This window comes from Anomaloglossus baeobatrachus, chromosome 5 (assembly GCF_048569485.1).
Source record: "Anomaloglossus baeobatrachus isolate aAnoBae1 chromosome 5, aAnoBae1.hap1, whole genome shotgun sequence".
NCBI lineage: Eukaryota > Metazoa > Chordata > Amphibia > Anura > Aromobatidae > Anomaloglossus > Anomaloglossus baeobatrachus.
The window spans coordinates 259,816,317-260,104,674 of record NC_134357.1 but is presented as its reverse complement, the minus strand read 5'-3'; the positions used below and the strand labels follow the sequence as shown (position 1 = coordinate 260,104,674).

Here is a 288,358-nt window from a genome sequence, read left to right as displayed (position 1 = left end):
TACGGCAGAGAGCTCCATAGTCTCACTCCTCGTACAGTAAAGAGTCCTCATCTGTGATTATGATTAAACCTTCTTTCCTCAAGACGTAGCGGATGCCCCCGTGTTCCAGTCGCAGGCCTAGGTGTAAAGAGATCTTTGGAAAGGTCTCTGTACTGTTCCCTCATATATTTATACATTGTGATTAGATCCCCCTAAGCCTTTGTTTTTCCTAACTAACTAACCCCAAGTTTAATAACCTGTCTTGGTGTTGCAGTCCACCCATTCCTCTAATAATCTTGGTCGCTCTTCTATCTACCTGTAAGATTATGCTATTTAAAACCTTCTATACTTTTGCTAACAAGAAATGCATCCATTCCTCTCTTAAATTCATTCAGTGAGTTGGCCATCACCACTTCCTCAGGAAGAGAGTTCCAGAGCCTCACTGCTCTTACCGTGAAGAACCCTCTTCTATGCTGATGTAGGAATTTTCTTTCCTCCAATCGAAAAGAATGCCCCCTTGTTCTTGTCATAGTCCTTGGTACAAACAGATCATGGGAGAGATCTCTATATGGCCCTCTGATATATTTGTACATATTTATTAGGTCTCCCCTAAGTCTTCTCTTTTCTAGAGTAAATAGACCTAATTTTGATAACCTTTCCGTGTATTGTAATGCACCCATTCCATTTATTATTTTAGTAGCCCGCCTCTGAACCCTTTCAAGTTCAGTAATGTCTTTCTTCAGCACCGGCGCCCAAAATTGCACACAATACTCCAAGTGTGGTCTGACTAGTGATTTGTACAGAGGGAGAATGATGTTTTCATCTCGTGCCCCCAGACCTCTTCTAATGCATCCCATCACCCTATTTGCTTTGGTGGCTGCTGCCTGACACTGGGCACTCCAATTTAGATTCTTATTCACTAAGATGCCTAAGTCTTTTTCCATGCCTGATTTCCCCAGCAGTTTCCCATTTAGTAAGTAATCGTAGCATCTATTTCTCCTTCCCATGTGCATAACCTTCCACAGATAGATAGATAGATAGATAGATAGATAGAGAGATAGAGGGATTGATGGATAGATGGATAGATAGATAGATGGATAAATAGATAAATAAATATATAGATAGATAGATAGACAGATGGATAGATAGATAGATAGATAGATAGATAGATGGATAAATAGATATTACAGCTTTTATTTGTGATGTATGTGTTTCCCCCCCAACAATATGTGTGATGGAGAAGTGACCCTGCGGGAGCTTGGATCTCAGTTCTCGCAGGGTCACTGCCGGTCAGTGACGTCACTCTGAGTTGTGCTTTACGGCAGCACTGAAGTTCTTGCGAACGGTAATTTGTTGACATCACCGACCGTGAGAAATGACCTCGAGTTACCCCTGCAGCATCGTTTACGGAATGAGGCTGCATTGAGCACTCGCTCACAGACGTAGCTGAATCAGTGTGGATTACGCCGGACCTGGATATTTGGGGGTTAATAAAGTGGTGACAGAGGGACTTTTTGGTGTTTTATTTCAAATAAAGGATTTTTCGGTGTGTGTTTATTTACTTTACTTACAGATTAGTGATGGCGTGTCATAGACGCTGCCATTACTAATCTTGGACTTAGTGGCAGCTATAAGCTGCTACTAACTCTTTATTGCCCTGACTGCCACTGCATCACGACAATCAGGAAATGGCGGTGACACTCCAGGACTGTCTCATCTATTGGATGTGACATTCTCGGGGCAGCAGCGGGCTGATATTCTCAGATGCGAGAGGGGGGGCTGTAACCATGGCCCTCGCCCTCCCCAGCCTGAAAATACCAGCCCACTGCTGTGTGCTTACCTCGGCTGGGTATCATTTGGAAGAGGACCGCACGTCGTCGTTTTACATCATTTATTTATTTATTTTACTACACGATATAGACCCGCCCACTGGCGGCTGTGATTGGTTGCAGTAAGACAGCTGTCACTCAGCATGGGGGCGTGTCTGACTACAACCAATCATAGGCGCCGGTGGGCGGGGGAAGCAGGAAATACGAGATGGAATAATGTGCCGCCGGCATTTTCAAAAGCAGGAGAAGCCGCCACAGTGTGACAGCCAGGCAGCGCCGCGCCCGTGATCGGTGAGTAAGAAAGAGAGAGGGAGAGACCGACTGACCATAATGGCCGATGGCTTACATAGCCCCTATGACGCTGTGCGGCCAAGCCAATCATAGTAACACCACAACAAAGATGGCTGCGGCGTTACTGTGAGGGCAAGCAACATCAGATGTGTTCATTGGCTGTAAAAAGGCGCAAGTAAGTCTAGAAATGAAAATGAAAGTATTGGAGTGAATACCATATTAGCCATCGGATAGCGAATACCTCGAATACCCCATTATTCTTGGGATACCGAATAGTGGCAAATATATTTGCTCATCCCTATTGTTCACCCCTTCACCACCCAGCCAGTGTTCACCTTCCTGACGAGGCCAAATTTTTCAATCTTGACCAGTTTTACTATAGCTTAGAAACATCTACCTATTTGTATACCATTGCAAAAAGCTTAGATCAAACCTATGACCCAGATAAGATGTTTGTTTTGTGAATTTGTACTTTTCACACACTGTCCTTTCCTATAGTGTCGCGGGCGGAGGAGGGGACGCTGCGCTCTCCCACTGCTCGGGTCCGGCCGCAGCAGCAGCGGTGCTGCTGCTCGGTGGTGGCTCGAGCAGTGTGCCGTATCCCGGGGACTCGAGCTGCGCTCCTCGCCCGTGAGTGAAAAGGGGGTGATTGGTTGTGGGGGTTTTAATTATGGATATTGTCCGTGACGCCACCCATGGTTGTGGTGATTTTGGTGACACCACCGCTGCTCTAGACGGGGATCCCGGGAGCGGTGACTGGGAGCAGCTTGGTTGTTAGTTCTCCCCTCCGTGGGTAGGGGGTTGGTTGTCCCGGGGCCCGGTGATGGGGTAGGGATGGATGGCAGGCGGGCTACGGGGCCTGACGAGGTGCAGGGTCGCAGGGGCAGCGCTGTGCCGCACGGCACAGTGGTACTCACTCAGCCCAATGATGAAGACACAGTCTCGGTAAAACACACGGCTGGATGAACGGGTCCCACAGACGGCCGCGGTGTTGTTGCTCCCGGCAGGTTGGTGGTGACTGCCTTTCCCTGCACCTAAGATGTCTGTACGGTTCCAATGGGTTCCCATCGGTAACCCGCTCCCCGGCTTGGAAATGGGCCGGAGGAGCCCCTTTTGCCTGCAGGCGCTGGCCCTGAGAAACGGTTGCCTTGGCGGTGGCGGTGTCTCTCTCACTCGGTTGGACGGTTGCCTTCTGTCGGGACTTGACTGTTTGGAAACCCAGGAGGTCCCCTTCACTAACGGATTTGGCAAATTCACGGTGACTCCTAGCCTTGCCGGGGTCCGAAAAGCCCCTGCCAGATGGTGCTGGCTCCTCTTTGTGTACCGGTCCGGTACCGCCGGGCCACCGCCCGTCCACGGTCCTTACGGTAGACTCCAATCGGCCACTCCTGCAGACGGTCACCACCGTCTGCCAACCTTGCTGCTCCGTCCGGGCCACACACCCGGACTCACTTCAGACTGCTCGACTGCTACTTCACTTGCTCTCACTTTCACCTCTCCAACTAGACTGACTATTTTCCCTCCTCCAGGACTGTGAACTCCTTGGTGGGCGGGACCAACCGCCTGGCCCAACCCCTGGTGTGGACATCAGCCCCTGGAGGAAGGCAACAAGGGTTTTGTGTTCTGGCTTTGGTGTGCCTGCTGGGAGTGTGGGGTGTGTGGGTGTTGTGCTCTGTGGCCCCTGGCTTGTCCAGGGAGCCACATTCCCCCTTAGTTAAATGCAGACCGTCCGCGGGCTGCCCGTCCATCACCGGTTTTATTTTCACCAACTGAAAAATAGAAAAGGTAAAATGGTAACACATTACATTTATAATAACATCTTCCCACATCGGGAGGTACTCTTACTTAAACATTGCTAACGGTTGCAAACGGTTACGGCTTCCGCTCTCTCCCACCCAAGCAACCTGGCCCTGATGCTGCCCCTAAGCAAACAGGCAGCACCCCTTGACCCCAGTCCTGCACAAGTTGCCCGAGCGGGTTCTGTCCTTTTCAGGGGACCCACGTCCATTGGGAGCCCCTGAAACCCCCAGAGGATTGCCACCGGTTCGGGTGGTGGCTGGGCCCCAGCCTACTCCACTGCGGGCCCTTCCTCCAATCTGCCTCTCCGGAGGCGGTAACGGTGGAAGCTGTAACAACATTTTTATTTACATGCCACTAAGTTTGTGGTTGCCCTGCAAGTTCTCGGGCCTGTTCATAAGTAGTTTCTTATGTAAGGTGGTGAAGGGGATCCCAACGGGGACCAGCTGCCGGCTACGACCGGTTCCAAATCAAGGTTGACAATCAGGTAACTTTTTCACGGTATCATTTACTTATCATTCTTTTAAACAGTACTTTCAACACACACACAATTTTTCCCCTTTAAAGAACAGTTTCCCTGTACCTAAGTGGTGGTCTACCTAGGTTGGGCCGAGTGGACCTCCGGGGTACGGTGTCAGTGGGGACAGGCAGTGGGGCAGAGGGAACAATCAGTTCCTCTTCCCTGCTATCGTGTGGGGCAGGCGGAGGCATAGGGGAGTTGGGCACAGGTTCATCCCTGGGCACTGGCACTGGCTCACGGTTGACCGCCTCCATCACTTCTTCATCCACGGGTTGTGGGAACAGTATCACTGGAAGAATCACCGCGCCGTTCTGTGTAGGCCAGTCCGCTGGGAAGTCACCCATCACTGTGTGGATTACCTCTTTTGCCTTCTCCGCTGGTGGAGGAACCGGACCTTCAGCCGCTGCTCTCAATGCTGGTGGGCACTTCTTTAGATGGTCCCGGGAAACCGTGGCCAAGGTGCCCCCTTGGTCACGACTGATCTGGTAGGCTTTCCCATCCTGTGGGCTGTATGACATATGGGGTTTTCTCCCATTGATCATCCAGCTTGTGGGTCCTCCTCTTTCACTTCAGCACCACATCTCCAGGCTGGAAAGGGCCAGCAGACGCCTTCTGGTAAAAGCGCTGCTCCTGTTGTTCCCGACTCCGACTCAAGTTCTTCTAAACATACAGTTAGGTCCAGAAATATTTGGACAGTGACATAAGTTTTGTTATTTTAGCTGTTTACAAAAACATGTTCAGAAATTCAATTATATATATAATATGGGCTGAAAGTGCACACTCCCAGCTGCAATATGAGAGTTTTCACATCCAAATCAGAGAAAGGGTTTAGGAATCATAGCTCTGTAATGCATAGCCTCCTCATTTTAAAGGGACCAAAAGTAATTGGACAAGGGACTCTAAGGGCTGCAATTAACTCTGAAGGCGTCTCCCTCGTTAACCTGTAATCAATGAAGTAGTTAAAAGGTCTGGGGTTGATTACAGGTGTGTGGTTTTGCATTTGGAAGCTGTTGCTGTGACCAGACAACATGCGGTCTAAGGAACTCTCAATTGAGGTGAAGCAGAACATCCTGAGGCTGAAAAAAAAGAAAAAATCCATCAGAGAGATAGCAGACATGCTTGGAGTAGCAAAATCAACAGTCGGGTACATTCTGAGAAAAAAGGAATTGACTGCTGAGCTTTGGAACTCAAAAAGGCCTGGGCGTCCACGGATGACAACAGTGGTGGATGATTGCCGCATACTTTCTTTGGTGAAGAAGAACCCGTTCACAACATCAACTGAAGTCCAGAACACTCTCAGTGAGGTAGGTGTATCTGTCTCTAAGTCAACAGTAAAGAGAAGACTCCATGAAAGTAAATACAAAGGGTTCACATCTAGATGCAAACCATTCATCAATTCCAAAAATAGACAGGCCAGAGTTAAATTTGCTGAAAAACACTTCATGAAGCCAGCTCAGTTCTGGAAAAGTATTCTATGGACAGATGAGACAAAGATCAACCTGTACCAGAATGATGGGAAGAAAAAAGTTTGGAGAAGAAAGGGAACGGCACATGATCCAAGGCACACCACATCCTCTATAAAACATCGTGGAGGCAACGTGATGACATGGGCATGCATGGCTTTCAATGGTACTGGGTCACTTGTGTTTATTGATGACATAACAGCAGACAAGAGTAGCCGGATGAATTCTGAAGTGTACCGGGATATACTTTCATGACGAAAAGGAGAAATTCCAGCAACTCCAGGAGAAAGTAGAATTTTCTTTAAAAGCAGTTTCTTTATTGATAATAAAAATATTCCATCCAAGCAAGACAAAAATAGAAAGGCAAGACAGAGGAGCTGTTTTCTACGCGTTTCAACCTGAATAGGTCTTAATCATGGAATGCGCAGAGAAAATCTCTAAGACAGTATTTAAAGTCTGTGCACAACAAGAACAGGTTGAGTTGATTGGATGTGTTACCACCCACCCCATTTAATGAGGAGAGCACAGAGAAAAAAAAAAAAAGGAAAGAATAGAAACTGAGACACTGCATCGAAAATTCAGCACAACAAAAAATAAATAAAAAGAAAAAACACCAATATATATACATAAACTGATTAAAAACAGAAGTAACCAGAGAAATCACATGATAAGAAATATATATATGCCCGGTATAGTTTATAGAAAAGGGGCTCTTGAAGACAAGAAAGATTTTTTCTGACAGGGACAAAAAATGGAAAAAAACGTTACTGCCCATATTGCTATATAGTGAAAATTTAAATTCAAATGCTAAGGGAATGACCTTGAACCATCAAATGTCTGGTGATCACTAGAGTATAATATAATATAATTACTGGTACTGAAAAAGGTATGTCCTATAACGAACAAATAATATAGGAATTTCAAGTATACTGCATAACAAGATCTCTCCTCATATTTAGACCATGCGGCATTCTCGTGCCCAATTTAAAAATCCAGATATACTTTCAGCCCAGATTCAGCCAAATGCCGCAAAGTTGATCGGACGGCGCTTCATAGTACAGATGGACAATGACCCCAAGCATACAGCCAAAGCTACCCAGGAGTTCATGAGTGCAAAAAAGTGGAACATTCTGCAATGGCCAAGTCAATCACCAGATCTTAACCCAATTGAGCATGCATTTCACTTGCTCAAATCCAGACTTAAGACGGAAAGACCCACAAACAAGCAAGACCTGAAGGCTACGGCTGTAAAGGCCTGGCAAAGCATTAAGAAGGAGGAAACCCAGCGTTTGGTGATGTCCATGGGTTCCAGACTTAAGGCAGTGATTGCCTGCAAAGGATTCGCAACAAAATATTGAAAATAAAAATATTTTGTTTGGGTTTGGTTTATTTGTCCAATTACTTTTGACCTCCTAAAATGTGGAGTGTTTGTAAAGAAATGTGTACAATTCCCACAATTTCTATCAGATATTTTTGTTCAAACCTTCAAATTAAACGTTACAATCTGCACTTGAATTCTGTTGTAGAGGTTTCATTTCAAATCCAATGTGGTGGCATGCAGAGCCCAACTCGCGAAAATTGTGTCACTGTCCAAATATTTCTGGACCTAACTGTATTCCTGAATCTGTCGATACTGGACCCTCCGCCGAGTTTCCCATTCAGCTGTCGAAGGGAGTGCTTCTGGGGCTTCCAATCCCATGTCCAGATCCACCGGTAGCCGGCCGGGGCGAGCCCTCATCAGGTATGCTGGGGTGCACTTCGTTGAGCTGGAAGGGATATTGTTGTACATATCGACCAAGTCAGGTAGCTTCTCCGGCCACAGGTTCTGCTCTTCTAGCGGCAATGCCTTGAGGAGGCCCAGGACCAAGTGGTTCATCTTCTCACACATGCCGTTGTTTTGGCATGGTAAGGCGTGGTCCGGATCTTCTTGCAGCCGTACAACTGACAAAACTCATGGAACACCTCCGCTTCAAAGGCCGGGCCTTGGTCAGTAAGCACCTTCTCAGGGTATCCATGTGGTCGACAGAAATAAGCCTGGAACGCTCTAGCGGCGGTACGGCCAGTTAGGTCTTTAACTGGGACAACCACCATGAACCTTGAATAGTGGTCTACTATAGTTAGAGCGTAGGTGTACCCACTTCGGCTTTGGGTGAGCTTTACATGGTCCAGGGCGACCAGCTCCAGCGGTTGATATGTAACGATCGGGTGTAGGGGCGCCTTCTGGCTGGCCTCGTCCTTCCTTCTCAGTGGGCAAGGGCCGCACTCTCGGCACCAGGCCTCTACAGACTCCCGCATCCCGCTCCAATAGAACCGCTCTCTCAACAGCATTTCCAGCTTCTTCCATCCGAAGTGTCCGGCACCATCATGGTACGCTTGTAGAACGGTGGGCACATTAGCTTGGGGAATCACCAACTGGCGGATTTTCTCATGAGTCTTTGGGTTGATCAGCTCACGGTACAACTTCCCCTGGTGTAGATACAGCCGGGTCCGTTCTCGCCACAGGCGTTGGGTTTCAGCTGGGGCAGCAGGGTCTATTCCAGCAGCGCCTTGCTCCACCAGGATCTTGACTAGGCGAACAGCGGGCGCCTGGTTTTGAGCTTCCTGCCACTCCTGACTGGGCAGCGGGTCCAGGTTCACCCGTTGTTGGTGGACATGCACCTTGTCAGTTGGTGGCTGGTGAAACGCAGGCAACTCGATCTCTTCGAGGTCATCATCCTCGCACCCTTCTTCCGACAAGTGGGGCATCCGAGAGAGTGCATCAGCATTAACGTTGGCATGACTGGCCCTGTATTTGATGGTGAAATCGTAGTTGGCTAGCCTGGCCACCCACCGCTGTTCTAACGCGCCCAACTTGGCCGTGTCCAGTTGGGTCAGCGGATTGTTATCCGTGAAAGCGGTGAATTTTGCTGCAGCCAGGTAATGGCGGAACCGCTCGGTGATAGCCCACACCAGCGCCAGGAGCTCAAGCTTGAAAGAGCTGTAGTTCTCAAGCCCACATTGCTGGCATCGGTGTAGAGGATGAACGGGTAGCTGTAATCAGGATACGCTAGGATCTCCTCTCCGGTCAAGGCCGCTTTCAGCTGGCAGAAGGATTCCTCATGCCTCTCTTCCCACATCAGTGGAGCTCCGGGGGGTCTACCACCTTTGGTCTGTCCCACGAGGAGGTCTTGCATGGGGGCAGCCATCTTCGTGTACCCCTTGATGAAGCGACGGTAGTACCCCACCAGACCCAGAAACTGCCTTACTTCCCTCACTGTGGTTGGTCTCGGCCAGTCTTGGATGGCAGTGATCTTCTCGGGGTCGGGGGTGACACCTTCTGCACCCACCACATGCCCCAGGTACTGCACTCTGGGTTTCAGCAGATGACACTTGGAGGGCTTCAACTTCATCCCGTATTCGGCCAGGTGCTCCAGGTGGGCTTCATATGTTTGGGAGTACACAATCACATCATCCAGGTATAACAGGACGGTCTCGAAATTTAGATGCCCCAGACAGCATTCCATCAGCCGTTGGAAGGTTCCAGGGGCGTTGCACAGCCCAAACGGCATACTATTGAATTCACAGAGCCCCATTGGGGTGGTGAAGGCAGTTTTCTCCCGGTCCGCGGGTGCCACAGCCACTTGCCAGTACCCGCTGGTGAGGTCGAGGGTAGAGAAGTAGTTCGCGGTTCTCAGTGCGGCCAAGGACTCTTCAATATGGGGCAGTGGGTAAGCATCTTTATGCGTTATCTGGTTAATCTTCTGGTAATCCACACACATCCGCATGGTGCCGTCCTTCTTCTTAACCAGCACCAACGGGGCGGCCCAGGGACTACAGCTGTCCCTGATAACCCCTGCCTCCCTCATGTTCCTCAACATGTCCTTGGCACATTGGTAGTGTGCAGGGGGAATAGGCCTGTACCTCTCTTTGATAAGGGGGTGTTCACCGGTGGGGATATGGTGTTGGACCCCTTTAATCTGCCCAAAGTCTAGGGGGTGTTTGCTAAAAACTTGCTCATACTCCCGTACCACCCGGTATACCCCTTCTTTGTGATGTGTAGGAGTATCGTCAGTGCCTACATGTAACTGTCGGTGCCACTCATCTAACTCCCCTTGGGGCGGGTGACTGCTGGCAGTCGGTGGTGAGGTTGGGGGGGACTGCCTCGTGGATGGTGTGGGGGTCCAGTGTGAGCAACTTGGCAAGTGTAGCATACCGGGGAAGCCTGACTTCTTCCTCCCCACAGTTCAGCACCCTCACAGGCACTCTCCCCTTTTTTACATCTACCACTCCTCGGGCGGCCATTACTGTGGGCCAGTGCTCGGAGGGCATGGGCTCTATCATGGCGAGATAGTCACGCCCCTGGGGCCCTACTGCTGCCCTACACCAAATCATCATCTCGCTCCTGGGGGAAACAGTCAACGAGGCAACATTCATCACTCTCACCCCACCAATCTCTCCTCCTGTCGAGTTCACATGCTGGCGGTACATCAAGGCTCGGATCTCACGCTGCACAGCTCTCTGTCGGCTCCCCGCCGCCGTGGCGGCCAGCTGCTGCAGTAGGGTCAACACATCACTCATACAGTGCTCCATCACATTGGTTCCTAGCACTATCTTCGGGTTATGATCACTGGGTTCATTCATTATCACAATCATACCCTGGTGCTGCAGTTTAGCTCGCCCCACAGTCATGGCCACTTGTTTGTATCCCACTTGGGTCAATGGGAGTCCATCAGCAGCAATCAGTGTTATACTAGCATCTGGGGGAGCCAGCTCGTCGGTCCCCCAATACCGTTGATACAATGTGTATGGTATGGTTGTTACCTGTGATCCAGTGTCCAGGAGAGCCATCACCGGTATGCCGTCCACAGCCACGGGGATTATGGGCTGGGCCCCGATGTACCGGTCTCGCCAATCTGGGGGGCCATGGGGTTCTACTCCTGAGGATTGGCCCGTGGCCCCAGGGGTTGCTCGTTTAACGGACACCGTCGGGAATAGTGGCCATGTTTGCTGCACCTGTAACAGATTGGGGGCCCATTCCGGGAGTCATTGGCCCTTCTCCGCTGCATCCAGGGGACGTCCTCTGGGCTGTCGGCGAGCTGCATCTTCACCGGTGCCTGGGATCTGGTTGGAGGCTGGAGTGCGGCAAGAATCTTAGCAAGGTCCCCATCCATGCGGCGAACTCGAGCAGCGAGCTCTTCCATTGTACCGCTTGGGGCTGCAGGCACTGGCGGTGCCGGTGGGGTAGGAGCCACCACAACGGGAGCAGTCTCAACTGGCCACGGAGTTGGCTCAGGATCTTCCGATGCTGAGAGTTGCAGAGCTTTGATGGCCCGTTCCTTTAATACGGCAAAGTCCACGTCAGGGTGTTCTAGGGCCCACAGCTGAAGCTGCTTGCGGTCCTCTAAGGACCTCATCCCCTGCACAAACTGCTCACTTAACATCTTGTTACTGTCCACGCTGCTGATAGTGTCCACCCGCTTCAGTGTGCGGAGTGCGGTCTGCAGGCGCAGAGCATAGTCCCGAATGCTATCTGCGGGCCGTTGTCGGCACTGATAGAACTGCATCCGCAACTCTGCCTCAGTACGGGTCTCAAATGCAGTCTGCAGCTTTTCAAATATGGTGGCTACAGAGGACCGGTCCCCCTCGGCCCAGGTCTCCGTCTCTAGCTCAGCCGCGCCGGTTAGCTGCCCCAGCACTAGCGCTGCACGTTGCTTATCAGTCAGGGGGTACAGTTCTAGCAGCGGACTAAGTTTTTTCCGGAAAACCTGCAAGGCATAAGGTTTCCCATCGTACTGTGGTAGCCAGGCAGCTCCGGGCACATAGGGCAAAGAGAACGGCATCACCTGAGCGAGGGCTGGGGCCGCGGCACCCCCCGCCAACGCGGCCGGGACCTGGGCAGGCCCATTCCCACCTGCGGGTGCTCCCGCGGCTGCGTCCGCCGCTCCTCCGGCGGCTTCGTCGGGCGCAGACATTTTGTTTCCGTCCCCCTTAGTCTCTTTCCGGCTCCTCCTCTCTCGGGGCGGGGTTTAGGCCTTCGCGCCTCCACTACTAGAGGAGACGCTCGAGCGGGAACATTTCGCGCCCAAGATGGCGGCTTTTCAAATTTTCCGGCCGGACACCTCCGGCGGTAACAAGGCGCACCCATACTAGACGGCAGAGCGGTAGGATCCTGTTCGTGACGCCAAGTTTTCATGGGCGGAGGAGGAGACAGGTCGGGTCGCGGCCGCTGCTGCTGCTCGGTGGTGGCTCGAGCGGTGGGCTGGATCCCGGGGACTCGAGCGGTGCTCCTCGCCCGTGTGTGAAAAGGGGGTGATTGGTTGTGGGGGTTTTGATTATGGATATTGTCCGTGACGCCACCCACGGTTGTGGTGATTTTGGTGACACCACCGCTGCTCTAGACGGGGATCCCGGGAGCGGTGACTGGGAGCAGCTTGGTTGTTAGTTCTCCCCTCCGTGGATAGGGGGTTGGTTGTCCCGGGGCCCGGTGATGGGGTAGGGACGGATGGCAGGCGGGCTATGGGGCCTGGCGAGGTGCAGGGTCGCAGGGGCAGCGCTGTGCCGCACGGCACGGTGGTACTCACTCAGCCCAATGATGAAGACACAGTCTCGATAAAACACACGGCTGGATGGACGGGTCCCACAGACGGCCGCGGTGTTGTTGCTCCCGGCAGGTTGGTGGTGACTGCCTTTCCCTGCACCTAAGATGTCTGTACGGTTCCAATGGGTTCCCACCGGTAACCCGCTCCCCGGCTTGGATATGGGCCGGAGGAGCCCCTTTTGCCTGCAGGCGCTGGCCCTGAGAAACGGTTGCCTTGGCGGTGGCGGTGTCTCTCTCACTCGGTTGGACGGTTGCCTTCTGTCAGGACTTGACTGTTTGGAAACCCAGGAGGTCCCCTTCACTAACAGATTTGGCAAATTCACGGCGACTCCTAGCCTTGCCGGGGTCCGAAAAGCCCCTGCCAGATGGTGCTGGCTCCTCTTTGTGTACCGGTCCGGTACCGCCGGACCACCGCCCGTCCACGGTCCTTACGGTAGACTCCAATCGGCCACTCCTGCAGACGGTCACCACCGTCTGCCAACCTTGCTGCTCCGTCCGGGCCACACACCCGTACTCACTTCAGACTGCTCGACTGCTACTTCACTTGCTCTCACTTTCACCTCTCCAACTAGACTGACTGTTTTCCCTCCTCCAGGACTGTGAACTCCTCGGTGGGCGGGACCAACCGCCTGGCCCACCCCCTGGTGTGGACATCAGCCCCTCGAGGAAGGCAACAAGGGTTTTGTGTTCTGGCTTTGGTGTGCCTGCTGGGAGTGTGGGGTGTGTGGGTGTTGTGCTCTGTGGCCCCTGGCTTGTCCAGGGCGCCACATATAGCTTAGAAGAGCCCACACTTCTGCTGGGTGTTGTGCAGGCCCGGACTGACAGGCGGGAGGGGCGGGACTTCTCCCGGTGGGCTGGCCGGTGGAGGGGTGGGGGGGGCGCCCCCCGCCTCTCCCGCACTGCCTGCTGTTTAAAATTATTTAAACATAAATACATTTGATCAGTGATAGCGCTGGGACTTGGACTCGGACGTGCAGCTGTGGCGCCCCTGACCTAGTCAGGCACCACTGAGTACTGCACCCATGCTGGGGACAGTACAATACAGGTAATCCAGAAGGCTGACCGGGGTGTGGAACACAGGCGCATAGTAATCAGCTCTCACACATGTACCCATGAGAGGACCCCTGGGGATCCCAGGAGGGGGAAAAGCCTTGACCTTCACTGGAATAGTGGAGGGGGCCAAAAGCCTCCATCTCCTCTCAAGGGGTGTGGTAAGAGAGTCTGGTTGCTAGGTGGCGTAGGCAAGAACAGGAGAGGAGGGGCAGTGAGTCAGTTAGAGCAGAACTCCATAGGGCTCAGTGAGGAGCAGACCTGTGGGGCTGTTGCTGTCTAACAGCGCCCGCGCAGTGGCTACTGACGGGGGAGAACGGTCAACTAGGAGTGCTACCCGAAATCCATCTTCAGCTAGAGAGAGAGCAACGGAGTGGGAAGTAAGGAGACTGCTAGAGAGCACCAGGCCCAAACGGGCGGCAGATCCCGAAGCGGAGATAGATTCAGCTTTCTTTTGCTAAACCTGCCGGTGTGGGGCTCTCAAAGCCCACGCCACAACACCACAAAAAGCCGCAGCCACGTAGCCACAGTTAGGGCCCATAGCTCACAGGAGGCAAGAAGCTGGAGTGATCTGGCCCAGGCAACAAGCACACGGCAAACGAAGGGGAGTGAGGCTTCAGCAACTTCCCTGGGTGACCCCCATAGGGACTCAAAGTCGGGGTCACCCCAAACCACCAAGGGCTAAGGAAGGCGAGTTAGTAGTCACCCTCACAAGTCAGCCTGAAGGACACCTGGTTCCCGCCTGGTTCATCCCAGCTACGCCCGGGTTACTCACCCTGCCACCTGAAGTGAGTAAAAACCCTGAAAGACATTCTGCCTGTGTGGAGTTATTCTGCGCCTTGTGGTACTACGCACCTACATCGGGCCCTGGGGCTTGCCTCACTCTCAGGAGGCTATTCCAACTAACTGCACATACCATCAGCCCCAGGCGACCCTCAACCTGCAGTGGCGGTCCCTACTGGCCGCAATACTGAGAGTGGCGTCACGACAAGAAGAAGATCTCCTACCTGTGACCAGATCCAGCTGCGTGGAGTCCCTGAAGGTAATGCACCGACACAACACCTGTGGGGCTTCACATCTGGCGTCACGAACAGGATAAGGACTAGACCTGTTCAGACAGGTGACCATGTGCCTGGGCGGTCCGCTTGAAAAATTGGAAGCGCCGCCATATTGCCACCATGAAAAGCGCGCTGAAAAACAACAGCAGCCCGCGCTGGAAGAAGTTACCGCCCACGAAGAGGTGTGGCTACCCAGAGATCCCCTGCAGAGTTCTGACCTTGCCAGCTATGAGAGTGGAAGCGTCCAGAGACGTCGGGACAGAAAGGGAGCCAGAAGCCTGCTGCTGGGAGAGGAGCTGCTGAAAGAGGCAGAGCAGAAACTGAACAGCTTGCTATTAGAGGCAACGGCGAGTCCACAGCTGGAGAGTCGTGCAGAAGAGGGCGCAGAAGAAATGGCGTCTGACCGCAGAAATCCAGAACCGGGCTCCGCTGCCTGGTGGTATCGGGAGCTGGCCCAGTTCTGCGACCGACTGGAGACCCGGGTCGTGGAGCAGATCCGAGAAGAACGTATGGAACTTCTGGAGATGGCTGCCGCGGTTCAGGCCTATGAGAGGGGAACCGCACGACGAGTACCAGACCGGACGGCGACGACTCAGACCCCGATGCTGCCACCGATGGGTGAGTCCAGTATTACCCCTGCCGGCCCGGATGCCCCGACCCCTGCTGCCACGCCCGCGGTCCCTGAAGAGGCGCCCGGCGCGGCGACGCTGAGCCAGGCCGCAGCCACGCCAGGTGCGGCCCGCCAAGCCCCGGCCGCCGCAGCGATGCCCTGCTCGGCCCGCCAAGACCCGGCCGCCGCAGCGATGCCCTGCTCGGCCCGCCAAGCCCCGGCCGCCGCAGCGATGCCCTGCTCGGCCCGCCAAGCCCCGGCCGCCGCAGCGATGCCCTGCTCGGCCCACCAAGACCCGGTCCCTGCAGCGACGCCCAGCCCAGCCTGCACAGATCCCATCGCAGCTGCGACGCCGATCCAGGCCGCCGCCATGCCGGGCGCGGCCCGCCAAGACCAGGCCGCCGCCAAACAGGGCGCGGCCCGCCAAGACCAGGCCGCCGCCAAACAGGGCGCGGCCCGCCAAGACCAGGCCGCCGCCATGCCGGGCGCGGCCCGCCAAGACCAGGCCGCCGCCATGCCGGGCGCGGCCCGCTAAGACCAGGCCGCCGCCATACAGGGCGCGGCCCGCAAAGAGATTGCATCACCATTTTCCCCGGCCTGCAAGGCCAGAGCAGACACCGCTCCCCAGTCCAAAGAGGTCCCTGCTGGAAAGCCCACGCTGGGGGAGGACCCCGAATACTGGAAGCTGAAGGCTGATCTAGAGGCCCAGTTCCCACAAGAGATGGTGGATCGGTATCTGCTCCCTCCGCACACCCCCAAGAGGGTTCCGGCAACCCCTGCAGCAACCACGCCAAAGAGTCCCCCGCCTGGGCCTGCTGAAGAAAGCCCATCCCCAGCACTGCCACCAAAGGAGTGCCAAGAAGAACTAAGGGGGAGAGGAGGCCAGGAAGCTGAGGAGCTGACTCCGGAGCCACCGGCAGTGGAGCAATACTCAGAGCCGGAGATGTTACCCTATTCCCGTTGGGATGAGGAGGACTTGACACCGTCTGCTGATGAAGACCAGCCCAGAAACCTCACCTGGGGCCCTGCAGGCATTGAGGTAACAGCCCAGCAGAACCCAGCCCGCAAGACCAGGCGTCGCAACAGAACAACGCTGTCCCCTGCACCACAGTCTCCAGAGCAGAGAGAAGTCACAGCCAGAGACCTACAGGAGAAAAGGTTCCTGAGAAGAGCCAAAGCCCAGGTCAGAGGACCCCTTTGCAGAGGAGTAGTGGAGGATTTCAATTTGAGAAGTGGATATGGGTTCATCGTAGCACCTGGCATAAAGGAAGGTATCTTCGTCAACAGAAGGGATGTGAGAGCTAATCTGCCCAGAGGACATCCTGGAAGGAACCTGCGTACAGGAGACTCCGTACAGTTTACCCTGCATCAAGGCGAAAGAGGCTGGTATGCCCTAGATGTAGTGCCATGTCCCAAAGAAGAAAGGAAAGACAGTAATAAAGAAAGAAAAGACCAAAGACCTAATGATGAGACAACTACAGATGAGGAAAAAGGTCAAGAAAGCAACAGGTGCCGCAGCCCTACAGGCCCAAGCCCTGGTGAAGAGGAATCTGCCTAAGTTTAAGTAAAGTACAGCAAGTTTTGACCAGTTTGGAAAGTTTGTTTTGCAACGTTTTAAAGTTCAAGAATGTGCCCACATAAACTATTGTGAGAAATAAACCTTAAGGCTATGAACTGGCTATAGCCACAAACTCTCGCAGTGTAAATAGTTACACCAAAGGGCACCACCGCTACCAGAGTCAGCCTGTTTAGGGGCTTGGCTCGTCTGCAACCAGGAGGAGCCCGTCCGTATATAGGGCCTTGGCTCACCTGCGACCAGAGAGCATGCCTGTTTATGGGGCCTGGCTCTCCACCACAAAGAGGGTACCTGGTCAGCACCAACTGTGGAGGCCGCCTCTGCATCCTGCCAGAAGAGGCTGAAGGCGCGGATCCACCAGGCCAGGTATACCCTGAAACCACCAGCCCATGTAAGCCGCCTCTACATCCTGCCAGAAGTGGCTGAAGCCGCGGCCAACGTGAGAGGGTTTTGGGTGGGTTAACGGACTTGTGGGTGGAGGGTGGTGATGTATGGTACCTGGTGCTTTTAAAAATGTTTTACATGTTTTAATGTTTTATGCATTTTTAAAATGTTGTCTTGCAGCCCGAGGACGTGCTGGTGATAACTAAGGGGGAATGTGGCGCCCCTGACCTAGTCAGGCACCACTGAGTACTGCACCCATGCTGGGGACAGTACAATACAGGTAATCCAGAAGGCTGACCGGGGTGTGGAACACAGGCGCATAGTAATCAGCTCTCACACATGTACCCATGAGAGGACCCCTGGGGATCCCAGGAGGGGGAAAAGACTTGACCTTCACTGGAATAGTGGAGGGGGCCAAAAGCCTCCATCTCCTCTCAAGGGGTGTGGTAAGAGAGTCTGGTTGCTAGGTGGCGTAGGCAAGAACAGGAGAGGAGGGGCAGTGAGTCAGTTAGAGCAGAACTCCATAGGGCTCAGTGAGGAGCAGACCTGTGGGGCTGTTGCTGTCTAACAGCGCCCGCGCAGTGGCTACTGACGGGGGAGAACGGTCAACTAGGAGTGCTACCCGAAATCCATCTTCAGCTAGAGAGAGAGCAACGGAGTGGGAAGTAAGGAGACTGCTAGAGAGCACCAGGCCCAAACGGGCGGCAGATCCCGAAGCGGAGATAGATTCAGCTTTCTTTTGCTAAACCTGCCGGTGTGGGGCTCTCAAAGCCCACGCCACAACACCACAAAAAGCCGCAGCCACGTAGCCACAGTTAGGGCCCATAGCTCACAGGAGGCAAGAAGCTGGAGTGATCTGGCCCAGGCAACAAGCACACGGCAAACGAAGGGGAGTGAGGCTTCAGCAACTTCCCTGGGTGACCCCCATAGGGACTCAAAGTCGGGGTCACCCCAAACCACCAAGGGCTAAGGAAGGCGAGTTAGTAGTCACCCTCACAAGTCAGCCTGAAGGACACCTGGTTCCCGCCTGGTTCATCCCAGCTACGCCCGGGTTACTCACCCTGCCACCTGAAGTGAGTAAAAACCCTGAAAGACATTCTGCCTGTGTGGAGTTATTCTGCGCCTTGTGGTACTACGCACCTACATCGGGCCCTGGGGCTTGCCTCACTCTCAGGAGGCTATTCCAACTAACTGCACATACCATCAGCCCCAGGCGACCCTCAACCTGCAGTGGCGGTCCCTACTGGCCGCAATACTGAGAGTGGCGTCACGACAAGAAGAAGATCTCCTACCTGTGACCAGATCCAGCTGCGTGGAGTCCCTGAAGGTAATGCACCGACACAACACCTGTGGGGCTTCACACAGCTGCGTGATGATTTCAGCACTTTCACGTGATCACCGTGCTGCTGTCACCATAGAGACACATCGGGCAGCGCGCTCCATGGAGGAGCCGAAGATGAAAGGAGTAATCATTGTGGATGGGTGAGGAGGGGATTAAGGCACATAATGGGGGAATGTTTGTGAAAGGCACACAGCTTTGCAAGAGGCAGTGGGGGGAGTACTTTATCCAGAGGGGGGCAGTGTGTGTATGGCAGTGTGTGTGTGTGGGGAAAGGCGCAAAATTTTGGAGAGGGGCAGTAAGTGGGGGTATATTATATAGAGAGACTGTGTGTAGGGGGTATATTGTATAGAGAGGCTGTGTGCGGGCTGGTATATTATATAGAGAGGCTGTGTGTAGGGGGTATATTATATAGAGAGGCTGTGTGTGGGCTGGTATATTATATAGAGAGGCTATGTGTGTGGGGTATATTATATAGAGAGGCTGTGTGTGGGCTGGTATATTATATAGAGAGGCTATGTGTGGGCTGGTATATTATATAGAGAGACTGTGTGTGGGCTGGTATATTATATAGAGAGGCTGTGTGTGGGGGGTATATTATATAGAGAGACTGTGTGTGGGCTGGTATATTATATAGAGAGGCTATGTGTGGGCTGGTATATTATATAGAGAGACTGTGTGTGGGCTGGTATATTATATAGAGAGGCTGTGTGTGGGGGGTATATTATATAGAGAGACTGTGTGTGTGGGCTGGTATATTATATAGAGAGGCTGTGTGTGGGCTGGTATATTATATAGAGAGGCTGTGTGCGGGGGGTATATTATATAGAGAGGCTGTGTGTGGGCTGGTATATTATATAGAGAGGCTGTGTGTGGGGGGTATATTATATAGAGAGACTGTGTGTGGGCTGGTATATTATATAGAAAGGCTGTGTGCGGGGGGTATATTATATAGAGAGGCTGTTTGTGGGCTGGTATATTATATAGAGAGGCTGTGTGTGGGCTGGTATATTATATAGAGAGGCTGTGTGCGGGGGGTATATTATATAGACAGGCTGTGTGTGGGGTATATTATATAGAGAGGCTGTGTGTGGGCTGGTATATTATATAGAGAGGCTGTTTGTGGGCTGGTATATTATATAGAGAGGCTGTGTGTGTGGGGTATAATATATAGAGAGGCTGTGTGTTAGGGGTATATTATATAGACAGGCTGTGTGTGGGCTGGTATATTATATAGAGAGGCTATGTGTGTGGGGTATATTATATAGAGAGGCTGTGTGCGGGGGGTATATTATATAGAGAGGCTGTGTGTGGGGGGTATATTATATAGACAGGCTGTGTGTGGGCTGGTATATTATATAGAGAGGCTATGTGTGTGGGGTATATTATATAGAGAGGCTGTGTGCGGGGGGTATATTATATAGAGAGGCTGTGTGTGGGGGGTATATTATATAGACAGGCTGTGTGTGTGGGCTGGTATATTATATAGAGAGGCTGTGTGTGGGCTGGTATATTATATAGAGAGGCTGTGTGCGGGGGGTATATTATATAGAGAGGCTGTGTGTGGGGGGTATATTATATAGAGAGGCTGTGTGTGGGGGGTATATTATATAGAGAGGCTGTGTGCGGGGGGTATATTATATAGAGAGGCTGTGTGTGTGGGCTGGTATATTATATAGAGAGGCTGTGTGTGGGGGGTATATTATATAGAGAGGCTGTGTGTGGGGGGTATATTATATAGAGAGGCTGTGTGCGGGGGGTATATTATATAGAGAGGCTGTGTGTGTGGGCTGGTATATTATATAGAGAGGCTGTGTGCGGGGGGTATATTATATAGAGAGGCTGTGTGTGGGGGGTATATTATATAGAGAGGCTGTGTGTGGGGGGTATATTATATAGAGAGGCTGTGTGCGGGGGGTATATTATATAGAGAGGCTGTGTGTGTGGGCTGGTATATTATATAGAGAGGCTGTGTGCGGGGGGTATATTATATAGAGAGGCTGTGTGTGGGGGGTATATTATATAGAGAGGCTGTGTGTGGGGGGTATATTATATAGACAGGCTGTGTGTGTGGGGTATATTATATAGAGAGGCTGTGTGTGGGCTGGTTTATTATATAGAGAGGCTGTGTGTGTGGGCTGGTTTATTATATAGAGAGGCTGTGTGCGGGGGGTATATTATATAGAGAGGCTGTGTGTGGGGGGTATATTATATAGAGAGGCTGTGTGTGGGGGGTATATTATATAGACAGGCTGTGTGTGTGGGGTATATTATATAGAGAGGCTGTGTGTGTGGGCTGGTTTATTATATAGAGAGGCTGTGTGTGGGCTATTTTCCCATTGATTTTGTCACATATTCTTTATTGCGCTTTCAATAAAAGCGCAATAAGTGGTTTCAGTGGTTTTGGAAACCTGAAGTGATTAAAACATTTTCAAAAGCCTGATCCTGTGCACAGCGAGCAGAGGCAGATGGTCATTTGAGTATTTTTCATAGTAGTTTCCATGGTGGGATCTGCTCCCAAAAATGTCATTGCACATTCCCTAAGTGGTATGTGTCCGAAATTATCACCAGTCAAAACTACAGCTTCCCTGATCCCCTATCTGTAGAATAGGTTATCAGTATTAGGTCAGGGGTGTCTGATTTTGTATCCCTGCCCATCAGCTATATGACCGCAGCATTATATGGAGAGCAGCATCCTCTTCATTATCTGCGAGACCCAGCTCTGTAGGGAAAATAGCGGCTTCACCAGGTCCTGCTACTAAGAGCAATAAATAGGCCTGAGCTGTAATACTGAAGAATCCCATAGCAACTAGCTGGGGATTGCCATGATCACACGGCCCCTGGGATAATTCTGCCTAGTAACGCGGGTGTGTGGCCTGGGGCCAATCAGCACACTGCGCGGGTGTTTACAAATATTTTATCAGACCCTGAGGTATTCTGCCTAGTAACGCGGGTGTGTGGCTGGCGGCCAATTAGCAAACCGCGCGGGTGTTTAGGAGTATTTTTATTGGTGGTATTAGTTTGTGCGGGAAAGGATTTTTGATATAAAAAGAGTGGTTTTGGTCAGCTGTGCCATTCACAGCTGAAGAGCGAAGAAGAAGTTGCCATGGAGTCCCTGCTAGAGCAGCTGATCCAGAGGGCCGGCGAAGAGGACGGCGTCCAGTGGATGCGAGCCTGTCTGGGCGGAGGCGCCGCTGAAGTATCGGAGGACCGGGAGATAGGAGAAGTGTCGGGGCCGGCGGTTCCTGTAGCGGCGACAGAGGATGGTGTCGGCGTGGCGCGGAGGTCGAGGAAGAGAAAGGAGAGCTACTCACCGCCAGCGTCGGAGATGAGGTCCAGGAGCAGCAAGGCTGGAGCGGCGTCGGCAGGTGTCCGGAGGAAGGCGGCGGCGGCAGCGACTCTGTCATCGGCATCGCGGAGTCACGAGGGTGTACGAAGATCCGGAAGAAGCGGAAGCAGCAGTCGTGGCAGCGGTCGCGCGAGATCTGCGCGGGCCGCGTCAACAGTCTCGCGGGATTTCGAGAGGTCGGCGCGAGACTTCAGGAGATCGGGTCTTCAGGAGGCGTCCGTGGTGCCGGAGGTCGTGCGAAGGGCTGCCGCTGTACAGAGTGCCGGTGAGGGGGTTGTCGCGGGCAGTAGCATGCCGCCGCTGCTGCAAAAGAGCTCCCTTGCAGCGGCGGCGCTACAGGCCTGGACCTCCGATGAATCGGTCAGCGACGGCGGTGAAGTCTGTGGCGTTCCTGGGCCTGCCGCCGTAGGACCATCGGTCGCTGCCCCCCAGCTATCGGATGCCAGCGGCAGGAGGGAGAATCGGGACTTCAGGAATGGTGAGCTTTCCTTCTCACATTCTCCTTTTGCTAACCTAAGTGTAGGTAGTGTAGATAGTGTTAGGGACCTCAACTACAGCATTTGTACGGAGTTTATGCAGACTGGTGCTAGATCAGCTACCCCCCAGCCAGTGCTGCCTGTAGATTTACATGAGCCTATAGTTCAAGGTATCCCCCAAACTTGTTACAAGGAGGCGTTAACATGTAAATCTTCTCCTTTGGGGTTCCATTTGAGTGGAGCCGTAAAGGAGAAGATTTGGAAAAAAGAATATGTTGATGTTTTTTCACTTTTACCAACTGGTAGGGAGTCCCGGATTGTGGGGTCTGAGGTCAGGGGTGAGTTGGACGGTTTTTCATAACTGGCTTCAGGCGTTCACAATCTATGCATCCGTCTTGGGTGAGCGGTTCCCTGGAGATTGCAGTGGGCTGTTCCAGCATATTGATGCGATATTGGAGGCCTACCGCAATTTCGGGGGAACCGCATGGCTTGTCTATGACGAGTCATTTACTCAAAAAATGTCTGTGCATGATAGTATGAAGTGGGGGGAGAAGGACGTGGGTTTATGGTTGAATTTAATGTTACCACAGAGGAATATGGTGGCAAAGCAGGCTCCTAATCTGCAGTTGAAGAAAGGAGTTTGCTTTGCTTTTAATGAATCAGCTTGTAAGTGGCTGAACAACTGTAGGTTTAGACACGAATGTTCTAATTGTGGTGGCGCACATCCCATGGCGAGATGTTTTAAACGAAATGCGCCAGCTGGTCAACAAGCAAACAATCCACGGGAGCTTTTTCTCAAAAGCACAGACCCCTGTGATGTTGGTTAAAATGCTTCCGTGGTTAAAACGGTTCCCAGACAGGCTGAAAGCCAGCATAATAGCTAATGGTTTTGAGCATGGTTTTTTCGTACCGCCATTTTTGGGTCAAGGATGCGTTTTGGTTCGCAATTTTCCGTCTATTAGGCCGCATATTCAATTTGTCTCTGAGCACATTCAGAAGGAATTGCTTTTGGACAGATTAGCGGGCCCATTTTCTTCTCCTCCGTTTGCAAATTTCCGAATTTCACCCTTGGGTATAGTGCCAAAAAAGGAGGCTGGCAGTTTTAGGGTGATACACCATTTATCTTTTCCAAAGGGAGGGTCTCTTAATGACGAAGTTGATTCCAGGGATGCATCTGTTCATTATGCATCATTTGACTTGGCAGTTGAGCTCCTTCGACGGTTTGGTCGCGGAGCTCTGCTGGCAAAGTCTGATATAAAGTCGGCATTTCGATTACTGCCTGTTCATCCTTCTGGTTTCAACTCCTTAGGGTTTTATTTTAATGGGGAGTTTTACTTCGACAGGTGTTTACCAATGGGGTTTGCTTTGTCATGTTTTTATTTTGAAAGTTTTTCGTCATTTTTACATTGGGTGGTGCAGGATTCCGTGTCATCTGGTGGGATCCTGCACTACTTGGATGATTTCTTGTTCGTGGGCCACAGGGATTCTGATTTGTGTGGGGAGTTGCTACAGAGGTTTTTGATGTTTATGAATCATTTTGGGGTCCCTGTGGCCGGCGAAAAGACAGTATCCCCTTGCCAGAAGTTAGATTTTTTTAGGTATTACAATTGATTCAGCTTCATTAGAATGCAGTCTTCCAGCTGACAAATTGATACAGCTACAAGATTTGATTGATAGCATTGTTTTCAGGGAGAAGGTCACTCTTCGTGAACTACAGTCTTTGTTGGGATCGCTCAATTTTGCCCTTCGTATTATTCCCATGGGGAGGGTGTTTTGCCGCAGGTTATATGACAGTATTAAGGGGCTTAGCTCTCATACGGCACATATTCGGGTATCGGCTGAAATGAGGGAGGACTTAGTGGTTTGGAAAAGATTCCTATGTGAGTTTAATGGGTTTAGTTGTTTGCAGGAACAGTTTTGTTCATCGGAGGAGTTAGGTCTTAGTTTTTGTACAGATGTTTCGCTTGGTTTTTTAGTTTCTTTCGGCAATGTCTGGTCGGCGGATGCCTGGCCCAAAAAATGGTCAGCTGTGGGCCTGACAGAAAAAAAGGTAGTTTTGGAGTTATTTGCGGTTTTTGTGGCAGTTTCCCTGTGGGGCGAGGCTCTCGCTAATAAAAGGATTTGTATTCGTTCCAGTAGTAAAGGTCTTGTTTTTGCTGTTAACACGCTCTCTTCCAAGTGTTTTTGGTCAGCCAGGTTGCTGAGGCAGATTGTTTTGCAATGCTTGAGAGCTAACATCTGGTTGAAAGCAGTGTTGACTCAGGAACAGACCGTGGTTTCATCTCTATCTTTTTTGCAGCGGTTATCCGGGTGGAGAGAAGGAACACGGAAGGGACAGGTAGAAGTGGCTTGTCCGGAGCACTTCTTCCAGATTCTGGGGATTTAATCTCGGGTTGTATAAAGAATTCTCTGGCTCCAAATACATGGGCAGCTTATGCTGCGGCATGGAACAAGTGGAAGCAGTTTTGTGATGCTAGAGGGTTTGATAGTCACAGGGGTGAGTTGCCCGCAGTTTGGGCTTACATACACTTTGAATTGTTGGGAGGGAGTAGTCATTCTGCATTACACAAAGCCTTGTCAGGTATTTCATTTTTTCTGAAAATATGGGGTTTTCAGTCGCTTTTTTCTTTTTTCTCTATTAGGCAGTTTTTTAAAGGGCTTAAGAAAGGGTCAATCCAGGCTGATGCCAGACGCCCGATCTCAATGGATTTGTTAGAAGAATTATGGGTTGCACTGGCGTCTGTTTGTTTGAATAGTTTTGAGACATTGTTGTTCCGGGCTGCTTTTGTTTTGGCCTTTTTCGCTGCATTGCGGATTTCGGAGTTAGTTTCTCACAGTAAGAAGGTTGTTAGTGGGTTAATGTTTGAGGACGTGAAGGTTTTTAGAGCTCATTGTTTTATTTCTGTTAGTAGCTCAAAAACTGATCAATTGAAGAGGGGTCAAGTAATTAAGCTTTCGTCCATTGCCAATTCACGTCTGTGTCCAGTTTTTAACCTTAGACAGTGGTTAGGCGTTCGCCCTCCTTTGGCTGGAGCTTTATTTATTCATAGCTCGGGCGACCCAGCAACAAAATTTCAGTTTAATTTAATTTTAAAACGTTGTCTGTCATTTCTGGGGAAGAGTGATGTGAAGATATCTTCACATTCTTTTAGAATTGGGGCCGCCACAGTGGCAGCCAGCCTGGGACTGAAAAAAGGAAAAATTATGAAGTTGGGGAGATGGTCCTCAGGGCGGTATCAACTGTATGTCAGGCCTCATTTGTTGCTTACCTAATCAATTTTTGTTTACAGAGCCCCTGACTGTCTGGATTATTGGCCACTCGTTTGTTTATTGGGCCCAGAAGCGTGCCGCTGCTCGGATATATACTGAGAACCTTGCATTTGCTCATGAACAGGTTAACATTTTCTGGCTTAGCAGCCGGGGTATGAAATGGGAGCACCTTTTTGCTGAGTTGAGAAGGAGAGCAGTGTACTACCCGTCTCCTGATTTATTAATCATTCATGTTGGAGGGAACGATATAGGAAAAGTACGAACTCTTGATTTTATTGCTCGAATAAAAAGAGACATTGTTTTGGTTAAAAATATTTTTCCTTCAGCAGCGCTGGTGTTCTCTGAAATCATCCCCAGGTTGGTTTGGTGTGGATCCCAGTTTTTATTTATGGAACAGATTAGAAAACGGATTAATAGGGTTTTATCTAAATTTTTCTTTTCTATTGGGGAAGCTTCCTTTAGGCATCTGGATCTAGAGGGTTTTGAACACGGCATATATAGGTCAGATGGGGTACATCTATCTGATATTGGTATAGATATATTTAATCTGGGATTACAGACTATGGTGGAGAATTGGCTTGTTGGTCGTGTGGGGGGACACTAATGAGGCATTAGCGTCCGTGGGGGAAAAAATCGCCCAGAGGCTCTGGATGGATTCTAGTTATTATCTTTGTGAAGTTTTTTGGTATGGTTTTATATGGTAATGTTTTGTTATGGTTTTATATATTTGATTATTTGGTAACCCTTAATAATAAACAAATGGCCAATTTATTCCAATCCATACTCTGTAGTCTGTCTCAGTGTTATTAGTATGTGAATGTATGGGTCTTGTGTGATCATGGACGCAGCCATGACTACATGTTATATGATCGTGTTACACAACCTACAAGGGCACAAAGATATTACACATTCACCACGCGAAACGTGGGCCTGTGCACCCCAAAATGCCAGGGCTGAATTTTAGTCCCAGTCTAGCCCTGGTGTTGTGGTGTGCACCTGTAATCCTGGCTATATTGGGAGGCTTGGGCTGTTGAATTACTTGTGATTGTCAGTTCTGGTCCAGACTGTGCTATGTGGATCAGGTGTCTACTGTCCTCATCAATATGGTGACTCTGAGCTGTTGCTTGGAGACATTGAGATGATTGAGGATTGTTGTGCCTGGTCAAAAAATCAGAATAAACATGAGGAAATGCACTTATAAATATAGCACTTATGCATAGCCAGAATGGAGCAGACTGAGGAATATAGTGACACTCAGCCTTTTATAGGGGCAGAGCTCAATTACATATTTGTTTTCTCTCCAATATTAGTATAATGAAAAAACACTGCAGAAGAAAAAAGCGCAATAGGGTGTTAACCAGTAAAACAGTTAAGTACAGATGTCAGGTCACTCACCTATAGTGGTTGTGCAAGTCACATCCACTATTTTAGCTGAATTTGAAGTGGTCAGCTGCAGCTCCCGAGGTTAATGCATGGAGGTGTATAGGAGAAAGGGTTTTTCGCTGCGCTCACATCACATTGCTCGATTATATTACATTTTTGTCTTTTAATTCTATTGTAGGCACAGGTCAACGCTTTCGAGCGACGCAGCCCTCTTCATCAGGACAGCAAGCCAAAAGAACATAAATATAGTGATAAAAGCTGAGCTGGACTGGTATATATATACATCATCATTGACGTCATAAGACAACCCACCTTCAGAAACTTGACGGGCTCATCAACAGTTAGCATAATGGCATATAGATTGCAAAATTATAAAATCAAATTCCATAAAAAAAACAAATAAAGAGGAATATAATTCAAATTGTTATTAATATCTGCAAAATAAAATAAACTTTGATGACATGTATGCTTTCATTCATTTAAAAATAAATACAAAGGGAAAAAAGAAAACGCCTCTATACGGCCTAGAAATCACACGCTGTCACATGTGTTCTTTCATTATATAGATGCAAAAACCTATTCTTACGGAGTTTAGACCACTAAACCAGAGCAATCCCAGGTATGTGAATCCTTCTCGTATCCTGTTCGTGACGCCAGGAATTTGAGGTATGCAGCCCCCGTGGAAAGAGCCGAGCTTCTCGGATCCGGGTTCGCTGTGGCCCAAGGGTCTTTGGACCCGAGGGTAGTGCGGCCACTCAAATGAAGGTGGGTATTTACAAGGGATTATAGAGTTTGTGAAACCACCTGTGGTGTGTGGTAATTAGGAGTACCACAGCTGCAGTTGGGAGTAACTGGGGATGATGGAACGGGGCAGCAAGGTGTTGGAACCCTCCACGGGTAGGGAAAAATGCCCCGGGACTTGGTGTGGTGATAAGGCCGTGGGATGCAGGGATCACTCTTGTACTCACTCAGTCCATTAAGCAGACACGACAACCGGGTAAACCAAATCTCTGGACACTGCTGCCGCTGAGGGGAGCTAGTTCGGGTCCTGTCCCCAATGGTGCTGCCTGGTGATCCGTGACCTGCCTCCTGGCACTAAGTTTACATCTCTGGTATTCCCGATAGTGTGAAACTTGCCGGGTCCCGCTCCCCACTGTGGCTAAGTGTGGGAGCTTGCTCTCAGGGCTCACGCTTGGGAGTTTCTGGACCGTTTTGGGTGGAAAGTCCTATGCCCCTCGTTGCGTAAGTGCCCCGATTTTGGAACGGTTGGGAACAAATCTTGAAGGCTCCGTTCTCCACGGGTAAATTATCGGGTTGCATACAGCTACTCCCCGACCTAGGGTCCAGAAACCCCGTCGTGCCTCGGTCCCGGAGCGGTGATAGTGCAAGGCCGCCAGCTGTCCTGCTCAATAGATCCAAGCCCCATGCCACGATCGCCTGCGACCGGGGATCCGACTCCTCTAGGCCCAGACCACCGTCTGCAACCTAGACAGTTTTTCTTATGGGAGTCACCACTCCCGACCTCCTCAGAGCTCCTCTGAGCTCGAGGGCTACTTTCCACCACCACTCACTACTCCTCACAACTCACAACTGACAACTGACTATACTCCTCACCTCCTCCCCTGACCCCCCAAGTGGGTGAGTCTATTCACTCAAGCCGTCCACTGGTGTGTCTTGTGGGTGTGTTGCAGGGTGTATCTAGAATTTGATGTGCTGGTGTAGGCAACACCATTTGGTTAGGGACCCATAACCAAGAGGGAGGTGGATACTGCACGGGAGGGTAGATTGTGTAATACCCTGTGATGATCTGATAGTTAATGGGAATCACAGATAGATAGATAGATAGATAGATAGATAGAGAGATAGAGGGATTGATGGATAGATGGATAGATAGATTTATAGATAGATGGATAAATAGATAGATAGATAGATAGATAGATAGATGGATAGATAGATAAATAGATGATATTACAGCTTTTATTTGTGATGTATGTGTTTCCCCCCCAACAATATGTGTGATGGAGCAGTGACCCTGTGGGAGCTTGGATCTGAGTTCTCACAGGGTCACTGCCGGTCAGTGACGTCACTCTGAGTTGTGCTTTACGGCAGCACTGAAGTTCTTGCGAACGGTAATTTGTTGACATCACCGACCGTGAGAAATGACCTCGAGTTACCCCTGCAGCATTGTTCACGGAATGAGGCTGCATTGAGCACTCGCTCACAGACGTCGCTGAATCAGTGTGGATTACGCCGGACCTGGATATTTGGGGGTTAATAAAGTGGTGACAGAGGGGCTTTTTGGTGTTTTATTTCAAATAAAGGATTTTTTGGTGTGTGTTTATTTACTTTACTTACAGATTAGTGATGGTGTATCACAGACGCTGCCATTACTAATCTTGGACTTAGTGGCAGCTATAAGCTGCTATTAACTCTTTATTGCCCTGACTGCCCCTGCATCACGGCAATCGGGAAGTGCCGGTGACTCGCCCACCCCAGGGCTATGGGACACCAGGGGCCGGGCCGGACTAGTCCGGGGGACATCAGTGGTGGCGGGGTCCGACTCCGTGCCCTGGTGGGGTCAATTAATATGGCTTCAGTGGGGGGGCTGATTAAAGTTTGTATATGTCGTGACGCCACCTGTGGTTTGCGGCTATTAAGCCGCCGCTGCTGTATGAGGCCTCCGGGTTGATGGAACGGCAGAAATGGTGGTACTGCTCCCCACAGGTGGAGCGGTGCCCCGGGGCAACAGTTGGTGCTTGTAAATGTCTATGTAGTGATGGAATAGTGCAGGCGGAATAACGGAGACAACACCAAGGGGTGCAATTTCAAGATGTTTACTCACTGGTCCTGGGCTGCAGCACACTGGTACCTTCAGACTGCTGGAACCCCCTGTCAGGGACCTCCGCCGATCCTGGGTAGATTCTGGAGTGAAAGCCGGTGCACCCCTCTATTTGTTCCTTTTCTCAGCCGTCTCCTTAAGCCTTGCCTTTGCTGGCTGAACCTGGCTCGGCTTCCACTACAGCCTCCGGGCCAGGGGCTCGCCTGTCGGTTATTTACCCTCTTTCCAAAGGTTCTGCTGTGGGCTGTGGCCCGGGGAGCTTGCAGCTTTCCCTGGGCCTCGTATTTTTACTGTTGGAGATGATTTTTCCTCTTCCGGTTTCTAGGGACCGTCCCCTGTTTGCAGCTTGATCCCTCCACCGATGTTCCTGTGGAACAGGCCATGAGCCTAAAAGCTATCTGTGGCCCTGGAATCCCTTCTTTTCTCTGCTTGGTGTCACCTGGACCCTCTGAGTCCCAGGGTCTTCACCAGGAAGCGTCACTTTCTTCTCTTGCTCCTGGCTGACTTGAGCACTACTCTTCTTCCTCTTCTGCCTCCTGTAGACTGTCTGTCTCCTCTGCCTCCCGCAGACTTCTCTCTCAGACTTCAACTGACTACACTTGACCTTCCTTCTCTACTCTACACTCGGCTGGCTCCTCCCACCCACCCAGTTGCTAAGCTACCACCCTACGGTAGCAGGGATGTGTCTTACGGCCCCTCCCAGCATGCAGCATGGGAGGGTTGCTGCCACTGTCCCTGGTCTCTGTGTGTACCTAACAATGGGTGTAGTGTGAATTTGCCTGTGGACCGGCGTTCACTCCTTTCCTTACCCAGGATGGGACATCACACCTCTAGCTGGGGTGCAATGTCTCTGTGGCGACGGAAGCCTCAGGGGCGCCACACTTCTCCACAGCGAATCCCAGCACGTCCTCGGGCTGGAAAACAACAAGAACAGTGGAAAGAAATTGCAAAATTTTTGTATGCATGAAAACAAATAAACTTTTCTTCCCTTTATGGGAGGAAAATTGCTTGAACGTAGCAAACATTAAAATAAACTTTAAAGTCTTTTTAAACTAGAACAGACCAGCTACATCACGTCCAGTGGCCTGGTTACACATAGTATACATTTAACTGCGGACCACTTTCAAGTCCAGTGGCCCGGTAACACCTAGACAGTGGGGAAGGGATGACGTCTTCAAAAAGAACATGAGGGCAAAACAAAGGGGACATCTTCACAAAGGGATGAGGGGCACACAGGGACTATGTAAAGTTCAGTTTCTTCTTTCTTTTAGTTAGTTGCGTGGGTCCAGCTGCGGCAGGGCCCTGGGCAGCAGGTAGGCCATGCTCAGACTGGTCTGAGTCCCTTGGTCCTGTTCTCCAGCTGTTGTGGGGCTGCTGCGGGGTGATAGTATCGGAGCTGCGTCCTTGTCTTGGCGGGCTGCGCCCTGCGTGGGAGCGGCCTGGTCTTGGCGGGCCATGCCTGGCATGGCGGCGGCATGGATTAGAGTTGCTGCTGTGACCAGTTCCTGACGGGCCGCACCTGCGGCGTGGATTAACGTCGCCGCTGCGGCGGGATCTTGCTTGGCCGAGCGGGGTGTCGCTGCTGGGGCCTGAGCTGGACGGGCCGGGCGTCGCTGCTGCAGTGTGGCTGGGCGTCGCTCCGGAGGCGAAATCTTGGCGGGCCGCACCTGGCGTGGCTGCGGCCTGGATCGGCGTCGCCATGCCGGGCGTCTCTCCAGGGACCGCGGGCATGGCAGCGAGGGTTGGGGCACTCGCGCCGGCAGGGGCTTAAATGACTCACCCCAGGAGCATCTCCGGTGTTCTGGCAGTCGCTGCTCCGCGCGTTGCAGGCTCCTTCATCCTGTCAGCCATCCTCCCGACCTCAGCCTTCAGCTCAGCGGCGGTCACAGGCCTGATCCAGGTGAGCTCTTCCTGGCCTCCACTTGCAGGAGCCATCTTCTCTCTTCCTCTAGGCAGCATTCTTAGCGCCATTTTGCCTCCTCCGCTCACCATAGCGGGCACTGCTTCGCGCTCTTTTGCAAGACCAAGGGGGCAGATCTTACTTTCGCAACCTTTCCTCAGGCACGCCCCCCTTCTTCCCGATCTTTGCAAGCTGTAATGGCGGCAGTTCTCACAGTGAAACAGTCTGTTGGCACAGTTCACATACACAGTTCGTTCAGGCGCACAGTACCCGGTGGGACCGGGCACGAAATCCTGTTCGTGACGCCAAAGTTGTCTCGCCCACCCCAGGGCTATGGGACACCCGGTGCCGGGCCGGACTAGTCCACGAGACGTCAGTGGTGGCGGGGCCCGACTCCGTGCCCTGGTGGGGTCAATTAATATGGCTTCAGTGGGGGGGCTGATTAAAGTTTATATTTGTCGTGACGCCACCTGTGGTTTGCGGCTATTAAGCCGCCGCTGCTGTATGAGGCTTCCGGGGTGATGGAATGGCAGAAATGGTGGTACTGCTCCCCACAGGTGGAGCGGTGCCCCGGGGCAACAGTTGGTGCTTGTAAGTGTCTATGCAGTGATGGAATAGTGCAGGCGGAATAACGGAGACAACACCAAGGGGTGCAATTTCAAGATGTTTACTCACTGGTCCTGGGCTGCAGCACACTGGTGCCTTCAGACTGCTGGAACCCCCTGTCAGGGACCTCCGCCGATCCTGGGTAGATCCTGGAGTGAAAGCCGGTGCACCCCTCTATTTGTTCCTTTTCTCAGCCGTCTCCTTAAGCCTTGCCTTTGCTGGCTGAACCTGGCTCGGCCTCCACTACAGCCTCTGGGCCAGGGGCTCGCCTGTCGGTTATTTACCCCCTTTCCAAAGGTTCTGCTGTGGGCTGTGGCCCGGGGAGCTTGCAGCTTTCCCTGGGCCTCGTTTTTTTACTGTTGGAGATGATTTTTCCTCCTCCGGTTTCTAGGGACCGTCCCCTGTTTGCAGCTTGATCCCTCCACCGATGTTCCTGTGGAACAGGCCATGAGCCTAAAAGCTATCTGTGGCCCTGGAATCCCTTCTTTTCTCTGCTTGGTGCCACCTGGAACCTCTGAGTCCCAGGGTCTTCACCAGGAAGCTTCACTTTTTTCTCTTGCGCCTGGCTGACTAGAGCACTACTCTTCTTCCTCTTCTGCCTCCTGCAGACTGTCTGTCTCCTCTGCCTCCTGCAGACTTCTCTCTCAGACTTCAACTGACTACACTTGACCTTCCTTCTCTACTCTACACTCGGCTGGCTCCTCCCACCCACCCAGTTGCTAAGCTACCACCCTACGGTAGCAGGGATGGGTCTTATGGCCCCTCCCAGCATGCAGCATGGGAGGGTTGCTGCCACTGTCCCTATTCCCTGTGTGTACCTAACAATGGGTGTAGTGTGAATTTGCCTATGGACCCGCGTTCACTCCTTTCCTTACCCAGGATGGGACATCACACCTCTAGCTGGAGTGCAATGTCTCTGTGGCGACGGAAGCCTCAGGGGAGCCACACTGGTGACACTCCGGGACTGTCGCATCTATTGGATGCGACATTCTCGGGGCAGCAGCGGGCTGATTTTCTCGGCTGCGAGAGGGGGGCTGTAACCATGGCCCTCGCCCTCCCCAGCCTGAAAATACCAGCCCACTGCTGTGTGCTTACCTCGGCTGGGTATCATTTGGAAGAGGACCGCACGTCGTCGTTTTAAATCATTTATTTATTTATTTTACTACACGATATAGACCCGCCCACTGGCGGCTGTGATTGGTTGCAGTAAAACAGCTGTCACTCAGCATGGGGGCGTGTCTGACTACAACCAATCATAGGCGCCAGTGGGTGGGGGAAGCAGGAAATACGAGATGGAATAATGTGCCGCCGGCATTTTCAAAAGCAGGAGAAGCCACCACAGTGTGACAGCCATGCAGCGCCCCGCCCGTGATCGGTGAGTAAGAAAGAGAGAGGGAGAGACCGACTGACCATAATGGCCAATGGCTTATATAGCCCCTATGACGCTGTGCGGCCAAGCCAATCACAGTAACACCACAACAAAGATGGCTGCAGCGTTACTGTGAGGGCAAGCAACATCAGATGTGTTCATTGACTGGAAAAAGGCGCAAGTAAGTCTAGAAATGAAAATGAAAGTATTGGATCGAATACCATATTAGCCGTTGGATAGCGAATACCTCGAATACCCCATTATCCTTGGGATACCGAATAGTGGCAAATACATTCGCTTATCCCTATAGTTAACCCCCTTACCACCCAGCCAGTGTTCACCTTCCTGACGAGGCCAAATTTTTCAATCTTGACCAGTTTTACTATAGCTTAGAAACATCTACCTATTTTTATACCATTGCAAAAAGCTTAGATCGAACATATGACCCAGATAAGATGATTGTTTTGTGAATTTGTACTTTTCACACACTGTCCTTTCCCATAGCTTAGAAGAGCCCACACTTCTGCTGGGTGTTGTGGTGCACACCTGTAATCCTGGCTATATTGGGAGGCTTGGGCTGTTGGATCACTTGTGATTGTCAGTTCTGGTCCAGACTGTGTTATGTGGATCAGGTATCTACTGTTCTCATCAATATGGTGACACTGAGGTGATTGAGGATTGTTGTGCCTGGTCAAAAAATCAGAATATCCATGCTAAACATGAGGAAATGCACTTATAAATATAGCACTTATGCATAGCCAGAATGGAGCAGACTGAGGAATATAGTGACACTCAGCCTTTTATAGGGGCAGAGCTCAATTACATATTTATTTTCTCTCCAATATTAGTATAATGAAAAAACACTGCAGAAGAAAAAAAGCGCAATAGGGTGTTAACCAGTAAAACACTTAAGTACAGATGTCAGGGTCACTCACCTATAGTGGTTGTGCAAGTCACATCCCCTATTTTAGCTGAATTTGAAGTGGTCAGCTGCAGCTCCCAAGGGTAATGCATGGAGATGTATAGGAGAAAGGGATTGTCGCGGGCAGAGAGGGTTTTTTGGGGAACGCCGCTCGCCTGGGGAATCTCTGGCGCTCGTGTCTGGTGCTTCTGCTCCACGGTGGCTCGAGCACGGTACCGGGCCCGGGGGCTCGAGCAGCGCCTCCTCGCCTACGAGTGAAAAGGGGGAGGTTTGGTAGTGGTATGTTGGTTGTGACGCCACCCACGGGGTTGTGGTGATGGTGGGAACCACCGCTGCTGGTGACGGGGGTTTCCGGGAGCGATGGCGGGGAGCAGCTGAGGTGTTGGCCCCTCCGTGGGTAGGGGCGGTTGGTCTCGGGGCCCCGGTTGGGGGGATGGATGGATGTATGATGGTGGGTAGGGGCTAGGTGCAGGTGCCGATGCGGGGAGGCAGCGCGGAAGCGGGGCAGCGACATATACCCTGCCTTGGTGCTTAGCTTCACTCCGCTCCCCAGTTCAGTACCGGCGAGCCACCTCCCGACCCCGGACTAACTCCTGCAGACGGCCACCACCGTCTGCCAACCTTGCTGACTGTGCCTGGGCTCCGACCCAGACACACACAGTCTCTCCACTTCAACCTCCAACACTCGACTCCTCTACCTCCTGAGCTCAACTCCTCCACTAAACTGACTACTTTTCCTGCCTCCAGGCCTGTGAACTCCTCGGTGGGTGGGGCCAACCGCCTGGCTCCGCCCCACCTGGTGTGGACATCAGACCCTGGAGGAGGCAACAAGGGTTTTGTTTGACGGATGTTCCCTACCAGGGCAGGTAGTGTGTGTGTGTGTGATGTTATTCTGTGACCCTGGGGTCCAGGGCGTCGCACTCCACCTTGGTAAAACGCAGACCGTCCGCGGTCTGCCCGTCCACCACCGGTTTTATTTTTCTGAAAAATATAAATAACAAAAACAGTATGCATTTTCAAAACTTCCCTTACAGGAGGCATGTCACTTAAACGTTGCAAACATGAATAAAAACATTTTTAATAATAATGGACGGGTCCCATTTCTTGCGCTTCCCCACCCAAACAACCTAAACCTTGATGCTGCCCCTAAGAAGAGAGCAGCACCCCTTTTCCCCAGTCCGTAAAACAGAACCTGGTTCAGGGGGCCCCATGTCCAGGGGGACCCCTGACCCCGGAGGATGGTCACCGGTCCTGGTGGTGACCGTACCCCAGCCTGCTCCGCTGCGGGTCCCTCCTCCAACCTGCCTCTCTGGAGGCGGTCAACGGGACTCCTGCCCACAATTATTTACAAACCCACTAGTTCGTGGGTGGCCTGCTAGTTCTCGGCCATGTTCATGAGTAGTTTCTCATGTGGGCTGTTTCAGGGAGGTAACGTGGCAAACAGGGGACAAAACATGCTGATGGTCCCAACGGGGACAACGGTCCTTCTTAATCAGGTGACAGTGCGGCTAATTAGTGCTCATTCATTCAGATATTTACACAATCAACATACGGCACCCCTAGATGGCAGTTTCCCTATACCTAAGCGAGGGCCTACCTAGGTTGGGGCGTGTGGACCTTCTGGGCCCAATGACGTCATTGGGGGGCACTGGGACAAAGACAACTGGTTCCTCTTCCCGTCTGTCGGGTATGGCAGGTGGAGACCTACGGGGGCTTGGTATAGGTGTATTTCCGTTTCCACTTCTTCCACGGGTTGTGGGAACATTGTCACCGGAATAATCACCACACCGTTCTGCATAGGCCAGTCTACTGGGAAGTCGCCCATCACTGTGTGGATCACCTCTTTCTTTTCCCCGTTCAGTATGGGGACTGGAACTTCATTTGCCAATCATAAGGGGAAACTGTAGCCGTGGTTCTCCCCTGGTCGCAACTAATCAGATAAGTCTTCTCGTTCTCCCATCCAGTGAACTGTATGACATACGGGGTTCTTTCCCACTGATCATCAAGCTTATGGGTTCTCCTCTTCCATTTCAGCACTACATCTCCAGGCTCAAAGGGAACAGCTGAGGCCCGTCTGTTGAAGCGCTGCTCTTGCTTTTCTCGGCTCTGACGCAGATTCTTTTCCACATATTCCTGGATCCGTCGGTACTGCGCCTGCCGCTTGGTATCCCAGTTTGCAGTGGAGGGAAGAGCTTCTGGAGCGTCCAGGCCCATTTCCAGGTCCACCGGCAGCCGGCCCGGTTGGGCTCTCATCAGATACGCGGGTGTACAGTTGGTAGAACCACAGGGAATGTTGTTGTACATGTCTACCAGGTCAGGCAACTTCTCCGGTCACGGGTTTCGTTCTTCCAACGGTAGTGTCTTGAGGAGACCCAGGACCAGGTGATTCATCTTTTCACACATCCCATTGGTTTGGGCATGGTATGGTGTGGTCCTGATTTTCTTGCACCCATACAACTGGCAAAACTCCTGGAACACTTCTGCTTCAAAGGTTGGACCCCGATCCGTGAGCACCTTCTCCGGGTACCCATGCGGTCGACAGAAATAGGCCTGGAATGCTCTAGCTGCGGTACGGCCTGTCAGATCTTTAACTGGAACAACCACCATGAACCGCGAGTAGTGGTCTACGATGGTCAGGGCGTAGGTATACCCGTTTCGGCTGGGTGTGAGCTTGACGTGGTCCAAGGCGACCAATTCCAGTGGTTGATGGGTGACGATCGGCTGCAGGGGGGCCTTCTGGCTGGCTTCTTCATCCCTTCTTCTCAGTGCACAGGGACCACATTCTCGACACCAGGCCTCCACAGACTCCCGCATCCCACTCCAATAAAACCGCTCTCTCAGCATCATCTCCGGTTTCTTCCAACCGAAATGTCCAGCGCCACCATGGTATGCCTGCAGGACTTTGGGCACGCTGGCCTGAGGAACCACCAGCTGGCGAACCTTCTCATGAGTTTTTGGGTTGATCAGCTCCCAATACAGCTTCCCTTGATGCAGGTATAGCCGGGCTCTTTCTTTCCACAGCCGCTGGGCTTCAGAGGGGGCCGAGGGGTCCATTTTGGAGGAGCCCTGTGCAATCATGGTCTTGACCAACTGGACAGCAGGCGCCTGGTCCTGGGCTTCTTGCCACCCCTGTCTGGGTAACGGGTCCAGGTTCACCTGTTGCTGATTGACACAAAGTTTTTCAGCTGGTGGCCGGTGGAACGCGGGCAACTCGATTTCCTTGAGGTCGTCGCCTTCCGACCCCCCGTCAGGCAGGTGGGGCATTCCGGATAACGCGTCCGCATTGGTGTTCTTGCGGCCGGCTCTGTATTTGATAGTGAAGTCATAGTTGGACAGCCGAGCCACCCAATGCTGTTCCAGTGCGCCCAGCTTAGCCGTATCCAGGTGGGTCAACGGATTGTTGTCCCTGTAGGCAGTGAATTTCGCCGCCGCGAGGTAATGCCTAAACCTTTCGGTGATTGCCCACACCAGGGCTAGGAATTCAACCTTGAAGGAGCTGTAATGCAAATGCAGTCTTCTCACGATCTTCTGGTGCAACCGCCACCTGCCAGTATCCGCTGGTAAGGTCGAGGGTAGAGAAATATTTAGCAGTTTTCAGCGCAGCGAGCAACTCTTCAATACGTAGGAGAGGATAGGCATCTTTATGCGTTATTTGATTGATCTTCCGGTAATCCACACACATTCTCATGGTGCCATCCTTCTTCTTCACCAGTACCAGTGGGGCTGCCCAGGGACTACAACTATCCCTGATGACCCCTGCCTCCTTCATGTTCCTCAACATGTCCTTAGCGCATTGATAGTGTGTTGGTGGGATTGGCCTATACCTTTCATTGATGGGTGGATGTATGCCCGTGGGGATAGGATGTTGCACCCCTCTAATCCTCCCAAAGTCTAGCGGGAGTTTGCTGAAAACCTGCTCATACTCCTGTACTACCCTGTATACCCCCTCCTTGGTTCTCTCCGGCACCTCCTTCTTCAAGGGGCGGGGCTTCACTTTCGCGCCTTCCCTGCTCGGGGAAGACGGCTCGAACGGGAACATTTCGCGCCCAAGATGGCGGAATTTCAAATTTTTTGTCCGGACACCGCCGGCGGGGACTGCAAGGTGCACTTCTACTGGTAAGCAGATGGGTAGGATCCTGTTCGTGACGCCAAGTTGTCGCGGGTGGAGAGGGGTTTTTGGGGAACGCCGCTCGCCTGGGGAATCCCTGGCGCTCGGGTCCGGTGCTTCTGCTTCTCGGGGGCTCGAGCAGCGCCTCCTCGCCCACGAGTGAAAAGGGGGAGGTATGGTGGTGGGATGTCGGTTTTGATGCCATCCACGGGGTTGTGGTGATGGTGGGCACCACCGCTGCTGGTGACGGGGGTTCCCGGGAGCGATGGCGGGGAGCAGCTGAGGTATTGGCCCCACCGTGGGTAGGGGCGGTTGGTCCTGGGGCCCCGGTTGAGGGGATGGATGGATGTATAATGGTGGGTAGGGGCTAGGTGCAGGTGCCAATGCGGGGAGGCAGCGCGGAAGCGGGGCAGCAACACGGGGCAGCAACACTGTGCAGCGCTGTGCCGGATGGCACTGGTGTACTCACTCAGGTAGTCAATAACAGAGTCTCTGGTAAACCAAACGGCTGGATGCATAGGGCCCACAGTCAGCTGCGGCGTCTTCACTCTCCCCGGACGGGTTGATGGCGGCTGTCTTTCCCTGCACCTGTGTGTAAGTGTTTGACTCCTATGGTTTCCTACGGGTGGTCCGCTCCACGGGTGGTCCACTCCCTGGCTTGTACGTGTCGGGAGAGCCCGTTTTGCCCACAGGCGCTGGCCCTTGGATCTCTGGCCGTTGGCGGTGGCTCTTATCCGGACGGGTTGGGCTGTTGTCTTCTCACGGGACTTGGGTGGGAATGAACCCCTGAGATCCAGACCGCAATCAGAGAATTTGACCGTTACGGCGGCTTCCGAGCCTAGTCGGGGTCTGCGTTCCCTGCCTTGGTGCTTAGCTTCACTCCACTCCCCGGTTCGGTACCGGCGGGCCACCTCCCGACCCCGGTCCTACGGATCCGCAGACGTCCACTAACTCCTGCAGACGGCCACCACCGTCTGTTAACCTTGCTGTCTGTGCCTGGGCTCCGACCCAGACACACACAGTCTCTCCACTTCAACCTCCAACACTCTTCTCCTGAATTCGACTCCTCTACCTCCTGAGCTCAACTCCTCCACTAAACTGACTACTTTTCCCGCCTCCAGGCCTGTGAACTCCTCGGTGGGTGGAGCCAACCACCTGGCTATGCCCCACCTGGTGTGGACATCAGACCCTGGAGGAGGCAAGAAGGGTTTTGTTTGACGGATGTTCCCAACCAGGGAAGGGTGTGTGTGTGTGTGTGTGTGTGATGTTGTTCTGTGACCCCTGGGGTCCAGGGCGTCACACTACCACACTACTCGATTATTTTAAATTCATGTCTTTTAATTCTATTGTAGGCACAGGTCAACGCTTTCGAGCGACGCAGCCCTCTTCATCAGGACAGCAAGCCAACAGAACATAAATATAGTGATAAAAGCTGAGCTGGACTGGTATATATATACATCATCATTGACGTCATAGGACAACCCACCTTCAGAAACTTGGCGGGCTCATCAACAGTTAGCATAATGGCATATAGATTGCAAAATCATTAAATCAAATTCCATCAAAAAACGAATAAAGAGGAATATAATTCAAATTGTTATTAATATCTGCAAAATAAAATAAACTTTGATGACATGTATGCTTTCATTCATTTAAAAATAAATACAAAGGGAAAACAGAAAGCGCCTCCATACGGCCTAGAACTCGCATGCTGTCAAATGTGTTTTTTTATGATACACATTCTTATGGAGTTTAGACTAGTGATGAGCGAGAATGCTTGTTACTACTCGGTACTCGCACGAGTATCACTGTACTCGGGCTACTCGGCGGGTACCGAGTAATTTCGCGATACTCGTGCTGTACTCGTGGTCTTCATCCCTGCATGTTGGCGCTCTTTTGAGAGCCAGCCCTCATGCAGGGATTGGCTGGCAGACCACTGCAATGCCACAGCCCTGTTAGTTGTGGAATTGCAGTGATTGGCCGGCCTGCACAGCGTGACCGAGCCGGGCGCGCTGTGCTCTGCACACAGCCATCTCATATTCCATGCTTTCCACGCCCACAGGCGCCTATGATTGGTTGCAGTGAGACACGCCCCCACGCTGAGTGATAGGTGTCTCACTGCACCCAATCACAGCAGCCGGTGGGCGTGTCTATACTGTGCAGTAAAATAAATAAATAAATAATTAAAAAAAACGGCGTGCGGCCCCCCCAATTTTAATGCCAGCCAGATAAAGCCATACGGCTGAAGGCTGGTATTCTCAGGATGGGGAGCCCCACGTTATGGGGAGCCCCCAACCCTAACAATATCAGTCAGCAGCCGCCCAGAATTGCCACATACATTAGATGCGACAGATCTGGGACTGTACCCGGCTCTTCCCGATTTACCCTAGTGTGTTGGCAAATCGGGGTAATAAGGAGTTAATGGCAGCCCATAGCTGCCACTAAATCCTAGATTAATCATGTCAGGCGTCTCCCCGAGATTCCTTCCATGATTAATCTGTAAATTACAGTTAAAAAACACACACACCCGAAAAATCCTTTATTAGAAATAAAAAACACTAACAAAGTCCCTCATCACCAATTTATTAACCCCGACAAACCCTCCATGTCCGGCGTACTCCACAGTCCTCCAGCGTCGCATCCAGCTCTGCTACATTCAGGTGACAGGAGCTGCAGAATACACCGCCGCTCCGGTCAGCTTCACACAGCAACTGAGGTGAGTAGCTCGATCAGCTGCTGTCAGTCAGGTAACTCACGACCACCGCTGGATCCAGCGGTGCCGCGATTAACCTCAGTGACAGCAGCTGATCGCTATACTCACCTCAATTGCTGCATGGAGCTGACCGGAGCGGCGGTGAGTAGCGCGATCAGCTGAGCTGTCACTGAGGTTACCCGGGGCCACCGCTGCATCCACCGCTGGATCCAGGTAACCTCAGTGACAGCTCAGCTGATCGCTATACTCACCTCAGTTGCTGTGTGAAGCTGACCGGAGCGGCGGTGTATTCTGCAGCTCCTGTCACCTTCATGCAGCACAGCTGGACGCGACGTTGGAGGTCTGTGGATTACGCCGGACATGGAGGGTTTGTCGGGGTTAATAAATTGATGATGAGGGACTTTGTTAGTGTTTTTTATTTTTAATAAAGGATTTTTCGGGTGTGTGTGTTTTTTAACTGTAATTTACAGATTAATCATGGAAGGAATCTCGGGGAGACGCCTGACATGATTAATCTAGGATTTAGTGGCAGCTATGGGCTGCCATTAACTCCTTATTACCCCGATTTGCCAACGCACTAGGGTAAATCGGGAAGAGCCGGGTACAGTCCCAGAACTGTCGCATCTAATGTATGCGGCAATTCTGGGCGGCTGCTGACTGATATTGTTAGGCTGGGGGGCTCCCCATAACGTGGAGCTCCCCATCCTGAGAATTCCTGCCTTCAGCCGTATGGCTTTATCTGGCTGGTATTAAAATTGGGGGGACCGCACGCCGTTTTTTTTAATTATTTAATTATTTATTTCACTGCACAGTATACACACACACACCGGCTGCTGTGTTTGGGTGCAGTGAGACACCTGTCACTCAGCGTGGGGGCGTGTCTCACTGCAACCAATCATAGGCGCCGAAAAGCAGGAAAGCAGGGAATACGAGATTGTTTAATCTCCGGCTTTTTCAAAAGAGGAAAAGCCACCGGAGTTTAGTGAACACAGCTGTGCAGCGCTGCGGCAGTGATCGGGGAACGGTAAGTAAGAGAGAGGGGGGAGAATGACCGACAGACTGTGAGAGGGGGACAGACTAGACAGAGAGAGACCGACAGAGCGAGACCGACCGACGGGAGATAGAATGAAAAAAAAAATGACCGACATCGCTAGTAAAAAGCACAAAACGTGCGTTTTGGACATCGGAGTGCCACACAATGTTTTACGTAAAATCTTTCATGTATTAATCTCAAAAAGTAACATACACCAGCTCTATCTCACTATTGGGTATGTGCCCTTAACATTTCCGCCATGAAAATTCATTTTGGTGTCATTTTTAAAGGTTTTCTGGTGAGTCCGAAAAAATGGCGTAAAACGCGGACAAAATTGTTCACAGCTGTGACTTTTGAGTGATAAATGCTTCAAGGGGTCTTCCCCATGCTGTTGCCATGTCATTTGAGCACTCTTCTGAGACTTTTGTGACATTTTTAGGGTTTCTACATGCTGCCGGGGGTCATTTCATAAAAATACTCGGGTCTCCCATAGGATAACATTGGGCTCGGTGCGAGTACACGAGTATCTTGGGATGCTCGGCCCGAGCCTCGAGCACCCAAGCTTTTTAGTACTCGCTCATCACTAGTTTAGACCACTAAACCAGAGAAATCACAGGTAAGTGGATCCTGCTCGTGACGCCAGGAATTTAAGGTATGCCGCCCCCATGGAAGCAGCTGAGCTGCTCGGATCCGGGTTCGCTGTGGCTCGAGGTCTCCAGATCTGGGGGTCATGCAGCCACTCAAATGAAGGGGGGTATTTACAAGGGATTATAGAGTTCGTGACACCACCTCTGGTGTGTGGTAATTAGGAGTACCACCGCTGCAGTTGGGAGTACCGGGGATGATGGAACGGGGCAAGGTGTTGGAGCCCTCCACGGGTACGGGGGAAATGCCCCGGGACTGGGTGTGGTGATAAGGCCGCGGGATGCAGGAGTCACTCTTGTACTCCTTCAGTCCACTAAGCAGACACCGACAATTGGGTAAACCAAATCTCTAGACACTGCTGCCGCTGAGGGGAGCTAGTTCAGGTCCTGTCCCCAATTGTGCTGCCTGGTGATCCGTGACCTGCCTCCTGGCACTAAGTTTACTTCTCTGGTAGTCCCGATAGTGTGAAACTTGCCGGGTCCTACTCCCCACTGTGGCTAAGTGTGGGAGCTTGCTCTCAGGGCTCACGCTTGGGATTTTCTGGACTGTTTTTGGGTGGAAAGTCCTATCCCCTTCGTTGCGCTAGTGCCTCAATTTTGGAGCGGTTGGGAACAAATCTTGAACGCTCCGTTCTCCACGGGTAAATTATCGGGTTGCATACAGCTACTCCCGGACCTAAGGTCCACAAACCCCGTCTTGCCTCGGTCCCGGACCGGTGATAGTGCGAGGACGCCAGCTGTCCTGCTCGATAGATCCGAGCCCTTTGCCACGATCCCCTGCGCCCGGGGGTACGACTCCTCTAGGCCCAGACCACCGTCTGCAACCTAGACAGTTTTTCTTATGGGAGTCACCATTCCCGACCTCCTCAGAACTCCTCTCAGCTCGAGGGCTACTTTCCACCATCACTCACTACTCCTCACAACTCACAACTGACAATTGACTACACTCCTCACCTCCCCTCCCTGACCCCCCAGGTGGGCGACTCTATTCACTCAAGCCGTCCACTGGTGTGTCTGGTGGGTGTGTTGCAGGGTGTATCTAGGATTTGATTTGCTGTTGTAGGCAACACTATTTGGTTAGGGACCCATAACCAAGGGGGAGGTGGATACTGCATGGGAGGGTAGATTGTGCAATACCCTGTGACGACCTGATAGTCCATGGGCGTCACATATAGCTAGATAGAGGGATTGATGGATAGACGGATAGATAGATGGATCGATAGATGGATAAATACATAGATAGATAGACGGATAGATAGATAGATAGATAATGGATAAATAAGGGATAGATAAATAGATAGATAGATAATGGATAGATGGATAGATAAAAAGATAGATGGATAGATTGATAGATAAAAAGATAGATGATATTACAGCTTTTATTTGTGATGTATGTATTTCCACCCCAACAATATGTGTGATGGAGCAGTGACCCTGCGGGAGCTTGGATCTGAGTTCTCGCAGGGTCACTGCCGGTCAGTGACGTCACTCTGAGTTGTGCTTTACGGGAGCACTGAAATTCTCGCGAATGGTAATTTGTTGACATCACCGACCGTGAAAAATGACCTCGAGTTGCCCCTGCAGCATCGTTCACGGAATGAGGCTGCATTGAGCACTCGCTCACAGATGTTGCTGAATCAGTGTGGATTATGCCGAACCTGGATATTTGGGGGGTTAATTAAGTGGTGACAGAGGGGCTTTTGGTGTTTTATTTCAAATAAAGGATTTTTCGGTGTGTGATTATTTACTTTACTTACAGATTAGTGATGGCGTGTCATAGACGCTGCCATTACTAATCTTGGACTTAGTGGCAGCTATCAGGTGCTATTAACTCTTTATTGCCCTGACTGCCACTGCATCACGGCAATCGGGAGGTGCCGGTGACACGCCGGGACTGTCGCATCTATTGGATGCGACATTCTCGGGGCAGCAGCGGGCTGATATTCTCGGCTGCGAGAGGGGGACTGTAACCATGGCCCTCGCTCTCCCCAGCCTGAAAATACCAGCCACTGCTGTGTGCTTACCTCGGCTGGGTATCATTTGGAAGAGGACCGCACGTCGTCGTTTTACATCATTTATTTATTTATTTTACTACACGATATAGACCCGCCCACTGGCGGCTGTGATTGGTTGCAGTAAAACAGCTTTCACTCAGCATGGGGGCGTGTCTGACTACAACCAATCATAGGCGCCGGTGGGCGGGGGAAGCAGGAAATACGAGATGGAATAATGTGCCGCCGGCATTTTCAAAAGCAGGAGAAGCCGCCACAGTGTGAAAGCCATGCAGCGCCGCGCCCGTGATCGGTGAGTAAGAAAGAGTGAGGGAGAGACCGACTGACCATAATGGCCAATGGCTTATATAGCCCCTATGAGGCTGTGCGGCCAAGCGAGTCATAGTAACACCACAACAAACATGGCTGCAGCGTTACTGTGAGGGCAAGCAACATCAGATGTGTTCATAGGCTGGAAAAAGGCGCAAGTAAGTCTAGAAATGAAAATTAAAGTATCGGAGCGAATACCATATTAGCCGTTGGATAGCGAATACCTCGAATACCCCATTATCCTTGGGATACCGAATAGTGGCAAATACATTCGCTCATCCTATTGTTAACCCTTTCACCACCCAGCCAGTGTTCACCTTCCTGACGAGGCCAAATTTTTCAATCTTGACCAGTTTTACTATAGCTTAGAAACATCTACCTATTTTTATACCATTGCAAAAAGCTTAGATTGAACATATGACCCAGATAAGATGATTGTTTTGTGAATTTGTACTTTTCACACACTGTCCTTTCCTATAGCTTAGAAGAGCCTACACTTCTGCTGGGTGTTGTGGTGCACACCTGTAATCCTGGCTATATTGGGAGGCTTGGGCTGTTGGATCACTTGTGATTGTCAGTTCTGGTCCAGACTGTGCTATGTGGATCAGGTGTCTACTGTTCTCATCAATACGGTGATTCTGAGCTGCTGCTTAGAGACACTGAGCTGATTGAGGATTGTTGTGCCTGGTCAAAAAATCAAAATATCCATGCTAAACATGAGGAAATGCACTTATAAATTCAGCACTTATGCATAGCCAGAATGGAGCAGACTGAGGGATATAGTGACACTCAGCCTTTTATAGGGGCAGAGCTCAATTACATATTTATTTTCTCTCCAATATTAGTATAATGAAAAAACACTGCAGAAGAAAAAAGCACAATAGGGTGTTAACCAGTAATACACCTAAGTACAGATGTCAGGGTCACTCACCTATAGTGGTTGTGCAAGTCACATCCCCTATTTTAGCTGAATTTGAAGTGGTCAGCTGCAGCTCCCAAGGTTAATGCATGGAGATGTATAGGAGAAAGGGATTGTCGCGGGCGGAGAGGGTTTTTTGGGGAACGCCGCTCGCCTGTGGAATCTCTGGCGCTCGTGTCTGGTGCTTCTGCTCCTCGGTGGCTCGAGCAGCGCCTCCTCGCCCACGAGTGAAAAGGGGGAGGTTTGGTAGTGGTATGTCGGTTGTGACGCCACCCACGGGGTTGTGGTGATGGTGAATGTGTCGCCCTGGGCAAGCCAGGGGACACAGGTCACACACCACCACACCCTACATCCCAGGTAGGCACATCTAAGCTAACCAAAAATCCTTGTTGCCTTCCTCCAGAGACTGATGATTCACACCAGGGGGTGGGCCAGGTGATTGGCTCCGCCCACCGAGGAGTTCACAGCTCTGGAGGCGGGAAGAACCAGGCAGTCAGCTCAGGGACGAGCTTGAGTAAACAACTAAGAGGAGTTAAGGAAGTGAAAGTAGAAGTGAGGTGAAGTGGTAAAGGAGGAAAGCAAGAGTGGTGACAGAACAGAAAGAGCGTGTAAAAGCCTGAAGTAGTCCAGCTGTGTGCAGGGTAGGTCAGCAAGGTCAGCAACGGCGGTGACTGTCTGGAGGGGGACCGTTTGGAAGTTCCTGGAAGGACCCCGTAGGCTGTGTGCCCGGCGGTCTGGAGCAGTGTTCCGAAGGACAGTCAGCACCAGGGCAGGGGCCTCTCGGACCCCGGCAAGGCTTGGAGTCGCCATAATTTTCCGAATCCGTCAGTGAAGGGGACGTAGATCCCCCAACAACCAAGTCTCGATTGAAGGCAACAGCCCAGCCAGTGTAAAAAAGACACCGCCACCGCCAAGGCACCAGTTTCTTAGGGCCAGCGCCTGCGGGCAAAGAGTAAAGCTCCCCCGGTCCAGCTTGAAGCCGGGGAGCGGGTTACCGGTGGGGACCCATCGCAACCAACAAATACACCAAGGTGCTAGGAAAAGGGACATCACCGTCACCTACCGGGAGAGCAAGTGCAGCCGTCCGTGGGACCCTCTTACCAGCCGTTTGGTTTACCGTAAAAACTGTGTCAACGTCTCAGGCTGAGTGAGTACCACAGTGCCGCAAGGCACAGTGCTGCCCCCGCGTCCCTGCGCCCACCAGGCCCTGCACTTCCCAAACCAACACCGGGCCCCGGGATCACCAACCCCTACCCACAGAGGGGCAACACAACACCTGGCTGCTCCGCATCACCATCCCCGGGATCCCCATATCGAGCAGCGGTGGTGAAATCACCACAACCGTGGGTGGCGTCACGGACAATAACCAATTCCCACACCCAACCAACCCCTTTCACTCACGGGCGAGGAGTGGCGCTCGAGAACCCCCGGGATCCGGCCTACAGCTCGAGCCACCACTGAGCAGCGGCCGCCGGACCCGAGCAGAAGGGGGTGAGCGTAGTGTGCTGACACCCTCCTCCCCGCCCGCGACATGGGCACCACCGCTGCTGGTGACGCAGGTTTCCGGGAGCGATGGCGGGGAGCAGCTGAGGTGTTGGCTCCTCCGTGGGTAGGGGCGGTTGGTCTCGGGGCCCCGGTTGGGGGGATGGATGGATGTATGATGGTGGGTAGGGGCTAGGTGCAGGTGCCGATGTGGGGAGGCAGCGCGGAAGCGGGGCAGCGACATGGTGCAGCGCTGTGCCGGATGGCACTGGTGTACTCACTCAGGTAGTCAATAAAAGAGTCTCTGGTAAACGAAACGGCTGGATGGACGGGGTCCGCAGTCGACTGCAGCGTCTTCACTCTTCCCGGACGGGTTGATGGCGGCTGTCTTTCCCTGCACCTGTGTGTAAGTGTTTAACCCCTATGGAATTCCCACGGGTGGTCTGCTCCCCGGCTTGTACATGTCGGGAGAGCCCGTTTTGCCCGCAGGCGCTGGTCCTTGGATCTTTGGCCGTTGGCGGTGGCTCTTATCTGGACAGGTTGGGCTGTTGCCTTCTGACGGGACTTGGGTGGGAATGAACCCCTGAGATTCAGACTGCAATCAGAGAATTTGACCGTTACGGCGGCTTCCAAACCTAGTCAGGGTCTGAGTACCCTGCCTTGGTGCTTAGCTTCACTCCGCTCCCTGGTTCAGTACCGGCGAGCCACCGCCCGACCCCGGTCCTACGATTCCGCAGACGTCAACTAACTCCTGCAGACGGCCACCACCATCTGCCAACCTTGCTGACTGTGCCTGGGCTCCGACCGCTTCCGAGCCTAGTCGGGGTCTGAATACCCTGCCTTGGTGCTTAGCTTCACTCCACTCCCCGGTTCGGTATCGGCGGGCCACCTCCCGACCCCGGTCCTACGGATCGGCAGACGTCCACTATCTCCTGCAGACGGCCACCACCGTCTGCTGACCTTGCTGTCTGTGCCTGGGCTCCGACCCAGACACACACAGTCTCTCCACTTCAACCTCCAACACTCTACTCCTGAACTCGACTCCTCTACCTCCTGAGCTCAACTCCTCCACTAAACTGACTACTTTTCCCGCCTCCAGGCCTGGCTATGCCCCACCAGGTGTGGACATCAGACCCTGGAGGAGGCAACAAGGGTTTTGTTTGACGGATGTTCCCAACCAGGGAAGGGTGTGTGTGTGTGTGATGTTCTGTGACCCCTGGGGTCCAGGGCGTCACACTATCACACTACTCGATTATATTAAATTTATGCCTTTTAATTCTATTGTAGGCACAGGTCAACGCTTTCGAGCGACGCAGCCCTCTTCATCAGGACAGCAAGCCAACAGAACATAAATATAGTGATAAAAGCCAAGCTGGACTGGTATATATATACATCATCATTGACGTCATAGGACAACCCACCTTCAGAAACTTGGCGGGCTCATCAACAGTTAGCATAATGGCATATAGATTGCAAAATCATTAAATCAAATTCCATCAAAAAACGAATAAAGAGGAATATAATTAAAATTGTTATTAATATCTGCAAAATAAAATAAACTTTGATGACATGTATGCTTTCATTCATTTAAAAATAAATACAAAGGGAAAACAGAAAGCGCCTCTATACGGCCTAGAACTAACATGCTGTCAAATGTGTTTTTTTATTATACACATTCTTATGGAGTTTAGACCACTAAACCAGAGAAATCACAGGTAAGTGGATCCTGCTCGCATCCTGTTCGTGACGCCAGGAATTTAAGGTATGCCGCCCCCATGGAAGCAGCTGAGCTGCTCGGATCCGGGTTCGCTGTGGCTCGAGGTCTTCAGATCTGGGGGTCATGCAGCCACTCAAATGAAGGGGGGCATTTACAAGGGATTATAGAGTTCGTGACACCACCTTTGGTGTGTGGTAATTAGGAGTACCACCGCTGCAGTTGGGAGTACCGGGGATGATGGAACGGGGCAAGGTGTTGGAGCCCTCCACGGGTAGGGGGGAAATGCCCCGGGACTCGGTGTGGTGATAAGGCCGTGGGATGCAGGGGTCACTCTTGTGCTCCTTCAGTCCATTAAGCAGACACCGACAATTGGGTAAACCAAATCTCTAGACACTGCTGCCGCTGAGGGGAGCTAGTTCAGGTCCTGTCCCCAATTGTGCTGCCTGGTGATCCGTGACCTGCCTCCTGGCACTAAGTTTACTTCTCTGGTAGTCCCGATAGTGTGAAACTTGCCGGGTCCTACTCCCCACTGTGGCTAAGTGTGGGAGCTTGCTCTCAGGGCTCACGCTTAGGATTTCTGGACTGTTTTGGGTGGAAAGTCCTATCCCCTTCGTTGAGCTAGTGCCCCAATTTTGGAGCGGTTGGGAACAAATCTTGAACGCTCCGTTCTCCACGGGAAAATTATCGGGTTGCATACAGCTACTCCCGGACCTAAGGTCCACAAACTCTATTCACTCAAGCCGTCCACTGGTGTGTCTAGTGGGTGTGTTGCAGGGTGTATCTAGGATTTGATTTGCTGTTGTAGGCAACACTATTTGGTTAGGGACCCATAACCAATGGGGAGGTGGATACTGCACGGAAGGGTAGATTGTGCAATACCCTGTGACGACCTGATAGTCCATGGGCGTCACAGATAGATAGATAGAGGGATTGATGGATAGATGAATAGATAGATGGATAAATAGATAGATAGATAGACGGATAGATAGATATATAGATAATAGATAGATAAGGGATAGATAAAAAGATAGATAGATAATGGATAGATGGATAGATAAATAGATAGATGGATAGATTGATAGATAAAAACATAGATGAAATTACAGCTTTTATTTGTGATGTATGTATTTCCCCCCCAACAATATGTGTGATGGAGCATTGACCCTGCGGGAGCTTAAATATGAGTTCTCGCAGGGTCACTGCCGGTCAGTGACGTCACTCTGAGTTGTGCTTTACGGGAGCACTGAAATTCTCGCGAATGGTAATTTGTTGACATCACCGACCGTGAGAAATGACCTCGAGTTACCCCTGCAGCATCGTTCACGGTATGAGTCTGCATTGAGCACTCGCTCACAGACGTCGCTGAATCAGTGTGGATTATGCCGAACCTGGATATTTGGGGGGTTAATAAAGTGGTGACAGAGGGGCTTTTGATGTTTTATTTCAAATAAAGGATTTTTCGGTGTGTGATTATTTACTTTACTTACAGATTAGTGATGGCGTGTCATAGACGCTGCCATTACTAATCTTGGACTTAGTGGCAGCTATAAGGTGCTATTAACTCTTTATTGCCCTGACTGCCACTGCATCACGGCAATCGGGAGGTGCCGGTGACACGCCGGGACTGTCGCATCTAATGGATGCGACATTCTTGGGGCAGCAGCGGGCTGATATTCTCAGCTGTGAGAGGGGGGCTGTAACCATGGCCCTTGTCCTCCCCAGCCTAAAAATACCAGCCCACTGCTGTGTGCTTACCTCGGCTGGGTATCATTTGGAAGAAGACCGCACGTCGTCGTTTTACATCATATATTTATTTATTTTACTACACGATATAGACCTGCCCACTGGCGGCTGTGATTGGTTGCAGTAAGATAGTTGTCACTCAGCATGGGGGCGTGTCTGACTGTAACCAATCATAGGCGCCGGTGGGCGGGGGAAGCAGGAAATACGAGATGGAATAATGTGCCACCAGCATTTTCAAAAGCAAGAGAAGCCGCCACAGTGTGACAGCCATGCAGCGCCGCGCCCGTGATCGGTGAGTAAGAAAGAGAGAGGGAGAGACCGACTGACCATAATGGCCAATGGCTTATATAGCCCCTATGACGCTGTGCGGCCAAGCCAATCACAGTAACACCACAACAAAGATGGCTGCGCCATTATTGTGAGGGCAAGCAACATCAGATATGTTCATTGGCTGGAAAAAGGTGCAAGTAAGTCTAGAAATGAAAATGAAAGTATCGGAGCGAATACCATATTAGCCTTCGGATAGCAAATACCTCGAATACCCCATTATCCTTGGGATTCCGAATAGTGGGGAATATGTCGCGGGCGGGGAGGGGACGCCGCGCTCACCACGCTCGGGTCCGGCTCGGGGCTGCTTTGCCTGCTGCTCGGTGGCTCAAGCGGTGGGCCGGATGCGGGGACTCGAGCGGCGCTCCTCGTCCGTGAGTGAAAGGGGAAGGTTTGAAGGTTATTGTCCGTGACGCCACCAACGGTTGTGGTGAGGTGGTGACACCACCGCTGCTCTGGACGGGAATCCCGGGAGCGATGACAGGGAGCAGCTTGGATGTTGTTTTCCCCCTCCGTGGGTAGGGGTTGGTTGTCCCGGGGCCCGTTGATGGTGACTGGAAGGTGGATTGCGGAGCTTGGTGAGGTGCAGGGTCGCGGGGGCAGCGCGGTGCCGCACGGCACGGTGGTACTCACTCAGCCAAAGATGAACACAAAGTCTCCGGTAAAACAAACGGCTGGATGGACGGGTCCCACAGACGGCTGCGGTGGCTTTTCTCCCGGTAGATTGGCGGTGACTGCCTTTCCCTGCACCTGTAGTATGTTTCTAGTCCTGATGGCTTCCCACCGGTAACCCGCTACCCAGCTTGGATGGATGCTGAGGGAGCCCCTTTTGCCCACAGGCTCTGGCCGTGGGAATTGTAGCCTTGGCGGTGACTGTATTTCCCTTCACGGTTTGAGCGGTTGCCTTCAATCGGGTCTTTGCTGCTGGGAAACCCAGGAGGTTCTCTTCGCTAACGGATTTGACCGGTTTTACGGCGACTCCAAGCCTGGTCGGGGTCCGTAGACCCTGCCGAATGGTGCTGGCTTCTCTTCGCTCCCCGGTCCGGTACCGGCAGGCCACCGCCCGTCACTGGTCCTTACGGTTCACGTCAATTGGCCTCTCCTGCAGACGGTCACCACCGTCTGCCAACCTTGCTGTATGTGCCCGGACCACGTACCCGGACACGGTCAGTCTGCTCCACTGCTACTTCACTCTCTCCACTCTCACTGTCCCTCAATGTTCTCACTGCCTTTTCCCACCTCCAGGACTGTGAACTCCTCGGTGGGTGAGGCCAACCGCCTGGCTCCACCCCCTGGTGTAGACATCAGCCCCTGGAGGGAGGCAATAAGGATTTTTGTCTGACTTTGATGTGCCTAGCCGGGGTGTGGGGTGTGTTGTTGCAGTACCTGTGACGACCTGGCTTGTCCAGGGCGCCACAAATACATTCGCTCATCCCTATTGTTAACCCCTTCACCACCCAGCCAGTATTCACCTTCCTGACGAGGCCAACTTTTACAATCTTATACAGTTTGCCTATAACTTAGAAACATCTACCTATTTTTATACCATTGTAAAAAGCTTAGATCGAACATATGACCGAGATAAGATGATTGCTTTGTAGATTTGTACTTTTCACACATTCTCCTTTCTTATAGCTTAGAAGAGCCCACACTTCTGCCGGGTGTTGTGGTGCGCACCTGTAATCCTGGCTATATTGGGAGGCTTGGGCTGTTGGATCACTTGTGATTGTCAGTTCTGGTCCAGACTGTGCTATGTGGATCAGGTGTTTACTGTCCTCATCAATATGGTGACTCTGAGCTGCTGATTGGAGACATTGAGCTGATTGAGGATTGTTGTACCTGGTCAAAAAATCAGAATATCCATGCTAAACATGAGGAAATGCACTTATAAATATAGCACTTATGCATAGCCGGAATGGAGCAGACTGAGGAATATAGTGACACTCAGCCTTTTATAGACGCAGAGCTCAATTACATATTTATTTTCTCTCCAATATTAGTATAATGAAAAAACACTGCAGATGAAAAAAGCGCAATAGGCTGTTAACCAGAAAAAAAACTTAAGTACAGATGTCAGGGTCACTCACCTATGGTGGTTGTGCAAGTCACATCCACTATTTTAGCTGAATTTGAAGTGGTCAGCTGCAGCTCCCGAGGTTAATGCATGGAGGTGTATAGGAGAAAGGGTTTTTCGCTGCGCTCACACCACACTGCTCGATTATATTACATTTATGTCTTTTAATTCTATTGTAGGCAGAGGTCAACGCTTTCAAGCGACGCAGCCCTCTTGATCAGGACAGCAAGCCAAAAGAACATAAATATAGTGATAAAAGCCAAGCTGGACTGGTATATATACATCATCATTGACGTCATAGGACAACCCACCTTCAGAAACTTGGCGGGCTCATCAACAGTTAGCATAATGGCATATAGATTGCAAAATCATTAAATCAAATTCCAAAAAAAAACAAATAAAGAGGAATATAATTCAAATTGTTATTAATATCTGCAAAATAAAATAAACTTTGATGACATGTATGCTTTCATTCCTTTAAAAAAAAAAGGGAAAAAGAAAACACCTCTGTACAGCCTAGAACTCACATGCTGTCACATGAGTTCTTTCATTATACACATGGAAAAACCTATTTTTACAGAGTTTAGACCACTAAACCAGAGCAATCCCAGGTAAGTGGATCCTTCTCGTATCCTGTTCGTGACGCTAGGAATTTGAGGTATGCCACCCCCGTGGAAACAGCCGAGCTGCTCGGATCAGGGTTCGCTGTGGCTCAAGGGTCTCCAGACCCAAGGGTCGTGCGGCCACTCAAATGAAGGGGGGTATTTACAAGGGATTATAGAGTTCGTGACACCACCTGTGGTGTGTGGTAATTAGTAGTACCACCGCTGCAGTCGGGAGTACCCGGGGATGATGGAACGGGGCAGCAAGGTGTTGGAACCCTCCACGGGTAGGGGGGAATGCCCCGGGACTCGGTGTGGTGATAAGGCCGTGGGATGCAGGGGTCACTCTTGTACTCACTCAGTCCATTAAGCAGAGACCGACAACCGGATAAACCAAATCTCTGAAAACTGCTGCCACTGAGAGGAGCTAGTTCGGGTCCTGTCCCCAATGGTGCAGCCTGGTGATCCGTGAACTGCCTCCTGGCACTAAGTTTACTTCTCTGGTAGTCCCGATAGTGTGAAACTTGCAGGGTCCCACTCCCCACTGTGGCTAAGTGTGGGAGCTTGCTCTCAGGGCTCACGCTTGGGATTATCTGGACCGTTTTGGGTGGAAAGCCCTATACCCCTCGTTGCGCTAGTGCTCCAATTTTGGAGCAGTTGGGAACAAATCTTGAACGCTCCGTTCTCCATGGGTAAATTATCGGGTTGCATACAGCTACTCCCCGACCTAAGGTCCACAAACCACGTCGTGCCTCGGTCCCGGACCGGTGATAGTGGATGGCCGCCAGCTGTCCTGCTCGATAGATCCGAGCCCCTTGCCACGATCCCCTGCGACCGGGGGTGCGACTCCTCTAGGCCCAGACCACCGTCTGCAACCTAGACAGTTTTTCTTATGGGAGTCAACACTCTCGACCTCCTCAGAGCTCCTCTCAGCTCGAGGGCTACTCTCCATACTCTCCACCATTACTCACTACAACTCACAACTGACAACTGACTACACTCCTCACCTACCCTCCCTGACCCCCCAGGTGGGCGACTCTATTCACTCAAGCCATCCACTGGTGTGTCTGGTGGGTGGGTTGCAGGGTGTATCTAGGATTTGATTTGCTGTTGTAGGCAACACCATCTGGTTAGGGACCCATAACCAAGAGGGAGGTGGATACTGCACGGGAGGGTAGATTGTGCAATACCCTGTGACGACCTGATAGTCCATGGGCGTCACAGATAGATAGATAGATAGATAGATAGAGGGATTGATGGATAGATGGATAGATAGATGGATAGATAGATGGATAAATAGATAGATAGATAGACAGATGGATAGATAGATAGATAGATAGATAGATAGATAATGGATAGATGGATAGATAGATAAGGGATAAATAGATAGATGGATAGATGGATGGATAGATAGATGGATAGATAGATAGAAAGATAGATAAGGGATAGATAGATAGATAGATGGATGGATAGATAGATAGATAGATAGATGGATGGATAGATAGATAGATAGATAGATAGATAATGGATAGATGGATAGATAAATAGATAGATAAATAGCTAATAGATGGTTAGATAGATAGATAAATAGGTGATATTACAGCTTTTATTTGTGATGTTTGTGTTTCCCCCCCAACAATATGTGTGATGGAGCAGTGACCCTGCGGGAGCTTGGATCTGAGTTCTCGCAGGGTCACTGACGGTCAATGACGTCACTCTGAGTTATGCTTTACAGCAGCACTGAAGTTCTCGCGAACGGTAATTTGTTGACATCACCGTGAGAAATTGCCTCGAGTTACCCCTGCAGCATCATTCACGGAATGAGGCTGCATTGAGCACTCGCTCACAGATGTCGCTGAATCAGTGTGGATTACTCCGGACCTGGATATTTGGGGGGTTAATAAAGTGGTGACAGAAGGGCTTTTTGGTGTTTTATTTTAAATAAAGGATTTTTCGGTGTGTGTATATTTACTTTACTTACAGATTAGTGATGGCGTGTCTTAGACGCTGCCATTACTAATCTTAGACTTAGTGGCAGCTATAAGCTGCTATTAACTCTTTATTGCCCTGACTGCCACTGCATCACGGCAATCGGGAAATGCCGGTGACACGCCGGGACTGTTGCATCTAATGGATGCGACATTCTTGGGGCAGCAGCGGGCTGATATTCTTGGCTGCGAGAGGGGGGCTGTAACCATGGCCCTCGCCCTCCCCAGCCTGAAAATTCCGGCCGCCTGCTGTGTGCTTACCTCGGCTGGGTATCATTTGGAAGAGGACAACACGTTGTCGTTTTACATCATTTATTTATTTATTTTACTACACGATATAGACCCGCCCACCGGCGGCTGTGATTGGTTGCAGTAAGACAGCTGTAATTTAGCATGGGGGCATGTCTGACTGCAACCAGTTGTCGTGGGCGGAGAAGTGGGAACGCTACTCGTCTGGAATCGCTGACGCTCGGCTCCGGTGCTTCTGCTCCAAAGTGGCTCGAGCACGGGGCAAGACCCGGGGCTCGAGCAGCGCCTCCTCGCCCACGAGTGAAAAGGGGAGGTTTTTGGTTGATATTTGGGATGTCGGTCGTGACGCCACCCACGGGTTGTGGTGATGGTGGGCACCACCGCTGCTGATGACAGGGAATCCCGGGAGTGATGGCGGAGAGCAGCTAAGGTGTTGACCCCTCCGTGGGTAGGGGCTGTTGGTCCCGGGGCCCCAGTTAGGGAGTAGGGAGGAGGTATAGGTGCAGGTGCCGAGGCGGGGAGGCAGCGTCGGCGCGGGTGCAGGGTTGCGGTGCAGCGCGGTGCCAGATGGCACTGTTGTACTCAGACACAGAAGGACAGAGTCTCTGGTAAACCAAACGACTGGATGGACGGGGCCCACAGCCAGCTGCGGTGTTCTCACTCTCCCCGGACGGTTTGATGGTGGCTGTAGTTTTCCTGCACCTGTGTAAGTGTATTTGACTCCTATGGCTTCCCATGGGTAAACCGCTCCCTGGCGTGTACGTGTCGGGAGAACCCGTTTGCTCGCAGGCGCTGACCCTTGGATCTCTGGCCCTTGGCGGTGGCACTTATCCGGACGGGTTGGGCTGTTGCCTTCTGACGGGACTTGGGTGGGAATGAACCCCTGAGGTCCAGGCCGCAATCAGATAATTTGACCTTTACGGCGTCTCCTAGCCTAGTCGGGGTCTGAGTACCCTGCCTTGGTGCTTGGCTTCAATATGCTCCCCGGTTCGGTACCGGCGGGCCACCGCCCGACCCCGGTCCTACGGTTCCGCTGACCTACACCAACTCCTGCAGACGGCCACCACCGTCTGCCGACCTTTGTGAATGTGCCTGGGCTCCCACCCAGACACCAACAGTTTTCACTCCTCTCACTTTCACTGTCTACCACCAACTCCTCTGTCTCTTCTCGCCTCCAGGTCTGTGAACTCCTCGGTGGGTTGGGTCAACCGCCTGGCTCCGCCCCACCTGGTGTGGACATCAAGCCTGGAGGGTGGCAACAAGGATTTGAATGACTGGTGTCACCTACCCAGGGGAGGGGGTGTGTGTGTGATGTTAGTGTACTGTGACCCCTGGGGGTCCATGGCGTCACACAATCATAGGCGCCGGTGGGCGGGGGAAGCAGGAAATACGAGATGGAATAATGTGCCGCCGAAATTTTCAAAAGCAGGAGAAGCCGCCACAGTGTGACAGCCGTGCAGCGCCACGCCCATGATCGGTGAGTAAGAAAGAGAGAGGGAGAGACCGACACTATAATGGCCGATGGCTTATATAGCCCCTATGACGCTGTGCGGCCAAGCCAATCACAGTAACACAACAACAAAGATAACAGCGGCGCTACTGTGAGGGCAAGCAACCTCAGATGTGTTCATTGGCTGGAAAAAGGCCCAAGTTAGTCTAGAAATGAAAATGAAAGTATCGGAGCGAATACCATATTAGCCTTCGGATAGCGAATACCTCGAATACCCCATTATCCTTTGGATACCGAATAGTGGCGAATACATTCGCTCATCCCTATTGTTAACCTCTTCAGCACCCAGCCAGTGTTCACCTTCCTGATGAAGCAAAATTTTACAATCTTGACCAGTTTTCCTATAGCTTAGAAACATCTACCTATTTTTATACCATTGTAAAAAGCTTAGATCGAACATATGACCCAGATAAGATGATTATTTTGTAGATTTGTACTTTTCACACACTGTCCTTTCCTATAGCTTAGAAGAGCTCGCACTTCTGCTGGGTGTTGTGGTGCGCACCTGTAATCCTGGCTATATTGGGAGGCTTGGGCTGTTGGATCACTTGTGATTGTCAGTTCTGGTCCAGACTGTGCTATGTGGATCAGGTGTCTACTGTCCTCATCAATATGGTGACTCTGAGCTGCTGTTTAGAGACACTGAGGTGATTGAGGATTGTTGTGCCTGGTCAAAAAATCACAATATCCATGCTAAACATGAGGAAATGCACTTATAAATATAGCACTTATGCATAGCCAGAATGGAGCAGACTGAGGAATATAGTGACACTCAGCCTTTTATAGGAGCAGAGCTCAATTACATATTTATTTTCTCTCCAATATTAGTATAATGAAAAAACACTGCAGATGAAAAAAGCGCAATAGGGTGTTAACCAGTAAAACACCTAAGTACAGATGTCAGGGTCACTCACCTATGGTGGTTTTGCAAGTCACATCCCCTATTTTAGCTGAATTTGAAGTGGTCAAGTGGTCAAGGTTAATGCATGGAGGTGTATAGGAGAAAGGGATTTTCGCTGCGCTCACACCACATTGCCCGATTATATTATATTTATGTCTTTTAATTCTATTATAGGCACAGGTCAACGCTTTCGAGCCCTCTTCATCAGGACAACAAGCCAAAAGAACATAAATATAGTGATAAAAGCTGAGCTGGACTGGTATATATATACATCATCATTGACATCATAGGACAACCCACCTTCAGAAACTTGGCGGGCTCATCAACAGTTAGCATAATGGCATATAGATTGTAAAATCATTAAATCAAATTCCATCAAAAAACGAATAAAGAGGAATATAATTCAAATTGTTATTAATATCTGCAAAATAAAATAAACTTTGATGACATGTATGCTTTCATTCATTTAAAAATAAAAAGGGAAAAAGAAAACGCCTCTGTACAGCCTAGAACTCACATACTGTTAAATGTGTTATTTCATTATACACATGGAAAAACATATTTTTACGGAGTTTAGACAACTAAACCAGAGCAATCCCAGGTAAGTGGATCCTTCTCGTATCCTGTTTGTGACGCCAGGAATTTGAGGTATGCCGCCCCGTGGAAACAGCTGAGCTGCTCGGATCAGGGTTCGCTGTGGCTCAAGGGTCTCCAGACCCAAGGGTCGTGCGGCCACTCAAATGAAGGGGGGTATTTACAAGGGATTATAGAGTTCGTGACACCACCTGTGGTGTGTGGTAATTAGGAGTACCACCGCTGCAGTCGGGAGTTCCCGGGGATGATGGAACGGGGCAGCAAGGTGTTGGAACCCTCCACGGGTAGGGGGGAATGCCCCGGGACTCGGTGTGGTGATAAGGCCGTGGGATGCAGGGGTCACTCTTGTACTCACTCAGTCCATTAAGCAGAGACCGACAACCGGATAAACCAAATCTCTGAAAACTGCTGCCACTGAGAGGAGCTAGTTCGGGTCCTGTCCCCAATGGTGCAGCCTGGTGATCCGTGAACTGCCTCCTGGCAGTAAGTTTACTTCTCTGGTAGTCCCGATAGTGTGAAACTTGCCGGGTCCCACTCCCCACTGTGGCTAAGTGTGGGAGCTTGCTCTCAGGGCTCACGCTTGGGATTATCTGCATCGTTTTGGGTGGAAAGCCCTATACCCCTCGTTGCGCTAGTGCCCAGATTTTGGAGCAGTTGGGAACAAATCTCGAACGCTCCGTTCTCCACGGGTAAATTATCGGGTTGCATACAGCTACTCCCCGACCTAAGGTCCACAAACCACGTCGTACCTCGGTCCCGGACCGGTGATAGTGGATGGCCGCCAGCTGTCCTGCTCGATAGATCCGAGCCCCTTGCCACGATCCCCTGCGACCGGGGGTGCGACTCCTCTAGGTCCAGACCACCGTCTGCAACCTAGACAGTTTTTCTTATGGGAGTCACCACTCTCGACCTCCTCAGAGCTCCTCTCAGCTCGAGGGCTACTCTCCATACTCTCCACCATTACTTACTACAACTCACGACTGACAACTGACTACACTCCTCACCTCCCCTCCCTGACCCCCCAGGTGGGCGACTCTATTCACTCAAGCCGTCCACTGGTGTGTCTGGTGGGTGGGTTGCAGGGTGTATCTAGGATTTGATTTGCTGTTGTAGGCAACACCATCTGGTTAGGGACCCATAACCAAGAGGGAGGTGGATACTGCACGGGAGGGTAGATTGTGCAATACCCTGTGACGACCTGATAGTCCATGGGCGTCACAGATAGATAGATAGATATATAGAGGGATTGATGGATAGATGGATAGATAGATGGATAGAAAGATGGATAAATAGATAGCTAGATAGACAGCTGGATAGATAGATAGATAGATAGATAGATAATGGATAGATGGATAGATAGATAGATAGATAAGGGATAGATAGATAGATGGTTATATGGATGGATAGATGGATAGATAGATAGATAGATAAGGGATAGATAGATAGATAGATAGATGGATGGATGGATAGATAGATAGATAGATGGATGGATAGATAGATAATGGATAGATGGATAGATAAATAGATAGATAAATAGATAGATGGATAGATAGATAAATAGGTGATATTACAGCTTTTATTTGTGATGTTTGTGTTTCCCCCCCAACAATATGTGTGATGGAGCAGTGACCCTGCGGGAGCTTGGATCTGAGTTCTCGCAGGGTCACTGCCGGTCAATGACGTCACTCTGAGTTATGCTTTACAGCAGCACTGAAGTTCTCGCGAACGGTAATTTGTTGACATCACCGTGAGAAATTGCCTCGAGTTACCCCTGCAGCATCATTCACGGAATAAGGCTGCATTGAGCACTCGCTCACAGATGTCGCTGAATCAGTGTGGATTACTCCGCACCTGGATATTTGGGGGGTTAATAAAGTGGTGACAGAGGGGCTTTCTGGTGTTTTATTTCAAATAAAGGATTTTTCAGTGTGTGTATATTTACTTTACTTACAGATTAGTGATGGCGTGTCTTAGACGCTGCCATTACTAATCTTAGACTTAGTGGCAGCTATAAGCTGCTATTAACTCTTTATTGCCCTTACTGCCACTGCATCACGGCAATCGGGAAATGCCGGTGACACGCCGGGACTGTTGCATCTAATGGATGCGACATTCTTGGGGCAGCAGCGAGCTGATATTCTCGGCTGCGAGAGGGGGGCTGTAACCATGGCCCACTGCTGTGTGCTTACCTCGGCTGGGTATCATTTGGAAGAGGACAACACGTCGTCGTTTTACATCATTTATTTATTTATTTTACTACACGATATAGACCCGCCCACCGGCGGCTGTGATTGGTTGCAGTAAGACAGCTGTAATTTAGCATGGGGGCATGTCTGACTGCAACCAGTTGTCGTGGGCGGAGAAGTGGGAACGCTACTCGTCTGGAATCGCTGACGCTCGGCTCCGGTGCTTCTGCTCCCCAGTGGCTCGAGAATGGGGCAAGACCCGGGGCTCGAGCAGCGCCTCCTCGCCCACGAGTGAAAAGGGGAGGTTTTTGGTTGATATTTGGGATGTCGGTCGTGACACCACCCACGGGTTGTGGTGATGGTGGGCACCACCGCTGCTGATGACAGGCAATCCCGGGAGTGATGGCGGAGAGCAGCTAAGGTGTTGACCACTCCGTGGGTAGGGGCTGTTGATCCCGGGGCCCCAGTTAGGGAGTAGGGAGGAGGTATAGGTGCAGGTGCCGAGGCGGGGAGGCAGCGTCGGCGCGGGTGCAGGGTTGCGGTGCAGCGCGGTGCCAGATGGCACTGTTGTACTCAGACACAGAAGGACAGAGTCTCTGGTAAACCAAACGACTGGATGGACGGGGCCCACAGCCAGCTGCGGTGTTCTCACTCTTCCCGGACGGTTTGATGGTGGCTGTCGTTTTCCTGCACCTGTGTAAGTGTATTTAACTCCTATGGCTTCCCATGGGTAAACCGATCCCCGGCGTGTACGTGTCGGGAGAACCCGTTTGCTCGCAGGCGCTGACCCTTGGATCTCTGGCCCTTGGCGGTGGCACTTATCCGGACGGGTTGGGCTGTTGCCTTCTGACGGGACTTGGGTGGGAATGAACCCCTGAGGTCCAGGCCGCAATCAGATAATTTGACCTTTACGGCGGCTCCTAGCCTAGTCGGGGTCTGAGTACCCTGCCTTGGTGCTTGGCTTCAATATGCTCCCCGGTTCGGTACCGGCGGGCCACCGCCCGACCCCGGTCCTACGGTTCCGCTGACCTACAACAACTCCTGCAGACGGCCACCACCGTCTGCCGACCTTTGTGAAGGTGCCTGGGCTCCCACCCAGACACCAACAGTTTTCACTCCTCTCACTTTCACTGTCTACCACCAACTCCTCTGTCTCTTCCCGCCTCCAGGCCTGTGAACTCCTCTGTGGGTTTCTGTCAACCGCCTGGCTCCGCCCCACCTGGTGTAAACATCAAGCCTGGAGGGTGGCAACAAGGATTTGAATGACTGGTGTCACCTACCCAGGGGAGGGGGTGTGTGTGTGATGTTAGTGTACTGTGACCCCTGGGGGTCCAGGGCGTCACACAATCATAGGCGCCTGTGGGCAGGGGAAGCAGGAAATACGAGATGGAATAATGTGCCGCCGACATTTTCAAAAGCAGGAGAAGCCGCCACAGTGTGAAAGCCGTGCAGCGCCACGCCCATGATCGGTGAGTAAGAAAGAGAGAGGGAGAGACCGACACTATAATGGCCGATGGCTTATATAGCCCCTATGACGCTGTGCGGCCAAGCCAATCACAGTAACACAACAACAAAGATAACAGCGGCGTTACTGTGAGGGCAAGCAACATCAGATGTGTTCATTGGCTGGAAAAAGGCCCAAGTTAGTCTAGAAATGAAAATGAAAGTATCGGAGCGAATACCATATTAGCCTTCGGATAGCGAATACCTCGAATACCCCATTATCCGTTGGATACCGAATAGTGGCGAATACATTCGCTCATCCCTATTGTTAACCTCTTCAGCACCCAGCCAGTGTTCACCTTCCTGATGAAGCAAAATTTTACAATCTTGACCAGTTTTCCTATAGCTTAGAAACATCTACCTATTTTTATACCATTGTAAAAAGCTTAGATCGAACATATGACCCAGATAAGATGATTGTTTTGTAGATTTGTACTTTTCACACACTGTCCTTTCCTATAGCTTAGAAGAGCCCATACTTCTGCTGGGTGTTGTGGTGCGCACCTGTAATCCTGGCTATAATGGAGGCTTGGGCTGTTGGATCACTTGTGATTGTCAGTTCTGGTCCAGACTGTGCTATGTGGATCAGGTGTCTACTGTCCTCATCAATATGGTGACTCTGAGCTGCTGTTTAGAGACACTGAGCTGATTGAGGATTGTTGTGCCTGGTCAAAAAATCAGAAGATCCATGCTAAACATGAGGAAATGCACTTATAAATATAGCACTTATGCATAGCCAGAATGGAGCAGACTGAGGAATATAGTGACACTCAGCCTTTTATAGGAGCAGAGCTCAATTACATATTTATTTTCTCTCCAATATTAGTATAATGAAAAAACACTGCAGATGAAAAAAGCGCAATAGGGTGTTAACCAGTAAAACACTTAAGTACAGATGTCAGGGTCACTCACCTATAGTGGTTTTGCAAGTCACATCCCCTATTTTAGCTGAATTTGAAGTGGTCAAGTGGTCAAGGTTAATGCATGGAGGTGAATAGGAGAAAGGGTTTTTCGCTGCGCTCACACCACATTGCCCGATTATATTATATTTATGTCTTTTAATTCTATTATAGGCACAGGTCAACGCTTTCGAGCGACGCAGCCCTCTTCATCAGGACAGCAAGCCAAAAGAACATAAATATAGTGATAAAAGCTGAGCTGGACTGGTATATATATATACATCATCATTGACATCATAGGACAACCCACCTTCAGAAACTTGGCGGGCTCATCAACAGTTAGCATAATGGCATATAGATTGCAAAATCATTAAATCAAATTCCATCAATAAACGAATAAAGAGGAATATAATTCAAATTGTTATTAATATCTGCAAAATAAAATAAACTTTGATGACATGTATGCTTTCATTCATTTAAAAATAAAAAGGGAAAAAGAAAACGCCTCTGTACAGCCTAGAACTCACACGCTGTCACATGTGTTCTTTCATTATACACATGGAAAATCCTATTTTTACGGAGTTTAGACCACTAAACCAGAGCAATCCCAGGTAAGTTGATCCTTCTCGTATCCTGTTTGTGACGCCAGGAATTTGAGGTATGCCGCCCCCGTGGAAACAGCTGAGCTGCTCGAATCAGGGTTCGCTGTGGCTCAAGGGTCTCCAGACCCAAGGGTCGTGCGGCCACTCAAATGAAGGGGGGTATTTACAAGGGATTATAGAGTTCGTGACACCACCTGTGGTGTGTGGTAATTAGGAGTACCACCGCTGCAGTCGGGAGTACCCGGGGATGATGGAACGGGGCAGCAAGGTGTTGGAACCCTCCACGGGTAGGGGGGAATGCCCCGGGACTCGGTGTGGTGATAAGGCCGTGGGATGCAGGGGTCACTCTTGTACTCACTCAGTCCATGAAGCAGAGACCGACAACTGGGTAAACCAAATCTCTGAACACTGCTGCTGCTGAGGGGAGCTAATTTGGGTCCTGTCCCCAATGGTGCTGCCTGGTGATCCGTGAACTGCCTCCTGGCACTAAGTTTACTTCTCTGGTAGTCCTGATAGTGTGAAACTTGCCGGGTCCCACTCCCCACTGTGGCTAAGTGTGGGAGCTTGCTCTCAGGGCTCACGCTTGGGATTATCTGCATCGTTTTGGGTGGAAAGCCCTATACCCCTCGTTGCGCTAGTGCCCAGATTTTGGAGCAGTTGGGAACAAATCTCGAACGCTCCGTTCTCCACGGGTAAATTATCGGGTTGCATACAGCTACTCCCCGACCTAAGTTCCACAAACCACGTCGTGCCTCGGTCCCGGACCGGTGATAGTGGATGGCCGCCAGCTGTCCTGCTCGATAGATCCGAGCCCCTTGCCACGATCCCCTGCGACCAGGGGTGCGACTCCTCTAGGCCCAGACCACCGTCTGCAACCTAGACAGTTTTTCTTATGGGAGTCACCACTCTCGACCTCCTCAGAGCTCCTCTCAGCTCGAGGGCTACTCTCCATACTCTCCACCATTACTTACTACAACTCACAACTGACAACTGACTACACTCCTCACCTCCCCTCCCTGACCCCCCAGGTGGGCGACTCTATTCACTCAAGCCGTCCACTGGTGTGTCTGGTGGGTGGGTTGCAGGGTGTATCTAGGATTTTATTTGCTGTTGTAGGCAACACCATCTGGTTAGGGACCCATAACCAAGAGGGAGGTGGATACTGCACGGGAGGGTAGATTGTGCAATAGACCACATAAACTAAACCTCAAAATAAATATCTTTATTAATAGTATTGATTTAAAATATAGACACCATATGTCTTCCAGACAACAATAAACAAATACAAAGTGAGTGAAAGCTTCGTTGAAAAATAGCAAGGCGTGAGAGAATGAGTAATAGATCAATGATAGGTATCGGGTTTCATAGAACCTAATCTAGATCCCTAAATAACCCTTCCTGCCAGCGGAGGGTGTCATAATGTTTAGGACCCCCCCGGCTCCAGATGGCTGGCCCTCACTATCCCTATTTTCTACTGGCTTGTGTCCACCACCAACAAACAGGTGCAAAGTGTATTTAACCCCTTTACGACCGCCGATACGCCTTTTAACGGCGGTAAATAAGGGTACTTTTTCCGATCCGCCGCTTTTTAACGGCGGTCGGAAAAAAGGGTCTAGCGCCCCCCAGAGTCAGAAAATTTCCGGGGTCTCAGCTGCCGGGGGTAGCTGAGACCCTGGAGATCATGATTCGGGCCGGTTTTTCCGGTCCCCGCTCACCTGATGACCGGTATACACCGTATACCGATCATCAAGTTATAGTAAATGACCGCGCCGGTAAAAAAATGATTTATCTCCCATCTGGCATGATCAAACATGCCAGATGGGAGATAAATCTTTTTCCCGGTTCCCTCCGGTCCCCCGGTGTCCCCAAAGTGCCCCCCCCCGACCCCCAACCCCCTCCCGAAAATCCAAGATGGCCGCGCGCACCGGCGATCACAGCAGCGCGCCGGCCGCATTTACACTGTTCCTATGGTTTCTGTCGTATGTGCCATAACACATACGACAGAAACCTGCTCCCTAGACCCTGCCAGGTCCCCCCCTACCCCCCCCCTGGTGTTCCCCGGTGTCCCCCGGTGTCATACATACCTGTCGGAGCGCTGATCCCCCGCGGCCCCCTCCTCCGGCTCCTTCTCTGCAGACTCCGGTCACATGTGCCGAGCAGATGACAGCTTCCTGTGTTCAGAGAGCTGTGCTGGCTGCTCGCACTCTGCAGCTGTGACCCGGGGAGAGTGGGTGCAGATTCTTTGCACCCACTCTCCTCAAATGGAGGGTCTGCCCTCCTAGAAAATGGGGGATACGTTCCCTGAACGTGTCCCCCATATTCTAGAAGGTCCAGAGGCGACGTGGGACATCCAAATGGATTATTGTGGATTTTTTTTTTTTCTTTTCAATAAATTGGTCAATCAGGGAATGTTTGGGGGAGTGTTTTTTCAAATAAATTTTTTTTTGTTGTCAATTTTTTTTTTATTACTGTCAATTAGTTATGTCGGGTATCTGATAGACGCCGTGACATAACTAATTGCTGGGCTTGATGCCAGGTGACATTACACATCTGGTATCAACCCCATTCATTACCCCGTTAGCCAACGCACCAGGGCGCGGGATGAGCTGGGGCGAAGCGCCAGAATTGGCGCATCTAATGGATGCGCCACTTCTGGGGCGGCTGCGGCCTGCTATTTTTAGGCTGGGAAGAGTCCAATAACCGTGGCTCTTCCCATCCTGAGAATACCAGACCCCAGCTGTCAGCTTCACCTTGGCTGGTGATCTAATTTGGGGGGACCCCACGTTTGTTTGTTTTTTTTAATTATTTATTTATAAATAATTAAAAAAAAAAAAACAGCTTGGGGAGCCCTCCAAATTGATCACCAGACAAGATGAAGCTGTCAGCTGTGGTTTGCAGGCTACAGCTGTCTGCTTTACCCTAGCTGGCTATCAAAAATAGGGGGGACCCCACGTCATTTATTTTAATTCTTTTTTTTTTTTTTGGGCTAAATACAAGGCTAGGCATCCTTTAGTGTCACATGAAAGGCAGGTAAGGGGAGCTTCCTCGTTCCTGCGGCGTCACACATAGCGATGTGTGCTGCCGCAGGAGCGACGAACTACATCGTTACTGCTGCAGTAACGATAATCGAGAATGGACCCCCATGTCACCGATGAGCGATTTTGCACGTTTTTGCAACGATGCAAAATCGCTCATCGGTGTCACACGCAGCAACATCGCTAATGCGGCCGGATGTGCGTCACCAATTCCGTGAGCCTAACGACTCCGCATTAGCGATGTCGCAGCGTGTAAAGCCCCCTTAACAGTGAGAAATTTTTTGATACAGCAACAGTTTTGTGAAGTACCTGTGGATTCAAAATGTTTACTATACTCTTGAATAAAATCCTTGAGGGGTCCAGTTTCCAAAATGAGGTCACTTGTGGGGGGTTTCTGATGTATAGGTGCCCAAGGGGCCCTGCTAATGTGACATGGTGCGCGCAATTTACTTCAACTTTTCCAAAATTCAAATGGTGCTCCTTCCATTCCAAGCCCTCCCATTTATCCAAACAAAGGTTTTTGGCCACATGTGGGGTATCCCTGCGCTCACAAGAAATTAGATAACAACCTGTGGGGTACACGTTTTGTTGTTGCCTCTTGAAAAAGTGAAAAATGTGTCGCTAAATCAACATTTTTGTGAAAAAAATGAAAATTTCAATATGGCAACCTAAGCTTATCAAATTCTGTGAAGTATTCGTGGATTCAAAATGCTCAATATACACCTAGATTAAAGCCTTGAGGGGTCTTATTTCCAGAATGGGGTCACTTGTGGGGGACCTCCACTGCTTAGGCACCTCAGGGGTTCTCCTAATGCAACATGGCGTCCGCTATTGATTCCAGCCAATTTTGCAGTCAAATTGCACTCCTTCTCTTCTGAGCCCTGTAGTGTGCCCAAACAGTTGATTTCCACCACATACAAGATATCAACAAACTCAGGAGAAATTGCGCAATAAATTTCATGGTGATTTTTTTCCTGTTACCCTTGTGAAAAAAAAAGCTACCTGGTTGAAGTAACAATTTTGTGGTAAAATTTTATTTTTTTATTTTCATGGCTCAACGTTATAAACTTCTGTAAAGCACCTGGGGGTTCAGGGTACTCACCAAACATCAAGATAAATTCCTTGAGGGGCCTAGTTTCCAATATGGGGTCACTTGTGGTGTTTTTTTGCTGTTTACGTACCTTAGGGGTCCTCCAAATGTGACATGGTGCCCGCAATCTTTTTCAGCCAAATTTCCTTTCCAAAATTCAAATATTGCTCCTTCCGTTCCAAGCCCTCCCATTTCTCCAAACAAAGATTTCAGACCACAAGTGAGGTATCACCGCGCTCATAAAAAAGTGGGTAACAAACATTGGGGTCACATTTTTGGAATTACCTCTTGAAAAAGTGAAAAAATTGATGCTAAAGCAACATTTTTGAGAAAAAAATGAAAATTTTCAATGTGACAACGTAACGTTATCAAAATCTGTGAAGTACCTGTGGATCCAAAATGCTCACTATACCCCTAGATAGAAGCCTTAAGGGGTCTAGTTTCCAAAATGGTGTCACTTGTAAGGGGTTTCTGCTGTTTAGGTACCTTGGCGGACATGTAAATGCAACATGGTGCCCGCAATCTATTTCAGCCAAATTTGCTTTCCAAAATTCAAATATTGCTCCTTCTGTTCCGAGCCCTCCCATTTGTCCAAACAAAGGTTTCTGACCACATGTGGGGTATCGGCGCGTTCATAAGAAAGTGGGTAACAAGTTTTGGGGTTCATTTTGTTGTGTTATTTCTTCTAAAAGTGAACAAATTTGGGGTAGAGCAACATTTTAGGTAAAATTTTATTTTTTGCTTTTTTTCATTCCACTTTGCTTTAGTTCCTGTGAAGCACCTGAAGGGTTAATAAACTTCTTGGATGTGGTTTTGAGTACTTTGAGGGGTGCTGTTTTGAGAATGGTGTCACTTTTAGGTATTTTCTGTCACTTAGGCCTCTCAAAGTCACTTCAAATGTGATGTGGTCCCTAAAAAAATGGTTTTGTGAATTTTGTTGAAAAAATGGGAAATTGCTGATGAACTTTGACCCCTTCTAACTTCCTAACCCCAAAACATTTTGTTTCAGAAATTGCGCTAATGTAAAGTAGACATGTGGGAAATGTTATTTATTAACTGTTTTGTGTGACATAACTCTCTGGGTTAAGGGCATAAAAATTAAAAGTTTGAAAATTGCAAAATTTTCAAAATTTTCATCAAATTTCCGATTTTTTCACAAATAAAAGCAAAAAATATCGTTCTAAATTTATAACTATCATGAAGTACAATATGTCACGAAAAAACAATGTCAGAATCACCGGGATCCGTTGAAGCGTTCCAGAGTTATGACCTCATAAAGTGACACTGGTCAGAATTGCAAAAAATGGCCTGGTCATTAAGTACAAAACTGGCTTCGTCCTTAAGGGGTTAAGACAAACTACATGTAATACACAATAGCGTTAAATGTAGGTTTTTTCACTGAATAAATATTCAATCTGTAAACTTGATATTTGTTAGAAGGGAGCGACAGGGTCTGCCAAGCAGGCTCCTGCGGCTCCTCCCAGAGGAATTCTACCTCGAATTTCTATTATTTGTGGTTTCACCTAGATTGTGCAATATCCTGTGACGACCTGATAGTCCATGGGCGTCACAGATAGATAGATAGATAGAGGGATTGATGGATAGATGGATAGATAGATGGATAGATAGATGGATAAATAGATAGATAGATAGACAGATGGATAGATAGATAGATAGATAGATAGATAGATAATGGATAGATGGATAGATAGATAAGGGATAGATAGATAGATAGATGGATTGATGGATGGATAGATGGATAGATAGATAGATAGATAAGGGATAGATAGATAGATAGATGTATGGATAGATGGATAGATAAATAGATAGATAAATAGATAGATAGATGGATAGATAGATAGATAAATAGGTGATATTACAGCTTTTATTTGTGATGTTTGTGTTTCCCCCCCAACAATATGTGTGATGGAGCAGTGACCCTGCGGGAGCTTGGATCTGAGTTCTCACAGGGTCACTGCCGGTCAGTGACGTCACTCTGAGTTATGCTTTACAGCAGCACTGAAGTTCTCGCGAACGGTAATTTGTTGACATCACCGTGAGAAATTGCCTCGAGTTACCCCTGCAGCATCATTCACGGAATGAGGCTGCATTGAGCACTCGCTCACAGATGTCGCTGAATCAGTGTGGATTACTCCGCACCTGGATATTTGGGGGGTTAATAAAGTGGTGACAGAGGGGCTTTTTGGTGTTTTATTTCAAATAAAGGATTTTTCGGTGTGTGTATATTTACTTTACTTACAGATTAGTGATGGCGTGTCTTAGACGCTGCCATTACTAATCTTAGACTTAGTGGCAGCTATAAGCTGCTATTAACTCTTTATTGCCCTGACTGCCACTGCATCACGGCAATCGGGAAATGCCGGTGACACGCCGGGACTGTTGCATCTAATGGATGCGACATTCTTGGGGCAGCAGCGAGCTGATATTCTCGGCTGCGAGAGGGGGGCTGTAACCATGGCCCTCGCCCTCCCCAGCCTGAAAATTCCGGCCCCCTGCTGTGTGCTTACCTCGGCTGGGTATCATTTGGAAGAGGACAACACGTCGTCGTTTTACATCATTTATTTATTTATTTTACTACACGATATAGACCCGCCCACCGGTGGCTGTGATTGGTTGCAGTAAGACAGCTGTAATTTAGCATGGGGGCATGTCTGACTGCAACCAGTTGTCGTGGGCGGAGAAGTGGGAACGCTACTCGTCTGGAATCGCTGACGCTCGGCTCCGGTGCTTCTGCTCCCCAGTGGCTCGAGCACGGGGCAAGACCCGGGGCTCGAGCAGCGCCTCCTCGCCCACGAGTGAAAAGGGGAGGTTTTTGGTTGATATTTGGGATGTCGGTCGTGACGCCACCCACGGGTTGTGGTGATGGTGGGCACCACCGCTGCTGATGACAGGGAATCCCGGGAGTGATGGCGGAGAGCAGCTAAGGTGTTGACCCCTCCGTGGGTAGGGGCTGTTGGTCCCGGGGCCCCAGTTAGGGAGTAGGGAGGAGGTATAGGTGCAGGTGCCGAGGCGGGGAGGCAGCGTCGGCGCGGGTGCAGGGTTGCGGTGCAGCGCGGTGCCAGATGGCACTGTTGTACTCAGACACAGAAGGACAGAGTCTCTGGTAAACCAAACGACTGGATGGACGGGGCCCACAGCCAGCTGCGGTGTTCTCACTTTCCCCGGACGGTTTGATGGTGGCTGTCGTTTTCCTGCTCCTGTGTAAGTGTATTTGACTCCTATGGCTCCCCATGGGTAAACTGCTCCCCGGCGTGTACGTGTCGGGAGAACCCGTTTGCTCACAGGCGCTGACCCTTGGATCTCTGGCCCTTGGCGGTGGCACTTATCCGGACGGGTTGGGCTGTTGCCTTCTGACGGGACTTGGGTGGGAATGAACCCCTGAGGTCCAGGCCGCAATCAGATAATTTGACCTTTACGGCGGCTCCTAGCCTAGTCGGGGTCTGAGTACCCTGCCTTGGTGCTTGGCTTCAATATGCTCCCCGGTTCGGTACCGGCGGGCCACCGCCTGACCCCGGTCCAACGGTTCCGCTGACCTACACCAACTCCTGCAGACAGCCACCACCGTCTGCCGACCTTTGTGAATGTGCCTGGGCTCCCACCCAGACACTAACAGTTCTCACTCCTCTCACTTTCACTGTCTACCACCAACTCCTCTGTCTCTTCCCGCCTCCAGGCCTGTGAACTCCTCGGTGGGTTGGGTCAACCGCCTGGCTCCGCCCCACCTGGTGTGGACATCAAGCCTGGAAGGTGGCAACAAGGATTTGAATGACTGGTGTCACCTACCCAGGGGAGGGGGTGTGTGTGTGATGTTAGTGTACTGTGACCCCTGGGGGTCCAGGGCGTCACACAAATCATAGGCGCCGGTGGGCGGGGGAAGCAGGAAATACGAGATGGAATAATGTGCCGCCGACATTTTCAAAAGCAGGAGAAGCCGCCACAGTGTGACAGCCGTGCAGCGCCACGCCCATGATCGGTGAGTAAGAAAGAGAGAGGGAGAGACCGACACTATAATGGCCGATGGCTTATATAGCCCCTATGACACTGTGCGGCCAAGCCAATCACAGTAACACAACAACAAAGATAACAGCGGCGTTACTGTGAGGGCAAGCAACATCAGATGTGTTCATTGGCTGGAAAAAGGCCCAAGTTAGTCTAGAAATGAAAATGAAAGTATCGGAGCGAATACCATATTAGCCTTCGGATAGCGAATACCTCGAATACCCCATTATCCGTTGGATACCGAATAGTGGCGAATACATTCGCTCATCCCTATTGTTAACCTCTTCAGCACCCAGCCAGTGTTCACCTTCCTGATGAAGCAAAATTTTACAATCTTGACCAGTTTTCCTATAGCTTAGAAACATCTACCTATTTTTATACCATTGTAAAAAGCTTAGATCGAACATATGACCCAGATAAGATGATTGTTTTGTAGATTTGTACTTTTCACACACTGTCCTTTCCTATAGCTTAGAAGAGCCCACACTTCTGCTGGGTGTTGTGGTGCGCACCTGTAATCCTGGCTATAATGGAGGCTTGGGCTGTTGGATCACTTGTGGTTGTCAGTTCTGGTCCAGACTGTGCTATGTGGATCATGTGTCTACTGTCCTCATCAATATGGTGACTCTGAGCTGCTGTTTAGAGACATTGAGCTGATTGAGGATTGTTGTGCCTGGTCAAAAAATCAGAAGATCCATGCTAAACATGAGGAAATGCACTTATAAATATAGCACTTATGCATAGCCAGAATGGAGCAGACTGAGGAATATAGTGACACTCAGCCTTTTATAGGAGCAGAGCTCAATTACATATTTATTTTCTCTCCAATATTAGTATAATGAAAAAACACTGCAGATGAAAAAAGCGCAATAGGGTGTTAACCAGTAAAACACTTAAGTACAGATGTCAGGGTCACTCACCTATAGTGGTTGTGCAAGTCACAACCCCTATTTTAGCTGAATTTGAAGTGGTCAAGTGGTCAAGGTTAATGCATGGAGGTGAATAGGAGAAAGGGTTTTTCGCTGCGCTCACACCACATTGCCCGATTATATTATATTTATGTCTTTTAATTCTATTATAGGCACAGGTCAACGCTTTCGAGCGACGCAGCCCTCTTCATCAGGACAGCAAGCCAAAAGAACATAAATATAGTGATAAAAGCTGAGCTGGACTGGTATATATATATACATCATCATTGACATCATAGGACAACCCACCTTCAGAAACTTGGCGGGCTCATCAACAGTTAGCATAATGGCATATAGATTGCAAAATCATTAAATCAAATTCCATCAATAAACGAATAAAGAGGAATATAATTCAAATTGTTATTAATATCTGCAAAATAAAATAAACTTTGATGACATGTATGCTTTCATTCATTTAAAAATAAAAAGGGAAAAAGAAAACGCCTCTGTACAGCCTAGAACTCACACGCTGTCACATGTGTTCTTTCATTATACACATGGAAAATCCTATTTTTACGGAGTTTAGACCACTAAACCAGAGCAATCCCAGGTAAGTTGATCCTTCTCGTATCCTGTTTGTGACGCCAGGAATTTGAGGTATGCCGCCCCCGTGGAAAAAGCTGAGCTGCTCGAATCAGGGTTCGCTGTGGCTCAAGGGTCTCCAGACCCAAGGGTCGTGCGGCCACTCAAATGAAGGGGGGTATTTACAAGGGATTATAGAGTTCGTGACACCACCTGTGGTGTGTGGTAATTAGGAGTACCACCGCTGCAGTCGGGAGTACCCGGGGATGATGGAACGGGGCAGCAAGGTGTTGGAACCCTCCACGGGTAGGGGGGAATGCCCCGGGACTCGGTGTGGTGATAAGGCCGTGGGATGCAGGGGTCACTCTTGTACTCACTCAGTCCATGAAGCAGAGACCGACAACTGGGTAAACCAAATCTCTGAACACTGCTGCCGCTGAGGGGAGCTAATTCGGGTCCTGTCCCCAATGGTGCTGCCTGGTGATCCGTGAACTGCCTCCTGGCACTAAGTTTACTTCTCTGGTAGTCCTGATAGTGTGAAACTTGCCGGGTCCCACTCCCCACTGTGGCTAAGTGTGGGAGCTTGCTCTCAGGGCTCACGCTTGGGATTATCTGCATCGTTTTGGGTGGAAAGCCCTATACCCCTCGTTGCGCTAGTGCCCAGATTTTGGAGCAGTTGGGAACAAATCTCGAACGCTCCGTTCTCCACGGGTAAATTATCGGGTTGCATACAGCTACTCCCCGACCTAAGTTCCACAAACCACGTCGTGCCTCGGTCCCGGACCGGTGATAGTGGATGGCCGCCAGCTGTCCTGCTCGATAGATCCGAGCCCCTTGCCACGATCCCCTGCGACCAGGGGTGCGACTCCTCTAGGCCCAGACCACCGTCTGCAACCTAGACAGTTTTTCTTATGGGAGTCACCACTCTCGACCTCCTCAGAGCTCCTCTCAGCTCGAGGGCTACTCTCCATACTCTCCACCATTACTTACTACAACTCACAACTGACAACTGACTACACTCCTCACCTCCCCTCCCTGACCCCCCAGGTGGGCGACTCTATTCACTCAAGCCGTCCACTGGTGTGTCTGGTGGGTGGGTTGCAGGGTGTATCTAGGATTTTATTTGCTGTTGTAGGCAACACCATCTGGTTAGGGACCCATAACCAAGAGGGAGGTGGATACTGCACGGGAGGGTAGATTGTGCAATAGACCACATAAACTAAACCTCAAAATAAATATCTTTATTAATAGTATTGATTTAAAATATAGACACCATATGTCTTCCAGACAACAATAAACAAATACAAAGTGAGTGAAAGCTTCGTTGAAAAATAGCAAGGCGTGAGAGAATGAGTAATAGATCAGTGATAGGTATCGGGTTTCATAGAACCTAATCTAGATCCCTAAATAACCCTTCCTGCCAGCGGAGGGTGTCATAATGTTTAGGACCCCCCCGGCTCCAGATGGCTGGCCCTCACTATCCCTATTTTCTACTGGCTTGTGTCCACCACCAACAAACAGGTGCAAAGTGTATTTAAGACAAACTACATGTAATACACAATAGCGTTAAATGTAGGTTTTTTCACTGAATAAATATTCAATCTGTAAACTTGATATTTGTTAGAAGGGAGCGACAGGGTCTGCCAAGCAGGCTCCTGCGGCTCCTCCCAGAGGAATTCTACCTCGAATTTCTATTATTTGTGGTTTCACCTAGATTGTGCAATATCCTGTGACGACCTGATAGTCCATGGGCGTCACAGATAGATAGATAGATAGAGGGATTGATGGATAGATGGATAGATAGATGGATAGATAGATGGATAAATAGATAGATAGATAGACAGATGGATAGATAGATAGATAGATAGATAGATAATGGATAGATGGATAGATAGATAAGGGATAGATAGATAGATAGATGGATTGATGGATGGATAGATAGATGGATAGATAGATAGATAGATAAGGGATAGATAGATAGATAGATGTATGGATAGATGGATAGATAAATAGATAGATAAATAGATAGATAGATGGATAGATAGATAGATAAATAGGTGATATTACAGCTTTTATTTGTGATGTTTGTGTTTCCCCCCCCAACAATATGTGTGATGGAGCAGTGACCCTGCGGGAGCTTGGATCTGAGTTCTCGCAGGGTCACTGCCGGTCAGTGACGTCACTCTGAGTTATGCTTTACAGCAGCACTGAAGTTCTCGCCAACGGTAATTTGTTGACATCACCGTGAGAAATTGCCTCGAGTTACCCCTGCAGCATCATTCACGGAATGAGGCTGCATTGAGCACTCGCTCACAGATGTCGCTGAATCAGTGTGGATTACTCCGCACCTGGATATTTGGGGGGTTAATAAAGTGGTGACAGAGGGGCTTTTTGGTGTTTTATTTCAAATAAAGGATTTTTCGGTGTGTGTATATTTACTTTACTTACAGATTAGTGATGGCGTGTCTTAGACGCTGCCATTACTAATCTTAGACTTAGTGGCAGCTATAAGCTGCTATTAACTCTTTATTGCCCTGACTGCCACTGCATCACGGCAATCGGGAAATGCCGGTGACACTCCGGGACTGTTGCATCTAATGGATGCGACATTCTTGGGGCAGCAGCGAGCTGATATTCTCGGCTGCGAGAGGGGGGCTGTAACCATGGCCCTCGCCCTCCCCAGCCTGAAAATTCCGGCCCCCTGCTGTGTGCTTACCTCGGCTGGGTATCATTTGGAAGAGGACAACACGTCATCGTTTTACATCATTTATTTATTTATTTTACTACACGATATAGACCCGCCCACCGGTGGCTGTGATTGGTTGCAGTAAAACAGCTGTAATTTAGCATGGGGGCATGTCTGACTGCAACCAGTTGTCGTGGGCGGAGAAGTTGGAACGCTACTCGTCTGGAATCGCTGACGCTCGGCTCCGGTGCTTCTGCTCCCCAGTGGCTCGAGCACGGGGCAAGACCCGGGGCTCGAGCAGCGCCTCCTCGCCCACGAGTGAAAAGGGGAGGTTTTTGGTTGATATTTGGGATGTCGGTCGTGACGCCACCCACGGGTTGTGGTGATGGTGGGCACCACCGCTGCTGATGACAGGGAATCCCGGGAGTGATGGCGGAGAGCAGCTAAGGTGTTGACCCCTCCGTGAGTAGGGGCTGTTGGTCCCGGGGCCCCAGTTAGGGAGTAGGGAGGAGGTATAGGTGCAGGTGCCGAGGCGGGGAGGCAGCGTCGGCGCGGGTGCAGGGTTGCGGTGCAGCGCGGTGCCAGATGGCACTGTTATACTCAGACACAGAAGGACAGAGTCTCTGGTAAACCAAACGACTGGATGGACGGGGCCCACAGCCAGCTGCGGTGTTCTCACTTTCCCCGGACGGTTTGATGGTGGCTGTCGTTTTCCTGCTCCTGTGTAAGTGTATTTGACTCCTATGGCTCCCCATGGGTAAACTGCTCCCCGGCGTGTACGTGTCGGGAGAACCCGTTTGCTCACAGGCGCTGACCCTTGGATCTCTGGCCCTTGGCGGTGGCACTTATCCGGACGGGTTGGGCTGTTGCCTTCTGACGGGACTTGGGTGGGAATGAACCCCTGAGGTCCAGGCCGCAATCAGATAATTTGACCTTTACGGCGGCTCCTAGCCTAGTCGGGGTCTGAGTACCCTGCCTTGGTGCTTGGCTTCAATATGCTCCCCGGTTCGGTACCGGCGGGCCACCGCCCGACCCCGGTCCAACGGTTCCGCTGACCTACACCAACTCCTGCAGACAGCCACCACCGTCTGCCGACCTTTGTGAATGTGCCTGGGCTCCCACCCAGACACTAATGGTTTTCACTCCTCTCACTTTCACTGTCTACCACCAACTCCTCTGTCTCTTCCCGCCTCCAGGCCTGTGAACTCCTCGGTGGGTTGGGTCAACCGCCTGGCTCCGCCCCACCTGGTGTGGACATCAAGCCTGGAAGGTGGCAACAAGGATTTGAATGACTGGTGTCACCTACCCAGGGGAGGGGGTGTGTGTGTGATGTTAGTGTACTGTGACCCCTGGGGGTCCAGGGCGTCACACAAATCATAGGCGCCGGTGGGCGGGGGAAGCAGGAAATACGAGATGGAATAATGTGCCGCCGACATTTTCAAAAGCAGGAGAAGCCGCCACAGTGTGACAGCCGTGCAGCGCCACGCCCATGATCGGTGAGTAAGAAAGAGAGAGGGAGAGACCGACACTATAATGGCCGATGGCGTATATAGCCTTTATGACGCTGTGCGGCCAAGTCAATCACAGTAACACAACAACAAAGATAACAGCGGCGTTACTGTGAGGGCAAGCAACATCAGATGTGTTCATTGGCTGGAAAAAGGCCCAAGTTAGTCTAGAAATGAAAATGAAAGTATCTGAGCGAATACCATAATTGCCTTCGGATAGCGAATACCTCGAATACCCCATTATCCGTTGGATACCGAATAGTGGCGAATACATTCGCTCATCCCTATTGTTAACCTCTTCAGCACCCAGCCAGTGTTCACCTTCCTGATGAATCAAAATTTTACAATCTTGACCAGTTTTCCTATAGCTTAGAAACATCTACCTATTTTTATACCATTGTAAAAAGCTTAGATCGAACATATGACCCAGATAAGATGATTGTTTTGTAGATTTGTACTTTTCACACACTGTCCTTTCCTATAGCTTAGAAGAGCCCACACTTCTGCTGGGTGTTGTGGTGCGCACCTGTAATCCTGGCTATATTGGGAGGCTTGGGCTGTTGGATCACTTGTGGTTGTCAGTTCTGGTCCAGACTGTGCTATGTGGATCAGATATCTACTGTTCTCATCAATACAGTGACTCTGATCTGCTGCTTAGAGACACTGAGGTGATTGAGGATTGTTGTGCCTGGTCAAAAAATCAGAATATCCATGCTAAACATGAGGAAATGCACTTATAAATATAGCACTTATGCATATCCAGAATGGAGCAGACTGAGGAATATAGTGACACTCAGCCTTTTATAGGGGCAGAGCTCAATTACATATTTATTTTCTCTCCAATATTAGTATAATGAAATAATGAAAATATAATGAAATAATGAAAAAACACTGCAGATGAAAAAAGCGCAATAGGGTGTTAACCAGTAAAACACTTAAGTACAGATGTCAGGGTCACTCACTTATAGTGGTTTTGCAAATCACATCCCCTATTTTAGCTGAATTTGAAGTGGTCAAGTGGTCAAGGTTAATGCATGGAGGTGTATAGGAGAAAGGGTTTTTCGCTGCGCTCACACCACATTGCCCGATTATATTATATTTATGTCTTTTAATTCTATTATAGGCACAGGTCAACGCTTTCGAGCCCTCTTCATCAGGACAGCAAGCCAAAAGAACATAAATATAGTGATAAAAGCTGAGCTGGACTGGTATATATATACATCATCATTGACATCATAGGACAACCCACCTTCAGAAACTTGGCGGGCTCATCAACAGTTAGCATAATGGCATATAGATTGCAAAATCATTAAATCAAATTCCATCAAAAAACGAATAAAGAGGAATATAATTCAAATTGTTATTAATATCTGCAAAATAAAATAAACTTTGATGACATGTATGCTTTCATTCATTTAAAAATAAAAAGGGAAAAAGAAAACGCCTCTGTACAGCCTAGAACTCACATACTGTTAAATGTGTTATTTCATTATACACATGGAAAAACCTATTTTTACGGAGTTTAGACAACTAAACCAGAGCAATCCCAGGTAAGTGGATCCTTCTCGTATCCTGTTTGTGACGCCAGGAATTTGAGGTATGCCGCCCCGTGGAAACAGCTGAGCTGCTCGGATCAGGGTTCGCTGTGGCTCAAGGGTCTCCAGACCCAAGGGTCGTGCGACCACTCAAATGAAGGGGGGTATTTACAAGGGATTATAGAGTTCGTGACACCACCTGTGGTGTGTGGTAATTAGGAGTACCACCACTGCAGTCGGGAGTACCCGGGGATGATGGAACGGGGAAGCAAGGTGTTGGAACCCTCCACGGGTAGGGGGGAATGCCACGGGACTCGGTGTGGTGATAAGGCCGTGGGATGCAGGGGTCACTCTTGTACTCACTCAGTCCTTGAAGTAGAGACCGACAACTGGGTAAACCAAATCTCTGAACACTGCTGCCGCTGAGGGGAGCTAGTTCGGGTCCTGTCCCCAGTGGTGCTGCCTGGTGATCCGTGAACTGCCTCCTGGCACTAAGTTTACTTCTCTGGTAGTCCCGATAGTGTGAAACTTGCCGGGTCCCACTCCCCACTGTGGCTAAGTGTGGGAGCTTGCTCTCAGGGCTCACGCTTGGGATTATCTGCATCGTTTTGGGTGGAAAGCCCTATACCCCTCGTTGCGCTAGTGCCCAGATTTTGCAGCAGTTGGGAACAAATTTCGAACGCTCCGTTCTCTACGGGTAAATTATCGGGTTGCATACAGCTACTCCCCGACCTAAGGTCCACAAACCACGTCGTGCCTCGGTCCCGGACCGGTGATAGTGGAAGGCCGCCAGCTGTCCTGCTCGATAGATCCGAGCCCCTTGCCATGATCCCCTGCGACCGGGGGTGCGACTCCTCTAGGCCCAGACCACCGTCTGCAACCTAGACAGTTTTTCTTATGGGAGTCACCACTCTCGACCTCCTCAGAGCTCCTCTCAGCTCGAGGGCTACTCTCCATACTCTCCACCATTACTTACTACAACTCACAACTGACAACTGACTACACTCCTCACCTCCCCTCCCTGACCCCCCAGGTGGGCGACTCTATTCACTCAAGCCGTCCACTGGTGTGTCTGGTGGGTGGGTTGCAGGTTGTATCTAGGATTTGATTTGCTGTTGTAGGCAACACCATCTGGTTAGGGACCCATAACCAAGAGGGAGGTGGATACTGCACGGGAGGGTAGATTGTGCAATATCCTGTGACGACCTGATAGTCCATGGGTGTCACAGATAGATTGATAGATAAAGGGATTGATGGATAGATGGATAGATAGATGGATAAATAGATAGATAGACAAATGGATAGATAGATAGATAGGTAATGGATAGAAGGATAGATAGATAAGGGATAGATAGATAGATAGATGGATGGATAGATAGATAGATAGATAGATAAGGGATAGATAGATAGATAGATGGATGGATAGATAGATAGATGGATGGATAGATAGATAGATAGATAGATAATGGATAGATGGATAGATAAATAGATAGATAGATGGATAGATAGATAGATAAATAGATGATATTACAGCTTTTATTTGTAATGTATGTGTTTCCCCCCCCAACAATATGTGTGATGGAGCAGTGACCCTGCGGGAGCTTGGATCTGAGTTCTCGCAGGGTCACTGCCGGTCAGTGACCTCACTCTGAGTTATGCTTTACGGCAGCACTGAAGTTCTCGCGAACGGTAATTTGTTGACATCACCGTGAGAAATGACCTCGAGTTACCCCTGCAGCATCGTTCACGGAATGAGGCTGCATTGAGCACTCGCTCACAGATGTTGCTGAATCAGTGTGGATTACGCCGGACCTGGATATTTGGGGAGTTAATAAAGTGGTGATAGAGGGGCTTTTTGGTGTTTAATTTCAAATAAAGGATTTTTCGGTGTGTGTTTATTTACTTTACTTACAGATTAGTGATGGCGTATCTTAGACCCTGCCATTACTAATCTTGGACTTAGTGGCAGCTATAAGCTGCTATTAACTCTTTATTGCCCTGACTGCCACTGCATCACGGCAATCGGGAAATGCCGGTGACACGCCGGGACTGTTGCATCTAATGGATGCGACATTCTTGGGGCAGCAGTGGGCTGATATTCTCGGCTGCGAGAGGGGGGCTGTAACCATGGCCCTCGCCCTCCCCAGTCTGAAAATACCGGCCCACTGCTGTGTGCTTACCTCGGTTGGGTATCATTTGGAAGAGGACAACACATCATCGTTTTACATCATTTTATTTATTTATTTTACTACACGATATAGACCCGCCCACAGGCGGCTGTGATTGGTTGCAGTAAGACAGCTGTAATTTAGCATGGGGGCATGTCTGACTGCAACCAGTTGTCGCGGGCGGAGAAGTGGAAACGCTACTCATCTGGAATCGCTGACGCTCGGGTCCGGTGCTTCTGCTCCCCAGTGGCTCGAGCACGGTGCAAGAGTCGGGGCTCGAGCAGCGCCTCCTCGCCCATGAGTGAAAAGGGAAGGTTTTTGGTGGATATTTGGGATGTCGGTCGTGACGCCCCCCACGGGTTGTGGTGATGGTGGGCACCACCGCTGCTGATGACGGGGAATCCCGGGAGTGATGGCGGAGAGCAGCTAAGGTGTTGACCCCTCTGTGGGTAGGGGCTGTTGGTCCTGGGGCCCCAGTTAGGGAGTAGGGAGGAGGTATAGGTGCAGGTGCCGAGGCGGGGAGGCAGCGTGGGCATGGGTGCAGGGTTGCGGTGCAGCGCGGTGCCGGATGGCACTGTTGTACTCAGACACAGAAGGACAGAGTCTCTGGTAAACCAAACGACTGGATGGACGGGGCCCACAGCCAGCTGCGGTGTTTTCACTCTCCCCGGACGGGTTGAGGGTGGCTGTCGTTTTCCTGCACCTGTGTAAGTGTATTTGACTCCTATGGCTCCCCATGGGTAAACCGCTCCCCGGCGTGTACGTGTCGGGAGAGCCCGTTTGCTCGCAGGCGCTGACCCTTGGATCTCTGGCCCTTGGCGGTGGCACTTATCCGGACGGGTTGGGCTGTTGCCTTCTGACGGGACTTGGGTGGGAATGAACCCCTGAGGTCCAGGCCGCAATCAGATAATTTGACCTTTACGGCGGCTCCTAGCCTAGTCGGGGTCTGAGTACCCTGCCTTGGTGCTTGGCTTCAATATGCTCCCCGGTTCGGTACCGGCGGGCCACCGCCCGTCCCCGGTCCTACGGTTCCGCTGACCTACACCAACTCCTGCAGACGGCCACCACCGTCTGCCGACCTTTGTGAAGGTGCCTGGGCTCCCACCCAGACACCAACAGTTTTCACTCCTCTCACTTTCACTGTCTACCACTAACTCCTCTGTCTCTTCCCGCCTCCAGGCCTGTGAACTCCTCGGTGGGTTGGGTCAACCGCCTGGCTCCGCCCCACCTGGTGTGGACATCAAGCCTGGAGGGTGGCAACAAGGATTTGAATGACTGGTGTCACCTACCCAGGGGAGGGGGTGTGTGTGTGATGTTAGTGTACTGTGACCCCTGGGGGTCCAGGGCGTCACACAATCATAGGCGCCGGTGGTCGGGGGAAGCAGGAAATACGAGATGGAATAATGTGCCGCCGACATTTTCAAAAGCAGGAGAAGCCGCCACAGTGTGACAGCCGTGCAGCGCCACGCACATGATCGGTGAGTAAGAAAGAGAGAGGGAGAGACCGACACTATAATGGCCGATGGCTTATATAGCCCCTATGACGCTGTGCGGCCAAGCCAATCACAGTAACACAACAACAAAGATAACAGCGGCGTTACTGTGAGGGCAAGCAACATCAGATGTGTTCATTGGCTGGAAAAAGGCCCAAGTAAGTCTAGAAATGAAAATGAAAGTATCAGAGCGAATACTATATTAGCCTTCGGATAGCGAATACCTCGAATACTCCATTATCCGTTGGATACCGAATAGTGGCGAATACATTCGCTCATCCCTATTGTTAACCTCTTCAGCACCCAGCCAGTGTTCACCTTCCTGATGAAGCAAAATTTTACAATCTTGACCAGTTTTCCTATAGCTTAGAAACATCTACCTATTTTTATACCATTGTAAAAAGCTTAGATCGAACATATGACCCAGATAAGATGATTGTTTTGTAGATTTGTACTTTTCACACACTGTCCTTTCCTATAGCTTAGAAGAGCCCACACTTCTGCTGGGTGTTGTGGTGCGCACCTGTAATCCTGGCTATATTGGGAGGCTTGGGCTGTTGGATCACTTGTGATTGTCAGTTCTGGTCCAGACTGTGCTATGTGGATCAGGTGTCTACTGTCCTCATCAATATGGTGACTCTGAGCTGCTGTTTAGAGACACTGAGCTGATTGAGGATTGTTGTGCCTGGTCAAAATATCAGAATATCCATGCTAAACATGAGGAAATGCACTTATAAATGTAGCACTTATGCATAGCCAGAATGGAGCAGACTGAGGAATATAGTGACACTCAGCCTTTTTATAGGAGGAGAGCTCAATTACATATTTATTTTCTCTCCAATATTAGTATAATGAAAAAACACTGCAGAAGAAAAAAGCGCAATAGGGTGTTAGCCAGTAAAACACTTAAGTACAGATGTCAGGGTCACTCACCTATAGTGGTTGTGCAAGTCACATCCCCTATTTTAGCTGAATTTGAAGTGGTCAAGTGGTCAAGGTTAATGCATGGAGGTGTATAGGAGAAAGGGATTTTCGCTGCGCTCACACCACATTGCCCGATTATATTATATTTATGTCCTTTAATTCTATTATAGGCACAGGTCAACGCTTTCGAACGATGCAACCCTCTTCATCAGGACAGCAAGCCAAAAGACAATAAATATAGTGATAAAAGCTGAGCTGGACTGGTATATATATACAGTTAGGTCCAGAAATATTTGGACAGTGACACAAGTTTTGTTATTTTAGCTGTTTACAAAAACATGTTCAGAAATACAATTATATATATAATATGGGCTGAAAGTGCACACTCCCAGCTGCAATATGAGAGTTTTCACATCCAAATCGGAGAAAGGGTTTAGGAATCATAGCTCTGTAATGCATAGCCTCCTCTTTTTCAAGGGACCAAAAGTAATTGGACAAGGGACTCTAAGGGCTGCAATTAACTCTGAAGGCGTCTCCCTCGTTAACCTGTAATCAATGAAGTAGTTAAAAGGTCTGGGGTTGATTACAGGTGTGTGGTTTTGCATTTGGAAGCTGTTGCTGTGACCAGACAACATGCGGTCTAAGGAACTCTCAATTGAGGTGAAGCAGAACATCCTGAGGCTGAAAAAAAAGAAAAAATCCATCAGAGAGATAGCAGACATGCCTGGAGTAGCAAAATCAACAGTCGGGTACATTCTGAGAAAAAAGGAATTGACTGGTGAGCTTGGGAACTCAAAAAGGCCTGGGCATCCACGGATGACAACAGTGGTGGATGATCGCCGCATACTTTCTTTGGTGAAGAAGAACCCGTTCACAACATCAACTGAAGTCCAGAACACTCTCAGTGAAGTAGGTGTATCTGTCTCTAAGTCAACAGTAAAGAGAAGATTCCATGAAAGTAAATACAAAGGGTTCACATCTAGATGCAAACCATTCATCAATTCCAAAAATAGACAGGCCAGAGTTAAATTTGCTGAAAAACACCTCATGAAGCCAGCTCAGTTCTGTAAAAGTATTCTATGGACAGATGAGACAAAGATCAACCTGTACCAGAATGATGGGAAGAAAAAAGTTTGGAGAAGAAAGGGAACGGCACATGATCCACGGCACACCACATCCTCTGTAAAACATGGTGGAGGCAACGTGATGGCATGGGCATGCATGGCTTTCAATGGCACTGGGTTACTTGTGTTTATTGATGACATAACAGCAGACAAGAGTAGCCGGATTATAAACAAAAATTTAGCCATACTAAATATCCACCCTATGGAGCCACTTAGTAGTGTCCCATAAGGAGATGCCTACTCCGAGAAACATAGAAAACCGGAGGAATTGGAGAATTGAGGCAACAATCATGTACGAAAAATATCATTTTATTCATTAAAATACATATGAACTGTTATAAAATTACAATTACACAGGTGGAAAAAACCGACCTAAGAGTGAAACATAAAAGTGAGGGGAGAATAAGAGGGGGACGGGGAAGAGTTGTGGGGCAACCCCGCCAACCAGGACCAACCAACCAGGGATTAATTATTATTATGGTGCCACCGGTCACATGGAATGTCATGTAATGAATTATGGCTGGAAAACCAGTCCAGGCGATCCAATAAGTGTCAAAAATTGTCTGCAAAATGCATATACCTGTATTGATGTGTTCCCCAGGAACACCGCAGTCTCTGAGCAGCTTTTTCGAAAAAGCAACGCTGCGAAACAGCTGTCAGGAGGCTGTTTCCCCGCCCCCAGCACCAACCATCAGGTATCTTTACATTCTGTGTTCCACCATATGACTGGCTCTGTCTGACTGCATGCTGCCTCGGGTTGCTGCACAGTGATCGCTCACTCTCATTTATGCACTGTCCTTTTTCGCTTGCTCTGCAGCTCCCTGCAGCCTGCTGTCAGAACACATATTACACTGTGGCTGCTCAGTCCCAGCGGGCATTAGCATATACATCCTTTTTTATATAGGTGCACGGTTTTGCAGTCTTCCCTGTACTATACTGCCGCAGTCACATCACAGGAACCATTTGGTTTCACTACACTGTGTCGTCTGCGCGGTGCACCAGGCCTGGATTTACTATATGTACATTGGTACTGAGACAATCCCATGTTGGTTATCCTTGCCGGTGGTTCCGTGCGGCGATCTAGTTGATTCACAAGACTGCGGTGTTCCTGGGGAACACATCAATACAGGTATATGCATTTTGCAGACAATTTTTGACACTTATTGGATCGCCTGGACTGGTTTTCCAGCCATAATTCATTACATGACATTCCATGTGACCGGTGGCACCATAATAATAATTAATCCCTGGTTGGTTGGTCCTGGTTGGCGGGGTTGCCCCACAACTCTTCCCCGTCCCCCTCTTATTCTCCCCTCACTTTTATGTTTCACTCTTAGGTCGGTTTTTTCCACCTGTGTAATTGTAATTTTATAACAGTTCATATGTATTTTAATGAATAAAATGATATTTTTCGTACATGATTGTTGCCTCAATTCTCCAATTCCTCCGGTTTTCTAAGAGTAGCCGGATGAATTCTGAAGTGTGCAGGGATATACTTTCAGCCCAGATTCAGCCAAATGCCGCAAAGTTGATCGGACGGCGCTTCATAGTACAGATAGACAATGACCCCAAGCATACAGCCAAAGCTACCCAGGAGTTCATGAGTGCAAAAAAGTGGAACATTCTGCAATGGCCAAGTAAATCACCAGCTCTTAACCCAATTGAGCATGCATTTCACTTGCTCAAATCCAGACTTAAGACGGAAAGACCCACAAACAAGCAAGACCTGAAGGCTGCGGCTTTAAAGGCCTGGCAAAGCATTAAGAAGGAGGAAACCCAGCGTTTGGTGATGTCCATGGGTTCCAGACTTAAGGCAGTGATTGCCTCCAAAGGATTCGCAACAAAATATTGAAAATAAAAATATTTTGTTTGGGTTTGGTTTATTTGTCCAATTACTTTTGACCTCCTAAAATGTGGAGTGTTTGTAAAGAAATGTGTACAATTCCTACAATTTCTATCAGATATTTTTGTTCAAACCTTCAAATTAAACGTTACAATCTGCACTTGAATTCTGTTGTAGAGGTTTCATTTCAAATCCAATGTGGTGGCATGCAGAGCCCAACTCGCGAAAATTGTGTCACTGTCCAAATATTTCTGGACCTAACTGTACATCATCATTGACTTCATAGGACAACCCACCTTCAGAAATTTGGTGGGCTCATCAACAGTTAGCATAATGGCATATAGATTGCAAAATCATTAAATCAAATTCCATCAAAAAACGAACAAAGAGGAATATAATTCAAATTGTTATTAATATCTGCAAAATAAAATAAACTTTGATGACATGTATGCTTTCATTCATTTAAAAATAAAAAGGGAAAAAGAAAACGCCTCTGTACAGCCTATAACTCACACGCTGTCATATGTGTTCTTTCATTATACACATGGAAAAACCTATTCTTACGGAGTTTAGACCAATAAACCAGAGCAATCCCAGGTAAGTGGACCCTTCTCGTATCTTGTTCGTGACGCCAGAAATTTGAGGTATGCCGCCCCCGTGGAAACAGCTGAGCTGCTCGGATCAGGGTTCGCTGTGGCTCAAGGGTCTCCGGACCCAAGGGTCGTGCAGCCACTCAAATGAAGGGGGGTATTTACAAGGGATTATAGAGTTCGTTACACCACCTGTGGTGTGTGATAATTAGGAGTACCACAGCTGCAGTTGGGAGTACCCGGGCATGATGGAACGGGGCAGCAAGGTGTTGGAACCCTCCACGGGTAGGGGGGAATTCCCCGGGACTCGGTGTGGTGATAAGGCCGTGGGATCAAGGGGTCACTCTTGTCCTCACTCAGTCCATTAAGCAGACACCGACAACCGGGTAAACCAAATCTGTGAACACTGCTGCCGCTGAGGGGAGCTAGTTCGGGTCCTGTCCCCAATGTTGCTGCCTGGTGATCCGTGACCTGCCTCCTGGCACTAAGTTTACTTCTCTGGTAGTCCCGATAGTGTGAAACTTGCCGGGTCCCACTCCCCACTGTGGCTAAGTGTGGGAGCTTGCTCTCAGGGCTCACGCTTGGGATTTTCTGGACTGTTTTCGGTGGAAAGTCCTATCCCCCTCGTTGCGCTAGTGCCCTGATTTTGGAGCAGTTGGGAAAAAATCTTGAACTCTCCATTCTCCATGGGTAAATTATCGGGTTGCATACAGCTACTCCCCGACCTAAGGTCCACGTACCCCGTCGTGCCTCGGTCCCGGACCGGTGATAGTGCAAGGCCGCCAGCTGTCCTGCTTGATAGATCCGAGCCCCTTGCCATGATCATCTGCGACCGGGGGTCCGACTCCTCTAGGCCCAGACCACCGTCTGCAACCTAGACAGTTTTTCTTATGGGAGTCACCGCTCTCGACCTCCTCAGAGCTCCTCTCAGCTCGAGGGCTACTCTCCACCACCAATCACTACTCCTCACAACTGACAACTGACTACACTCCTCACCTCCCCTCCCTGACCCTCCAGGTGGGCAACTCTTTTTCACTCAAGCCGTCCACTGGTGTGTCTGGTGGGAGTGTTGCTGGGTGTATCTAGGATTTAATTTGCTGTTGTAGGCAACACCATTTGGTTAGGGACCCATAACCAAGAGGGAGGTGGATACTGCACGGGAGGGTAGATTGTGCAATACCCTGTGACGACCTTATAGTCCATGGGTGTCACAGATAGATAGATAGATAGATAGGAGGGATTGATGGATAGATGGATAGATAGATAGATAGATGGATAGATAGATGAATAAATAGATAGATAGATAGATAGATAGATAGATAGATAGGTAGATAGATAGACAGATGGATAGACGGATAGACAGATGCAGTCATATGAAAAAGTTTGGGCACCCCTATTAATGTTAACTTTTTTCTTTATAACAATTTGGGTTTTTGCAATAGCTATTTCAGTTTGATATGTTTAATAACTGATGGACTGAGTAATATTTCTGGATTGAAATGAGGTTTATTCTACTAACAGAAAATGTGCAATCCGCATTTAAACAAAATTTGACCGATGCAAAAGTATGGGCACCCTTATCAATTTCTTGATTTGAACACTACTAACTACTTTTTACTGACTTACTAAAGCACTAAATTGGTTTTGTAACCTCATTGAGCTTTGAACTTCATAGGCAGATGTATCCAATCATGAGAAAAGGTATTTAAGGTGGCCACTTGCAAGTTGTTTTCCTATTTGAATCTCCTATGAAGAGTGGCATCATGGGCTCCTCAAAACAACTCTCAAATGATCTGAAAACAAAGATTATTCAACATAGTTGTTCAGGGGAAGGATACAAAAAGTTGTCTCAGAGATTTAAACTGTCAGTTTCCACTGTGAGGAACATAGTTTTGAATGGAAGAACACAGGTACAGTTCTTGTTAAGCCCAGAAGTGGCAGGCCAAGAAAAATATCAGAAAGGCAGAGAAGAAGAATGGTGAGAACAGTCAAGGACAATCCACAGACCACCTCCAAAGACCTGCAGCTTCATCTTGCTGCAGATGGTGTCAATGTGCATCAGTCAACAATACAGCGCACGTGGCACAAGGAGAAGCTGTATGGGAGAGTGATGCGAAAGAAGCCATTTCTGCAAGCACGCCACAAACAGTGTCGCATGAGGTATGCAAAAGCACATTTGGACAAGCCAGTTACATTTTGGAAGAAGGTCCTGTGGACTGATGAAAGAAATATTGAGTTGTTTGGTCATACAAAAAGGCGATATGCATGGAGGCAAAAAAACCACGGCATTCCAAGAAAAGCACTTGCTACCCACAGTAAAATTTGGTGGAGGTTCCATCATGCTTTGGGGCTGTGTGGCCAATGCCAGCACCAGGAATCTTGTTAAAGTTGAGGGTCGCATGGATTCATCTCAGTATCAGCAGATTCTTGACAATAATGTGCAAGAATCAGTGATGAAGTTGAAGTTATGCAGGGGATGGATATTTCAGCAAGCAATGATCCAAAACACCGCTCCAAATCTACTCAGTCATTCATGCAGAGAAACAATTACAATATTCTGGAATGGCCATCCCAGTCCCCAGACCTGAATATCATTGAAAATCTGTGGGATGATTTGAAGCGTGCTGTCCATGCTCGGCGACCATCAAACTTAACTGAACTGGAATTGTTTTGTTAACAGGAATAGTCAAATATACCTTCATCCAAGATCCAGGAACTCATTAAAAGCTACAGGAAGCGACTGGAGGCTGTTATTTTTGCAAAAGGAGGATCTACAAAATATTAATGTCACTTTTATGTTGAGGTGCCCATACTTTTGCACTGGTCAAATTTTGTTTAAATGCGGATTGCACATTTCTGTTAGTACAATAAAACTCATTTCAATCCAGAAATATTACTCAGTTCATTAGTTATTAGATATATGAAACTGAAATAGCAGTTGCAAAAACCCAAATTGTTATAAAGAAAAAAGTTTAACATTAATAGGGGTGCCCAAACTTTTTCATATGACTGTAGATAGATAGATAGATAATGGATAGATAGATAGATAGATAGATAGATGGATGGATAGATAGATGGATAGATAGATAGATAAATAGATGATATTACATCTTTTATTTGTGATGTATGTGTTTCCCCCCCAACAATATGTGTGATGGAGCAGTGACCCTGCGGGAGCTTGGATCTGAGTTCTCACAGGGTCACTGCCGGTCAGTGACGTCACTCTGAGTTATGCTTTACGGCAGCACTGAAGTTCTCGCGAACGGTAATTTGTTGACATCACTGACCGTGAGAAATGACCTCGAGTTACCCCTGCAGCATCGTTCACGGAATGAGGCTGCATTGAGCACTCGCTCACAGACATCGCTGAATCAGTGTGGATTATGCCGGACCTGGATATTTGGGGGGTTAATAAAGTGGTGACAGAGGGGCTTTTTGGTGTTTTATTTCAAATAAAGGATTTTTCAGTGTGTGTTTATTTACTTTACTTACAGATTAGTGATGGCGTGTCATAGACACTGCCATTACTAATCTTGGACTTAGTGGCAGCTATAAGCTGCTATTAACTCTTTATTGCCCTTACTGCCACTGCATCACGGCAATCGGGAAGTGCCGGTGACACTCCGGTACTGTCGCATCTAATGGATGCGACATTCTCGGGGCAGCAGTGGGATGATATTCTCGGCTGTGAGAGGGTGGCTGTAACTATGGCCCTCGCCCTCCCCAGCCTACTGCTTTGTGCTTACCTCGGCTGGGTATCATTTGGAAGAGGACCGCACGTCGTCGTTTTACATGATTTATTTATTTTACTATACGATATAGACCTGCCCACCGACGGCTGTGATTGGTTGCAGTAAATGGAGAGAAGGTATGCACACCAGTGACATGAAAAATCCAATAGCTATATGTAAGAATGAAGGTATGAAAAATGGAATCTGCATTACTGCCATGAACATATGAATAAATTTTGATTAGTTTGTAGTCTTTCGTTTGTGAACCCGGCCCCACCCAAGCCAGTCCACATTATCTGCACATATAGCCTGGGTCTCAGCTTCCCATACACGGTATGTTTTTTAACTGCATGAGAGGACACACACTAGCTAGGGACCCCAACGTAGAGAAATACTTTGGCGTAGTTTTGGGGCTCTGTTGCATTGATGAATTCAATAGCTAAATTTCTCTTTATTCATATGTTCATGGCAGTAATGCAGGTTCCATTTTTCATACCTTAATTCTTACATATAGCTATTGGATTTTTCATGTTAGTATTCACACAGCAGTTTCTGCTTTTCATATATTCCCCTTACATAGTCACTGGTGTGCATACCTTCGCTCCATATAGTGTAGATTTTTTAGGTTTTTTGCACCCAGTTCAGACTCAGTATGGTGTTCCAGACGTTATTTTTGATTAATTGGTTGCAGTAAGACAGCTGTCACTCAGCATGGGGGAGTGCCTGATTGCAACCAATCATAGGCACCGGTGGGCGGGGAAGCAGGAAATACGAGATGGAAGAATGTGCCGCCGGCATTTTCAAAAGCAGGAGAAGCTGCCACAGTGTGACAGCCGTGCAGCGCCGCGCCCGTGATCGGTGAGTAAGAAAGAGAAAGGGAGAGACCGACTGACCATAATGGTCGCTGGCTTATATAGCCGCTAAGATGCTGTGCTGCCAAGCCAATCACAGTAATACCACAACAAAGATGGCTGCTGCGTTACTGTGAGGGCAAACAACCTCAGATGTGTTCATTGCCTGGAAAAAAACGTTCCAGGAAGTCCAGAAATGAAAATAAAAAAATCGGAGTGAATACAATATTAGCCGTCGGATAGTGAATACCTCGAATACCCCATTATCTGTCGGATACCGAATAGTGGCGAATACATTCGCTCATCCCTATTGTTAACCCCTTCACCACCCAGCCAGTGTTTACCTTCCTGACGAGGCTAAATTTTACAATCTTGACCAGTTTTCCTATAGCTTAGAAACATCTACCTATTTTTATACCAATTATAAAAAGCTTAGATCGAACATATGACCCTGATAAGATGATTGTTTTGTGAATTTGTACTTTTCACACACTGTCCTTTCCTATAGCTTAGAAGAGCCCACACTTCTGCTGGGTGTTGTGGTGCACACCTGTAATCCTGGCTATATTGGGAGGCTTGGGCTGTTGGATCACTTGTGATTGTCAGTTCTGGTCCAGACTGTGCTATGTGGATCAGGTGTCTACTGTTCTCATCAATACGGTGATTCTGAGCTGCTGCTTAGAGACACTGAGCTGATTGAGGATTGTTGTGCCTGGTCAGAATATCCATGCTAAACATGAGGAAATGCACTTATAAATATAGCACTTATGCATAGCCAGAATGGAGCAGACTGAGGAATATAGTGACACTCAGCCTTTTATAGGAGCAGAGCTCAATTACATATTTATTTTCTCTCCAATATTAGTATAATGAAAAAACACTGCAGAAGAAAAAAGCGCAATAGGGTGTTAACCAGTAAAACACTTAAGTACAGATGTCAGGGTCACTCACCTATAGTGGTTGTGCAAGTCACATCCCCTATTTTAGCTGAATTTGAAGTGGTCAGAGGCAGCTCCCGAGGTTAACCCCTTCAGCCCCCAGCCTGTTTTCACCTTAAAGACCCGGCCATTTTTTGCAATTTTGACCAGTGTCACTTTGACAGGTTATAACTCTGGAACACTTCAACGGATCCTGGCGATTCTGACATTGTTTTTTCGTGACATATTGTACTTCATGTCAGTGGTAAATTTAGGCCGATATGTTTTGCGTTTATTTGTGAAAAGTTCAGAAATTTGGCGAAAATTTTGAAAATTTCGCAATTTTCAAAATTTGAAATTTTATGCCCATAAATCTGAGAGATATCTCACACAAAATAGTTACTAAATAACATTTCCAACTTGTCTGCTTTACACCAGCGTAACTTTTGAAAAAAAAAAAATTCCGTTAGGAAGTTAGAAGGGTTCAAAGTTCATCAGCAATTTCTCATTTTTCCAACAAAATTTACAAAAAAAAATTGATTTGAGAAACCTAGGCGAAAGAAAATACCCAAAAGTGACCCCATTCTAAAATCTGCACCCCTCACTCTGCTCAAAACCACATCCAAGAAGTTTATTAACCCTTTAGGAGCTTCAGAGCAATGTAGAAGAAAAAATGAAAATTTTACTTTTTTAACACAAAAATGTTACTTTAGCCATACAAATTAGTATTTTCACAAGGGTATCAGGAAAAATGCATCATAAAATGTATCGTGCATTTTCTCCTGAGTACGCAGATACCTCATATATGGTGGAAATCAAATGTTTGGGCACACGGCAGGACTCGGAAGGCAAGGAGCGCCATTTGAATTTTTGAGTGCAAAATTAGCTGCACTCATTAGCGGACGCCATGTCGGGTTTGAAGACTCCCTGAGGTGCCTAAACAATGGAGCTCCCCCATAAGTGACCCCATTTTGGAAACTAGAGCCCTCAAATATTTTTTCTAGATGTTTGATGTGCACTTTGAACCCCTGGGGGCTTCACAGAAGTTTATAACGTTGAGCCGTGAAAAGAAAAAAAATATTTTTTACCACAAAACTGTTGCTTCAACCAGGTAGCTTTTTTTATCACAAGGGTATCAGGAAAAAATGCACCATAAAATGTATTGTGCATTTTCTCCTGAGTACGCAGATACCTCATATGTGGTGGAAATGAAATGTTTGGGCACACGGCAGGACTCGGAAGGCAAGGAGCGCCATTTGAATTTTTGAGTGCAAAATTAGCTGCACTCATTAGCAGACGCCATGTCGGGTTTGAAGACTCCCTGAGGTGCCTAAACAATGGAGCTCCCCGATAAGTGACCCCATTTTGGAAACTAGAGCCCTCAAATATTTTTTCTAGATGTTTGATGTGCACTTTGAACCCCTGGGGGCTTCACAGAAGTTTATAACGTTGAGCTGTGAAAAGAAAAACATTTTTTTTTACCACAAAACTGTTGCTTCAACCAGGTAGCTTTTTTTATCACAAGGGTATCAGGAAAAAATGCACCATAAAATGTATTGTGCATTTTCTGCTGAGTACGCAAATACCCTATATGTGGTGGAAATCAAATGTTTGGGCACACGGCAGGACTCGGAAGGCAAGGAGCGCCATTTGAATTTTTGAGTGCAAAATTAGCTGCACTCATTAGCGGACGCCATGTCGGGTTTGAAGACTCCCTGAGGTGCCTAAACAATAGAGCTCCCCCATAAGTGACCCCATTTTGGAAACTAGAGCCCTCAAATATTTTTTCTAGATGTTTGATGTACACTTTGAACCCCTGGGGGCTTCATAGAAGTTTATAACGTTGAGCCGTGAAAAGAAAAAACATTTGTTTTACCACAAAACTGTTGCTTCAACCAGGTAGCTTTTTTTATCACAAGGGTATCAGGAAAAAATGCACCATAAAATGTATTGTGCATTTTCTCCTGAGTACGCAGATACCTCATATGTGGTGGAAATCAAATGTTTGGGCACACAGCAGGACTCGGAAGTCAAGGAGCGCCATTTCACAGCAAAATTGGTTGGAATTATTAGCGGACGCCATGTTGCGTTTGGAGACCCCCCTGAAGTGCCTAAATAATGGAGCTCCCCCACAATTGACCCCATTTTGGAAACTAGACCCCTCATGGAATTTATCTAGATGTTTAGTGAGCACTTTGAACCCCTGGAGGCTTCACAAACGTTTGTAATGTTCAGCCGTGAAAATATTTTATTCTTTTTTTTACCACAAAATTGTTTTTTCAAACAGGTAGCTTTTTTTTCACAGGGGTATCAGGAAAAAATGCACCATAAAATGTATTGTGCAATTTCTCTTGAGTACACAGGTACCTCATATGTGGTGGAAATCAATTATTTGGGCGTATGACGGGGCTCAGAAGAGAAGGAGCGCCATTTCACAGTAAAATTGATTGGAATTATTAGCAGACGCCATGTTGCATTTGGAGACCCCCTGAGGTGCCTAAACAATGGAGCTCCCCCACATGTGATCTCATTTTGGAAACTAGACCCCCCCCCATACAAAAAAGTTAGTTTGGCGAAATAAAAAATACAGACATCAGTAAAAAAAAAAAATGAATAAAAAAAAAAATATGAGCGCCTGCCACTAAGACCAGTGCCAAACGTGAGAGCAATGCACGAGTCTCGCATCGCATCATCCACTCCAGTCTGGAAGCGAGCAACTGCGCTGGATAATGCAATGCGAGAGGGCGGGGTGGCAGATGAGAAAGGGCGCAGCGGATGGAAGATGGGAAAGTGCGCAGCGGATGGAGGGCGGGCGGGGCGATCGGAGACAGCGGCGGGGCTGGCGGGCGGGGTGATCGGAGACAGCGGTGGGGCTGGCGGTGGCGGGCGGGGCGATCGGAGACAGCGGCGGGGCTGGCGCTGGCGGGCGGGGTGATCGGAGAAAGCGGTGGGGCTGGCGGTGGCAGGCGGGGCGATCGGAGACAGCGGCGGGGCTGGCGCTGGCGGGCGGGGTGATCGGAGAAAGCGGTGGGGCTGGCGGTGGCAGGCGGGGCGATCGGAGACAGCGGCGGGGCGATCGGAGACAGCGGCGGGGCTGGCGGAGCGATAGGAGACAGCGGCGGGGCTGGCAGGGCGATCGGGGACAGGGGCGGGCGGCGGGGGCAGCAACTTACCGATGGGCACCCGCAGAGACCGCTCTCCTCGGCTTTCAGGGACGGACACAGGTAACCGGCACCAGATCCACGGTAATTGGAGAGATCGGTCACAAGACCGGTCTCTCCAATCAGAGCTGGGGGCGGGTGAAGCACCGATCACCCAGCTCCAGCCAATGGCCAGTGCTACAGCAGCACTGATCAGGGCTGGAATTCAATGTTCCAGCCATTTTCAATGGCTGGAACATTACAGTGACTGTAATTGGCTGAGCGGCGTTCGTCAGCCAATCACAGCCTCTGTAGGTTCGGGGAGGAGGCACCACCCCTCCTGCGGTCAGACAGAGGTCCCCTCCTTCCCGAATCTACAGTTTAATTAAACAAATTTCACTCCCCGGGGCTCCGGGACCCCGATTTCGCCATGACGTACTGGGTACGTCATGGGTCGTTTAGCACCATGTCACCATGACGTACCCAGTACGTCAAAGGTCGTTAAGGGGTTAATGCATGGAGGTGTATAGGAGAAAGGGTTTTTCGCCGCGATCAAACTACACTGCTCGATTATATTTTATTTATGTCTTTTAATTCTATTGTAGGCAGAGGTCAACGCTTTTGAGCGACGCAGCCCTCTTCATCAGGACAGCAAGCCAAAACAACATAAATATAGTGATCAAAGCTGAGCTGGACTGGTATATATATACATCATCATTGATGTCATAGGACAACCCACCTTCAGAAACTTGTCGGGCTCATCAACAGTTAGCATAATGGCATATAGATTGCAAAATCATTAAATCAAATTCCATCAAAAAACGAATAAAGAGGAATATAATTCAAATTGTTATTAATATCTGCAAAATAAAATAAACTTTGATGACATGTATGCTTTCATTCATTTAAAAATAAATACAAAGGGAAAAAAGAAAAAGCCTTTATAAAGCCTAGAATTCACATGCTGTCAACTGTGTCTTTTATTATACACATGGATAAACCTATTCTTACGGTGTTTAGACCACTAAACCAGAGTGATCCCTGTAGAAATGCTTCCAAGAGATGAATGAGAAAAAGAAATGAGAAAGACGGGAAGACAGAGAAGAAGAGAGAATTTATTCAATAAACTATATCAGAATGATTTCAATATCAAAGATCCTCACGGGATAGTGGATGTATTATACAGAAAATAGGGGAGGGGAGGGATTTGTGACCGAAAAAATTATTATCTATCTATATAAATGATTATCTTAGATATGACAAACACTGTTGTGTACGTGAATATAGGGAAAAGAAAAAAGGAAAAATATAGTGAACTGTGAAAAATATCTCCGTTACTGATTGTGAAATTTCAGCATTTATTATTTTTTTTTTTAAATATATTATTATAAATATGGGTTGATATTTATAGATTATGTCGCTATACTCTGCTGTGAAAAAAGAAGCAAGTGCCAGATGAATAGAGATTTAACTTCTGTGTAAGGTGAAATGAGTTCACACCGTGGGAATTAACCCACCGCGCATGCTCAAGGAGTATTTAATGAGAGTGCCTGAAGAGTAGAGGCAAACTCCTGTGCAGGGTGAAACGAGTTCATCCCATGGGAAATCAGCCCACAGCGCATGTTACAGGGTTATCTAATGCGAGCTGACTAAATCAGCCTGAGGTAGTCTTGTTGAAAGTTGCGATATATTCACATACAATAAATAACCGGCTCTGTGTGCCGTGATAAATCAAGAAATAGAGAAAAGAGCGGTAAAGAGGGGAGATCCTCCTGTTTTAAGGAGGGGGTTTAAAGCTTACATATTTTAATAATTTAAAAATTAAAATAGAAATGAATAAGAAGAAGGACAAATATAGAAATATGAAAAAGGCACATAAAAACGGCCGACCTGGCATATCTTAAAAGCTGTACACAATCTAATATATAAAGCTGAGTGTATGTATGTATGTGTGTATGTATGTGTGTATGTCTGCTAAAGGAATTCGCACCGTCGCATTTACAATCACGAAATTTAGCACAGACGCTCCATGTGACTCAGGGAATGTCATAGTCTATGTTTTAACAGGAAAATTTAACCCCACGCTTTACAGTTACTTTCCAAAACACCGGTCTCTATTAAAGTCAATGACTATAAGAGCTACAGCTTATTAATAGCAGCTGTCACTGGTTGCTATAGGAACAAAATAAATTGTTATTATAAGAAGCTTATGTGTGAGGTAATAAGATGTTAGTTGAAAGACAGATAGAGACAGAGAGAGAGACATAAGCGCAGACAGAGAAAGAGGCAAACAGGGAAAGAGACAGAGAGAGAGACACAGTCAAAGAGATAGACAGTGGGGGAAGAGAAAGAGTGGAAAGAGACAGAGGGGGAAAGAGACAGAGGGGAAAAGAAACAGAGGGGAAAAGAGACAGAAGGGGAAAAGAGACAGAGGGGAATAGAGACAGAGGGGAAAAAAGACAGAGGAGAAAAGAGACAGTGGGGGGAAAAGACAGACCTAGAACGAGACAGACAGACACAGAAATAGAGAGACAGAGAGACTGATACAGAGACAGACAGAGAAATAGACACAAACAGACCAAATAGACAGACAGACAGACATGGATAGAGCCTGACACAGACAGACAGGGAAAGAGACAGACACACAGACAGAGCCACGCAGACACACACAGAGACAGACACAGACAGAAAGAGAGACAGACAGACACAGACAGACAGACTGGGACAGAGACAAAAAGACAGTTACTATCCCGGGCAACGCCCAGGTACTACAGCTAAAAAGTTATCTACGAGATTCTTCACATCTGATTTCTCTAATTAAAGATATCCAATGGAAGGGGTCTTATGTTTTCATCTCGATGGACATTTCCGCTTTATATACGAGTATTCCCCATAGGCTGGGGTTAGACTGTTTTTAGCATTTTATATTGCTGGATGATCGGTTCCCCCCACACAAAAGGATTTCATCCTCAAGGGGATGGAATTTATTCTGAAGAAAAATTACTTCACTTTCCTTGACAAATTGTACCATCAGCAACATGGGACTGCAATGGGTTCGAAAGTAGCACCCACTTTTGCAAATTTATTTATGGGTATTTTTGAAATTTTATTTATTTATAATTCAGTTTTTTATGGACATGTAATCATCTACAAAAGATATATTGATGATCTCTTCCTGATATGGGACAACTCCAAGAACAACGTAGAGGATTTCTTAGAATTTATAAAAAACAATAAATGGGGCTTAATTTTTACCCCTATAGTAGATATAAAATATGTAGACTTTTGGATCTATCAATTTCACATAATATGGGGAGAATTACCACAATTTTTTTTTAAAAAGGTAGATAGTAGTGATGAGCGAGTACCAAAAAGCTCGGGTGCTCGGCCCGAGCACCGAGCCCAATGTTATCCTATGGGAGACCCGAGTATTTTTATGAAATGATCCCCCGGCAGCATGTAGAAACCCTAAAAATGTCACAAAAGTCTTAGAAGAGTGCTCAAATGACATGGCAACAGCATGGGGAAGACCCGTTGAAGACCCCATTTATCACTCAAAAGTCACAGCTGTGAACAATTTTGTCCGAGTTTTACGCCATTTTTACGGACTCACCAGAAAACCTTCCAAAATGACACCAAAATGAATTTTCATGGCGGAAATGTTAAGGGCACATACCCAATAGTGAGATAGAGCTGGTGTATGTTACTTTTTGAGATTACATGAAAGATTTTACGTGAAAACATTGTGTGGCACTCCAATGTCCAAAACGCACGTTTTGTGCTTTTTACTAGCGATGTCGGTCATTTTTTTTTTTCATTCTATCTCCCTCAGTCCATCGGTCGGTCTCTCTGTCTGTCTGTCGGTCTCTCTCTGTCTTGTCTGTACCCCTCTCACAGTCTGTCGGTCAGTCTTCCCCCTCTCTCATACTTACCGTTCCCCGATCACTGCCGCGGCGCTGCACAGCTGTTCACTAAACTCTGGCGGCTTTTCCTCTTTTGAAAAAGCCGGCCGCTCATTAAACAATCTCGTATTCCCTGCTTTCCTGCTTTTCGGCGCCTATGATTGATTGCAGTGAGACATGCCCCCACGCTGAGTGACAGGTGTCTCACTGCACCCAATCACAGCAGCCGGTGGGCGTGTGTATTTAAATAATTAAAAAAAACGGCGTGCGGTCCCCCCAATTTTAATACCAGCCAGATAAAGCCATACGGCTGAAGGCTGGTATTCTCAGGATGGGGAGCTCCACGTTATGGGGAGCCCCCCAGCCTTACAATATCAGTCAGCAGCCGCCCAGAATTGCCGCATACATAGGATGCGACAGTTCTGGGATTGTACCCGGCTCTTCACGATTTGCCCTGGTGCGTTGGCAAATCGAGGTAATAAGGAGTTATTGGCAGCCCATAGCTGCCACTAAATCCTAGATTAATCATGTCAGGCGTCTCCCCGAGAAACCTTCCATGATTAATCTATAAATTACAGTAAATAAACACACACACACCTGAAAAAATCATTTATTAGAAATAAAAAAAAACACAAACCAATTCCCTCGTAACCAATTTAATAAGCCCCAAAAAGCCCTCCCTGTCCGGCGTAATCCACGGACCTCCAGCGTTGCTTCCAGCTCTGCTGCATGGAGGTGACCGGAGCTGCAGCAGACACCGCCGCTCCTGTGAGCTCCACGCAGCAAATGAGGTGAGTAGCGCAATCAGCTGAGCTGTCACTAAGCTTATCCGTGGCCACCGCTGGATCCAGCGGTGGCCGTGAGTTACCTGACTGACAGCAGCTGATCGCGCTACTCACCTCAATTGCTGTGTGAAGCTGACAGGAGCGGCTGTGTATTCTGCAGCTCCTGTCACCTGCATGCAGCAGAGCTGGAAGCGAATCCCTACATGAGAGCTGGCTCTCAAAGAGCGCCAACATGCAGGGATGAAGACCACGAGTACAGCACGAGTATCGCGAAATTACTCGGTACCCGCCGAGTAGCCCGAGTACAGTGATACTCGTGCGAGTACCGAGTAGTGACAAGCGTACTCGCTCATCACTAGTAGATAGTAATGGTTATATCCATTATTCCAGTAGCCATTATAAAAAATGGTTAATGAACATACCAGGTAATCAGTATAGTATTCTCATTCGCAAAAACTGTACATTTGATACAGATTTTGTAGAACAGGTGGACACTCTAAGAAGGAGATTCATTGAGAAAGATTATCCTCTATCACTCATAAAAAAAGCATATAAGTACACTGTAAATTGAAAACAAGAGGATCTTATTACACCCAAAGTTCAACCTTCATGCAGTGAATCCATTCAAGATTTTTCCTATAATTTTCTTACGACTTTAAGCAATGACAATGGTTTTATTAAAAAAAATACTGTCTAAACACTGGAATGTGCTATTAAATGCCTCTATATTAAAGGGGATCATTTCAACTAAACCTGCGTTCACTTATAGGGGAGCTCCAAGTGTGAGGAACATTTTGGCTCCAAGAAGACTTAAATCCACTATAAAAAGGGATGTCTGTATTAAGCTAGCTGGCGTGTATAAATGTTTTTCAAGAAATTGTCTAGGCTATAGCTCCATACAACATAAAAGATTAAGTTTCAGTGCAGGTCCCAACACTGAAACATTTTTATCAAATCACATCTTACCTGCCAAACTGATTTTGTGATAGATCTGATTGAATGTGAGTGTGGTTTGATATATGTTGGTAGAACCACACAAGCACCTCATAATAGGCTGAACTCACATACATATAACATCAAAATTGGATTTTTATTGCATTGTCTTTCAAAACACAATACTCTTGTTCGCAATAAAAACTAATAAACAAAATATTACCCCAATTGAACATGTTCCGGCGCATGTCCCCAATAGAATAGAGACACTGAATAGAAAAAAGACTTATTGGATTTATAAACTTGATACTTTGAAACCTATGGAATTGAATGAAGTAACAGATTTATTTTATTAAATAATATAATTTTATTAAATAATATTTTATATCACTAATAATTTAATAATGTTACATCACTATTTTCATATCACTATTATATTGTTATATTGTTATTTTATATCTTAATTTATGTCTTGATTTTATATATATATTGTGTACAGCTTTTAAGATATGCCAGGTCAGCCGTTTTTATATGTGCCTTTTTTATATTTCTATATTTATCTTTCATCTCATCCAGTTCTATTTTAATTTTTAAATTATGTAAGTTTTAAACCCCCTCCTTTAAACAGGAGGATCTCCCCTGTTTACCTCTCTTTTCTCTATTTCTTGATTTATCACGGCACACAGAGCCGGCTATTTATTGTATGTGACCATTAATCACGTTTTGAATATATCACAACTTTCAACAAGGCTAAATCCGGCTGATTTAGTCAGCTCGCATTAGATAACCCTGTAACATGCGCCGTGGGCTGATTTCCCATGGGATGAACTCATTTCACCCTGCACAGGAGTTCAGCCTCTACTCTTCTGGCACTTGCATTAGATAATCCTTGAGCATGTTTGACGCCCTGGCCTATCAGGTCGTCACAGGCTATTGTGCAATCTGCCCTTCTGTGCAATATCCACCTCCTCCTTGGTTACGGATCCCTAACCAAATGGTGTTACCAAAGACCAGCTAATCAAAATCCTAGGAACACTCTGCATCACACCCACCAGACACACCAGTGGACAGCCTGAGTGGAATAGGGTCACCCACTTGGGGGGTTGGTTAAGGGGAGGTCAGGAGTGTCAGTTGAAGTTGGAGGTGAAAGTGAGAGGAGGTCAGAAGCCGGGCTCCTTGGAACTACTAGGTAGCAGACGTTGGTCTGGGCCTGGTAGGAGCTGGACCCCTGGTCGCAGGGGATCATGACAAGGGGCACGGCACATTGTTGTGGAGGACAGCCGGCGCGCTTGTACCATCACTGGACTGGGACCAGAGCACGACGGGGTACGTGGACCCTAGGTCAGGGAGTAGCTTCAGGCAACCTGAAAATTTATCCGATGAGAATGGAGCCTTCAAGATCCACTCTCCCCCCGCTCCAAAATCGGAGTACTAGTGCAACGAGAGGGATAGGAGTTTCCCCAAATACGGTCCAAGAAATCCCAAGCATGAACCCTGAGAGCAAGTTCCCTCAGTTAGCCACACTGGGGAGTGGGACCCGACTAGTTTCAGGCTACAGGGACCAACCAGAGAGAAACAAGGTGCCAAGGGAAAGGTCAAAGATCAACAGGCAACACCAACGGAAACAGGACCCAGGCGTGCTCCCCCTCAGCGGCAGCGGTGTCCAAAACTTTGGTTTACTACAGTTGTCGGTGTCAGCATTATTGGACTGAGTACGCAAGTGACCCTTACCTCCCCAATGGCACATCCCTGTCACCATCACCGAGTCCCGGGTCATTACCCCTACCCGTGGAGGGGTTAAACACTTGGCTGCCCACTCCATCACCACCGAGTACTCTCAGCCGCAGCGGTGGTACTCCACCTTACCACGCACCACGGGTGGCGTCACAAACTATTCCATACACCATCCCCTGTAAATACTCCCCCCTTCATTTGAGTGGCTCTGAGACCCCCAAGTCCGGACATCCCTCGAGCCACCGCGGATCCGGATCTGAGCAGCTCGGCTGCTGACACAGGGGCGGTACACATGCGCGGTGGGTTAATTCCCACAGTGTGAACTCATTTCACCTTACACAGAAGTTAAATCTCTATTCGTCTGGCTCTTGTTTCTTTTTTCACAGCGGGAATATAGCATTGTGACTAAATCTATAAATATGATATTTATAATAATAGATATATATATATATATATATACATATATTAAAAAAATGTAATAAATGCTGTCACATTTCACAATCAGTAATGGAGATATTTTTCACAATACACTATATTTTTTATTTTATATTTTTCCCTATATTCACGTACACAACAGTGTTTTTCATATCTAAGATAATCATTTATATATATAGATAATATTTTTTTCGGTCACAAATCCCTCCCCTCCCCTTTTTTTCTGTACAATACATCCACTATCCCGTGAGGGTCTTTGATATTCAAATCATTCTGATATAGTTTATTGAATAAATTCTCTCTTCTTCTCTGTCTTCTCGTCTTTCTCATTTCTTTTTCTCATTCATCTCTTGGAAGCATTCCACAGGGATTGCTCTGGTTTAGTGGTCTAAACACTGTAAGGATAGTTTTTTTACATGTGTATAATGAAAGAACACATGTGACAGCATATGAGTTCTAGGCTGTATAAAGGCTTTTTCTTTTTTCCCTTTGTATTTATTTTTAAATGAATGAAAGCATACATGTCATCAAAGTTTATTTTATTTTGCAGATATTAATAACAATTTTAATTATTTTCCTCTTTATTTGTTTTTTCATGGAACTTGATTTAATGATTTTCAGTCTATATGCCATTATGTTAACTGTTAACTGTTGAACTGTTGATGAGCCCGCCAAGTTTCTGAAGGTGGGTTGTCCTAGGATGTCAACAATGAGTATATATATATATTTACCAGTCCAGCTCAGCTTTGATCACTATATTTATGTTCTTTTGGCTTGCTGTCCTGATGAAGAGGGCTGCGTCAGTCGAAAAGCGTTGACCTGTGCCTACAATAGAATTAAAAGACGTAAATGTAATATAATCGAGCAGTGTGGTGTGAGCGCGGCGAAAAACCCTTTCTCCTATACACATCCATGCAATATTAGTATAAAGCAGATTGCAGCTCCTTCTAGTGATTAACGTGTCTCTGAACCTGAGAGTGATCGATGTGTTATGTAATATTTCAGCTGCTGCGCACTGACACAATCCCATAAAAGGAAATTTTTACTAAAATATTAGGTTACACTATACATGACTAGTGAGATGTAAATAAAGGCTTGGTCCTGTATAGAAATGTGCAGGCAGTTTAATTCTCATTTTACAGGTGACAAACTCCATTTCATTAAAAAGTAAAAACCCTGTAGTACCATCCACGGCCAGTAGGGGTGCGGTATAACATGGATTTTAGCATTTTGCAGGTAATTGTTGAAAAAAAAAATGTAGGAATGAAAGAGAATTGCACTATATATTCTGAACAGTTTCTCTCCACACATGACTCAGAAAGGAGCCGGGATTGTGGATTTACACTTTGCAGACTCTGACTCTTCCTATAGATACAAACAGGGTCGGTCTGGCCTGCCGGGGTAGCGGGGAATTCCCCCGGTAGACCCCAGGCCCTCAGTGGGCCCCTGTGCCTTATATAGTGTGGGGCAGTGTATAGCGCCGTGGGGCTGTTGGTTTCTCGGGGTCGGCGTTATGTGCGGCAAACTGGGCAGGGCCCCCACGCTCTGATGGGCTCCCCTCCCACACCCTGAGGGCCCCCCAGCCTTTCAATCACAAACTGCAGCGATAGCACAAGTTCCGTACTATCGCTGCAGTTTCCGCTATTTCTGCCTTGTATGTGGTAATATTTGGTTACTATGTGGTCTAATTATGGTGTGGCGGTAATACTCTCTTGTATGTGGTTGTGTTTGATCACTATGTATTGGTAATATGTTATCTGGTCATGGTGTGGCGGTATTACTCTCTTGTATGTGATTGTATTCGGTCACTATGTGGTGGTAATATGTTGTCTGGTCACGGAGTGGCAGTATTTCCCCCTTGTATGTGATATTATTGGTCTTGGTATAGTGGATTGTGTTATGCATGGAGGTCACTTTTTCTTTCTATCAATATGGGGAAGATTCTTTATTTCCAATAGTTTAAATATTTCAATATTTAACCCCTCGCTGTCCTGTGACTGCAGCAAATATGCACTTACAGAGGTTCTCCAGTGAAAACAAGTAATCTCCTTTACTAAGGCCACATGCACACAGTATTTGGTGATTTTTTTTTACCTCAGTATTTGATGCCAAGACCAGGAATTGTAAAATCAGTAAAATGAGAGGAAAAGTATAATAGAAAGACGGGCCCGCGTCTGTATTTTTCACCCACTACTGATTTTGGCTACAAATACTGATGTAAGAAACTGACAAAATACTGAAAGTGTGAATGTGGCCTAAGGATAAGTGATAACTTATTCATCAGTGGGGTCTGATCACTGGGACCCAAACTGATCGGCAAAATGTGAAACTTTTATCCTCCATTAAACTGGAGCTCATGTCCGACTCGACCCCCGAGCCATTCATTTCCTCAGTGGCTGCGAGTGCTGCACTTGTTTTTATCTGACTGCTGCACAGAGGATGAATGGACCTGCGGTCACACATCCCACCTGCTGTTGCATGTTATAATGGGGATATTAGGGCCGCTTTACACGCTACGACATCGCTAAAGCGATGTCGTTGGGGGTCACGGAATTTGTGACGCACATCCGGCCGCATTAGCGATGTCATTGCGTCTGACACCTATGAGCGATTTTGAATCGTAGCAAAAACTTTCAAAATCGCTAATCGGCAACATGGGGGTCCATTCCCAATTATCGCTGCAGCTGCAGGTACGATGTTGTTCGTCGTTCCTGCGGCAGCACACATCGCTCTGTGTGACACCGTAGGAACGAGGAACCTCACCTTACCTGTGTCCGCTGGCAATGAGGAAGGAAGGAGGTGGGCGGGATGTTATGTCACACTCATCTCCGCCCCTCCTCTTCTATTGGCCAGCCGCTTAGTGATGTCACAGTGACACCGAACGCACCTCCCCCTTGAGGGAGGGATTGTTCGGCAGTCACAGCGACGTCGCTGAACAGGTATGTGAGTGTGACACTGCCATAGCGATAATGTTCGCTACGGCAGCGATCACCACATATCGGCCGTACGACGGGGGCTGGTGCTATCGCGCTCGACATCGCCAGCAAATGCTAGCAATTTCGCAGCGTGTAAAGCGGCACTAAGTGTCCTGTCAGGGATAAAAGTTCCACATTCTCCCGATCAGTGTGGTTTCCACTGGTCTGGTTCCACCGATCAATAAGTTATCACCAACCTAACCTGAGGATCGGTGATAACTTGTCACCAAAGATCCCATTACTGCAAACTATTGTAAATGTACAGAGTTATTGTGTGTGTGCACAGGAGATGTGCAGGAGCCACCTGTGCTTTACAGTCAGCGCTAAACTATAACGGGCATAGCAGCTAATAGATATTTGCATGTAGCTGTGGAGTGGGCCCCTGGAGTTATTTCCCGTGGTGGGCCCCAGACACCCCAGTCCGACGCTGGATACAGAAATCCTCAGCTTCATCCGGGTGTTGTGGTGCCACCTGTAATCAAGCTGTTGTAGGAGGCTTTACCTATCCAGTCACTTGAGTTTGGCAGTTCTGGACCATGTGCCATCAGGATCAGGTGTCTACTCTGCGCTCAGCATCAATATGGTGATTCTGGGGGAGCTTGGAGACACCAGGGTGACTAAGAAAAGTTGCAGCAACTCATGTCAGGAATGAAGAAGAGAAGAGTAACTGTGCTGCTCAGTAGAGAGATACAAGTTCATCTCAATAAATTAGAATATAATCAAAATGTTAATTTATTTCAGTAATTCAATACAAAAAGGGAAACGCATATATTATATAGAGTCATTACACACAGAGTGATCTATTCCCATATATAATATAGAGTCATTACACACAGAGGGATCTATTTCAAGTGTTTAATTCTGTTACTGTTGATGATTATGGCTTACAGCCAATGAAAACCCAAATGTCATTGTACCACCCCGGGGCTCAGCCGGCTGCCGAGCCGCTCAGATCCGTGCTCGTCGGTGGGTGGCTCGAGCTCTCTACGGACCTGGGGGTCACGTCGCTCTGAAAGGGGGTTGGCGCTACCTGTAGGGACTTCTGTGGGTAGGTCCACGGCAGGAGCCGCGGTGGTTTGCAGGGGATTTAAGTTCGTGATGCCACCCACGGGTTGTGGTGAATGGATGGACACCACTGCTGCCGTTGACTAGGCTCCTGGGGACGGTGTTGCGCAGCTTGGTGTTGACCCCCTCTGTGGGTAGGGGGTTGATGGTCCCAGGGGCCCGAGGGAGGTGCTGAGGTGAGGGGATGGATGCGTGCTGGGGTGTCGGTGCGGCGCGGTGCGCGGCCCAAAGGCTCTGGTGTCTTCACTATGATAAACACGCTGGAGTCTCTGGTAAACCAAACAAGATGGTGAACAGTACCCGCAGCCAGCTGCAGTTTTCCCCTTAACAGGTTGGTGGTTTCCGCCTTTCTCCTGCACCTCACTTGTGTAGAAATCACGACTCCTATACCTGAGCAACGGTAGTCCGCTCCCCGGCTTGATATGTGTTGGGAGAGCCCTCTTTGCCCACAGACGCTGGCCCCTCGGGTCTCTATGCCTGGGCGGTGGCTTTACCCCTATGATTGGGCTGTTGACTTTAGTCGGGTCTGATGTGGCAAAGGTCCTAAAGTCCAGTCCTCAATCAGTTGATTTGACTCAGCCCGGTTGTTTCTGAGCCTCGTACTGGGTCTGAGTACCCCTCTTGGTGCTCCGGTTTCTAATCGGTTCCCTGGTTCGGTACCGGCGGGCCACCACCCGTCCCCGGTCCTTACGGTTCCACCGGCTGTAATCCCAGCTCCTGCAGGCGGCCACCACCATCTGCCTTTTTGCCAGAGGTGACTGAGCTCCAACCCAGACACCTGGTGTAGACTTTGGCAGGCCTGAACACAGGTCTGCCCTTGAACTTGACTCCACTTCACTCCACTGTGAAGACTAGACCTAGACTACTGTTTTTCCCGCCTCCAGGCCTGTGAACTCCTCGGTATGCGGAGCCAACCGCCTGGCTCCGCCCCCCTGGTGTGAACATCAAACCCGGAGGGAGGTGACAAAAGTTTTGTAGTTTGGCTGCTGTCACCTTACTAAGGACGGGAAGGGGGGGGGACTACCTGGGACGACCTGGCTAGTCCAGGGCGTCACATTATTATCTCAGAAAATTAGAATATTATATAAGGCCAACTGAAAAAATGATTTGTAACTCAGAAATGTTGGTGCCTACTGAAAAGTCTGTACAGTAAATACCCTCAATACTTGGTTGGGGCTCTTTTTTGCGTGAATTACTGTATCAATGCAGTGTGTTGCATGGACCATAACTCCCTGCTCTTTAAAAGCCCTATTAGGAGGGGGGCAATTGATGGTACTGTACTGCTGTGTCCTGGAAGCATGATTAATGTCAAGACTCCAAAATGGGTGTAAACCTATGTTTTGTGGGTAGTGCCAGGACTCTGTGACCACGAGATCTAGACCAGTTACTGTATCATGTCTTCCTTTTTCTATTTCTAATGCTGGACCACAGGCCTATGTGTTGCATGGACCCTACCTCCCTGCTCTATTAATGCCCTATTGTGAGGGGGCAATTGATGCTACTGTATTGATGAATTTTTAATTTCGAGACTACTACATAGGTCTTCAAGTTGTGTCTTGTCTGTACTGCCAGGGGTATAGGAGCACTAGCACTACACCTGTCTCTTATCCACCTCTATATTTCTTCTTTCAATAGCCTAGGAAGCTAATGGCTATATCAAAACAGTAGTGTGCACTGTAAAATGTATTTTGCTGTTTTGGAATCTTTTCTACCCCCTTAAAGGTGTTTTTCAGCCTTTCGTTTGGCCTCCCATTAAATCCATTGGGGTTCAAAAAGGTTCAATAAAGGTTTAAAGTTCAGTTCAGTAAAGGTTCGGCAACCGTACCTCTTGTTCAACTGGGCTCGGCAAAGCTACTCTGGACTTCGTTTGGCCTATGTTTAGCGGTGTCCGTCTTTTCAAAGGTGAACCAAAGTGTTGATGACTGCACTTTTGTGCACACTTAAAAAGAGGCATAAAAAGATGGACACTGCCGGAACTCAGGCAAGGAGTGAGGTCAAAGTTACTCCCTCTGTCTCATTACAGTGAATTTTCTGTTGTGAATTTTGTCTGAATCACGTTTTTCAGAGATTTAGGGTACGTACTCACCATCCGCACGCGCCGTGTCCTGAACACAGCGTGTCTTCCCCTGCGGAGACGTTCTCCACAGGAAACCACAGTTGCCCTTGCACACTTTCAGGAATTGGGGCACTGTGGACTTTTGCGCTGTTTTCCCAGCTAAGGACACTTGGGTCTCTGCAGTATAAATTGACATGCTGCATCTAGGGAAGCTGCACGGCATGTCAGTTTACGCTGTGGAGAAATAAAGCACCTCGGGCCACTATGACAACTATTGGGTCCTCGCGATTACATCGTGGGGGTCCCGATCTAAAGGAAGAGGGAGCGCAATCCCTGTCCCAATCTCCTAAGTGCCATGATCGGTATTGATCGTGGCAATCAGGGGGTAAAGAGCCAGGGACGGCACAGGCACCGTCCCTAGCCTCGAGGCCCGGGGCTCAGCTGTCAGGTAAGCTGAGTTCCTGGCCGTGATCGCAGGTGCACCGCCCCCTGTGATTGCTTGGACGTACTGGCACATCTCTGGTCATTAAGTGATGTTAAAATAGAAGGTATTTGAAAAAGTTTGAGCAGCAAGAGTGGATTTCATTGAAAGTACACAGGCAACAACTTCAATTAGTGTAAATATATAAGAAAAGACAGAAGTCTTTAAATGTGCCTAAATAAATCCATACATCTCATGATCAAAAGATAAACAAGAAAAAGCTCTATGATGAACATAGAAATTTATTGGAGCATAAAGTACATGGGATATAAAAGTACAGAGAAGTATATCATAACCAGAAAAATGACACAAAAAGGTGAAAAACACCCCATGTGGGGCCACATGTCAAGACAACGTATATACTTGCTCCCTAATAAAGTGCTGAGTGAGAAAATCACATATACAGGTAAGAAAGCCGTTTGCAGCAAAGCACCTTACTACATACACTACCGTCACGGTCCCCTGAGGAAGTCACACGAAACACGTGTTGGGACTTGTCCCCATGTGTGTCCACATGCAAGGTGTTTATCCTGGTAAGCTCCCTCACTTTAAGTATAGTGCTGTGGTGATACTCATGCTTTACTGTTTTGCAGCATGCAGCCCTCTGACTTTGTTCAGCGTATGTAGTAAGGTGCTTTGCTGCAAACGGCTTTCTTACCTGTATATGTGATTTTCTCACTCAGCACTTTATTAGGGAGCAAGTATATACGTTGTTTTGACATGTGGCCCCACATGGGGTGTTTTTCACCTTTTTGTGTCATTTTTCTGGTTATGATATACTTCTCTGTACTTTTATATCCCATGTACTTTATGTTCCAATAAATTTCTATGTTCATCATAGAGCTTTTTCTTGTTTATCTTTTGATCATGGGATGTATGGATATATTTAGGCAAATTTAAAGACTTCTGTCTTTTCTTATATATTTAAAATAGAAGGTACCAGTACGTCCAAGGTCGGAAAGGGGTTAAGGGTAGAGGGCCCTCAGAAGGCCCTGAGGAGGAGCATTTTGCCTCATCGCTCTCTTTTGTATGAGAAGGGGTTCAAAGTAATTTGAAGCTGATGGGAGACATACAAACATATGGCTGACAAAAAACGCTTGCCAGGTGTGAACCTAATTGTGAATGATCATGTGTGGTTGTCTACCATGAATATTAAGTTGAATATTCCATCTTAGAAGTTGGGACCTAGGTTTATTGGTCCTATAAAGTAACCGCCATCATTAACCCAGTAATATTTTGTCTGGAGTTACCTCAGGCTTTTAGGATCTAGAATGTGTTCCACAGGTCACTGCTCAAAAAGTATGTGGTACCTTTGGAGTCATCCCCCTTACCGCCAGTTTCAATCATGGTTGATATTAATTTAGAGTTTCAAATAGCTAAGATTGTTGATTCTCGTTTTTTATGATGTTCCCTTCAATACTTGGTGCTCTGGAGGGGTTACAATTTAGAAGAAAAGATGTGGGTTCCAGCATTGGATGTGAACGCCACAAGGTTGGTTCATTCATTTCATGCTTCCAGTCTTGATAAACCTGATCCTTAGTGTCCGGAGACCACTTGTAGAAGGGGGGGTACTGTCACGGTTGTGTCACACATGACAGACAGTCCTGTAGTTTCCGACTGTAGAAGGTCACAGAGTTTGGTTACACAAGCTGCTCTCTGACTTTCCTTTTTTCCCTGCTTGAGGTTTATCCCTTTTTCTTTAAGACCATGTGACACATCCACGGGGTCGGGTGCCACTGGACGCCGGGCCGCGGTGCTTCTGCTGGTGGGACGCCGTGGTGGCCTCACCCAGTTCCGTGTTCCCGGGTGTCAATAAAAGGCTTTATGGGGAAGGGGATAATGGGGTTGTAATTCGTGACGCCACCTGTGATGTGCGGCCAAGATTAGCCGCCGCTGCGGGAACGCTTCTCGCTTCTGGGCCGAATGACTACGAGGCTCAGTTGGTACAGATCTCCACGGGCAGAGCTATGCGAGGATGGTGGTGGTTATAGTCTCTCAGACGCTGACAGCACTGGGGGCGCGATGGTGTGGGTGCCGGCAGTAATGGGACGACACAGGCAGTGCAGTTCAAGGTCTTTTCACTCACTGGTCGCATATGTGCCGCCCCTGTGTCAGCAGCCAGGCTGCTTAGATCCAGATCTGCGGTGGCTCGAGGGATCTCCGAACCCGGGGGTCGTGCAGCCACTCAAATGAAGGGGGTATTTACAGGCGATTGTGTTAGAGTTCGTGACGCCACCCGTGGTATGTGGTAATTTAGAGCACCTCCGTTGCAGTTGGGAGTACCCGGGGGTGATGGAATGGGGCAGCCAGGTGTTGGAACCCTCCACGGGTAGGGGGAATGCCCCGGGACTCGGTGATGGGATTCGGGGAGTGCCGTGGGGAGCGAATGGGTCACTTGCGTACTCACTCAGTCCATTAAGCTGACACCGACAACTGGATAAACCAAAGTTCTGCCGCCGAGGGGAGCTAGTTCGGGTCCCGTCCCCAATGGTGCTGCTGGGTGATTCGTGACCTGCCTCCTGGCACTTAGTTTACTTCTCTGTTTGTCCCGGTAGTATGGAACTAGTCGGGTCCCGCTCCCCACTATGGCTAAGTGTGGGAGCTCGCTCTCAGGGTTCACGCTTGGGATTTCCTGGACTGTTTTAGTGAAAAGTCCTATCCTCCTCGTTGCGCTAGTATCCCGATTTTGGAGCGGGTGGAGAGCGGATCTTGAAGGTTCCGTTCTAGTCGGGTAAATTGTCAGGTTGCCTGAAGCTACTCCCTGACCTAGGGTCCACGTACCCCGTCGGGCCCTGGTCCTAGCCCGGTGATGGTGCAAGGCCGCCAGCTGTCCTCCTCAACAGTTCCATGCTGCTTGCCACGACCCCCTGCGACCGCGGGTCCAGCTCCTTCTAGGCCCAGACCACCGTCTGCTACCTAGATAACTTCCTAGGAGCCCGGCTCCTGACCTCCTCTCTCCTTCACTTCCAACACACTTTTCTCTACTCTCACTCCTGACACTCCTGACCTCCCCTAACCAACCTCCCAAGTGGGCGACCCTATTCCACTCAGACCGTCCACTGGTGTGTCTGGTGGGTGTGGTGCAGAGTGTACCTAGGATTTTAATAAGCTGTTGTAGGCAACACCATGTAGTTGGGGACCCATAACCAAGAAGGAGGTGGATATTGCACGGGAGGGCAGATTGCACAATACCCTGTGACAACCTCATAGTCCATGGGCGTCACACATACACTGCCGCCAGACATGCCGCTCCCCGCTGCGAAGGGCTCCAGCACATCCCAGATACTTTAGAAGTCGTGACCGGCGTTCCCTTCAGTTAGTTTCTTTTTTATGGTCTCCCTCCACCCCAGCTTCTAGGCCGTGAAACGGGTCACGGGTGCCTGCTGCACTCCCTGCGAACCCTGGGATTCCCCTTCTTTTTCCTAAGAGCCCAGGTCAAGCCTCCAGCTCCAGACCACGGGCCCTGAACTGTTCATTGTCTGCCTGCTCTTCTGAGTGTGACCTCACACGGATACTGTCCGGTGCTGACTGACTGATGTTTATTTGATGGCTCCTAACTTTCCCTGTGGGTGCCCCGCCTCCCGAGTTCCTAACTAGTGGGCATGAGGTCCCATACCTTGTGATGACCATCCCCACACCAACCCTAGGCTGGTCCCAGTGGCAGAACTCCCGTGTTTATGTGTTGGTTGTGGTTGTTACCAATGACTACCTCCTCCGCATCCGAGATGAATACTGCACCTTCAGTGAGGTAAAGTACCCTGTGGTGACTGAAGCCTCAGGGGTACCGCATTTCCCCACAGCGAATCACAGCACGTCCGCAGGCTGTAAACAAGGAAAACCGGTGTTAATAAACAACAACTTTTCTTCCCTTTATGGGAGGTGCGAACTCTGGTAGGGTGCACAATTGGTGCAACTATATACAAGCTGAGTCCTGGCCATTCCAAGTCCAATGGCCTAGCTGTCCATTCAACACTTATCTTTCTCTATGCAGTTAATTATTTACAGGCACCAGGTGATCCCTCATCTCCAGTTCCCATGCAGCTGAAAGGGGTTGCAGGTAAGACATGGATACCATGGTCTGAGCCTCCTGGTCGCAAGGTCCTCCTTTACCATGATCCATGTTTTCAGTGTAGTCCCTGTTTTCCCGCAACCGGTCGACCTGCACGTCTAGGGTGTACAACCCCCTTTCACCACTCCATGCCATAGTTGACCCCAGGCTTAGGGTTGCTCCTGACGGCTGCGCTGCTTGGTGGCCAGTTTCTGGGCTTCCATCACCTCATAGTGTGCCCGGCATTCCTCCTGTTCGAAGAGCAGCTCCAGCTACAAGGGGGCTGCAGTCCCTCTTCCATGTTGACCATAGTGTCCCAAACCACACCGGGTCTGCCGTGGCCTGGGGTGATGGGTGGTGCTGCCAGCAGTCCTGCCAGGTTGTCTGTATTGGCTCCCGAGGCTTCAGGTGCCGTTGCTCAACACGCCCCAGTGGCACCAGGCTGGGTCTCATCGAGCATCAGCGCTGCCACTGCTCCCATTAAGGTCTCCTGCCACCTACTGATGGTCCCCTCCTGTAGCTCCAACAATTGTGCCCGCAACCGCTTCTCCCCCTCCTCCAGAAGCTCGGGGGAGATCATCGGTTGCATCACCGGGGCTTCCTCAGGACGACCAGGGGAGCTGGCTGCTTCCACCCCGCGCTATTGGGTGCTTCGGGTACTCTCCGCCATCTTAAATCCGGTCCCAGACTGTGCAGTCAACTCATTTTTATGCCCTCTCCAAGGGGGTGGGTCAGTTCTTTGGGTAAAGTTTTGTTTCTCCTTACTGGTCATGGTGGGCGGGCTTGGCACTTCGCGCCATTCTGTCTCCCGGGGCACGAAGGGCAGACACACCCAGACAAGGTAATTACACATGGCATCTGTTGTTTTAAATGGCTGCCAGTGTACAGTCTCTTAATACACAATCACTGAAGGCACACAATACCTGTGGTTGCGGCACGCTATCCTGTTCGTGACGCCAAGTTGACGTGCCCATGGGGTCAGGAAGTTACTCGCTAACAGGCCGCGGTGCTTCTGCTGGGTCGCCACGGTGGCCTTGCACATGTTCCATGACACTGGGTGTCAATAAAAGGCAGTGGACGGGGGACGATGGGGATAGTTGTTTGTGACGCCACCCGTGGTGTGCAGTCAAGATTGGCCACCGCTGCAGGATCACTTCTCTCTTCTGGGGCAGATGGCTACGCAGCTCAGTTGGTACAGCTCTCCACGGGCAGAGTTATGCCCCAGGGAGCATAGTGGTAGTAGTAGTCTATAGTGTTGTAATGTTGGGGTTCAGGACTGAGGACACCGATAATAACTGGACAATGTAAGGCTGTAGTTTCCGTTACATTTTACTGGTCAGTTCTTGTTACAGGCCTGGGAGTCTGGTCCAGAGATGACAGTGGTCCGGTCAGCCTGGGAGCCGTGAGGAGATTCACCCTGTTGGTTGGTTGGAGGCCTTCCTGGTAGCTCTTTAGTGTACAGGTCTCTGTGGCTTGGAGCCCACAGTAACCCTTGTCCAAACTGTCTTTGTCTGTCCTTCCCTTATGGCGGGCAGAACGAGCCTGTCAGGGGCACCATCTGCTTAGTTGTGGTCCCGGGCTCTATAACACTGCTGCACCTTCGTGCTTTCTTTGGGTCAGAGGACGTGAAATCGCCTGCCCTCCAGGCTTTACTGAGGCTTAAGCACCCACACAGTCTAGGGCCCCGAGGCCCTGTTCCTGTGCTAGGTCCTGAGAGGTATATATCGCACAGCTCTCCACAGCGACCGCATGCACTGCTCTCCTAACCTGTTCTGTTGGTTTCACTTTCAGTGTGTGTGTGTGTGTTCTAACCCTCCCCAGACCAGAATGTAAGAGGGAAGTTCTCCCTAACCAGGTTTTGAGCTCCCCCTTCTGACCTGAGTTAGGAAGTGTTGTATGTAGATTTACTCAGTGTGGAGTTCTCCTTACTGCTTCCACGCATAGCATTGCTCCCAGTGAAGAGAGCAACGCCACTGTGTCTCCCATGACCACTGGGGTGTCACACATGCGGATTTCCTCATCTTGTCAGCTGTGGATCTTCAGCACTTCCCTTTGTGTCTTTAACTCCTTCATGACCAATGACGGATCTATCTGTCACGGATCATGTGAGGTTAATCCCCACCCCCTGCCGTGGGCCGGTCGCGGCGATCCGCCCACATATCAGCTGTTTTCAACAGCTGACATGTGTGCCTGCATGTTACGAGTGGAATCGCATTCTACCCATAACATTTAACCCCTTACATCTCGCTGCAAAAGTCTGGTAGCGAGATGTATATGCCATTATTGTCCCTTACCGCCGCCCCCACCGGAAGTCACGTGCGTGATCACATGACTTTCGGTGGTTGCCATGGTAGCACAGGGTCATGTGATGACGCCTGTAGCTATCATGAGTCCTTTTGGTTTCACTCGGCCCGGAGCCAAGTGAATCAGAAAGTGACCATACAGTATCTGCTCTTTACAGCTGTGTAGCTGTGATCAGCAGATAGGGCAGAGTGATTGCATTGTTGATCCATATAGCCCCCTAGGGGGACTAGTAAAATAAAAAAAAAGCAAAAAAAAGTTTAAAAAAAACCCCTAAAAGTTCAAATCACCCCCCTTTCACCCCATTGAAAATTAAAGGGTTAAAAAAATAAAAAATATACACATATTTTATATCTCTGCGTTCCAAAATGCCCGATATATCAAAAAATAAAATCAATTAATTAATCTGATTGGTAAATGACGTAGTGGCAAACTGCGCAACAATAGTACCATTAAAAATGTCAGTTTGAGACGCAAACAATAAGCCATAACTGAGCCATAAATCCCAAAAAATGAGAACGCTACGGGTTTTGGAAAATGGCGCAATACGTACGCCACTTTTATTGGACAAGCTTGTGAATTTTTTTTAACCCCCTAGATACATGTAAACCTATACAAGTTTGGTGTCTACAAACTCGCACCGACCTCAGGCATCACAATGACACATCGGTTTTACCATATAGTGAACACGGTGTATAAAACATCCCAAAAACTATTGTGCGATCACACTTATTTTGCAGTTTTTCCACACTTGGAATTTTTTTGCTGTTTTCGAGTACACTATATGGTAAAACGTATGGTTTGAGTTAAAAGTACTACTTGTCCCGCAAAAAACAAGCCCTCATATGGCAAGATTTACAGAAAAATAAAAAAGTTACGGCTCTCGGAAGGAGAGCAAAAAACAAAAACGCAAAAATGGAAAGCGCTCTGGGGTTGAAGGGGTTAAATACCCTCATTCCCCTTTACTCTGTAATGGTGATAGGTCTAATACCCTTAACAAGTCTTCAGTGCAAGCAGTCGGCTACTATTCATCTTGGGAAACTTTGTTGTTGTAGTTCCTCTCCCTGAATCATCTGGAGATAAGTTATTTGTTTACTTTTCCTTGTGTATGTGGCGCCCCTGCGGCTTCAGGCGCCACAGGGTACTGCACCTCACCCGAGGTGCAGTATTCATCTCGGCTACGGAGGAGGTCATCACAAGTAAACTATCACAATAACACATTATCACACATAAACACGGGAGCTCTGTCACTGGGACTGGGCCAGGGTAGGAGCCAGGGGTGGCCATCATGAGGTATGGGACCTCTTGCCCACTAGCTCAGCAACCCGGGAGGCGGGGCACCTTCAGGGAAAGTTAGGAGCCATCTCACACACAATTCAGTTAGTTAGTTCCAGGTGCAGCAAGAGTCGGGTCAGACTCAGGAAGAGACGTCAAAAAGAAGACAGAGACTAGACAGGGGCAAGTGGTCTGGAGCTGAAGGCTCTTAGGAAGAAGGGAGATCCCAGGGTTCTCGGGGAGTGCAGCAAGCACCCGTGACCCGTTCCACGACCCAGGAGCTGGACCACTGAAAGGGACACACAAAAGGAAACACTGGCCTTGACCTCTGAACTGGAGCCCTTCACAGTGGGACTAGGCACTCCAAGGGCAGTGTAACTTCAGTGACTAAAGAACTTGAACTGCACCCTCTGTGTTGTGTCATCATTGCCGGCGCTCCCAGCATCGTGCCCCTGCGCCAGAGGCGACTACTACTCCCAACATCTTCCCTGGGGCCTAGCTCTACCTGTGGAGAGCTGCAACACCTGAGATGCGTTACCATCTTCCCCAGAAGAGAGAGACTTACCACAGCGGTGGCTAATAACTGGGTGCCTACCATAGGTGGCGTCATGAACAACTACTCCCATCATCCCCGTCCCCATATTTATTGACATCGCAGGGGTCACGGAACTGGGCCTGGCCACCGCGGCATCCCAGAAGCTGAACTGCGGCCTGGTAACGGGTAGCCCCAGGACCTATGGGCGCGTCCTGTATATTTACCTGAGTTCTTTACAGTTTAGTGGGGTTGACTAAGCACGCATCCCATCCGTTCCCTACCTAGAGCCTATTTCAGAGTCAGCCAGGATCAGGTATCCTATTGGGGGATCGGTATGGAGCCTATCTAGGGTGGTGTGGGAAGCCAGGGGTCAGGGTGACCCCTGACCCCAGTTTGGTCAGGGGTCATCATCCCCCCCCCTCTCTAGACTCAGGGTTTCCCTTTCCTTTCGCCAATCAGTCGGACTCAAGAATAGGGAACGGGACAGGAGCATGGGACTTTGATTAGATGTCCCCTGATTTGTCCATCATTGTGTGTATAAGGATGCAGTGGTAGAAGAAATTTACCGTCCCTGACCACAAGCAGGTGGACATTGCGGTTAACTTCATTGGTAAAGGCACAGGTGATGTTATAATACATGTGCTGTTGTAGGGCAAAAAATAGTGGCGGCAGGGGAGTGAGTCCCGAAGACCTGCTGCTAGCATGAGGTTGCAACAAACCTCACTGTCCACAAGCCTAAATGGTGTTGAAGATATGAAGATTGATGCAAATATCCAAAATAGCTCCAGCTTCCTGAAACGCACTCATATTGCACTCAAAGCTTGACCTATAATAAGTAAATAAGCACAATTAAGAAGATAGCATATGACACACAAGGGCCAGGGCCGTGGGGTGACTCGTTACCGGGCCGCGGTTCAAGGTGTTGGGACAGGATGACGCAGCGGAGAGGCACGGTTCCGTGACCCCAGCGATGTCATCAAATAAAGGTGTAGGGGATGATGATAGGTTCATGACTAAGCCACCTGTGGTGTGGGGCAAGGTATTAGCCGCCGCTGCGGGACGTCTTCTCTGGGGCAGATGATAACGCAGCTCAGATGGTACAGCTCTCCACAGGCAGAGCTCTGGCTCCAGGGAAGATGTGGGGAGTGGTAGTCCCCTGCTACTGTGCAGCTGTGGTGCAGAAAGGATTGGACGACACAGGGGTTGTACTTAAAGTTCTTTATTCAATGAGTTGTCTCCACCTTTGGACTGCCAGACATGACGCTGTCATGGGCTCCAGCCATTCCCGGATAGTTTAGAGGCCAGAACCAGTGTTTCTTTCAGTGAGTCCTTCCTCCCTGCGCTGTGTTTTGTGAGTCTCTGCGGCTTGAAGCTTCGCTGGGACCCGAGTCCTGGGAATGGTTCCATTCCCGTCCCGTATAGCAGGCAGCGCGAGTCCATTGTTGGTGCCGCTCATAGGTCACGACTTCTGGCTCCATATGCTGCTTTGCCCCAGGATCTGTGTGTGAACCAAAAGACTTGTGTGACGCCCTGGCTATCAGGTCGTCACAGGGTATTGTGCAATCTGCCCTTCTGCATGATATCCACCTCCTCCTTGGTTATGGGTCCCTGACCTTTGGTGTTGCTAAGAACAAGCTAATCAAAATCCTAGGAACACTCTGCACCACACCCACCAGACACACCTGACTCGCCCACACCAGGGCTTTGGGTGACCCGGTGTCAGGCCGGACTAGTCCCGGGTAGTGAGCGGTGGCGGGGCCCGACTCCGTGACCCTGGTGGGGTCAATTAATATGGCGGCTGTGGGGTAATGATCAGTAATGAAGTTTGTGGAAATATATATTCGTGACGCCACCTGTGGATTGCGGCTATGGAGCCGCTGCTGCTGGATGGGGTCTCCGGGGCTGATGTAATGGCAGCTATGGTGGTTCTGCTCCCCACAGGTGGAGCGGTACCCCGGGGCAACCGTTGGTGCTTGTAAGAGTCTATGGTCTTTAACACAAACAGCAGTCTCTTTACCTTCTTTTACTCTGCGACAAACGGTGCAATCTTGGGAGACCGTAACAGTGGTAATGGCGATCCAGTCGGCCTGGAAGCAGTTGGGGTTATCTCCTTGGCCAGGTGAGTATTGAGGCCTTCTCCTTATTCTTTCTTTTCTTTTACAGGACCCCGCAACATTGGTTTAACGGAAGCCCTTTCTCTGCTGGGACTTGTGGTACGTCCCGTGCCCGTAGGATAGGCTGTGCAGGCCCTCTCTGATGCTTCTCTGCTGGAGTCCACACCGGGCCCTGGTAATGCAGCTGTACCTTCGGGTTGTTTTGGGGGCCAGGAGACCTACAGTACTCCTGCCCTTCGGATTCGGTTACTGGGGATCTAACACCCTGGCAACCACAGACTCTGATGTCTAATTTTTAGTGGGTTCTTTTGAGGCGAACCGGTTCCGACCTGTTCTCCCCTAGAATCTTCTCTCTGTGCCTCTCTGCAGATCCTGCTTTTCTGGGCTGAGCTATCTTAGCTCCAGGCCCCAGCTCGCAAGCCTGCACTACTCAAACTCCTCTCTCCTTGAACTCTCCTCACAGACTACCTAACTGTTCTCCCAGGTCAGGGCTTAAGGGATCCTCCCTGGAGCGCCAGGTTTAGAGCTCACCCTGCTGGCCTGGGAGAGGAACGGTGTTGGATGCTGGTACTTACTGGCCAATAGACTTCCCCAACTACCTCCAGGCTCAGCATTAACCCTTTGGAGGGGCAACACTGTTGTTGCAACCAGATGCTGGGGAGCCACACTCCCCCTTAGTTAAAATCAGTACTCCCAGACTGAAGAAACATAAACAAGCCATAACATTATAACATTTCATCCCTTTTTGGGAGGCACTTTTCTTAAACGTTACAAACTTAACTGTCACCAATACAATCATGCAGTCCAATGTGGCTCCCTGCCGGGTGTCCATTACACCACTCTAGATGTAAGTAACAGTCAATGGGGGACCCGCCTCGAGAAAACCCCCAACGTAGGCTCTGGGCGTGCGTCAGAGCATCGATGCCCCAATTCTATGCACGCCGGACGGGTTTTGCTTCTGGGGTGTTGAGCACAATAGGTGCTAACTATAAACAAAGTTTTGGTCACCCATAGTCCAGTGACCTAGTTGTCCATATACTTAATCACCTAAAATAAAAGCATTATACACAGACATTCCAAATAACTATATACACTCTAATAGGTACTTCTCTTCTTATTTCCTATACCTTAGGGTAGGCCGTCCCTGGGTGCTGCGTTGGGACCTGCGTAGTACTGGCGTTGATTCTCTACTACTTGGGGTGTCTGCTACCTCAGTGTTGCTGGTAGGCTTAACTCTGATAGGTATGCGTGATTGATTCTCCTGTTCCACTGCTGGCGTGACATCTATTGGTGGGACTGACAAGTCTTCAGGTGGATCTGGAACCTCTTCTGTTTCTGGTACAACCACTTACGGAAATGTCAATACTGGTACCACTATAGCCTTATTTATTTGGGTCCATGTTTTGGGGAATTTTCCAAGTATTGTTTGGATCATCTCTTCTTTTTCTTAAAGTTGGGGTCTTTCTCGAACTTCTTCTTTGGCTTTACACCGTTCAGGGCATACTTTCAGACGATCTCTGGAAACTGCTTGATATGTTTTGCCTCCATCTTTACTTATTAGACACACTTTGCTGTTGTCAAAATTTGAGGAAATAATTGTGTAGGGCTCATTTTACCACTGGTCATCTAATTTGTGCATTCTCCGCTTTTTCTTGAGGACCTGTTCTCCAGGTGCTAAGGAAGTTGCTGGGGCTGTTTGATTGTAGTTCTTTTCTTGTCTTGTTCTTGCTTGGGACAGGCTCTTTTCCACACATTCCTGAACTTGGCGGTATTGTTGTTGTCGCTCTGTATTCCAATCTTCTATCTGTTGAACCGCTTCAGGTGACACAGTTCCCATATCGAAGTCTACATGTAACTTGCCAGGTCTTGCTCGCATCAAGTAAGTGGGGCTGCAGTTGGTGGAGTTTACTGGAATATGATTGTACAAGTCCACTAGATCTGGTAACTTCTCTGGCCATTGGTTTCTTTCTTCTAGAGGCAAAGTTTTGAGCAAGTCAATAACCACATGATTCATTTTCTCGCACAGTCCATTGGTTTGAGGGTGGTACGGTGTTGTTCTTCTTTTCTTACAGCCGTACATGTTACAGAACTCTTGAAACACTTCTGCCTCAAATGCAGGGCCCTGATCAGTCAGTACTCATTCAGGATAACCATGGGGTAGACAGAAGTATACTTGGAATGCCTTGGCAGCTGTCCGGGCGGTCTGATCTTTCACAGGCACTACCACCAGGAAGCGAGAGTAATGGTCCACAATGGTGAGGGCATAGACATAGCCTGACCGGCTTGGTGTTAATTTCACGTGGTCCATGGCCACTAACTCAAAGGGCTGCTTCGTAATAATTGGCTGGTTGGTATCATCTTTACGCCTTAGGTTACACGGACCACATTCTCGGCACCACTTCTCGATTGCCTTTCTCATGTTCACCCAGTAGAACCGATCACAGAGTAGGATCTCCAACTTCTTCCACCCGAAGTGTCCTGCTCCATCGTGCTAAGCTACTAGGACCATAGGGGCATCCCTCTAGGGAACCACTATTTGCCAGACGAGTTCATTGGTTCGCCAGTTAACATATCTTTTGCATAACTTGCCCTTGTAGAGAAACAGTTGTCCCCTCTCCTTCCACAGCTGTTGGGCTTCTTGTGGAGCACCTGGACCAAGATGGGTTTCAGCTTGTGCTAGCTTTTTTTTGACTAATCGGACGGCCGGGTCACTGTTCTGTGTTTCCTCCCATCTATGGTGGAGTAATGGGTTGACCGAGACCCCTTGCTGGCTCGAGCGCTTCTCTTTTACAGCATGCCCGCACTGGGAGACACCCTGTTGGTGGAAAGCTGGTAAGTCTATCTCTTCCAGTTCATCCAAGTCTTCTCCAACTTCGAGTAAATGAGGCATTCTGGACAGCGCATTAGCATTGTTATTATTTCGGCCAGCCCTGTACTTGATGGTAAAGTCAAAGTTGGACAGTCGAGCCATCCATCGCTGTTCTAGCGCACCTAGCATGGCTGTTGCCAGGTGTGTCAACGAATTGTTGTCCGTGAAGATGGTAAACTTGGCCGACGCCAGATAGTGCTTGAAGTGTTCAGTCACTGCCCAGACAATAGCGAGGAACTCCAGCTTAAAGGAACTGTAGTTTTCTGGATTCCTTTTGTTGGACGAAACTTTCTACTGGCGTAGGCTATCACCTTCTCTCTGCCTCCCTGTACCTGGGACAAAACTGCTCCCAATCCCACGTTGCTGGCATCTGTGTATAGTACAAACGGCTGGCCGTAGTCAGGGTAGGCCAGAATTTCTTCTTTAGTGAGAGCCATCTTCAACCGGACAAAGGATGTTTCTACTTGACTGCTTAATTCGAATGGAGGACTTTGCTTCTAAAGCTGGGTTTACACACTGCAACATCTCAAACGACATCGCTGTAACGTCACCGGTTTTGTGACGCAATAGCGATGTTGTTTGCGATGTTGCAGTGTGTGAAACCTATCAGCGACCTGGCCCCTGCTGTGAAGTTGCAATCGTTACAAATCGTTCAGGACCATTCCTAGGTCCTTTGTTTCCCGCTGTGCAGCAAGCATCGCTACAAAGTTTCAGTGTGTGAAAGACTTTGCAGCGACTTTGTTAGCAACTTCCCTTTCAAAAGGCTGCTTATCAACGTCCCCAACAACCAGCTAGGTCGCTCTGCAGGTCCGGATCGCTGTTGAGTTGTTGGCCAGGTTTGCCTGTTTGACAGCTCACCAGCGACTTAGCAGAGACTTAGGGAGGTCGCTATTGCGTCACCAAACCGGTGACGTTACAGCGATGTCCTTTGCGATGTTGCAGTGTGTAAACCCAGCTTTAGCCTTCTTTGGCTGAGCAACCAGGAGATCTTGAAGAGGTGCTTCTATTTTCATGAAACCATCAATGAACCTTCGGTAGTAGCCCACCAGCCCAAGGAACTGCCGCACCTCCTTTATCGTGGTGGGTCTTGGCCAGTCCTTGATTACTGTGACTGTCTCTGGATCAGGTGCCACACCTTCTGCGCTGACTAGATGACCCAGGTACTTTACCTTTGGCTTCAAGAGGTGACATTTTGACGGCTTTATCTTCAGGCCATACTCGGACAAGGACTCAAACACTTCTGCCAAGTGCCTCAGGTGGTCTTCATAGGTTTTCGAGTAGACTATGACATCATCCAGGTACAATAGCATGGTTTCAAAGTTGTAATGGCCCAAGCAGCACTCCATCAATCTTTGAAATGTCCCTGGGGCGTTGCAGAGCCCGAAAGGCATACAGTTGAACTCGCAGAGGCCCATTGATGTAGTGAATGTAGTCTTCTCCTTGTCCGCCTCTGCCACGGGAACCTGCCAATACCCACTGGTGAGATCCAAGGTGGAGAAATAGCTGATTTTAAAGCTGCTAATGACTCTTCTATTCTGGGTAGTGGATAAGCATCTTTATGTGTAATGCGGTTAATTTGCCTGTAATCAACGCACATTCTCATTGTGCCATCTTTTTTCTTTACGAGCACTAGTGGAGCTGCCCAGAGGCTACAACTATCTCTGATCACCCCAGCCTTCTTCATGTCCCATAACATTTCTTTGGCACACTGATATTGAGCTTGGGGTATAGGGCGGTATCTCTCTTTAATGGGATGATGGTCACCAGTGGGGATTCGATGTTTAACCCCTTTTACCTGCCCAAAGTCTAGAGGGTGTTTGCTGAAGACCTGATCATATTCCTTTACCACCCGATAAACCCCATGCTTTTGGTGTGAAGGGGTGGAGTCGGTGCCCACATGTAATTTTTGACACCAGTCCTCCAGCTGTCCCTTGGAGCCATTGTCTTCCGCCTGGTCAGACGGGATCAAGGGTTCCATTGTCCTGACAGTGTACAGCTTAGCTACAGTGGCGTACCGGGGCAATTTGGCTTCCTCCTCCCCACAATTCAGGATGCGGACGGGTACTCTTCCCTTGCGGATGTCTGCTACCCCTCTGGCTGTCAGGACTCCAGGCCTGCTGTCTGAATACACAGGTTCTACCAGGGCCTGGTAATCCTGACCCCTGAGGCCTATTGCTGCCCGACACCATATCAACATTTCACTTCTTGGAAGTATTGCAATGGGGAAGGGGTCACTTACCCTCACACTGCCAATTTCTCCTCCGGCCAGCTCTACCTGCTGCCTCCTCATCAGGGCTCTGATCTTCTTCTGTAGGGCACGCTGCTGCCCGGAGCTGGCAGTTTCAGCCACCTGTTGCAACAAAATTATCACCTCGGCAAGACAATTTTCCATTACATTTGTACCGATTGTTAGCATTGGGTTAGATGCTTTGCGATCAACATCCACAATTATCATTCCCTGAGATGGCAATTCTACCCGCCCCACTTTAATGGTTACTTCTTTGTACCCAATTTGAGGCACGGGCTGGCCATTACTGGCTACAATCGTTAAATCATCATCTGGGCCCCGGGTAATGTCTGAATCAGCTCAGTATGTTTTGTACAGTATATAAGGTATGGTTGTTACCTGGGACCCCGTATCCAGGAGGGCAGTCAAAGGGATTCCATCCAGCACAATAGGAAGGACCGGTCGCCTCCCACATACTTGTTGCGCCAGGAAGTCGAGCCGGGGTTTCTTACACCTGGGGGTTGGCTCCTGGCCCCAGGTTCGGCCCGTTTAAAGGACAGTGCCTTGCGTAGTGGCCCGCCTGGCTGCAGTGGCGGCAGATCGGTTGTCCAGCTAAATCATACTGGTCTGTGTCTTTTCCTCGGGTCGGCGGAATTCTCCTTTGCCGCATACACGGGACGTCATCTGGACTGGAGGCCAACTCGATTCTCGCCGGCGATGGGGTCACTTGTAGAGACTGCACTGTTTTTGCGAGGGCAGCCACTGTCTTGGTCAGTTCTTGGACCTGATGTCTGAGATCTGCAGAGGAGTCATTATTCAGGGTCTGGCTCGGGTTGCAGGCAACACTTCTGGGTATGTGATAGCAAGAGGCCAGAGGGGTACCGTGTCATTTGGTGTAGATTCTCTCAGTACCCGAATGGCCTGGTCCTTAAACTTTGCAAAGTCCAGAGCAGGATTCTGCAGGACCATGATACGCAGCTGTGTCCTGTGAGTGTCTAACACAGGGTTCCCCAACTCCAGTCCTCGAGGGCCGCCAACAGTGCATGTTTTCAGGATTTCCTTAGCATTGCATGGGTGTTGGAATCATCACCTGTGCAGGTGATTAAATTATCACATGTGCAATACTAATGAAATCCTGAAAACATGCACTGTTGGCGGCCCTCGAGGACTGGAGTTGGGGACCCATGGTAACAGGAGCCCTTCTATAAACTGCTCAGTCAGTAGTTTGTCTTCATCATGCACACTCTCTGGGTCCACTTGTTTAACTTCTCTCAGTGCCTCCTGCAAGTTTAAGGCATAGTCCCGTATGCTGTCCTTGGCCCTTTGTTTGCACCCAAAATTTCATTTTTATTTCTGCTGCAGTGCGGGTGTCAAAAGTATTCTTTAACTTGCGCAGTATATGGGTTACTGTCCCTTTATCTGTATCAGGCCAGGACTTCACTTCATGCTGGGCCGCGCCAGTTAGCTGCCCTATTATTATGCCCACTTTCTGGCTTTCCGTTAGGGGGTACACCTTATACAAGCTGTGCAATCTTTCTCTGAAGTCGCTCAGGGTGTGTGACTCCCCTAAATACTGCGGTAACCAGTCCGCTCCCGAGAGGTATGGCATTGTGAGTGGCATTACGGGCGCTACAGCGGGAGCTGGGGCGACGGCGACTGGGATTACATTGGCCGGTGCCGCGGCGTCTTGGGCTATAGCAGCCACCTTCTCCTCCTCAACGTCGGACATCCTTCTTCCCCCTTAGTGGACCTTACCAGACTCCACTCCTTTTTTTTTTTTCTTCAAAAATCTCCTCTGAGTCGCGCGGTGTTAACGAACCTCCGCTCTGATGGCGTGCTTTCTTCGCGCCCCTTTTCGGGCACGCCCCCTTTCTTCCTGCACTGAGCAAGTTCAATGGCGGTGGCAGCTTTCACACAGTAGAACACAGTTCTGTAAGACGCACAGTACACGGTGGGACTGGGCACGAGATCCTATTTGTGACGCCAAAGTTGACTCGCCCACCCCAGGGCTTTGGGTGACCCGGTGTCAGGCCGGACTAGTCCCGGGTAGTCAGCGGTGGCGGGGCTCGACTCAGTGACCCTGGCAGGGTCAATTAATATGGCAGCTGTGGGGCTAATGATCAATAATGAAGTTTGTGGAAATATATATTCGTGACGCCACCTGTGTATTGCGGCTAAGGAGCCGCCGCTGCTGGATGGGGTCTCCGAGGCTGATGTAATGGCAGCTATGGTGGTTCTGCTCCCCACAGGTGGAGCGGTACCCCTGGGCAAACGTTGGTGCTTGTAAGAGTCTATGGTGGTTTTGTGAATGATGCGGTGCAGGGCCGACAGGGCAGTGAAAAGAACAGACACAAACAGCAGTCTCTTTACCTTCTTTTACTCTGCGACAAACGGTGCAATCCTGGGAGACCGTTACAGTGGTAATGGCGATCCGGTCGGCCTGGAAGCAGTTGGGGTTATCTCCTTGGCTAGGTGAGTATTGAGGCCTTCTCCTTACTCTTTCTTTTCTTTTACAGGACCCCGCAACATTGGTTTAATGGAAGCCCATTCTCTGCTGGGACTTGTGGTACGTCCCGTGCCTGTAGGATAGGCTGCGCAGGCCCTCTCTGATGCTTCTCTGCTGGAGTCCACACCGGGCCCTGGTAATGCAGCTGTACCTTCGGGTTGTTTTGGGGGCCAGGAGACCTACAGTACTCCTGCCCTTCGGATTTGGTTACTGGGGGATCTAACACCCTGGCAACCACAGACTCCGATGTCTAATTTTTACTGGGGTTCTTTTGAGGCAAACCGGTTCTGACCTGTTCTCCCCTAGAATTTTCTCTCTGTGCCTCTCTACAGATCCTGCTTTTCTGGGCTGAGCTATCTTAGCTCCAGGCCCCAGATCGCAAGCCTGTACTACTCAAACTCCTCTCTCCTTGAACTCTCCTCACAGACTACCTAACTCCTCCCCCAGGTCAGGGCTTAAGGGATCCTCCCTGGAACTCCAGGTTTAGAGCTCATCCTGCTGGCCAATAGACTTCCCCAACTACCTCCAGGCTCAGCATTAACCCTTTGGTGGCGCAACACTGTTGTGGCAACCAGATGCTGGGGCGCCCCACACCAGTGGACCGCCTGAAGAGAATAGGGTCGCCCACATGGGGGGGGGTTGGTTAAGGGGAGATCAGGAGTGTCAGGAGACAGTCAGTTGAGGAGAGACTCTCAAGAGGAGAGGTCATAAGTCAGAGTAGAGAAGTGACTCTCGAGAGGAGAGGTCAGTAGCTGGGCTGCTTGAGACTACTAGGTGGTAGACGTTGGTCTGGGCCTGGTGGGAGCTGGACCCCGATCGCAGGGGATCATGACAAGGGGCACGGACTGTCGAGGAGGACAGCCGGCGGCCTTGTGCCATCACCGGGCAGGGGCCAGGGCACAACGGGGTACGTGGTCACTAGGCCAGGAAGTAGCTTCAGGCGTTCTGGTAATTTACCCGACAAGGACGGAGCCTTCAAGATCTGTTCTCCACCCGCTCCAAAATCGGGGTACTAGCGCAATGAGGGGGATAGGACTTTCCCAGTATATAGTCCAGAAAATCCCAAGCGTGAACCCTGAGAGCAAGCTCACCTAGTTAGCCATATTGGTGAGCGGGACCCATTTAGTTCTATGCTAAAAGGGACCAACTACAGAAAAGAGGTGCCAAGGTCAAGGTCACAGGCTAACAAGCAACACCAACGAGCATGGGATCCAGGCATGCTCCCTCCCTGCTGCAGTGGCATCAAGAACTTTGGTTTACTACGGTTGTCAGTGTCAGCGTTTTTGGACTGAGTGAGTACGCAATTAACCCTTACCGGCCCGACGGCACCTCCCCGACACCATCACCGAGTCCCGGGGCATTCCCCCTACCTGTGGAGGGGTTAAACACCTGGCTGACCACACTATCGCCACCAGGTACTCCCAATCGCAGTGGTGGTACTCCATCTTACCACGCACCACGGGGGGCATCACGAACCTTTCACACCTTCCCCTGTAAATACCCCCCTTTATTCCGGGTGGCCGCGCGACCCCGACCCCTCGGGTCCGGAGAACCCTCAAGCCACCGCGGATCCGGATCCGAGCAGAAGGCTGTTGATGCGGGGGCGACACACTTGCAATCTTCTGCCCGGCAGATTCTGCTGGCGGGACTTGCCGTGCCCACCAGCCTATGGCTCCCCACCCTGAAGTTTTTGCCGGTCCTGAGGGGCCTATCAGCTCTCCCCTCAGCGACCGTGTTCTCCTACATCTCACTTGTTTTCCAGTTTCTGTCTGACCACTGACTGTCTGTGTGCATCTGTTCCCCTCCTACGGGTCCTGGGAAAAATGCCTCCAGTTGCCCGTCCCCAGGACCCCTCTCCTGCAGCTCTGCTTTTTCCTCCTCTCTCCTCAGACTACAATAGTGATGGCCACCCTCCAATGTCTCTACCCCAGCCCAGTCCCAGTGACAGGGCAACTAACTGTGTATGGTGGTGAATTGTGGTGGTTTACCGGTGATGACCTCCTCCACATCTGAGATGAATACTGCAGCTCGGGTGAGGTGCAGTACCCTGTGGTGCTTGAAGCCGCAGGGGTGCCACACATACCCTTGGAATATGCACCCAAATAAACGGCAACATTTCTAGAGTGAGCAGTCTGTAAATACAGTTAGGTCCAGAAATATTTGGACAGGGACACAAGTTTTCTTATTTTAGCTGTTTACAAAAACATGTTCAGAAATACAATTATATATATAATATGGGCTGAAAGTGCACACTCCCAGCTGCAATATGAGAGTTTTCACATCCAAATCGGAGAAAGGGTTTAGGAATCATAGCTCTGTAATGCATAGCCTCCTCTTTTTCAAGGGACCAAAAGTAATTGGACAAGGGAATCTAAGGGCTGCAATTAACTCTGAAGGCGTCTCCCTCGTTAACCTGTAATCAATGAAGTAGTTAAAAGGTCTGGGGTTGATTACAGGTGTGTGGTTTTGCATTTGGAAGCTGTTGCTGTGACCAGACAACATGCGGTCTAAGGAACTCTCAATTGAGGGGAAGCAGAACATCCTGAGGCTGAAAAAAAAGAAAAAATCCATCAGAGAGATAGCAGACATGCTTGAAGTAGCAAAATCAACAGTCGGGTACATTCTGAGAAAAAAGGAATTGACTGGTGAGCTTGGGAACTCAAAAAGGCCTGGGCGTCCACGGATGACAACAGTGGTGGATGATCGCCGCATACTTTCTTTGGTGAAGAAGAACCCATTCACAACATCAACTGAAGTCCAGAACACTCTCAGTGAAGTAGGTGTATCTGTCTCTAAGTCAACTGTAAAGAGAAGACTCCATGAAAGTAAATACAAAGGGTTCACATCTAGATGCAAACCATTCATCAATTCCAAAAATAGACAGGCCAGAGTTAAATTTGATGAAAAACACCTCATGAAGCCAGCTCAGTTCTGGAAAAGTATTCTATGGACAGATGAGACAAAGATCAACCTGTACCAGAATGATGGGAAGAAAAAAGTTTGGAGAAGAAAGGGAACGGCACATGATCCAAGGCACACCACATCCTCTGTAAAACATGGTGGAGGCAACGTGATGGCATGGGCATGCATGGCTTTCAATGGCACTGGGTCACTTGTGTTTATTGATGACATAACAGCAGACAAGAGTAGCCGGATGAATTCTGAAGTGTACCGGGATATACTTTCAGCCCAGATTCAGCCAAATGCCGCAAAGTTGATCGGACGGCGCTTCATAGTACAGATGGACAATGACCCCAAGCATACAGCCAAAGCTACCCAGGAGTTCATGAGTGCAAAAAAGTGGAACATTCTGCAATGGCCAAGTCAATCACCAGATCTTAACCCAATTGAGCATGCATTTCACTTGCTCAAATCCAGACTTAAGACGGAAAGACCCACAAACAAGCAAGACCTGAAGGCTGCGGCTGTAAAGGCCTGGCAAAGCATTAAGAAGGAGGAAACCCAGCGTTTGGTGATGTCCATGGGTTCCAGACTTAAGGCAGTGATTGCCTCCAAAGGATTCGCAACAAAATATTGAAAATACAAATATTTTGTTTGGGTTTGGTTTATTTGTCCAATTACTTTTGACCTCCTAAAATGTGGAGTGTTTGTAAAGAAATGTGTACAATTCCTACAATTTCTATCAGATATATTTGTTCAAACCTTCAAATTAAACGTTACAATCTGCACTTGAATTCTGTTGTAGAGGTTTCATTTCAAATCCAATGTGGTGGTATGCAGAGCCCAACTCGCGAAAATTGTGTCACTGTCCAAATATTTCTGGACCTAACTGTATACCAATTTAGTGTTTGGGTCTATGGGTGGGTGCCTGTTTGGCTAGCTGTATATTTTCCATGTCAAGGCCTGGGTTAGGGATACATGAACGCTGGACTGGGAAAAAAAAAATACCTGGCAACCTTGCTGATGGTGCTTTTGAATGTACAACATGCATACCTCCCAACCGTCCCGGATTCTGCGGGACTTGCACGATTTATCAGGGCTGTCCCGCACTCCCGCGGCTCACAGCTGATGTCCCGGGTCCTCCCCTCAGTGGAGTGAATAAATTAAATTAAATTATCATCGGCTCTGGATTTTCGGGGCGGCCGGGACTCAAACTTGTGGAGTTGTGAGTTCATTGTTTCAAAGGCAGCAGCTCTAACCACTGAGCTACTGCCTCTATTGAAAGCAATAGGAAGATTTTGTTATCTTGACCTCTATACTGCAGGTGAGACACCAGAAGCAGGTTATTCAGCTGCAAAGATGGATGGAGGGATGGATGGAGGGATGAATGGAGGGATAGAGGGAGTGATGGATGGATGATAGAGGGATAGAGGGAGGCATGAATGAAGGGATAGAGGCAGGGATGGATGGATGATGGAGGGATGAATGGAGGGATAGAAGGAGGGATGAATGGAGGGATAGAGGGATGAAAGGAGGGATAGAAGGAGGGATGGATGGATGATAGAGGGATGAATGGAGGGATAGAGGGAGGGATAGAGGGAGGGATGAATGGAGGGATAGAAGGAGGGATGAATGGAGGGATGAATGGAGGGATAGAGGGATGAATGGAGGGATGAATGCAGGGATAGAGGGAGGGATGGATGATAGAGGGATGAATGGAGGGATGAATGGAGGGCTAGAGGGAGGGATGAATGGAGGGATGAATGGAGGGATAGAGGCAGGGATGGATGGATAATAGAGGGATGAATGGAGGGATGAATGGAGGGATAGAGGGAGGGATGGATGGATGATAGAGGGATGAATGGAGGGATTAATGGAAGGATAGAGGGAGGGATGGATGGATGATAGAGGGATGAATGGAGGGATAGAAGGAGGGATGAATGGAGGGATAGAGGGATGAAAGGAGGGATAGAGGGAGGGATGGATGGATGATAGAGGGATGAATGGAGGGATAGAGGGAGGGATAGATGGAGGGATGAATGAAGGGATAGAAGGAGGGATGAATGGAGGGATGAATGGAGGGATAGAGGGATGAATGGAGGGATGAATGGAGGGATAGAGGGAGGGATAGATGATAGAGGGATGAATGGAGGGATGAATGGAGGGATAGAGGGAGGGATGAATGGAGGGCTAGAGGCAGGGATGGATGGATGGATAATAGAGGGATGAATGGAGGGATGAATGGAGGGATAGAGGGAGGGATGGATGGAGGGATAGAGGGATGAATGGAGGGATGAATGGAGGGATAGAGGGAGGGATGGATGAATGGAGGGATGAATGGAGGGATAGAGGGAGGGATAGAGGGAGGGATGGATGGATGATAGAGGGATGAATGGAGGGATAGAGAGATGAATGGAGGGATGAATGGAGGGATGAATGGAGAGATAGAGGGAGGGATGGATGATAGAGGGATGAATGGAGGGATAGAGGGATGAATGGAGGTATGAATGGAGGGATAGAGGGAGGGATGGATGATAGAGGGATGAATGGAGGGATAGAGGGAGGGATGGATGCATGGATGATAGAGGGATAGAGGGAGGGATGGATGGATGATAGAAGGATGAATGGAGGGATGAATGGAGGGATGAATGGAGGGATAGAGGGAGGGATGAATGGAGGGATAGAGGGATGAATGGAGGGATAGAGGCAGGGATGGATGGATGATAGAGGGATGAATGGAGGGATGAATGGAGGGATAGAGGGAGGGATGGATGGATGATAGAGGGATGAATGGAGGGATGAATGGAGGGATAGAGGAAGGGATGGATGCATGGATGATAGAGGGATGAATGGAGGGATATAGGGATGGATGGATGGTTGGATGGATGATGGAGGGATGAATGGAGGGATGAATGGAGGGATGAATGGAGAGATGGAGGGATGGATGGATGATAGTGGGATGGATGGATGATAGAGGGATGGATGATAGAGGGATGGATGATAGAGGGATATATAGATACACGACAGATAATAGATAGATAGAGATAGAATCATAGATAGATAGAGAGATAGAATCATAGATAGATAGAATCATAGATAGATAGAATCATAGAATCATAGATAGATAGATGGATAGATAGAATCATAGATAGATAGAGAGATAGAATCATAGTTAGATAGAATCATAGATAGATAGAATCATAGATAGATAGATAGAGAGATAGAATCATAGATAGATAGAATCATAGATAGATAGATAGAGAGATAGAATCATAGATAGATAGAATCATAGATAGATAGATAGAGGGATAGAGATAGATAGATAGATAGATAGAGGGATAGATAGATAGAGGGATAGATAGATAGAGGGATAGATAGATAGATAGATAAATACTGTATCTCAATGTTGGTGAAAGAGTCAGATTCATTTGTTCCCATAAAACTACTATAAAGAAATGAGGAAAAAAATACAAATACAATTTTTTTTATTTTTTTTTTATCTTCACCACCTTGGATTCAAACCAGCAACGTTCAAAACTTTTGTCCAGCAACCTCCTGGCTTTCCTAGCTGCTCTAGCTGTTGAGCCACTAGGATTGATGATGTCAGAGGGAGACAGCTCCATTGTACAGAGCAGCATCTCTATGTCCTGTATTCTAGAGGGAGAGGAAAAGAGGATTTTTTTTTCTTCTAATAAAGTTACTAAAAATAATTAAAAAAATAGAATAATGTAATTTTATTGCACTTTTTTTATAAAATAATAAACATTACAAATCAGCAAATAACATGGACATATGGTGTCCCTGTAATCGTAATGACCTGAACAACACAGCGATCAGATTATTTATGGGGATCGGTAAATGGCGGGGAAAAAAAGGCGCAATTTATTATTTTTCTTTATTAAAACCCATAAAAAATGTAATAAAAATGGATCACTGAGGCCGTGTTCACACATAGCGTAAATGCTGCATTTTTTCTGCAGGTGTCCGCGCCACGAGTGCAATAACAATGTTCTCTGATTATTGCGTGTTTGCGGTATTTTTTATACATTGTCCCCCTTATTTGATACATGTTTGTTGCTGATGTGAATCCTGAAGCTTATAAAGAAAGAAACACCAAATCCGCACAGTTCAGCGGCGTCTTTCCACGCACCAGGAGCGGAGATTTCAGGACGTCTCATCCACTTTACTTGGACAATTAGTCCATATTCACATGTAGTGTAAATGCTGCATTTTTTTCTGCTGTTTCTTTGCACATTTATTCTGCTGTGTTTAATTGTCCAAGTAAAGTGGATGTGATTCCATGAAAAGACGAAGCTGAATTCTGCGGTTTTCGGGGGGGGTTTCTCTGGAGGTTTCTATGTGGAGCTTAAAAAAATGCAGGAAAAAGCTTCTCTGTACAATAAAAACACTTAAAAACGCAGATTCACATCTGAACCAAAAACACATTAAATAATGGAGAAAATGCAGCAAAAATGGATACAACAGAGAAGATTGTTATTGTGTAGTTTGGTGCAGACAGAAACAAAAAGAAACAGAATTTATGCAACGTGTGAACACGGATTGATAGGCACAAATAAGCAACATGTCATATAGTGACACATAGAAATATAAAAAAATTCTGACTGCTATAAATATGAATGAACAGTCCGGGGCATCTGCTGAATGACCCTTAGGGTATGTGCGCACGTTGCTTTTTACCTGCTTTTTTGCTGCTTTTTCTTCTGCGCTGTTTAATGCCAAAATGGATGTGTTCTTCTATTCAAGCAAAGTCTATGGGAATTTGGGTTTCTTGTTCACACTATGTTGTTCAAAATGCTGCCTTTTTGTGGCAGAACTTTGGTCAAAAACTCAGCTTTTCAAAGAAGCAACATGTCAATTGTTTTTGCCATTTGGGTTTTGCACTGCAAAGCTGAGTTTTTGACCAAAGTTCTGCCACAAAAAGGCAGCATTTTGAACAACATAGTGTGAACAAGAAACCCAAATTCCCATAGACTTTGCTTGAATAGAAGAACACATCCATTTTGGCATTAAACAGCGCAGAAGAAAAAGCAGCAAAAAAGCAGGTAAAAAGCAGGTAAAAAGCAACATGCGCACATACCCTTACTGCTAAATGGGTGTGGCTAGGGGTGTGGCTAGGGGCGTGGTCAAAATTTGCCGCGGCGCGCTGCGCGCGCCGCATACTTTGTCCCTCTTTCCTTTCTTGAAAAGTTGGGAGGTATGCAACAGGTATAGGGCAGGAAGCTTCTGTGTGTGCATCCTGGACAGGGGATTGGTAAGCCCATAGCACCCTGTGTACTTTCTTCCTCCATTTCCACCTGGCCTACATGCAAAGCTTCCTTTTTAATTGTGAGCATGGAGCATTTGAGGAGACACAGAAGCATGATGGTAATCATCATGCTTCTGATTATAACGTCATCACCACCATCTTAGTTGTTTCCTCAAATTTTTGTAGAAATTTACAGATGTCAGACATCCATGATCACGCATCAATTTTTATGTACTGAGGCTAACTGGAATACCGAGGGGCATGTTGTATCTGGTATTGTAAAGTGCAGTGGAATATGTTGTGTGCTATATAAAGTAAAATTATTTTTATGCTGTACCTGGTAGTCATCTAATGTCCTCTGTTGGTCAGAAACCCTTGCTAAGAAGGGCAAGTGAGCCCTATAAGCGCGAATAAGCCCCATGACAATATGGGGGGGCTAGGATCTGAATGGGTTAATGATTTAAATGCAGAAATGCACATTCTATGGGGTTATGGGATTGGTGGAAAGGGGGACAGTGGTGATTGGGGGGATAGGGTAGGAGGCTGGCTGATCAGGGGGGTATACATATGTGGGTGAGGGAATGGGTACCTCCTCTTGCTGCAGGAAGATCAGCGTGGCCCACCCATCCGCCCTAGTTATTTGTAATTAATAATAAATAAATTAAAAAAATAAAAAAAAAGATAAGAATGAGAAGATTTGTTTGTCACAGCGGGGGGATAGGTCCGTTGTCAGGGGCTGGGAGTACCGATATTCGGTTGGTGGTACGAAGTCACTCAGGGGTAGTGGCTTCATAAGAAATTGGGAACTTGTGGGCATAGGTCCTGCAGGTTCGGGGGAGGGGTATTTAACGATGGAACGTTAATACCTCACACCTCGGGTCGGTTTTTGGTCACGGCCGAGTTGGTCCCTTGGGCCGGTTTTAGGATACGGCCAGGGGATAGGAAAAATTGGTTGCTTCTGGGACGGACCTATCGGTGTTTGGTTTGTGGTGTTTGGAATGTATATATATATATATATCAGTTATGGTTTTAATTAAAGGGGCGGCATGTTGAGCCGCGGGAAAGATATATATATACATATATATATACACTTGTTAAATAAAGCTGTGTCCAATGGAAGTTGTCTTGTCGTTATTTATAGGTATAGTAATCAAGTGGGTATAATTAATGATGACAGACGTATCTGTCGCGGGCGGAGGAAGGGACGCTGCGCTCACCCACTGCTCGGGTCCGGCTGCTGCTGCTGCTTGGTGGTGGCTCGAGCGGTGAGCCGGATCCCGGGGACTCGAGCGGCGTTCCTCGCCCGTGAGTGAAAGGGGGGTGGTGTGTGGTTTGGGGATATTGTCCGTGACGCCACCCACGGTTGTGGTGAAGTTGTGACACCACCGCTGCTCTGAACGGGGATCCCGGGATCGATGACAGGGAGCAGCTTGGATGTTGGTTCTCCCCTTTGTGGGTAGGGGGGTTGGTTGTCCCGGGGCCCCGGTGAGGGTTTTAGGGATGGTTGGCAGGCGGGTTACGGGGCCTTGTGAGGTGCAGAGTCGCGGGGGCCGCGCTGTGCCACACGGCACGGTGGTACTCACTCAGCCAGTAATTCACACAGAGTCTCTGGTCAAACAAACGGCTGGATGGACAGGTCCCACAGGCGGCTGCGGTTGTTCTCCTCCCGGCAGGTTGATGGTGACTGCCTTTCCCTGCACCTGTGTAGTGTGTATGGTTCCAATGGGTTACCACCGGTAACCCACTCCCCAGCTTGGATGGATGCTGAGGGAGCCCCTTTTGCCCGCAGGCTCTGGCCCTGGGAACTGTAGCCTTGGCGGTGGCTGTGTTTCCCTCTACGGTGTGAGCTGTTGCCTTCAATCGGGTCTTGGCTGCTGGTTCCCTTTGCTAATGGATTTGACCGGTTTTACGGCAACTCCTAGCCTGATCGGGGTCCGTAGGCCCTGCTGGATGGTGCTGGCTTCTCTTTACTCTCCGATCCGGTACCACTGGGCCACCGCCCGTCCACGGTCCATACGGTTTGCTCCGATCAGCCTCTCCTGCAGACGGTCACCACCGTCTGCCAACCTTGCTGTTTGTGCCCGGGCCACACACCCGGTCAGTCTCCTCCTTTACCACTTCTCTCTTCAAAACTCAACTCTAAACTGATCCCTTTTCCCGCCTCCAGGACTGTGAACTCCTCGGTGGGCGGGACCAACCACCTGGCCCACCCCCTGGTGTGGACATCAGCCCCTGGAGGAAGGCAACAAGGATTTTGTGTTTGGCTCTGGTGTACCTAACCGGGGTGTAGGGTGTGTTGGTGTTGTCCTGTGACGACCTGGCTTGTCCAGGGCGCCACATATCCCTCATAGATATGTCAAGTACATGTGTAATGTGGAGTTCCAGCATGTGTTCAAGTCACACAGTTGTCGATGAGCTGCCACTTTCAAGCGCTGCTGAAGCACTGCCATACAAGTGGTAGCAGGAGCTGACTTGTGGAAAAGGACATACACGGTGTACCTTCACAAGTTGCACAGGCAAATTGGATTCGTTTTTCATAAACCACTGAACCACTAAGTTGAGTACATGGCCCAGTCATGGTACATGTGTGAGCTTGCCAAGCTTCAGAACATCCTCAGGTTACAGACATTCTTTGTGGCTGGTTATAGGTTCAGATGGCGAGAGCCACAGATTTGTCTGGTCTTTTAGACCTTTCAAGAAGTCTGCTTGAGTGTAAGGTTTAACACCTAAAGATAGTAATTTAAGCAGAGCTTGTTGCCGCTTCACTAAGGCAAAGCTGCAGTGCTTCTGTGAAGCCCCACAGGTGCTGTTGTGTCGGTGCATTACCTTTAGGGACTCCACGTGATGGGACAGTCTGGTCACAGGTAGTGAACCTTCGTTTTGGGATTGTCGTGACGCCACTCTCAGAATTGCAGTCAGTGGAGACCGCCACTGCAGGTCAGGGGATGCCTGGGGCTGATGGTGGCTGCAGTCAGTTGTAATAGCCTCCTGAGAGTGAGACGAGCCCCAGGGCCCTGTTTAGGTGTGTGGAACAACAGGTCGCAGAATGACTCAAACACAGTCCGAGAAGTCTTTTAACGTGTTTACTCACTGTTTGGTGGTCACTGTGAGATGCCTGGGCGACACTGCGATAACAAGGTAGAACCAGGAATTCCAGAAGGCCGTTCTGCGGGTAGCTGTCCACTCGCCCTCCTTGCACTCTTTTTGTTTGGGAGGATCCCTCACTTGAAGTATGGTAGGATTCCTCCAGGGAAGCTGTTTCCAACCCCGCTCCCCTCTCTGGCCCGTCTGCCGGCAGCGTGACCTTTGTGGGATGGCTTCTGGCCCTGTCCCCTTATGGGCCTGGTGATTGGTGCTTGGCTCGGACTCTGTGTGGTGGTGGTGAGGGCATGAAGTACCCCCACCTGAAGGTTGAGCAGCTCTAGATGATTTGCTGCCTGCTCTGGGGACCTGTCTCCCCTTGCGTGCTGGAATACCAGGGATCTCCTTACTCAGCCACCCCTCTCTCTGGGTATCTTTCAGGCCGACCCACAGGTACCCTTTCTCCCCCACTCCATAGGGCCTGGCTGACATGAGAGCCCCTCTGCTCCATTCCACACTCCTCCACACTCAGCTTCAGACTCCTTGCTCCTCCTTCTCTTCCTGTCTGCCCTGCTTCCTAGCAACTAGCCTCTGATCACACCCCTTGATGGGAAATGAAAGTTAACCCCTTCTGGCTACCCAAGGGTCCCTTCTAATGGTGTGGGAGACCTGGTCACTATGTGTTTGTGTGTGCACACCTCATCCTGGCCTTTGGAGATTACCTGGAAGCATTGCCCCAGCATGGGTGCAATACTCTGTGGTGCCTGACCAGGTCAGGGGCGCCACATTCCCCCTTGGTTATCAGCAGCACGTCCTCGGGCTGCAAAGACAAGAAGAAAAAGGGGTAATTACAAACTTTTCGCACACGGGGCAACTTTCTACATTTAAACATACCAGGTACCAGTCCACCACCAACCACCTACAAGTCCAAAACCCACCCAAAAACCTCCAGGAGGTAGGTCACCGGTCCTTTTGGTGACCAGGTCTAGGCCATCCATTTCCCCAGACCTTTCCTCCAATCCTCCTCTCCTGAGGAGGGTGGTGTAAGGTATGCCCCATAAACAGGCGTATCCGCTTCCGAGTGTTGGAGGGCAGGCCCCATAAACAGGCATGCCCCCTTGTTGGTGCAGAGCCATGCCCCTCAACAGGCAGACTCTGGAGTTGGTACCAAGGAGGTAACTTTTTACAATGCGAGAGTTCGAGGTTATATTCAGTTCATAACCTGTGGTCCATTTTTAAAGTGCACGTAAACTGGTGCGAAGAAAACATTTTAAAGAGTTCTCACATTAGTCCTTGTGGGCACATTTCACTTAAACGTTACTCAACTGTAAACAGGTTAAACATTACATTTTATACTGTCATTTTGGAATAAACTGTACTTTCTCTATAGAGTAATGGGAGCTGACCAAAGTTGCTGCGGGTCGATCTACGCAGTACTATACTGTCATCTGTCTGAGGTTGTGTCCTCCCACCCAGTGTATGTGTCTCAATGTGAATGATGGGTGTACTGGGTGCTGATACCAGTGCATGGTCTTCTGCTTCAGCTACACTTGGCTCTTAAAGGTTCTGAATAGGTTCTTCTGGTTCTCTTACTTCTTCTCTAAGTTGAGGGAATGTAATGACTGGAATAACAATTGCTCCATTGTATTGAGGCCAACTTGCTGGAAAATCTCCAAGTACAGTATGGATCATCTTTTCTCTTGGTTCTTTGACTGGCGAAGGGTTGGAAACTTCTTCAGGGATTCTTAGCTGTTCAGGACATCTCTTAAGGCGATCTCTAGAAACGACAGCTGCGTTCTTTCCTCCATCTTTGCTGATGAGGCATGTCTTTTCACGGCTAAGCGTCGATGGTAACACAGTATAGGGGTCTTCTTCCCAGTGATTGTCAAGTTTATGATGTCTTCTCTTTCTCTTGAGGACTACGTCTCCAGGTATCAAAGGAACAGCAGGTGCCTTTTGATTGTAAGCTTTTTCTTGTTTCTCACGCTGCTGAGTCAAGCTTCACTCCACACACTCTTGTACTTTCTTGTATTGGGCTTGGCGGCTGGAATCCCAATCAGCACCTTGTAGAGGATTTTAAGGGGTCTCAACTCCCATTTGCAGATCTACTGGCAATCTTCCTGGTCTGGCTCTCATCAGATATGCCGGTGTGCAGTTCGTGGAACTCACAGGGATGTTGTTGTACATATCCACTAGGTCAGGTAGTTTTCCTGGCCATTGACTTCGTTCTTCTAGTGGGAGGGTTTTCAGAAGGTCAAGAATAATGTTATTCATCTTCTCACACATGCCGTTGGTCTGAGGGTGGTAAGGCGTGGTACGGATCTTCTTGCAGCCGTAAAGGTTACAAAATTCCTTAAACACCTCAGCTTCAAAGGCTGGTCCTTGGTCAGTGAGCACTCGGTCTGGATAGCCATGTTTTCGACAGAAGTGTGTCTGGAAAGCTCTGGCTGCAGTCTGACCTGTCAAGTCCTTGACTGGTACTACCACCAGGAATCTGGAGTAATGATCAACTATAGTGAGAGCGTAGTTGTAGCCTTGTCTCCTGGGCGCCAACTTTACATGGTCCAGGGCCACGATCTCCAGGGGCCGTTTAGTTTGGATTGGCTGGAGTGGTGCTTTCTGGCTGTGATGGTCTTTTCTTCTAAGATTGCAGGGCCTGCAGTTTCGACACCACTTCTCTAGGGCTGATCTCATGCCCACCCAGTAGAATCTTACTTTAAGTAATAACTCCAGTTTCTTCCAACCAAAGTGGCCCGCGCCATTATGATAGGCTTCCAGCACCATCCGTGTATCCTTCTGTGGTACAATCACTTGCCACACCTTCTCATGCGTCCTCGGGTCAATGATGCTCCTGTAGAGTTTGTCTTGATAGATGAATAATCAACCCCTCTCCTTCCATAGGTACTGTGCCTCAGGCGGGGCTCCTTTGTCAAGGCTGGCGCCAGGTTGGGTGACCAGCTTCTTTACCAAGCCTACCGCTGGATCATTTTCCTGGGTCTCCTTCCAGTTGTAGTGAGGTAGTGGATTCAGGGTCACCTCTTGGCGGTTGACACGTGACTGCCGACATTGTTTGGTCACATGGCGATGGAACGCTGGCAGCTCAATCTCTTCCAGATCATCTACATCTTCACCCTCGTCTACTAGGTGAGGCATCCTGGACAGAGCATCTGAGTTGCCATTTTTGTGGCCAGCTCGATATTTGACAGTAAAATCATAATTCGCCAGTCGGGCTACCCAACGTTGCTCCATGGCACCCAATTTAGCAGTGTCCAAGTGGGTCAGGGGGTTGTTGTCCGTGAAGACGGTGAATTTGGTGGCTGCCAGGTAGTGCTTGAATCGCTCTGTAATAGCCCAGACCATGGCCAGGAACCCCAACTTGAATGAGCTATAGTTTTCTGGGTTCCTTTCAGTAGGCCTGAGCTTCCTGCTGGTGTAAGCAATCACACGTTCTTTGCCTTCCTGCACCTGTGAAAGCACTGCTCCCAGTCCCACATTACTGGCATCTGTATACAGTACAAATGGTAGACTGTAGTCAGGGTAGGCTAGGATCTCTTCACCCGTCAAGGCCCCTTTCATTTGTCTGAAGGAGTGTTCTTCTACTTCTCCCCAGTGAAATTGTGGGCCGGAGGTCTTTCCTTTCTTCTTTGCTTGGCCTACCAGGAGCTCTTGCAAAGGCGCTGCCATCTTTGTGTAGCCCTTGATGAACCTTCTGTAGTAGCCTACCAAGCCAAGGAACTGATGTACCTCCCGGACGGTAGTAGGTGTGGGCCATTCCTGGATGACTGACCTTCTCTGTGTCTGGCGCTACTCCTTCTGCACTGACCACATGACCCAGGTACTGGACCTTTGGCTTCAGTAAGTGGCACTTGGATGGTTTCAGCTTCATCCCATATTGCGATAGTGCTTCAAAGACTTCGGCCAGGTGTTTCAAGTGATCCTCATAGGTCTTGGAATACACGATGACGTCATCCAGGTAGAGCAGGACGGTTTCAAAGTTGAGGTGCCCTAGGCAGCACTCCATCAGCCTCTGGAAGGTCCCGGGGGCGTTGCAGAGTCCAAATGGCATGCTGTTGAACTCACAGAGGCCCATGGGGGTGGTGAAGGCTGTCTTCTCCCAATCTTCCTCTGCTACAGATACTTGCCAGTAGCCACTAGTAAGATCTAGGGTAGAAAAGTAGTTAGAGGCTTTCAAGGCAGCGAGGGATTCCTCTATCCTTGGCAAAGGGTAGGCATCCTTGTGTGTTATCTAGTTTATCCGTCTGTAATCTACACACATCCTCATCGTGCCATCCTTCTTTCTTACCAGGACCAGGGGAGCTGCCCAGGCGCTGCAACTGTCCCTTATGACTCCTGCCTCCTTCATGTCCTTCAGCATGTCCTTTGTGCGCTGGTAATGTGCTGGTGGTATAGGCTGGTAATGTGCTGGTGGTATGTCTTTCCTTAATGGGAGGATGACTGCCTGTGGGTATGTGATGTTGCACCCCTTTAATTCTACCGAAGTCTAGTGGGTTCTTACTAAAGACCTGCTCATATTCCTGCACGACCCTATGAACCCCGTGTTTCTGGTAGGTGGGTGTAAAGTCAGTCCCCACATGGAGTTTCTGGCACCAGTCCTCTAACTGCTATTGGGAGGTCTCGTCCTCTTTTGAGTCAGCTTGTGTCAGGGGACCTACAGGTGTTATTGCGTCATTTGAGCAAGTAAATAGTTTGGCTATGGTAGCGTACCTTGGTAGTCTGGCTTCCTCCTCCCCACAGTTCAACACTCGTACAGGCACTCATCCCTTGTGTATGTCAACTACCCCCCTGGCTGTCAGAATCGTGGGCCAGTGTTCTGAATGAGAGGGCTCTAGTACAGCCTGGTAATCCTGTCCTCTGAGACCTACCACTGCTCTACACCACATCATCATTTCACTCAGTGGGGGTACCACAATGGGGTTAGCATCCATTACCCGCACACTACCAATCTCACCGCCAGTCTGTTTTACCTGTTGCTTCCTCAGAATGACCCGGATCTCTTTTTGCAAGGCTCTCCGCGATCCGCCCTCAGCACCCTCAACAATCTGGTGAAGCAATAATAACACTTCTCCTAGGCAATTTTCTATGACATTAGTGCCTAAAATCATTTGTGGGTTCTTTTCTTTAACATCAGTGTCCACAACAATCAGTCCTTGTCCTTTCATTTCCTGCCTTCCCACCTTTATGGTTACCTCTTTGACCCCAATCTGGTCTATAGGTTGTCCATTGGCAGCATAGATGGTGAGGGCAGTGTCCGGTGGTCGGAGATCGTCGTCCGACCAAAATCTACGATAAAGAACATACGGGATCGTGGTTACCTGAGGGCCGGTGTCCAATAACGCCGGGGTAGGGATCCCATCCAGGACGATGGACAGGACATCCACCCACGTACTGATCACGGCAGTGAACTGGGCCTGATCTTCTTAATCCTGAGGACTGGCCCTCGGCCCCAGGGTTGGCTCGTTTAAAGGACAAGCCCTTGCATAGTGGTCTGCCTCCTGGCAACGACGACAGATGGGTTGTCCAGATGAGTCATAGCGATCACTGTTCCTGCCTCGAGCTGTAGGACCTCTTCTCCCCTGCATCCAAGGGACATCCTCCGGGCTGTGAGCTAGCAGGATCCGATGAGGGACTTTGGTTTCTAAGGGCAGCTGCATTGCTTTCAGGATTCGTGCGACGTCCTTGCTGAGCTGTTGCACCTGGGTGGATAGCGTATTTATGGCCTCAGCTGGCGTGTTGAGTCTTTTTTTCAGTTATCAGGGCCTGCGAGGAGGATTCTGCTCCTGCAGCCGGGGAACTGGCAGGCCATGCTGGTGAGACGGCGTCTGTGTCCACAGGAGGTTGGAGTGCTTTCACCGCCCTGTCTTTTAGAATGGCGAAGTCCACATCAGGGTGTTCCAGGGACCACAGCTTCATCTGCTTCCCATCCTCAGGAGAGTGCAGGCCCCGCAAGAATTGTTCCTTCATCATCCGGCTTCCTTCATGGTCACTGACAGGGTCCACCAGCTTGAGAGCCCGTAGTGCAGCCTGCAGCCTGAGGGCATAGTCTCTTATGCTATATTGGGGCTTCTGGCGGCAGTTATAGAAGTCCGTCCTCAGCTCTCCCTCTGTGCGGTGTTCAAAAGCAGCTGCTAGTTTGGCAAAGATGGCTTCTACGGAGCTCCGGTCATCACTGGTCCAGGACTCAGCCTCCAATTCTGCTGCTCCAGTCAATTGCCCCAGCACCACAGCGGCCCTCTGCTTACCGGTCATTGCGTACATGTCCAGCAGGGTGTTGATCTTTTTCTTAAATCCGGTCAGTGTGTCTATTTTACCAGCATATTGGGGCAGCCAATGCACACCTGGGACGTACGGTAAGGAAATCAGCATTATCGGGGAGACTTCAGCCGGCGAAACTGCGACCGCGGCACCGGCACCAGGCGCTGCTGCGTTCACCGCGCCGGGGGCTGGCATCGCTTGGGCTGCGTCGCCCTGACCGGGGGCATTACCTCCCGCAGCGTCCATTTTCCTTCCAGGTCCCACTTCTCTTCTTTTAAAATCTGCGCGCTCCCTCCACTTCCTGGGTCAGAACGCCCTGGGGATTCTGTGGCGGCCACACCCCTTCATGGGCGGTGCTCTTCTCCCTCGTGCGGGCTGCAGCGCGCGCTTTTGAAGATGCAATATGGCGGCAGTTCAATTTTTGCGGTCGGACCTCTGAGGGGCACGGTCACCTGTCTTAACAGGTCTAGTCCTTATCCTGTTCGTGACGCCAGATGTGAAGCCGCACAGGTGCTGTTGTGTCGGTGCATTACCTTTAGGGACTCCACGTGATGGGACAGTCTGGTCACAGGTAGGGAACCTTCGTTTTGGGATTGTCGTAACGCCACTCTACGAATTGCGGTCAGTGGAGACCGCCACTGCAGGTTAAGGGATGCCTGGGGCTGATGGTGGGTGCAGTCAGTTGTAATAGCCTCCTGAGAGTGAGGCAAGCCCCAGGGCCCTGGTTAGGTGTGTGGAACGACAGGTCACAGAATGACTCAAACACAGTCCGAGAAGTCTTTTAACGTGTTTACTCACTGTTTGGTGGTCACTGTGAGATACCTGGGCGACACTGCGATAACCAGGTAGAACCAGGAATTCCAGAAGGCCGTTCTGAGGGTAGCTGTCCACTCGCCCTCCTTGCACTCTTTTTGTTTGGGAGGATCCCTCACTTGAAGTATGGTAGGATTCCTCCAGGGAAGCTGTTTCCAACCCCGCTCCCCACTCTGGCCCGTCTGCCGGCAGCGTGACCTTGGTGGGATGGCTTCTAGGTTGAGCAGCTCTGGATGATTTGCTGCCTGCTCTGGGGACCTGTCTCCCCTTGCGTGCTGGAATACCAGGGATCTCCTTACTCAGCCACCCCTCTCTCTGGGTGTCTTTCAGGCCGACCCACAGGTACCATTATGCCCCGTGTTCAGCTACTGCACTCCACAGGGCCTGGCTGACATTAGAGGCCCTCTGCTCCCTTCCACACTCCTCCACACTCATGGTCAGACTCCTTGCTCCTCCTTCTCTTCCTGTCTGCCCTGCTTCCTAGCAACCAGCCTCTGATCACACCCCTTGATGGGAATTGAAAGTTAACCCCTTCTGGCTACCCAAGGGTCCCTTCTAATGGTGTGGGAGACCTGGTTACTATGTGTTTGTGTGTTCACACCTCATCCTGGCCTTTGGAGATTACCTGGAAGCACTGCCCCAGCATGGGTGCAATACTCTGTGGTGCCTGTGTGGGGCCCCGAGGTTCGGTGTCGGTGCAGCGGTGCATTACCTTCAGGGACTCCACGCGGCTGGATCTTGTCACAGGTAGGAAATCTTCTATTTTGATTGTCGTGACGCCACTCTCAGAATTGCGGTCAGTGGAGACCGCCACTGCAGGTTAGGGGTGCCTGGGGCTGATGGTGGGTGCAGTCAGTTGTAATAGCCTCCTGAGAGTGAGGCAAGCCCCATGACCCTGTGTAAGTGTGTGGAACCACAAGGCGCAGAATAACTCAACACAAGCAGAATGTCTTTCAGGGGTTTTACTCACTGTTGATGGCAGGGTGAGTAACCCGGGCGTAGCTGGGATGAACCAGGCTGGAACCAGGTATCCTTCAGGCTGACTGATGAGGGTGGCTACCAACTCGCCTTCCTTAGCCCTTTGTGTTTTGGGGTAACCCCTGCTTGAAGCCCTGCTGGGGTCGCCCAGGGAAGTTGCTGGTGCCTCTCTCCCCTTCTTTTGGCCCGTTTGCTTGTAGCCTGGACCACGTCACTCCGGCTGCTTGCCTCCTGTGAGCTATGGGCCCTAACTTTGGCTACGTGGCTGCGGACTCTGTGGTGTTGTCTTGGGGGTGTAAAGTGCCCCCTCATGCAGGTTTGGCAAAGGAAAGGTGAATCTATCCCTGCACTGGGACCTGCTACCCGTTTGGGCCTGGTTCTCCCTGACAGTCTCCTTACTTTCCACTCCGTTGCTCTCTCTTTAGCTGTGTGTGGATTTCGGGCAGCACTCCCAGGTGACCGTTCTCCCCCGTTGGTAGTCACTGCGCGGACGCTGTTAGACTGCCACAGCCCCAGGGTCTGCTCCTCACGTCTGCTTTCCCTGAGCTGCACACTAAACCGGCTCACTCGTGGGACCTGCACTGCTGCTCCTGTCTGAGCTCCACTTCCATGCTCCTCACTCCTCCACACTCTGCTTCAGACTGCTCCTCTCCTCCTCCTCTTTTCCCTTTTGTGCCTGCCTACGCCACCTAGCAACCAGGCTCTCTACCACACCCCTTGAGTGGAGATGGAGGCTTCGCTCAGGCTTCGCCCCCTCCTGGGATCCCCAGGGGTCCTCTCAAAGGTACATGTGTGAGACCTGATCACTATGCGCCTGTGTAGTCACACCTCGGTCAGCCTTCTGGATTACCTGTGTTGTACTGTCCCCAGCATGGGTGCAGTACTCAGTGGTGCCTGACCAGGTCAGGGGCGCCACATTCCCCCTTAGTTATCACCAGCACGTCCTCGGGCTGCAAGACAACATTTTAAAATGCGTAAAACATTAAAACATGGTAAAACGTTTTAAAACCACCAGGTACCATACATCACCACCCTCCACCCACAAGTCCGTTAACCCACCCTAAACCCTCTCTCGTTGGCCGCGCCTTCAGCCACTTCTGGCAGGATGTAGAGGCGGCTTTCATGGTCTGGTGGTTTCAGGGTATACCTGGCCTGGTGGAGCCGCGCCTTCAGCCTCTTCTGGCAGGATGTAGAGGCGGCCTCCACAGTTGGTGCTGACCAGGTACCCTGTTTGTGGTGGAGAGCCAGGCCCCATAAACAGGCATGCTCCCTGGTTGCAGGCGAGCCAGGCCCCTAAACAGGCTGGCTCTGGTGGTGGTACCTCTGGGGTAACTATTTACACTGCGAGAGTTTGTGGCTATAGCCAGTTCATAGCCTTAAGGTTCATGGGTTTCTCACATTAGTTCATGTGGGCACATTTCTTGAACATGTAAACGTTGCAAAACTTCAAACTTTAACTTCTGTACTTTACTTTACTTTACATGGACTTTGCTCCTTCTTCCTCCTTACCAGGGCTTGGGCCTGTAGGGCTGCGGCACCTGTTGCTTTCTCCATCTCTGTCATCATCGGTAGTGGTCTCATCAATGGGTTCCCTGTCTTTTCTTTCCTCTTCTTCTGTGTCTGTTTCTTTTGCAGGATTACTGTAGGGACTTCTGGGACATGGTGTAACATCCAGTGCGTACCATCCGCGTTCTCCTTGGTGCATGGTGAATTCCACTGAGTCTCCCATCTGTAAGTTTCTTCCTGGATGTCCTCTAGGCAAATGGGCTCTAACGTCCCTTCTGTTTACAAAGATACCTTCTTTCATGCCAGGTGCAACTATGAAACCATATCCACTCTTCAAGCTGAAGTCTTCCACAACTCCTCGACAAAGTGGGCCTCTGACCTGTGATTTGGCTCTTCTCAAAGACCGCTTTTCCTCTAAGTCTCTGGCTGTTACTTCGTCTTTTCTATCTGGAGATTGCTGTGCAGGTGGATCCCTTGTCCTGCTGCGGCGCCGTGTCCTGCGGGCTGGGTCCTGCCTGACTGCTATCTCACCGCTTGCAGGCTCCCAGGTGAGGTATCTGGACAAATCTTCCTCAGCGGAGGATGTCGGGCTCTCTTCATCCCAGCGGGAATATGGCAACATCTCTGGCTCTGGGCATGGATCCCCTGCTGATGGCTCCGGGGTCAGCTCCTCAGCCTTCTGTCCTCCTCTCCCCCTTAGTTCTTCTGAGCACTCCTGTTGTGGCAGCGCTGGGGATGGGTGTTCATCAGCCGGCCAGGGCAGTGGACTTTTTGGCGTGGATATTGCCGGAATCTTCCTGGGGGTGTGCGGAGGGAGCAGATACCGGTCCACCATCTCCTGTGGGAACTGGGCCTCTAGGTCAGCCTTCAGCTTCCAGTATTCGGGGTCCTCCCCCAGCAGGGACTTCCTAGCAGGGACTTCCTTAGACTGGGGAGCGGTGTCTGCTCTGGCCTTGCAGGCCGGGGTAAACAGTGGTACAGTCTTGTCTTGGCGGGCCGCGCCCTGCATGGCGGCGGCCTGGTCTTGACGGGCCGCGCCTGACATGGCGGCGGCCTGGATCAGCGTCGCTGTCGCAGTCTCAATCAGGGTCGCAGCTGGAGTCTTAGCGGGCATCGCTACTGCGGCCGGTTCTTGGCGGGCCGGGCAGGGCATCGCTGCGGCGGCCTGAATTGGCGTCGCAGCTGCGATGGGATCTGTGCAGGCTGGACTGGGCGTCGCTGCAGCGATCTGGGCTTGGCGGGCCGCACCTGACGTGGCTGCGGCCTGGTTCAGCACCTCACTTGCGGCGCGGACGAGCGTCGCTGCTGCGGTGGGGTCTTGGCGGGCCGGGCCTAGCATGGCGGCGGCCTGGGTCAGCGTCGCACCTGCGGCGTGGAGGAGGGTTGCGGTGGCAGCCGGATCTTTGCGGGCCGGGCAGGGCATCGCTGCGGCGGCCTGGGCTTGGCGGGACGCACCTGGCGTGGCTGCGGCCTGGTTCAGCGTCGCCGCGCCGGGCATCTCATCAGGGACCGCGGGCGTGGAAACAGGGGTCGGGGCACTCGCGCTGGCAGTGGCAACACAGGACTCACCCATCGGTAGCATCATCGGGGTCTGAGTCGTCGCCGCTCGGTCTGGCACTCGTTGTGCGGTTCTTCTCTCGTAGGCCTGAACCGCTGCAGCCATCTCCAGAAGCTCCGTGCGTCCCTCGCTGATCTGCCGTATAACCCTGGCCTCCAGTTGGTCGCAGAACTGGGCAAGCTCTTGATTCCACCAGGCAGCGGAGCCTGGCTCTGGGTCTCTGCATCCAGACGACATTTCCTCTGCGTCTCCTTCTTTTAACAGCAGGCTTCTGGCTCCCTTTCTGTCCCGACGTCTCTGAACGCCTCCGCTCTCATCACTTGCGAGGTCAGGACTCTTCAGGGGATCTCTGGGTAGCCACACCTCTTCGTGGGCGGTAACTTCTCCCAGCGCGGGCTGCTGTTGTTTTTCAGCGCGCTTTTCATGGTGGCAATATGGCGGCGCTTCCAATTTTCCAAGCGGACCGCCCAGGCACATGGTCACCTGTCTGAACAGGTCTAGTCCTTATCCTGTTCGTGACGCCAGATGTGTGGGGCCCCGAGGTTCGGTGTCGGTGCAGCGGTGCATTACCTTCAGGGACTCCACGCGGCTGGATCTTGTCACAGGTAGGAAATCTTCTATTTTGATTGTCGTGACGCCACTCTCAGAATTGCGGTCAGTGGAGACCGCCACTGCAGGTTAGGGGTGCCTGGGGCTGATGGTGGGTGCAGTCAGTTGTAATAGCCTCCTGAGAGTGAGGCAAGCCCCAGGACCCTGTGTAAGTGTGTGGAACCACAAGGCGCAGAATAACTCAACACAAGCAGAATGTCTTTCAGGGGTTTTACTCACTGTTGATGGCAGGGTGCGTAACCCGGGCGTAGCTGGGATGAACCAGGCTGGAACCAGGTATCCTTCAGGCTGACTGATGAGGGTGGCTACCAACTCGCCTTCCTTAGCCCTTTGTGTTTTGGGGTAACCCCTGCTTGAAGCCCTGCTGGGGTCGCCCAGGGAAGTTGCTGGTGCCTCTCTCCCCTTCTTTTGGCCCGTTTGCTTGTAGCCTGGACCAGGTCACTCCGGCTGCTTGCCTCCTGTGAGCTATGGGCCCTAACTTTGGCTACGTGGCTGCGGACTCTGTGGTGTTGTCTTGGGGGTGTAAAGTGCCCCCTCATGCAGGTTTGGCAAAGGAAAGGTGAATCTATCCCTGCACTGGGACCTGCTACCCGTTTGGGCCTGGTTCTCCCTGACAGTCTCCTTACTTTCCACTCCGTTGCTCTCTCTTTAGCTGTGTGTGGATTTCGGGCAGCACTCCCAGGTGACCGTTCTCCCCCGTTGGTAGTCACTGCGCGGACGCTGTTAGACTGCCACAGCCCCAGGGTCTGCTCCTCACGTCTGCTTTCCCTGAGCTGCACACTAAACCGGCTCACTCGTGGGACCTGCACTGCTGCTCCTGTCTGAGCTCCACTTCCATGCTCCTCACTCCTCCACACTCTGCTTCAGACTGCTCCTCTCCTCCTCCTCTTTTCCCTTTTGTGCCTGCCTACGCCACCTAGCAACCAGGCTCTCTACCACACCCCTTGAGTGGAGATGGAGGCTTCGCTCAGGCTTCGCCCCCTCCTGGGATCCCCAGGGGTCCTCTCAAAGGTACATGTGTGAGACCTGATCACTATGCGCCTGTGTAGTCACACCTCGGTCAGCCTTCTGGATTACCTGTGTTGTACTGTCCCCAGCATGGGTGCAGTACTCAGTGGTGCCTGACCAGGTCAGGGGCGCCACACCTGACCAGGTCAGGGGCGCCACACTTCCATTTTGGGACTGATGGGGAGGGTAATTCAGATCAGGATGAAAGGAACAAGAGGGAGGGCCTTCCAAAATTTCTGGTAGAGAAAATATCTCCCAAATGTATGAGAAATTGTGTTTCCCAGGGTTATGGGGCACTCGGTCCCGGGCGGTGTATAACTGGGGAATGTCACCTTGGTGGCCATTGCCCGGTTCCGTGCCCTGGGCCCTTTTTGTAAAGGGGGAATATTTACAGGGGATTAGAATAATGTTCACATGTGACGCCACTTGCGGTGTTGTGGCTATGTGGATGGAGCCGCCGCTGCGCAATGTTCACTACTGGGGCTCGTGTTAATGGCAGCCTGGATGGTGGGCCCTCCGCAAGCAGGGCCGGGCCCCAGAGGGTAGGTGATATGATGGGTGTCGAAAGAAGGTAGTCCACACAAGAGTTCAGTGCAACTGAGTTTTTACTCAGTTTTGCTGGTGGTAACTGATTACCCGAGGCCGGCTGGTTTCACCTCCAGGTTCCCTTAGTCCCAGTGCCAGTTTAGTCATCTGGTACCTTCTTCCCCTGCACCTGTCTCTGGTTGGTGGATTCCCATGGCATAGAGAAACTGGGGGTCCACGTCCGGTGTTTTTTTGCCACTGCTGTCCGCCTGATGGTAACGTGAACCCTGTGGGGTTGGAGTCTCTGGTCCTGTGCCTGGTTCTCCCTTTGCTACTAAGTCTAGGTGTAATACTATTGTATGTTTTGAGGATTTCGATAGCGTTAGGGCAATGACAGCCAGAGACGAGTTTGTGGTACAAGATGTTTATGATATGTAACCACGGTAGATACACAACGGAAAATACACAGTATAACAAACACATGAAAATACCTTTCCGAAACGGAGCGAAGGGGATTCCCGGGGCCACGCACCGGACTCCCCCAGGGAGACCACCAGAGCGAACCCCTATACAGGGACTGTCCGGCAATCAACCCCGGAAGGCCTAAATGCGCCTCAGCCGGGACACAAGGGGCAAGCGGTAAAGTCCAGAAGTGTCCGTACGGGATGAAAGTCCAGAATGGTTATGAACCGGAAGAAACCGAGCCGACGTGCTGACCAAAGACGGCAGACGGAGTCCGGGCACAGTTTGAAGAAACCGGGTATGGTCCAGAGTCGGTCGATAGATTTTCAGGAGGATCCAAAGGTAATCAAGTAGCAGCAGCAGCAAAGCAGGAGCACACAGCAAGCAGTATACTCAGGCACTGGACCAGGCTCAGAGGCGGCCTTTTAAGCAGCTGGACAGGAAGTAGGGCAACAGAACACAAAACTCCATGTCAACCGAGGGCAAGCTCTTTCAAAAGAGGACTGGAAAACCCGGAAACCTGACACTAGGATTTTTAGGGTCAGTGAGGTGCTTCATGGTTCCCTCGCTGTGCAGGTGTTAACAGGCCTGCCTGGAGCTTCTGCCTGTCCTAGGGTCCTGTACCCCGTCGGTGCGTAGTTTTGATGTACTCCACTGTACTCCACCAACAACTACCCTCCTGGGCACCAGGTTACTGCTCACTCCAAGTCAGTACGTCTGCTCCTGTTCACCTTCACCGTCTCACTCCTCTGACTCTGACTGTCTGTCTGTTCACAGTCCGCCCCTCCCACCTGGTCAACTAGTGGACTGGACTGGCTCCACCTCTAGGTGGCCATCCATTGGTCCGACCCTAGCTGTGTACCATTGTATGGGGGATTGTTGTGGGAAAAACTGGGATTGTGTGAAGTGTTTGTATGTGACCGGCACTGGTCTTCCGGGTCCCTAGGGGGTAGGCCCTGCATCCTGGTGAGGATGCAGAGCCTTGTAGCTCCCTGATGGCTTCAGGGGCGCTACATTCCCCCTTGGTTAATTCCAGCACGTCCTCGGGCTGCAAGTGAAACTGGTAACACTTATTTTTCACACAAAAACATAACAGGTCTTCCCACGAAGGGGAGGTTCATCACTTTAACATTTCAATAACTGGAGTACGCCTCCCTGCACCCACCACCCAAAGGTCCTGGTCCCAGAACCCACAAAGGAGGCAGGTCACCGCTTCCGTTAGTGACCAGGTCCGGACTATCTCTGACCCTGACCTTTCCTGCACCCGGCCTCTGTAAGTTGTGGTGCTTTAACAGGGTCCACTGGTTGGGTGTACTCTGGTGATGCACAACTGGTGCAACTTTTTACAAGGTAAGAGTTTTTGTTGGCTGCTGCCAGTCCTGCAGCCTGGGTCCATTTTTATATCAAAACATGAAAAAAAACTGGTAAACTCTTTACTTTCAATTGTTCATTTTCAAAACATTGAAAAAGCAGTTTAAATTGACATTTACATTTTTAACTTTTCAGGAACAGTCAAACAAACAAACAAACTGGTAACTCTTGCAGGAGGTAGTTATCAGGGTGTGGGAAAGGGGCCATCTGGTTCACTTGGCCTCCTGAGATCAGCACTCAAAGTCTGGGTGTACTGGTCCCGTGCACCTGCACTGCCTCCTGGTGGCAGCTGAGGGACTGGTGCTGAAGTGGGAGCAGGGGCTGGGTTTTCAGCAAAGACCTCCACATCAAGAGCGTACCAGCCCCGCTCTCTGTAGTGCCAGGTGTAGGCAACTTTGTCACCCACATGCAAATCCCGGTCACGGTGTCCTCTGGGGAGATGGGGTCTCACAACCCGGAAGGAGATGAAGACTCCCTCCTTTAGGCCGGGCTCCGCAATGAAACCCCATCCCCTTTTCAGGCTGAAACACTCAACAACACCCTGGTACATAATGCCCTGGGCACGGTAAGTGGCGAGCCGCAGGCGCTGCTTCTCCTGGAGGTCTCTGGCCTCCTTCTGCGCCTGCCGTACCTCCCACTGCTCCCGCTTCCGGTCCAGCTGAGTAATAATGGCCTGGCACCCTCTGCGGGTGTCCTCCTCAACACGGGCCCGCTCCCAGGTGACGATCGCTGATATCCCGCTACCTGGTTCAGGGTAGCTCACTTGCCAGGTCCCCGACAATGACTGGGCACAGTACCTGGGGAGATCATCAGCACTGGCAGCGGCCTCCTCTGTGGCTCCCGATGATGTGGTAACCTGGGCTGTCATCACTGGATCAGATGGTGCTTGCACCTTCTCCAGCGGAGAAGGTGATGCGACCGCTTCAGGTCTGGTGTGGCAGGAGAAGCTGGTGCGACTTTGCCGTTCTCCAACAGAGAAGGTGATGCGACCGCTTCTGGTCTTGCTGGCTCTGGCGGTGATGCGGCATGGATCCTGGTATCTCGGTCGGTGCAGCCTGATCAAGCGGCGCTCCTCTCTCCTGGGCCCGCATGGCTGCCACCACTCCCATCATCTCCGCCTTCCACTCCTCTATATGCTGCAGGTGTTCCGCACGCAGAATCCAGCACAGCTGCTGGACTTCTGCCTCTAGCCTCTCCATGGTCTAGGTCCCTGGGTGACCTGGTGTACTGGCGTGATCCCCTGGAGCAGACGTGTTGCTTGTTACAGTCCTGGAGGCATTCTGGTGCAGGGCCTCTGGGCTCCCTGCTTCCGGTTTCGTTTTAAATTGTGGACACTCACCGGGGGCAGGGCTTTCTTTTCACGCCTTTCACTCTGCTGTGGCGCAATTACTTTCGACAGCAAAAATGGCGGCGTTTTTTCAAGAAATAAAGTACAGTCCATAAAACACAATCTTTAAGGCACACGTCACCCCTTCACTGGGTCCAGTTGAATCCTGTTCACAACACCAGGAAAAAGATGTTGGGCACCAGGTTACTGCTCAATCCAAGTCAGTACGTCTGCTCCTGTCCACCTTCACCGTTTCACTCCTCTGACTCTGTCTGTCTGTCCACAGTCCACTCCTACCACCTGGTCAACTAGTGGACTGGACTGGCTCCACCTCTAGGCGGCCATCCATTGGTCCGACATTAGCTGTGTACCATTGTATGGGGGATTGTTGGGAGAAAAACTGGGATTTTGTGAAGTGTTTGTATGTGACTGCCACTGGTCTTCCGGGTCCCTAGGGGGTAGGCCCTGCATCCTGGTGAGGATGCAGAACCTTGTAGCTCCCTGATGGCTTCAGGGGCACTACAAAAGGACTCTCTGAAATGTTTGTGAGAAGGCCCTCCCAAATATGAGAGAGTGTCCTCTCAAATGTATGACAGGGAGGGCCTTCTAAAATTTCTGGTAGTGGGCCACCTGTTGACCCTCCCAAACATATCACAGAAGGCCCTCCAAAACTTACGAGAGAGGGAGGGCTCTCCAAAATGTTTTGTAAAGCACCACCTGTGGGCCCTCTCAAATGAATGATAGAGGGAGGGCCGTCCAAAATTTCTGGTGGAGGGCCACCAGTGGGCCCTAACATATGTATGGCAGAGAGCCGTCCAAAATGTATGAGTGAGGGTCGCCTGATGGCTCTTCAAAAATTACAGTTGAGGGCCACATGATGAGTCTATGGATATGGTAGAGAAGAAGGATGAAGCAAAACAAAGATAAGATCCACAGACACCATCTTTTGTGATCTGTCCCGAGACTGCAGTGCTAATTACTGAGCCACCGCGCTGCCCTGTCAAATGTACTGTATGAAAGAGTCCTCCAAAATGTAGTGCGGGCCGCCTGATGGCCTAACAGCTTTTCATAAATTAAACAGGAGATGTCTGACCATGTCACACACAACACATGCCCAGATAAGGTAGTAAAATTGTGCTATTATATTCCCCAGTCGGTGACCTTTTTCCAGCATTAAAAGCAATGAGAAAAACTAACGTAAAAATGCTAAGTGTGAATATAGGCCAAAGTGGAGGATTTTGTTTTTCTCTTTTTTATTTTGCCTTATATACTGTACAAGTCATTATACAAAAAAGATTATTTCTGAACATTTTTCCTGTAAAAAGCTATCTAGATTTGGTTTTACAGCTTTAATTGTCACTCCGTAAAAGTGGCGTAATACTCTGACAACATTATTCCCAAAAACAAAATATGAGTCGGAAATTCATCCAGGCATCTTCCTCATGCGGCTCCCATTCAGATCCAGCACTTTTCCCTCCGATGCAACATTTTTAAAGCCCTCTCAGACCTACTTCCAACGTCCTCCAGAAAATATTCCAGTTTTCAATTGACTTGCAATAGGTTAATTATTCGGTACAAATACACGAATAGTAGAAATTATTCGTCGCACGAGTCCATTTAAAGCCAGAGCCAGTTAAGGAGCTGAGGCCGGACGCCAACACCCCCTACTGGGAGTGACACAGCCAAGAGTTACAGCAGGAGGTCGTAACCAGATATCGGCGATGACGGAAGCTTGCTGCCCGCAACCGAGCAGAGAAGGAGCAGGTGAGGAGCGCTGCTTCAAGAGTCAGAGAGCCACGGTGCCGTGGTCTTGTGGATAGTTTTGACCCCGAGCAAGGATGGGGTTTTATCCATGAAGCAGGCCTCAAAGCAGGGGTCATTGTGTCCCGGCGGGACGTGTCCCCGCACCTTCTTTAGAAGCACACTGCACGTAATTTGGAGCCCGAAGAAATGGTCACTTATACTCGACACGGCGGGGAATGGGGCTGGTATGCACAGGAGGTGACAAAGCATATGATGTTTGAAGAAGGGTATGTGTCGGCAGAGGTAGCACGCAGCCACAAAGAGGCGTGGCTACGGGACCCGGCCATCTACTATCAAAAATGTTGATACTGCAAAAAGTTAACGATGCCATAGAATTGTTAGGTATCGGTGCTTTCGTTCGTTATTCTTCACAGTTTGCTGTTTTTCATATAGAAACTGCTAGAAAATGAGTGCCTTAATGAACCAGTTTTAAATTGAATGGAAAAGTAACCTGATTTTCCTCTAGATTTGCCACAAGTGTACAACCGGTACATGGACTTCGTTAATTTTACAAGGACTTCATTTTTTTAATAATTAAGTAAAAATGGACCATGGTCACAGGACTGGTGTGACCAACACAAACTTGTGTCTTGTACATAATTGCACCTCCTGTGCCCACAAGAGTCGTCTGACACATCCCGGGACCTTAACCCGGCCACAGACCTGTGGATAGGTATCCAGAACATTGGGTTGTTTGGGGTGGCGGGTTGCTGGGATCCGGGACGTTGGGACTGGTCTGTCGCAGGAAGGGACTGCAACGGAGCAGGTTGAGTCTCCGCTGCCATCAAAACCGGTAGCATCCCCCTGTTGGCAAATGAACTCTAATTTTGCAACGTTTAAATAAAAGTGCCTCCCCTGTGTGGGATGAACCCGTTTAATAAATGTTATAAATGTTATTTATGTTAACCCTTTTTTCTACAGTTAATAAATGCTTGGTGTCCTGTAGCTCGCGGACGAGCTACGTTTAACCAAGGGGGAATGGGACGTTCTGGCCTATCAGGTCGTCACAAGGGTGCTGTGCAATCTGCCCTTTTGCATGGTACCCGCTGCTCCTTGGTTACAGGTCCTGTCCTGGTGTTGCTAAGAACAGGTATACACAAATCCTGAGGAACACTCTGCACCACACCCACCAGACACCCATTGGGCAACCTGAGGGGAATAGGGCCACCCAGATGGAGGGATGGTAGAAGGAGGGCCAGAAGTGTCAGTAGTCAGTAGAGTAGTCGATTCGAGTGCAGCAGTGACAGTAAAAGGTCACGCTGTGGAGCTGAGCTCCTGTACCCGTCCCAGGTGCTGGACATTGGCCTGGCCTGGAAGGAGCTGGAACCCTGGTCGCAGCGGGTAGTGGCAAGGCGCATGGTACTGCCACAGAGGGCAGTTCGGCGGCCTTGTGCTACAACCGGGTAGGGGCCAGGGCACGACGGGGTACGCAGACCCTAGGCTGGGAAGTAGCTTCATGCTGCCCAGTATTTTACCCGACGAGAATGAGCCATTCTCCACCCACTCCAAAATCAGGGTACTAGTGCAACGAGGGGGATAGGACTTCCCAAAACCGTCCAGAAAATCCCATGCGTGAACCCTGAGAGCTAACTCACTCCGTTAGCCACATGGGTGAGCGGGACCCGAGTAGTTTCAGGCAAAAGAGATCCACAAAGAGTAAACACAGTGCCAAGGGACAAAACTTCAGACCAGCCAACAACGCCAAAAGGGCACGGACCCAGCATGCTCCAACAACATCTGCAGGGCATTCAGGACTTTGGTTTACCCATTGACGGTGTCAGAATTCCTGGACTGTGTGAGTACGTGGTGCCCCTCTCCTCCCAACGGGTCCCCATCCTTCCACTACCGAGCCCCAGGATACCATCCCCCTGCCCACGGAGGGGTTAACATCACAAGCTGCTATCCCATCACTCCCGGGTGCTCCGCCAAATGCAGCAGCAGTGGTATCCCACATTACCACGACCCGTGGGTGGCGTCACGAACTTTATTGTTCACTTCCCTTGTAAATATCCCCCTTTTTCATTTTGTGGGGGCCGCGCGACCCCGCCTCGGGTCCGGAGACCCCTCGAGCCACTGCGGATCCGGATCCGAGCAGCCCGTTGGCTGTCGCGGGGGTGGCACACAGACGTCCGCAATGTCGCATCCATTAAATGCAACAATCCCGCAATTTTATCCTGCTCATCCCAATTACACTGGTGTGGTGGCAATCAGGGTAATAAGGGGCTACTGACAGTTCACAGCAAGCCCCAGATTAGTAATGGGGAGGGTGTCTATGAGAACCCCCATTACTAATCTGTAAGTAAAAAGAAATAAACACAATCACAAAAAAGATCCTTTATTTGAAATATACTCTCTTTCACCCCTCTATTAACTCAAAACACCCAGTTCCCATATAATCCACATGAGGTCCCATGACAATTCCAGCTCTTCTACATATATACTGAAGGCACTCAGGCACAGAACATGACCATATGCTGTGGGCTTTAAGCAAAAACTGAGTCCCAGTGATGAGTGGTGACATCATTTAGTTTATTTGTGTATATATGGTATGCACACCAGTGACTATGTAAGGGGAATACATGAAATAGCAGAAACTGCTGTGTGAATACTGACTTGAAAAATCCAATAGCTATATGCAAGTGTGAATATGTGAAAAATGGAATCTACATTACTGCCATGAACATATGAATCAAGAGAAATTTAGCTACTGAATTGATCAATGCAATAGAGCCCCAACACTACGCCAAAGTATTTCTCTACGTTGGGGTCCCTAGCTTGTGTGTGTCCTCTCATGCAGTTAAAAAACTTACCGTGTGTGGGAAGCTGAGACCCAGGCTATTTATGCGTATGATATGGATTGGCAATAGGTGTGGTTGGGGAGGGTTCACAAACGAAAAAATACTAACAAATAGGAATAACGTTTGGAACACCATTCTAAGTCCGAACTGGGTGCAAAAACCTAAAAAAACATCACTATGGGGAGATAAGGTATGCACACCAGTGACTATGTAAGGGGAATACATGAAATAGCAGAAACTGCTGTGTGAATACTGACTTGAAAAATCCAATAGCTATATGCTATTGGATTTTTCATGTCACTGGTGTGCATACCTTCTCTCAGCTGGGTCTCAGCTTCCCATACACGGTAAGTTTTTTAACTGCATGAGAGGACACACACAAGCTAGGGACCCCAACGTAGAGAAATACTTTGGCGTAGTGTTGGGGCTCTATTGCATTGATCAATTCAGTAGCTAAATTTCTCTTGATTCATATGTTCATGGCAGTAATGCAGATTCCATTTTTCACATATTCACACTTGCATATAGCTATTGGATTTTTCAAGTCAGTATTCACACAGCAGTTTCTGCTATTTCATGTATTCCCCTTACATAGTCACTGGTGTGCATACCTTATCTCCCCATAGTGATGTTTTTTTAGGTTTTTGCACCCAGTTCGGACTTAGAATGGTGTTCCAAACGTTATTCCTATTTGTTAGTTTATTTGTGGTCACAGCTGGAGATTCCCATGGTACCCCAGCTTTGACCGCAGGTACACTGACCTCAGGTGACCTCATTAAACTCAGTGACCTCACCTCACAATGTGGTTTTGATGCAATAGTGATGTGATTTTTTTTGCCAGACGATGCAGATTTGGTGCAGCAACATGGTGCATAAATTTCAGCACCAAATCTGCATATCTTGGCAAACAAAATGCACAAAAAGGGTTTTGATGCTGTTTCGCTGTGGTGTGATTGGTTGCAGTCACACAGGGTGGAGTCGTGGTCTGACTGCAACCAATCACAGATTCCAGGACTGTTGGTGGGTATAAGCAGCAGTGGTTAATGAAGTTAATGAGCAGCCATGGAAGTACAGCCGCGAGGGAGACTGGAAAGTAATCCCTATTTTCTTTCATTTTCCTTTTATTTTTTTTTAAATTATCTGGATGACTGAATCTGGAAAATTACCCGAAGTTCTAGAAGAACTCTGGGCCCGGGATTCGTGCATGGATACTAGGTTACCCACGTGGATCTTGACTTTTACAGTCCGGGTTCGCCCATCACTAGTTGCAAAACATTATAACGGTCAGTGTGAAATTGGTAGAGTGCCTTTTAGACATTGCTCTTAGCATGGTCTAACAGGCCACCATAGCTGGCAGACTCGGAAGCCATCATTAAACCTCGATTTGCCATGGCACCAACCAGGCCCCTGTGATCGTCACTTTGAGTCAATCACTACATACAAACTATTTCTGTAACTCTCGAAGAGTCTTGTGCACTTGATCCAATGTATTTTGGCCCACTCATCATGAACAATCTGCCCCAGCTGTGTCAGGTGTGTTGGGTGCCCTCTGTAGACTGCATGTTTCATCTCTTTCTATAGATATTCAATAGGATTTACATAAAGGCTCATAGAACTGTCACAGGGTATGAAATGACTGCACAGGAGCTCCTAGACTGGCCCTTAGACTAGAGACTGTGCACTATCCTTTATCTCAGAGGTACACTTGATGGTAGTGAGGTATGAGCCCCCAGCATGACCCTGACTCCACATTTTTCACTAGAATGCCTTGATAGTCTTATCAACTTAACCACTGAGGACTTCAGTTCTTTTAAACAATTTTCTATCTCTACTGGCTAACACGGTACAAAGATATATTTTACTTGATAGTCTTGAAATTTCATTGTACCTTGCACAGATTTAAGACACCCTGTGCCAGATCAGCAAAGCAGCCCCAAAACATAACCGAGTCACCTCAATACGTCACAGCAGGTAGAGAGATATGGCTGGAATAAGCAGAGCTAGTGGAAGCTTGAACATGACCAGAATTTGAAAGTAGGAGGCTAGGAGAGGATTAACTAAGAAATTGACTTGTACATTAGAGAGGTCAATTAGAGGTAAAGGGGCCAGGTTGTTGGTGTCACACGGGGGAGAGCTAGTAAGAATTGGCCAATTTAGATTTAAGGAGGAGTATACCATTTTACCTTGAAAAAGCCTTCACTCAAGATCCAGGACCAGCAAACATCCCACCCACCCGCACTTCTTTAGGTTTGGTTGTAACGCCTAAACTTTGATAGTGAGGGTAGGATTTAGTGATCGGTTAAATTTCGTCATAGCAGTCGGAGGTGAGGTGGTAAGGGATGGCCCATGTTATTGTCGCGGGTGGAGGAGGGGACGCTGCGCTCTCCCACTGCTCGGGTCCGGCCGCCGCTGTTGCTGTGGCTGCTGCTGCTCGGTGGTGGCTCGAGCGGTGGGCCGGATCCCGGGGACTCGAGCGGCGCTCCTCGCCCGTGAGTGAAAAGGGGATTTGGATTGATTGTGGGGATTTATTGTCCGTGACGCCACCCACGGCTGTGGTGATAATGGTGACACCACCGCTGCTCTGGACGGGGATCCCGGGAGCGGTGACAGGGAGCAGCTTTGTTGTTAGTTCTCCCCTCCGTGGGTAGGGGGTTGGTTGTCCCGGGGCCCGGTGATGGGGTAGGGATGGATGGCAGGCGGGTTACGGGGCCTGGCGAGGTGCAGGGTCGCAGGGGCAGCGCTGTGCCGCACGGCACGGTGGTACTCACTCAGCCCAATGATGAAGACACAGTTCTCGGTAAAACACTCGGCTGGATGGACGGGTCCCACAGACGGCTGCGGTGTTGTTTCTCCCGGCAGGTTGATGGTGACTGCCTTTCCCTGCACCTAAGTACGGTTGATGGTTCCGATGGGTTCCCACCGGTAAACCCATCTCCCCAGCTTGGATATGGGCTGGAGGAGCCCCTCTTTGCCCGCAGGCTATGGCCCTGAGAAACGGTTGCCTTGGCGGTGGTGGTGTCTCCCTCTATTGGTTGGACTGTTGCCTTCTGTCGGGGCTTGACTGTTTGGAAACCCAGGAGGTCCCCTTCACTAACGGATTCAGCAAATTCACGGCGACTCCTAGCCTTGCCGCGGTCCGAAAAGCCCCTGCCAGATGGTGCTGGCTTCTCTTTGTGTACCGGTCCGGTACCGCCGGGCCACCGCCCGTCCACGGTCCTTACGGTAACTCGGATAGACCACTCCTGCAGATGGTCACCACCGTCTGCCAACCTTGCTGTTCCGCCCGGGTCACACACCCGGACGCTGTCAGTCAGTTGCTCCACTACCACACTTTCCTCCTTCCACTTTCACTGTCAAAACTAGACTGTCTGTTTTCCCGCCTCCAGGACTGTGAACTCCTCTGTGGGCGGTACCAACTGCCTGGCCCACCCCCTGGTGTGATCATCAGCCCCTGGAGGAAGGCAACAAGGGTTTTGTGTCTGACTTCGGTGTGCCTGCTGGGAGTGTGGGGTGTGTTGATCTTGTGCTGTGTGGCCCCTGGCTTGTCCAGGGCGCCACATTATGTCTCTGTTATAAGAGCCGTAGACACTTTTCAATACCCTAGTCATGATCTTTTCTTTGTGTGCTTTATTTTTGCATCTGTGAACATAGAGTTAATGTGAGTTGCCAAAAACTCTCATCTGTCCAAATGACAGGTACATCAAGCTGCTTGGAGATGGTCTTATAGCCCAAGCCTTTAACATGTTTGTCTATAATTTTCTGTTTATTCTCCTGAGACAGCTCTATCCTTAGCTTTCTTTGGTTCATGTTCAGTGTGATACACCATGATACCAAAGAGTATAGTCATTACTTTTTACCCTTTAAATATGTAGACTGACTGCAGACACCTGTGATGCTAATTATAGAATGAACCTTAGTTTAACATATCCTTATGGTCAATTTTTTTTCCAGTCTTTTGTAGGTATTCTATAATTTTTGTCTAGGCCATTTTCATTAGTTTTTTTCTTTTGAGCCAAAATTCAAAAGTAACATCTGATTTTCATTAATTCTTATTCAGTAAATTTAAATTGGAAATTACCTTTGTCAGTTACAAGTTCTTTCAGAGACCATTGTTTTTTTTTGTTTTTTTATTTAACAGGAGGATACCAACAATTTTGTCCAAGTGCGTGTGTATATATTGTAGGGGTTCCCATTCTCAGGTAGGCATTAGGCAGTGTTTACACAAGCAATGCAGTTTTATTACTTTTATAAAATGTCAAGGGATTCAAAACATAACAGCCTCTTCTAGGCACAAAGGTGTAACACCAAATAAACAGTTCAATCATAAGGCACGCATACGTCAGTGCAGCTCAACGGTTTACAGTTTGTTTTCCTGAAGCAAACTTTCCACAAATTAGGGGTACGGTCCTACCAGTCTCGGTGTCCCCTTCAGGATGACTTCCTGTAGCTTCCAGCCACGACAGAAGTGTTCAGGTTTGTGAACAGCTCCCATTAAACAGCTTGGACACTCAGCAGTTTTTACACATTGTTCTCTGCTCAATCCATAGCAAACTCAAGGCCCCAGGAGAACACACAGCCGTTCTCTAGACAGGTGCTCCTGATTAAGACCTGCAGTGCTAGGAATTAACCTAGTCCTACCTAGCTTTCCTACATACCCTCTCTCAGACCAAAGTCAAAAGCTGGGCACCATCCACAAACACACTGAGCCTTAAAATTTAAACTGGGCTTTAAATTGACTTGAGTGAGAGGTTCATGCTTGATGATGTGAAGAGGACCTATTTTTGGGTACCATTTTCCAGCGATGGTGTTTTTAGGAAAATTATACAATTTCTGCTCTTGTGGCATCTGGTTTGTTGGCTTCTGACTGGGCCAATAAGTCAATGGACTATTAATTATGATCAACAAATTAAAACATAGTCCTAAGATGGCTGAAAGTTCCATTGCTGCCATCTACCTACAGGAAAGAATCCGGCTGCAAAACATGCTGACTGACTCTTTGCGTTATCATCAGCTATACTACAGTAGATTGGGACTCCTCTTGAAGTCATTGTAGCAATCAGTCTTGTAACTATATTATTGAATACACCTTGAGCTCTGTAGCTGCCCTCAGTGTATCCCATGCGAATTTCCGCCGACTGCTCAGTTAAAACCCAGGCAATAGGCTGTTGTGTGCCCTCTTTTCTAGCACAGAGGTTAGGAAACATCTGAATGCATCGTGTGATGTAGTTCTTGCTGTTCTCATTACCGCCAAAGGCCCATTCTGCATTAACAAAGTAGGCCTCATCCGGGTTCAGTTCACTGAAATGTATGTTAAGAGACCTGTAAAATGGAAACAAAATGATGGTTTGTGAGAAAAGGGTCAAAATAGATATGAAGAAGTGTAAAATAATGTTGCCATTTTTCATTGTGATCCAAAGATTTTTTTTCCTGGCACCAAATCAGTCCCCACACTATGGAACCTTTGAGCCATGTTTGCTCCATTCTATGTTGGCAGACACATAAAATAACTGCTGGCCAAACTAAATAATATCTCTGACCAATGATGAACCTTCAGCGTAAGATACAGGACAACACAACTCCCCACCATAGCTTATCAACTAGAGTGCCTCCACAATACTGCTTTGTGTCACATAGGAGGATACCTCCATCAGAGTGCCATATACTGACTCATTGGTTTTCTCATTAGAATGTTACAAGTGGTTTGAACGTATTTGAACACTGAGGCATGGTAGTAATAATGGCACTGTTTTCGGGTAACATTGTAACTGGAGTGTTTGAGAAACAAGCACTATGTGAAATTTGGGATGTGTAGGAAACACTGAAACAAGATGTTTGGCCCATTTTGGAATGGGATAGTAAGATAGGGTAATTTGATAAATCATTGTTATTGGGCACTTGAAATAGCATTGTTTAACCCCTTCATCCCAGGGCAATTTTCCATTTTTCATTTTTGTTTTTTTCTCCCCTTCTTCCAAGAGCCATATTTATTTTTCAATCAATATAGCCATATGAGGGCTTGTATTGTACTTTTGAACAACACCATTCATTCTGCCCTGCCCCATATTATACTGGAATACATGAAAAAAAATTCCAAGTGCAATGAAACTGCAAAAAAGTGCAATTGCACAAATGTTTTTGTTTTTTTTATTGACTGTGTTCATTATTTTGAAATATTGACCAAGCAATATGATTCCCCAGGTCAGTACGAGTTTGTAGATACCAAACATGTATACAGAAGTTCTGTCGCTTATCCATGTTATATAAATAAAAGCTTATAACCTGACTTTAAATTCATCCATTGGTTTTATAAATTACTCTTTTGAAAGCTGAAATCCTCCCAAATTTGGTTTAGGTTATGAAAATAAAGTTGCTGCAAAGCTGAAATATTGATCATTTAAAGAACACAGAAAGGTCAGATTTTGGCAAGACAAAAGTTTTGTCGCCCACAGAAAGTAATGTAAAATTCCAGCAAATAATTAACTTCTAATAAAAAGATATGTTGCATAACATTGGTGAATGACAGTATGGTGCTATTAGAGCCATATTTAATATTTTGTGTGACTTCCATGAGCTTGAAGGACTGCCTCCATGTGGTTCAACAATATTTCATACAATTTATTGATGAAGTCATCAGGAATAGCAAAGAATGCAGTCTTACATGTTTCCCAGAGTTCATCCTGATTCTTTGGTTTTGTCTTCCAAGCTTCCTTTTTCATCCTACCCCAAACATGCTCAATGATGTTCATGTCTGGTGAATGGGTTGGCCAATCCTTGAGCACCTTGATCTTCTTTGCCAGGAGGAACTTTGTTGTAGAGATGGATGTATGAGATGGAGCACCATCCTGCTGCAGAATTTGACCCCTTTTATGATTAGGAATGTAAGAGGTAGCTAATACTTCTTGATATTTTAGGCTATTGATATTGCCTTCCATCTTGCAAATATTTTGCACACCCCATATAATGTAACCCCAGACCATGATCTTTCCACCACCAAACTTAACTGTTTTCTGGTGACTTTTCTGGATCCATACGGGCTCCAGTAGGTCTCCTGCAGTGATGTAATTCAACTGAAGATTCATAAGAGAAATCCACCTTCTGCCACTTTTCCAGCGTCCATCTGTTTAGCAGGCTGTGGGACTTGGTAAATGCCACACGTTTTTTTAATTGCCTTTTGTTTAGTGCTGGCTTCTGGGCACTGATTCGACCAAGGAGGCCATTTCGAGACAGAATCCTAAAAATTGTTCTAGTTGACACAGGGACTTGAGGTGACTAGGCCTGTTGGAGCTCTGCTGCAGTGGAAGAGGGGCTGGCTTTGCATTTTCTAACCAACAAACGTTCCTCCTAAGCAGTTGTCTTGCTGGGTCTGCCGGACCTGGGCTTGTCAAAAACATCTCCAGTCTCTTCAAATCTTTTTTTAATTCTTTGTACTTGACGCTGAGACACATTAAAGGTGTCAGCCACCTCTGCAGTGGATCTGGTCTTCAGCCTCTTTATAAACAAGGGTTTGGTCGCAGGGTGGATTTTTGGCATGTTGTCAGAGGTCAAGTTGCAGTTCAAGTGAAGGTCTGGGGTGATGGATTTCTTTTTATACACAGCCACTAATTAACCGATCATTTAGTGAGCACAGGTGAGGATGTAAACTAGGATTGGGTGCATTATTTGACGAGGCGACAAAACTTTTGTCTTGCCAAAATCTGACCTTTCTGTGTTCATTAAATGATTAATATCTTCGCTTTGCAGCAACTGTGCTGTTCCAACTTGTTTTAGTTAAAACTGTTATTTAATGTTTTTCAAGCTTGTCTCTGCTGCCATCTACAGGTCAGACCTTTCGGCTCCTCTGATTTTTTCATCCAGCCCATGAGAGTGTCTGCTGCTCCTCTTACATCACTTCCTGGCATGTTCATTTACCAGCCAGAGATTGTGAGAATAACACCCCTTAATGAAGTTGCTGAAGCAAAGTCTTCTGACCTTAGTGGCTCCAGAAACAAGCATCACAAGATAACCACAATGCCAGGTACTTGGACCACTGTACTCCTGCATGTCCTAACCTTTGGAGAAAATAAACCCCCATTGTTTCATCTCAGCATGTGCATGTTTAACTCAAGGCGCTCTGGTCATGTCTGCTTCACCTATAGGAAAAATGAAGGTAAGATTCTCCGCCATCCCACAACTACGCACCTTCAATCACCTTTAAGTGGGGACAGAACAGCAACTTTCTTTTCATAACCTAAACCAAATTTGGGAATTTGGGAGGATTTCAGCTTTCAAAAGAGTAATTTATAAAACCAATGGATGAATTTAAAGTTAGGTTATAAGCTTTTATTTACATAACATGGATAAGCTACATAACTTCTGTCAGGAAGTGTAGTTTTACTTTTATCTAAGTTGTGAAAAAGAATTCAGACATTTGTAAAAAAAAAAAAAATAACGCTTTTGTCGAAATTTTCTGAGACCCATAGCAGTCTAATATTTTGGGATCTGGGGCTCAATAAGGGCTCAGTTTTTGCTTCTTGAGCTGGTGTTTTCAATTATACCACTTTTGGGTAGATATGATGTTTTGATCGTCTGTTACTGCATTTTAATATAATGTTGCGATGACCAAAAAAACTTAATTTTGACATTTGTAATTTTTTTCTCACAGTGCCGTGTACCAATCAGATTAATTGATCTGGCGCGGGAGCCCGAAGTAACGAGACGAATATGACCGAGGACGAAACGGTACGAATCATGCCTGGTCTCCCTTTCTCTCTCTCTCTCTCTCTCTCTCTCTCTCTCATAAGCCTGATGAAAAAAATCACGGCATGCTGTGTATGGTGACACGAAATGGCCAAGACTCGCCAATGCAGGTCTATGGGTGCGAAAAAAAAACAGATGGCACACGGAGCATACACACTTTAAATAGTCTTGTAAATTATTGTCGAATAATACTTGCTGAGAAAAAAAATGCACTGAATACAGGTGGCACATGCATGACATACAGATGCTAGGCAAGAAAATAATCACACTAGTCCAACTTTTCGGGATGAGCATGGGACTATATATGTATATACTGTATACCTTGTACTATTTCGGTTGTCCAGTTCATCAGCATTTGTGATCCCATGTCTCATGTATAATGATGTATCACTGTTGGTCTGCATGCAGCTTCCATACTTGGAACTTATATTCTGAAGCACATTCCCAAGTTCTGGCTGACATCCTGTGTGCAACAAAATAGAAATATCCACAGAAATTATAGATGACAAGATGTCACTGTGTGCAGAAGTATTAGACAAATGAGTATTTTGATCACATGATAATTTGTATACATGTTGTCCTACTCCAAGCTGTATAGGCTTGAGAGCCAACTACCAATTAAGTAAATCAGGTGATGTGCATCTCTGCAATGAGGAGGGGGTGTGGTGTAATGACATCAACACCCTATATAAGGTGTGCCTAATTATTAGGCAATTTCCTTTACTTTGGCAAAATGGGTCAGAAAAGAGATTTGACGGGCTCTGAAAAGTTCAAAATTGTGAGATGGCTTGCAGAGGGATGCAGCAGTCTTGAAATTGCCAAACCTTTTGAAGCGTGATCACCGAACAAGCAAGTGTTTCATGGCAAATAGCCAACAGGGTCGCAAGAAGCGTGTTGGGCAAAAAAGGTGCAAAATAACTGTCCATGAATTGAGGAAAATCAAGCGTGAAGCTGCCAAGATGCCATTTGCCACCAGATTGGCCATATTTCCGAGATGCAACGTTACTGGAGTATCAAAAAGCACAAGGTGTGCCATACCCAGGGACATGGCCAAGGTAAGGAAGGCTGAAAAATGACCACCTTTGAACAAGAAACATAAGATAAAAACATCAAGACTGGGCCAAGAAATATCTTTAGACTGATTTTTCAAAGGTTTTATGGACTGATGAAATGAGAGTGACTCGTTGTGGCCCAGAGGCTGGATCAGTAAAGGGCAGAGAGCTTCACTCTGACTCAGACACCAGCAAGGTGGAGGTGGGGATCTGGTATGGGCTGGTATCATCAAAGATGAACTTGTGGGACCTTTTCAGGTTGAGGATGGAGTGAAGCTCAACTCCCAGACCTACTGCCAGTTTCTGGAAGACAACTTCTTCAAGCAGTGGTACAGGAAGAAGTCGGTATCATTCAGGAAACACATGATTTTCATGCAGTACAATGCTCCATCACATGCATCCAACTACTCCACAGCATAGCTGGCCAGTAAAAATCTAAAAGATGAAAAAATAATTACATGGCCCCCTTGTTCAACTGATCTGAGCCCCATAGAGAACCTGTGGTCCCTCATAAAATGTAAGATCTACAGGGAGGGAAAACAGTACACCTCTCGAAACAGTGTCTGGGAGGCTGTGATAGCTGCTGCACACAATGTTGATCGTAAACAGATCAAGCAACTGACAGGATCTATGGATGGTAGGCTGTTGAGTGTCATCATAAAGAAAGGTGGCTATATTGGTCACTATTTTTTTGGGGTTTTGTTTTTAGGATGAGCTTCAAGAGGTAGTCACCGGAAATGGTCTTACAACAGTCTTGAAGGAGTCCCCAGAGATGCTTAGCACTTGTTGGCCCTTTTGCCTTCACTCTGGTTCAGGTCTGGTGACTGTGGAGGCCAGGTCATCTGGCATAGCACCCCATCAGTCTCCATCTTAGTCAGATAGCCCTTACACAGCCTGGAGGTGTGTTTGGGGTCATTGTCCTGTTGAAAAATAAATGATGGTCCAACTAAATGCAAACCGGATGGAATAGCATGCCACTGCAAGATGCTGTGGTAGGCATGCTGGTTCAGTATGCCTTCAATTTTGAATAAAGCCCCAACAGTGTCACCAGCAAAGCACCCCAACACCATCACACCTCCTCCTCCATGCTTCACGGTGGGAACCAGGCATGTAGAGTCCATAAGTTCACCTTTTCTGCATCGCACAAAGACACGGTGGTTGGATCCAAAGATCTCAAATTTGGACTCATCAGACCAAAGCACAGATTTCCATTGGTCTAATGTCCATTCCTTGTGTTCTGAAGCCCAAACAAGTCTCTTCTGCTTGTTGCCTGTCCTTAGCAGTGGTTTCCTAGCAGCAATTTTACCATGAAGGCCTGCTGCACAAAGTCTCCTCTTAACAGTTGTTCTGGAGATGCTGCTAGAACTCTGTGTAGCATTGACCTGGTCTCTAATCTGAGCTGCTGTTAACCTGCGATTTCTGAGCCTGGTAACTCGGATAAACGTATCCTCCGCAGCAGAGGTGACTCTTGGTCTTCCTTTCCTGGGGCGGTCCTCATGTGAACCAGTTTCTTTGTAGCGTTTGATGGTTTTTGCCACTGCACTTGGGGACACTTTCAAAGTTTTCCCAATTTTTCAGACTGACTGACCTTCATTTCTTAAAGTAATGATGGCCTCTGCTGCTTTTTTCTTGCCATAATACAAATTCTAACAGTCTATTCAGTAGGACTATCAGCTGTGTATCCACCAGACTTCTGCACAACACAATTGATGGTCCCAACCCCATTTATAAGGCAAGAAATCCCACTTATTAAACCTGACAGGGCACACGTGTGAAGTGAAAACCATTTCCGATGACTACCTCTTGAAGCTCATCATGAGATTGCCAAGAGTGTGCAAAGCAGTAATCAAAGCAAAAGGCTACTTTGAAGAACCTAGAATATAAGACATATTTTCAGTTGTTTCACAATTTTTTGTTAAGTTTTCATTCCACATGTGTTAATTCATAGTTTTGATGACTTCAATGTGAATCTACAATTTTTTTCAGAGTCATGAAAATAAAGAAAACTCTTTGAATGAGAAAGTGTGTCCAAACTTTTGGTCTGTACTGTATGTACCCCCAGTGCTTTCCTAGTGATCTATATCCCTCCCTGCCATCCTAGCAACTTATATGCCCTTAACGTCTCCTGTGATGTCTATATCCCCCAGCCTCCACAGTCCCGTCTATGCCCCTCAGTCTCCACAGTGATGTATATTCTTCGCAGCCTTCCCCTGTGATGTATATTCCCCAGTGTCTCCTGTGATGTATATGCCCCCAGACCCTTCTGCGATGTATAAGCTGCCATCCCCTCCTGTGATGTATATGACCCCAGTGTCTCCTGTGATGTATATGCCCTCATGCCCTCCTGTGATGTATATGCCCCCATCCCCTGCAGTGATATATATGCCCCCAGTCCCTCTTGTGTTGTATATGCCCCCAGCATCTTCTGTTGTATATGCCCCCAGCATCTTCTGTGATGTATATGCCCTCAACGTCTCCTATGTGATGTATATACAGCAGTCCCAGCTGACACCAACCTGAAAAAGCACTTATGTGAAACAACAATATCAATATCGCCTAACATCACAGCAGCATGGAGAAGAAACTCAAGAAACTACAGTGAGTTAGTTGTTTGACAAATATAACAGGGTAATTTTCAAGTTGATAATTTGGTGCGGCCCCAGAATGATGATAGAAATTTCCAAATGGCCCCCAGCAGAAAAGAAGTTCACCACTCCTTCCATACAGTTTCCACATACAAAAGAAAAAAATGAATCCAGGGCACCACTTTAAATACAGACTCAGGCTTGAGATGGTGCACGGAGATAGTCGGCAAACCCTAAGATCAATGGTAGAAAAATTCCATCATTCACATCCACAATATAAAAACTCTTTAGGCTATGTGTGCACTGGAAAATGGAGTTTTCTCAAGAAAATTCCGCAGGCATTGAAAGATTACCGCACCCGCGGTAAAAAAAACACGGCAAACCGCACCCGAAAACCGCATGTGGTTTGCCGCGGTTTGCTGCGGTTTTACCGCGGTATTGTTCGTGGTATTGCCACGGTTTTGCCGCGTGCGAGTTGGTACATGTGCTTTATTGCATTCAATGCAATAAAGCACATTGAAAAAAAAAAAAAGTCATTTTATTCTGAGATAGATAGATAGAGAAATAGACAGAAGAATAGATAGAAGAATAGATAGACAGACAGAGGGATAGATAGAAGAATAGATAGAATAGATAGATAGAGTCCCTGTGAGCCCACTCTGCATTTCTCACGGTCGGCAGTGAGTTCACATTACCGGCCATGGGAAATGCCCTGTGGTTACCTCTGCTGTCTCGCTGCGAGGCTGCATTCAGCAGTGTCAGTGTCAGTCGCGGCTGGATGCAAGCATCGCAGGACGTGGATTACGCCGGAGCTGTGTGTTTTGGGGGGGTTAATAAACGGGTGAACGAGGCTTATTTGTGTTTTATTTAAAATAAAGGATTTTTCAGTGTGTGTGTTTTTTCACTTTACTTACGGGTTGATCATGTCAGCTGTCTCAGACGCTGCCATGATCAAGCCTGGAGTTAATGGCGGTGATCCGCCGCCATTAACTCCTTACATTACCTTGATTGCCACTGCATCACGGCCTCAAGAAGAGCCGGGGACACTCTGGTACTGCCGCATAATGGATGCGACAGTCCCGGGACAGCTGCGGCTGATATTCTCGGCTGCGGGAGGTGGGAGGGAGGCGGGGGACATTAACTCTGCCCCTCTCCCTCCCCAGCCTGAGAATACCGGGCCGCCGCTGTGTGCTTACCTCGGCTGGAAGGTAAAAATACGGTGGAGCTCACGTGTTTTGTTTTCTATATTTCCATTTGCTTTCTATGTGTATTCTATATGTCTGTGTCTGTGTTCTATGTCTCTGATGTGGGTGTGTGTGTGTCTGTGTGTGTGTGTGTGATGTGTGCGTTCTATGTCTGTGATGTCTGTGTGTCTGTGATCTGTGTGTGTGTTTACTCTCTGCTCCGCTTCCTCTTCCTGTCATAATGACATCACTTCCCTGCAAACCGCAGGCAAGCGATGTACATTACCGCAGGTAAACCGCGAAATATCGGAGGGAATAACGCAGGAAAACGCAATGAACCGCACAGAATTTGCTGCCTGCGTTATTCCCTGCGGGATTTCACGATTACATGGCAGTCAATGGAGTGAAATCCCGCAGCGACATGCGGAAAAGAAGTGACATGCAATTGTTTTTGCTGCGGGAATCCCGCAGCAAAACATGCAGCTGTCAAATTCCACATAGTGCGCACAGGATTTTTTTTTTACATAGGTTTTGCTAGTGATTCACTGCAGAGATGTTATGAACATTTTCTGCAGCGAAACATGCAGCAAATCTGCAGGAAATCTGCGGCAAAAACCGGTAAGTGCGCACAGAGCCTTAGTTTTATTCAATATGCATTAAAACATGGTTTGCCGAAATCTCCGTGCACCATCCCAGGACTGAGTCTCCATTTAAAATGGTGAGCTGGATTCACTTTTTTCTTTTCTATTGTGAATGGCTTAGTATCCGTGCTCCCCTTTACCACTATATTCATTTGTTGATATTTGTGAAACTATAACAATATATGGTTCACTATGGAGACCAATGAAATGCAAAATAACTTTTTTTCTGGACATATTTTTTATTGTTAATAACTGGACACGTTTGGACAAGGCTAGTAGTATTTTTATGAGCAAACATAATAGGAACATTTCAGATGAACATAATGAACTTAATTCCCTCATGTGGGATTTGGAGAAACAAATGACCACACACCTTAACATATGGTGGGATAATAAAACCTTGCAGGCGTATATAGACAATTGCATGATCCCTAGGGGCTTGAGAATTAGAAAACGCCCTACAACTGAATATGATCCAGAGTTCACAAAACAGTGGGATGATATCCTGTCTGAATGTTCTCCTAAACTGAATAAGCTAATTGTGGAGAAGGAGCAAACTAAACTAAATGAATTAGAAGAATAAATTAAGAAAATAGAGTCTGATCTTGCTGAGTTTTCCAATAATGCATTATATGGGACCCTAAAAGAAAAAAATAAATACTAATCTTTCCAAACTGGAGGACTCTATTACCGTAGTGAAAGAAAAAAAGTTTAAACAAGATACCTTGGATTTTGAAACCAACAAGGTTTATAATTGGCAACAAATTAGAAGTAGAAGATCTCCTGGACCAAGGTCTATTTTGAAGTAAAATAAAAAACGGAATGATAGTGGTAACAGGGTGAGCTTTTCTTCCACAGAGGCTGAATCCTCAGATTTCAATAAGGACATTTCTGATTCGGATACCATTCCAACTACCAGCTCAAATGAGACTCAAATTGGGAGTGCAAAAAACTTACAGCCAAATAACAAAAAAACACAAAGAAAAAAGGAAACGATCACAACAAGCCGGGCGTAAACATGCTTACAACAGAAATACACAGACATCGTACCCGGAGGGGGTATTACTAAATCAACAACAAGATCTAACTGTTATTAATTTGTCGGCTACTATCCTAGGAAATGAACAATTAAGTGTTCTAAGGAAAGGACTAAATTTTGTCCCTAGTACCAGACTAAATGTGTTTGAAACCATCTTGGACGTCAACAAGTTTATTAGGAGACTTAAGGCCCCGTTACACGCAACATCGCTAACGAGATGTCATTGGGGTCACGGAATTCGTGACACACATCCGGCCTCGTTAGCGACGTCGTTGCGTGTGACACGTACGAGCAACCGTTAACGAACAAAAATACTCACCTAATCGTTGATCGTTGACACGTCATTCATTTCCCAAATATCGTTGCTGGTTCAGGACGCAGGTTGTTCATCGTTCCTGAGGCAGCACACATCACTACGTGTGACACCACGGGAACGACGAACAATAACGTACCTGCGTCCTGCCGGCAACGAGGTGGGCGTGTTGTTAATGCGGCTGGTCTCCGCCCCTCCGCTTCTATTGGCCGCCTGCCGTTTGATCTCGCTGTGACAGCATACGAACCTCCCCCTTAAAAAAGAGGTTGTTCGCCGCCCACAGCGACATCGCTAGGAAGGTAAGTATGTGTGACGTGTCCTAGTGATATTGTGTGCGACGGGCAGTGATTTGCCCGTGACGCACAAACGACGGGGGCGGGTGCTTTCACGAGCGACATCGCTAGCGATGTCGCTGCATGTAAAGCAGCCTTTACTGTAAAGAAACATTTTTTTCAAGAAAACTTGGATGATCATCTACCTGAAATTACTAGTAATGATGAGGATTTTACTCCATTATCGTTCTCTGAACAGATCTCATTACAACACCTGAGGGATCTTTCAGAAATTGGAAGTCAACTTTTTTTTTTGCAGGATATGTTTTCTGGCAGAGTCCCTAATTCTAAAGCGGGGTTTACACGCTGCGACATCGCTAGCATCGGCTAGCGATGTCAAGCGCGATAGCACCCGCCCCCGTCGTACGTGCGATATTGTGTGATTGCTGCCATAGCGAACATTATCGCTACAGCAGCGTCACACGCACATACCTGCTCTACGACGTCGCTCAGGCCGGCGAACCGCCTCTTTTCTAAGGGGGCGGTTCATGCGGTGTCACAGCGACGTCACACGTCAGGCATCCAATAGAAGCGGAGGGGCGGAGATGAGCGGGACGTAACATCCCGCCCACCTCCTTCCTTCCGCATTGCTGGAGAAGACAGGTAAGGAGATGTTCGTCGCTCCTGCGGTGTCACACACAGCGATGTGTGGTGCCGCAGGAACGAGGAACAACATCGCTAATAAACATTAAACAATTTTTTGTTTCAGGATGACCTCTCAGCGGCAAGTAAAATATATCTTTGTACCGTGTTAGCGGCAAGCCATTTTGACCGCTTTTGCGATCGTTTAAGGTCGCTCAAAAGTGTCACACACTGCGATCTCGTTAATGAAGCGTCTGTGCGTCACAAACACTGTGACCCCGACGATAATTCATTAACGATATCGTAGCGTGTAAACCCCGCCTTAATGTTAACCGATTCAATCAAAAAGTCAGGTGATGGATGATTTTCAGAGTATTGTGGAAGAGGAGTTGATCAAACTTTTTAAAGAAAAATATTCATCCTAATCTTTCAACTCATGAAAAAATGCTCTGGAAGTGATGAGGGATAATGTGAATATTACAATAAGGAATTCGGATAAAGGTGGCTCGATTGTTGTTCTTGACACGGGTCTTTATTGAAAGGAGCTTTATAACATGCTAAATGATAGCTCTATATATAAAAAACTTCAACAGGATCCTACAAATAACATTAGAACTTCATTGGAGTGTCCTCTAAATGAGGGATTGCATCTGGGTATTATTAATCAGAAACAAAGTGAATTTCTCAACCCAAAATTTCCTTTGATACCATTATTCCATGCTTTACCCAAAACTCATTAAAACGTATTTCCCCCAGTTTCAGACCTATTGTATCGGGCATTGGCTCCATGTTGGAACTAGAGATGAGCGACCTGGCCGTGGTTCGGCTCGAGTTCGGTTCGCCGAACGGAGGTCTCGTTCGAGTTCGGTTCGTCGAACGTTCGACGAACCAAACTCGAACCTATAGGATATAATGGGAGGCAATCACAAACACATAAAAATGCATGATAAATGTACACAAACAGTTAATAAACATTGCCATAACACTTACCGGTCCCCGCGATCCCTCCTGCACTCTGTCTCCTGTCGCTATTCCATCCGATGATCGCTGAATCCTCCCGGTGACCGGCACTGCCAGCAAAGATGCAGGACCTATCGTGACGTCAAAATAGCCATGTGACCAGTCACGTGGCTATTATCTCATTGGCTACAGACTGGTCACATGACTATGACGTGTCATGTAGGACCTGCGAGTGCATCTCTCCGGTACATGGTGCACATTTGTGTATCGCCGTGTACCGGCGACATGCTCTAGCACACGGTCGACTCCCCATTCCGTTAGGGACCGGCTGACACAGGCGGTCATTAACGGAGATCACCATTGCCATAGCAACACAGTTAGCGGTGACGTCACCGCTAACCGCGGCTCCGGGAGCACCGTTGCTATGGTAACGCGTCTGTCAGCATTACCGCTGTTACCGCTGACAGCCAGCAGCACTGATCACTCACGGAGTGAAGGCTGCACGCTGCTGCACGGGAAGCAACGTCTTCCCCCATGCAGCAGTGATGGAGCAGAGCTGCATTTGTTGAACGAGAAAGACAGAAGACCATGGATCGTGGAGGGCTGACAGGGGGTAATAAAGATGGAGTCTCTAATGTGTCTGTGTATTTATTTCTATTAAAGTATTTTTTCTCTGTGTGGTGTCTTTTTTTTAACCCTTTATTGGAGATTCTTAATGGCCGGGTCAAACGTGCCTGACATTAAGAATCTCTGGCTTAATACTAGCTAGTAAAACAAAGCTAGTATTAACTCATTATTACCCAACAAGCCACCCGGCTTCAGGGCTGTTGGAAGAGTTGGATACAGCGCCAGATGATGGCGCTTCTATGAAAGCGCCATTTTCTGGGGCGGCTGCGGACTGCAATTCGCAGCAGAGGCGCCCAGAAACCTCGGGCTAACCTGTGCTGCGGATTCCAATCCCCAGCTGCCTAGTTGTACCCGGCTGGACACAAAAATGGGGCGAAGCCCACGTCATTTGTTTTTTAATTATTTCATGAAATAATTGAAATAATTAAAAAAAATGGGCTTCCCTATATTTTTGGTTCCCAGTTTGGTACAAATAGGCAACTGGGGGTTGGAGGCAGCCCGTGGCTGCCTTCTGTACCTGGCTAGCATACAAAAATATGGCGAAGCCCACGTCATTTTTTTGGTGGGCAAAAAACTTCTGCATACAGTCCTGGATGGAGTATGCTGAGCCTTGTAGTTCTGCAGCTGCTGTCTGCTCTTCTCCAGACAGACAGCAGAACTGTATGCAGAAGTTTTTTGCCCCCTGAAAAAATGATGTGGGCTTCGCCATATTTTTGTATGCTAGCCAGGTACAGCAGGCAGTTACGGCTGCCCCCAACCCCCAGTTGCCTATTTGTACCCGGCTGGGAACCAAAAATAAAGGGAAACCCTTTTTTTATTATTTCATGAATTTCATGAAATAATTAGAAAACAAATGATGTAGGCTTCGCCCCATTTTTGTGTCCAGCCAGGTACAACTAGGCAGCTGGGGATTGGAATCCGCAGCACAGGTTGGCCTGAGCTTTCTGGGCCCCACTGCTGCGAATTGCAGTCTGCAGCCGCCTCAGAAAATGGCACTTTCATAGAAGCGCCATCTTCTGGCGCTGTATCCAACTCTTCCAGCACCTGCCTGCTATACCTGGCTAGCATACAAAAATATGGCGAAGCTCACGTCCTTTTTTTGTAGTTTTTTGGCAAAAAAAATAAAAAAATGCTTCCCTGAATTGTCCATTGCCAGTGAAGGTAACACCAAGCAGTGGGGGTTAGCAGCCAGTGGCTGCTTGGATTACCCTTAGCTAGCAATACAAAAAATGCAGCGGGAGCCCATATATATTTTTTTTAATTATTTATTTAAATAACTAAAAACAAAATGGGCTTCCCTGTATTTTGATTGCTGGACATCACAGTGCTGTAAAAATAAATCTTTAAAAAAATGACATAGCGCTCCGCGATATTTTTGATTCTCAGCGCAGATAAAGCAGACAGCTATGGGTTGCCACCCCCATCTGCCTGCCGTTAGCTTGGTTGGCAATCAAAATACAAGGTAGCCCATTAATTTTTTCTATTTAAAAAATAGTTAAAAAAAAAATGACGTTGGGTCCCCCCATTTTTGATAGCCAGCTAGGGTAAAGCAGACGGCTGTAGCCTGAAAACCACAGCTGGCAGCTTTACTGTGGTTGGGGATCCAATGTGGAAGTCCCCCCAGGCTCTTTTTTTATAATTATTTTATAAATATTAATAATTACACAATAAAAGTAGGGTCCCCCCCAAATTGGATCACCAGCCAAGGTAAAGCGGACAGCTGTGGTCTGGTATTCTCAGGGTGGGAAGGTCCATAGTTATTGGGCCTTCACAGCCTAAAAATAGCAGGCCGCAGGCACCCCAGACGTGGCGCATCCACTAGATGCGCCAATCCTGGCGCTTCACCCCAGCTCATCCCGTGCCCTGGTGCAGTGGCAAACGGGGTAATAAATCGGAATGATACTAGCTGTAAAGTCACCTGAGATCCAGCCCAGCAGTTTGTGATGTCATGGCGTCTATTAGATACCCAACATCATAAACTGTCAGTACTAACAAAAAAAAAAATCGACAAAAGAAATTTATTTGAAAAAACAGTCCCCAAAACATTTCCTCTTTCACCAATTTATTGTAAGAAAAAAAATAAAGGGGTCCCACGATGACTCTGGACCATCTAGAATATGGGGGGGAGACACTCAGGGAACGTATCCCCCATTTTCTAGGAGTGTGGACCCTTCATGTGAGGAGTGTGGGTGCAATGAATCTGCACTCACTCTCCCCGGGTCCACAGCAGCAGAGTCCATGTCGTAATGGTTGCTACCAAAGCTGCAATGCCCTGCTCATGAGGTAAGGGCATGCCTAATCAGGAGAACTATTCTACATTTCCAAATATTGGTATTTGCTGATATTATTGCTATTCCACCTACTATATATTGGGGATAGGATCTTGGAGATGGAATACCCCTTTAAGTCCAGTTATCCAGCTGAATGAATACTTAACAACAGAGCTCGCTATTTAGATGTGTTTTCTTGTGGCGTATAACGGACTCTCATGTTTGGTAGTCGTTCAGCAGGGAAACTATAAAAGCAAATCCCTCCATTTGGAAATGTAGTATATAGCTCTCCTGATCAATTATGTTCCTTACCTCATGAGCAGGGCAATTCAGTAATAATAATAATTTATTCATATAGCGTTAATTAATTCCATAGCGCTGTATGTCTTTGGAGTGTGGGAGGAAACCGGAGTACCCGGAGGAAACCCACGCAAACACGGGGAGAACATACAAACTCCTTGCAGATGGTGTCCTTGGTGAGAATTGAACCCAGGATCTCAGCACTGCAAGACTGCAGTGCTAACCACTGAGCCACCGTGCCGCCCATTTAGCTTACAGATGCATAACCACCACTCACTGTGTCTGAACACAGGAAGCTGAGCTGACAGCCACTCTGTGCATGCGGCAGCGTCTATTGTGAAGGAGAGGGCCGTGGGGGGATCAACGCTGCACAGGTACCGTGGGACACCGGGGAACACCGATGGGGTTATAGGGGGTGACCTGGCAGGGCCTGGGGAGGAGTTTTCTGTCACATGTGTCATGGCACATGCGACAGAAATCAGAGGAGTAGGGTGAATGCGGCCGGCGCGCTGCTGTGTGCGCGGCCATCTTGGATTTCTGGGAGGACATCAGGGGGGGACACTTTGGCGACACCGGGGGACCGGAGGGGACCGGGGAGGAGATTTATCATGTTTGTTCATGCCAGATGGGAGATAATTAATTTTTTACCGGCGCTGTCATTTACTGTAACGTGATCATCGGTGTACGGTGTATACCTGTGACCACGTGACCGGGGACCGGAAAAGCCGTCCTGAATCATGATCTCCAGGGTCTCAGCTAGCCCTGAAACCCCGGAGATTTTCTGACGCTGGGGGGCGTTATTCACTTATTTCTGCCTGCTGTTTATAAACGGCAGATCAGAATAAGGCTACATTAACACGACCGATCCATTTTTGCGGTCTGCAAAAAACAGTCCGTTTTTTTTTACGGGTGCATCCGTGTGGCATCCGTTTCCGTTCCGTAGACGGTCCATATGTCATCTGTTTGTCATCCGTGTGCCTTCCGTTTTTTTTGTGTACTGCAAAAAAACTGAAGGAGGGTAAATGCATAAATTTACCCAGGATCCATAGCTTCATCCTACATGAGGCGGTCATATGTTCACTCCAGTGCCATTTTCTACTGCTTTTCACAGCGTAGAGCGCTGTGGTGATTTTCTTGTGCTTGTGCACTTCATATCAGTCTTTTCTGTCATTATAATGGCAGAAAGACATATAATGTCCCACTCTCCTGCATTTTGTAATTTTGCACCCTTTGGTGCCTTTCATGTGGCACTAAGGGGTGCTTAGCTTTGTATTTAGCCAAAAAATGAAAAACAAATGACGTAGGGTTCCCCCTATTTTTGTAGCCAGCTAGGGTAAAGCAGACAGCTGCAGCCTGCAGACCACAGCTGGCAACCTCACCTTGGCTGGTAATCCAAAACTGAGGGCACCCCACGCTGTTATTTTAAATTAAATAAATAATTAAAAAAAAAAACACGTAGGGGTCCCCCCAAAATTGGATCACCAGCCAAGGTAAAGCAGACAGCTGGGGTCTGATATTCTCAGACTAGGGAGGTCCATGGTTATTGGACTCTCCCCAGCCTAAAAATAGCAGGCCGCAGCCGCCCCAGAAGTGGCGCATCCATTAGATGTGCCAATCCTGGTGCTTCGCCCCAGCTCATCCCGCGCCCTGGTGCGGTGGCAAACGGGGTAATATATGGGGTTAATACCAGATGTGTAATGTCACCTGGCATCAAGCCCTGGGGTTGGTGAGGTCAGGCGTCTATCAGATACCCGACATCACCAACCCAGTCAGTAATAAAAGAAAATAGATGACAAACACATTTTTATTTGAAAAAATACTCCCCAATACATTCCCTCTTTAACCAATTTATTAGAAAGAAAAACAAATCCAGGCCTGGTGTAATCCAAGGGGTTGCCATGACGATCCACACTGTCCCAGTCAATGAAGAGCAGGATGTTCCCCATTAGCTGGGAGAGCAGTGCAGTGACCTGAGCTAACATCAATGGGTCAGCCCAGGTCATTGCAGGGCATGACAAGTGCTGCTGTCAGCGAGGTACATTACCTGCGCTGATCTCCTGCACTAGTGACAGCCCCTGTCACTGAGTTCAATGACCGCCGCCTTCACAGCCAAGTATCGCGAGAGGCGCGTGATGTCACCGCTAGTCAGTCTCGGGTCGGAAGCGAGAGAAGGTGATGTGACAAGCGGCGGCCATGGACGACAGTGACAGTGCTGAGGTCGGGACTTCATCACCGCAGGTAAGCCGAGCGGGACCATGTGTGCAGAGTGCCAGGATGTTGGACGTGTGTGTGTGTGTGTGTGTACATGCCGCATGCAGGAGGGGGCGGAGAGAGCTGAGCGGGGAAGTGTGGGCTTCCTGCACGTAACTAGGATAAACATCGGGTTACTAACCAATGCGCTTTGCTTGGATACCCGATGTTTATCTTGGTTACCAGCTTCTGGCAGGCTGCCAGCGATGGCTCCTGCACACTGTAGCTGTAAAAAGTCCTGCTTTTTGCTGCTAGAACCGTTCTCGAACGTATCTAGAACTATCGAGCTTTAGCAAAAAAGCTCGAGTTCTAGTTCTATCTAGAACACCCCCCAAAATCACTCGAACCGCGAACTGGAGAACCACGAACCGCGCTCAACTCTAGTTGGAACACCTGTGAAAATGGTTAGACATGCGGTTGCAGACTTTGTCTCATTTGTCGCCCAGCTATATATGTGATACAAAACACATATTAAACATCTTTTCAGAGTATACATGGGAGAAAGAGTATAGCTCGGTGACATGTGATATACAAAGTCTGTATACCTCCATTCCACATGATCTTACTATCTTGGCTCTGAAACATTCACTTTATAAATATAGTAACTATTCAATTGATTTACAGCATTATATTATTGAGGTTACTAGTTTTTTTTTAAAAAATAATTTCTTTATGTTTCTGGGAAATGTCTATATTCAGACACAAGGTTGTGCGATGGGCGCAAGATTCTTCCCATCCCTTGCAAATATTTTTCTAACTTGGTGGAAGGAGGAGTACATCTTTACTGAAAACAATCCATTTGTCGTGGATATCTCTAGATTTCTTAGATATATAGACGATATTATAATTATCTGGAAAGGGGAAGAGAAAAATATAGAGAAATTCCTGTCTTATATCAATAATAATCCACACACTTGAGATTTACTTTTGAGTATAATAAGAATATAAAAATAGATACAAAAAGAAGAATAAATATCCTATAGGGCTGCAGTGTGTACATCGCCCAGGCCAAAAACTAGTACTCTAGCAGGATACAGCTAAGCCCCCACTAAGTGGAGGCATCACAGGTGCAGGAGGAGCAAATCCCACACGCACTTCCAAAACATGTAGGGGGTGATTGCTGGTTGATAAAACTGCACACTGATGGCTTGCATAGAGCGCTGTTCACACTAGCAGATGCATAGTCACAAGCCTGTAGCCTATTAGGTGACGTACATACTATTAGATCAGGCGGACTGCCAAGCCGTACTCCATCTGTGCTGTTACGTCACCGCCGGAGTCTGCTCCAGCGACTTCTGCTTCAATCACCAGGCGACGCCGTGTTCCTGTCATGGATGGTGCTGGTGATGGTAGAGGAGTCGATGTCAGCGGCACCGGTGGGCGCAGGCTCCGATCATCCACTGGGCTGGGTTATCTTGGGATCTGCAGTACCGCTGGCTGACTGTGGGTGGTGTGTGTCTTCCAGCTGAAGTTGCCAGCGTTCAGCTACAGCCAATGGGAAGACACCACACCCTTCTTATTCCCCCTCCTGTCACATGACCACTGCCAGAGATAGTTCTGATTTCCTGGCTTCTGGACCGCCCTCTTCTGGTTTGTGATTCCTGTGTGCTGACTTCTGCGTGTTTTCTGACTACTCTTCTGCCTGCTGTTTTTGTACCTCGCTGCCCGATCCGGATTTGACCTCTGCTACATTTTCTATAAAAATAGCAACAAAAAGAGGAATAAATGTCCCCCCAAAATTAAGCATTACTTAACAGCCAAGATTTTTTTTTTACAGTATACAGCCAGGCCCCTTTTTGTTAGGCCTTGCATATTAGAGTTCCTATCCCTGTATGGTGCACAGATGGAGGACGGCTTGGCAGCCCGCCTGATCTAAGAGTATGGGTGTCGCCTAATAGGCTGCGGGCTTGTGACAGTGCAACTGGATGTGTGAACAGCGCTCTATGCAAGCCATTAGTGTGCAATTTTATCATCCAGCAATCGCCCCCTCCATTCTTTGGAAGTGTGTGTGTGATATGCTCCTCCTGCACATGTGATGCCTGCACTTAGTGGGGGCTTAAGCAGGCTTTACACACAGCGACATCACTAGCGATGTCGCTGGTGAAAGCACCCGCCCCGTCGGTTGTGCGTCACGGGCAAATTGCTGCCCGTGGCGCACAACATCGCTCGAACCCATCACACTATACTTACCTGCTTAGCAACGTCATTGTGCCTTTCTAAGGGGGCGGTTCATTCGGTGTCACAGCGACATCACTAAGCGGCCGCCCAATAGAAGCGGAGGGGCGGAGATGAGCGGCCCAAACATCCCACCCACCTTCTTCCTTCCTCATTGCGGGCGGCTGCAGGTACGGTGATGTTCCTCGTTCCTGCGGTGTCACACATAGCGATGTGTGCTGCCGCAGCAACGACAAACAACATCGTACCTGCAGCAGCAACGATAATCGGGATTACAACGACTGGACAACGATCAACAATAAGGTGAGTATTTTTGATTGTTAGCAGGTCGCTCGTACGTGTCTCACACAATGACATCGCTAACGAGGCCGGATGTGCGTCACGAATTCCGTAACCCCAACGACATCTCGTTGTGTGTAAAGCCCGCTTTAGTTGTACCCTGCTAGAGTACTAGTTTTTTGGCCTGGGTGATGTACAACTGCAGCCCATCTTTGCTGTAAGTATTGAGTGTAATAAGAATGAAATTTCGATTCTGGATGTCACATTTTCAGCCAATTTATGTAGCCATAAAATTGATTGCAATTTATATAGAAACATTTCTGCTGGTGATTCTCTCCTGTATGCTGACAGCTGTCATCCAACACACGTAATTAACAATATTCCCACAGGATAATTAATTCAGGCAAAAAGGTGTTGTACTACGGAGGCTGCATTCCAGAAAGAGTGCAATAACATTGAAAACAGATTTAGAAAAGAGGATATTCCAACGAAGTTCTTAATCAAACAAAAGATAAAACTAATAAAAAAAACTAGAAGAGAATATCCGAAGAATAGAGCTAATGCAAAAAAGTTTTCAGAGAATAGGTCTGTTGTTTTTTTCAACAAAATTCAGTAAAGATTATTACTGTGTAGTAAATATCATAAAAAAATCCCTGCCCATATTAACTACCGATAGGATTCTGAAAAATATTCTGACTGATGGGGTTAAATTTGTATCCAAAAGAAATCGTACCATTGGTTCTATGATCTCCTCCAGTGACCATACAAACAAAGGTCACTTTTATTCTAAAAATTGTAAAATGGGGCTATCTACTACTGGGTCATTCAGGTGTGGACATAAATTATGCGGTTTGTGCAAACACATGAACAACACTAAAAAAAATGTTTCTTGTGTTTCAAAAAAAGTTTGATATTGAAACTTTTATTAATTGTGGATATAGTAATGTTGTTTATTTGATTACTTGCACCACATGTAATCTTCAGTATGTGGGCAGTACTGGTCACACACTTAGAGGCAGAATTTCGGAACACTTGTATGCTGTGAACAATACCAGTAGTAGAAGCCCTTCAGGGGCCTCACAACACTGTATTAACGTACATAGTGGTAATACAGACTCTTTTAGGGTTAATGTCATTGAAAAGATCGCTCTGCCTAAAAGAGGTGGAGATCTTATTGAGACAAAATGGATATTTTTATTGAATACGAGAATTCCTTCAGGATTAAATTTGAGAATTAACTAAATAATATTTATTGATTGTTCATTTGTTTTGTTATGTTTGATAATATTGCCGTGTACTATTAGTCCAAATTACCTTGTCCAGATGGTTCAGGTTATTATGTCATAAGTGGTATGTTAATCTTGTTTAACCAGTCTTTCATTCATTCTGGTATGGACTATGAATAAGGACGCAAGACGTCCGAAACGCGTCTTCCTTACCATGTCACCTTATTTTTTTTTACAACATGATCTTTTAACCCCTTCAGCCCCCGGGCACTTTCCGTTTTTGCGTTTTTGTTTTTTGCTCCTTTTCTTCCAAGAGCCGTAACTTTTTTATTATTCCGTCAATCTTGCCATATGAGGGCTTGTTTTTTGCGGGACGAGTTGTACTTTTAAATGAAATCATAAGTTTTACCATATAGTGTACTGGAAAACGGCAAAAAAATTCCAAGTGCGGAAAAATTGCAAAAAAAGTGGGATCGTACAATAGTTTTTGGGATATTTTATTCACGGTGTTCACTATATGGTAAAACTGATGTCTGGGTGTGATGCCTCAGGTCGGTGCGAGTTTGTAGACACCAAACATGTATAGGTTTACTTGTATCTAAGGGGTTAAAAAAAATTCACAAGTTTGTCCAATAAAAGTGGCGCACGTTTTGCGCCATTTTCCGAAACACGTAGAGTTCTTATTTTTTGGGATCAATGGCTCAGTGATGGCTTATTTTTTGCGTCTCGAGCTGACGTTTATAATGGTACCATTTTTGCGCAGATGCTACGTTTTGATCGCCTGTTATTGCATTTTGCGCAAAACTTGCGGCGACCAAAAAACGTAATTTTGGCGTTTGGAATTTTTTTGCCACTACGCCGTTTACCAATCAGAATAATTGATTTTATATTTTGATAGATCGGGCATTTCTGAACGCGGCGATACCAAATATGTGTATATTTATTTATTTTTTAACCCTTTAATTTTCAATGGGGGGAAAGGGGGGTGATTTGAACTTTTAGGTTTTTTGTTTTTTTTTTTATTTTTTAAAACTTTTTTTTTTACTTTTTTTTTTTATTTTACTAGTCCCCCTAGGGGGCTATAGCAATCAGCAATCCGATCGCTGATCGCTATCTGCTGATCACAGCAATACCGCTGTAATCAGCAGATTCACTCACTTTGGTTTTCCCTCTGCTCTCGGCCGAGGGAAAATGAAAGTGAAAGATCATAGCAGCAGGCGTCATCACATGACCCTGTGCTACGATGGCAACCACCGATAGTCACGTGATAACACACGTGACTTCCGGTGGGGGCGGCGGTAAGTAACAAACATGGCCGCGCGCATTTAAATCTTGCTGCCAGACTTTGGCAGCAAGATTTAAGGGGTTAATGGCCGCGGGTGGAAGCGATTCCACCCGCGGCTAGCAGGCACACATGTCAGCTGTTGAAAACAGCTGATATGTGTGCCGATCCACGCCGCCTGCCCGCGGCAGGGGGCGGGGCCTAACGGGACACGATCTATGACGGATAGATCCGTCCAAGGTCGTGAAGGGGTTAATGCATATTGAATAAAAATAAAGAGTTTTTGTATCGTGGATGTGGATGCTGGAAATTTTCAGGCGCCACAGGGTATTACACCACTTTTCAGGGGTAATATCTATCCCAGGTCAGGAGGGGGTTAACTCACATTGCCTTCACAAAATACACACATGTGACGCCCTGGTTGGGCCAGGTAGTCACAAATAGGCCCCTGCACAACACCTTTCCCTCACAGGTGACATCAGCCAACCTTAAAACCCTAGTCACCCCTCTCGGGGCTTGGTAGACACACCAGGGGGCAGGACCAGGCGGTTGGAAGACGCCCACCAAGGAGTCTAGACAGCCCGGGGCGGGAAAGTAAACAGACAAGTGTTAGAGTTAAAGTTGGAGAGGAGTGTGGGCTGGAGCTGTGTGCAGCTCCAGCAGAGGCGAATACCCCCAAATTGAACGGCGCCAGGATAGGAGCCCTGGTGCCACTGGCTAGGAGGCAGACGGCGGTCTCTGTCTGCAGGAGTCGGTAAGACGGCTCGGTGGAACCGAGGTGGACCGGGACAGGGTAGTGGCCCGAAGGTACCGACCCGGGGAACCGACTCGGAAACCGGAGTACACAGGGGGGTACTCGGACCCTGAAGCCGGGACCAGAAACAACTGGAACTGGTTAATTAACCGATTGAGGCCAGGACTAGAGGTCCTGTCCCACCCAAAGTCCCAATAGAAGACAACAGCCCACCGAGGGGGATAAAAGGCCACAGCCAGGGCTCAGAGATCCCACGGGCCAACGTCTGCAGGCAAGGGCTCCTTAGGCCACATCCAGCCGGACTCCTGAAGTTGCAAGCACAGGCAGTCCACCATTCTAAAAAGGTGCAGAAGAAAGACAGAGACCACCAGCCGGGTGGGAGAATCAGAACGCAGCCGGCTGCAGGCACCGACCACCATCACCTTGGTTTACCAGAGACTCGTGTGTTTCCTTCAATAGTGAGTACACCAGCACCCTGCGGTCGCCCATCTCCCTGCACCAAAAACCATCCCTGCCCACGGAGGGGTTAACAACTTGCTGCACAACATCTCCACCGGGTGCCCCCGTAACTGCAGCGGTGGTGTCCAACCTCACCACACACCGTGGGTGGCGTCACGAACTTAATACGGCTCAGCCCGTACATATACGTCCCACATCCACCACTATAACCCCCTTTTCAATTGAAGTGACCGCGAGACCCCCGGGTCTGGAGACACTCGAGCAACCCACAGAAGGTCTGGATCCGAGCAGCTCGGCTGCTGAGAGCGGGGCGGTACACACATACAACAGTAAGGTGCCTTCCGACAGGGGGTTGTGTGGCGCCCTGGACAAGCCAGGACGTCACAAGCACTACACCAACACACCCCACACTCCCGGTCAGGCACACCGAAGTCAGACAAAAACCCTTGTTGGCTGATGTTCACCCCAGGGGGTGAGCCAGGCGGTTGGCCCCGCCCACCGAGGAGTTCACAGTCCTGGAGGCGGGAAAAGTAAGGCAGATTAGTTTTGGAGGTGAAAGTGGAAGGAGGGAAGTGGCAGTAGAGAAGCCTGAAGTTGGTCCGGGTGTGTGGCCCGGACGAATCAGCAAGGTTGGCAGACGGTGGTGACCGTCTGCAGGAGAGGCCTATTGGAGCCAGCCGTAAGGACCGTGGATGGGCGGTGGCCCGGCGGTACCAGACCGGTACGCAAAGAGAAGCCAGCACCATCCGGCAGGGGCTTACGGACCCCGGCAAGGCTAGGAGTCGCCGTGAATTTGCCAAAACTGTTAGCGAAGGGAACCTCCTGGATTTCCCAGCAGCCAAGTCCCGACAGAAGGCAACAGTCCAACCGAGAGAGGGAAACACAGTCACCGCCAAGGCTAAAGTTCCCAGGGCCAGAGCCTGCGGGCAAAAAGGGCTCCTTCAACAACCTTCAAGCTGGGGAGCGGGTTACCGGTGGGAACCCATTGGAATCGTCACATTGCACAGGTGCAGGGAAAGGCAGTCACCATCAACCTGCCGGGAGGAGAAACACCGCAGCCGTCTGTGGGACCCGTCCATCCAGCCGTTTGTTTTACTGGAGACTCTGTGTACATCATTGGCTGAGTGAGTACCACCGTGCCGTGCGGCACAGCGCTGCCCCCGCGCCCCTGCACCTCACCGGGCCCCGGGACAACCAACCCCCTACCCACGGAGGGGAGAACTAACAACCAGGCTGCTCCCTGTCATCGCTCCCGGGATCCCCGTCCAGAGCAGCGGTGGTGTCACAACCTCACCACAACCGTGGGTGGCATCACGGACAATCTCAAATCCCCACAATCAATCCCCACCCTTTTCACTCACGGGCGAGGAACACCGCTCGAGTCCCTGGGATCCGGCCCACCGTTTGAGCCACCACCGAGCAGCAGCAGCGGCCGGACCTGAGCAGTGGGAGAGCGCAGCGTCCCCTCCTCCGCCTGCGACAACTTGGCGTCACGAACAGGATCTTACCGCTCTGCCGTCTGGTAGAGGTGCGCCTTGTGACCGCTGGAGGTGTCCGGCCGAAAAATTTGCGAAGCCGCCATTTTGGGCGCGAAAAATTCCCGCTCGAGAGTCTCCTCGAGCAGTGGAGGCGCGAAGGCCAAAACCCTGCCCCTGTAGAGGAGGAGCCGGAAAGAGACTAATGGGGACTGATGGCGTCTGGCCGCATGTAGCCCGCGGCTATAAAAGCAGGGACGCTAGGACCCTGCGGCCATCTTGTTGCTGGTTCCTGGAAGAGGCCGCCAGAGCCATGTTCATGCCGTCCCGCAGCACCGTAGCCCCCGCGCCTGGAACCGCGGCGTGGGTGGAGATCCGGACCGCTCAGCTTCAACAACGGCTGCAGGTCAAGATGCAGCTCCTCATGGAGGAGTGGGAGGCCGACATGGCGGAGGTTGTGGCGACCGTGCGGAGACGCGAGGAAGAGGGAGCTTCGGAAGGGAGGGTGATTGACCCACGCCCCTGTTCCCCTAGTGGGTCAGTCATCGCGGCCGAGGGACCCGGTCCACACCCGCTCACCCAGCTACCTCCCCCGCTACCCGTATTGGCCGCCGCGCCCCCGCCACTAGGCCCGCTACCACCGCAACCGGTAGCGGTACCCCGCACGTCCGCCCAGGGGGATAGGCCTGCAGCCGGAGCCCGTGATCGACCAGAACAGCTACCGTGGAAGGTGCCGAAGCCTGAACCGGAGGCATCTGCGGAGACTTCCCCCGACAAGCCGCTCCGTGCAGGAGACCCGGCGGGAGAGGACCCCTGTGCCCATTCCCCACACCTCGGCTGAGGTTGCGCCGGGTTGCGCTGCAAGGCAGCACCCCAGGCCAAGTCACCGCGGGACCTTCCACCCAGATTGCCAGTGGTGGGCAGTGTCCAGAAGGTCTCGCAGGGCCCGACCTGTACACCGGAGCTCGCAGCAGCCCTGTATTGGAACAGGGAGCCGACACCGCTGGGCCCGGAGATCGCGGAAAGGGAGAGAAAGAAGGCAGAGTTGGTGGCCCGCACGATCCGGGAAAAAGAGAGCCTCCGGCAAGCGACCTTCCGTGTCCGGGGCCCCCTGTATGAAGGGCAGGTGAGGCGGTTTGATGTCCGCCGGGGCTATGGCTTTATACAGTGCCTACAAGTAGTATTCAACCCCCTGCAGATTTAGCAGGTTTACACATTCGGAATTAACTTGGCATTGTGACATTTGGACTGTAGATCAGCCTGGAAGTGTGAAATGCACTGCAGCAAAAAAGAATGTTATTTCTTTTTTTTTTTTTAAATTGTGAAAAGTTTATTCAGAGGGTCATTTATTATTCAACCCCTCAAACCACCAGAATTCTGTTTGGTTCCCCTAAAGTATTAAGAAGTATTTCAGGCACAAAGAACAATGGGCTTCACATGTTTGGATTAATTATCCCTTTTTCCAGCCTTTTCTGACTAATTAAGACCCTCCCCATACTTGTGAACAGCACTCATACTTGGTCAACATGGGAAAGACAAAGGAGCATTCCAAGGCCATCAGAGACAAGATCATGGAGGGTCACAAGGCTGGCAAGGGGTACAAAACCCTTTACAAGGAGTTGGGCCTACCTGTCTCCACTGTTGGAAGCATCATCCGGAAGTGGAAGGCTTATGGAACTACTGTTAGCCTTCCACGGCCTGGACAGCCTTTGAAAGTTTCCACCCGTGCCGAGGCCAGGCTTGTCCGAAGAGTCAAGGCTAACCCAAGGACAACAAGGAAGGAGTTCCGGGAAGATCTCATGGCAGTGGGGACATTGGTTTCAGTCAATACCATAAGTAACGTACTCCACCGCAATGGTCTCCGTTCCATACGAGCCCGTAAGGTACCTTTACTTTCAAAGTGTCATGTCAAGGCTCGTCTACAGTTTGCTCATGATCACTTGGTGGACTCTGAGACAGACTGGTTCAAGGTTCTCTGGTCTGATGAGACCAAGATCGAGATCTTTGGTGCCAACCACACACGTGACGTTTGGAGACTGGATGGCACTGCATACGACCCCAAGAATACCATCCCTACAGTCAAGCATGGTGGTGGCAGCATCATACTGTGGGGCTGTTTCTCAGCCAAGGGGCCTGGCCATCTGGTCCGCATCCATGGGAAGATGGATAGAACGGCCTACATGGAGATTTTGGCCAAGAACCTCCGCTCCTCCATCAAGGATCTTAAGATGGGTCGTCATTTCATCTTCCAACAAGACAACGACCCAAAGCACACAGTCAAGAAAACTAAGGCCTGGTTTAAGAGGGAAAAAATCAAGGTGTTGCAGTGGCCTAGTCAGTCTCCTGACCTTAACCCAATTGAAAACTTGTGGAAGGAGCTTAAGATTAAAGTCCACATGAGACACCCAAAGAACCTAGATAACTTGGAGAAGATCTGCATGGAGGAGTGGGCCAAGATAACTCCAGAGACCTGTGCCGGCCTGATCAGGTCTTATAAAAGACGATTATTAGCTGTAATTGCAAACAAGGGTTATTTCACAAAATATTAAACCTAGGGGTTGAATAATAATTGACCCACACTTTTATGTTGAAAATTTATTAAAATTTAACTGAGCAACATAACTTGTTGGTTTGTAAGATTTATGCATCTGTTAATAAATCCTGCTCTTGTTTGAAGTTTGCAGGCTCTAACTTATTTGCATCTTATCAAACCTGCTAAATCTGCAGGGGGTTGAATACTACTTGTAGGCACTGTATATGAGCCAGGCCTGGAGGCCGAAGTGTTTATAGCCCGGCGGGATGTTAATGCTCACCTGCCGGAGGAGCACCCAGGCCGCAACCTGATGCCGGGAGACCTGGTGCAGTACACCCGGCACTGCGGGGAGAGGGGGTGGTTTGCGCTGGATGCCAAGCTGAGGGGCAGCCAAGAGGCCCGAGTGTTCACCGCGCCCCCTCCCCCGACCGACGCCGAAGAATCGGAGTGATGGTAGCGGAGTCCCGTTGCAAGTTGTCCCCGTTGGGACCACCACCAAAGTACCGTTTGAAAGTTTTAAAGAAATAATAAGTGAATGATAACCGAAGATGTCACCAGATTAACAAACCCTGATTTGAACCGGTCGTTGCCGGCAACTGGTCCCCATTGGGACCCCTTACAAACCACTGCGTAGGAACTACTACGGACAAGCCCGAGAACTGGCAGGGCAACCACGAACTTGTGGTTTGTAAATAAAAATGTGTTTTATGTCTTTACTGTAATCGCCTCCGGAGAGGCTGATTTGGAGGATGGGCCTGGAGGGAAGTGATGGCCCAGGCCCGCCACTACCGCAACCGGTGGCGATCTTCCAGGGGTTTCAGGGGTTCCCCATGGACGTGGGTCCCCTGAAAAGGACAGAACCTGCTCAGGTAACGTGTGCTGGACTGGGGTCAAGGGGTGCTGCCTGTTTGCTTAGGGGCAGCATCAGGGCCAGGTTACTTGGGTGGGAGAGAGCGGAAGCTGTTACCGTTTAGCAACGTTTAAGTGAATATGCCTCCCGATGTGGGAAGAAGTTAATATGCTTGTAATCTGTTTACCGTTTATCTCTTTTCAGTTGTGAAAATAAAACCGGTGATGGACGGGCAGCCCGCGGACGGTCTGCATTTTACTAAGGGGGAATATGGCGCCCTGGACAAGCCAGGACGTCACAAGCACTACACCAACACACCCCACACTCCCGGTCAGGCACACCGAAGTCAGACAAAAACCCTTGTTGCCTTCCTCCAGGGGCTGATGTTCACACCAGGGGGTGGGCTAGGCGGTTGGCCCCGCCCACCGAGGAGTTCACAGTCCTGGAGGCGGGAAAAGTAAGGCAGATTAGTTTTGGAAGTGAAAGTGGATCAGCAAGGTTGGCAGACGGTGGTGACCGTCTGCAGGAGAGGCCTATTGGAGCCAGCCGTAAGGACCGTGGACGGGCGGTGGCCCGGCGGTACCAGACCGGTACGCAAAGAGAAGCCAGCACCATCCGGCAGGGGCTTACGGACCCCGGCAAGGCTAGGAGTCGCTGTGAATTTGCCAAATCCGTTAGCGAAGGGAACCTCCTGGGTTTCCCAGCAGCCAAGTCCCGACAGAAGGCAACAGTCCAACCGAGAGAGGGAAACACAGTCACCGCCAAGGCTAAAGTTCCCAGGGCCAGAGCCTGCGGGCAAAAAGGGCTCCTTCAGCAACCTTCAAGCTGGGGAGCGGGTTACCGGTGGGAACCCATTGGAACCGTCACATTGCACAGGTGCAGGGAAAGGCAGTCACCATCAACCTGCCGGGAGGAGAAACACCGCAGCCGTCTGTGGGACCCGTCCATCCAGCCGTTTGTTTTACCAGAGACTCTGTGTACATCATTGGCTGAGTGAGTACCACCGTGCCATGCGACACAGCGCTGCCCCCGCGCCCCTGCACCTCAGCGGGCCCCGGGACAACCAACCAGAACTAACAACCAGGCTGCTCCCTGTCATCGCTCCCGGGATCCCCGTCCAGAGCAGCGGTGGTGTCACAACCTCACCACAACCGTGGGTGGCGTCACGGACAATCTCAAATCCCCACAATCAATCCCCACTCTTTTCACTCACAGGCGAGGAACGCCGCTCGAGTCCCCGGGATCCGGCCCACCGCTCGAGCCACCATCGAGCAGCAGCAGCCGCAGCAGCAGCGGCCGGACCCGAGCAGTGGGAGAGCGCAGCGTCCCCTCCTCCGCCCGCGACAGTTGCATTAGAGCAGACAGGGTCATCACGAAGCATGGGACTTTTCCAATCGATAGGACAACCACCGGGGGCGGGCACCACATAGGGTAGAAGTAGGCGCAACCATCACACTTAGAGAAGAACCTTCCTTTATGTACGCCTCGGAGCAACGTAACCGGGCCAACCACCCCGTGATGACGCAGAAGATCTGCACACCCGGCCCAGGAACGAGTAGGTTAAAACACCTGCCCCGTGGGGCGCTAAAATACTATTAGTCTCCACATACAGTATAATGGTTTTATAGCCCCATCTAACAGTATGCTGCCCAGTATGATGACCCCCCACAGACACCCTCCAGCATGATGCCCTCACAAATGTCCCAATGCCCCCCCCCCCCACACACACAATATGATACAGGTGCCATCACACCCTAAAGTATGATGACCAAACCACTCCCCACACAAAAGATAGAATCCACAGTCAGGCTGGGTTCACACATAGCGACAGCGACAACGACGTCGCTGTTACGTCACCATTTTCTGTGACGTAACAGCGACCTTGTAAGTCGCTGTTATGATCGCTGCTTAGCTGTCAAACACAGCGACGCAGCAGCGATCATAACGTCGCTACATGTGCAGAGAGCAGGGAGCCGCGCACACTGCTTAGCGCTGGCTCCTTGCTCTCCTAGCTACAGTACACATCGGGTTAATTAACCCGATGTGTACTGCAGCTATATGTGCAGAGAGCAGGGAGCCGTGCACACTGCTTAGCGCTGGCTCCTTGCTCTCCTAGCTACAGTACACGTCGGGTTAATTAACCCGATGTGTACTGCAGCTACATGTGCAGAGAGCAGGGAGCCGCGCACACTGCTTAGCGCTGGCTCCTTGCTCTCCTAGCTACAGTACACATGGGGTTAATTAACCCGATATGTACTGCAGCTACATGTGGAGAGAGCAGGAGCCGGCACTGGCAGCGAGAGCGGCGGAGGCTGGTAACGAAGGTAAATATCGGGTAAACAGGGAAAGGGCTTCCCTTGGTTACCCGATGTTTATCTTGATTACAGCTTACCGCAGCTGCCAGATGCCGGCTCCTGCTCCCTGCTCGCTTCATTTCGTCGCTCTCTCGCTGTCACACACAGCGATGTGTGCGTCACAGCGGGAGAGCGCCTTTGAAGAAAACGAACCAGGGCTGTGTGTAACGAGCAGCGATCTCACAGCAGGGGCCAGATCGCTGCTCAGTGTCACACACAGCGAGATCGCTAATGAGGTCACTGTTGCATCACCAAAACCGTGACGTAGCAGCGATTTCGGTAGCGATCTCGCTATGTGTGAAGCACCCCTCACTCAAACAGAACAATAGCCCTCACACTTTCTCTCCACAAGCACTGATTGACTAAATAAATAAATAAAATAGCAAACCCCTTGTTTGCCTGATGCCCTTTTCTGGTCTCTGTTGTGTGATATAATTGTAGCTGCTCTATTGAGACTCAGACACACAGGCTCAATGGTGATACAGGTAGTCGACGGCTTCCTTTAACCATTATGCCCCATAGCGATAGGGATTCACTGCTATTAATAGTACATCACTGATCTTTTGCAATTATTACAAGTGTGACGCCCTGGACCCCAGGGGTCACAGGTAATTTCACTCACCACATACACTCCCACACTAGAAAGGTACTATCAGTCAACCACAAAGACCTGATTGCCTCCCTCAGAGTCAGACAGGCACACCAGGTGGGCGGAGTCAGGTGGAAAGACACGCCCCCGAGGAGTCTGCTGGCCTGAGGCAGGAAAACAGTAGACAGTCCAGTTCAGTACAGTGGAGTGGAAAGTAGTGGAGTACAAGTTCTGCTTGGGGCCTGGGCTGGAGCCTAGGACCCCAGATCAGTCAGGCAGGCAGACGGCAGTGGCCGCCTGCAGGAGACCGGGAATACGACCGGTGGAACCGTAAGGTACCGGGACAGGGTAGTGGCCCGCTGTAACCGAAGCCCGGGAGCCAACAGGATACCGGAGCACCAGGCAGGGTACTTAGACCCCGAACTAGGCTATACGCCACCACCATAGTCAGATTAACTGATTGCGGTCTGGAGCTCAGGGGTTCATTCCCACCAAAGTCTCGCTTGAAGGCAACAGCCCAACCTGTCCGGATAAGAGCCACCGCCAGAGGCCAGAGATCCAAGGGCCAGCGTCTGCGGGCAAAAGGGGCTCCTACGACACATACTACCAGTGCCCAGGCACAGTGGTCACTGTTATGATCCGGAACCATGGAAGACCACCACAAATCATTGGCAAAAGGTGACAAAAGCATTGGCAACTAATCTGGCCGCCATCCCCTTACTAACCATCACAACTAGAAGTAGCCGAGGGGTGAACTAACATCCTGTGCACCGCGAACCCAGCCGGAGAACTAACTATCCTAAAGGTAGGAAAGATGAATAACTCTCTGCCTCAGAAAATAGACAAGAATAGCAAGCCCCCCACATTCAAAGACTGCGGTGATATAGGAAAAACACAATACACAGGCAGATGACAGGATTAGCAAAAGGTGAGGTCCCCGCTGACTAAAATAGGAAAGGACAGGAAAGGGACTGATGGTGGCCAGAGAAAAACCCTGCAAAATACCAACTTCCTGATAGTACAAAAAGGCCCTCAGATCGCTCGATCTGAACTCCGTCCTATACCAGGTGCCCTTGTCATACCAATGAACAGAAAACAAGAATCATAACAAATTCAACAAGCCACAAACACATGGACCCAAAGGAGCTATACTCCACACAGAACTGCAGGGAGTTCCTCAACAATCCACTGAGGGGGAAAATCCCTGGAAGGAAATAAACTGAAACCAACCACAACAAATGACAAACCCAGATAAGCAAAAGAACCAGACAATAAATAAAGAGCAAGCGCTTATCTGGAGTAGATGTGGTGTAAAGCAGGATTAAGCAGGCTGGAGATACAAAGAACAACTGACATCCGGCAATAGCCTGCAATCAGACCAGGACTTAAATAAACAGAGAGTTAGCAAAGGAAACACCCACTGCACAACACACCTGGTCCAAGTCCAAACCATTCCTGACCACCAGAGGGAACTTCCCAGCAGCCAAAACATAACTAACATTCACAACAGTACCCCCCCTTGAGGAGGGGTCACCGAACCCTCACCCACGCAACCGGGTCGCTCGGGATGAGCATGATGGAAGGCGCGAACCAACCTGTCCGCATGAATGTCAGAAGCCACAACCCAAGAGTTATCCTCCTGCCCATAACCCTTCCATTTCACAAGGTACTGAAGCTGACGCCTACTGCGACGGGAATCCAGATTTTTTTCAACCTCATACTCCAGATCCCCTTGTACCAAAACAGGGTCAGGAGGCGCTGCTGCAGGAACTGCTGGCTCCACATGTTTCTTCAACAAGGACTTATGGAAGACATTGTGAATCTTAAGTGACGCAGGCAGAGTCAAACGGAGAGATACAGGGTTAATAATCTCCGAAATCTTATAAGGTCTAATAAATCTGGGCTTAAATTTAGGAGATGGAACGCTCATAGGAATATTTTTAGAGGACAACCACACCATGTCCCCCACATTCAAAGACTGCGGTGATATAGGAAAAACACAATACACAGGCAGATGACAGGATTAGCAAAAGGTGAGGCCCCCGCTGACTAAAATAGGAAACGAAAGGAAAGGGACTGATGGTGGCCAGAGAAAAACCCTGCAAAATACCAACTTCCTGATAGTACAAAAAGGCCCTCAGATCGCTCGATCTGAACTCCGTCCTATACCAGGTGCCCTTGTCATACCAATGAACAGAAAACAAGAATTATAACAAATTCAACAAGCCACAAACACATGGACCCAAAGGAGCTATACTCCACACAGAACTGCAGGGAGTTCCGCAACAATCCACTGAGGGGGAAAATCCCTGGAAGGAAATAAACTGAAACCAACCACAACAAATGACAAACCCAGATAAGCAAAAGAACCAGACAATAAATAAAGAGCAAGCACTTATCTGGAGTAGATGTGGTGTAAAGCAGGATTAAGCAGGCTGGAGATACAAAGAACAACTGACATCTGGCAAGAGCCTGCAATCAGACCAGGACTTAAATAAGCAGAGAGTTAGCAAAGGAAACACCCACTGCACAACACACCTGGTCCAAGTCCAAACGATTCCTGGCCACCAGAGGGAGCCTCATAGCAGCCAAAACATAACTAACATTCACAACAGGTCACACTACAAACACAGATGCAGGAGAAAGGCGGACATTGCCAACCCACTAGGAAGCTGCAGCCGGCTGCGGGCCCAGTTCATACCTCCGTTTGGTTTACCAATGACTCTGTGTGGTTTAATCGTGAGTACACCAGTGCCATCCGGCACCGCACCGCGCCGCACCGCAGCCCTGCGCCCTGCACCACGGCCCACGCACAACCGAGCCCCGGGACCAACATCCCCTACCCACGCAGTGCGAGCACGGATCCGAGCAGCCCGGCGGTCGCAGCCGAGGCCGCGGGGTGGTACACAAGCAGCTGCAGAACATCATAATTTGATTAACCCATACACTGCTGAAAAACATTTTGTAACTCCAGTTTTGCTTTTACAGAACCTCTTGTAATTTCCAGATACTGCTGGATCCGAGCGGCCCGGTGGTCGCAGCCGAGGCCGCGGGGCGGTACACATCGACTCTTCTGACGTCACGAACAGGATAGAACCAGTCTACTTACCGGTAGAGGTGTGCCTTGTTGTTCCAGTCAGCGGCGTCCCGCTGAAAAATCTGAAGATCCGCCATCTTGGGCGCGAAAGTTTCCCGTTCGAGTCGTCTTCCCCGAGCGGTGAAGGCGCGAAAGTGAAGCTCCGCCCCAAGGAGAGAAGTACTGTGGAAGGACCAAGGGGGGATGGGAAGAAGATGTCCGCGCCTACCGGAGACGGCGGGGGGGCATCAGCTGCAGGAGTGGCGGCGCCCGAAGATGGGAACGTGGCAGTTCTCGCTCCGGTCGCAGTAGCGGTAATGCCGATCTCCCTGCCGTACGTGCCCGGTGCTACCTGGCTACCCCAGTACAATGGGAAGCCTGACGCCTTACAGGTGTTCCGGAAAAAGATAAACCCAATTCTTGACCTGTATGCCATGCCTGGCAGACAGCGGGCGACAGTGGTACTCGGGCAGCTGACCGGCGCGGCCGACCAGGAGACGGAGACCTGGACCGACGCGGAACGGGCCTCAGTAGCCACTATCTTTGAAAAACTCCAGACCGCGTTTGAGACCCGGACCGAGGCTGAGTTGCGGATGAAGTTCTACTAATGTCGGCAGCGGCCCGCAGACAGTATCAGAGACTATGCCTTGCGCCTGCAGACGACCCTCCGGACCCTGAGGCGGGTGGATACCATCAGCGACACCGACAGCAACAAGATGTTGATGGAGCAGTTTCTACAGGGACTGGGGTCTGCTGAAGACCGCAAACAGCTGCGGTTATGGACTCTGGAGCGCGCCGACTTAAGCGGGCTTTACACGAGACGACTGATCGTGCGATGCATCATCGGGGGTCACGGTTTTCGTGACGCACATCCGGCATCGTACACGATAGCGTCTCATGTAACACCTCCTAGCAACGCAGTATCGCTCACAAATCGTGAGCCGTGTACTCGTCGCTAGGCTTCTTAAAATTGTTTCATTAAAATGGCGGCGGTTGTTCATCGTTTCCGTGGCATCACACGTTGCTCCGTGTGACACCACGGGAACGATGAACAGCAGCTTTACCTGCCTCCCGCAGCACCCGATGGCTTAATGGAAGGAAGGAGGTGGGCGGGATGTTTACATCCCGCTCATCTCCGCCCCTCCGCTTCTATTGGCCGGCTGCCGTGTGACGTCGCTGTGACGCCGAACGTCCCTCCCATTCCAGGAAGTGGACGTTCGTCGCCCACAGCGAGGTCGTCCAGAAGGTAAGTACATGTGACGGGGGTTAAACGAGTTTGTGCGCCACGGGCAACTAATTGCCCAGGACGCAAAAACGACAGGGGCAGGTACGATCAATCGTGCTATCGCACAATCGGTCGTATCGTGTAAAGCAGGTTATAGACTTCACAGTACTAAAGGAGCGGGCCATCAAGGCCCTGCAAACATCAACCGGTGGTGCTCCTGACAGGGTCCCTTGGCCGTTGGAAACCGCTCCCGTCTCAGTGGTACCCCCTCCCTTGGCTCTACTGGCCCCTGCTACGCCCGTCGGAACAATAGAAGCGCTGGCCTCGCAGGTCCAACGTATGAATGAAGACCTTACCCGGGTCCTCGCCGCACTCCAGCTCCCGACGAGAGTCAAGCCCCAGGAGAAGATTCAGCTCGCTGACAGCCCGGAGGACGTCTCTTGGATGCAGCGGAGGAAGAAAACCGACCTGCGGTGTGGGCCACCCGTGTGCTACCGGTGCAACAAGCCTGGCCATTACTCTAGGCGATGTCCGTTAAACGAGCAACCCCTGAGGCCAAGGGCCAATCCTCAGGAGTAGACCCCCATGGCCCGGCTGACTGGAGAGACCGGTTTGTGGGAGGCCGCCCCATCATCCCCCTGGTGGTGGACGGCGTCCCGACTATGGCCCTGCTGGACACTGGATTGCAGGTAACCACTATGCCTTATTCATTGTACCAACGATATTGGGCCGATAGTGAACTCGTCCCTCTCGATGATAGCATGACCGTTATTGCGGCCAATGGGCTCCCTATGACCCAAGTGGGACTCTGGGAAGTGACCCTGACTGTGGGACGGACCCATCTGAAACGCCAAGGGATGATTGTGGTGCTGAATGAGTCCAGTGACCATACCCAAAAGTGGTCCACGGGACCAATGTGATTGAGCACTGTATGGGAGAGGTGTTGAGCTTGCTGCAGCAACTGTCTGCCACTGCAGGAGGGGGTCGACAGAGGGCCCTACAGCGTGAGATCCGGGCCCTCCTGCACCAGCAGCAAGTGAGCCTGACGGGTGGAGAGATTTTGTGGGGTGCGAGTGATGGATGCAGCTCCCTTGGTGGTTCCGCCAAGAAGCGAAATGATGATTTGGTGTAGGGCAGCAGTAGGCCCCCAGGGACGGGATTACCCAGCGTTGGTGGAACCTTCGCCTTCCGAGCACTGGCCCACGGTAATGGTAGCCAGAGGGGTGATTGACGTCAAAAAGGGGAGAGCGCCTGTGAGAGTGCTGAATTGCGGGGAGGAAGATGTTAGGCTCCCCCGCTACGCCACCATAGCTAAGCTGTTTATCGTCGACCCCCAAGCCATCCATGAGACCACCACCACTACCTCTACCCCCGACATGAGTAGTAACACTCCATCTCCGCCACTACAGGAGTGGTGCCAAAAGCTACATGTCGGCACCGAATCTACCCCGGTACGTCACAAAGACGGGGTATACAGGGTAGTACGGGAGTATCGGCAGGTTTTTAGCAAGCACCCGCTAGATTTTGGGAGGATTAAAGGAGTTCAACATCATATCCCCACAGACACGCATGCACCTATCAAAGGGAGGTATAGGCCAATACCACCAGCACACTATCAATGCGCCAAAGACATGTTGAGGAACATGAAGGAGGCAGGGGTCATCCGGGATAGTTGTAGTCCCTGGGCAGCTCCGTTGGTGCTGGTAAAGAAGAAAGACGGTACCATGAGGATGTGTGTGGATTACCGGAAGATCAATCAGATAATGCCTACCCTCTCCCTCACATTGAAGAGTCGCTGGCTGCACTAAAAACTGCTAATTATTTCTCTACCCTTGACCTTACCAGCAGATACTGGGAGGTGGTGGTCGCACCAGAAGACCGCATTTGCTACCCCCATGGGACTCTGCGAGTTCAACAGTATGCCGTTCGGGCTGTGCAATGCCTCGGGGACCTTCCAACGGCTCATGGAGTGCTGCTTGGGGCATCTCAACTTCAAGACTGTCCTATTGTATCTGGACGATGTCATCGTGTATTCCAGGACGTATGAGGCCCACCTGGATCACCTGGCAGAAGTGTTCGCGTCCCTTGCCAACAAATTTAAAGGGTACTCTTAAGAAAAAAGAGAAAAAAAGAAGGGGGAAAAAAAAAGAAGCTGCTGAGAAAATTTTTTTGTTTTTTTTGGTGTTTTTCCTCTTCTTCTTTGGGTTCTGTGGAAGATTTCTTTTGTCTAGCATGGATGAATTAGATGAGCGTGTTGCTCATCTTGATGCTAAGGTTCGTCGTATAGAGTCTTATCTTGCACAGACTCCCCTTGCAGAGCCTAAGATTCCTGTTCCTGAATTTTTTTCGGGCGATAGGTCGAGATTTTTGAGCTTCAAAAATAATTGTAAATTATTTTTTGACCTGCGCCCTAAGTCCTCAGGGAATCCCATACAGCAGGTTAAGATTGTCATCTCCTTGCTGCGTGGTGACCCTCAGGACTGGGCCTTCTCTTTAGCGTCTGATGATCCGATTCTCAGTGATGTGGACTCCTTTTTTCAAGCCTTGGGTTTATTATATGACGAACCCAATATTGTGGACCAAGCAGAAAAGGTCTTGTTGTCCTTAACTCAGGGTTTGGATTCTGCAGAAACGTTTTGTCAGAAATTTCGAAAGTGGGCGGTCCTTACCAAATGAAATGATGATGCGCTTGCGGCTCTTTTTCGGAAGGGTATTGCTGATGCTGTGAAGGATGTAATGGTAGGATTTCCCGTTCCTTCTGGTCTTGATGCCTCTATGACCTTGGCCATTCAGATTGATAGGCGTTTACGTGAGCGCAGAAAGATACCTGCTGGTTTTGTGCCTGTGGAACAGCCTTTGGAGCCTATGGAGTGTGCTAGGGTCCTTTCTAATGCTAGTCGTCAGGGGTTCAGACGGAAGAATAGACTGTGCTTCTATTGTGGAGACGCTTCTCATAACATCTCTGTCTGCCCTAAACGTGAAAGGAGATTGGCTACTTCTGTTACTGTAGGTTCTTTGCAACCAAAGTTTCTTTTGTCTGTCACATTGATTTGCTCATTGTCTTCCTTTTCTGCATTTGCCTTTGTGGATTCAGGGGCAGCGCTCAATTTGATGGATTTTGGGTTTGCTAGGGATTGTGGTTTCCCCATGGTTCCTTTGCAAACTCCTATTCCTTAAAGGGGCATTGATGCTACCCCTTTGGCAGAACATAAACCCCAATTTTGGACCCAGGTGCCTATGAGAGTTGCACCAGCGCATCAGGAAACTTGTACATTTTTAGTATTGCATAATCTACAGGATACCTTGGTACTGGGATTTCCGTGGTTGCAGACCCATAATCCGGTTCTTGACTGGAGATCCTTGTCGGTAGCTAGTTGGGGTTGTCAAGGTGTGCATCAGGACCTTTCCGTGTCATCCACGTCTGCTCAGGCAGTTGATGTTCCGGCCTTCTTGTCTGATTTCCGTGATGTATTTAATGACCAGGAATCTGATTCTCTGCCCCCACACCGGGACTGTGACTGTGCCATTGAGTTGGTGCCCGGTTGTAAATTTCCCAAGGGGCGGATTTTCAACTTATCTGTGCCTGAACATGATGCCATGCGGTCATACATCAGGAAATCATTGGAGAAGGGGCACATTCGGACCTCATCTTCTCCTTTGGGTGCCGGCTTCTTCTTTGTTGCTAAGAAAGATGGTTCGTTGAGGCCTTGTATTGATTACCGTCTTCTCAATAAAATTACGGTCAAATATCAATACCCTTTGCCTCTGATGTCTGATCTGTTCTCTAGAGTGAAGAGTGCCAAATGGTTTACGAAACTGGATCTCAAGGGTGCGTATAATCTCATCCGTATTGTTACGTCCGGGTGGTGGAAACACTGGACCGTACACCGGTTCCCTTGGTGAGGCAGCCAGGCTGGTCACCCCGCCAGAGGGTCTTGATGCACAGCAGCCGAAGCACTATTGGTAGCAAGACAGTCCGTAGGAGACAAGACAAGACAGTCCGTAGGAGAGCTGGAAAGTAGATGTCGCTGAGAACACGGAGTTCTAGACGGTAGTCCGGGTGACGAGGCTCAGGGTCCGAGGCCGGGTTGTAGGGTCAGGCGGAATCCGGAACCTGCTGAGCGAGGGGACAGGTCACCAAACAGAGCCAGGGACTGGAGACTGGCGGAGCTGCAGAGGTGGTGGAACTTCCGCCGGAGTCACCGTCAGTGGTACTGGAACGGACTTGGTCAGGACCGGCTGGCGTGGCAGAACAGGCTCTGCGAGACAGACAGGGGTTAATACTGGACACAGCAATACGGGGACCTGAACTCCTAGCTTACTAAACACGTAGAACAGGCCCACCAGGAAAGAGAATCCTAATATACCCTGTACCTGTCTATGCAATTTCCTGTTTCTGGGTGCTGGCCCTTTAAGAGAGGGTCAATGACCGCGCGCGCGCCCTAATGCGCATGCGCGAGGCCCGTGTGCCAGAAGCCAGTCCAGGGAGCGGTGCAGAGGAAGCAGGAGTGCCCGGCTGAGTGTCCCATGTCGCAGAGGGGCGCCGGGAGCGGGGAGCAGGACACATGGAGGGCGCAGGCGAGGAAGAGGAGGCCGGGACCGAAGAGGTGAGCAGGGGACGCCGCCGGGAAGCAGGGAGCGGGCCACGGGGACCGGAGAGCGGGGCACGGGAACCGGGAAGCGTGACAGTACCCCCTCCCCCACGCCCCCCTCCCCGCAACCGGGACAGGAAGGCACGAATCAGAGGAGTGCCAACATTCTCCCGGGGCTCCCATGACCTATCCTCGGGACCATGACCCGCCTAGTCCACCAGGAAGTATTGCCGACCTCGCACGGTCTTCATGGCCACGATATCCCTTACCGCATAGATGTCATCGTCAGCGATGGGAGGAGGAGCAGTACCGGCACCAGCGGAGAAGGGACCAAGAACAACAGGCTTGAGCAAGGAGACATGGAAGGAGTTGGGTATCCGCATCGTGGCCGGGAGCTGCAGCTTGTAGGAGACTGCATTGATCTTGCTGATGACTTTAAACGGCCCGATGTAACAAGGACCCAACTTGTACGATGGTAACTTCAATCGGACATATCTGGATGCAAGCCAGACCAGATCACCTGGGGAGAAACATGGGGGATCCAGGCGCCTCTTGTCCGCATGTCTCTTCATCCGCAAAGAAGCACGCTCTAGGGAAGTCTTGACAGAGTTCCATATAGCTGAGAAGTCCCGGACCAGAGCATCTGCCGTGGGGACATTGGAGGCCGAGGATACTGGCAACGGGACAGAAAGCTGAAGTCCGTAAACGACCTGGAAGGGAGAGCTGGAGGTGGACTCGCTGATGTGTTGGTTGTGGGAGAATTCAGCCCAAGGAAGGAGCGTGGACCAATCGTCGTGATGGATGTTGACGTAGTGGCGCAAGAAGGAGGTCAGGATCTGATTGACCCGTTCCACTTGGCCATTCGACTGAGGGTGGTAGGCCAAAGAAAAGTCCAAGGATACTCCCAGATGTTTGCAGAGAGCCCTCCAGAAGCGCGAGGTAAACTGAGTTCCTCTGTCGGACACAATGTGTGCAGGAAAGCCATGCAATCGGAATATGTGTTGTATGAAGGAGTCAGCTAGCTCCTGGGCAGAGGGCAGCCCGGCCATGGGAACGAAGTGAGCCACCTTTGAGAAACGGTCCACCACAACCCATATGACCGTGTGTCCGGAGGACAAGGGTAAGTCCGTAATGAAGTCCATTGCAATATGTTGCCACGGAACGGAAGGAATGGGCAGAGGCAGAAGACGTCCATATGGTAGGTGCTTGGGTGTCTTGTTCCGGGCACAGGATGGACAGGCTGAGACGAAGGTTGTGACGTCTTTACGGAGGGACGGCCACCAATAGTGACGGACAATCATACTCCAAGTCTTCTTCTGACCAGCATGGCCGGCAGTCTTCGAGACATGACCCCAGTGCAGGACTCTCTGTCTGTCAGTATCTGAGACATAGGTTTTCCCTGGGGGTATCCGAGTCAGAGCGACAGGAGCCACCGGAATAACTTTACTGGGGCTGATGATGGGCTGGAACGTCTCCTCCTCCTGCTCCACGGGCACGAAGGACCTAGACAAGGCGTCTGCCCGCACGTTCTTATCTGCGGGCCGAAAATGGAGTTGAAAATCAAATCGAGCAAAAAACAAGGACCAGCGGGCTTGTCGCGCGTTCAGTCTTTGGGCTGACCTTAGGTACTCCAGATTCTTGTGGTCTGTGTAGATGATCACGGGGTATACTGCTCCCTCCAAGAGGTAGCGCCATTCCTCCAAGGCCAGCTTGATGGCCAGTAACTCCCGATCACCGATGGTGTAGTTGCGTTCGGGTGCCGAGAAGCTCTTGGAGAAGAATCCGCAAGTGACCATCTTCCCGGTGGAGGATTTCTGCATCAACACTGCCCCGGCCCCTGAGGAGGAGGCATCCACCTCCAAGGTGAACTGTTGGTTCAATTCAGGGCGATGGAGAACCGGGGAAGAAGCAAACGCCTGTTTCAAAGAGCAGAACGCAGCATCAGCCGCCGGTGGCTAGTCCTTAGGATTAGCTCCCTTCTTAGTCAAGGCAGAGAGAGGCGCAGTCAGGGCAGAGAAGTGCGGGATGAATTGACGATAATAGTTTGCAAAGCCGAGGAAGCGTTGGATGGCCTTCAGTCCGGAAGGAGGAGGCCAGTTGAGGATGGAAGACACTTTCTCTGGGTCCATCTGCAGGCCAGTGTCCGAGATTACATAACCCAGGAAGGGAAGAGACGACTTTTCAAAGACGCACTTCTCGTACTTGGCGTACAGACAGTTCTCTCTAAGCCTTTGGAGTACTAGCTGCACGTTCTCTCTGTGGGTCTGTAGGTCCGGAGAGAAGACCAGGATGTCGTCCAGATACACCACGACACAGACATAGAGGAGGTCTCTGAACACGTCGTTCACCAGTTCTTGGAAGACTGCCGGAGCATTACACAGACCAAAGGGCATGACACAATACTCGTAGTGCCCATCCCGAAGGTTGAATGCGGTCTTCCATTCGTCTCCAGAGCGAATGCGAACCAGGTTATAGGCCCCACGGAGGTCCAACTTGGTGAATACACGAGCTCCTCGGAGCCGATCGAATAGTTCGGGGATGAGTGGCAGAGGGTATTTGTTTTTTACGGTGATCTGGTTTAATCCCCGGTAGTCAATGCCAGGGCGCAGATCGCCTTCCTTCTTCTTGACGAAGAAAAAACCTGCTCCGGCAGGGGACGAGGATCTCCGAATGAACCCCTTTGCCAGGCTCTCGGTGATATAGGCCGACATGGCCCGTGTTTCAGCAGGGGACAAGGGGTATATCCTTCCTCTAGGAGGCGTAGTTCCCGGCAGTAAGTCGATGGCACAGTCGTAGGGACGATGAGGCGGTAGTACCTCTGACTCCTTTTTGTCAAACACGTCCGTGAAGGACCAGTAGGCAGAAGGCAGTCCTGGTAGTGACTCTGGAACCGGAGGTCGTCGGATGGGCTGTATGGATTTCAGGCATCTCTCGTGACACAAGGAGCCCCATCGGGTGATTTCACCTGTACTCCAGCGGTTCGTGTGCCCGTAACCATGGGAGTCCCAGCAGGATCTGATGAGACATGCGCGGGAGGACGTAGAAGGTGATCTTCTCGGTGTGCAGGGCACCGATCCGTAATTCCACAGGCTTGGTGATCAACGAGATGGTGTCAGAGAGAGGTCTCCCATCTACAGAGGCGATCACCAGCGGTTTTTCTAGTGGGAGAACAGGCACCTGGTACTTATCCACCGTGGCCTGCTGGATGAAGTTGCCTGCTGCTCCGGAATCGAGATATGCCTCTGCCGGGAACCGGGTCTCTTCTGTAGTCACTTGAACAGTCCATGCAACGGAGTCTGAGAGAGTCCCAGCACCTAGGGTGGCCTCTCCTACCAAGCCTAGGCTTTGGAGTTTCCCGGCTTCTCGGGACAGGAGCATAGCAGGTGTGTGCCATCTCCGCAGTAGAAGCAGAGACCCTTTGCTAGTCGTTCTGCTCTGCGTTGCTCAGACTGCCTCAGGCGGTCAATCTGCATGGGCTCGTAGGTAGAAGCGCCAGGTGACGCCGACTGGGGAGCGATGGACTTCAGTGGTGGGGAGGAGTGCCTTATCGGACGCCTCTCGCGGGACACCTCTTTGGATCGTTCCTGAAAGCGAAGATCCACTCGGGTCGCTAGCGCGATCAGGGCATCCAGGGTAGAAGGCACGTCACGACCAGCCAGCTCATCCTTAATACGGCCCGAGAGTCCCTCCCAGAAGGCGGCGGTTAGGGCCTCATTGTTCCACCCTAATTCAGAGGCCAAGGTGCGGAAGCGGATAGCATATTGGCCCACCGTCAAAGTCCCCTGACGTAGCCTGAGGAGCGATGAGGCGGACGCGGAGGCGCGTCCGGGCTCGTCAAAGGTAATACGAAAGCCTGCAGGAATTCCTGGATGTTGGTGGTTACCGGATCCTCCTTCTCCCATAAAGGGTTCATCCAGGCCAGTGCTTCTCTCTCCAGATGGGACATCACAAACGCCACCTTGGCTTGGTCGGAGGCAAACAGGTGCGGAAGCAGCTTAAAGTGGAGGGAGCACTGATTCAAGAATCCTCTGCAGGTCTTAGGATCTCCGGCATATCGGGGTGGAGAGGCCAAGCGGAGTTTAGAAGCTTCCGAGGAAGCCGCCACGGGAACTGCGGCCGTGGACTGGGCTGTAGAAGCCTGAGATGCCAGGGACGTGGCAGTTGCTTGCAGCGTGTTCAGACGGGCATCCAACGAGGACATGAAGGCCAGCATGTGGGACTGGGTCTCGCGCTGTCGCCCGAGTTCCTGCTGCAAGTTGCCCAGCTGGGCCGCTAGTGCTTCGGCGGGATCCATGGCCTGTTCTAGCTGTTACGTCCGGGTGGTGGAAACACTGGACCGTACACCGGTTCCCTTGGTGAGGCAGCCAGGCTGGGCACCCCGCCAGAGGGTCTTGATGCACGGCAGCTGAAGAACTATTGGTAGCAAGACAGTCTGTAGGAGAGCTGGAAAGTAGATGTCGCTGAGAACACGGAGTTCTAGACGTTAGTCCGGGTGACGAGGCTCAGGGACCGAGGCCGGGTTGTAGGGTCAGGCGGAATCCGGAACCTGCTGAGCGAGGGGACAGGTCACCAAACGGAGCCAGGGACTGGAGACTGGCGGAGCTGCAGAGGTGGTGGAACTTCCGCGGAGTCACCGTCAGTGGTACTGGAACAGACTTGGTCAGGACCGGCTGGCGTGGCAGGACAGGCTCTGCGAGACAGACAGGGGTTAATACTGGACACAGCAATACGGGGACCTGAACTCCTAGCTTACTAAACACGTAGAACAGGCCCACCAGGAAAGAAAATCCTAATATACCCTGTACCTGTCTATGCAATTTCCTGTTTCTGGGTGCTGGCCCTTTAAGAGAGGGTCAATGACCGCGCGCGCGCCCTAATGCGCATGCGCGAGGCCCGTGTGCCAGATGCCAGTCCAGGGAGTGGTGCAGAGGAAGCAGGAGTGCCCGGCTGAGTGTCCCACGTCGCAGAGGGGCGCCGGGAGCGGGGAGCAGGACACATGGAGGGCGCAGGCGAGGAAGAGGAGGCCGGGACCAGAGTGGTGAGCAGGGGACGCTGCCGGGAAGTGGGGAGCGGGCCACGAGGACCGGAGAGCGGGGCACGGGAACCGGGAAGCGTGACACGTATTAAGGAGGGTGATGAATGGAAGACAGCTTTAAATACTCCTGAGGGGCATTTTGAGTACCTAGTGATGCCTTTTGGGCTCACTAATGCACCCTCCGTCTTCCAGGCCTTCATGAATGATTTTTTTCGGGACCTTATTGGTAAATTTTTGATTGTGTATTTGGATGATATCTTGATTTTTTTCTGATGATTGGGACTCTCATGTTGGGCAAGTACGGGATGTTTTTCAGATACTTAAGGATAATGCACTGTACGTTAAGGGGTCAAAGTGCCTCTTTGGGGTGCAAAGGATTTCCTTTTTGGGCTTCATCCTGTCTCCCTCCGCTATCAAAATGGACCCGGTTAAGGTTCAGGCTATTTACGACTGGGTGCAACCGACTTCTCTAAAATCCCTGCAGTGGTTTTTGGGGTTTGCTAATTTTTACCGTAGATTTATAGTCAATTTTTCTGCCATTGTCAAACCTCTGACAGATTTGACAAAGAAGGGAGCTGATGCTGAGCATTGGACCCCTGAGGCAATTGTGGCCTTCCAGGAGCTTAAAAGGCGATTCACTTCTGCCCCAGTTCTGCAGCAACCTGATGTGTCTCGCCCATTTGAACTTGAGATCGATGCCTCAGAGATCGGAGCAGGTGCTGTTCTGTCTCAACGAGACGCTACTTCGGGTAAACTTAAGCCCTGTGCCTTTTTCTCTCGGAAGTTTGCTCCTTCTGAACAGAATTATGATGTGGGGAACCGGGAATTATTGGCTATGAAGTGGGCATTTGAAGAGTGGAGGCATTGGTTGGAGGGGGCTAGGCATCAAGTTGTGGTGCTTACGGACCACAAGAATCTCATCTATTTGGAATCGGCCAAGAGGTTGAATCCTCAGCAGGCCAGGTGGGCTTTGTTTTTTACCCGGTTTAATTTTGTGGTCTCTTTTTTGCCGGGCACCAAGAATGTTAAGGCCGATGCCCTTTCCAAGAGTTTCTGCGCTGACTCTTTGGAGGTTGTCGAACCGTCTACTATCCTGAATGATGGTGTAGTTTTCTCAGCTATTTCGCCTGATCTGCGGTTGGCACTGGCGGAATTTCAGGGGGATAAACCTGAGAGATGTCCTACAGGGAAACTGTTTGTCCCGGACCAATGGAGAGACCGAGTTGTCTCTGAGGTTCATTGCTCTGTTTTGGCGGGTCATCCTGGCATTTTTGGTACTCAGGATCTTGTGAGACGCTCTTTTTGGTGGCCTTCCCTGTCCCGAGATGTCCGTTGTTTTGTGCAGTCGTGTGGAGTTTGTTCTAGGTCCAAGCCCTGACGTTCTAGTGGGCTATTATTACCTTTGCCTGTACCTAAGAAACCTTGGACGCACATCTCTATGGATTTTATTTCAGAGCTTCCCGTCTCTCATAAAATGACTGTGATTTGGGTGATCTGTGACAGATTCTCCAAGATGGTCCACTTGGTTCCCCTATCTAAGTTGCCGTCTTCATCGGAGTTGGTGCCTTTGTTTTTCCAACATGTTGTTCGTTTGCATGGTATTCCCGAAAACATTGTTTCTGACAGAGGGGTGCAGTTTGTATCCAGGTTTTGGAGGATTTTTTGCTCCAAATTGGGTGTTCAGCTGTCTTTCTCCTCGGCGTTTCATCCTCAGACCAACGGTCAGACTGAAAGGGCTAACCAGACCCTGGAGACCTATTTACGGTGTTTTGTTTCTGCGGATCAGGATGGCTGGGTTTCGTTTTTGCCTTTACCTGAATTTGCCCTTAACAATAGAGCTAGCTCTACCACATTGGTGTCCCCCTTTTTCTGCAATTTTGGGTATCACCCTAGGTTCCTCTCAGGGCAGATTGAGGCGTCTGACTGTCCGGGGGTGGATTCGGTGGTCAACAGAATGCAGCAGATTTGGGGGCAGGTAGTGGATAAATTGTTTCAGTCCCAAGAAACTGCCCAAAAGTTTGCCAACCAGCGTCGGACTGTTGGTCCCCGGTTTAAAGCAGGGAACATGGTGTGGTTGTCCTCTAAAAATATTCCTATGAGAGTTCCATCTCCTAAATTTAAGCCCAGATTTATTGGACCTTATAAGATTTCGGAGATTATTATCCCTGTATCTTTCCGTTTGACTCTGCCTGCTTCATTTAAGATTCACAATGTCTTCCATAAGTCCTTGTTGAAGAAACATGTGGAGCCAGCAGTTCCTGCAGCGGCGCCTCCTGACCCTGTTTAGGTACAAGGGGATCTGGAGTATGAGGTTGAAAAAAATCTGGATTCCCGTCGCAGTAGGCGTCAGCTTCAGTACCTTGTGAAATGGAAGGGTTATGGGCAGGAGGATAACTCTTGGGTTGTGGCTTTTGACATTCATGCGGACAGGTTGGTTCGCGCCTTCCATCATGCTCATCCCGAGCGACCCGGTGGCGTGGGTGAGGGTTCGGTGACCCCTCCTCAAGGAGGGGGTACTGTTGTGAATGTTAGTTATGTTTTGGCTGCTGGGAAGCTCCCTCTGGTGGCCAGGAATGGTTTGGACTTGGACCAGGTGTGTTGTGCAATGGGTGTTTCCTTTGCTATCTCTCTGCTTATTTAAATCCTGGTCTGAATGCAGGCTGTTGCCGGATGTCAGTTGTTCTTTGTATCTCCAGCCAGCTTCATCCTGCTCTACACCACATCTACCCTAGATAAGTGCTTGCTCTTTATTTATTGGCTGGTTCTTTTGCTTATCTGGGTTTGTCTTTTGCTGTGGTTGTTTTCAGTTTATTTGCTTGCAGGGATTTTCCCCCTAAGTGGTTTGTTGCGGAACTCCCTGCAGTTCTGTGTGGAGTATAGGTCCTTTGGGTCCATGTGTTGTGGCTTGTTGAATTTGTTATGATTCTTGTTTTCTGTTCATTGGTATGACAAGGGCACCTGGTATAGGACGGAGTTCAGATCGTGCGATCTGAGGGCCTTTTTGTACAATCAGGAAGTTGGTATTTTTCAGGGTTTTTCTCTGGCCACTATCAGTCCCTTTCCTGTCCTTTCCTATTTTAGTCAGCGGGGGCCTCACCTTTTGCTAATCCTGTCATCTACCTGTGTATTGTGTTTTTCCTATAGGACCGCAGTCTTTGAATGTGGGGGGCTAGCTATTCTTGTCTATTTTCTGAGGCAGAGAGTTATTCATCTTTCCTACCTTTAGGAGAGTTAGTTCTCCAGCTGGGTTCGCGGTGCACAGGATGTTAGTTCACCCCTCGGCTACTTCTAGTTGTGATGGTTAGTAAGGGGATGGCGGCCAGATTAGTTGCCAATGCTCTTTTCACCTTTTGCCAATGATTTGTGGTGGTCTTCCATGGTTCTGGATCATAACACTAGCCCTTGTGTGGGCAATAACTGAAAGGTTCAAGCATTACCTCGCAGCGGCGAAGTTTACTGCCTACACGGACAACAATCTATTGACACATCTAGACACGGCCAAGCTGGGTGCCCTGGAGCAGCGGTGGATGGCTCGACTGTCCAACTACGATTTCACTATCAAGTATAGGGCCGGCCGCAAGAACACCAATTCGGATGCGCTGCCCCGAATGCCGCACCTACCTGATGACGGGGTGGAGAACGACGACCTTGAAGAATTTGAGCCATCGGCCCCGAGATGAGAAGCCCTGTGTTAACCAACAACAGGTGAACCTTGACCCGCTGCCCGGTCAGGGGTGGCAGGAAGCCCAGGATCAGGAACCTGTGGTCCAGCTGGTTAAAGCCATGATCGCGCAGGGCTCCTCCCGAATGAATCCCGCGGCCCCCTCAGAAGCCCAACGGTTGTGGAAAGAGAGAAACCGGCTGCACCTGCATCAGGGGAAGCTGTGCCGGGAAATGATCAATCCAAAGACCCATGAGAAGGTTCGCCAAGTGGTGATCCCCCAAGCCAGTGTACCCAGGGTCCTGAAGGCCTACCACGATGGTGCAGGACACTTCGGTTGGATGAAGCTGGAGATGTTGTTGAGAGAGGGGTTCTACTGGAGTGGGATGCAGGAGTCTGTGGAGGCCTGGTGTCGAGAATGTGGCCCCTGCACCCTGAGAAGGCGGGATGAGGCCAGCCAGAAGACCCCCCTTCAGCCGATCATCACCCACCAGCCATTGGAGTTGATTGCCCTGGACCACGTAAAGCTCACGCTCAGCCGAAGCGGGTACACATATGCCCTGACCATCGTGGACCATTACTCCAGGTTCATGGTGGTTGTCCCAGTTAAAGATCTGACAGGCCGTACCGCAGCTAGAGCCTTCCAGGCCTACTTCTGTTGACCGCACGGCTGCTCGGAAAGGGTGCTCACAGACCAGGGCTCGGCCTTTGAAGCGGAGGTGTTCCAGGAGTTCTGTCACTTGTATGGGTGTAAGAAGATCCGGACTACGCCATACTGTACCCAGACTAATGGGATGTGTGAGAAAATAATCACCTGGTCCTGAACCTCCTCAAGACGCTACCGCTGGAGAAAAGGAACCTGTGGCCTGAGAAGTTGCCTGACCTGGTGGATATGTACATCCCCTGTAGTTCCACCAAGTGCACGCCTGCATATCTAATGAGAGCCTGACCAGGACGGCTGCCCGTAGACCTGGAGATGGACATAGAAGCACCCGAAGCCCTTTCCTCCACTAACCACTGGGACGCCAAGCAGCAGATGCAGTACCGACAGATCCAGGAATATGTGTAAAGGAATCTGCGCCAGAGCCGAGAAAAACAAGACCAGTGCTTTAACAAGCGGGCCCCGGCTGCCCCCTTTGTACCCGGGGATGTGGTACTAAAACGCAAGAGAAGGATGCATAAGCTCGATGATCAGTGGGAGAGGACCCCATATGTCGTGCAACCCACTGGATGGTAGAATGTGAAGACTTATTTGATCAGTCGCGACCAGGGGAAGACCACGGCTAACATTTTCAGAGACCATGCCCAGATCCCCTAAGGCTGGTAGATGGGACTCCGGCTTCCGTGCCGAGTGGGGAAAAGAGGAAAGAGGTGATTCATACCATATTAAGCGACTTCCCAGCGGACTGGCCTATGCAAAATGGCGTGGTGATTGTACCCGTGATAACGTCCCACAACCCATGGAAGAAAGAGAGATGGAGACATCCACCAGCGAGCCAGCCGAACCAGTGCCCAGGGATGCACCTATACTACACCCCCATAGGTCTCTACCCGCCATACCTGACACCAGGGAAGAGGGGCCAGTTATCCCCTCTGTCCCACTACCTCCCACTGATGACACTGGGCCCAGAAGGTCCACATGGCCCAACCTAGGTAGGCCCCCGCTTAGGTACAGGGAGACTGCTATTTAGGGGTGCGATGTATTGATTGTGTAAATATCTGAATAAATGAGCATTAATCACCCGAGGCTTTCACCTGATTCAAAAAGAACAGTCCCCGTTGGGACCTAAAGTATTTGTGGTAGCCCGTTGGCTGCTGAAGTGCCCGTCCCCGTTGGGACTGATGTTGTCCCCTTTTCCCCCCCTTAAGACAAGACTGAGAACTCACAAGCCACCCAAAAACGATTGGGTTTGTAAATAGTCCCCAACTGCCCCTTTCCACAATTGCCAGTTCCCGGAGAGGCTGATTGGAGGAAGGACCCGCAGCAGAGCAGGCTGGGGTCCGGTCACCATCAGGACCGGTGACCATCCTCCGGTTCAGGGGTCCCCTTGGACCTGGGGCCTCTGAATGACTGCCGGGTGCGTATCACCGTACCCATTCCCGCTTGGGTGGCCTGGGCCAGTTCCCGTTTCCCGGACTGGGGAAAAGGGGTGCTGCATGTTTCTTAGGGGCAGCATCAAGGTTCAGGTTGCTTGGGTGGGAAAGTGGATGGACCCGTTCCCGTTAATGTTGTTAAAAATGTTTTCCCGTTTGCAACGGTTCAAGTACTGTGCCTCCCGCAAGGGAAGAAATGAAAAAAAAAATGCTTTTGACTGTTTTATCTGTTATTTATCTTTCAGAAAAGAAAAAAAAAGAAAAACCGGTGTGGACGGCAGCCCACGGATGGTCTGCATTAAACCAAGGGGGAATGTGACGTCCTGGACCCCAGGGGTCACAGGTCATTTCACTCACCACATACACCCCCACACTAGAAAGGTACCATCAGTCAACCACAAAGACCTGATTGCCTCCCTCAGAGTCAGACAGGCACACCAGGTGGGCGGAGTCAGGCGGAAAGACATGCCCCCCGAGGAGTCTACTGGCCTGAGGCAGGAAAACAGTCCAGTTCAGTACAGTGGAGTGGAGAGTAGTGAAGTACAGTTCTGCTTGGGGCCTGGGCTGGAGCCTAGGACCCCAGATCAGGCAGGCAGACGGCAGTGGCCGCCTGCAGGAGAGCGGGAATACGACCGGTGGAACCGTGAGGGACCAGGACAAGGTAGTGGCGCGCCGGAACCGAATCGGGGAGCCAACAGGATACTGGAGCACCAGGCAGGGTACTCAGACCCCGAACTAGGCTATACGCCACCACCATAGTCGGATTAACTGATTGCGGTCTGGACCTCAGGGGTTCATTCCCACCAAAGTCCCGATAGAAGGCAACAGCCCAACCCGTCCGGATAAGAGCCACCGCCAGAGATCCAAGGGCCAGCATCTGCAGGCAAAAGGGGCTCCTAAGACACATACACGCCGGGGAGTGGACTACCAGTGCCCAGGCACAGTGGTCACACTACAAACACAGGTGCAGGAGAAAGGCGGACATTACCAACCGGACTAGGAAGCTGCAGCCGGCTGCGGGCCCCGTTCATACCTCCGTTTAGTTTACCAGTGACTCTGTGTGGTTTAATTGTGAGTACACCAGTGTTATCCAGCGCCGCACCGCAGCCCTGCGCCCTGCACCACGGCCCTCGCACAACCAGGCCCCAGGACCAACATCCCCTACCCATGAAGGGGTCAACACCTAGCTGCGCCACTACACCGCTCCCGGGAGTCCCCATACCTTCACCGCAGCGGTGGTGTCCACCATCACCACAACCCATGGGTGGCGTCACGAACAATCATTCGAAAACCAAACACCCGCATTCCCCCGCGCGTAGCGCCAAGCCCCCCTTTCAGAGCGACGTGACCCCCCGGGTCCGTGAGAGGCTCGAGCCACCGCCCGCAGTGCGAGCACGGATCCGAGTGGCCCGGCGGTCGCAGACGAGGCCGCGGGGCGGTACACAAGCAGCTGCAGAACATCATAATTTGCTTAACCCATACACTGCTGAAAAACATTTTGTAACTCCAGTTTTGCTTTTACAGAACCTCTTGTAATTTCCAGATACTGCTGCAGAACCCCTAGTAATTCCCACATTGCTGCACAACCTCTAGTAATTCGCACATTGCTGCAGAATCTCTTGCAATTCAATCTGAGACTGAAAACCGTCCTTGGCACACAAACTCTAACACAAGTCCAAAATACTTGTGTTGGCTATAACATAGCTACTCCAGAGCATTTTTTCCCGTAGACCATTTTGCTTCTCAATTATTCTGTCTGGATATTCATGAATTAATTACAAAAAAGGAAGAAAAAGCAAAAAAGAAAAAGATAGGACCCACACAGCTTTAATATTAAATTAATGTGCACTTGCACAAATATTCTATGTGGCCACTATCCAAATATATACATACGTAGACTGTGTGTCAGCATGCTGCAGTAATAAATACCTGAACTCTACTATTGCAATAAGCATTTAAAATGTAAGGAACTTAGCACTGGCATAACTGGAGTCCAAAAAGTGCAAAATTTGGACCTGGTCCCCAACAAAATATTTGTTAGATGTACGGAACCCTGTTATAATGTTCTCCGTACTTGCCCCTTTCCTGTAATATGATCCATATCATAGTCCATTCTTTTTATAATGTCCTCCAACTTGTAATAATGTTGCCCATCCTGTAATAATATCCCCCTTCCTTTAATATGCTCCCTCCTAGCCCCTTTCTTGAAATAATGTTGTCCCCCATCCTGGTAGTCTCATGCCCGTAATAATGTACCTTATCCTGGCCCCTTCCTTTAATAATGGCCCCTGTCCTGGGTGCCTTTTTTTAATTGTATGTGCTGTGCTGGGCTCCTTCCTGTATTGATTTCCACCATCCTGGCCGATGCTATAATAATATCCACTGCACTGTATTACAGCAAGGGTCCAGAATGAAGGATATTATTAATTTCCTGCATCCTGAGACACATATTGTAGTAATCCCTCATTCTTGCTTCATTCTTTAATAATTTCCTTCATCCTAACTCCGAGTCCTTCCTGTAATGACTACTGTCCTGGTCCCTTTTGGTAATAATGTCCACCATCCTGACCCCATCCTGTAAAAATGTCCTTTATCCTGGCCAATTCTTTTCATAATTTCCTACAACCTGGGCACCATCATGTAATAATATCCCCCATCCTGACCCCATTCTGTAATAATGTCCCCTGTCCTGATCACTTACAGTAATAATGTTCCCCTTCCCAGCCCCCTCCCATAATAGTTTTCCCTGTTGTGACCCCTTTGTATATTAATGTCCCCCTTCCTGTAATAATGATCTCATTGTGTAATAATGTGCTATGTCGTGACTTCTTCCTGTAATAATGTCCCAAATCATGGTCCTTTACTATAATAATGTCCTCCATCATGGCCCCTTTCTGTAATAATGTCTCCAATCCTGACCCTATTCTTTAATAATGTCCCCTGTCCTGGCCCCTTCCTATAATTATATATCTCACCCTGATTCCTTAATGTAATAATGCCCCCTATCCTGGTTCCTTTTTGTAATAATGTCCCACCTCCTGACTCTATTCTGTAATAATATCCCCCGTCCTGAGCCCTTCCTATAATAATGTCGCCTGTCCTGGTTCCATCCTGTAAAAATGTAATCCATCCTGGGTCCAGTTCTGTAATAACATCCTCTCTCCTGGCCCCTTCCTTTAAAATGCCCCCATCCTGGACCCTTCCTGCAATAATATACCCCGTCCTCACCCTATTCTGTAGTAATGTCCCCTTTTATGGTCCCTTACTGTAATAATGTACCCCTTCCTGGTCCCTTCCTATAATAATGTCCCCTGTACTGGTCTCTTGTAATAATTTCCTCAGTCCTAAGCACCTTTCTGTAACTATGTTCCCCATCCTGGCAACTTCCTTTAATGTCCTTCTTCCTGGGTCCTTTTCACTAATAATGTCCCCAGTCCTGACCCCAACCTATAATAATGTCCCCTGTTCTGGTGCCATTCTGTAATAATGCCTTACATCCTGTAATAATGTCCCTCGTCCTAGCTTCTTCCTGTAATAATGTCCCTCATCCTGGTCCCTTCCTGTAATATTAGTCTTAGTCCTGGTCCCCTTGCTGTAATAATATTCCCCATCCTGACTCCATACTGTAATAATGACCCCTGTGCTGGTCCTTTCCTGTAATAATGTCCCCCATCCTGAGTCGTTCTTGTAATAATGTCCTCCGTCCTGGTCCCTTTCTGTAATAATAATCTTTGTCCTGTGCCCCTACCTTTAATAATGTTCCCCATCTCGTATTTCACGAGTATAACAGGGCCTCCAAGAAGAAGCGGGTGTTGTACCCGCAATACACGTGTCGAGGGCTGAATTCTTTTCTATGTGCCTGCACCTTATCTATTGTCTACAGAGTAAGGGGTACTTTGCACACTACGACATCGCAGCTGCGATGTCGGTGGGGTCAAATTGAAAATGACGCACTTCCGGCATCACATGCGACATCATAGTGTGTAAAGGCTCGATGATATGATTAACGAGCGCAAAAGCGTCGTAATCGTATCATCGGTGCAGCGTCGGCGTAATCCATAATTACGCTGACTCGACAGTCCGATGTTGTTCCTCGCTCCTGTGGCAGCACACATCGCTGTGTGTGAAGCCGCAGGAGCGAGGAACATCTCCTACCGGCATCACTGCGGCTTCCGTAGGATATGCGGAAGGAAGGAGATGGGCGGGATGTTTACATCCCACTCATCTCCGCCCCTCCGCTCCGATTGGCCGCCTGGCGTGTGACGTCGCTATGACGCCGCACGACCCGCCCCCTTAACAAGGGGGCGGGTCGCCGGCCAGAGCGACGGTCGCAGGACAGGTGAGTCCATGTGAAGCTGCCGTAGCGATAATGTTCGCTACGGCAGCTATCACAAGGATATCGCAGTTGCGACGGGGGCGGGCACTATCGCGCTCAGCATCGCAGCATAGGCCTGCGATGTCGCAGCGTGCAAAGTGCCCCTAAGTTTTCTAATGGTAGCCTCATTTCGTCATTTATCATTATTGAAATCTTGCTCAGTACAAATTTCTATATTGGCCACACTAGTTGCTTCCCTCTGCCTCAGTAAGGCTGAGAATTGTCTTCAGCATTCACATAAATAGAAGACCCCTTTGATATATTCTGATGGTGATTATATAGTATATTTAATTATTGGTATTGGCCACTGCTATGAATATTTGCACTTTATTTGCACTATATACCCGAGGATTAGATATATTCTGTGATTGCTCCCATTTAACTGCACGTGACATCTTTGGATTTATGCAGCAGACACATGTGTCACTATTCTTTTGCATTAATATTGGCTTTAAATTGTACTTTACATATGACATTTTTAGCTATAATTAAATTTATATTCTTTTTGCACATTTGTCTCCACTCTTTTCTTCTTTTTTTAAGAGGGATACAGGACAGGGCACATTATTACATGGGGGGCGAAAATCTATTTTCATATGATCTAGAATGCTACATGGGACCATACATCTCTTCTACATGAAGGTGGGGGCCATTATTTTTTTTTTAACCAGTAGTTTAAGCCTGGTATGAGCAGTGTCCTCTCACCCTGAAATGTCTTTCGCCCTTGCTTCTTCAGAGGGGAAGGGGCATGTGTGAACTTATGTGTGAAATTATGGCAAATGTTTGGTTTAGTTTATGCACAGCTGCTTCAATAATGTATACATACCTAGGTAGTATCAATGCACTAGCACCTTACTCTTACCTACCCTATGATACCTTTCTGAAAGCTTTATATCCCACCTTAGTATCTTTTCTCTTCTTTTCTGCATGTCTTTTAGCAATTTTAATCAGCATCTGTATTGTTTAACCTGCTATATCTTTTATATATATATATATATATATATATATATATATATATATAATTGCCTAATTCTGTCTGTATGTCTGTCTATCTGTCTGTCTTACTCCAAAATTGTGTCCTTACAGTGACAACCATCGGATTGGCCGCTGGGCTTGGCCTGGCCCCGCCCCTCGACACGGATTGGCCGCTCGGCTCGGCCCCGCCCCCCGCATGAATTAACCATTTGGCCAGGCCCGCCCCCCGCATGCAATGTCCGCTAGGCCACGCCCCCCGCACGCGAGGCCCGCTGGCCCCGCCCCCCGCATGGATTAACCGTTTGGCCAGCCCCCGCCCCTCGCACACGATGCCCGCTAGGCCACGCCCCCCGCACGCGATGCCCGCTAGGACACGCCCCCCGCACGCGATGCCTGCTAGGCCACGTCCCCCGCACGCGATGCCCGCTAGGCCACGTCCCCCGCACACGATGCCCGCTAGGCCACGCCCCCCACACGTGATGCCCGCTAGGCCACGCCCCCCGCACACGATGAACGCTAGGCCACGCCCCCGCACGCGATGCCCGCTAGGCCACGCCCCCGCACACGCGATGCCCGCGAGACTACGCCCCCCGCACACGTTGGGCACCTGTACACCACCCCCCAGGACTACTCCTCCCATTATACTCCTCTTTCCCCAGGACTACTCCTCCCATTATACTCCTCCCATTATACTCTTCCTATTATACTCCTATTATACTCCTCTCTGAGGGGTTTGCAGCATGGGGGATGGAGCACAATGGGGAGTGCAGCATGGGGGATGGAGCACGATGGGGGGTGCAGCATGGGGTGGACCACGATGGGGGGTGCAGCATGGGGTGGACCACGATGGGGGGTGCAGCATGGGGGGTGGACCACGATGGGGGGGTGCCCAGAATGGGAGGATGAAACACAATGGGGGGTGTGCAGCATGGGGGATGGAGCACGATGGGGGGTGCATAGCATGGGGGATGGAGCACGATGGGGGGGTGCAGCGTGGGGGATGGAACACGATGGGGGGGTGCAGCGTGGGGGATGGAGCACGATGGGGGGTGCAGCGTGGGGGATGGAGCACGATGGGGGGTGCCCAGAATGGGGGGGTGGAGCACGATGGGTGTGCAGCATGGGGGATGGAGCACAATGGGGGGTGCGCAGCATGGGGGATGGAGCACGATGGGGGGTGCACAGCATGGGGGATGGAGCACGATGGGGGGTGCGCAGCATGGGGGATGGAGCACGATGGGGGTGCGCAGCATGGGGGATGGAGCACGATGGGGGGTGCACATCTCCCCCCAAAACACACACACACCGCCACGCACGCACCGCACAACAAACCACACACACACTGGGAACCACAAACACCGCCCTACACAGACACCCACACACACAGACAACGCCGCACACACAACATCCAACACACAAAGACGGCACACACAAATATACACACATACCGCACGACACACACATTGCACAAAACATACCTCCCCCCAAAACACACACACACACCCCACACCCACACAAACCGCGCAACACACACAGCACCACACACACACAACGCTGCAGAAACATAGCGCTCTACAAACAACGCAACACACAAACAACGCAACACACAAACAACACTGCTCTCACCCCCCGCCACACCCAGACAACACCCAGAACATTTAGGCTATGTGTCCACGGTAGAATGTACCTGCGGATTTTTCTGCATGAAAATCCGCGACTTTCGCGGCAAATCCGCACCCGCGGATTTGCCGCGGATTTGCCGCGGATTTACCACGGATTTGCCGCGGATTTTGATGCGGATTTTTTTTTTTTTTTTTCCCATTCTATACCCAAATCCGCACCAAAATCCGCAACAAACAATTGACATGCTGCAGATTTTTCCGCATCAAAATCCGCGGCAAATCCGCGGCAAATCCGCAGCAGAAAAATCCGCAGCATGGACACAGCATTTCCAAAATGCCATTGAAATGGCTTGGAAGTGCCGCTGCTGCAGATTTTCGGGAAATCCGCGGCAAATCCGCGGCAAATCCGCGGCAAAATCCGCGGCAAATCCGCAGCGTGGGCACATAGCCTTACAGCGCCCTACACAAACACTTGGCAACTGCACACAACAACATCTATATATATAACAAAAATCATACATTAACTACACAATACGTAAATTCTAGAATACCCGATGCGTAGAATCGGGCCACCTTCTAGTATATATATAATTGCCTTATTCTGTCTGTCTGTCTGTCTGTCTTGCTCCAAAATTGTGTCCTTACAGTGACAACCGTCGGATTGGCCGCTGGGCTCGGCCTGGCCCCGCCCCTCCACACGGATTGGCCGCTCGGCTCGGCCCCGCCCCCCACATGGATTAACCGTTTGGCCAGGCCCGCCCACCGCACGCGATGCCCGCTAGGCCACGCCCCCCGCACGCGATGCCTGCTGGCCCCGCCCCCCGCATGGATTAACCGTTTGGCCAGGCCCGCCCCCCGCACGAGATGCCCGCTGGGCCACGCCCCCGCACGCGATGTCCGCTGGGCCACGCCCCCGCACGCGATGCCCGCTAGGCCACACCCCCCGCACGCGATGCCCGCTGGCTCCGCCCCCGGCATGGATTAACCGTTTGGCCAGGCCCGCCCCCCGCACGCGATGTCCGCTAGGCCACGCCCTCGCACACGATGCCCGCTAGGCCACGCCCCCACACGCGATGCCTGCTAGGCCACGCCCCCGCACGCGATGCCCGCTAGGCCAATCCCCCTGCGATGCCCGCTAGGCCACGCCCCCCACATGCAATGCCCGCTAGGCCACGTCCCCCGCACGCGATGCCCGCTAGGCCACGCCCCCCACACACGTTGGGCACCTGTACACCACCCCCCAGGAATACTTCTCCTCCCATTATACTCCTCTTTCCCCAGGACTACTCCTCCCATTATACTCCTCCTATTATACTCCTGCTATTATACTCCTCTCTGAGGGGTTCACAGCATGGGGGATGGAGCACGATGGGGAGTGCAGCATGGGGGATGGAGCACGATGGGGGGTGCAGCATGGGGGGTGGACCACGATGGGGGGTGGACCACGATGGGGGGTGCCCAGAATGGGGGGATGAAACACGATGGGGGGTGTGCAGCATGGGGGATGGAGCATGATGGGGGGTGCAGCATGGGGGTTGGACCACGATGGGGGGTGCCCAGAATGGGGGGATGAAACACAATGGGGGGTGCACAGCATGGGGGATGGAGCACGATGGGGGGTGCAGCATGGGGGATGGAGCACGATTGGGGGTGCGTAGCATCGGGAATGGAGCACGATGGGGGGCACATAGCATGGGGGATGGAGCACGATGGGGAGTGCAGCATGGGGGATGGAGCACGATGGGGGGTGCAGCGTGGGGGATGGAGCACGATGGGGGGTGCAGCATGGGGGGTGGACCACGATGGGGGGTGCAGCATGGGGGGTGGACCACGATGGGGGGTGCCCAGAATGGGGGGATGAAACACGATGGGGGGTGCACAGCATGGGGGATGGAGCACGATGAGGGGTGCAGCATGGGGGATAGAGCACGATAGGGGGTGCACAGAATGGGGGATGGAGCACGATGGGGGGTGCGTAGCATGGGGGATGGAGCACGATTGGGGGTGCGTAGCATGGGGGATGGAGCACGATGTTGGGCACATAGCATGGGGGATGGAGCACAATGGGGAGTGCAGAATGGGGGATGGAGCACGATGGGGGGTGCAGCGTGGGGGATGGAGCACGATGGGGGGTGCCCAGAATGGGGGGATTAAACACGATGGGGGGTGTGCAGCATGGGGGATGGAGCATGATGGGGAGTGCACAACATGGGGGATGGAGCACGATGGGGGGTGCGCAGCATGGGGGATGAAGCACGATGGGGGTGCGCAGCATGGGGGATGGAGCACGATGGGGGGTGCGCAGCATGGGGGATGGAGCACGATGGGGGGTGCACAGCATGGGGGATGGAGCACGATGGGGGGTGCACACCTCCCCCCAAAACACACACACACCGCCACACACGCACCGCACAACACACCACACACACACTGGGAACCACAAACACCACCCTACACAGACACCCACACACACACAGACAACGCCGCACACACACAACACCCAACACACAAACACCGCGGCACACACAAATATACACACATACCGCGCAACACACACACTGCACAAAACATACCTCCCCCCAAAACACACACACGCACTCCACACCCACACAAACCGCGCAACACACACAGCACCACACACACACAACGCTACAGACACACAGCGCTCCACAAACAACGCAACACACACAACGCAACACACAAACAACACCGTTCTCACCCCCCGCTACACCCAGGCAACACCCAGAACATTTACAGCCCCTACACAAACACTGGCAACTACACATAACAACATCTATATATATAACAAAAATCATACATTAACTACACAATAAATTCTAGAATACCCGATGCGTAGAATCGGGCTACCTTCTAGTGTATATATATATATATATATATATATATATATATATATATATATATATACACACACACAATACAGACCAAAAGTTTGGACGCACCTGATCTCTAGAACAACTGTTAAGAGGAGACTTTGTGCAGCAGGCCTTCATGGTAAAATAGCTGCTAGGAAACCACTGCTAAGGACAGGCAACCAGCAGAAGAGACTTGTTTGGGCTAAAGAACACAAGGAATGGACATTAGACCAGTGGAAATCTGTGCTTTGGTCTGATGAGTCCAAATTTGAGATCTTTGGATTCAACCACCGTGTCTTTGTAGAAAAGGTGAACGGATGGACTGTACATGGCTGGTTCCCACCGTGCAGCATGGAGGAGGAGGTGTGATGGTGTGGGGGTGCTTTGCTATGCTATGAATATATACACTTTATTTGCACTATATACCCTAGGATTTAGATATACTCTGTGATTGCTCCCATTTAACTGCATGTGACATCTTTGGATTTATGCAGCAGACACATGTGTCACTATTCTTTTGCATTAATGTTGGCTTTAAATTGTCCTTTACATATGACATTCTTAGCTATAATTAAATTTATATTCTTTTTGCACATTTGTCTCCACTCTTTTCTTCTTCCAAGAGGGATACAGGACAGGGCACATTATTACATGGGGGGCGAAAATGTATTTTCATATGATCTAGAATGCTACATGGGACCATACATCTCTTCTATATGAAAGTGGGGACCATAAGGGTTTTTTTTACAAGTAATTTAAGCCTGGTATTAGCAGTGTTTCCTCACCCCGAAATGTGTTTCGCCCTTGCTTTTTCAAAGGGAAGGGTCGTGTGTCAACTTATGGCAAACCTTTGGTTTACTACATTCGGTTCAGTTTATACACTTTAAGAATAACACTGCCACTTCAATAATTTTTAAATACCCAGGTTTTTTCTTACGGCACTAGCACTTTACTCTTACCTACCTCTACCTTATGATATCTTTCTAAAATCTCTATATCACACCTCCAGCAGATTTTTTTTCTGCATGTCTTTGGGCAATTTTACTCAGCAACTGCATGTGCATTGCATTTTTTACCTGCTATGTTTATTTATATATATATATATATATATATATACCAAAAGTTTCGACACACCTTCTCATCTCTAGAAGGACTGTTAAGAGGAGACTTTGTGCCGCAGGCCTTCATGGTAAAATGAGAAAAAGTGATGAAAGAGTCAGCTCAGCACAAATCCAATAAAATATAAAAAAAAAAATCTTTATTGATATTTCCTTAAAATAGCCATTCCTGGAAATACATCACACAAAGGTATGATCTGCATACAGGTGAAACTTCACGCGTTTCGGACCTATATCATAAAAACAAAAGGGTCCTTAGTCAAAAGTACAAATTGGGAAAACTTTGAAAATGTCCTCAAGTGCAGTGGCAAAAACCATCAAACGCTACAAAGAAACTGGTTCACATGAGGACCGCCCCAGGAAAGGAAGACCAAGAGTCACCTCTGCTGTGGAGGATACGTTTATCCGAGTCACCAGGCTCAGAAATCGCAGGTTAACAGCAGCTCAGATTAGAGACCAGGTCAATGCTACACAGAGTTCTAGCAGCATCTCCAGAACAACTGTTAAGAGGAGACTTTGTGCAGCAGGCCTTCATGGTAAAATAGTTGCTAGGAAACCACTGATAAGGACAGGCAACAAGCAGAAGAGACTTGTTTGGGCTAAAGAACACAAGGAATGGACATTAGACCAGTAGAAATCTGTGCTTCTGTCTGATGAGTCCAAATTTGAGATCTTTGGATCTAACCACCGTGTCTTTGTAGAAAAGATGAATGGATGGACTCTACATGGCTGGTTTCCACCGTGAAGCATGGAGGAGGAGGTGTGATAGTGTGGGGGTGCTTTGCTGGTGACACTGTTGGGGATTTATTCAAAATTGAAGGCATACAGAACCAGCATGTCTACCACAGCATCTTGCAGCGGCATGCTATTCCATCCGGTTTGCGTTTAGTTGGACCATAATTTATTTTTCAACAGGACAACACCTCCAGGCTGTGTAAGGGCTATTTGACTAAGAAGGAGAGTGATGGGGTGCTACGCCAGATGACCTGGTCTCCACAGTCACCAGACTTGAACCCAATTAAGATGGTTTGGGGTGAGCTGGACCGCAGAGTGAAGGCAAAAGGGCCAACAAGTGCTAAGCATCTCTGGGAATTCCTTCAAGACTGTTGGAAAATCATTTCCGGTGACTACCTCTTGAAGCTCATCAAGAGAATGCCAAGAGTGTGCAAAGTAGCAATGAAAGCAAAATGTGGCTACTTTGAAGAACCTAGAATATAAGACATATTTTCAGTTGTTTCACACTTTTTTGTTAAGTATTTCATTCCAAATGTTATAATTCATAGTTTGATGCCTTCAATGTGAATCTACAATTTTCAGAGCCCTGAAAATAAAGAAAACTCTTTGAATGAGAAGGTGTGTCCAAACGTTTGGTCTGTACTGTATATATAAATTTACCATTACTAATTTTGGCATCAATATCAACTGGGTCCCCTACTTTTCATGAAGCTTTTTTGTTATTTTAATGAATTTAAATGAAGGTAACATTCTCTTATCTATCTCTGATTTAGTCACTTCTATGTTTTTTTCCTGTCATACCTGGGATGGAAATTTACAATTTTCAATATTGTATTTTGAAGTGCTGTCTATATTTAATTTTGTAGACAAATTTTTCAATATATTGATGATTTTTCGAATCAACTTTTCATTTAAGGTTCAGTGCCCAGGGCAAATATTTGGGATTGTGGAAAAAAATATGTGCAATATGTTGAATAGCAAAAAATCAAACATTAACCCCTTTATCAATGTCTGTTTTCACCTTTATGAACTGGCCAATTTTTCAATTCTGATCAGTGTCACTTTATGAGTTAATAACTCAGGAACACTTCAACGAATCCCAGTAATTGTGACATTGTTTTTTCGTGACATTTTGTACTTCATGATAGTGGTAAATTTAGACCGATTTTTTTTTTTTTTTTTTTTTTTTTGTTTATTTGGGAAAAAATTGGCGGTTTGTCCAAATTTTACAAAAATTTTACAATTTTCAAACTTTGAATTTGTCATTCGTTATGTCACCCAAAATAGTTAATAAATAACATTTCCCACATGTCTACTTTACATTGTCACAATTTTTGAAACCTTATTTTTTTAGGTTTTTAGGAGGTTATAAGGTTACTTTGCAGTGTAAGTGATTAAGCGGCTTTATTTGTCTGGTCAGTAAAATTACAGCGATACCCAATTTATATATTTTTTTTTAGGTTTGGCTGCTATCACGCTAAAAAGGCTTTTTTTCTTTTACAAAATAAAGATTTTTTCCATTATTGAAGTTTGAAGGCCACAGCTTTTTTTTATTTTCTGCCAAAAGAGTCATGTGAGGGATGTTGTTTTGCAGGATGAGTTTGAGGTTTTTATTGGTACCATTTTGGGCCACATAATATTTTTTTATTGCTTTCTATTCTTTTTTTATGAGGCAGAATCATGAAGAAACAGAAATTCAGGAATAGTTTTTTTGTGTTTTGTTTTTTTTTTACGTCGTTCACCATGCCATAAAAGGGATAAGACAGCTTTATTATTCGGGTCAGTACGATTACAGCGATACCACATTTATATAGGTTTTTTATGTTTTGCCATTTTTATACCATAAATAGAATTTTATAGAAAAGAAAATTGTTTCTGCATTGCTGTATTCTGAGAGCTATAATTTTTTTTATTTTTTACGAAACTGTATGGCGGCTTGTTTTTTTTGCTGGACAAGATGTTTTCACGGTAACAGGTTTACATATGACTTTTGGTCACGTTTTAGTCCACTAATTTTGTCAACTGTATCATGAAAAGACATAGTTTTTTAAACATTTTTTTATTTATTTTATTTACTGTATTCAAGGAAGGGGTTAACTAGTGTCATTGTTTTATAAATTGGGTTGTTACGGACGTGGAAATACCAAATATCTGTACTTTTTTTTAAAATAAATTTACATACACTGTGTGCAGAATTATTAGGCAAATGAGTATTTTGATCACATGATACTTTTTATACATTTTGTCCTCCTCCAAGCTGTATAGGCTTGAGAGCCAACTACCAATTAAGTAAATCAGGTGATGTGCATCTCTAATGAGGAGGGGTGTGGTGTAATGACATCAACACCCTATATAAGGTGTGCTTAATTATTAGACAACTTCCTTTCCTTTGGCAAAATGGGTCAGAAGAGAGATTTGACGAGCTCTGAAAAGTCTAAAATTGTGAGATGTCTTGCAGAGGAATGCAGCAGTCTTGAAATTGCCAAACCTTTGAAGCGTGATCACCAAACAATCAAGCGTTTTATGGCACATAGCCAAAAGGGTCGCAAGAAGTGTTTTGGGCAAAAAAGGCGCAAAATAACTGCCCATGAATTGAGGAAAATCGAGTGTGAAGCTGCCAAGATGCCATTTGCCACCAGTTTGGCCATATTTCAGAGCTGCAATGTTGCTGGAGTATCAAAAAGCACAAGGTGTACCATACTCAGGGACATGGCCAAGGTAAGGAAAGCTGAAAATCACCACCTTTGAACAAGAAACATAAGAATAAAGGTCAAGACTGGGCCAAGAAATATCTTAAGACTGATTTTTCAAAGGTTTTATGGACTGATGAAATGAGAGTGACTCTTGATGGGCCAGATGGATGGGCCACAGGCTGGATCAGTAAAGGGCAGAGAGCTCCACTCCGACTCAGACGCCAGCAAGGTGGAGGTGGGGTACTGGTATGGGCTGGTATTATCAAAGATTAACTTGTTGGACCTTTTTGGGTTGAGGATGGAGTGAAGCTCAACTCCCAGACCTACTGCCAGTTTCTGGAAGACAACTTCTTCAAACAGTGGTACAGGAAGAAGTCGGTATCGTTCAAGAAACACATGATTTTCATACAGGACAATGCTCCATCACATGCATCCAACTACTCCACAGCATGGCTGGCCAGTAAAGGTCTAAAAGATGAAAAAATAATGACATCGCCCCTTTGTTCACCTGATCTGAACCCCATAGAGAACCTGTGGTCCCTCATAAAATGTGAGATCTACAGGGAGTGGAAAGAGTATGTGCCGCCCCCGTGCCAGCAGCCGGCGCTGCTCAGATCCGGGCCTGCTGGGGTCGTGGCTCGAGCGTCTCCGGACCCGAGGGTCTTGCGGCCACGCCGAATAAATGGGGCGACATAGATGTACGGGCTAGGCTGTATTAAGTTTGTGACGCTACCCACGGTGTGTGGTGAGTTGGGACACCACCGCTGCTGATATGGGGCACCCGGGGAAGATGTATTGGTAGCTGGATGTTAACCCCTCCATGGGTAGGGATAGTTGCCCCGGGGCCCAGTGTCTGGTGCAGGGTGTAGCGACGGCAAGTGGGATGCTTAATTACTCACGGTCAATAAATCACACAAGTCTCTGGTAAACCAAGGTGCTGGTGGCCGGTGCCGTGGCCGGTTGCATTTGGGTCCCCCACCCGGGCTGGTAGTCTCTATCCTTTTCCTCTGCACTGACTTTGTGTAAGATGGACTTCCCAGTCTGGAACTCAGGAGTCTGCTCCCGGCTGGATGTGGCCTAAGGAGCCGTGCCCGCAGACGCTGGCTCGTGGGATCTATGGGCCCTGGCGGTGACCTCTTACCCCTATCGGTGGGCTGTTGTCTTCTATGAGGGACTTTGGGTGGGACAGGCCCTCTAGTCCTGTCCGCAATCGGTTAATTAACCAGGCTGCTCGTTTCCCGGTCCTGGCTTCAGGGTCCGAGTACCCCCCTTTGCTCCGGTTTCCGGGTCGGTTCCCCGTGTCGGTACCAGCGGGCTACAACCCTGTCCCAGTCCACCTCGGTTCTGCCGAGCCGTCTTCCCGTCTCCTGCTGACGGAGACCACCATCTGCCTCCTAGCCAAAGGCACCAGGGCTCCTACCCTGGTACCGTTCAACTTCAACTTCTTCCTGCTGGAGCTACACTTAGCTCCAGCCCACACTCCTCTCCACTCCAAAACTCAACTAGCACTCCTTGCTTTCCCGCCCCGGGCTGTCTAGACCCCTGGGTGGGTGTGTCCAACCGCCTGGTCACACCCACTGGTGTGTCTGTCTTTCCCTAAGGGTGGGGGGTGACTAGGTTTTTAGATTGGCTGTGTGTTTCCTATCTGTGACTACCTAGTTTTGCCAGGGCATCACAAGTACACCTCTCGGAACAGTGTCTGGGAGGCTGTGGTGGCTGCTGCACGCAATGTTGATCGTAAACAGATCAAGCAACTGACAGAATCTTTGGATGGTAGGCTGTTGAGTGTCATCATAAAGAAAGGTGGCTATATTGGTCACTAATTTTTTTGTGTTTTGTTTTTGCATGTCTGGTGAAAATAAACAAGTGAGATGGGAATATATTTGGTTTTTATTAAGTTGCCTAATAATTCTGCACAGTAATAGTTACCTGCACAAACAGATATCCTCCTAAGATAGCCAAATCTAAAAAAAAAACCACTCCAACTACCAAAAATATTAAGCTTTGATATTTATGAGTCTTTTGGGTTGATTGAGAACATAGTTGTTGATCAATAATAAAAAAAATCCTCTACAATACAACTTGCCTAATAATTCTGCACACGGTGTAGAGAAGAGAGAGAGGATTCAACAAGATCTAAATAAACTGGAACAGTGGGCAGCAACTATTAGAATATTTTTTAACAGGGAGAAATGCAAAGTCATACATCTTGGCAAGAATAATGAAAAGAACATATACAGCATGGGAAGAATAGAGCTATCCAACAGCATGTGTGAAAAAGACTAAAGGCCCCGTTACACGCAACGACATCGCTAACAAGATGTCGTTGGGAGTCACGGAATTCGTGATACACATCCGGCCTCGATAGCGACGTCGTTGCGTGTGACACGTACGAGCGACCGCTAACAATGCAAAATACTCACCAAATCGTTGATTGTTGACACGTCGTCCATTTCCCAAATATCGTTGCTGGTGCTGGACACAGGTTGTTCGTCGTTCTTGAGGCAGCACACATCATTACGTGCGACACACCAGGAACGACGAACAACACAGTACCTGCGTCCTCCGGCAACGAGGTGGGCGTTACTTTCATGCGGCTGCTCTCCGTCCCTCTGCTTCTATTGGACGCCTGCCGTGTGACGTTGCTGTGACGCCGCATGAACCGCCCCTTTAGAAAAGAGGCTGTTCATCGGCCACAGCGACGTCATTAGGAAGGTAAGTATGTGTGACGGGTACTAGCGTTTTTGTCCACCATGGGCAGCGATTTGCCCGTATCGCACAAACGACAGGGGCGAGTGCTTTCACGAGCGACATCGCTAGCGATGTCGCTGCGTGTAAAGTGCCCCTTTAGGTATACTAATAGATCACAGACTGAACATGAGTCAACAGTGTGATGCAACAGGAAAAAAGGCAAACACCATTCTAGGATGTATTAACAGAAGCATACAGTCTAGATCACGTGAAGTCATTATCCCCTTTACTCCTCTTTGGTCATACCTCATCTGGAATATTGTGTCCAGTTCTGAGTGTGTCGCCCAGGGACAAGGGGTACTCAGATCCGGGCCACGGGGTCACTTCTGTGGGTATCACGGTGGCGTGACCCAGTCTGTGATCCCAGGCTCCACAGTAAGAAGGGGATTAGGTAAGGGAGATTGTCCGTGACGCCACCCGTGGTATGCGGTGAGCTAACGGAGCACCGCCGCTGCCGGTTAATGGATCCCGGGGATGGTGGTGGGCAGCAAGGTGGTGATTTCCCTCCACGGGTAGGGTGTTGGTGTCGCGGGACCCCGGTGAGGTGGTGCAGGGAGGAGATGGAGGCCGTCTGAGAGCTGTGCGCCCAGTTGGACCGGGGGATGTTGTTACTCACAGTTCGCTTTGCAAGGAAATTGACACGGAGTCAGCAATTATCCAGAAATTGCCAGTGTCCGCAGCCTTCGGTACGGAGGGTGTTGAAGTCCCACACACGGTGCAGCAGCCCCTGTTCTTTCCCTGCAGCCAGGTGCCTCTTTCTCCACTCTTTCTCTTTCTTTCCTCCTCAGCCGGGAACGGGGAGTCCACTCCCCTGCAGTGATCCGGGATCTCTTTCCACACCGGCGGGCCACTACACTGCCCCGGTCACCTCAAGTCCCTTGCTCACTAACAGCCTGTCCCGGCCCTTTTGGAGCACGCTTCTGTAGCAGCCCGGGAGCTACAACTCTGAGCTCCTCTCCTCTCCCTCTCCCCACACACTCTGCTCCAGCCCCTCCCCTGCTGCTCTGTTTTGCTCTTACACTGGGGGGGGGGTGTCTGTCCTGCTGCACTGGTGTGGGATCAGGTTACCAAGGAGGAGAATGACCTGCTCTTTGCTGGATTTCTGCAGGTCTGTGACACCCTGGTTTTGCCAGGGAGTCACACTGAGCACCATATTTTAAAAAAGACACCAACAAACTGGAGCAAGTTCAGAGAATGGTGAATGGTCTGCAAACCATGTCCTATGAGGAACAGTTACAAGATTTAGGATTGTTTAGCTTGCAAAAGAGAAGACTGAGACGAGATCTAATAGCTGTCTACAAATATCTTAAAGGCTGTCACAATGTAGAGGGATCAGTTTTATTCTCATTTTCACAAGGAAAGACTAGAAGCAATGGGATGAAACTGATGGGGAGGGGACACAGATTAGATATTAGAAAAAACTTTTTGACAGTGAGGGTGATCAATGAGTGGAACAGGCTGCCGCGAGAGGTTGTGAGTTCTCCTTCAATGGAAGTCTTTAAAAAGAGGTTGTATGGACATCTGTATGGGATGATTTAGTGAATCCTGCTTTGAGCTGGGGGTTGGACTAGATGACCCAGGAGGTCCATTCCAACTCTACCATTCTATGATTCTAGAAATTGATGTAGATGAGGTAAAGCTAATTAGTTATCAGGTTTTTGCTATTTATTCTGAGAGCAGCATAATGTCGGGCAGAGCCTGATTCCAAGGATGTGTCACTTACTGGGCTGTGCGCTGCAGCTTTTGTGACGCCCTGGGCAAGCCAGGGGTCACAGGTCACAACACCATATGCACCCCACATTCCCTGCAGGTACACCAAGCTAACCCAAAATCCTTGTTGCCTTCCTCCAGGGGCAGATGTCCACACCAGGGGGTGGGCCAGGCGGTTGGCTCCGCCCACCGAGGAGTTCACAGCCCTGGAGGCGGGAAGAACCAGGCAGATGAGTTTAGGAGGAGGAAGTAGAAGGAATAAACAGTGAAGTGGTAAAGGAGGAAAGTAAGAGTGGCGACAGAAAAGAAACAGTTAAGAAAGCCTGAAGTTGGTCCGTCTGTGTGCCCCGGACAGTGACAGCAAGGTCAGCAGACGGCGGTGAAAGTCTGCAGGGGGACTGCTCGGAGGTTGCTGGAAGGACCGCGGACGGGTGGTGACCCGGCGGTACCGGAGCAGTATACGAAGAACAGTCAGCACCAGGGCAGGGGCCTTTCGGATCCCGGCAAGGCTAGGAGTCGCCATAATTTGCCAAATCCGTCAGTGAAGGGGACCTCTGTCTCCTAACAACCAAGTTCCGATTGAAGGCAACAGCCCGACCGTGAAGGGGAGACACCGCCACCGCCAGGGCACCAGTTTCCCAGGGCCAGCGCCTGCGGGCAAAGTAGAGCTCCTTCGGCCCAGCTTGAAGCCGAGGAGTGGGTAACCGGTGGGGACCCATCGCTACCAAGAGACTTTACATAGGTGCAGGGAAGAGACCGTCACCGCTAACTGCAGGGAACATCAGCACCATGAACCGTCCGAGGGACCCGTCCAACCAGCCGTTTGTTTACCGAGAACTGTGTCGTGTTTACTGGCTGAGTGAGTACCTCCGTGCCGTGCGGCACTGCGCTGCCCCTGCGTCCCTGCACCTCCACAGGCCCCATCCCCGCCTGTCCACCATCCCAATCCCATCACCGGGCCCCGGGAGCACCAAGACCCCTACCCATGGAGGGGCAAATCAACAACTGGCTGCTCCGTACCATCACTCCCGGGCTCCCCAAACAGAGCAGCGGTGGTGTCCACTCAATCACCACAGCCGTGGGTGGCGTCACGGACAATAAACTATCCCAAAACCCAATCCCCTTTCACTCACGGGCGAGGAGCGCTGCTCGAGTCCCCGGGATCCAGCCCATCGCTCGAGCCACCGAGCAGCAGGAGGCCGCAGCAGCCGCGGCAGCCGGACCCGAGCAGTGGGAGAGCGCGGCGTCCCCTCCTCCGCCCGCGACAACTTGGCGTCACGAACAGGATCTTACCGCTCTGCCGTTGGGTAGAGGTGCCCCTTGTGACCGCCGGAGGTATCCGGCTGAAAAATTTCAGAAGTCGCCATCTTTGGCGCGAAAAGTTCCCGCTCGAGCGTCTTCTCGAGTAGCAGAGGCGCGAAGACCAAAACCCCGCCCCAATAGAGGAGGGGCCGGAAAGAAGCTAAAGGGGGACGCGATGGCGGCTGGCTGCATGTGAACACAGCTATAAAAGCAGGGACGCCAGGACTCTGCGGACATCTTGTTCCTGGGAGAAGCCGCCAGCAGCATGTGGATGCCGTCCCGCAACACCGTAGCCCCCGCGCCTGGAACCGCGGCGTGGGTGGAGATCCGGACCGCGCAGCTCTACCAAAGGCTGCAGGTCAAGATGCAGCTCCTCATGGAGGAGTGGGAGACCGACATGGCGGACGTTATAGCAACCGTGCGGAGACGCGAGAAGGAGGCGGAGGAAGGGAGGGTGAGTGACCCACGCCCCGATGCCCTTGAAGGGCCGGTCATCGCGGCTGCGGGACCCGGTCCAAGCCCTCTCCCCCCGCTGTCTCCCTTGCCGCCCGTCTCGGGAGTCGTGACCCCGCCATTAGGCCCGCTACGACCGCAACCGGTAGCGATACCCAGCATGCCCGCCCAGGCGGGCCGACCTGTAGCCGGAGCCCGTAGTCGACCGGAGGTGTTGCCCTGGAAGGCTCCGAAAACCGAACCAGAGGCGTCTTCCAAGAAAGTCCCCGAGCCGGAGCCAATGACCCGCTCCGTGCCGAAGGCCCAACTGCGGAAAGCCCCTGTGCCCATCCCCCACACCTCGGCTGAGGTTGCGCCGGGTTGCCGATGCAAGGCAGCGTCTAAGGCCACGTTACCGCGTGACCTGTCGCCCAGAGTACCAGCAGTGGGCAATGTCAGACAGGTCTTGCGGGGCCCGACCCGTGCGCCGGAGCTCGCAGCAGCGCCGTACTGGGACAGGGAGCCGGTACCGTTGGGCCCGGAGATCGGTGAGAGGGAGAGGAAGAAAGCGGAGCTGGTGGCCCGTGCAATCCGGGAAAAGGAGAACCTCCGTCAGGCAACGTTCCGTGTCCAGGGCCCACTGTACGAAGGGCAGGAGAGGCGGTTTGATGTCCGCCGGGGCTATGGGTTCATCTACGAACCGGGCCTGGAGGCCGAAGTGTTTGTAGCCCGGCGGGATGTGAATGCCCACCTGCCTGAGGAGCATCCCGGTCGTAACTTGATGCCGGGCGACATCGTGCAGTACAACCGGCACTGTGGGGAGAGGGGGTGGTTCGCGCTGGACGCTAAGCTAAGGGGCAGCCAGGAGTCCCGTGTGAGCGCTGCGCCCCCTCCCTCAGGTGATGTTGAGGACTCGGAATAACGGCAGCGGAGCACCGTTGCACCGTCCCCGTTGGGACCACCAGTGTGTTAGTTTGAAAGTTTAAAGTGATGATAAGTAAATGGAACCGAACAGTCATCTGATTTACCGTGATTTGCAACCGGCCGTTGCCGGCACCGTTGTCCCCGTGGGGACCGTTTGAGAAGTTCTGCATGAGGAACTGCTCATGGACAAGCCCGTGAACTTGCAGGGCAACCACAGACGCTAGTTGCTTGTAAATAAGTTGTGCTACCGTTACCGTTTCCGCAATTGCCGCCTCCGGAGAGGCAGGTTGGAGGGAGGGCCCACAGCAGAGCAGGCTGGGGACCAGCCACCACAGGAACCGGTGGCTACCCTCTGGATGGGAAGGACAGATCCCGCTCGGGTAACTTGGTGCAGGACTGGGGTCAAGGGGTGCTGCCTGGGTTTTAGGGGCAGCATCAGGGCCAGGTTACTTGGGTGGGAGAGAGCGGAAACCGTAACCGTACACCGTTTGAAACCATTTAAGAAATGAACCTCCCGATGTGGGATGATGCCATAAATTGTAAATATGTTACCGTTTTCCTATCTTTTCAGAAAAACAAAAGGAAAATAAAACCGGTGTTGGACGGGCAGCCCGAGGACGGTCTGCGTTTTGCTAAGGGGGAATGTGACGCCCTGGGCAAGCCAGAGGTCACATGTCACAACACCACATGCACCCCACATTCCCTGCAGGTACACCAAGCTAACCCAAAATCCTTGTTGCCTTCCTCCAGGGGCTGATGTCCACACCAGGGGGTGGGCCAGGCGATTGGCTCCGCCCACCGAGGAGTTCACAGCCCTGGAGGCGGGAAGAACCAGGCAGATGAGTTTAGGAGGAGGAAGTAGAAGGAGTAAACAGTGAAGTGGTAAAGGAGGAAAGTAAGAGTGGCGACAGAAAAGAAACAGTTAAGAAAGCCTGAAGTTGGTCCGGGTGTGTGCCCCGGACAGTGACAGCAAGGTCAGCAGATGGCGGTGAAAGTCTGCAGGGGGACTGCTCGGAGGTTGCTGGAAGGACCGCGGATGGGTGGTGACCCGGCGGTACCGGAGCAGTATACGAAGAACAGTCAGCACCAGGGCAGGGGCCTTTCGGATCCCGGCAAGGCTAGGAGTCGCCATAATTTGCCAAATCCGTCAGTGAAGGAGACCTCTGTCTCCTAACAACCAAGTCCCAATTGAAGGCAACAGCCCGACCGTGAAGGGGAGACACCGCCACCGCCAGGGCACCAGTTTCCCAGGGCCAGCGCCTGCGGGCAAAGTAGAGCTCCTTCGGCCCAGCTTGAAGCCGAGGAGTGGGTAACCGGTGGGGACCCATCGCTACCAAGAGACTTCACATAGGTGCAGGGAAGAGACCGTCACCGCTAACTGCAGGGAACATCAGCACCGTGAACCGTCCGAGGGACCCATCCAACCAGCCGTTTGTTTACCGAGAACTGTGTCGTGTTTACTGGCTGAGTGAGTACCTCCGTGCCGTGCGGCACAGCGCTGTCCCTGCGCCCCTGCACCTCCACAGGCCCCACCCCCGCCTGTCCACCATCCCAATACCATCACCGGGCCCCGGGAGCACCAAGACCCCTACCCACGGAGGGGCAAATCAACAACTGGCTGCTCCGTACCATCACTCCCGGGCTCCCCAAACAGAGCAGCGGGGGTGTCCACTCCATCACCACAGCCGTGGGTGGCGTCACGGACAATAAACTATCCCAAAACCCAATCCCCTTTCACTCACGGGCGAGGAGCGCCGCTCGAGTCCCCGGGATCCGGCCCATCGCTCGAGCCACCGAGCAGTAGCAGGCCGCAGCAGCCGCGGCAGCCGGACCCGAGCAGTGGGAGAGCGCGGCGTCCCCTCCTCCACCCGCGACACTTTCATCAGCAGGAGATTGTCACTGACAGACTAGGTGTCATGTGCAAGCCAGTCAGATTTGTCTGTGTAATCCCACCCCCAGCACTGATTGGCAGATTGCTTGCAATGTAGAGTGTACAATGAGAGCTACCTGCCTGAGGTTTTCAGGGTTATACACCGCTTAGCAATTTGACTACTGCTACATTTACAACAAAACAGGGGAAAAACAAGGATTCTATCAAAACTACACTAAGAAGTCCAGTAAGTAACACATCTCTGGAATCTGGGTTCTTACCTTACATTATGCTGCTCTCGGATTACACAGCAAAAGCCTGCTGACTAGAGTTGAGCGCGGTTCTAGGTTCGAGGTTCTCCAGTTCTAGGCTCGAGTGATTTTGGGGGCTGTTCGAGATCGAACTAGAACTCGAGCTTTTTGCAAAAGCTCGATAGTTCTAGATACGTTCGAGAACGGTTCTAGCAGCAAAAAGCAGGGCTTTTTACAGCTACAGTGTGCAGGAGCCATCGCTGGCAGCCTGCCAGAAGCTGGGAACCAAGATAAACATCGGGTATCTAACCAAAGCGCTTTGGTTAGTAACCCGATGTTTATCCTAGTTACGTGCAGGAAGCCCACACTTCCCCGCTCAGCTCGCTCCGCCCCCTCCTGCCCGTGGCATGTATTGTACACACGTACACACGTACACACACACACACACACACACACACACACACACACACACACACACACATGGTCCCGCTCGGCTTACCTGCGGTGATGAAGTCCCGCCATCCCGACCTCAGCGCTGTCACTGTCCTCCATGGCCGCCGCTTGTCACATCACCTTCTCTCGCTTCCGACCCGAGACTGACTAGCGGTGACGTCACGGGCCTCTCGCGATACTTGGTGTGAAGGCGGCGGTCATTGAACTCAGTGACAGGGGCTGTCAGTGTGCTGGAGATCAGCGCAGGTAATGTACCTCGCTGACAGCAGCACTTGTCATGCCCTGCAGTGACCTGGGCTGACCCATTGATGTTAGCTCAGGTCACTGCGCTGCTCTCCCAGCCAATGGGGAACATCCTGCTCTTCATTGACTGGGACAGTGTGGATCGTCATGGCAACCCCTTGGATTACACCAGACCTGGATTTGTTTTTCATTCTAATAAATTGGTTAAAGAGGGAATGTTTTGGGGAGTGTTTTTTCAAATAAAAATGTGTTTGTCGTCTATTTTTTTTATTACTGACTGGGTTGGTGATGTCGGATATCTGATAGACGCCTGACCTCACCAACCCCAGGGCTTGATGCCAGGTGACATTACACATCTGGTATTAACCCCATATATTACCCCGTTTGCCACCGCACCAGGGCGCGGGATGAGCTGGGGCGAAGCACCAGGATTGGCGCATCTAATGGATGCGCCACTTCTGGGGCGGCTGCGGCCTGCTATTTTTAGGCTGGGGAGAGTCCAATAACCATGGACCTCCCTAGTCTGAGAATATCAGGCCCCAGCTGTCTGCTCTACCTTGGCTGGTGATCCAATTTTGGGGGACCCCTACGTGTTTTTTTTTTAAATTATTTATTTAATTTAAAATAACAGCGTGGGGTGCCCTCAGTTTTGGATTACCAGCCAAGGTGAGGTTGCCAGCTGTGGTCTGCAGGCTGCAGCCGTCTGCTTTACCCTAGCTGGCTACAAAACTTTTTTTCATTTTTTTGGCTAAATACAAAGCTAAGCACCCCTTAGTGCCACATGAAAGGCACCAAAGGGTGCTCCACTTTTTCTCCACTTTTTCTCCATTTTTTCTCCACTTTTTCTACATTTTTTTCTCCATTTTTTCTCCACTTTTTCTCCACTTTTTCTCCACTTTTTCTCCACTTTTTCTACATTTTTTTCTCCATTTTTTCTCCACTTTTTCTCCACTTTTTCTCCACTTTTTCTCCACTTTTTCTCCACTTTTTCTCCACTTTTTCTCCACCTTTTCTCCACTTTTTCTCCACTTTTTCTCCACTTTTTCTCCATTTTTTCTCCACTTTTTCTCCATTTTTTCTCCACTTTTTCTCCACTTTTTCTCCACTTTTTCTCCACTTTTTCTCCACTTTTTCTCCACTTTTTCTCCATTTTTTTCTCCACTTTTTCTCCACTTTTTCTCCACTTTTTCTCCACTTTTTCTCCATTTATTTCTCCATTTTTTCTCCACTTTTTCTCCACTTTTTCTCCACTCTTTCTCCACTTTTTCTCCATTTTTTTCTCCATTTTTTTCTCCATTTTTTCTCCACTTTTTCTCCACTTTTTCTCCACTTTTTCTCCATTTTTTTCTCCACTTTTTCTCCACTTTTTCTCCATTCTTTTCTCCATTTTTTCTCCACTTTTTCTCCACTTTTTCTCCGTTCTTTTTCTATGGTCGGTCTACCCATTAGCTCTGCCATGCATACTGTAGCTCTACACCTACTGCACATGTTACTTTATGATTGACATCTCTTTCGTACCAGAGCTGTCTAAGCCTACTCTGACCCCATATTTGTCATTACTATATTGTCCTTGTACTGTATTATGACATTTGTATCATGTGTTTCATTTCTTGCTGTGTTGCAATTTTTTTGCTGCATCCCAATTGTACCTCTACATTGTTCGAGTTTATGTTATTGTTCTCTCACTCTTATGTGATACTGATTATTGTCATTTTTCATGATTACATGCAGATAAGTCCAATCTGACGAAGGCTCAGGCCGAAACGTCATTTGTAACTTGTTTTGGACAAAAACATATATGCTTATGAAAATTTGTTTTTCTTAATACGGACCAATAAAGAGTGATTTTGCATTACTATCCGTTGTGACTTACTGACTTAGTCTGGGAGATTTAGAGTGCCGAGGTTACTCACTAATTTTATCTATTATTACCTCTGAGCACCTATATACCAGTGAGCAGAGCTTCCTCTACAGTAGTTCTCCTGATTAGGCATGCCCTTACCTCATGAGCAGGGCATTGCAGCTTTGGTAGCAACCATTACGACATGGACTCTGCTGCTGTGGACCCGGGGAGAGTGAGTGCAGATTCATTGCACCCACACTCCTCACATGAAGGGTCCGCACTCCTAGAAAATGGGGGATACGTTCCCTGAGTGTCTCCCCCCCATATTCTAGACGGTCCAGAGTCGTCGTGGGACCCCTTTATTTTTTTTCTTACAATAAATTGGTGAAAGAGGAAATGTTTTGGGGACTGTTTTTTCAAATAAATTTCTTTTGTCGATTGTTTTTTTTTTGTTAGTACTGACAGTTTATGATGTTGGGTATCTAATAGACGCCATGACATCACAAACTGCTGGGCTTGATCTCAGGTTACTTTACAGCTAGTATCAACCCGATTTATTACCCCGTTTGACACTGCACCAGGGCACGGGATGAGCTGGGGTGAAGCGCCAGGATTGGCGCATCTAGTGGATGCGCCACGTCTGGGGTGCCTGCGGCCTGCTATTTTTAGGCTGTGAAGGCCCAATAACTATGGACCTTCCCACCCTGAGAATACCAGACCACAGCTGTCCGCTTTACCTTGGCTGGTGATCCAATTTGGGGGGGACCCTACTTTTATTGTGTAATTATTAATATTTATAAAATAATTATAAAAAAGAGCCTGAGGGGACCTCCACATTGGATCCCCAACCACGGTAAAGCTGCCAGCTGTGGTTTTCAGGCTACAGCCGTCTGCTTTACCCTAGCTGGCTATCAAAAATGGGGGGACCCAACATCATTTTTTTTTAACTATTTTTTAAATAGAAAAAATTAATGGGCTTCCCTGTATTTTGATTGCCAACCAAGGTAACGGCAGGCAGATGGGGGTGGCAACCCATAGCTGTCTGCTTTATCTGCGCTGAGAATCAAAAATACCGCGGAGCGCTACGTCATTTTTTTAAAGATTTATTTTTACAGCACTGTGATGTCCAGCAATCAAAATACAGGGAAGCCCATTTTATTTTTAGTTATTTAAATAAATAATTAAAAAAAATATATATGGGCTCCCGCTGCATTTTTTGTATTGCTAGCTAAGGGTAATCCAAGCAGCTACTGGCTGCTAACCCCCACTGCTTGGTGTTACCTTCACTGGCAATGGAAAATCCAGGGAAGCATTTTTTATTTTTTTTGCCAAAAAACTACAAAAAAAGGACGTGAGCTTCGCTATATTTTTGTATGCTAGCCAGGTATAGCAGGCAGGTGCTGGAAGAGTTGGATACAGCGCCAGAAGATGGCGCTTCTATGAAAATGCCATTTTCTGAGGCGGCTGCAGACTGCAATTCGCAGCAGTGGGGCCCAGAAAGCTCAGGCCAACCTGTGCTGCGGATTCCAATCTCCAGCTGCCTAGTTGTACCTGGCTGGACACAGAAATGGGGCGAAGCCTACGTCATTTGTTTTCTAATTATTTCATGAAATTCATGAAATAATAAAAAAAGGACTTCCCTTTATTTTTGGTTCCCAGCCAGGTACAAATAGGCAACTGGGGGTTGGGGGCAGCCGTACCTGCCTGCTGTACCTGGCTAGCATACAAAAATATGGCGAAGCCCACATAATTTTTTCAGGGGGCAAAAAACTTCTGCATACAGTCCTGGATGGAGTATGCTGAGCCTTGTAGTTCTGCAGCTGCTGTCTGTCTGTATGGAGAAGAGCAGACAGCAGCTGCAAAACTACAAGGCTCAGCATACTCCATCCAGGACTGTATGCAGAATTTTTTTGCCCACCAAAAAAATGACGTGGGCTTCGCCATATTTTTGTATGCTAGCCAGGTACAGCAGGCAGCCACGGGCTGCCTCCAACCCCCAGTTGCCTATTTGTACCCGGCTGGGAACCAAAAATATAGGGAAGCCCGTTTTTTTTTTAATTATTTCACTTATTTCATGAAATAATTAAAAAACAAATGACGTGGGCTTCGCCCCATTTTTGTGTCCAGCCGGGTACAACTAGGCAGCTGGGGATTGGAATCCGCAGCACAGGTTAGCCCGAGGTTTCTGGGCGCCTCTGCTGCGGATTTCAGTCCGCAGCCGTCCCAGAAAATGGCGCTCTCATAGAAGCGCCATCATCTGGCGCTGTATCCAACTCTTCCAACAGCCCTGGAGCCGGGTGGCTTGTTGGGTAATCATGAGTTAATACTGGCTTTGTTTTACTAGCCAGTATTAAGCCAGAGATTCTTAATGTCAGGCACGTTTGACCCGGCCATTAAGAATCTCCAATAAAGGGTTAAAAAAAAACACCACACAGAGAAAAAATACTTTAATAGAAATAAATACACAGACACATTAGAGACTCCATCTTTATTACCCCCTGTCAGCCCTCCACGATCCTGCTCTTCTGTCTTCTTTCTTTCTAGTGTAGTAGTAGTGACGATTGTAGTGAGGATGAGGTTCCCCAGCTCATCACTTGGGGCTGGGGAACCTCATCCTCACTACAATCCTCACTAGTGTAGTAGTAGTGACGATTGTAGTGAAGATGAGGTTCACCAGCTCATCACTTGGGGCTGGGGAACCTCATCCTCACTACAATCCTCACTAGTGTAGTAGTAGTGACGATTGTAGTGAGGATGAGGTTCACCAGCTCATCACTTGGGGCTGGGGAACCTCATCCTCACTACAATCCTCACTAGTGTAGTAGTAGTGACGATTGTAGTGAGGATGAGGTTCACCAGCTCATCACTTGGGGCTGGGGAACCTCATCCTCACTACAATCCTCACTACAATCGGGAAGCAGCGTGCAGCCTTCACTCCGTGAGTGATCAGTGCTGGCTGTCAGCGGTAACAGCGGTAATGCTGACAGACGCGTTACCATAGCAACGGTGCTCTCGGAGCCGCGGTTAGCGGTGACGTCACCGGTAACTGCGTTGCTATGGCAACGGTGATATCCGTTAATGACCGGCTGTGTCAGCTGGTCCATAACGGAACGGGGAGTCGACCGTGTGCTAGAGCATGTCGCCGGTACACGGCGATACACATATGTGCACCGTGTACCGGAGAGATGCACTCGCAGGTCCTACATGACGCATCATAGTCATGTGACCAGTCTGTAGCCAATGAGATAATAGCCACGTGACTGGTCACATGGCTATTTTGACGTCACGATAGGTCCTGCATCTCTGCTGGCAGTGCCGTCACCGGGAGGATTCAGCGATCATCGGATGGAATAGTGGCAGGAGACAGAGTGCAGAAGGGATCGCGAGGACCGGTAAGTGTTATGGCAATGTTTATTAACTGTTTGTATACATTTATAATGCATTTTTATGTGTTTGTGATTGCCTCCCATTATAGCCTATAGGTTCGAGTTTGGTTCGTCGAACGTTCGACGAACCGAACTCGAACGGGATCCCCGTTCGGCGAACCGACCTCGAGCCGAACCGCGACCGGTTCGCTCATCTCTACTGCTGACAGATTCCCATCAAAGAGTTATTCCTAAAAAATAAGTTATTCCCTAGTTCTAACACAGGGAATAACTTGCTGATCACTGGGAGCAGACTACTGAGACCCCCCCATCAACGCAGGCTGTGTAGCCCAATTTTGAATGCAGTAGAAATGCGCACGTTCAACATCAGATTTATTCATGTTTACATTTGTGATTAACCCTTTGAGATCAATATTATTACCTTGTATCTGTAACTTCTGCTTCCAGTTTATAGCACTGGGTTCTTCGAGCATTTGGCTGAGGTTCTGTGGATCTTTACTGAAGAGAAAATAAGTGTTATAGTAATGGTCCAAGGCGTCTGTCATGTCCTAGAAAAAAAAAAAATGTAAGTAGTAATAACAGACCTATGAGGAAACAAATCTGATCTGCAGATACTCAATGTAAACAAAGCCCTAATTTCTGTTTTGATGGGTCAATTGTGTGTCCACTCACTTCCAGGGCAGGGCGACATATCACAGAAGTAAATTCTGGCCATTTGTCCACAAGCACTTGAAGCCGGAAGGGGTTATTGTGGATTATATGATGTACCGCTCCATGTACCTACATAATGGATCAGAAAAAGTGGATTAGTCCAAGCTAGATGTATACGCCATCCCATATCATGGTCTTACCTTCAGTGATTCCGGGAAGCTTTTTGTCAGTAGTTTTCTCAGGGTGGTTAGCTTGGTGGAGCAGGTCAGAAAAAGCATTTTACACAAATAAATGGCTAGTTGAAAAAAAAAATGTTTTTTATTGGTTCCAAACTGAATAACTTTTACATCCAACTAAAAATATGTCCACACTAACATGCTCAACTCCACTGCTAGTGGTTGTCCTTCCGCTCTGAAGTTCTGCTTCCAATGGCAGCTTTCAGGGATGAAATCTGGGGGGAGAAGGTAGAAAACACATAAACAAATAGTACCACCCAAACTAAAACTTGCATAAGTAAAAAGTGCAGAATATGACCAGGGGAGCAGTCAGACCCCAGAGGAGACCTGGAAATTGATGTAGACCTTTGCTCAGATCCTAAAATAAAATAAACTCTAAATTCAAAAGGGTAGTCCTGTACTTTTATATCGGTGGCCTATTGGATAGGTAATCCATGTCAGATCGATGGGGGTGTGACACTTAACTGTTCCTAGTGCTGGCAGCGGCTGGAAGTGATCAGTTGTGGAGCTGCACAGCAGAGCTGTCCTGCGCAACTGATCACATACACCACTGGGAGCAGCTGATCAATGATAGTGTGGGTTGTCCCACTATTACCAATCTGATGCTGATGACTTATCCCAAAGACATAAATTAATTTAAGAGGAAAGTGCTTGACCAAAAATGGCACTCACTCAAATATTTTTTGAAAATATAATACCAGTTTTATTTGTGTATAAATTTTAAAAAAACACATACAAAAAACATAAAAAACATACAGTGGATCCTTGGTTAACGAGAACAATCCGTTCTGGGAGTGTGCTTGTTAACCAAGTTACTCGTTCAGCAAAGCAAGATTTCCCATAGGAAATCATTACAATGCAGACAATTCGTTCCACAACTTGTTAAATGTCCCATCCTGGTGCCCTATTGTGCCATTCCACACACGTACAAACACGAACAAACACGCACAAACATGCACAAACACGCACAAACACGCACAAACACAGATTATGCTCACCTTACCTTCCGTTCCCTCGCCGGTCTCCTGGAACTTGCAGTTCGCCCGTACAAGACATGTATCGGGTAACCAAGGTGACTGATGCCGGACCTTCCGCACTCAGCACGCTGACGTCAAAGGCAGGAACTGCTTGCCTCTGATTGGCCAGCGCGCTGCCTTTGAGTAGCGCCTGACAGAAGAAGTTCTTTCTTCATCGCGATGGTTACCAGATACACATCCTGTGGAGGGAGGACCTTCCACTGTTAGCTGCTACTCAAAAGCAGCACGCTGGCCAGAGGCTAGCGGCTACTGCCTTTGACGTCAGCGCGCTGGGAGCTGAAGGTCCGGCATCGGTCGCCTTGGTTACCCGATACATGCAAGTTCCAGGAAGCCGGCGAGGAAATGAAAGGTAAGGTGAGCATAATATGTGTGTGTGCGCGTGCGTGCATGTTTGTGTGTGTTTCTGCGTGCATGTGTGTGTTTGTGTGGACTGCAAACTGAGTGGACTGAGTGGGTTAGAGAGCAATGGATGTACGGAACCGGAAGTGTGTGCGGTGAGTATTTGCTTGTACAGCAAAGCTTTCTCGTAAACCGAGTTACAAATTTACAGCCTTGCTCGTTAGGCGAAATACTCGCTAACTGGGTTACTCGTTAAGCGAGGTTCCACTGTACATTTTCTTAAAAAACACCAAAAATATACAGAAATCAATCCAAACTAAAGTCCTCCTATTATATAATAATAAATATTCCAGAGATTTTATCATAAATATCCACAATTAAGCTGTTTAGAAACACATTAGAGACCAATCAATTACTTAGGTCAGGATAACCCAGTGACCTAGTGGTCAAAACAGCAAACAGCAAAATCCATTAATGTGAAAAAGCAGGAATTTTGCCATATTATCAATCTCTATCCAATAATACAGGAGGCTCAAAGAAACCTGGCCCCCAGAGGTTTTATCATAAATTTATGATAAAACCTCTGGGGGCAAGGTTTCTTTGCTATTTTGACCACTAGGTCAGGGCCGGCGTCAGCACGCGGCACACCCAGGCAAATGCCAGGGCCCTGGACAGCCGGGGGGGCCCATTCGCGAGTTCTGGGGACCACAGTCCTCTGCAGGAAACTGCGGCTTCTGTCCCTTTAAGGCACGCTGTCTACAGCATTCGCTGTGAACTCCTTGTTTGAACTTCATCTGTGGGCGGAACTATCACGCGGCGTCCAGCTCCAGTCACTGTCCCACAGATAAAAATGAGGAGCAGTGCCAGCCAGCGACCCCCAGCACAGCACTGCCCTCCGGTGCTGTGTGGGCCCCCTCTCCACCTTGATTTGAGCGGTATGTTCTACACCCCTCCCCGCCCCCCGATTTATGGGCTCCAGTGAGCTGTATCGACTCCCCCTGCCCTCTCCGAGATGTCTGTCCTGGCTCCCTTCCCCCCAGAGATGTATTTCCTGGCTTTCCCCCCCACACCCCGGAGCCGTATGTGCTGGCCCCCAGAGCTAAGTGTTCGGGCCCCCCAGAGCCATGTGTGTGGGGACCCCAGAGCCATGTGTGTGGGGGCCCCCAGAGACATGTGTGTGGAGGCCACCAGAGACATGTGTGTGGGGGCCCCCAGAGCCATGTGTGTGGGGCCCCTAGAGCCGCGTGTGCACATTTCCCAGATGTCCCATTATAAGCTAAAACCCCCTGCATTAAAGGGAGATAACTACAATAGTGTGTCTGTGTCTGGGTGCAGCAGAGACGAGTGTGTGTTTGAATACAGCAGGGCCGAGTAGGTGTATGGGTGCAGCAGAGCCGAGTGTGTGCCTGGGTGCAGCAGAGCCGAGTAGGTGTCTGGGTGCAGCAGAGCCGAGTGGGTGTATGGGTGCAGCAGAGCAGAGTGTGTGCCTGGGTGCAGCAGAGCCGAGTATGTGTTTGGGTGCAGCAGAGCCGAGTGTGTGTCTGGGTGCAGCAGAGCCGAGTGTGTGTCTGGGTGCAGCAGAGCCGAGTATGTGTTTCGGTGCAGCAGGGCCGAGTATGTCTGGGTGCAGCAGAGCCGAGTGTGTGTCTGGGTGCAGCAGAGCCGAGTGTGTGTCTGGGTGCAGCAGAGCCGAGTGTGTGTCTGGGAGCAGCAGAGCCGAGTATGTCTGGGTGCAGCAGAGCCGAGTGTGTGTCTGGGTGCAGCAGAGCCTAGTGTGTGTCTGAGTGCAGTGTGTGTCTCTCTGCAGCAGAGCTATTTGTTTATGTGTGCAGTAGAGCTGTGTGTATATATACTCTTTGGGCAGCAGAGTGTGTATTTACTCTGGGCAGCAGAGCCTTGTGAATATGTGCTGTTTGGGCAGTGTAGCAGAGATGTGTGCAGCAATGCTGTGTATATATATAGTCTTCGGACAGCAGAGATGTGTATATGTGCGGCAGAGCTGTATATATACCGTATATATATTTATATATGCAGCAGAGCTGTGTGTGTGTTTGTGTCTGTACTAGTGATGAGCGAGCATGCTTGTCACTACTCGGTACTCGCACGAGTATCACTGTACTCGGGCTGCTCGGCGGGGACCGAGTAATCTCGCGATACTCGTGCTTTACTCGTGGTCTTCATTTCTGCATGTTGGCGCTCTTTTGAGAGCCAGCCCTCATGCAGGGATTGGCTGGCAGACCACTGCAATGCCACAGCCCTGTTAGTTGTGGAATTGCAGTGATTGGCCGGCCTGCACAGCGTCACCGAGCCTTTATATCGGCCGGCGCGCTGTGCTCTGCTCACAGCTATTCTGACAGTCAGTGCAGGGAGAGTGTCGCTGCTTCAGGGAAAGGTTTGCGGCCCTTTATAGCTTTTTCAGTTGCAGGGCTGCAAACAGTGTGACCAAAAGTCCTTCTCAGGACTATTCTAGTTGTATACAGGCAGGCAGGGTATAGCCAGGTCGGAGTACAGTAGCAGAGTCCTTCTCAGGACTATTGTTGCTATATACAGGCAGGGTATAGCCAGGTCTGAATACAGGCTAGTGACCAGAAGAGTCCTTGTCAGGACTATTGTAGCAGTATACAGGCAGGCAGGCAGGCAGGGTAGTGGTGACCGTATACCAGCCTTCATATCTGGGGCTGGTGTACACAGTGTAAAACAGTCCAGATAGTGTCTGACTTGTCTGTACTGTAATTGTCGCTCCCCAAAAAAACCTGTTAGTAGGTTATTATTGCGTCCGTGCTTGGTTTTTAAAACCGCACGTGTGTGCCTGTTGGTGGCAGCGTACAGGTGCACTGGTGTGCGTTTACCAAACTATTATATAACGCACAAGTGTAGTGTATAATACACGTCAGTCAGCAGTGGCTGATAGTGTCAGAGTTCTTAATTTTTGCTCCTAAAACCTGTGTTAGGTTATTATTGCGTCCGTGCTTGGTTTTTAAAACCGCACGTGTGTGCCTGTTGGTGGCAGCGTACAGGTGCACTGGTGTGCGTTTACCAAACTATTATATAACGCACAAGTGTAGTGTATAATACACGTCAGTCAGCAGTGGCTGATAGTGTCAGAGTTCTTAATTTTTGCTCCTAAAACCTGTGTTAGGTTATTATTGCGTCCGTGCTTGGTTTTTAAAACCGCACGTGTGTGCCTGTTGGTGGCAGCGTACAGGTGCACTGGTGTGCGTTTACCAAACTATTATATAACGCACAAGTGTAGTGTATAATACACGTCAGTCAGCAGTGGCTGATAGTGTCAGAGTTCTTAATTTTTGCTCCTAAAACCTGTGTTAGGTTATTATTGCGTCCGTGCTTGGTTTTTAAAACCGCACGTGTGTGCCTGTTGGTGGCAGCGTACAGGTGCACTGGTGTGCGTTTACCAAACTATTATATAACGCACAAGTGTAGTGTATAATACACGTCAGTCAGCAGTGGCTGATAGTGTCAGAGTTCTTAATTTTTGCTCCTAAAACCTGTGTTAGGTTATTATTGCGTCCGTGCTTGGTTTTTAAAACCGCACGTGTGTGCCTGTTGGTGGCAGCGTACAGGTGCACTGGTGTGCGTTTACCAAACTATTATATAACGCACAAGTGTAGTGTATAATACACGTCAGTCAGCAGTGGCTGATAGTGTCAGAGTTCTTAATTTTTGCTCCTAAAACCTGTGTTAGGTTATTATTGCGTCCGTGCTTGGTTTTTAAAACCGCACGTGTGTGCCTGTTGGTGGCAGCGTACAGGTGCACTGGTGTGCGTTTACCAAACTATTATATAACGCACAAGTGTAGTGTATAATACACGTCAGTCAGCAGTGGCTGATAGTGTCAGAGTTCTTAATTTTTGCTCCTAAAACCTGTGTTAGGTTATTATTGCGTCCGTGCTTGGTTTTTAAAACCGCACGTGTGTGCCTGTTGGTGGCAGCGTACAGGTGCACTGGTGTGCGTTTACCAAACTATTATATAACGCACAAGTGTAGTGTATAATACACGTCAGTCAGCAGTGGCTGATAGTGTCAGAGTTCTTAATTTTTGCTCCTAAAACCTGTGTTAGGTTATTATTGCGTCCGTGCTTGGTTTTTAAAACCGCACGTGTGTGCCTGTTGGTGGCAGCGTACAGGTGCACTGGTGTGCAATTTCCAGAAACTTTGATATAACGCACAAGTAGTGAATATACACGTCAGCAGTGCACAGCATTGCAAAATGCGCAAGGGCATTGGCAAGGAACAAGGAAGTGGACGTGATGGTGGTGCAGGCAGAGGCCGAGGTCGTGGGCAAGCTCTAATTTCGCCACAACAAAGGGCCACATCTAGTCGCTCGCACGTCCTGTCCCAAATTCTTGGGGACCGCAGCAGTACACCGCTCTTGAACCAAGACCAGTGTCAACAGGTTGTTAGTTGGATAGCGGATAATGCTTCCAGTCAGATTGGCACCACCACAAACACTCTGTCTTCCACACGGTCAAGTGTCAGTAGCCGTGATACTGCACCGCACATTTCTGAACCTGATCCTCCTTCCTACCACCAGGCTGAGTACACGTCCTCCTCGGACATTAATGATCCCACACTTGGACACTCGGAAGAGCTGTTCACGTTTCCATTCACACATTCTGGCCTCTCGCCAGCTCATATTGAAGTGGGTCATGAGGAGATCGTCTGTACAGATAGCCAAATATTTGAGCAGCCACGTTCTCACGAAGTTGGCAACGTGTCTCAACAAGTGGTGGACGATGATGAGACACAATTGTCAGCAAGTCAGGAGGAGGAGCAGGGTGCGGAAGAGGAAGACGACGTGGTGGATGATCCAGTAACTGACCCAACCTGGCAGGAGGATATGCAGAGCGAGGACAGCAGTGCACAGGGGGAGGGAGGCGTAGCATCACAACAGGCAGTAAGAAGCAGGGTGGTGGTCCCAGGCAGAAGTCAGGCAACCGTTCCCCGTAACAACACGACGACACAAGGTGCCTGTACAAATGTTAGGTCTTCACGAGTCTGGCAGTTTTTTAAGTTGGATCCAGATGATTCAAAAAAGGCCATTTGCAACACCTGCCGTGCCAGCATCAGCAGGGGTACCAAAACTAGCAGCCTGACCACCACCAGCATGATCAGGCACATGTCAGCCAAGCACCCGACTTTGTGGGAAGTACAACAGAGTCGAGGAGCAGTGCTTGCTGATGTCACTGCTACGTCTTCGCTGGTTGTGCATGCGAGCCAATCCTCTGTCCATGCTGCCTGCGAACAAGCCTCCTCCACTCCTGCACCTGCAGTTGCCTACGCAGAAAGAACACCATCATCAAGCACGTCCTTGTCCCAGCGCAGCGTTCAGTTATCCATTCAGCAAACCTTTGAACGCAGGCGCAAATACACTGCCAACACCCCACATGCCACAGTTCTAAATGCTAACATTTCGCGACTGCTTGCGCTGGAAATGTTGCCTTTTAGGCTGGTGGAGACAGAAGCATTCCGTGACCTGATGGCGGCAGCTGTCCCACGTTACTCGGTCCCCAGCCGCCACTATTTCTCCCGGTGTGCCGTCCCCGCGTTGCATAACCACGTGTCACAAAACATCACACGTGCCCTGAACAACGCTGTTTCACCCAAAGTCCACCTAACCACAGACACGTGGACAAGTGCTTGTGGGCAAGGCCGCTACATCTCGTTGACGGCACACTGGGTTAATATTGTGGAAGCTGGGACCCAGTCTGAGCGAGGGACGGAACACGTCCTTCCCACACCAAGGTTTGCAGGCCCTACCTCAGTCAGTGTTTCACCCACACTCTACAGCTCCGGAATGTCATGCTCTTCAGCCTCCTCCTCCTCCTGCGCATCCTCATCCACTGTGCCCTCCACACCAGTCACAAGCTGGAAGCACTGCAGCACTGCCTCGGCGAAGCGGCAACAGGCTGTGCTGAAGCTAATCTGCATAGGTGACAAACCCCACAATGCAGAAGAGCTGTGGACAGCTCTGAAACAGCAGGCAGATCACTGGCTCACACCTCTGAACCTAAAGCCAGGAAAGGTCGTTTGTGACAATGGCCGGAACCTGGTGGCGGCTTTGAGGCGAGGCCAGCTGACACATGTTCCATGCGTGGCCCATGTGCTCAACCTCGTGGTTCAGCGGTTTATAAAGTCATACCCAGAGCTGTCTGATCTGCTGGTAAAAGTTCGCCGCCTGTCTGCACATTTTCGAAAGTCACCTACTGCTTCAGCCGGCCTTGCCGGCTTTCAGCGCCGTTTGCATCTTCCGGCTCACAGACTGGTGTGTGATGTCCCCACGCGTTGGAATTCAACTCTGCACATGTTGGTCAGGATATGTGAGCAGAAGAGGGCAGTTGTTGAGTACCTGCATCACCTAAGCCGTCGGGAAATGGGTCAAACTCCACACATAACACCTGAGGAGTGGAGATGGATGTCAGACCTATGTACCATCCTCCAAAACTTTGAGGACTCCACCAAGATGGTGAGTGGTGATGACGCCATTATTAGCGTCACCATACCGCTACTCTGCCTTCTAAAACGGTCCCTTTTGAAAAACAAACATGATGCATTGCAGGCGGAGCGCGATGAGTTGCAGCAAGAAACAGTAGTGGGTGTGGGTGATAACACACAGCCCAGCCTCGTCTCATCACAACGTGCAGTGGAGGACTATGACGAGGAGGAGGATGAAGACATGGAGCAACTCTCCGGCCAAATTGAGGATATGACATGCACACCAGTCATATCCTCGATTCAGCGTGGCTGGCCAGAGGACAGGGTAGATGAGGAGGAGGAGGAGGAGGAGGAGGAGGAGGACAGCATGTTCAGTCATCTTGTTGGTCAGGCTACTGAAGTCCTGGCTGTTAAGAGTCTGGCGCACATGGCTGACTTTATGGTAAGCTGCCTGTCTCGTGACCCTCGCGTTAAGAACATCTTGGCCGACAATCATTACTGGTTGGTAACACTGTTAGACCCACGCTACAAGGAGAACTTTTTGTCTCTTATTCCCGTGGATGAGAGGTCAACCAAAATGCAGCAGTTTCGGAAGGCCATACTCACGGAAGTAGGCAAAGCATTCCCCTCACAAAACGCTAGCGGCATAGGTCAGGAATCAGTGGACAACCGAGGCGTACAGCCGAGAGAGGCACAAGTCCAATCCGCCAGAGGTAGGGGAACAGTCTTTAAGATGTGGGACAGTTTTCTCAGCCCCTCACGTACCACAGCCCCTGAGGTGCGGGGTAGTGCCACAAGAAATCCTAAGTTTGCCCAGATGCTGAAGGAGTACCTTGCAGATCGAACAACTGTACTCCGACATTCCTCTGTGCCTTACAATTATTGGGTATCCAAGCTGGACACGTGGCATGAATTGGCTCTCTACGCCTTGGAAGTCCTGGCCTGCCCTGCTGCTAGCGTTTTGTCAGAGCGTGTTTTTAGTGCCGCAGGTGGAATCATTACAGATAAACGCACCCGCCTGTCAACTGAAAATGCTGACAGGCTGACTCTGATAAAGATGAACAAGGGTTGGATTGGGCCAGACTTCACCACACCACCAGCAAATGAGAGCGGAATTTAAAGTTTGCCATGTACCTCCACTCACCCATGGGTACACTTCTCGACTTTGGATAATCGCTGGACTGCTCCTCCTTCTCCTCATGCGCCATCATGATGACCGTTACAATAGTTAGGTCTTTGTTTCAGGTATACCCCCAGTGGTAAATTTTTTCGCCCATTCTTTGCAGAATGGACATTACAACGACAGGAGACCCGCTCCTTTGCAATGGGAACAATGTTTTGAGGCCCTCATGCACGTCTCTACCCAGGGACAACGTGTAGCCTCCCAATTTTTGGCTGCCCTGCCTAAGGGCTATACTGAAATACACCCACTTCCTTAAAATGGACACTTAATGTTTTGAGGCCCTCATGCACGTCTCTACCCAGGGACAATGTGGAGCCTCCCAATTTTTGGCTGCCCTGGCAAAGGGCTATACTGAAATAGACCCACTTCCTTACAATGGGCACTTCAGGTTTAAAGGCCATCATGCACGTCTCTACCCAGGGACAATGTGGAGCCTCCCAATTTTTGGCTGCCCTGCCTAAGGGCTATACTATAATACACCCACTTCCTGACAATGGACACTTAATGTTTTGAGGCCCTCATGCACGTCTCTACCCAGGGACAATGTGGAGCCTCCCAATTTTTGGCTGCCCTGGCAAAGGGCTATACTGAAATAGACCCACTTCCTTACAATGGGCACTTCAGGTTTAAAGGCCATCATGCACGTCTCTACCCAGGGACAATGTGGAGCCTCCCAATTTTTGGCTGCCCTGCCTAAGGGCTATACTATAATACACCCACTTCCTGACAATGGACACTTAATGTTTTGAGGCCCTCATGCACGTCTCTACCCAGGGACAATGTGGAGCCTCCCAATTTTTGGCTGCCCTGGCAAAGGGCTATACTGAAATAGACCCACTTCCTTACAATGGGCACTTCAGGTTTAAAGGCCATCATGCACGTCTCTATCCAGGGACAATGTGGAGCCTCCCAATTTTTGGCTGCCCTGCCTAAGGGCTATACTGAAATACACCCACTTCCTTAAAATGGACACTTAATGTTTTGAGGCCCTCATGCACGTCTCTACCCAGGGACAATGTGGAGCCTCCCAATTTTTGGCTGCCCTGGCAAAGGGCTATACTGAAATAGACCCACTTCCTTACAATGGGCACTTCAGGTTTAAAGGCCATCATGCACGTCTCTACCCAGGGACAATGTGGAGCCTCCCAATTTTTGGCTGCCCTGCCTAAGGGCTATACTATAATACACCCACTTCCTGACAATGGACACTTAATGTTTTGAGGCCCTCATGCACGTCTGTATGCAGGGGCATTGGTGAACCTCACAATTTAGGACTGCCCTGGCAAAGGAAAATACTACAAAGACTCACTTCCTCAAAATGGGCACATTAGACTCAAGAGGCCTTCATGTACGTCTCTTCTCAGGGACATCGGAGTGCCACACAATGTTTTCACGTAAAATCTTTCATGTATTGATCTCAAAAAGTAACATACACCAGATCTATCTCACTATTGGGTATGTGCCCTTAACATTTCCGCCATGAAAAATCATTTTGGGGTCATTTTGGAAGGTTTTCTGGTGAGTCCGTAAAAATGGCGTAAAACGCGGACAAAATTGTTCACAGCTGTGACTTTTGAGTGATAAATGCTTCAAGGGGTCTTCCCCATGCTGTTGCCATGTCATTTGAGCACTCTTCTGAGACTTTTGTGACATTTTTAGGGTTTCTCCATGCTGCCGGGAGGTCATTTCACAAAAATACTCGGGTCTCCCATAGGATAACATTGGGCTCGTTGCTCGGGCCGAGTACACGAGTATCTTGGGAGGCTCGGCCCGAGCTTCGAGCACCCGAGCTTTTTAGTACTCGCTCATCACTAGTCTGTACATATGCAGCAGAGATGTATGCAACAGTGCTATCAAGGGGTGTGTGTGTGTAGCCTAGCTGTGTGAGTGTGTATGTATGGATCAGAGCTGTGCGTGTGGCCCCCCCATAACCATCTGTGCAGCCCCCTGGAGCCGTATGTGCAGCCCCCCAGAGCACTATGCAACCCACCCCAGTAATGTGTATACCCCCAGAGCTGTTTGCTATTCCAGTAACATCTATGCTCTCCAGTAATGTCTATGCCCCCTGCCCCTCCTGTGATGTATATATTGTAGCCCCCAGCCTCTCCTGTGATATATATACAGCAGTGTCAGTGTGCACAGTGCGCGGCCATGTCTGTTAGTGATGACCATCGTGCAGCACAGCCACATGCCCAGGAGGAGCTGGATGGAGACAAGCAGGAATATGTCTCTATGCATGTATGATGTGTATCTCTGTATGTCACTGTATATGACTGCATAGATTTGTCTGTTTATAAGTATTTTTGTGAGTGTGTCTTCAAATATGTATATGTATGTATGCCTGTATGTGTATGTATCTGTGTATATGCGTGTCTGCATGTAGATGGGGCCCAGTGCGACTCTTCCGCCCGGGGCCCACAAAAACCTGGAGCCGGCCCTGCACTAGGTCACTGGGTTATACTGACCTAAGTAATTGTTTAGTCTCTCATGTGTTTCTAAACAGCTTAATTGTGGATATTTAAGATAAAATCTCTGGCATATTTATTATTATATAATAGGAGGACTTTAGTTTGGATTGGGTTCTGTATAATTTTGGTGTTTTTTTTAAAAAATGTATGTTTTTATGGTTTTTTTTGTATGTTTTTTAAAATGTATACACAAATATAACTGGTATTATATTTTCAAAAAAATATTTGAGTGCGTGCTATTTTCGGTCAAGCGCTTTCCTCCTAAATTAATTTATAGTCTTGCTTGACGTATGTGCACCCTCCTTAAATGATGTTCTAATTAATATTCTGGCTGTGCATTCTAAACTCTTTTCAGAAATTAAAGTCCCTAAAATAGTTAAAACATCAGCCAGGTTTCTAAACAAATCCCAGAATAAAACCCAAAATTAATACAGACCCCAGACTAAACCATATAAATAAATTCAGAGCCCTCAATAAATCCAAACCTTAGAGCCACTAAATAGATACACCTCCCAACATAAACCCAGACTTCAGATCAGACACCACAATTAATTCAGATACTAAACCAGATTCTGGATATCAAGACAGTGCCCGAATGCCAAGAAATTCCAATTAGATACAGATTTACAGAACTCAGGGCTGGCTGACGGCCAGACTTATCAGACCAGGGGTGGACATATTGGTGCAGCCTGTACGGCCGCACAGGGGCCAAAGCGGTAAGAAGGGCCACCACTACCTCCAAGGCAGCTAGAATTTTGCATTTTCATGAACTTTAGGGCTAAAAAGAGCCCATATAGTGTGCTTGCACTTGGGTCCTTTTCTGTCTGTGTCCGCCAGTGTATCAGAAGCGGGCTTTACACGCTACAATTTATCTAATGATGTGTCGGCGGGGTCTTGTCGTAAGTGACCCACATCCGGCATCGTTAGTTACATTGTAGCGTGTGATACCTCCGTGCGATTGCGATTGAACGTTAAAACGTTGATCGCATGCACGTCGTTCAATTACTAAAAATTGTACGTCGGGTTGTTCAATGTTCCTGAGGTAGCACACATCGCAGTGTGTGACACCCCGGGAACGATGAACATCTCCTTACCTGCGTCCCGCGGCTCCCGCCGGCAATGCGGAAGGAAGGAGGTGGGCGGGATGTTTACGTCCCGCTCATCTCTGCCCTTCCGCTTCTATTGGCCGGCTGCTGTGTGACGTCGCTGTGACGCTGAACGTCCCTCCCACTCCAGGAAGTGGATATTCAACGCCCACATCGAGGTCGTATGTAAGGTAAGTACGTGTGACGGGAAATAATCGTTTGTGCGACACGGTCAACAGATTGAACGTGCCGCACATACGATGGGGGCGGGTCACATCGCATATGATATCGTATGCAAAATTGTAAGGTGTAAAGCAGTCTTAACCCTGTATGTGTGCCGTTACCTGGAGGATCCATCAAATGTTATGGATCTGATCAGATGTTTGAACATCGTAAGATTTACCACTTAGATCCACAGAATGATTACAAAGGTTTAGGGGCACTTTGCACACTACGACATTGCAAGCCGATGCTTGCGATGCCGAGCGCGATAGTCCCCGCCCCCGTCGCAGCTGCTGTACCGCCCTGAGAGGGCTCGGCCGCTCCCTTGTCGGTGGCTCGAGTGCCTCCGGACCGGGGGCCACGTCGCTCTGTTAAGGGGAGGCAGTGGGGTGGTGGCGTAGGACGAGGTGCGCAGCAGGGGGCCGCGTTGTTGTTGGACGGGTCGTGACGCCACCCACGGGTTGTGGTGATGGGATGCACCACCGCTGCTGCGGGAGTGAAGGGGGCTCCCGGGATCGATGTTGAGGGCGCAGCCTGGATGTTAGCCCCTCCGTGGGTAGGGGCGGTGTGTCCCGGGGCCCGGTGGGACGAGCGATGATGTCGGGGTGCAAGGTGCCGTGCTGGGGTGCAGTGTCGTGCCCGGATGGCACTGGTGTACTCACTATTAATTCACACTCAGAGTCACTGGTAAACCAAAGTTCGGGTATGGTCGGGTCCCGCAGCCGGCGGCTTGTGTCCCTTGTGAGGCTGATGGTGGCCCCTTTCCCTTGCACCTCTTGTTTTGATTTTTGGCTCCCCTGCCTGGGCAGTGGTAGCCCGCTCCCCGGCGTTTAGCTGCCAGAAGAGCCCTCGGTTGCCCGCAGGCGCTGGCCCGTCGGATGTTTGGCCCTTGGCGGTGGCTCTCACCCGGTATCGGTGTGCTGTTGCCTTCTTTTGGACTTTGGGTGAGGATGAACCCGTGAGGTCCAGACTGCAATCAGTGAATTTGCCTAAACTCAGTGGCTTCTAAGCTAGGACGGAGTCTGAGTACCCGGTTACTGGTGCTCCGATTAGCTGTTGACTCCCCGGTTCAGGTCCGGCGGGCTCCAACCCTGGCCCGGTACCTACGGTTCCGCCGGTCACTATACCGGTACTCATGCAGGCGGCCACCACCGTCTGCCTGCCTGACGTTTCGGGGATCCCAGGCTCCAACCCGGGTCCCTGACAGCTTCTCCTCCCTCCTGTCACTCTCCACTCCACTCTCTACTGCTCTCCAAACTGTTCTGTTTTTGTTTCCTGCCTCAGGACAGTGGTCTCCTCAGTGAGCGTGCCTTTCCGCCTGACTCCGCCCACCTGGTGTGCCCTACTGGCCCTGAGGGAGGCATCAGGTCTCCCTTTCGGGTGACGGGTGTGTCCTCACAAGGGATGGGGGTGTGTGTGTGGTGTGGTAGGTGTTGTTACCTGTGACCCCTGGGGTCCAGGGCGTCACACTGCGATATCATGGTGATAGCTGGCATAGAGAACATTATCGCTACGCCAGCTTCACATGCACTCACCAGCCCTGCGACGTTGCTCTGGCCGGCGACCCACCTCCTTATTAAGGGGGCGTGTCGTGCGGCGTCATAGCGACGTCACACGGCAGGCGGCCAATAGAAGCGGAGGGGCGGAGATGAGCGGGACGTAAAAATCCCGCCCACCTCCTTCCTTCCGCATAGAAGGGCAGTGAGCCCCATAGGGGTGAATGGACCCCATGACGATCGGGAGGGTGCAAGGTTAGGAAAGGGTTAATAGGTTTGCATGGGATGGGGGATGTGTGGGAGTACAGGATTGGTAGTAGGGAGCTGTAAGGGGATTGGGGGGGAGCAAGGAAGGGGTGGGGTGTTGGGAGAGGTATAAGAGAGGGGGGTGTGCTGTTTACCTCCCCTTTCGTCGATTGATCTTTGTGTCCCAGGACGTAGTGCTGCTGCTGCTTCCTGCCATGGCTGCCCTTGCTGAACTCCTGGAGATGGTACGGGGGGCATCCGAGGTCATGGGAGTGGATGCCCTGAGGCAGCAGCTGGCAGCGGTCTGTGGGGCTGGAGCGGCGCCGCCTGCTGTTCCAGCGCCCGGGCCGTGGCTACGTGCTCGGCGGGCGCGACCGCCGGAGCGCTACTCCCCCAGCTGGAGGGGGAGAATCAGATCAAGGAGCCCCTGCGGGGACCCTCCGGAGCAGCGGCGGAGCCCTCCAACTAACCTAGGGGAGCAGCCGGCCACCGGGAGGAATCCGCGACGGAGATCCCGTGGGTCGGGGGTGGGCGGAGCCTCTGCGAGGCCCACTTCCGGTCCGCGGCCTGCGCAGCACCAGACCGGAGCATGGATGACGGCAGCCCCCAGTGATGTGCCGGCTGGGGGTGGCGCTCGGCGTGCCGGATTGCCGGAGGAGACTCCCTGCAGGCCGCAGGGGAGAGCAACAGGACGGGGGACGGGAGCGGATGTGAGCGGCGAGGTCAGGAGATCGGAGGAGGGGTACGGTGGCCCGCAGGCACAGAGGAGATCGGTAGTCACGGTCCCCCCCGGCGAGGAGCGTGCTGGGGGTGGGTCCCGGCGAGGAGCAAGCTCGGCACGGCCTTCCGGCAGTCGGCAGGGAGGGAGCCCACTGAGGACGACAGGAGAAGGGGCGGCGCAGCAGGATATCACGATTACAGCGGGAAGAGACGGCGGCAGGGCGCCACGGCGGGAGAAAAGGAAGAGGTCAAGCAGGAGTCGCCCGGACGAGCGGGGTGCGGTGACCGTGGGGGTCGACGGCCGCCAGGTGCGGGCTGTCCCCTCGCTGGTCCCCCCTGAGGATTTCGGCAGCGCATCAGACTCCAGCGAGGAAGAAGGAGCAGCGGCAGGTCGGACGGAGCGGCAGCTGGAAGATCGTGGCACGGCTGTTCCGGCGTCGGCTCAACGGCAGCCTGGTGAGCAGACAACAGAAATGTTACATGCTGTGGGTAGCGCGGGCGAGGGCGGGGGTTCCGTCGCGGGACGCGTTGCGCTGGGGACGAGTGCGGTCGGGCAGTCTGGTTTACCGGGTCCAGAGTTTTGGGGGCAGCTTTTGGGGGTGTTGCAGGGGTTGTCTGCGGAACGGGGTAGTCGGACTGGGCCTGGGGCTCCGGTGGGGGCGTGGGTGGGCCCCACGGAGGTGGTGCGGACAGAAGCGCCGGTGCGCGATGTTGCTGCGGGGGACACGACCTCGGCGGCAGGTACGGGACAGGAGGCTGGTGGGGCGGCTTCCGTGGGTGCGAGTAAGGAGGCGGAAAAGGAAAAAGAAAAGGAGGATGAGGTAGTGCGTTTGGATGATAGGGCACGGAGTGAAATTTATGTGTGCTTTGAAGGGCAGTTAGGGGTTCATTTGAAAAAGGAGGTGAGGGAAAAGATTTGGAAGGGGGAGTATGTGGAAATTTTTTCCCTGCTTCCCTTGGAAAAGTTTAATTTGGATAAGGTGAAACCTAGTGATACAAAAAAGGAGAAGGAGGATGAGGAAAAACGGCGGTATAGGTTGATCCCGAGGACGTTTACCAATTGGTTGCAGGCCTTTGCTATCTTAGCCAGTGTGATCGGGGAAAAGGAGCCGGAGCATTGTTCCGCCCTATTTGGATATATGGACGCGATAGGGGAAGCGTATAGAGTATACGGCGGTTTGGGGTGGTTGAGATATGATGAGCAGTTCCGGCAGCGGAAGGCTCTGCGGCCGGGAGTCCAGTGGGGCCACAAGGATATTTCTTTGTGGATGCGGTTAATGACGGCGCCGGCTCAGCCCTTTCGAGGGGGTGCCGGGAGCCCGGGTGCGAGTGGCGGGTTCTCGGCTGGACAGAAAAAGGGAGCTTGTTGGCAGTATAACGAGGGACAGTGTAAGTTCGGGGTCTCTTGTCGGTTCAGACACGAGTGTTCCGGATGTGGAGGGTCCCACCCTCTGGCCAGGTGCTTCAAGAAAGGCAAAGGAAAGGCGGGGGAGGGGTCTGGAAAAAGGGAGGACGCCAGTGAGGGTAGAGGCGATGCTTCCCTATTTAAGTAGATACCCGGATGTGCGGGCGGCGGAGTTGTTGGAACGTGGTTTTACAGAGGGCTTTCGGATTCCATTTGAATCTGAGGCGCCGGTGTTTCGCCCGGGAAACTTGCGGTCCGCAAAAGAACATCCGGCGGTGGTGAAGGAAAAGCTGCAGAAGGAGGTGGAGTTGGGGAGGATGGCGGGCCCATTCCAGGACCCGCCATTCTCTAATTTACGGATTTCCCCCCTTGGGGTGGTACCTAAGAAGGAGCCGAACAAATTTCGGCTCATTCATCATTTATCTTATCCGGCGGGATTGTCGGTGAATGATGGGATATCACCGGAATTGTCGGCGGTATGTTATGTATCATTCGATAGGGCCTTGGAGCTGGTAAGGGTAGCGGGGCGGGGGGCCCTGATGGCAAAGGCGGATGTGGAAGCAGCTTTTCGTTTACTCCCGGTGCATCCAGAGAGCTTTCATCTCTTAGGGTGTATGTGGGATGGTGAATACTATGTGGATCGTTGCCTGCCGATGGGCTGTTCCATTTCGTGTGCTTATTTTGAGGCATTCAGTACGTTTGTGGAATGGGTAGTCAAGGAGGTGGCAGGAGTCCATTCGGTGATTCACTATTTGGATGACTTCTTTTGCGTGGGTCCGGCGGGCTCTTCGGTTTGCTCCTTGTTGTTGTTTACGTTAGAGCGGATCGCGCGGAGCCTGGGTATTCCGTTGGCAAAAGACAAAACAGAAGGGCCGGTGACGGTATTATGTTTCTTAGGTATCGAAATTGATACACTGGCAATGGAATGCCGGTTGCCGGAGGGAAAGCTGTTGGATTTGAAGGCGTCGGTGCGGTTTTTGTCTCAGGCCAAGAAGGTGCGGTTGCGCGAGTTGCAGTCAGTGCTCGGAAAATTGAATTTCGCTTGTCGCATTATGCCGATGGGGCGGATATTTAATAGGAGACTGGCGAGCGCAACCGCAGGGGTAAAAGCTCCAAATCACTTTGTCAGAGTGACAAAAATGATGAAAGGGGATTTGTTGGTGTGGGAGGAGTTCTTGGACCGGTACAACGGTCGGACCCTTTGGATGAGCGAGGCGGTGTCCAATAGCCAGCTGGAATTGTACACGGATGCGGCTGGGGCGACAGGTTTTGGAGCAATTTTTCAAACGCGCTGGTGCGTGGGAAAGTGGCCGCGGCGGTGGGTGGAAGCACGTTTGGTGAGGAATTTGGCGCTGTTGGAATTGTTTCCCATTATTGTGGCGGTGGAGTTGCGGGGCCCTGTTTTTGCTGGAAGAAGGGTTTGCATGCATTGTGACAACATGGCGGTGGTGCATTCCATCAACGCACTGTCGGCAAAATCCCCGCCGGTTGTGGGGTATTTAAGGCATCTAGTGTTGCGTTGTTTGGAGTTAAACATTTGCGTGGTGGCTCGGCATGTGCCTGGGATTCGCAACGAGGTGGCTGATGCGCTATCACGGTTTCAGTTTTGCAGGTTCAGGAAGCTGGTGCCGGAAGCGGACGCGGAGGGGGAACCTTGCCCGAACTGGCTGTGGGACCTGGCATCGGTGTAGCTTTTGAGGGAATTCGGAGATCGGTGTCTGAGGCTACTTGGTGCCGATATCAGGCGGTGTGGCAGGAATGGGCAAAGTTGGAAAGTAGGGAGTTCATGGAGTCGGGTTACCAGGGTCGAGTGTTGGGGGTACTGATGTTAATAAGTGGGGATTTTTCGGAAGGCAGGTCTGTTTCGGTGATTGGTTGCAAGTTGGCGGCGTTGGCCTTTTTGTTCCAGATGCAAGGGGTTCGGGACGCGACTAAGGATTTTCTGGTGCGACAGGCGATGAAGGGTTTTCGAAAAGGGGCCCAGTCGCGTGACTGTAGGCGGCCGGTGTCATTGCCATTGTTGGTGCGTTTGGTGGGGTGTTTAGGGGAGTTGTGTTCGTCTCCTTATGAGCGGGTGTTGTTCTCGGTAGCTTTTGTACTGGCGTTTTTTGGGGCCTTTCGTATTGGCGAATTGGTCAGCCCGACTAAGCAAGCGATGGGTGGTTTGCTGTTGGGTGATGTGATGCTGGGGGAGGATAGAGTGGAATGTCGGCTTCGTTTTTCGAAGACGGATCAGAGGGGCCGGGGGCGCTTAGTAGTGTTGTACGCTTTACCGGGGCACCAGTTGTGCCCAGTGTTACATGTGTCAGAGTTTTTAAAGGTGCGCGGCGGTTACCCTGGTGTTTTTCTTAGACATACGGACGGATTGGCTTTGTCGCGGTATCAATTCAATGCGGTGCTGAAGATGGCTCTAGCAAGGGTGGGGGAGGAGCCACGTGAGTACGGGTCTCACTCCTTCCGGATTGGGGCGGCAACGGAGGCCGCCAGGTGGGGCTTGAGTGAGGATTGTATCCGGCGGATTGGGAGGTGGGAGTCTTCCAGGTTCCGTTTGTACATTAGGCCTCACTTGGTCAGGTGATGGTCAGGGGTGGGGGATTCAAGGTTGGTGTTAGATGCCGGTTTGTGGGCAATTTCTTGTGCTGTTGCTGTTTTTATTCGTGGTCTTTGTATTTTATAGGTCCATGCCTTGTGTGGATCCTCGGGCACTCCTATGTGTATTGGGGAGCGTTGCGGGCGGATGTGCGGCGTGACGGTCGGCAGCTCGGAGTGTCGGTGTCGGAAGCTCGAGTAAAGTGGCTCGGAATTCGGGGCATGACCTGGGGTAGGGTGCGCCCTGAGGTGGCTTATTATAGCCGTATGGATCGGGTCCCTGATGTGTTAATTTTGCATGTGGGAGGGAACGATTTGGGAGTAAGGTCGGCGAGGGAATTGAAAAGGGATATAAAGCTGGACCTGTTACATTTGTGGAGGGCGTTCCCGGGCATAGTTATCGTTTGGTCGGACATTATAGCTCGGACGCAGTGGCGTTTTGGGAGGTCGGTGGACCGTATTAATAGGGCTCGGAGCAAGCTGAACCGGGCTATTGGCAGGTTTGTGGCGAGAAATGGTGGGTTGGTGGTGCGGCATAGAGAATTGGAGGAGTCCACGGAGCAGTATCTAAGGAGAGATGGGGTTCACCTGACTGATGTGGGTCTGGATTTATGGATGTTGGGTTTGAGGGATGGCCTAGAGCAAGCACTAGGGGTGTGGGGGGCCCGGGCCAAGTAAGGGTGTCACTTGGCCGGCCTGTGGCGGGGTGATAGGTCCGTCTGAGAGGTTGGGAGTACCGACAGTCGGCTTGTTGGTACGAAGTCGCTCAAGGGGAGTGGCTTCGGAGTGGATGGGAACTTGTGGGCGGAGGTCCCGCAGGTTCTGGGTAGGGGTAATTAACGATGGAACGTTGTTACCCCTCACCTCGGGCCGGGTGGTCACGGCCGAGGTGGTCCTCTGGGCCGGTTTGGAGGTTACGGCCGGGGGGTTAGGAATGATGGTTTGCCTCTCGGACGGATCTAACGGTGTTTCTGGTTATACGGGTATATATGTATAAGGTTAAGTTTAACAATTGAGTGGCATGTTGGGCCACAAGTTTGGTATACATATATACGGTAAAATAAAAGCTGTGGCCATTCCTGCAATAAAGTCGTGGTTCTCGTCTTCATTTAGGTAGATATGGTACGGGGGGTGTGTTTTACAGGATAACCTGCTTATCCCTTATAGATGCGTCAAGAAGGGCAGTGAGCCCCATAGGGGTGAATGGACCCCATGACGATCGGGAGGGTGCAAGGTTAGGAAAGGGTTAATAGGTTTGCATGGGATGGGGGATGTGTGGGAGTACAGGATTGGTAGTAGGGAGCTGTAAGGGGATTGGGGGGGAGCAAGGAAGGGGTGGGGTGTTGGGAGAGGTATAAGAGAGGGGGGTGTGCTGTTTACCTCCCCTTTCGTCGATTGATCTTTGTGTCCCACCCGCCCGCCCTGATATATAATTATATGCATATGTTCAAAAAAAAAAAAAAATAAATAAAAAGGTGAAAAGGTGATGGTTTTTTCAAAAAAAAAAAAGAACTTTAAAAAAAAAAAAAAAAAAAAGAGGAATAAAGGAGAATACAAGGTTGAGTTGCTAATTTATTGTTGTCACAGCGGGGTGATAGGTCCGTCTGAGAGGTTGGGAGTACCGACAGTCGGCTTGTTGGTACGAAGTCGCTCAAGGGGAGTGGCTTCGGAGTGGATGGGAACTTGTGGGCGGAGGTCCCGCAGGTTCTGGGTAGGGGTAATTAACGATGGAACGTTGTTACCCCTCACCTCGGGCCGGGTGGTCACGGCCGAGGTGGTCCTCTGGGCCGGTTTGGAGGTTACGGCCGGGGGGTTAGGAATGATGGTTTGCCTCTCGGACGGATCTATCGGTGTTTCTGGTTATACGGGTATATATGTATAAGGTTAAGTTTAACAATTGAGTGGCATGTTGGGCCACAAGTTTGGTATACATATATACGGTTAAATAAAACTGTGGCCATTCCTGCAATAAAGTCGTGGTTCTCGTCTTCATTTAGGTAGATATGGTACGGGGGGTGTGTTTTACAGGATAACCTGCTTATCCCTTATAGATGCGTCAAGCTGGCATGAGCCGCAGGACGCAGGTAGGAGATGTTCCTCGCTCCTGCGGCTTCACACACAGCGATGTGTGATGCCGCTGGAACAAGGAACAACATCGTAACATTGGTCATTTCCAAATTATGGAAATGACAGACGCTACACCGATGATACGATTACGACGATTTTGCGCTCGTTAATTGTATCAAAAAGGCTTTACACACTACGATATCGCCTGCGACGCCGGATGTGCGTCACTTTCAATTTGACCCCACCGACATCGCACCTGCGATGTCGTAGTGTGCAAAGTGCCCCTAAGCTTCATATCATTCATGCAATCTTCCTCCAAAAACATCACGCTCCTGCTAAGCCGTGCCCCACAAATCCATGCCCCTTTTTAAAACTTGGCTGGTATTTGTTGATGAGGAAGGTGGCATCTCTCAGACAGATCTAGTGTTATCAGCTTCCTAATCCTCGCTATATGTAGGTTCCTCTTTACCATATAGCTGAGGTATGCAGTAAACACATTGAGTACTACGTACCTTCTCCCGGATCTTCGTACTTTTCCTCGGATCACTTTGTTGCCGACTGCAATATTATCTTCAGCACTAGATCTGGAGCTACAGGGCCAAGAGAGGGGAAATTCAGGCTCTAAGGGGAAGTGGGATGTGCTCCAGAGTTATGTTACATAGTGTTAAAGCTCGTGCATTCTGTCCCTCACTAGGCCCCCACACCGGGACGGTCAATCATTTACTTTATAGGCTTTCATGCTAAGGGCAAAGATTTGCTCTCCTCCCCTCTGCAGCTACAGGATTAACTATTAGTTTTCCTTAACCCCTTAATAGTGTGGCCCATTTGGGATGTTAGGACGCGGCTCTATATCAAAGACGCACTTTTACATATCAAAGTGATTCAAAGACTATTTTTTAAAGTGCCAGTTTTGTTTTTTATTTTTCACCGCTGGAGTGGTGCTTTAAATGTAAGCCCCTGCCCTGTTATTTACTCACCTTCTGGGGGCTTCACCTCGCACCAACGCCTCTTCGGTCCCGGAAGTCAGAAGTTACATCAGAAACTCCCAATGTATCTCTATGAGAGCCAGAACGAGGCTCCCATAGAGTTGAATTGAGTTGTGACCTCCGACACGCTTCATGAAACACTGTTGGTCATTTTTCACTGCAGACCGAATGCAGTAATGCTGGAAAAGGATGAAGGCGGCAGAAGGTGAATATAAGACAGGGGGCAGGGGACTTAGATTTCAAGCACCACTCCATCTGGGAAATAAAAAAAAATGCTGGAGTAATCCTTTAATGATACATTTTACTTTATGTTAATCGTAGAACAATGAAAACAAATTAACTTTTCAAAATTTGAATGTGTCTGCCCTTAAAGGGAATCACCACTCCTCAACATCTCATCTCAAAATCTGACACCTATCCAGCTACAAGTACTTTCAAAAGGATTATCATTTTGCCCTACTACGGACTTTGACTTCTTCGGTTTGGACATTGATTTTAAAATATTTTTTCGTCTGTTGAGACTGCATGTGCATTTTGCAGGGACTGAAAAATCTGAAACGGTTACCACCCCAGGTAAAGATGGGCAGTGAGCCCCATAGGGGTGAATAGGCCCCATGATGAGCGGAAGGGTCAGGGTAGGAAGGGGTTAAGGGATTTGGCTAGGGGGCAGTGTACGGGGCTTTAGGATTGGTGGGAGTGTCGGTGGAGGTGATTGGGGGGAACTAAGGAAGGGGTGGGGTGGTACTAGGGGGTATAAAGGGGGCTGTGCCCTGGTGACCTCCTCTGTGCTGCCCAAGCTGTTTGTCCCACCCGCCCGCCCTAAGAATAATAAAAAAAAAAAAAATTTGTATAACGTAAAAAAAAAAACAAAAAAAACAAAAACAGCGGGGAATTTGTATATTGTTGCAAAAGAAAAAAAAAGACAATTTGTCACAGCTGGGGTAATAGGTCCGTTCAGAGAGGTTGGGAGTACCGACAGTCAGTTGGTTGGTATGAAGTCACTCAGGGGGAGTGGCTTCGGATTGGTTTGGAATTTGTGGGCGGAGGTCCTGCAGGTTCTGGGGAGGGGTAATTAACGATGGAACGTTGTTACCCCACACCTCGGGTCGGTTGGTCACGGCCGAGGTGGTCCTCTGGGCCGGTTGGAGGTTACGGCCGGGGGATAGGAAGGATGGGTGGCCTCTCGGACGGATCTATCAGGTGTGTTGGTTATATATATATATATATATATATATATATATATATGTACAGGTTATGTGTTAACAATGGGTGGCATGTTGAGCCATGAGTTTTGTGTACATATATATATGATTAAATAAAAGCTGTGGCCATTCGAGCAATAAAGTCGTTGTTGTGTCATTATTTTAAGTATAGATTGGGAAGGGGAGTTTTACATTGGAGACCCGTTTATCCCTGATAGATGCGTCATGGTGATAATGCTTTATGTTTGAATGATTTGGGATTAAGGATTAAGAGTAATATGAATCCACCTAAAACGCACCATCCTGTTAAGACGTATGTTCATTTAGTGGAGAGGGATATACAATCATTGACTAAAACTTTTAAAGCTAGACAAATTCATTTTCATAAAAATATGAGTCAGGAGGAAAGAAATGCTTTAAAATCTCTTATGGATGATCCCTCCCTTATAATAAAACCTGCAGACAAAGGGGGTAGTGTTGTAATTCTGGATAAGAAGGATTATGTTCAGTAAATTAAATCCCAACTCTCCAATACAGCGGTATATGAGAAATTAAATGGTGATCCGGTTTTTGATATATTTCAAAAAAATTGCTTAATATTATTAATAGGTATTTAGAAATAAAAATAATAGATGAAAAAAATAAAAAAAAAAACATAAAACATAAAAAACATCCGATTACACCTATCCTTTATACATTACCTAAAGTTCACAAATCACTGCAATGTCTACCTGGGAGGTGTTACGGTTGCTGTGGCACTGGATACTATGTTCGGATGTCTTGCTACTGCACATGTGAGAGCACTGGAGACTATGTTCGGATTTCTTGCTACTGCACATGTGCGAGCACTGGAGACTATGTTCGGATTTCTTGCTACTGCACATGTGCAAGCGCTGGAGACTAAGTCCTATCTTGGAGCCATTGCACATGTGCGGGTGACATCATCGCTGACACGAGGTCACATGTCTCTGACACCTTCTAAGCTGATTGGCCGCTGGTCATGTGCTTGTGACACGTGGTTACATGTCTCTGACACCTTCTATGCCGATTGGTCACTGGTCATGTGCTTGTGATGCTTTGCTCGGTGATAGGCCAGCGTGACGTCATTGCTGTCATTCTGGCAGCGGATTGGCTCTGGTATCCTCCATCTTGGATGAGGCACAGAGTCTATATAAGACCCTGATGCACGCCGCCCGGCGCTGAGTCCTCTTGGTTCATGCATGAGGGTAGATGCTCTTTGCACGTCCCTCTAGGCATCTCTCTGTCTATGCTAGGTGAGCGCTACCGGCAGGGTAGCGTTCTTGTACCTTACAGCTTCGGCTGCGGTCCGTATCCTTACATCTTAGTGGAGCGGACATAGGCAGGTGCCTGAGGCACATGGTAAGGCTGGGCCTTGTGATTTTACTCGTAGGTGGACGTTGCCGCTAGGGTAGCGTTCCTTATACTGCGTCTGGCAGTTGTTCGTATCCTCGCACACTAGGGGAGCGAACATAGGTAGGAGCTTTGTGCGGCTTGTGCTGCTGTCCGTCTCTTTTGCACCACTAGTAGAGCGGACCTAGGCAGGTGCCATATCTAGTGGTTCGTGTCCTCGCACACTAGTGGAGCGAACGCAGGTAGGAGCTGTGTGCGGCTTACGCTGCTGTCCGTCTCCTGGCACCACTAGAGGAACGGACCTAGGTAGGTGCCATTTCACACTCACTGCTTTTGTCTCCGTGATCATTAACAGAGACCATACCACACACCCTCCGAGTAAGGGAGGAATTGCTTTATTTCCTAACTATATGCCTCTGTGAGTTTACCAGAGCTATTGCACTCTGCACTTGTGCTACTACTATTTACAGCGGCACACTTATATACTCTTCCTCACACATTAACCTATCCCTTTTACATTAATGCTATATACGGTAGTCGCTGTGACTTTAACAGTACACGCCGTGATTGGCTCTAGTGTCCCTGAGACGTATCAGTGTCAGTACTGCTTCCGTAGTACAAGATACCCCTTATCCTCTGCCATAGTCTGCAGCAGAGACTTTGCACGGTGGACCCTGACTGTCTGATATCCCTTTGGTTTTTATAATCAGACAGCCCCCGTAACATTAGGACTGAGCCAAGGGTTTGGCAGTTATGGCAGAATATCAGCAGTTACACCATTACATACAAGTACTTGAGTCGCGGCTCAAGAGTATAGAGGATAAACCTCAGACCATGGTGACATCTGCACATGATCCTCGACTTGCTCTGCCAAACAGATATTCTGGCGATGCCAGATCATGTCGTGGTTTCATTAGTCAGTGTCAGATACACCTAGAGGTCAACTCTTCTCGCTTCTCTACGGAGAGGTCCAGAGTAGGCTTTATCATCTCCTTACTTCAGGACAAAGCCTTAGAATGGGCGACTCCCCTATGGGAGCGCTCTGATGTGGTTACTCTGAGACATCAAGACTTTCTTGATGCTCTTAAAGCGGTATTCATGGGTCCGCAGGTTACCCATGATGCGGCCCTGAGATTGTTAGATCTATATCAGGGTTCGTTATCCACTAGTTCTTATGCCACCATTGCTTTAAGAACTCTGCTGGCAGAACTAGATTGGCCAGAGAAGGTGTTGATTCCTATCTTCTGGAGAGGGTTGGCAGGCTATGTCAAGGATGCCCTTGCTACTCGTGAGTAGAGTTGAGTGCGGTTGGTGGTTCGTGGTTCTCCAGTTCTAGGCTCGAGTGATTTTGGGGCATGTTCTAGATCGAACTAGAACTCGAGCTTTTTTGCAAAAGCTCGATAGTTCTAGAAACGTTCGAGAACGGTTCTAGCAGCAAAAAACCAGCTAAATCCTAGCTTGGTTTCTGCTGTAATAGTGTAAGTCACTCTGTGAATCACACTATTATGACATTTCAGTGTATAGTGTGCGGGAACAGCGCCTTCAGATCACTGCTGTTTCTATAATGGCGATCGCCATTTTTTTTTTTTTTTCTTGTCTTCCTTCCCTAAGCGCGCGCGTGTAGTGGGGCGGGCCAGCATGTCAGCCAATCCCAGACACACACACAGCTAAGTGGACTTTTAGCCAGAGAAGCAACGGCATGTCTGATAGGATGTCCATGTCACATGTCCCTGCATTATAAAAACGGACATTTTCCTCCAGGACGCCATTATCTGCCTTCTGCGTCTTTGGTGTCAGACATCACTGTCGCAGCTCCGTCCTCCTGAGTCCTATCGCCGATACAGCTGTATGCGCTGCATACACAGCGTTAGACAGCATAGGGAGAGCACTTTCTATCAGTCCTTTTAAGGGCTCAAACCGGCAGGGTCAGAGCCATAGGTGACAGGTCCTGAAAACAGCAACAGCGTCTGTGTAGCCAAGGTCAGGGATTTCCTCCCTGCATTTCACCATTAGGAGGGAATAGAAAGGCAGGCTTCCATTCCTCTACCCAGAGCCCCACAATCCTGCCACTGTACCCTCCTGTCCTCTGCACACTCCAACTCATGATAACTAAGCCATTATACTAGCAAACAGTCAGTGTACCTAGTGGCATCCTAAACGTGGCTATTGGACTTTGCTATAGTCCCACTAGTGCAAAGACATTTGCAGAGCACGTCTGCCTGCATTGCACACTCCAACTTTTTTAAACTAAGCCATTTTACTAGCAAACACTCAGTGAACCTAGTGGCATCCTAAACGTGGCTATTGGACTTTGCTATAGTCCCACTAGTGCAAAGACATTTGCAGAGCACGTCTGCCTGCATTGCACACTCCAACTTTTTTAAATTAAGCCATTTTACTAGCAAACAGTCAGTGTACCTAGTGGCATCCTAAACGTGGCTATTGGACTTTGCTATAGTCCCACTAGTGCAAAGACATTTGCAGAGCACGTCTGCCTGCATTGCACACTCCAACTTTTTTAAACTAAGCCATTTTACTAGCAAACACTCAGTGAACCTAGTGGCATCCTAAACGTGGCTATTGGACTTTGCTATAGTCCCACTAGTGCAAAGACATTTGCAGAGCACGTCTGCCTGCATTGCAGACTCCAACTCTTTTTAACTAAGCCATTATACTAGCAAACAGTCATTGTACCTAGTGGCATCCTAAACGTGGCTATTGGACTTTGCTATAGTCCCACTAGTGCAAAGATATTTGCAGCACCTCTACCTGCATTGCACACTCCAACTCATTATAACTAAGCCATTATACTAGCAAACACTCAGTGTACCTAGTGGCATCCTAAATGTGGCTATTGGACTTTGCTATAGTCCCACTAGTGCAAAGACATTTGCAGAGCACGTCTGCCTGCATTGCACACTCAAACTTTTTTAAACTAAGCCATTATACTAGCAAACAGTCAGTGTACCTAGTGGCATCCTAAACGTGGCTATTGGACTTTTGTCTATTCACACTATTGTAAAGATATTTGCAGCACGTCTGCCTGCATTGCACACTCCACTTTTTTTTAACTCAGCCATTATACTAGCAAACACTCAGTGTACCTAGTGGCATCCTAAACGTGGCTATTGGACTTTGCTATAGTCCCACTAGTGCAAAGGCATTTGCAGAGCACGTCTGCCTGCATTGCACACTCCAACTTTTTTAAACTAAGCCATTATACTAGCAAACAGTCAGTGTACCTAGTGGCATCCTAAACGTGGCTATTGGACTTTTGTCTATTCACACTATTGTAAACATATTTGCAGCACGTCTGCCTGCATTGCACACTCCAACTTTTTTTAACTCAGCCATTATACTAGCAAACACTCAGTGTACCTAGTGGCATCCTAAACGTGGCTATTGTACTTTTGTCTATTCACACTATTGTAAACATATTTGCAGCACGTCTGCCTGCATTGCACACTCCACCTTTTTTAAACTAAGCCATTATACTAGCAAACACTCAGTGTACCTAGTGGCATCCTAAACGTGGCTATTGTACTTTTGTCTATTCACACTACTGCAAATCTATGTGCAGCACCTCTGCATGACACCCTCCTACTCTGTTTTTAATAAGCTATAATGATAGCAAAAAATGCTGCCATTTAGTGGCATCATAGAACTGGCTGTTGTATTCCATTAGTGCCCCACTGGTGACAAGCTATTTCTAGCACCTCTACATGACACCCTCCTGCACATTTTGCTACGCTAATGTTATAGCAAACTCATGGAATTCATTGATGCATTTCATAATTCGGAGGGATAGAAAGTCAGGCTTCCTTTAGCTTTTCCTTCTGTTCATAGACAGCATCTCCAAGAGCAATTTCCCCTCCACGTCTAAGTGTGGAGAGGCAGCTAGTGCGCATGCGTGTGCCGATGTACCCCAGCTGCAGCATAATTACAGTGTTTCGCCTAGTGAGTATGCTCAGCCTGAATGTGTTATTCCTGACGCTAAGTCTTCTTTTCGGGATACAGCACATGCTCCCACACTAAGTGTGAAAAGCCTCTTTGCACAGGTGCTTGCATTCCGTGCCGGGTCTAAGTCCTGTTTTGTGCCTAGACACCATGCTAAAGCTGATAGTCTTTTTTCAGAGACTGTATTTCATGCTACTGAGCATGCTCAGGTACTTACTGCATCAGAGACTAGGTCCGGTAATGAACTCTTTGGCCCTGGCCCTGATGTGGGGGTCCCATATAGACCACAGGGCATCAGGTGTCCTCCCAAATGGCTTGCAGAACGATGACTGGTGAGGTGTTTGGGTCATGGCAGCCATGAGGTCATCATTGAAGTTGCAGTTCCAAATAGGACGCTAGTTATGCCACTCATGACGTGTCACTCTACTTTTGTCTCCAGGAGGTGCATTGTGGTTCACCCTGGTTTGGGGCGGACCCAGGTTATAAAAGGGGCTGGAGCCAACAAGGAGGTGCGCAGTCTTCTATTATGCTCCGAAAGAGCACACCTCCATGTGTTGAACCCATTGCGGCTTTAGGCCAGAGGTAGGCAGGGATAGGGTGTCGATGCAGGTCACCACCACAGTTGGTAACGCAGAACGGTTAAGACCAGTTCCTGTCCTACCAGTCCTGCTTGTGCAGCCCAGTGGCATTAGCAGGCCTGCTGCTGCTGATGCGCCTGCTGTCCACAGGTGTGCCCCTACGCACACGGTCAGCGTACTCAATGGCCCCTGTGTTGTTAACAGGGAGTTCCTGGGCTGGGCGGGCATGTGGACCCTGTGACGCTAACAGGGCTCACAGTCTCCAGATCCGAATGGCGTCTAACTCGGTTCAGGCTACTATTAGTTTCATAGCCACACAGCTCTGTATCCTCCACCAAACCTTCCAGTTGCCAACCTCTCCTTTTCCAACTGGGAGCACGGTGGACACTGACTGCTGATGGGGATATATACCTTTCTCTTTCTTTTCTTATTAATTTTCGTTATATAGCGGTCACAGATTATATACCACTTTATCCAAATCTGCCAGTCCCACCGTAACAGATGGTGTTTCTTCAGCAAATGTTACAGTTGCTTAACCACCAAATCCACGGACCAAAACTTTTTTCCCCTTTCCAACACACCTGTTCCCCTTTCCAACAGCATCTGTCCTTTTTCAACTCATTTTGGGATATGACCAAAAGTGCAACTGTGCAGGGACACCGTACTCAACGCCATCTCAGCACAGCAGCCATCCCTCGGTCCCTCCGATGTGGACAAGGAAAAGACCATTTCCTCCTATCCATGACAAAGCGTTGAGATTCACTCTGTGCAGCACTGGTGTTTAGTGGAAAAGTAGATCTAAGATTGCGTACCCCATTCTGCAGATACTCCTGTATACGTGCGTCTATTTCTATGGCAGGAATTAGTTCGCCAAATTTTGTCTTGTACCGGGGATCTAACAGTGTGGCAACCCAGTATTCAGGATTACTTCAAATTCATACAATCCGAGGGTCATGTAGGTAGTGCAGCAAGAAGGCGCTCATGTGTCTTGTGCATCCAGGAGGACCAAGTCCCTGGTGTGTTGGTGGCAGAGAGGTGAGAATCGTGCATCCTTCCTCTGCCCTCTCCCCACAACCTCGCACAACCGAAATGTGAGCAAGCTCTCACTCATCTGCTGAGTCTTCCATGCCCATCACCAGTTCGTCCTCCATTTCTTCATGGGCTCCTGCACTTTCATCAACACTTTTTGCTGATACTATGCGCCCTTGTTAATCCCTCTCCCTCACCATGAATGCCGCATAGGTGCCGCTGACCATCTGGACCTCGTAGATCTTGTTATCCCTTCCGCATATTACTCCTCCTGTACTTCCTCCCCTTCCTCTTGTCCCAACACCTGACTCCGAATAATAATTACAGTGTGCTCCATCATGTAGATGACCAGAATTGTCACGCTGAGAATGACATTGCCAGTGCTAAACATCTTCGTCGACATTTGTGAACTGTGTAGCAGGGTGCATAGGTCCTTGATCTGACACCACTCCATCAGCGTGATCTGCACCACCTCTTGATCAAGTTATCCCAGGCTATATGTCATACCGTATTTCAGCAGGGCTCTGCGGTGCTGCCACAAACGCTGCAACATGTGCAGATTCCAATTCCTGCGTGTCGGAACATCGCATTTCCGGCGTTTAACTGCCAGACCCTAAGACTTCCGGAGTGATGAAAGTTGTTGAGCTGCTGTGTGCGCACGATGGAAGTGAGCACATAGCGAGCGTGCCCGCTGCACAAGTCCATGTAGGCCGTGATGGTGTTTTAAAAATTGCTGGAGAATTCGGTTCAACACGTGAGCCATACAAGGCACGTGTGTCACATTGCCCTGAGGATGGCCCGCAGCCAGGTTTGCATCATTGCCGCACACGGCTGTTAAGTCACCAACGGAGTCCGCTCCGTCAATTTGTACTCCGGTCGCCAGGTGACAACGTGTTCCTTTCATGAATAGTGCTGATGATGGGAGAGTAGTCGATGCCAGCGGCGCAGGTGGACGCAGGTTATGCTCACCCACTGGGCTGCATTACCTTGACAGATGCAGAATCTCTGGCTGAATGTAGCTGGTGGGTATCTCACAGATGAAGTACCATCATTCAGCTACAACCAATGGGAAGACACCACACCCTTTTTTATGCCCATCCTGTCTGCAGACCACTGCCAGCCATAGCTATGAACCTCTGGTTAATTTTACCCCCAGTTCAGTTTTATGATTTTGTGTGCTTGTTACCTGACTACTTTTCCTGCTTGCTGTTTATGTACCTTGTTGGCCGATCCGCATTTCACCTCTGCTTGTTTTCTGATTAAGTCCTGGCCGTCCCATTCTGTTCCTGTTCCTCAATTAATGTTTTGACCCTGCCTGACTACTATTCTCTGGAATAGCGGTGTGACTCACATTTCCCATACATTTCAAAGTAAAACTTTGACCGCCTGATGGCATTGAGCTCTGCTGCCAGCATAGTAAGGAGGTGTGTGGTAGTCCTTGTGCGCAGTTGCAAGGAAGGGTGGCCTGACCACACAGGGTTTGCGCCAAGGTGGAGGACCCACACGAGGTTGAAGAGGCAGAAGCAGTGTATTAACTTCTACATACAGAAGAAGGATTGAAACAACTCGTGGGGACGGCAAGACTTGTACAGCAGACCCTTCTCCATCTCTCACCATAGTTTGCCAGTGCCCAGTCAGTGACATGTAATGACCCTGTCTATGCTTACTGGTCCAAGTATCTGTGTTGAAATGCACCATGTCGCACACAGATTTTCTCAAGGAAGTGGTGATGTTGTGTGCGACATGCTGGTGTAGCGCGGGCATGCTTTTCTTGGAGAAGCAGTGGTGATTGGGCATCTGGTACTGGGGCACAGCGACAGACATAAGGTCTCTAAAATCCTGTGTGTCCACTAGGCGGAAAGGCAAGATTTCGGTAGCCAACAGCTTACAGAGGGATAGAGTCAACCACTTAGCTTTGTCATGGGTCGCAGGAAGTGGCCTTTTATTTGACCACATCTGAGGGACAGAGATCTGGCTGCTGTCTGTAGACGGTGTTGAGTAGGGTGTCCCTGGAAAAATGCAGGTTTGTGAGGAAAGTGCAGGCGGAGACATGATGTTGCCTTCATCTTGCCTTCAGATCTGTTCATCTTGTATCATTTTTAAAAAACACAGCAAGCAAGGGTTACTCCAAGCGGAGTCTCCCTTTTTTTCCAAAAATTGGGCACACAGACACCCCATCAGTGGCAGCACTTGTGCCCTAGTTGCAAACAGGATGTTTTGATTTGCATCAAGCACATTCAAAAATACGGCATAATTAACCGTCCCCAGCATGACACCGGGGTAGGTAGATAAAGTCTTTGCTGAACCATGACTTGGTCATCTTGGCTCCTTTTAAAAACAATGTAAGCAAGGGTTACTCCAAGCGGAGCCTCCCTTTTTTCCAAAAATTGTGCCCCACACACACCCACCCATTCAGTGGCAGCAGTTGTGCCATAGTTGTACACTTCACAGCTAGATTTGCATCAAGCACATTCCAAATCCACAAGCATTTACTCTCCCCAGGATGACACAGGGGTTGTAAATTCCTTCTGGATCCATGACTTGTTAATTTTGATGAACGTCAGTCTGTCCACATTGTCACTGGACAGACGCGTGCGCTTATCTGTCAGCACACACCCAGCAGCACTGAAGACACGTTCAGAGACAACGCTGGCAGCTGGACACGACAAAATCTCCAAGGCGTAACTGGATAGCTCTGGCCATTTTTCTAGATTTGAAGCCCAAAATGAGCAAGGCTCTATTTGCAAAGTCATGGCATCGATGTTCATTTGTAGATACTCCTGTATCATCCTCTCCAGCCGTTGACTATGTGTCAGACTTGTTGTCTCTGGTGGCCTTGCAAAGGAGGGTCTAAAAAAATTATGAAAAGATTCCATTAAATTGCTGTTACCAGCACCAGATACGGTCCTACTGGTACGGGTAGACTGTTGAAGATGACGAGACCGTCCCATGTTTGTCAAGTTAAAACTGGGAGATTCACTCCCTGCACCTGCACGGTTGTTTGGTGGAAAAGCGGATCTAAGATCGAGTAACAGCTTCTGCTGATACTCCTGCATAAGTGCGTCCCTTTCTATGGCTGGAATTATGTCACAAAATTTGGACTTGTACCGGGGATCTAATAGTGTGGCAAGCCAGTAGTCATCATCACTTCTAATTTTGACAATACGAGGGTCATGTTGGAGGTAGTGCAACAAGAAGGCACTCATGTGTCTTGCGCAGCCATGCGGACCAAGTCCACGCTGTGTTTGTGGCATAGAGGTGCTAACCGTTCTTTCTTCCTCTGACATCTCCCCCCAACCTCTTTCAACTGAAATTTGAGCAAGGTCCCCCTCATCTGCTGAGTCTTCCATGTCCATGGACAGTTCGTCCTCCATATCTTCATGTCCTCCTGCACCTTCCTCAACATCTCGCCTGCTACCATGCGCCCTTGTTGATCCCTGTCCCCCATGGTCCCATGCCTGTCGCCTTGGTGATGATGAACGTCTGGACCTTGGTGATGTTGTTGTGTCTTGCGCATATGAATCCTCCTGTAGTTCATCCCCTTCCTGTTGTCCCACCCCCTGACTCCGAATAGTGTTTAGCGTGTGCTCCAGCATGTAAATGACTGGAATCGTCATGCTGATAATGGCATTGTCAGCGCTAAACATATTCGTCGCCATGTCGAAACTGTGCAGAAGGGTGCATAGGTCCTTGATCTGAGACCACTCTAGCAGTGTAATCTGCCCCACCTCTGCATCTCATTGGCCTAGGCTATACGTCATGACGTAATGCACCAGGGCTCGGTGGTGCTGTCTCTGTATCATGTGGAGAGTCGAATTCCAGCATGTCGATACATCGCATTTCAGGTGATGAACCGGCAGGCTGAAAGACTTCTGGAGCAATGCAAGTCAAGTCAGCTGCGGCGTTTAAACGGCAGAAGTGAGCAGAGAGTGACCATGCCCTGTGCAGAAGCCCATCTAGGCCGTGATAGTGGGTTAAAATTGCTGGACAACAAGGTTAAACACGTGAGCCATACAAGGCACGTGTGCCAGCTTGCCCAGGCGAAGGGCCGCACCCAGGTTTGCAGCATTGTCGCACACGGCCTTACCAGGCTGCAGGTTGAGTGGAGACAACCATTTATTTAACTCGGACCGCAGAGCTGACCACAACTCCTCAGCTCTGTGACTCTTATTCCCAAGACATGTCAAGCTAAAGACCGCCTGATGCCGTTGCGCTCTGCTGCCAGCACAGTAATGAGGGTTGCGTGATTCCTTCTGCGCAGTGAGAACGCTGGTGGCCTGACCAGGCAGGCTTGGGGCGGAGGTGGAGGACCCAGATGAGGTGGAGGATGCAGAAGCAGTGGCGGAACTTGGACAGACAGAGGATTGACACACAAGTCGTGGGGACGGCAAGACTTGTGCAGCAGACCCTTCACCATCTATCACCATAGTTACCCAGTGGCCAGTCAGCGACATGTAACGTCCCTGTCCATGCTTACTGGTCCAAGTATCGGTGGTGAAATGCACCCGTTCACACACAGAGTTTCTCAAGGAAGCGGTGATGTTGTGTGCGACATGTTGGTGTAGCGCGGGCACACCTTTCTTAGAGAAGTAGTGGCGACTAGGCATCTGGTACTGGGGCACAGCGACAGACATAAGGTCTCTAAAATCCTGTGTGTCCACTAGGCGGAAAGGCAGCATTTCGGTAGCCAACAGCTTACAGAGGGATAGAGTCAACCTCTTAGCTTTGTCATGGGTCGCAGGAAGTGGCCTTTTATTTGACCACATCTGAGGGACAGAGATCTGGCTGCTGTGTGTAGACGGCGTTGAGTAGGGTGTCCCTGGAAAAATGCAGGTCTGTGAGGAAAGTGCAGGCGGAGACATGATGTTGCCTTCATCCAATGTTGGTGCTATCGATGTTTGAGAGAGCTGTACACAATCACTTGTTTCCCCTTCCAAACCAACTGACGACCTACCAAGCAAACTGCCTGTTGCGGTTACAGTGGTGGAAGTTGTGGGTGGAAAAACAGGTGTGACAGCTGTCCCCACAGTCCTAGAAGATGACGAGCGCGCGGATGCACTGGAAGGGGCAGGCGGTGGATGGTTGGCTCCGCTAGGCCGCATTGCAGCACGGTGAGCTTCCCACCAGGCCATATGATATTTATTCATGTGACGATTCATGGAAAAGTTGTCAAACTGCTGAGGTTTTGACCTCTACTAAGATAACCATGCCAAATGTTACAGATCACATAATTTGGGCGATCTTTTTTTATGTCAAAAAAGGACCAGGCTAGGCAAGGCTTAGAGGCCATGCGACCTGTTGATCCACCCCGAATAATGCTCAGAGGCAGAGTGGTGGCTGAGGATGCAGTTGTAGACGTGCTACCAGTGCTCCGACTGTGTCCAGGAAGGCGCAAGGTTACTTCGTCGTCGGTTGCATCCTCCTCCACCGCCTCTGTTGACCTCCTCGAGTGTCTGACTGTGGGTTGACAGTAGGTGGGATCTAGAACTTCATCATCAATTGTTGTGTTTGCACTCCCCTCCCCCTCAGACCGAGCCTCTTCTTGCCCTGACCGAATATTTCAGTTGTCATCCCAATCGGGTATCTGCGTCTCATCTTAATCAGTATGTTCCTCATTGTCTATAACCACAGTTGTTGGAAAGGCAGCATTTTGGTAGCCAACAGTTTGCAGATGCTGAAAGTCAACCTCCAAGCCATGTCATGCCCTTCTAGAAGCATGTAAAACACAGCGAGGGGACTCCAACCACAGTCTCCCTCGTTTCCACTAACTGGGCCACACACACCCCACTTGACTGGCATCGGTTGAGCCCCCTTTTGAAAAAGAAAAAGATGCTTTGCATGAAGCACTCTCAAAAATACGCGTGCCTTTCCCGTCCCCTGGCTGACCCAGGGGAAGAAAAGTCCTCTGAGAGCCATGACTTGTTCATCTTGGTTCTTTTAGAAACACAGCGAGGGGACTCCAACCACAGTCTCCTTCGTTGCCACTAACTGGGCCACACACACCCCACTTGACTGGCATCGGTTGACACCCCTTTTGAAAAAGAAAAAGATGCTTTGCATGAAGCACTCTCAAAAATACGCGTGCCTTTCCCGTCCCCTGGCTGACCCAGGGGAAGAAAAGTCCTCTGAGAGCCATGACTTGTTCATCTTGGTTCTTTTAGAAACACAGCGAGGGGACTCCAACCACAGTCTCCTTCGTTGCCACTAACTGGGCCACACACACCCCACTTGACTGGCATCGGTTGACCCCCCTTTTGAAAAAGAAAAAGATGCTTTGCATGAAGCACTCTCAAAAATACGCGTGCCTTTCCCGTCCCCTGGCTGACCCAGGGGAAGAAAAGTCCTCTGAGAGCCATGACTTGTTCATCTTGGTTCTTTTAGAGACACAGCGAGGGGACTCCAACCACAGTCTCCCTCGTTTCCACTAACTGGGCCACACACACCCCACTTGACTGGCATCGGTTGAGCCCCCTTTTGAAAAAGAAAAAGATGCTTTGCATGAAGCACTCTCAAAAATACGCGTGCCTTTCCCGTCCCCTGGCTGACCCAGGGGAAGAAAACTCCTCTGAGAGCCATGACTTGTTCATCTTGGTTCTTTTAGAAACACAGCGAGGGGACTCCAACCACAGTCTCCCTCGTTTCCACTAACTGGGCCACACACACCCCACTTGACTGGCATCGGTTGAGCCCCCTTTTGAAAAAGAAAAAGATGCTTTGCATGAAGCACTCTCAAAAATACGCGTGCCTTTCCCGTCCCCTGGCTGACCCAGGGGAAGAAAAGTCCACTGAGAGCCATGACTTGTTCATCTTGGTTCTTTTAGAGACACAGCGAGGGGACTCCAACCACAGTCTCCCTCGTTTACACTAACTGTGCCACACACACCCCACTTGACTGGCATCAGTTGACCCAATTTTCAAGATGAAAAATATGCTTTGCATGAAGCACTCTCAAAAATACGCGTGCCTTTCCCGTCCCCTGGCTGACCCAGGGGAAGAAAAGTCCTTTGAGAGCCATGACTTGTTCATCTTGGTTCTTTTAGAAACACAGCGAGGGGACTCCAACCACAGTCTCCTTCGTTGCCACTAACTGGGCCACACACACCCCACTTGACTGGCATCGGTTGAGCCCCCTTTTGAAAAAGAAAAAGATGCTTTGCATGAAGCACTCTCAAAAATACGCGTGCCTTTCCCGTCCCCTGGCTGACCCAGGGGAAGAAAAGTCCTCTGAGAGCCATGACTTGTTCATCTTGGTTCTTTTAGAAACACAGCGAGGGGACTCCAACCACAGTCTCCCTCGTTTCCACTAACTGGGCCACACACACCCCACTTGACTGGCATCGGTTGAGCCCCCTTTTGAAAAAGAAAAAGATGCTTTGCATGAAGCACTCTCAAAAATACGCGTGCCTTTCCCGTCCCCTGGCTGTCCCAGGGGAAGAAAAGTCCGCTGAGAGCCATGACTTGTTCATCTTGGTTCTTTTAGAGACACAGCGAGGGGACTCCAACCACAGTCTCCCTCGTTTACACTAACTGTGCCACACACACCCCACTTGACTGGCATCAGTTGACCCAATTTTCAAGATGAAAAATATGCTTTGCATGAAGCACTCTCAAAAATACGCGTGCCTTTCCCGTCCCCTGGCTGACCCAGGGGAAGAAAAGTCCTTTGAGAGCCATGACTTGTTCATCTTGGTTCTTTTAGAAACACAGCGAGGGGACTCCAACCACAGTCTCCTTCGTTGCCACTAACTGGGCCACACACACCCCACTTGACTGGCATCGGTTGACCCCCCTTTTGAAAAAGAAAAAGATGCTTTGTATGAAGCACTCTCAAAAATACGCGTGCCTTTCCCGTCCCCTGGCTGACCCAGGGGAAGAAAAGTCCTCTGAGAGCCATGACTTGTTCATCTTGGTTCTTTTAGAAACACAGCGAGGGGACTCCAACCACAGTCTCCTTCGTTGCCACTAACTGGGCCACACACACCCCACTTGACTGGCATCGGTTGACCCCCCTTTTGAAAAAGAAAAAGATGCTTTGCATGAAGCACTCTCAAAAATACGCGTGCCTTTCCCGTTCCCTGGCTGACCCAGGGGAAGAAAAGTCCTCTGAGAGCCATGACTTGTTCATCTTGGTTCTTTTAGAAACACAGCGAGGGGACTCCAACCACAGTCTCCTTCGTTGCCACTAACTGGGCCACACACACCCCACTTGACTGGCATCGGTTGACCCCCCTTTTGAAAAAGAAAAAGATGCTTTGCATGAAGCACTCTCAAAAATACGCGTGCCTTTCCCGTCCCCTGGCTGACCCAGGGGAAGAAAAGTCTGCTGAGAGCCATGACTTGTTCATCTTGGTTCTTTTAGAGACACAGCGAGGGGACTCCAACCACAGTCTCCCTCGTTTACACTAACTGTGCCACACACACCCCACTTGACTGGCATCAGTTGACCCAATTTTCAAGATGAAAAATATGCTTTGCATGAAGCACTCTCAAAAATACGCGTGCCTTTCCCGTCCCCTGGCTGACCCAGGGGAAGAAAAGTCCTTTGAGAGCCATGACTTGTTCATCTTGGTTCTTTTAGAAACACAGCGAGGGGACTCCAACCACAGTCTCCTTCGTTGCCACTAACTGGGCCACACACACCCCACTTGACTGGCATCGGTTGACCCCCCTTTTGAAAAAGAAAAAGATGCTTTGCATGAAGCACTCTCAAAAATACGCGTGCCTTTCCCGTCCCCTGGCTGACCCAGGGGAAGAAAAGTCCTCTGAGAGCCATGTCCACATTGTCAGTGGACAGACATGTGTGCTTATCTGCCAGCAGACCCCCAGCAGCACTGAAGACAGGTTCCGAGAGAACGCTGGCTGCAGGACACGACAAGATCCCCAAGGCGTACGTGGCGAGCTCAGGCAATTTATCAAGATTGGAAGCCTAAAATGAGCAGGGCTCAAGTTGCACAATAATGGAATCGATGTTTCCTTGCATATACTCATATATCTGTGTGTCCTCCTCTTTTTCCTTGTCCAGCTCTTTTGTTTTCACATGAGTATATGTCCTTGTCACTTTCCCATGTGTTTGTTTGTCACCTTTTGGACACCTTTGAGGGTGTTTTCTAGGTGTTTTTCTGTGTTTGTGATTGCCTGCCATTGTTTCCTATGCAGTTCGAGTTCGGTTCGTCGAACGTTCGACGAGCCGAACTCGAATGGGACCTCCGTTCGGCGAACCGACCTCGAGCCGAACCGGGACCGGTTCGCTCAACTCTACTCGTGAGGTCCCTGCTTCTCTGGAGGACTTGATCACAGTAGCAACGAGGATCGACGTACGCCATAGGGAACGTAGGCTCGATGTCTCTTCCTCACGCCCTAAGCATCGGGCTATTCCAGTTGTTGAGGGTCCCACACCATCTTCCTCAGCATCTGAAACATCTCCCACTCCTATGGAGTTAGGTCATACGTCCTCCAGACTACGCAAGTCTGATCCTCCTATATGTTACGTATGTCGTCAGGCTGGGCACTATGCCAACATGTGTCCTAGCCATCAGGGAAACTCCCAGGCCTAGTAACCATTAGAGGGGGGTTACTAGAGACGTC

The 288,358-nt window shown here is 49.5% G+C and overlaps 1 protein-coding gene across 1 annotated transcript; it reads right to left on the bottom strand.

Annotated features, from left to right (window-relative positions):
- Window positions 1-165,517: 165,517 nt before the first annotated feature.
- On the bottom strand, window positions 165,518-270,346 carry LOC142309943 (glycine N-acyltransferase-like). Its single transcript, XM_075347414.1, has 6 exons — window positions 270,163-270,346; window positions 248,305-248,555; window positions 248,126-248,233; window positions 247,875-248,001; window positions 170,425-170,566; window positions 165,518-166,686 (listed from the first exon to the last, which is right to left on the bottom strand). Exons 2-6 carry the CDS (start codon window positions 248,380-248,382, stop codon window positions 166,287-166,289), a joined length of 855 nt encoding a protein of 284 aa, XP_075203529.1. The 5' UTR covers window positions 248,383-248,555; window positions 270,163-270,346; the 3' UTR covers window positions 165,518-166,286.
- Between the last annotated feature and the right edge of the window lie 18,012 nt (window positions 270,347-288,358).

Excerpts from the sequence above, each read along its gene's own strand:
- LOC142309943 (XM_075347414.1), bottom strand. The coding sequence starts at position 248,382 with ATGCTTTTTCTGACCTGCTCCACCAAGCTAACCACCCTGAGAAAACTA. Across the intron at positions 248,234-248,304 it reads GCTTCCCGGAATCACTGAAG|GTACATGGAGCGGTACATCA; the intron begins GTAAGACCATGA and ends TCCATTATGTAG. Across the intron at positions 166,687-170,424 it reads GACAACCGAAATAGTACAAG|GTCTCTTAACATACATTTCA; the intron begins GTATACAGTATA and ends TCCATTTTACAG.